This window comes from Ranitomeya imitator, chromosome 2, assembly GCF_032444005.1.
Source record: "Ranitomeya imitator isolate aRanImi1 chromosome 2, aRanImi1.pri, whole genome shotgun sequence".
Taxonomy (NCBI): domain Eukaryota; kingdom Metazoa; phylum Chordata; class Amphibia; order Anura; family Dendrobatidae; genus Ranitomeya; species Ranitomeya imitator.
In genome coordinates this window covers 295,679,336-295,967,693 of record NC_091283.1, presented here as the reverse complement: position 1 = coordinate 295,967,693, position 288,358 = coordinate 295,679,336, and the positions used below count along the sequence as shown (strand labels likewise).

Here is a 288,358-nt window from a genome sequence, read left to right as displayed (position 1 = left end):
TCAGCAATAGTGCAAGTTCCACCACTTAAAAAGATGAGAGGCGTCTGTAGTTTACATCATAGGTAGACCTCAACTATGGGAGACAAACTGAGAAAAAAAAATCCAGAAAATCACATTGTCTGTTTTTTTAACATTTTATTTGCATATTATGGTGGAAAATAAGTATTTGGTCAGAAACAAACAATCAAGATTTCAGGCTCTTACAGACCTGTAACTTCTTCTTTAAGAGTCTCCTCTTTCCTCCACTCATTACCTGTAGTAATGGCACCTGTTTAAACTTGTTATCAGTATAAAAAGACACCTGTGCACACCCTCAAACAGTCTGACTCCAAACTCCACTATGGTGAAGACCAAAGAGCTGTCAAAGGACACCAGAAACAAAATTGTAGCCCTACACCAGGCTGGGAAGACTGAATCTGCAATAGCCAACCAGCTTGGAGTGAAGAAATCAACAGTGGGAGCAATAATTAGAAAATGGAAGACATACAAGACCACTGATAATCTCCCTCGATCTGGGGCTCCACGCAAAATCCCACCCCGTGGGGTCAGAATGATCACAAGAACGGTGAGCAAAAATCCCAGAACCACGCGGGGGGACCTAATGAATGAACTGCAGAGAGCTGGGACCAATGTAACAAGGCCTACCATAAGTAACACACTATGCTACCATGGACTCAGATCCTGCAGTGCCAGACGTGTCCCACTGCTTAAGCCAGTACATGTCCGGGCCCGTCTGAAGTTTGCTAGAGAGCATTTGGATGATCCAGAGGAGTTTTGGGAGAATGTCCTATGGTCTGATGAAACCAAACTGGAACTGTTTGGTAGAAACACAACTTGTCGTGTTTGGAGGAAAAAGAATACTGAGTTGCATCCATCAAACACCATACCTACTGTAAAGCATGGTGGTGGAAACATCAACATGGGGCTGTTTCTCTGCAAAGGGGCCAGGACGACTGATCCGGGTACATGAAAGAATGAATGGGGCCATGTATCGTGAGATTTTGAGTGCAAACCTCCTTCCATCAGCAAGGGCATTGAAGATGAAACGTGGCTGGGTCTTTCAACATGACAATGATCCAAAGCACACCGCCAGGGCAATGAAGGAGTGGCTTCGTAAGAAGCATTTCAAGGTCCTGGAGTGGCCTAGCCAGTCTCCAGAGCTCAACCCTATAGAAAACCTTTGGAGGGAGTTGAAAGTCCGTGTTGCCAAGCGAAAAGCTAAAAACATCACTGCTTTAGAGGAGATCTGCATGAAGGAATGGGCCAACATACCAACAACAGTGTGTGGCAACCTTGTGAAGACTTACAGAAAACGTTTGACCTCTGTCATTGCCAACAAAGGATATATTACAAAGTATTGAGATGAAATTTTGTTTCTGACCAAATACTTATTTTCCACCATAATATGCAAATAAAATGTTAAAAAAACAGACAATGTGATTTTCTGGATTTTTTTTTCTCAGTTTGTCTCCCATAGTTGAGGTCTACCTATGATGTAAATTACAGACACCTCTCATCTTTTTAAGTGGTGGAACTTGCACTATTGCTGACTGACTAAATACTTTTTTGCCCCACTGTAAATCCTGAACCACCCAGAGATCAAGAGGAAAAAAAAAAAGACAAAACAGAGCACAGAAAAAAAAATGGTTCAGAATTTTTTTTCCTTCTTTTGAGATGCATTTAATTCATTTTTGGCCACTTGTACTGTTATGATCTGATGGTTTAGGAGCAACAAGGAACAAGCTCTGAAGGAGGTGGTAACTATACTGACCGCAGTCCCTAAGCTCAACACAACACTAGAATCAGCCGTGGGATGTTCCTGACTCTCCCTAGACACCTCGTCACAGCCTCAGAACTAACTACCCCTAAAGATAGAAACAGGAAAGCTGTCTTGCCTCAGAGAAAATCCCCAAAGGATAGATAGCCCCCCACATGTAATGACTGTGAGTGGAGAAGGAAAAGACATACATAGAATGAAACCAGGATGTAGCACAGGAGGCCAGTCTAGCTAGATAGAAAAGACAGGACAGGATACTGTGCGGTCAGTATTAAAAGCTACAAAAAGTCCACACAGAGTTTACAAAAAATCTCCACACCTGACTAAAGGTGTGGAGGGTAAATCTGTTTCCCAGAGCTTCCAGCTAACCTAAATTAATCGATACTGACAAGCTGGACAAAACATAGAATGCACATAACAATTTAGTCCACAACAAGTGGACCGAAAGGAGCAAGCAAGGACTTATCTTTGCTTAACTGGAAAGGATACAAAGCAGAAGCATACATAGTCCGTCAAGGTTACTTAGGTCGTATAGTAATAATGGATTATAGCAGTCATATCGACCAAGACAGACATAGGACTTCAAAAAAAGGGACAACTGCATAAATATATATGTAATAAACAACAAAAGCACCAAAAAACGCAGCCAGAAAGCGTCCAATAATGAAAATGTAAAACAACTTTATTGATTAAAAAATAGATACACAGGTATGCAGCATGGCAGGCAAAACAGATCCCCTATACGAGCCCACACACGCATATAAAACACAAAATTCCCAAATTCCCAAAATTCATAAAAACATCTCATCACCCCCTGGGAGGCCTATCATTTCCGGACGGGGAAATCTACTGGAGCATGTCAATAGGTGGATAGATTTCCACCTACAACCGTTGGTTATTAATCTGCCTTCCTTCCTCAGGGATACTGGAGATGTGCTGCGTAGGGTTGACGGACTGTGTTTGGAGGGTGATACTCTATTGGTTTCAGCGGATGTCGAGTCTCTTTATACCAATATTCGACATGGAGACAGTATTGGTGCCGTTAGATATTTCTTGGAGTCATCTACTTTGTCTATTGGTATGAGATCGCTTCTGCTGGAGCTTCTAGAGTTCACCCTCACCCATAACTTTTTTGTCTTCAAAGGGTCCTTCTACCTACAGCTCCAGGGGACCGCTATGGGAGCGGCCTTTGCGCCCTCTTATGCCGGTCTCTTTTTGGGGCTGTGGGAGAGGGACCTTCTCCTGTCCGGCGAACAGGGATCAATTGACCGCATCCCTTTATGGACGCGTTATATTGATGATATCTTCTTCGTCTGGCAGGGCACGTCCGCCGACCTGGCGCAGTACATCTCCACCTTGAACAACAACGATATGAATATCCATTTGACATTTGTGTGGAGTGATATATCTATTGATTTTCTAGATGTGACGATCAGGAGGGACCCTAATGGTATGCTATGTACGGATATTTTCCGAAAGCCTACCTCTACCAATACCCTGCTGCACGCATCCTCAGGTCACCCCCAACATATGATACGTTCAATTCCAGTGGGGCAGTTCCTTAGGTTGCGTCGGATCTGCTCCACTGATGGTGATTTCGAGAAGAGAGCGGGTGAGCTGAGGATGAGATTTGCAGCACGTGGATATAGTGGTAGATCTATCAAGAGGGCCTATCTGAGGGCAAAACATTCCACGCGGCATGAGTTACTTTATGGTAATCAACATACACAGATTAATAGGAAAACCAATAATACTAACGATGTTAGATTCATTACCACCTATAATTCTAAAGCCAATCAGATCAGGAGAGCTCTACATAAAGCCTGGCCCATTCTTCAAGTGGATCCCATAATTCAGAAATTGATCCCGAAAAAGCCATCCATTACATTTAGGCGAGCTACTAATTTGCGTGAACAATTGGTTCGCAGTCATTATAAGGGACGCTCTCCTCTAACTTTCCTGGATAATTTTACACCTAGGGTTGGCTGCTTTCCATGTGGTAGGTGTGTCGCCTGCCCCAACATTGAAAAAAGTGACTCCTTTTGTAACTCTAGTGGTACTAGGTCGTTCTCTATTAGACAACGGATCACCTGTACCACGAGGTATGTTATTTATTATGCCACATGCCCCTGCGGGCTTATATACGTTGGCCTTACCACACGCCAGTTGAAAGTCCGCGTAAGGGAGCATGTTTTGGGGATTAAGGCGGCCACCGACCACATGGATGTGACCACATTAAAAACTCTGCCGAGGCATTTTAAGATCTACCACAATTGTGATGCCACGATGCTGAGAGTGAGAGGAATTGATGCCCTCAGGATCAACATCAGAGGTGGCAATTTATCTAAGAGACTTGGCATGTTGGAAACACGCTGGATCTGGCGTTTGGGGACTGTCCAACCCCATGGACTCAATGAGTGTTTGTCGTTTGCCCCGTTTCTGTAGTCCCCCATCTGTTGTGCATCATCTCCTCTGTGCGTTTCCGCATTCGTTTTTTCTTTTATTTGTTTTTAATTAGCGTTGTCTTCTTTTATTTTTAGTATATTTCGGTTCGGGACCTGTTTAAGTGATGACTGCCCTGGCTCTTTCAGGATGAAGAATCTACATTTATTCTGCGTATATATATATGGGCCGAACACCTATTGGCATCAATATATTTCTTTCCATCTATGTATATTATGGACTATATTATTGTATTTCGTTATATTGTGAAATTATTTCTGATATCCGTGTCCATTATGTATAGTTTGACATTTATTTATGTGTTCATCCGTGGATTTTTTTGATAAATATAGTCGTTATGTTGTTGGGTTCTTCTTTTCCTTTTTATGTCTAATCGTGGCTGTACTACTTATGCTATGCTGTTCGCCAGTGTGCAGCATGTTCATTATTACGATGTAATTAGTGTTGCTATATGTATTGCTATATGACATTGTATTATATAGTATATGGTGCTTATGTGCTGGGAGTTATAGGGTCACTTTGGCGGATTAAGTAGATATTTATGGTTTTTTCTGTTTTATATTTGTATCCTATATTCTATTTCTGCGGTCTTGGGGTGCATCTGCTATAAGTTGAGCCGCCTTTCTTCTTATATATGTTACCATCTTTGCCCCCTGGAAAGTTGTGTGCGCTGTGTTTTTATCTGTGTCGTCTGCTCCTTGTATTTGTTAATAGGGTTGCCCCTTTCCAAGATGGCCGCGGTTGCTTCGTGCGCATGCGCAGTTGCGCCGCGCCTCCGTCCTGTTCCTGCGGTGCCTTGTGGGGCGGATCACATGAGGCCTGTGTGTTTCCGGTCCCGCAGGCCGTGCGGACCGGATGTTGATGGTGCGGCGCATCTGTGCATGTGAGCGCCGCCATTTCCGGACCACACGCTATTTAAACGGTGCCCCCCTTGTGCTGGGTACCCCCCCTGAGGAAGGCCACCCGCCGAAACGCGCGTCGGGGAGGACTGGACTTCGGTGCACAGTTCATTGATCCATCACAGTGGTATGTACTGGGTATCTGATACCTGTCTGTGACCATGAGTGCCATTAATTGAAACCTATATACCATTGTGGATATTTTTTATCTGACACTTGTCTCTAAGATTATGAACATTATTGATCGATGGTTTTGTACCATTGATGTTACCTCTATATATATGGATTTGATATACATGGTCCATGATTACTAGCTGTGCACCTCAGCTCAGTCCCTGTGTTTTATATGCGTGTGTGGGCTCGTATAGGGGATCTGTTTTGCCTGCCATGCTGCATACCTGTGTGTCTATTTTTTAATCAATAAAGTTGTTTTACATTTTTATTATTGGACGCTTTCTGGCTGCGTTTTTTGGTGCTTTTGTTGTTTATTACATATATATTTATGCAGTTGTCCCTTTTTTTGAAGTCCTATGTCTGTCTTGGTCGATATGACTGCTATAATCCATTATTACTATACGACCTAAGTAACCTTGACGGACTATGTATGCTTCTGCTTTGTATCTAATTGTTACTGTGTTATGCACAGGTTTGGGAGTCTACACTATGGACTATCGGGCCAAAGAGAAAATTTGGCTTAATCAGGTTGACCAGGTGTTCGGTGATGGCGGGACTGGTGCACAGCAGTCGGGGGACTCCGGATGGGACGATAGACTTCAATCCATCAAAATTATGTTATTAAGACGTTCTCGTCTTTGGTGGAATAGACTGTTTCTAGAAAAATATATTAGGAATAAAATGATCCCTAGGGGCCTCAGAGTTAGGGTAATACCATCCTTTGCAGTAGAAGATATTGATTTTATAGCACAATGGGAGGATGCATGCACTTTGTGCTCCCTCACACTGATGCAACTATTGATTAATCTCAATACCACTGGGATTACTGATTTGGATAAACAAATTGACACTGCACAGATTGAGGTGAGGGCTGGGTGCCCCCCGGAAATACTTCTTGCCTTCGATAGCGATCTTGATAAGTCTATGGACACTCTGGCTAAGAAAATCCAGGAGAGCCAATTATCTAAATTTGGGAGAGACACTAAGGACTACCAGTCTAAGAGAGTCTATTTGTGGAGGAACAGTGATAACCAACGTATTCACCGTATTGGATCTAATGTGTCATTATCATCTTTAAGTGGACGATCTGATCTATCGTCCACTTCTGTTTCTACCACTGGTTTAGCCGAGACTGGTAGATTACGGGACCACTCTTACCATCCATATAGGAGAGGCAATTCTACATCTGTGCCACCTAAAAAAGACAACAAGGTGATTAACTTAAGTAAACATGCTTTGTCTGAGGTGGATCTTCAACTTTTGGAGAAGGGTCTTTCTTTTTCTCCCACATCTGGGTTCAATCTATTTAATACTATCAAAGATCTCCACTTATTTGCTCGATCGTTGTTGTTCAAGAGATATTATTATAACAATGAATTACATCTACTGTTTCCCACAGAGGAGGAACAGAATGCGTTACTGATTCTGGAAGAGTTGGCAGTGGAACATATACATCCGGGAGGTAAGGTTCCTCCATCTATCCGCCCACGCTCCAGTAGATTTCCCCCTCTAGCGTCATGCTCCAGCATTGACTTATTTGTCAGGGTGGTGACGGAAGATTTATCTAATATTCGTAAATTTGGTGGACGGGATAATCTTTCCGTATTAGAGCGGAAAAGATTGTTATATCTTAAAAATCTTCCCGATATAGTGGTGAAACCTGCAGATAAAGGTGGTAACGTCGTCCTGTGGCCCGTGGATATGTATGAAAAAGAAGCATATAGACAGTTGAACAATAATATCTGTTACAAGAAACTTACATACAATCCCTTGTCGGCATATAGTGCCCAACTGGATTCCATTATCCAACGGGCCCTGCAGGACGACGTTATCACCAAAGATCTGGCAACGGCATTGGTGGTTATTGAACCCACTGTGCCGACTTTTTACTTGCTCCCCAAAATTCATAAAAACATCTCATCACCCCCTGGGAGGCCTATCATTTCCGGACGGGGAAATCTACTGGAGCATGTCAATAGGTGGATAGATTTCCACCTACAACCGTTGGTTATTAATCTGCCTTCCTTCCTCAGGGATACTGGAGATGTGCTGCGTAGGGTTGACGGACTGTGTTTGGAGGGTGATACTCTATTGGTTTCAGCGGATGTCGAGTCTCTTTATACCAATATTCGACATGGAGACGGTATTGGTGCCGTTAGATATTTCTTGGAGTCATCTACTTTGTCTATTGGTATGAGATCGCTTCTGCTGGAGCTTCTAGAGTTCACCCTCACCCATAACTTTTTTGTCTTCAAAGGGTCCTTCTACCTACAGCTCCAGGGGACCGCTATGGGAGCGGCCTTTGCGCCCCCTTATGCCGGTCTCTTTTTGGGGCTGTGGGAGAGGGACCTTCTCCTGTCCGGCGAACAGGGATCAATTGACCGCATCCCTTTATGGACGCGTTATATTGATGATATCTTCTTCGTCTGGCAGGGCACGTCCGCCGACCTGGCGCAGTACATCTCCACCTTGAACAACAACGATATGAATATCCATTTGACATTTGTGTGGAGTGATATATCTATTGATTTTCTAGATGTGACGATCAGGAGGGACCCTAATGGTATGCTATGTACGGATATTTTCCGAAAGCCTACCTCTACCAATACCCTGCTGCACGCATCCTCAGGTCACCCCCAACATATGATACGTTCAATTCCAGTGGGGCAGTTCCTTAGCTTGCGTCGGATCTGCTCCACTGATGGTGATTTCGAGAAGAGAGCGGGTGAGCTGAGGATGAGATTTGCAGCACGTGGATATAGTGGTAGATCTATCAAGAGGGCCTATCTGAGGGCAAAACATTCCACGCGGCATGAGTTACTTTATGGTAATCAACATACACAGATTAATAGGAAAACCAATAATACTAACGATGTTAGATTCATTACCACCTATAATTCTAAAGCCAATCAGATCAGGAGAGCTCTACATAAAGCCTGGCCCATTCTTCAAGTGGATCCCATAATTCAGAAATTGATCCCGAAAAAGCCATCCATTACATTTAGGCGAGCTACTAATTTGCGTGAACAATTGGTTCGCAGTCATTATAAGGGACGCTCTCCTCTAACTTTCCTGGATAATTTTACACCTAGGGTTGGCTGCTTTCCATGTGGTAGGTGTGTCGCCTGCCCCAACATTGAAAAAAGTGACTCCTTTTGTAACTCTAGTGGTACTAGGTCGTTCTCTATTAGACAACGGATCACCTGTACCACGAGGTATGTTATTTATTATGCCACATGCCCCTGCGGGCTTATATACGTTGGCCTTACCACACGCCAGTTGAAAGTCCGCGTAAGGGAGCATGTTTTGGGGATTAAGGCGGCCACCGACCACATGGATGTGACCACATTAAAAACTCTGCCGAGGCATTTTAAGATCTACCACAATTGTGATGCCACGATGCTGAGAGTGAGAGGAATTGATGCCCTCAGGATCAACATCAGAGGTGGCAATTTATCTAAGAGACTTGGCATGTTGGAAACACGCTGGATCTGGCGTTTGGGGACTGTCCAACCCCATGGACTCAATGAGTGTTTGTCGTTTGCCCCGTTTCTGTAGTCCCCCATCTGTTGTGCATCATCTCCTCTGTGCGTTTCCGCATTCGTTTTTTCTTTTATTTGTTTTTAATTAGCGTTGTCTTCTTTTATTTTTAGTATATTTCGGTTCGGGACCTGTTTAAGTGATGACTGCCCTGGCTCTTTCAGGATGAAGAATCTACATTTATTCTGCGTATATATATATGGGCCGAACACCTATTGGCATCAATATATTTCTTTCCATCTATGTATATTATGGACTATATTATTGTATTTCGTTATATTGTGAAATTATTTCTGATATCCGTGTCCATTATGTATAGTTTGACATTTATTTATGTGTTCATCCGTGGATTTTTTTGATAAATATAGTCGTTATGTTGTTGGGTTCTTCTTTTCCTTTTTATGTCTAATCGTGGCTGTACTACTTATGCTATGCTGTTCGCCAGTGTGCAGCATGTTCATTATTACGATGTAATTAGTGTTGCTATATGTATTGCTATATGACATTTTATTATATAGTATATGGTGCTTATGTGCTGGGAGTTATAGTAACATAGTAACATAGTAACATAGTTAGTAAGGCCGAAAAAAGACATTTGTCCATCCAGTTCAGCCTATATTCCATCATAATAAATACCCAGATCTACGTCCTTCTACAGAACCTAATAATTGTATGATACAATATTGTTCTGCTCCAGGCCTCTCTTGAACCCCTCGACTGAGTTCGCCATCACCACCTCCTCAGGCAAGCAATTCCAGATTCTCACTGCCCTAACAGTAAAGAATCCTCTTCTATGTTGGTGGAAAAACCTTCTCTCCTCCAGACGCAAAGAATGCCCCCTTGTGCCCGTCACCTTCCTTGGTATAAACAGATCCTCAGCGAGATATTTGTATTGTCCCCTTATATACTTATACATGGTTATTAGATCGCCCCTCAGTCGTCTTTTTTCTAGACTAAATAATCCTAATTTCGCTAATCTATCTGGGTATTGTAGTTCTCCCATCCCCTTTATTAATTTTGTTGCCCTCCTTTGTACTCTCTCTAGTTCCATTATATCCTTCCTGAGCACCGGTGCCCAAAACTGGACACAGTACTCCATGTGCGGTCTAACTAGGGATTTGTACAGAGGCAGTATAATGCTCTCATCATGTGTATCCAGACCTCTTTTAATGCACCCCATGATCCTGTTTGCCTTGGCAGCTGCTGCCTGGCACTGGCTGCTCCAGGTAAGTTTATCATTAACTAGGATCCCCAAGTCCTTCTCCCTGTCAGATTTACCCAGTGGTTTCCCGTTCAGTGTGTAATGGTGATATTGATTCCCTCTTCCCATGTGTATAACCTTACATTTATCATTGTTAAACCTCATCTGCCACCTTTCAGCCCAAGTTTCCAACTTATCCAGATCCATCTGTAGCAGAATACTATCTTCTCTTGTATTAACTGCTTTACATAGTTTTGTATCATCTGCAAATATCGATATTTTACTGTGTAAACCTTCTACTAGATCATTAATGAATATGTTGAAGAGAACAGGTCCCAATACTGACCCCTGCGGTACCCCACTGGTCACAGCGACCCAGTTAGAGACTATACCATTTATAACCACCCTCTGCTTTCTATCACTAAGCCAGTTACTAACCCATTTACACACATTTTCCCCCAGACCAAGCATTCTCATTTTGTGTACCAACCTCTTGTGCGGCACGGTATCAAACGCTTTGGAAAAATCGAGATATACCACGTCCAATGACTCACCGTGGTCCAGTCTATAGCTTACCTCTTCATAAAAACTGATTAGATTGGTTTGACAGGAGCGATTTCTCATAAACCCATGCTGATATGGAGTTAAACAGTTATTCTCATTGAGATAATCCAGAATAACATCCCTCAGAAACCCTTCAAATATTTTACCAACAATAGAGGTTAGACTTACTGGCCTATAATTTCCAGGTTCACTTTTAGAGCCCTTTTTGAATATTGGCACCACATTTGCTATGCGCCAGTCCTGCGGAACAGACCCTGTCGCTATAGAGTCACTAAAAATAAGAAATAATGGTTTATCTATTACATTACTTAGTTCTCTTAGTACTCGTGGGTGTATGCCATCCGGACCCGGAGATTTATCTATTTTAATCTTATTTAGCCGGTTTCGCACCTCTTCTTGGGTTAGATTGGTGACCCTTAATATAGGGTTTTCATTGTTTCTTGGGATTTCACCTAGCATTTCATTTTCCACCGTGAATACCGTGGAGAAGAAGGTGTTTAATATGTTAGCTTTTTCCTCAAAGGGTCACTTTGGCGGATTAAGTAGATATTTATGGTTTTTTCTGTTTTATATTTGTATCCTATATTCTATTCCTCAAAGGGTCACTTTGGCGGATTAAGTAGATATTTATGGTTTTTTCTGTTTTATATTTGTATCCTATATTCTATTTCTGCGGTCTTGGGGTGCATCTGCTATAAGTTGAGCCGCCTTTCTTCTTATACAGTGGGGCAAAAAAGTATTTAGTCAGTCAGCAATAGCGCAAGTTCCACCACTTAAAAAGATGAGAGGCGTCTGTAATTTACATCATAGGTAGACCTCAACTATGGGAGACAAACTGAGAAAAAAAAATCCAGAAAATCACATTGTCTGTTTTTTTAACAATTTATTTGCATATTATGGTGGAAAATAAGTATTTGGTCAGAAACAAACAATCAAGATTTCTGGCTCTCACAGACCTGTAACTTCTTCTTTAAGAGTCTCCTCTTTCCTCCACTCATTACCTGTAGTAATGGCACCTGTTTAAACTTGTTATCAGTATAAAAAGACACCTGTGCACACCCTCAAACAGTCTGACTCCAAACTCCACTATGGTGAAGACCAAAGAGCTGTCAAAGGACACCAGAAACAAAATTGTAGCCCTGCACCAGGCTGGGAAGACTGAATCTGCAATAGCCAACCAGCTTGGAGTGAAGAAATCAACAGTGGGAGCAATAATTAGAAAATGGAAGACATACAAGACCACTGATAATCTCCCTCGATCTGGGGCTCCACGCAAAATCCCACCCCGTGGGGTCAGAATGATCACAAGAACGGTGAGCAAAAATCCCAGAACCACGCGGGGGGACCTAGTGAATGAACTGCAGAGAGCTGGGACCAATGTAACAAGGCCTACCATAAGTAACACACTACGCCACCATGGACTCAGATCCTGCAGTGCCAGACGTGTCCCACTGCTTAAGCCAGTACATGTCCGGGCCCGTCTGAAGTTTGCTAGAGAGCATTTGGATGATCCAGAGGAGTTTTGGGAGAATGTCCTATGGTCTGATGAAACCAAACTGGACTGTTTGGTAGAAACACAACTTGTCGTGTTTGGAGGTAAAAGAATACTGAGTTGCATCCATCAAACACCATACCTACTGTAAAGCATGGTGGTGGAAACATCATGCTTTGGGGCTGTTTCTCTGCAAAGGGGCCAGGACGACTGATCCGGGTACATGAAAGAATGAATGGGGCCATGTATCGTGAGATTTTGAGTGCAAACCTCCTTCCATCAGCAAGGGCATTGAAGATGAAACGTGGCTGGGTCTTTCAACATGACAATGATCCAAAGCACACCGCCAGGGCAACGAAGGAGTGGCTTCGTAAGAAGCATTTCAAGGTCCTGGAGTGGCCTAGCAAGTCTCCAGATCTCAACCCTATAGAAAACCTTTGGAGGGAGTTGAAAGTCCGTGTTGCCAAGCGAAAAGCCAAAACCATCACTGCTCTAGAGGAGATCTGCATGGAGGAATGGGCCAACATACCAACAACAGTGTGTGGCAACCTTGTGAAGACTTACAGAAAACGTTTGACCTCTGTCATTGCTGGCAACCTTGTGAAGACTTACAGAAAACGTTTGACCTCTGTCATTGCCAACAAAGGATATATTACAAAGTATTGAGATGAAATTTTGTTTCTGACCAAATACTTATTTTCCACCATAATATGCAAATAAAATGTTAAAAAAACAGACAATGTGATTTTCTGGATTTTTTTTTCTCAGTTTGTCTCCCATAGTTGAGGTCTACCTATGATGTAAATTACAGACGCCTCTCATCTTTTTAAGTGGTGGAACTTGCACTATTGCTGACTGACTAAATACTTTTTTGCCCCACTGTATATGTTACCATCTTTGCCCCCTGGAAAGTTGTGTGCACTGTGTTTTTATCTGTGTCGTCTGCTCCTTGTATTTGTTAATAGGGTTGCCCCTTTCCAAGATGGCCGCGGTTGCTTCGTGCGCATGCGCAGTTGCGCCGCGCCTCCGTCCTGTTCCTGCGGTGCCTTGTGGGGCGGATCACATGAGGCCTGTGTGTTTCCGGTCCCGCAGGCCGTGCGGACCGGATGTTGATGGTGCGGCGCATCTGTGCATGTGAGCGCCGCCATTTCCGGACCACACGCTATTTAAACGGTGCCCCCCTTGTGCTGGGTACCCCCCCTGAAGAAGGCCACCCGCCGAAACGCGCGTCGGGGAGGACTGGACTTCGGTGCACAGTTCATTGATCCATCACAGTGGTATGTACTGGGTATCTGATACCTGTCTGTGACCATGAGTGCCATTAATTGAAACCTATATACCATTGTGGATATTTTTTATCTGACACTTGTCTCTAAGATTATGAACATTATTGATCGATGGTTTTGTACCATTGATGTTACCTCTATATATATGGATTTGATATACATGGTCCATGATTACTAGCTGTGCACCTCAGCTCAGTCCCTGTGTTTTATATGCGTGTGTGGGCTCGTATAGGGGATCTGTTTTGCCTGCCATGCTGCATACCTGTGTGTCTATTTTTTAATCAATAAAGTTGTTTTACATTTTTATTATTGGACGCTTTCTGGCTGCGTTTTTTGGTGCTTTTGTTGTTTATTAACTGGAAAGGATAACAGGGAAATCCAAGCAGTGATGTGAATCCAACCAGGAACCATTGACAAGTGGCACTGGCTGAAGGGAAGGGCCAGGCAAAAAAGCCGAGCAGCAAGACAATTAGTGGAAGCAGCTGCAGACTACTAAATCCAAGGAGCAGCCATTCCACTTAAAACCATCGGAGGGAGCCCAAGAGCAGAACTCACAAAAGTGCCACTTACAACCACCGGAGGGAGCCCAAGAGCGGAATTCACAACACTACAGGGTCTGCCTATGGGGGTGCTGCCTTATACTATATATGGACTTAACTGTATGTGGAAGGCAATGTGGTGGCAATTATCCAATATGGTGGACAGGGCCGGACTGGCCATTGGGCAGTCCGGGCAAATACCAGAAGGGGGCCATTGCGCACATTCCCCCCCACCAGCGCCGCCGCCGCATTCAACTATACCTATGACGCTGGTACAGTTGAATGCAATGATGGAGGAGAGAGCGTCTGCTGACGCTCCCTCTCCCATCATTCCCCGCTCTGCCTCTGACACTGTGGGTGCGTGTGCACTCACTGTGTCCCAGGCAGTGCAGCGGCAGCCGCCGAGACAGGAGCAGAGAGCAACGCGAGCACGAGGAGAGGTGAGAAGTGTGTTGTTGTTTTTTACTGGACTGTGGAGCCATTCTCGGGGGGTAGGGGAGGAGGAGACATGCGTGCTGTGCTGTATACTACTTTGCAGGCTGTGCTGTATACTACTATGTGGGCTGTGCTATATACTACTGTGTGGGCTGGGTTGTGCTATATACTACTATGTGGGCTGTGCTATATATTACTGTGTGGGCTGTGCTATATACTATTATTTGGGCTGGGCTATATACTACTATGTGGGCTGTGCTATATACAACTATGTGGGCTGGGTTGTGCTATATACTACTATGTGGGCTGTGCTATATACTACTGTGTGGGATGTGCTATATACTACTATGTGGGCTGTGCTATATACTACTACGTGGGCTGTGCTGTATACTACTACATGGGCTGTGCTGTATACTGCTATGTGGGCTGTGCTGTATACTACTACGTGGGCTGTACTGTATACTGCTACGTGGGCTGTGCTGTATACTGCTACATCGGCTGTGCTGTATACTACTACGTGGGCTGTGCTGTATACTGCTACGTGGGCTGTGCTGTATACTGCTACGTGGGCTGTTGTTATGATCTGGTGGTTTAGGAACAACATGAGACAAGCTCTGAAGGAAGTGGTATCTGTACTGACCGCAGACCCTGAACCTAGCAGCGCAACTAGAAACAGCCGTGGGGGGTACCTGACGCTCCCTAGACCCCTCGGCACAGCCTAAGATCTAACTTCCCCTAAAGATGGAAACAGGAAACCTATCTTGCCTCAGAGAAAATCCCCAAAGGAAAGATAGCCCCCCACAAATATTGACGGTGAGAGGAGGGGAAAATAACATACGCAGAAATGAAATCAGATTTTAGCATAGGAGGCCAGTCTAGCTTGATAGATAGGACAGGAAAGGATACTGTGCGGTCAGTATAAAAACTACAAAACAATCCACACAGAATTTACAAAATCTCCACACCTGACTAAAGGTGTGGAGGGTAAATCTGCTTCCCAGAGCTTCCAGCTAACAGAAAAAATCCATAATGACAAGCTGGACAAATATAGAATGCACAGAACAATAAGTCCACAACATGAGGACTGAAAAGAGCAAAGCCAGAACTTATCTTTGCAGAACTGGTCAGGAAACCAGGAGAATCCAAGCAGAGATGTGAATCCAGCCACGAAACATTGACAATTGGCACAGGCTAAAGACTAGAGCCAGGTTAAATAGCAGAGCCAGGAGAGACGATTAGTGAAAGCAGCTGCGAAAGCTAAACCAAAGGAGCAGCAGTTCCACTCAAAACCACCAGAGGGAGCCCAAGGGCAGAATTCACAAAAGTGCCATTTACAACCACCGGAGGGAGCCCAAGAACGGAATTCACAACAGTGCCCCCCCCTTGAGGAGGGGTCACCGAACCCTCACCAGAGCCCCCAGGACGATCAGGACGAGCCAAGTGAAAAGCACAAACCAAATCGGTAGCATGGACATCGGAGGCAACAACCCAATAATTATCCTCCTGGCCATAACCCTTCCACTTGACAAGATACTGAAGCCTCCGCCTCGAAAAACGAGAATCCAAAATCTTCTCAACCTCATATTCCAACTCTCCCTCAACCAACACCGGGGCAGGAGGGTCAACCGAGGGAACAACAGGCGCCACATATCTCCGCAACAAAGATCTATGGAAAACATTATGAATGGCAAAAGAGGCTGGAAGAGCCAAACGAAAAGACACCGGATTAATAATTTCAGAAATTTTATAAGGACCAATAAACCGAGGCTTAAACTTAGGAGAAGAAACCTTCATAGGAACATGACGAGAAGACAATCAAACCAAATCCCCCACACGAAGCCGGGGACCAACACGCCCACGGCGGTTAGCAAAACATTGAGCCCTTTCCCGAGACAACGTCAAATTGTCCACCACATGAGTCCAAATCTGCTGCAGCCTGTCCACCACAGAATCAACACCAGGACAATCAGAAGGCTCAACCTGCCCAGAAGAAAAACGAGGATGAAAACCAAAATTACAAAAGAAAGGTGAAACCAAAGTAGCCGAACTAGCCCTATTATTAAGGGCAAACTCGGCCAACGGCAAGAAAGACACCCAATCATCCTGATCAGCAGACACAAAGCATCTCAAATAGGTCTCCAAGGTCTGATTAGTTCGCTCAGTTTGGCCATTAGTCTGAGGATGAAGCGCCAAAGAAAAAGACAAATCAATGCCCATCCTAGCACAAAAGGCCCGCCGAAATCTAGAGACAAACTGAGAACCTCTGTCAGACACAATATTCTCCGGAATGCCATGCAAACGAACCACATGCTGAAAAAACAATGGAACCAGATCTGAGGAGGAAGGCAACTTAGGCAAAGGAACCAAATGGACCATTTTAGAGAACCGGTCACAAACAACCCAGATAACAGACATCTTCTGGGAAACAGGAAGATCCGAAATAAAATCCATGGAAATATGCATCCAGGGCCTCTCAGGGACCGGCAAAGGCAAAAGCAACCCACTAGCGTGGGAACAGCAAGGCTTGGCCCGGGCGCAAGTCCCACAGGACTGCACAAAAGCACGCACATCGCGAGACAAGGAAGGCCACCAAAAGGACCTAGCAACCAAATCTCTGGTACCAAAAATCCCAGGATGACCAGCCAACACTGAACAATGAACCTCAGAAATTACCTTACTTGTCCATCTATCAGGAACAAATAGCTTCCCCACTGGACAGCGGTCAGGCCTATCAGCCTGAAATTCCTGAAGCACCCGGCGCAAATCAGGGGAGATAGCAGAAAGAATCACCCCCTCCTTAAGAATGCCAACCGGCTCCAGGACTCCAGGAGAATCAGGCGAAAAACTCCTAGAGAGGGCATCAGCCTTAACATTCTTAGATCCCGGAAGATACGAGACCAAAAAATAAAAACGGGAGAAAAACAGGGACCATCGAGCCTGTCTAGGATTCAGCCGCTTGGCCGACTCGAGGTAAATCAGATCCTTATGATCGGTCAGGACCACAACACGGTGTTTAGCTCCCTCAAGCCAATGTCGCCACTCCTCAAACGCCCACTTCATAGCCAACAACTTCCGATTGCCGACATCATAATTGCGTTCCGCAGGTGAAAACTTTCTGGAAAAAAAGGCACACGGTTTCATCAAAGAACCATCAGACTCCCTCTGAGACAAAACGGCCCCTGCCCCAATCTCAGAAGCGTCGACCTCAACCTGAAAAGGAAGAGAAACATCCGGTTGACGCAACATAGACGCAGAAGTAAATCGGCGTTTAAGCTCCTGAAAGGCCTCAACAGCCTCAGAGGACCAATTCGTCACATCAGCGCCTTTCTTCGTCAAATCAGTAAGGGCTTAACCACACTGGAAAAGTTGGCAATGAAACGGCGATAGAAATTAGCAAAGCCCAAAAATTTTTGAAGACCCTTCACAGATGTGGGTTGGATCCAGTCATTAATAGCTTGGACCTTAACGGGATCCATTTCAATAGATGAGGGAGAAAAAATAAAACCCAAAAAAGAGACCTTCTGAACTCCGAATAGGCACTTAGACCCCTTCACAAATAAAGCATTATCACGAAGGATCTGGAACACCATCCTGACCTGCTTCACATGAGACTCCCAATCATTGGAAAAAATCAAAATATCATCCAAATATACGACCATGAATTTATCAAGATAATTGCGGAAAATATCATGCATGAAAGACTGGAACACAGATGGAGCTTTAGAGAGCCCAAATGGCATCACAAGGTATTCAAAATGGTCTTCGGGCGTATTAAATGCAGTTTTCCATTCGTCACCCTGTTTAATACGAACAAGATTATATGCCCCTCGGAGGTCAATCTTAGTAAACCAACTAGCCCCCTTAATCTGAGCAAACAAATCAGAAAGCAAAGGCAAGGGGTATTGGAATTTGACCGTGATCTTATTAAGAAGACGATAATCAATACAGGGTCTCAAGGAGCCATCCTTCTTAGCAACAAACAAAAAAACCCGCTCCCAATGGTGACGAAGAGGGCCGAATATGCCCTTTCTCCAAAGATTCCTTAACATAGCTCCGCATGGCAGCATGTTCTGGCACAGACAGATTGAAAAGTCGGCCCTTAGGGAACTTACAACCAGGAATCAAGTTAATAGCACAATCACAGTCCCTATGTGGAGGAAGGGAACTGGACTTGGGCTCATCAAATACATCCTGGAAATCCGACAAAAACTCAGGGACCTCAGAAGAGGGGGAAGAGGAAATTGACATCAAAGGAACGTCACTATGTACTCCTCGACAACCCCAACTAGTCACCGACATAGTTTTCCAATCCAGCACCGGATTATGTTCCTGCAACCATGGAAATCCCAGTACAACCACATCATGAAGGTTATGCAACACCAGAAAACGGCAATCTTCCTGATGTGCAGGAGCCATGTACATAGTCATCTGTGTCCAGTACTGAGGTTTATCCTTGGCCAAGGGTGTAGCATCAATGCCCCTCAAAGGAATAGGGCTCTGAAAAGGCTGCAAGGAAAAACCACAGCGCCTGGCGAATTCTAAGTCCTTTAAGTTCAGGGCAGCGCCTGAATCCACAAATGCCATGACAGAAAAGGACGACAATGAGCAAATCAGGGTCACAGATAAGAGAAATTTAGGCTGTATAGTACTAATGGTAACAGACCTAGCGACTCTCTTAGTATGCTTAGGGCAATCAGAGATAACATGAGCCGAATCACCACAGTAAAAACACAGCCTATTCTGACGTCTGAATTCCTGCCGTTCTATTCTAGTCAAAATCCTATCACATTGCATAGGTTCAGGACTATGCTCAGAGGATACTGCCATATGGTGCACAGCTTTGCGCTCGCACAGACGCCGATCAATCTGAATGGCTAGAGACATAGATTCGCTCAAACTGGCAGGCGTAGGAAAGCCCACCATAACATCTTTAAGGGTTTCAGAAAGACCTTTTCTAAAAATAGCAGCCAGAGCCTCTTCATTCCATTTAGTGAGCACAGACCATTTTCTAAATTTCTGGCAGTATAACTCTGCCGCTTCCTGACCTTGACACAAGGCCAACAGGGTTTTTTCTGCATGATCCACAGAATTAGGTTAGTCATACAATAATCCGAGCGCTTGAAAAAATGCATCTACATTCAATAATGCCGGATCCCCTGTTTCAAGAAAAAAAGCCCAGTCTTGCGGATCACCACGCAGCAAGGATATGATGATCTTAACTTGCTGAATGGGATCACCTGAAGAACGGGGTTGCAAAGCAAAAAACAGTTATTTTTAAAGTTCAAAATCTTGGATCTGTCCCCAAAAAACAAATCAGGAGTAGAAATTCTGGGCTCTAAAGCCGGAGTCTGGACAACATAGTCCTGGATACTCTGTACTCTTGCAGTTGATCCACATGAGAAAACAAACCCTGAACATCCATGCCAAAACATATATCCTGAACCACCCAGATATCAAGAGGAAAAAAAAAAAGACAAACCAAAGCATAGAAAAAAAAATGGTTCAGAACTTTCTTTTCCTTCTTTTGAGATACATTTAATTCATTTCTGGCCACTTGTACTGTTATGATCTGGTGGTTTAGGAACAACATGAGACAAGCTCTGAAGGAAGTGGTATCTGTACTTACCGCAGACCCTGAACCTAGCAGCGCAACTAGAAATAGCCGTGGGGGGTACCTGACGCTCCCTAGACCCGTCGGCACAGCCTAAGATCTAACTTCCCCTAAAGATGGAAACAGGAAACCTATCTTGCCTCAGAGAAAATCCCCAAAGGAAAGATAGCCCCCCACAAATATTGACGGTGAGAGGAGGGGAAAATAACATACGCAGAAATGAAATCAGATTTTAGCATAGGAGGCCAGTCTAGCTTGATAGATAGGACAGGAAAGGATACTGTGCGGTCAGTATAAAAACTACAAAACAATCCACACAGAATTTACAAAATCTCCACACCTGACTAAAGGTGTGGAGGGTAAATCTGCTTCCCAGAGCTTCCAGCTAACAGAAAAAATCCATAATGACAAGCTGGACAAATATAGAATGCACAGATACAATCATATAGTTGCTTTTTGTAAAACATGGTTGTGCGGTCTCCGATACAATATTCCATACCCCGGTGGCGTTGAACGAGGTAGGGTCATGCATTAGGGCTAATCGTCGTGGAGTGGGGGCGCCATTTGCGAAGGTATTTTAGGGTTCCAACCCCCGCGACAGGCAGGGTCACGTTTATAGGGACAATCTTTTCTGACCCTTACCCACTTTGGCTCTTACAAGACATCTAAGCAATCAGAAATATACCCATTTCCTTCTTTCCTCCTATCCTTTGTGGTAATGAGGGTTCTATAGGGAAAGGAGTTTTGGGACAGTCGACGTTGAGTGGGGGCGCCATTTGCGCAGGTTTCTCCTAGGGTGCCAACCTCCGCGGTAGGTAGGGAAAAGAGTGTAGGTATGTCATGGTAGGGTATCCATAGGGTCACTGTTTCCCACGTTTTTGGGAGGTGATGGAGGGTGGTGTCCCATACATGTAAATTCCTTCCCCGTAATAGATGATTCTCTCTAAAGGATTTTTTCTACCCATGAGATTGGTTGGTTACTAATTTTGGGGTGGCTTATATTTGCCCTCTCGTCCTTGCTCGCTCCCTATAAATCTTGGGGTTCCTTTCGGTAGGCAGCTTACCTGTGTCCTCCGTGATCTTTAGTCATAGAAAATGCTGAGTGATCTATGAATCATGCCTTTTGGTGATCAGGATTGGTGATTTCACTAATTTTCCTGTTTCTAGGGTGTCCATTACTTATGCAGCATAATAATAATGATTTGAATTGGTGTTGCAGTATGAAGGGGCACCGTAGGGGACAGAATAGCATGAACGCATGCATTTGAGTCCCATTTCTCTTTTTTATTAATGTCCGGCAGGAGCCTGCTTATACATCCATTGCTACAAGTGTCCGTGTTACGGCGGTGCGCATGCGCCGCCGAGCAGGGTTTCTTAGTGCACAGTGAAGCAGGAGAACGTCTCTAGCTGCCCGGAAGTACAGGGGTAAGCCCGGTATGCGCGTCACACGCCAGTGGGCGGAGCTAACTTCAGCACGGCACTGAGCTGAACTTATAAATTACACAGAAAGGGGAGACCTGCAATGGCAGCAGCATTCTCCCCTGATGAATCCATAAGGAAGAAACGCGTCGGGAGACGCCGCATGCAGCATTACATTTCAACATCAGGGTCGGGCATGAGGTGGACGGAGAGAGGGAAACGGCTTGTGACGGCAGTATGGAATATGCGGTGAGATCCACCCAAACATATGGGCTTTTTTCTAGTCATTGGGTCTCATACATCGCAGCGTTTCTGAGCTAATACTCCACCATCTTTAACCCTGTAAGGTGCCACAGCTGTACCCATTAGGGAACACTCATGTATATTGAGAAATGAGCTATATGTATCCCGGGTAGACAGATGGGTAGCTTTGTTTAAGTTATTTGTGGCATCTGGAAATGTTTTTTGTATAGGCTGCTACACTGCACTGACGCCAATCTATATGTGTAACATTTACTTGTATTGATAATCCAAGTTGTGTGTCCACACGTGAAGTGTCTTTTAAGTACTTGGGACACATAGCATAGACACTTTTTTTTGTCTCATCAAATTTGAGAAAGGAAGCAAGGATAAATTTCTTTGGGTTTGAAGGGACACGGTTGTAAGGAGATAAACCTATTATTAGGTCACATCCGCTGTCTAAATACTCATACTTTGCTTATTATAGTATTGGTTGCCCATATTTAGTGATCCCAATGAGACAATTGTTTCTGGGATCATAAGGGAACAATTCAGATTGGCAGTGATTTCTCATATTGTCAGTGCTGCTTGGTATCTGTTATGTATTGTTAGTCTTGTCTTGTTTTCCCCTTTCTGTGTAGGTAATAGGGCACTTATCACGTAAGATTCCCATTTGTGTATATACGTTTATATATGTTTTTTTGTGTGGTCCATATTAATGCACCATATGTGCTGTATACTGCTACGTGGGCTGTACTGTATACTGCTACGTGGGCTGTGCTGTATACTGCTACATGGGCTGTGCTGTATACTACTACGTGGGCTGTGCTGTATACTACTGTGTGGGCTGTGGTGTATACTACTACGTGGGTTGTGTTATCTGCTAAGCGGGTTGTGCTATATGCTATGCAGGCTGTGCTATATACTATGTGGGTTGTGCTATATACTATGCGGGTTGTGATATACACTATGCGGGTTGTGCTATATACTATGCAGGCTTTGCTATACACTATGGGGGGTATGCTATATTCTATGGGGAGGCCAATTTATATACTATGGGGGTATATTATATTCTATGGGGGAGGCTGTGTTATATACTATGGGGGCTGCATTATATTCTATGGGGGCTACATTATATATTATGGGGAGGTGGGGTGTATTATATTCTATGGGGGGCTGTATTAGATTTTATAAGGGATGATTGCATCATACTCTTTGATGGGGCTGCATTATATCCTGTGGGGAGGTGGGCTGTATTATATTCTATTCGGGACTACATTATATTCTATGGGGGGCTGTATTATATTTATATTCTTTGAGGGGTGATTGCATCATACTCTATGAGGGGGCTGCATTAAACTATGAGGGGGGCTGCATTATATTCTATGGGGTGGCTGCATTATACTCTGGGTTGGCTGCATTATACTCTGGGGTGGCTGCATTATATTCTGTAGGGTGGTGGCTGCATTATAGTATATGTGGGCTACATTATACTGTATTGAGGACTATGGGGAATGCGTTATACTATATGAAGAACTATGGGGTGCATTATACTATGGGAAGTGAATTGTACTACATGGATGACTATGGCGGTGCATTATACTATATGGTGCACTATGAGGAGTGTATTATGCTATATGGAGGACTGAGCAGTGTATTTTAATATATGGAGTGCTATAGGGAGTGTATTTTATTAAACAAGTAAAATGCTGCATATTCAGAATGTTTTTGCTGGAACAAAAATCATTGTTCACAGCAGGACATCGCTGGTGTAAACTGTAGTTGTGCTGCTGATAACATGATACTGTATGGGGACAGATTAATCTAATAGTGATTGTTCTGTTCCCTTCATTCTTTCTCAGTTAGTGTAAAGAGGCCGGGAAACAAGCGAATGACTTCAGTATTGTCGATCACACTCGTTTAGCGGCCTGAGATCAGCGCATGTAAATACAGCAGAAATGCTTCGCAGGTAGACCAGGCAAGGATGATAACAGTTGTAGTTAGCACCCGGCGCCTGGGAATAGCGCTAACTCTACTGCTTTTCCCAGCCCCCAGAGCATTTAATTCTGGTATGTGTAATGATTTTTAGGGTTGATGTCAGCTGCTATCAATCCCTGGTGTAAGTAATGGAGAGGTGTCTATCAGACACCCCCACTACTAGCCCAGACCTGGCGAGACCCAGCGACTCTGAACAGCGGTGATGGTAGTAACAATACCGCTCTTCATAGTCGCCGAGCTCAGCGCAAGACCCGGAATATCTGAAGAGCGGTGACGTTACAGATTAAATAATTTTAAATGTTCATTTTTAGGACTTGGTTGAAAACCCTTTGTTGGCAATGACTGCCTGAAGTCTTGAACTCATGGACATCATCAGACGCTGTGTTTCCTCCTTTTTGATGCTCTGCCAGGCCTTCACTGCGGTGGTTTTCAGTTGCTGTTTGTTTGTGGGCCTTTCTGTCTGAAGTTTAGTCTTTAACAAGTGAAATGCATGCTCAATTGGGTTGAGATCAGGTGATTGACTTGGCCATTCAAGAATATTCCACTTCTTTGCTTTAATAAACTCCTGGGTTGCTTTGGCTTTATGTTTTGGGTCATTGTCCATCTGTAGTATGAAACGACGACCAATCAGTTTTGCTGCATTTGGCTGGATCTGAGCACACAGTATGGCTCTGAATACCTCAGAATTCATTCGGCTGCTTCTGTCCTGTGTCACATCATCAATAAACACTAGTGACCCAGTGCCACTGGCAGCCATGCATGCCCAAGCCATCACACTGCCTCCGCCGTGTTTTACAGATGATGTGGTATGCTTTGGATCATGAGCTGTACCACGCCTTCGCCATACTTTTCTCTTTCCATCATTCTGGTAGAGGTTGATCTTGGTTTCATCTGTCCAAAGAATGTTCTTCCAGAACTGTTCTGGCTTCTTTAGATGTTTTTTTTAGCAAAGTCCAGTCTATCCTTTTTATTCTTGATGCTTATGAGTGGCTTGCACCGTGCAGTGAACCCTCTGTATTTACTTTCATGCAGTCTTCTCTTTATGGTAGATTTGGATATTGATACGCCGACCTCCTGGAGAGTGTTGTTCACTTGGTTGGCTGTTGTGAAGGGGTTTCTCTTCACCATGGAGATTATTCATCATCCACCACTGTTCTCTTCTGTGGGCGCCCAGGTCTTTTTGCATTAATGAGTTCACCAGTTTCTTTCTCAGGATGTACCAAACTGTAGATTTTGCCACTCCTAATATTGTAGCAATTTTTCGGATGTTTTTTTTCTGTTTTTGCAGCTTAAGGATGGCTTGTTTCACCTGCATGAAGAGCTCCTTTGACCGCATGTTTACTTTACAGCAAAACCTTCCAAATGCAAGCACCACACCTCAATCAACTCCAGGCCTTTTATCTGCTTAATTGAGAATTACATAACGAAGGGATTGCCCACACCTGTCCATAAAATAGCCTTGGAGTCAATTGTCCAATTACTTTTGGTCCCTTTTAAAACAGGGTGGCACATGTTAAGGAGCTGAAACTCCTAAACTCTTCATCCAATTTTAATGTGGATACCCTCAAATGAAAGCTGAAAGTCTGAACTTCAACTGCATCTGAATTGTTTTGCTTAAAATTCATTGTGGTAATGTCTATAACCAAAATTAGAAAAATGTTGTCTCTATCCAAATGTATATGGACTGAACTGTATGTGGGGCCATTATACTGTTTGAAGGGTTATGTGGGGGCCATTGTACTATTTGCAAGGCCATTATATTTCTTTCAGCACTTTGTGGGGGCCATTATACTTTGTTCAGGGCTATGTAGAGCCCATTATACTGTTTGGAAAGCTATTATAATGAATGTGATTAATTATAGTGTGAAGGTTTGTGTGGGGTCCATCATACTGTGTGGAGAGCTGCGTGGGAGCCATTATTTTGTTTGTAGAGCTGTGTGGGAGCCTTTATGCTGTTTGGAAACTGTGTGGGGTCCATTATTTTGTTTCAATGGCTAATGGGGGCCATTACACAGTGTGGATGGTTGTGTTGGGACCATTATACTGTTTGGGGGCCATTATAATGTATGTAGGGCTGTGTGAGGGTCATATTTGGACAGTTGGGGTATCATACTGTGTTGGGGTCACCATGCTTTTGGAGCGCCCCCAAGGGCTAGGGGTTACTCGGTACCGGGCCCTTCGGTTCTCGTCGGGGATGTCACGGTGGCTGACCCGGTCCGTGGCCCTCGGGAGGTCCGTTGAATAAATGGGGAAAGGTCTTCAAAGGGAATAATGTTCGTGATGCCACTTGTGGTATTCGGTCAGGGTGACCGACGCTGCTTACGGGTCCGCTGGGGTGATGTTGTGGCAGCAAGATGGTATACCTTCCCACAGGTGAAGTGTGTCCCCAGGGCTTCCCAGAGTGTAGATGGTGATGGTGGATGGTGAGAGGCGCAGTGAATAACGAGGACACAGGGTTGCAGTCTCTTTAACTTTACTGAAGACTTCAGCATCCACAGTCCAGAGCTTCAGATCACAGGGTAGGCAGAGTCCGGCCGGTCTGAAGACAAATCCAGAGTCCCCTTATCCAGATGGAAATCAGTAGCCTTCCTCTAGCGCTGGGCGTTGTAGTACCTCCCTGCTGAGCAACTCGGTAAGGTCCTCACAACTATTGTAGATGTTAAGTCTCTTCCTCTCTGTGCCCCTGACGGATAGGACAAACCCGTATGACTGGTGGCCTGAGGCTTTTTATAGGGACCCTAGAGATGCCCCGGCCCCCACAAGTTGCCACCCTGCCTCCTGAGTATATGGCCGGGCAGCCAACTTGGAATCAACTGTCCTGCCAGTCTCTGAAGTAAAGCATAGAGATCCTTACTCCCTCGATGTTCTGGCTACCGGTACTGCGCTTCAGAAGGAGGCAGCCTGCTTCTAGCTGGTTCCCCTCTGATATTCTTCTCCTTCTGCTATGACTTCATTTCTCACTCACTGCAACGCAATTCCCTTCAATGTCTCTCTCTTTGGATGCTGCCGCACGTGGGGCAGGCGCAGCTCCGTGTACCCTAGTCTTCCGCAGACTGCAGTCTGGAGCTGGCTGGAACTCACTCCAACCAGCCTCTGCCAAACTCGGTCGGGACTGACTGACTAACTTTCTAACCAAACCACCAGTTTTACCTAACTGTGAGGAGTGCCCTAATAGATAGAAGCTTAGCTCCCCCTGGCGGCCTGGAGTGTGAAATGTGTTGCGTGTGGTTGTGATACCTGGACAGAAGATCTCCTTTATTGCCATCAGACGTAATATCACTCCCCCTGGTGGAATAATAATATTACTGCAACGACCAGGACTCCACTCCCCCCGGTAAATCCAGCACTCCCGGGCTGGGAAAAGAAAACAACAATACATTAGCAAAAGACATGCAAAATTTTTGAAATGCTATAAAACAAATTAATATAACTATGCTTCCCTTTATGGGAGGTGAGAACACTTGAACGTTACAAACAATAACATATTTACATTGTGCGCGCGACTTTTAAAGGCAAGTGAAAAAAAAAAAACAATTACTATCTATCTATGAGACACAATGATCCATACCGGTATTCTATCTACTTAGTGCAAGTACCCTCTAAGGCAGGGGTGGGCAATTAATTTTGCCATGGGGCCGCATGAGAAATTTGGATGGTTTTAGAGGGCCGGACTAATATAATTAACTAATTTTTACCCAATACTGTAGTATACATATGCTAGCAGATAATAACCCAGTGCACAAGTACTGAGGAGCAGATAATATCCCAGTGCACAAGTACAGAGGAGCAGATAATAACCCAGAGCACAAGTACTGAGGAGCAGATAATAACCCAGTGCACAAGTATAGAGGAGCAGATAATAACCCAGAGCACAAGTACAGAGGAGCAGATAACCCAGAGCACAAGTACTGAGGAGCAGATAATAACCCAGAGCACAAGTACAGAGGAGCAGATAATAACCCAGAGCACAAGTACTGAGGAGCAGATAACAACCCAGTGCACAAGTATAGAGGAGCAGATAATAACCCAGAGCACAAGTACTGAGGAGCAGATAATAACCCAGAGCACAAGTACAGAGGAGCAGATAACCCAGAGCACAAGTACAGAGGAGCAGATAATAACCCAGAGCACAAGTATAGAGGAGCAGATAATAACCCAGTGCACAAGTACAGAGGAGCAGATAATAACCCAGAGCACAAGTACTGAGGAGCAGATAATAACCCAGTGCACAAGTACAGAGGAGCAGATAACAACCCAGTGCACAAGTATAGAGGAGCAGATAATAACCCAGAGCACAAGTACTGAGGAGCAGATAATAACCCAGAGCACAAGTACTGAGGAGCAGATAACCCAGAGCACAAGTACTGAGGAGCAGATAATAACCCAGAGCACAAGTACTGAGGAGCAGATAATAACCCAGAGCACAAGTACAGAGGAGCAGATAACCCAGAGCACAAGTACAGAGGAGCAGATAATAACCCAGAGCACAAGTATAGAGGAGCAGATAATAACCCAGAGCACAAGTATAGAGGAGCAGATAATAACCCAGTGCACAAGTACAGAGGAGCAGATAATAACCCAGAGCACAAGTACTGAGGAGCAGATAATAACCCAGAGCACAAGTACTGAGGAGCAGATAATAACCCAGAGCACAAGTACAGAGGAGCAGATAATAACCCAGTGCACAAGTACTGAGGAGCAGATATTAACCCAGAGCACAAGTACAGAGGAGCAGATAACAACCCAGTGCACAAGTATAGAGGAGCAGATAATAACCCAGAGCACAAGTACTGAGGAGCAGATAATAACCCAGTGCACAAGTACAGAGGAGCAGATAATAACCCAGTTCACAAGTATAGAGGAGCAGATAATAACCCAGAGCACAAGTACTGGGGAGCAGATAACCCAGAGCACAAGTACAGAGGAGCAGATAACCCAGAGCACAAGTACAGAGGAGCAGATAACCCAGAGCACAAGTACAGAGGAGCAGATAACTCAGAGCACAAGTACAGAGGAGCAGATAACCCAGAGCACAAGTACTGAGGAGCAGATAATAACCCAGAGCACAAGTACAGAGGAGCAGATAATAACCCAGAGCACAAGTACAGAGGAGCAGATAATAACCCAGAGCACAAGTACAGAGGAGCAGATAATAACCCAGTGCACAAGTATAGAGGAGCAGATAATAACCCAGAGCACAAGTACTGAGGAGCAGATAATAACCCAGTGCACAAGTACAGAGGAGCAGATAATAACCCAGTGCACAAGTATAGAGGAGCAGATAACCCAGAGCACAAGTACTGAGGAGCAGATAATAACCCAGAGCACAAGTACTAAGGAGCAGATAACCCAGAGCACAAGTACAGAGGAGCAGATAACCCAGAGCACAAGTACAGAGGAGCAGATAACCCAGAGCACAAGTACAGAGGAGCAGATAACTCAGAGCACAAGTACAGAGGAGCAGAGAACCCAGAGCACAAGTACAGAGGAGCAGATAACTCAGAGCACAAGTACAGAGGAGCAGATAACCCAGAGCACAAGTACTGAGGAGCAGATAATAACCCAGAGCACAAGTACTGAGGAGCAGATAACCCAGAGCACAAGTACAGAGGAGCAGATAACCCAGAGCACAAGTACAGAGGAGCAGATAACCCAGAGCCCAAGTACAGAGGAGCAGATAACCCAGAGCACAAGTACAGAGGAGCAGATAACCCAGAGCACAAGTACAGAGGAGCAGATAACCCAGAGCACAAGTACAGAGGAGCAGATAACCCAGAGCACAAGTACAGAGGAGCAGATAATAACCCAGAGCACAAGTACAGAGGAGCAGATAATAACCCAGAGCACAAGTACTGAGGAGCAGATAATAACCCAGAGCACAAGTACTAAGGAGCAGATAACCCAGAGCACAAGTACAGAGGAGCAGATAACCCAGAGCACAAGTACAGAGGAGCAGATAACAGTACTGAGGAGCAGATAACCCAGAGCACAAGTACAGAGGAGCAGATAACTCAGAGCACAAGTACAGAGGAGCAGAGAACCCAGAGCACAAGTACAGAGGAGCAGATAACTCAGAGCACAAGTACAGAGGAGCAGATAACCCAGAGCACAAGTACTGAGGAGCAGATAATAACCCAGAGCACAAGTACTGAGGAGCAGATAACCCAGAGCACAAGTACAGAGGAGCAGATAACCCAGAGCACAAGTACAGAGGAGCAGATAACCCAGAGCCCAAGTACAGCGGAGCAGATGACCCAGTGCGCAAGTACTGAGGAGCAGATAACCCAGAGCCCTTACCACCGACCACCGGCACCATCCGACTCCACAAGTGACCTCAGTACAGCGCTGCAGTGCCACACAGAACACCGGCGTCCGGCGCAACGGAGCAGAGCAGCAGCATGTGTCACGCTGAGGGACGTCACCTGCTGCTGGCGCTTCGCTGATGCGGAAGTGCCAGCGGCGGTCAGCGCCTCTCAGTGGACAGGAGTTTGAATGCAGGGCGCACAGGCGCAGGCGTGGCTGAAGGGAAGGGGAGCCGAGCGGTGCCTGGGGCGGCGGGCGGCAAGGGAAGGGGAGCCGAGCGGTGCCTGGGGCGGCAGGCGGCAAGGGAAGGGGAGCCGAGCGGTGCCTGGGGCAGCGGGCGGCGGGCCGTTTACAACCGTCAGGCGGGCCGGATGCGGCCCGCGGGCCGCATCTTGCCCAGGTCTGCTCTAAGGGTATACTATCATTAAACCTTAAAGTGCAAATCAATATGCTGTTTTTACTCTTGCTACACATGCAGGACTATCTGTCTACCCCCACGGGCCCACTGCATTTTCTTTCCTTAAACCTATCATTTAATTTAACTTCAATTTTATTCAAAGTACATCATCTAACATTTTATTCTCAAAGTACATCAAAACTATTTAACTTTCTAGCTACATACTATCGGCTATATGAACATTATTGCTATCTAACTTCTTAAAGCAACATTATCACTCTTTGGCAAAGTGCAACAAACGAACATTCCCTTTAAGAGAGAACAAGTCTTTTCTGAGGTAGTGCAAACAATCAATATGCAAGTCAATTATCAACTGTAAAGTGGCAAGAACTTTTACGCTGTAATCAGGAACAGTCTCTTCGAAAAGCTCTTCTTGTAAAACCTGTAGAGAGCACCTTTAAAGGGACACTGTCACCTGAATTTGGAGGGAACAATCTTCAGCCATGGAGGCGGGGTTTTGGGGTTTTTGATTCACCCTTTCCTTACCCGCTGGCTGCAATATTGGATTGAAGTTCATTCTCTGTCCTCCATAGTACACGCCTGCGCAAGGCAAGATTGCCTTGCGCAGGCATGTACTACGGAGGACAGAAAATGAACTTCAATCCAATTTTCAATCTCAATGATAGTTGGACAGACAATAGGGGTGATGTTAACCTGCAGGTCCCTCGGTGGTTCAGCGGCTGCAGTGGTCGAGGTCGTTTAGTTGACACTAGGTGGCGCTGTTAGTGGCGCGCACCTCTTAACGTTCCGAGCGTACCAACCTTTATCCCCCCAGTGACGGATGTAAGTCACCGGATCTCTGGGACGCAGGCTTCGGTCCGGATGCCCTCTTCCAAGGTAAGACTCCACTTCACTTCTGTCAACCCGATGACTTAGTTTCTCACTCACTGCAACGCAATTCCCTTCAATGTCTCTCTCTTTGGATGCTGCCGAACGTGGGGCAGGCGCAGCTCCATGTACCCTCGTCTTCCGCAGGCCGCAGTCTGGAGCTGGCTGGAACTCACTCCAACCAGCCTCTGCCAAACTCGGTCGGGACTGACTGACTAACTTTCTAACCAAACCACCAGTTTTACCTAACTGTGAGGAGTAGAGTTGAGCGAAACGGGTCGGTCATTTTCAGAAGTCGCCGACTTTTGGCAAAGTCGGGTTTTATGAAACCCGACCCGATCCCTGTGTGGGGTCGGCCATGCGGTACGCGACTTTCGCGCCAAAGTCGCGTTTCAATGATGCGAAAAGCGCCATTTCTCAGCCAATGAAGGTGGACGCAGAGTGTGGGCAGCATGATGACATAGGTCTCAGTCCCCACCATCTTAGAGAAGGGCATTACAGTGATTGCTTGCTTTCTGCAGCGTCACAGGGGCTATAAAGGGGCGTTCCCCCCGACCACCATCTTACTCCTGCTGATCTGAGCATAGGGAGAGGTTGCTGCCGCTTCGTCAGAAGCAGGGATAGCGTTAGGCAGGGTCCATTAACCCCCAAACCGCTTGTGCTGTAGCGATTTCCACTGTCCAACACCACCTTTTGTTTGCAGGGACAGTGGAAGCTACATTTTTTTTCCCTCAGCGCTGTAGCTCATTGGGCTGCCCTAGAAGGCTCCCTGATAGCTGCATTGCTGTGTGTACGCCGCTGTGCAAACCAACTGCTTTTTTCAAAGCACAAATCCTGTTGTTCCTTCCTTTCTGCACAGCTTTCTTGTTTGTTTGTCCACACTGTTGACTTTTTTTGTGCAGCAGTCCACTCCTTGTTATTGCTCGCTGCCATACATTGCTGAGATTACTGCAGGGAGATAGTAATTGTAGTACAGTCCCTTTTTTTTTTTTTGTTTCGTTATATCTCTTCAAGCCACTTTCTGCCACAGAAAATAGACTCTAATACAGTGGCCCAGATTTATTCACTAGTCTCCCTGAAGAAAAAAAAAAAAGGGTGCAGATTAAAATTGGCAAATCTGTATCAGTGCCACTCCAGTGTGTGCCACCTGTCTCAAATTGTGTGCCACATTAAACCCAGTGTGTAATACTGGGTCAGATTTCTTTTCACTTCTCCCTGAAAAAAAAAAATTGTGGGAGATTAAGATTGGCATTTCTGCTTCTGTGCCACTCCAGTGTGTGCCACCTGTCTCAAATTGTGTGCCACATTAAACTCAGTGTGTAATACTGGGTCAGATTTCTTTTAAATTCTCCCTGAAAAAAAAAAAATTGTGGGAGATTAAGATTGGCATTTCTGCTTCTGTGCTACTCCAGTGTGTGCCACCTGTCTCAAATTGTGTGCCACATTAAACCCAGTGTGTAATACTGGGTCAGATTTCTTTTAAATTCTCCCTGAAAAAAAAAAAATAGTGGGAGATTAAGATTGGCATTTCCGCTTCAGTGCCACTCCTGTGTGTGCCACCTGTCTCAAATTGTGTGCCACATTAAACCTAGTGTGTAATACTGGGTCAGATTTCTTTTAAATTCTCCCTGAAAAAAAAAAAAATTGTGGGAGATTAAGATTGGCATTTCTGCTTCAGTGCCACTCCTGTGTGTGCGCCACCTGTCTCAAATTTTGTGCCACAGAACATATACTGTATGAGGGTGGGCCACATTTCTTCAATATTCTCCCAGAAAAAATAAAAAGGGGGAGATTTGAATTGTTAGTGTCTGCATCTGCGTCAGTCCTGTTAGGCTACGTTCACATTAGCGTCATGCGACGCAGCGTCGCCGACGCAACGCACGACGCAACTAAAACGCACGCAAAAACGCACCATTTTTGACGCATGCGTTGAACGGATGCGTCGTAAAACGCAGCGTTTTTTGTGCGTTTTTGTTGCGTTTCCCCAAAAAACGCAGCGTTTTACAACGCATGCGTTGTCAAACAATGATGTCATCTTTCAACACAATTTAGTGTCTAGACACTAGATAACACCACCAATGAATAGAAGAGGGTGGGTCTAGTGTCTAGACACTAGATAAGGCCACCAATGGGTAGATGAGGGTGGGTATAATAGAATTGTGGTATATATACCCAGGCATAGATTAATTCCAACCATACAGCATCAAGATGGATCGTCCCATGGAGAGTATCTACCTCAATATGGAGCTGGATTTTGCCCTTGCTATTGCTTATGCTATTGCCTGTCATGAACAGAGGAAAAGAGACAAACTACGGAGAAGGAGTCGTCGGCGTTTTTGGCTACACCCTATAGTGGAAGTCCGAGAGAGTCGTGGAGCCTACCATTGTCTGTTTGGCGAGTTAAACGACAACCAGGAGAAATACTTTGAGTACACCAGGATGTCTCAAAACAGCTTCCGATATCTGCTGCGTCTGGTGGAAAAAGCCATTTCCAGGCAGGACACGCAGCTCCGTAAAGCAATTTCCCCCGAGGAACGTCTGCTGGTGACTCTACGGTACGTAATGGAATGTGAAGGATTTATATGTTCTTGCCATTTTTTAAAGTAACGTGTTTTGGTTTTGTGGGGTGGGGGATTGTAATTAAAAATTCTTTCATTACAACTTAATTAATTATATTTATTTATTTTTCTTCTTGTCAGTTTCCTGGCTACCGGAGAGACCTTGAGATCACTGCATTTCCAGTTTAGGATTGGAGTCTCCACACTATCTGGTATTATTGCCGACACATGCCGCGCATTGTGGGACAATCTCCGGGAGGAATTTTTACCCATCCCGACAACAGAATTATGGCAGGCCAACGCCCAAAAATTCGAACAAGTGTGTTCTTTCCCTAACTGTATTGGAGCCGTGGATGGGAAGCACATTAGGATTACCAAGCCTTCAAGAAGTGGATCTCTGTTTTTTAATTATAAAAAATACTTTTCCACCGTGCTCATGGCAATTGCAGGTGCGGACTGCAGGTTTCTCGCTGTGGACATTGGAGCGTTTGGCTGTGCAAATGATTCACGGACATTTAAGGAGTCTGATATGGGCCGAAGATTATACGATAACAATTTTAATTTCCCCCAGCCACGACCTCTTCCCAACACCGAAGGCCCGGCCATGCCATTTGTTGTGGTTGGGGATGAGGCTTTTCAAATGAGTGGCAACCTACTTAAACCGTACTCCAGTCGGGGGTTGGACCGCACCAAAAGTATTTTTAATTATAGACTGTCCAGGGCCAGAAGAACTGTGGAGTGCACCTTTGGAATCCTTGTCTCCAAATGGTGTATCTTAGGATCCGCTATAAATTTGAAAATTGAGACAGTGACTGAGGTGGTGAAGGCGTGTGTGGTTCTCCACAATTATATTATTGATAAAGAGAGAGTCAACGTGGAACTCGATGAACCCATACCAAATCCATTGCCTGATTATCAAGCTCATCCTCTGCGGACAACTGTGGAGATTGCTCATATGAGGGACCAATTTGCTGCATACTTTGTTTCCGATGTTGGGCGTGTTTCATGGCAAGATCAAATGGTTTAATTCATCTTGGTATTATGATACAATAAAAACACTGTCATGTAAACACTGTTGAGTCCATGTCATTTTACCAGCCTATGTAAGGTTATTTAAATGTTGTTATAATGTCCCCTGATTGTCTAATGCGTTGTGTTTTGAAATAAAGTTCTTGTGCCTTTCCGTTTTCACAAAACAAATCTCCCATATGTTTTTTCATAGTAAACAAATTTTAAAATCCAATGTTATATAAACTAATGTGTGTCCCACAAAATTTATGTGAGCACCAGTACCCAAATGGACTGTGACAAAACAAAAAAATATTTCAGCCGTGTGTTCCATAGTTTTGACATATAACATGATCGGCTCCCACCTTGTCAACCATTTTTAATCTTGCAGACTATTTGCATATGGAACCTGGCTTGACAAGGAGGGAGACGATCATGTTTGCACAACTCTACAGAGTTAACACTATTGCACTCAGGATGCTAGTATACGTCCAGAGTCAAATAGTGGCGACACTGTGAACATTGCTACCACCTCACCTGACCAATATTCTTAAGGTACCGTAATAAAACGATTAGCCAACGATACCGACCAGTGATACGACCGGACCGTGATCGTTGTTTAGTCGTCGCGTGGTTGCTGGAGAGCTGTCACACAGACAGCTCTCCAGCGACAAAAAAAGAGCAAGTCCCCGTGTAATCTGGGTAACCATTGTGTTATGAAGCGCATGGCCGCAATCACGATGTTTACCATTGTAAATGTAATAAAAAAAAAAAAAAAATACTCTTACATTCCGGTGTGTGACACGTCCATCGCCGTCAGCTTTCCGTACTGTGCCAGCCCTAAAGCACAGCACAGCGCTTATTATTAAGTCAACGGTGTGCTCTGCTTTACGGGCGGGAATGACAGTGTCAGTCACTGCGGAAAGATGACGGCGAGGGACGTGGTTGACACCTTTTTTTTTTTTTTGGGGTATTGTTCACTTTTTTGAGTGTTTAAAACACTGCGCTAGTAACCCAATATTCCCTTGTTTACAGCAAAGACATCTCTGGATCGGTGTCAAACACGCCGATCCAACAATGACAGCGTGTGATCAGTTACCCCAAAAAATTCCTAATCATTCGCTGACACCTACAATCTCCCAGCAGGGGCCTGATCGTTGGACGATTTCAGAAAAGACAACGTTGGTTACTGACAAAAACCAACTATATCGTTACTGAAATCGTTGTGTGATGGTACATTTTAAAATTGATATATTGAGCAATGCTGTTTGTGTTTGTAACATCTCATAGTACAATGAGCGACAGCCCTATAAAAAAATGAAAAAAAATATTGATAAAATATTGTCAGACATTGCACATCAGGTGTTACAAACACAAGATTTGTTTATACGGCGCACGGTGTGATTTGGTGCAAACTTTATTATGGACAATAAAAACTCAGTATTTTTGAACAAAATAACAATTTTATTTGGGACACAAAAAAAAAGAAATGGGAAATGTTATGGGGTATCAATATCTGCGATTAAGGGGGATTGATATCCCCCACTTTTGGTGGGTGTTGAGGAGACCGAGGAGGAGGACGAGGGGGAGGAAGCAGCATACTCTATTACACTAGACGGGATGCCGACATCAATCCAGCCAGTTGACGGTGGCGAGACTGCCAAAGCAGGAGGTGAGGGAGGAGGAGGGGCGACCAGTGTCCTTGGCTGGCTACTCCTGCTCCGGGTAGACCCAGGCTGAGTAGTTGGTGTGCTCCTTGTAGACCCAGGCTGGGTACTGGGTGTACTCCGTGTAGACCCAGGCTGGGTACTGGGTGTGCTCCGGGTAGACCCAGGCTGTGTACTTTGGGTGGTTGTTTTGGGAGCAGCCATAGCCAAGGTTGTAGTGCTTGTCCTCTTCTTCTTTTTTTTCCTCCTCTCTCCCTCTGGGTGTGGGTCGGCTTCCCGTCTGTGTGCCCTTGAAGGCCTGGCAGGAGCAGAACTTTGGGGCTCTGTTCTGTGGTGGCGGTGGCGGTGGCCCTCGGCACGTGGAGCTCTGTGGTGGTGCTCTGCAGCAGGAGTCGGAGCCATGGCAGCCAGCGATGGTACTGCGGGCATTGTAGTCGCTGACTGCATGACCCGAGCCTGCTGCAGAGCAGTGACATATGCGTTGTTGCAGGCCTGCATGACCGAAATCTGGAGTTCCGGCGTAAGATGTTCAACCATGCCCTTCTGAATGGCACTAAAAAAATGTTTGGCCGGCCACGAGAGCTCCGATTCTATTGTTTCAAGACGCCGGTCGATATTGGACATTTTATCGCACAGCGCCTTGAAACCATTCTGGAATACGGTGCTCAAATGTAAAAATTCGGGCAGGATCGCCCTGTCCGAAGCCCGCTGACGCTGTCGGGAAGACCCGAAGGAAGGAGCGACAGAGGCCTCGGCCAGGGGAACATCTGATGGACCGGCTGCCGGTTCGCCAGATTGTGGTGGTGCAGACCTGCTCTCGCTGTGGGATGGCTGCGACGGTTCAGATGGCGCTTCACGAAGGACCGCTCCAGAGGGTCGGACAGTCTCGCGGGTGCTGCTGTGTGTTCTGTGAAAACATAAGGAAACCATTAGTATACTAAATATAACATTTCACATGCATCATTAATTAACTTTACCGGCGGTATCCTTTGCCGCCGTTAATATTAACCTATTTGTAATATTGAAACTGCATATGCCGCATCAATATTAAAAAAAGAATGCATTTATTTATTTCAAAATAGTCACCCATGGTTGCGGTTTGTAACGCCCGACAATTACGCTTATTGTTGGAACTGCCATGACGTCACGGTCATGTGACCGAGACGTCATCACAGGTCCTGCGAGCTGAGCAACCATGGGAACATAACCTGCCTTGGAGTAGAAGGTATGCCGTGTCTATTATATTTTTAGTTTTTTTTGTAAAAAAAACTGGGATACACCTGGATGGGCAATATACTACTCCACTATGAAATATTGCCCGGGCATGGCCAATCTACTATCTTTCTGTGTTCTGTATACTTCGGATTTCAGGGAAAAAAATAGGAAGTCAAGCTCACCATTGTAGTAATCCCAGAAGGCTCGGAGCACGGAGACGCTGTGTCAAGCGTGAGAAGACCAGAAATGAAGAAAAAATTCGAGCTCACCGAGGCGTGAAAAGTAAAAACTAAATACTTTATTCACTTCAATCAGAAGCAGAGAATGAAACATCAGCACAATACAATAAAAACACTATCTACGCGTTTCAGGTGATAGGGCACCCTTAATCATGATGTCTGATGTTCCCTGTCACCTGAAACGCGTAGATAGTGTCTATTGTATTGTGCTGATGTTTCATCCTCTGCTTATGATTGAAGTGAATAAAAGTATGTATTTTTTACTTTTCACGCCTCGGTGAGCTTGAATTTTTTTCTTCATTTCTATACTTTGTACTTGCCAAAAAAATGGCTGGGCAATAAGCTACGTGGCTGGAATATAGTACGTGAATATGCATGTTGTAAAAACTAGGTGTGTGCATAGGTACTATACTTACTCTCTGCTTTCAAGGACCGGTCGCAAGAACTGCAAAATGTGATTGTATTTGTAGATTGAGGTCCTTGAAGCTGCAGCACCACTACTGATCTGTCCCTCCTTTTTCAGGCCCCTCTTGAAACGGTCCTTCATGGAGCGCCATCTGGTCTTCAATTGTTTAACTGTGTATAAATTGAAAAAAAAAAAAAATTAGTTTGAGAGAAAATATTGAAAATGATAACGCAACCGTGTGCAATCCCAATAGAAGACATCACTGACGGTTGTGTATCCTGGCATGATGGGTCACAGCAGCATTTTGGAAATACTTACGAAAACTAGCTTTGCCCGTGGGGGAAGCGCTGTCGAAGCCATCCCACAGCGATTGTGCCACCTCTATCCACAAACGGCGAAACATGCCCTGGTCCGCGTGCCGGGGGTCACGGCTGTCCCACAACGGGCCCCGTTCCTCTATGGATGCCACCATCAGGTCAATGTCAAGTGGGTCATCATGGGCCCGTTGTGAAACCTAGAATAAATGGAAAATATTAATGTTTGCAAGATAAAAATAGTTGTCCCTACCTCCTCCCCCACCACCTACCACCTCCACCACCCCCCCCCCCCTCCCACCACCCCCCATACCCGCAAAAACGAAAAACTTAAAGAAAAAAAAGGAATAGGTTTGACATAAAAACTTACTCGCCGTCCTGCAACCACAGCTTGGTCCCGTGGTCTCTGCTCCTGCTGCCTCTGTTCCTCCTGGCTCTCCTCCTCACTTGAAGAAGCCTGGAAAATAGTTTACAAAAAGTTGAGTGACCCATCTACAAATGACAGCGAATAGTAAGCAATAGTAGATCATGTACTCACCGGACTCCTCAGCGGTGGGGTGTGGCTTGAGTCACTGGCCATTACTAATGCAATTCTGAAATAAAGAACAAAATAAAATTTATCCTATGCACAATACAGCGGAACAAAAATACAAAAAAAATAAAAAAATTTACATTTCAACCTCAAAGAACATTGCACTCCAACTGAACTAACGCTGAGCAAACAACACTGCCACATTGATTAAAAAAAACAATGGCAGAGACAACACAATGCCAGAGTAAACAAAAGCCTAAAGATAACAAAACAAATACACAACAGACCCTATGTCGGAATCCAAATAGAGAGTTTTGTTTAAAAAAAATGTACAGTATGCACGGAGCAACCCAAAAAACACAATAAATTTTTTAAAGGAAAAAATTAACGACACCCAAAAATTAAGGGCAGAAACGGCAATCCTGGATACACCGCCATACTTTACAATAAAACCGACAGGGCCGGATACAATAAAAGGCCATACAACGCCATACATCACAACCAGAAACATACAACAATGTCTTTACACAACCACAGTGCAGAACATAATACACAACTTGCAATAAAAATTATTACATTTAATAAAAGGGTGCAGAATCATTCTATACTACCATACTTTACAATAAAACCGACAGGGCCGGAGACTATTAAACGCCATCATATAACGCAAGAATAAAACATCACAACTGAATACAAAAAACCTCACCAAACCAATAAATGGAAAATAAAAATGTATCCTGGAAAGAACAATAATCAAGGCCGCAGACAATGAAACGCCATCCTATACACAACGCCATACATCACAACCAGACTAAAAATGCAACAATATCTTTAAACAACCACAGTGCAGAATATAATACACAACTTGCAAAAACAATTACAAAATAAAACATGCAGAAAATGCACAGAATCATTCTATACTTACATCTCTGGACAGCGGATGAAGAAAAAAGAAAGTCTGGTCTGATGTGTAGCCTGTAGATGCTGCAGCAGAAGTGACAAACAATCCAAACATTTTCTTTATATATGGGGGATGTTTTTATCACTGTTTTCACTGTCTAGACACTGTCTAGACACTTTTTTGTTTAATTTTATCTAACGACGCATGCGTCGCACAACGCACGCACGACGCACGCACTTGCGTCTCGTGCGTTGTCAATTGGTTTCAATGGGAGATTGTAACGCAATGACGACGCACGAGCGACGCAAGTGCGACGCATGCGTTTTTTGGACGCTACAAAAATGCAACATGTAGCGTCTCCGACGCCACCCAGGTGTGGTGAAATGACGCATGCGTCGTGTGTTTTTACAAAAACGCACGACAATGCAACGCATGCGTCCCCAATGATAAAGATAGGGGCGCATGACGCATGCGTTGTCGTGCGTCGACGACGCTGCGTCGCATGACGCTAATGTGAACGTAGCCTTAGTGGCATATCTGTCTGCCACTGAAGCTGTGTACTGTTATACATTGGGCCTGATTTTCCCTGCAGTCTGACCCACCTATAAAGGGATATATAAATCCAACAGAAGTTTGAGTTCACCTTGTAACTGGTTTTACAGTAACAAATACCGTTAGTTTGGTTACGTTTTTCAAACAATGAGGAAGTCTGGTGGAAGAGGTCGTGGCCGTGGGTGGTCATTGCCAGCTGGTAATGATGGTAGTGGAGGTGGAGCATCAGGTAGTCGTGGGAAAAGCAATATAGCACCAAAGTCTCGAGTTGTTGAGCCAGGTTCATCGTCTGGCTACACAAGGCCTCGAATGCTCCCTTTTCTGGGAGTAGGAAAACCGCTTTTAAAGCCGGAGCAGCAAGAACAAGTTTTAGTCCAATCGAAGAAGAAAGAAGGAGAGGCGGCACTCACCGATCCATTCCGAGAGGTAACTTTTATTGGTTAAAAGCCATCACAGCCGGGGGTACAAAACATGCAGTGCGGCAAGCCTGACGACAGCCGTTTCGCGCCCTCCTGGCGCTTCCACGGGTCAGTGAGTGAGCATCCAGTGAGGCAGAGGAAGTAGGTGCACGGAGGTAAAATCCCTCCCCCCGCCATCAACCCTCCCTGCCCCACCTGGCGCTTCACTCGCTTACAAAATACTATTAAAAACAATTAAAACCAATATCAACTTAACATGCACTAATCACCGTAACAATAACGTTCTGGACTAATGAACAAATCTAAGGATAATGTTACATACGACTATTTTGACATACTCAGATGTACTAATCTTTTAACCCATTAAAAAGATTCTCACTTCGAACAAACACATAGGCTATTAGCTTTACAAAAGAACCGCACATTAGGAACTGGAAAAAACATCAGAGAAATAGTAACAGTGATCTCATGCACTTTAGACCACCAAGAAAGGAGTAACCAATAGTGACCAATATGAAAATATATGGAGGAAATGCGGGGCAAATTTATTATTTTTATTATTATTATTTTTAACTCATTGTTGATTTATTAAATGCCCTCACTTTTGATTAATTTTCTCTATGCCTGCTCACAAAAAAATGGACATATCTACTCGATCATTTAACCCTAAGGGGCCCATCGCCCGTGTATCCATGATCCATCTGGCTTCCCTTCTTAGTAGTATATTATGCAAATCCCCCCCTCGACTTGGTAGAGTTACTCTTTCAATTCCTGCGAAGCTCAGAACGGAGGAATTACCTCCATGAATCTCATGAATATGGTCAATTAATCTTGGTACTCCCTTCTTGGTGATAATAGATCTAAGATGTTCACGGAACCGCATATACAGGCATTGAATTGTCTTACCTATAGACAATAGACAATCAACGCCGCAAGAGAAAAAGTGTGTCTTGGAGGCAGAGACGTTAGAAATATCCACGGACCAACAAGTGCTCAATCTCACAGATCACGTATTGGGCCCAGGTCATATTTCGTTGTTAAATAAGGGACTGTCGTACTGTCTGCCCGATGAATTTAATTTGATGGACTTTAAGATAGACCTCTTTAAGGCAGTAAGGAAGATGCACCTGCATAAAGCTTTCAAGTCTGTTCAGGGAGCACCTGTAGTGAAAGAGGGCGAAAAACCCGTCACTATAGGTCCTCTCGGTTTTCTGGCAGGTGGCACCGCTGAGTCATTAGCAGACGTAAGAGGTGATGCAAGATTGCTGTTAAGTATCACTGATGAGGGGGTCGTTCATAACTATGAGGAAACAGAATTAGTGGAGCCATTTATGGGGGGAGTGCCGTCCCGTTATATGCCCACAGTCTCACCAGGGAATTTAATAGATCTTTTCGAAACCCAGGTAATTAAAGATATGGAGGCATTGATCTATCGAAAAGCTCCAGCTAACCTGTCAGCCATGGAGCAAAAAGCATTAACAGAAATTGCCCATTGGTCTGACACAATAGTAAGACAGGCTGACAAGGGAGGGAGGACGGTGCTAATTCCCAGGGATAAATACATAAGTGAAGCTATGAGACAATTAGCAGATGAAGACACATACAAAAAATTGCCCAAAGACCCTACACATAAAATTAAAGAAGAACTACGGTCTTTTTTACAGCAGTCAGTAGAAACTAATGTTATTTCCCAGAACAGGGCGGAGAAACTGGTGCCGGAGTTCCCAGTCAGGCCACATTGGTATCATGTCCCCAAAATACACAAGTCAGTGACCGATCCACCCGGGCGCCCTATAGTGTCCGGGGTAGGATCGGTCACTGAACCGTTGTCTCGTTATGTAGATTGGTTGTTACGTCCACTGTTAACGAGTATTCCATCGTATACTAAAGATACGGATGCGTTTTTGAAAAGTATTAAAAACTTCCAGTGGCAGCCAGGTTTTGCACTTGCATCAATTGATGTAGTTAGCCTATATATGAGAATACCACAAGAAGGAGGGGTGGAAGCAGTGAGGAGGATATTAAATACCACAGAATGTAGCGACAAATTTTGTGATTTAGTTTGCGCAGGACTAAAATTTATTTTGACGCATAATGCATTTACATTTTTAAATCAATGGTATATTCAGGCAGTTGGTACTGCCATGGGGACTCAGACAGCATGTACATTCGCAAATCTGTTTTTGGGATTGTTTGAAGAGCAATATATATACGCTGCTAATAACGTGTTTCTTAAAGGGAAGGTGCCATCAAAAAAAAATTTTTTCAGAAATTGTAAAAATGTAAATAATTAATGATTAAATTTTCTTAAAAAATATTATCATTTGTTTATAATTTAGTAAAATATGAAAAATAATTTGAAAAGTTTTGGAATTTCCACTTTTAAACACTAGGGGGAGCAGCTGCTGACATTTCAGAAAAACCTAGTGTACAACTAGCTCACATTACTGCACTGCAGTAATTATGGACGGAGTCTGCTGACGTGTGTGATGTCACTCCTCTCCTCCCCTTCTGGGTGTTTGCTAAGGGATTAGAGAAGATGATATTCAAGGACCCAGTGAGCAGCCATTTTGTTGGTGACTGCAGAGTATGGCTGCCGTCACACTAGCAGTATTTGGTCAGTATTTTACCTCAGTATTTGTAAGCCAAAACCAGGAGTGGAACAAATAGAGGAAAAGTATAATAGAAACAAATGCACCACTTCTGCATTTATCACCCACTCCTGGTTTTAGCTACAAATACTGAGGTAAAATAATGACCAAATACTGTGCGTGGACGGCAGCCTTTGGCTACTTTCACACTAGCGTTGTTGGCTGTACGTTGCAATGCGTCGTTCAGGAGAAAAAACACATCCTGCAAAGTTGTCTGCAGGATGCGTTTTTTCCCCATAGACTAACATTATCGACATATTGCCACACGTCGCAACTGTCGTGCGACGGTTGCATCATGTTTTGGTGGACCGCCGCCACAAAAAAAGTTACATGTAACGTTTGTTTGTGCGTCGAGTCCGCCATTTTCGACCGCGCATACACGGCAGAAACTCCGCCCCATCCTCCCCAGACCTTACAATGGGGCAGCGGAAGCGTCGTAAGACTGCTTCTGCTGCCCACGTCGGACATTTCTTTCACAGCATACGTCGGTACATCGGCCCGACACTGCGACGGGCCCGTACTGACGCTAGTGTGAAAGCAGCCTTATACTGACAAGTAGACAGTCACCGAGGATGGCAGGAGCAAGGATTCTGGGAGATATGTGGTGGAGGGAGCAGGGTGACAGCAGCACAGAGTATTTCAGGAGAGCAGTGTGCTGGTCTATAGGGGCCCCCTGTTTGGTGCGCGGAGCAGCCAGGGATTGTACATAGAGCGCTGTTTTTTATACACATGGATGGACCGTCTGCTTCACAGAAATCCAGGAAACATTTCTGCGGATTGATGGCCTGGTCTGATCCAGACTTTGCATACAGACCCCATTCCCCTCCTCAGATCCTTGTTATGACCTGGTGGTTAGGACAATAATGGACCTGATGATTAAGAGCACCTGGAAAGACCTGATAGCTACAAAAACACAGGACAAGCTCTGGGAAGTGGAAACTCTGCTGACCGCAATCCCTAATCCTATCACACACACTAGAAATAGCCGTGGATTGCTCCTAACGCTCCCTATGCAACTCGTCACAGCCTCAGAACTAGCTAGCCCTAAGAAAGGAAAATAAAGCCTACCTTGCCTCAGAGAAATTCCCCAAAGGAAAAGGCACGATCCAGGAGCGAACTAGACCAATAGTACAACATTGAGCGCTGGCATGGGGCAAAGATCTAAGTGGAGTTAAATAGAGCAGTCCACTAACGAATTAGCCTCGTCACCTGTGGAAGGAAACTCAGAAACACCCACAGCCACCAGAGGAAGTCCATGGACAGAGCCAGCCGAAGTACCATTCATGACCACAGGAGGGAGCTCGACAACAGAATTCACAACAGTACCCCCCCCCCTTGAGGAGGGGTCACCGAACCCTCACCAGAGCCCCCAGGCCGACCAGGATGACCCAAATGAAAGGCACGAACCAGATCGGCCGCATGAACATCAGAGGCAAAAACCCAGGAATTATCCTCCTGACCATCACCCTTCCACTTGACCAGGTACTGGAGTTTCCGTCTCGAAATACGATAATCCAAAATCTTCTCCACCACATACTCCAACTCCCCCTCAACCAACACCGGGGCAGGAGGATCAACGGATGGAACCACAGGCGCCACGTATCTCCGCAATAACGACCTATGGAACACATTATGGATGGCAAAAGAAGCTGGAAGGGCCAAACAAAATGACACAGGATTGAGAACCTCAGAAATCTTATACGGACCAATGAAACGAGGCTTAAACTTAGGAGAGGAAACCTTCATAGAAACATAACGAGACGACAACCAAACCAAATCCCCAACACGGAGTCGGGGACCCACACAGCGCCGGCGGTTAGCGAAACGTTGAGCCTTCTCCTGGGACAATGTCAAATTGTCCACCACATGAGTCCAAATCTGCTGCAACCTATCCACCACAGTATCTACACCAGGACAGTCCGAAGACTCAACCTGCCCTGAAGAGAAACGAGGATGGAAACCAGAATTGCAGAAAAATGGCGAAACCAAATTAGCCGAGCTGGCCCGACTATTAAAGGCGAACTCAGCCAACGGCAAAAAGGACACCCAATCATCCTGATCAGCAGAAACAAAGCATCTCAGATATGTTTCCAAAGTCTGATTAGTTCGTTCAGTTTGGCCATTTGTCTGAGGATGGAAAGCCAAAACCTCGAAACAAACTGGGAACCTCTGTCCGAAACGATGTTCTCCGGGATACCATGTAAACGAACCACATGCTGGAAAAACAATGGCACCAAATCAGAGGAGGAAGGCAATTTAGACAAGGGTACCAAATGGACCATCTTAGAAAAGCGATCACAAACCACCCAAATGACCGACATCTTTTGAGAGACGGGGAGGTCCGAAATAAAATCCATAGAAATATGCGTCCAGGGCCTCTTCGGGACCGGCAAGGGCAAAAGCAACCCACTGGCACGAGAACAGCAGGGCTTAGCCCAAGCACAAGTCCCACAGGACTGAACAAAAGAACGCACATCCCGTGACAAAGACGGCCACCAAAAGGATCTAGCCACCAAATCTCTGGTACCAAAGATTCCAGGATGCCTAGCCAACACCGAACAATGAACCTCAGAGATAACTCTACTAGTCCATTTATCAGGGACAAACAGTTTCTCCGCTGGGCAACGGTCAGGTCTATCAGCCTGAAATTTTTGCAGCACCCGCCACAAATCAGGGGAGATGGCAGACAAAATTACCCCCTCTTTGAGAATACCCGCCGGCTCAGGAACACCCGGAGAGTCAGGCACAAAACTCCTTGACAGGGCATCAGCCTTCACATTCTTAGAGCCCGGAAGGTACGAAACCACGAAATCAAAATGGGAGAAAAATAACGACCATCGAGCCTGTCTCGGATTCAACCATTTGGCAGACTCAAGATAAGTCAAATTCTTGTGATCTGTCAAGACCACCACGTGATGCTTGTCTCCTTCAAGCCAATGACGCCACTCCTCGAATGCCCACTTCATGGCCAACAACTCTCGATTACCAACATCATAATTGCACTCGGCAGGCGAAAACTTTCTAGAAAAGAAAGCACATGGCTTCATTCCCGAGCCATCAGAACTTCTTTGCGACAAAACAGCCCCTGCTCCAATCTCAGAAGCATCAACCTCAACCTGAAACAGGAGCAAAACATCTGGCTGGCACAACACAGGGGCAGAAGAAAAACGACGCTTCAATTCCTGAAAAGCTTCCACAGCCGCAGAAGACCAATTGACCACATCAACACCCTTCTTGGTCAAATCAGTCAACGGTTTAGCAACACTAGAAAAATTAGCGATGAAGCGACGATAAAAATTAGCAAAGCCCAGGAACTTTTGCAGGCTCTTCACAGATGTCGGCTGAGTCCAATCGTAAATGGCCTGAACTTTAACAGGGTCCATCTCTATAGTAGAAGGGGAAAAAATGAACCCCAAAAATGAAACCTTCTGAACTCCAAAGAGACACTTTGACCCCTTCACAAACAAGGAATTCGCACGAAGGACCTGGAACACCATTCTGACCTGCTTCACATGAGACTCCCAATCATCCGAAAAGACCAAAATATCATCCAAATACACAATCAGGAATTTATCCTGGTACTCTCGGAAGATGTCATGCATAAAGGACTGAAAAACTGATGGAGCGTTGGAAAGCCCGAATGGCATAACCAGGTACTCAAAATGGCCCTCTGGCGTATTAAATGCTGTTTTCCATTCATCGCCCCGTTTAATACGCATAAGATTATACGCCCCTCGAAGATCTATCTTGGTGAACCAACTAGCCCCTTTAATACGAGCAAACAAATCAGACAGCAACGGCAAAGGATACTGAAATTTGACTGTAATTTTATTAAGAAGGCGGTAATCAATACAAGGTCTCAAAGAACCATCCTTCTTGGCCATAAAAAAGAACCCTGCTCCCAACGGTGATGACGACGGGCAAATATGGCCTTTCTCCAAGGATTCCTTTATATAACTCCGCATAGCGGCGTGTTCTGGCACAGATAAATTGAACAATCGGCCCTTAGGAAACTTACTACCAGGAATCAAATTAATTGCACAATCGCAATCCCTATGAGGAGGTAGGGCACTGGCTTTGGGCTCATCAAATACATCCCGATAATCCGACAAAAACTCTGGAACTTCAGAAGGAGTAGAGGACGAAATTGACACAAATGGAACATCACCATGTACCCCTTGGCAACCCCAGCTGGACACAGACATAGATTTCCAGTCCAATACTGGATTAGGAACCTGTAGCCATGGTAACCCCAAAACGACCACATCATGCAGATTATGCAACACCAAAAAGCGGATATCCTCCTGATGTGCAGGAGCCATGCACATGGTCAATTGGGTCCAGTACTGAGGTTTATTCTTGGCCAAAGGCGTAGCATCAATTCCTCTCAATGGAATAGGATACTGCAAGGGCTCCAAGAAAAAAACACAGCGCCTAGCATACTCCAAGTCCATCAAATTCAGGGCAGCGCCTGAATCCACAAATGCCATAACAGAATAGGATGACAAAGAGCAAATCAGAGTAACGGACAATAGAAATTTAGACTGTACCGTACCAATGGTGGCAGACCTAGCGAACCGCTTATTGCGCTTAGGACAATCGGAGATAGCATGAGTGGAATCACCACAGTAAAAACACAGCCCATTCCGACGTCTGTGTTCTTGCCGTTCAGCTCTGGTCAAAGTCCTATCACATTGCATAGGCTCAGGCCCAAGCTCAGATAGTACCGCCAAATGGTGCACAGCTTTATACTCACTCAAGCGTCGATCGATCTGAATGGCCAAAGACAGACTCATTCAGACCAGCAGGCATGGGAAATCCCACCATGACATCCTTAAGGGCTTCAGAGAGACCCTTTCTGAAGATTGCTGCCAGGGCACATTCATTCCACTGAGTGAGCACAGACCACTTTCTAAACTTCTGACAATATATCTCCGCTTCATCCTGACCCTGACACAGAGCCAGCAAGATTTTCTCTGCCTGATCCACTGAATTAGGTTCGTCATAAAGCAATCCAAGCGCCAGGAAAAACGCATCAACATCACGCAATGCCAGATCTCCTGGCGCAAGGGAAAATGCCCAGTCTTGAGGGTCACCACGTAACAAAGAAATAATGATCCTTACTTGTTGAACAGGATCACCTGAGGAGCGAGGTTTCAAGGCAAGAAACAATTTACAATTATTTTTGAAATTCAAGAACTTAGCTCTAGCACCAAAAAACAAATCAGGAATTGGAATCCTAGGCTCTGACATCGGATTCTGAACCACAAAATCTTGAATGTTTTGTACCCTTGTAGTGAGATTATCCATCCAAGAGGACAGACCTTGGTGTCCATGTCTACACCTGTGTCCTGAACCACCCAGAGGTAAAGGGGAAAAGAGAGACAAAACACGCTGCAAAGAAAAAAAAATGGTCTCAGAACTTCTCTTATCCCTCTATTGAGATGCATTAATACTTTTGGCCAGCTGTACTGTTATGACCTGGTGGTTAGGACAATAATGGACCTGATGATTAAGAGCACCCGGAAAGACCTGATAGCTACAAAAACACAGGACAAGCTCTGGGAAGTGGAAACTCTGCTGACCGCAATCCCTAATCCTATCACACACACTAGAAATAGCCGTGGATTGCTCCTAACGCTCCCTATGCAACTCGTCACAGCCTCAGAACTAGCTAGCCCTAAGAAAGGAAAATAAAGCCTACCTTGCCTCAGAGAAATTCCCCAAAGGAAAAGGCAGCCCCCCACATATATTGACTGTGAGTTAATATGAAATCATAAACACAGAGATGAAATAGATTTAGCAAAGAGAGGCCCGACTTACTGAACAGACAGAGGATAGGAAAGGTCACTTTGCGGTCAGCACAAAAACCTACAAAAAGCCACGCAGAGTGTGCAGGAAAAAAAAAACCTTCCGCACCGACTCACGGTGCGGAGGCGCCCACACTGCGTCCCAGAGCTTCCAGCAAGCAAGGCAATATTCACAATAGCAAGCTGGACAGAAAAAATTGCAAACAGGAAAATAGCAAAGAGGAACTTAGCTTCTGCTGGAGTAAACAGGTAACAGAACGATCCAGGAGCGAACTAGACCAATAGTACAACATTGAGCGCTGGCATGGGGCAAAGATCTAAGTGGAGTTAAATAGAGCAGTCCACTAACGAATTAGCCTCGTCACCTGTGGAAGGAAACTCAGAAACACCCACAGCCACCAGAGGAAGTCCATGGACAGAACCAGCCGAAGTACCATTCATGACCACTGGAGGGAGCTCGACAACAGAATTCACAACAGATCCTGTCTTCTCCATCCTGTTCTGGCGATGTGTGAAAGCGAGGTGACAGGCGCAGTCTGGGGTGACGCTGGGAAGGAAATATAGCCATATATTAACGATAAAAATGAGACCCCTCTCTTCAGCTACCTCACCAGCCTTCCCCTGACTGCACCTAACTGGAGGTCATGCTGCCCCCTCTATTACCCCAGACCCGCGTGCAGGTGCTCAGCCAGAACCACCATAGAATGGGTCCGCTTTCTGAAGATAATACTGCCATAGTGTTCTCACATAATACCGCCATATAGATCACACATAATACTGCCAGTGTTCTCACATACCGCCATATAGATCACACATAATACTGCCATAGTGTTCTCACATAATACCGCCATATAGATCACACAATACCACCAGTGTTCACATACCGCCATATAGATCACACAATACTGCCAGTGTTTTCACAATACCGCCATATAGATCACACACAGTACCACCATATAATTCTCACAATACTGATCAAGCATAATACCACCATACAGATCACATAATACCGTCATATAGATCTCACGTAATGCTATAATACAGCATGACGCCCGCAGCTCCTGTTATCGCACACATTGAGTTGTGTGTGCAATGGGGAAGATATGCAGGGGGGAGAGGAGTGCATAGGAGAGGATTAGATACACGGTTCACCAGACAGTATCACACAAGAGAGAATTAGATACACGGCTCAGCATAATATCACACAGTATAGGATTAGATACACGGCTCAGCAGACAGTATCACACAGGAGAGGATTAGATACACGGCTCAGCATAATATCACAGGAGAGGATTAGATACACGGCTCAGCAGACAGTATCACACAGGAGAGGATTAGATACACGGCTCAGCATAATATCACACAGTATAGGATTAGATGCATGGCTCAGCATAGTATCACACAGGAGAGGATTAGATGCATGGCTCAGCAGACAGTATCACACAGGAGAGGATTAGATGCATGGCTCAGCATAGTATCACACATGAGAGGATTAAGATACAGGGGTCAGCAGACAGTATTACACAGGAGAGGATTAGATACACGGCTCAGCATAATATCACACAGGAGAGGATTAGATACACGGCTCAGCAGACAGTATCACAAAGGAGAGGATTAGATACACGGCTCAGCATAGTATCACACATGAGAGGATTAGATACAGGGGCCAGCAGACAGTATTACACAGGAGAGGATTAGATACACGGCTCAGCATAATATCACACAGGAGAGGATTAGATACATGGCTCAGCAGACAGTATCACACAGGAGAGGATTATATACACGGCTCAGCATAATATCACACAGGAGAGGATTAGATACACGGCTCAGCATAATATCACACAGTATAGGATTAGATGCATGGCTCAGCATAGTATCACACATGAGAGGATTAGATACAGGGGCCAGCAGATAGTATTACACAGGAGAGGATTAGATACATGGCTCAGCACAGTATAGTGATAGATGCACGGTCTGATGTCCTGTGAGGAGCTACAGTGAGGCAGGGTCGGAGCAGCACAGAGATTCTCCCCATCCCCCTCTGTTACCTCTCTGCAGCTCCAGATAGAGGACATCAGAAGGCAGCACTCCTTCACCCTCTCTAGGGATTACAGATACACACCAGGCAGCAGAGGACAGGAAACGGCCGCTGAGTGTGAGGGGAGACAGATGGAGCTGCCCCTCTAACAGCACGGCTCTCAGTCACAGTGGAGCTCACAGGTACACTCCAATGTACGCTGAAGCAAGATGGCGCCGATCTCCTGCCTCTGCTGTGATGTGGAGACAGCCCAGGGGGCATGGCCACATCAGAGCAGAGAGCAGCTTATAATGTAGCTAATGGGTCGGCTCCCGACCGCAGCCTCCTATGTCCAGGGCAGCCGTATTTTGCACAGTGTAAGTGTCGTGCTGGGACTCTTACACTGCTGCAAAGCAAAATGGCGGCACCCAGTGGCTGCAAAAATAATTAATAATAAAAAATATATTAAAGTTAAAAAAAATAATTTTGTATTAAAAATAATTGTCTATATAAACAATTATTTTTAATACAAAAACAAAATTGCGGCACCTTCCCTTTAAGCATGTCAAATTCTATTGCAGGTATGTGGACGATATGTTCCTTGTGTGGGATGGTTTGGAAGATGATTTTCATCTTTTTGTTAAGTATTTAAATAACAACGAGGCTAACATGTCGTTTACATCTGTTTTTGGGGGAGAAAAACTTGATTTTTTAGACGTAACAGTGGAAGTAAAAGAGAGTGTTTTAAGTACGTCCCTATATCGTAAACCACTTGCGTCAAATTCGGTGCTCCATTTTAATAGTTACCACCCACCCCATACAAGACAATCGCTACCCTATAGCCAACTTTTACGGGTAAGAAAAGTGAACAGTACAGCAGAGGGATTTGAATCACAGGCAGGAGCTTTGTGTCACCGTTTAAAAAGAAGAGGGTATCCTATGACAGTATTACAGACTGCTATGACAAGAGTCCAAAATGAGAATAGGGCAGAAAAAGAGAAAGGTGTGAATAATAAGAGGTTCACTTTTTGCGTTCAGTATGGCCCCATGGACCAACAAATACGGTCCGTAATTAGAAAGAACTGGCACCTTCTAGAAGGTGATAGAGATCTGGTAGAGGTTGTGAATAGAGGTCCGCTAATTTCTAACAAACGCAGTACGAGACTAAAAGACATACTAGTCCGTAATCGGGTAACAGTGGATAATAATAATTTGTTGGAAAAAAGCGCACCTAAAAGGGAATCACCGGTGCGGTCACTGTTCCTATTGCCGGTATCACGTTACAGGACAAGATTTTGTTATTGGGTCAGTAAGACATACTATCAAAGAATTTATATCTTGCAAAACTAAATACGTTGTGCACGTGGTTTATTGCGAACGTGGGAGATTTTATATAGGTAAGACAATTCGATGCCTGTATATGCGGTTCCGTGAACATCTTAGATCTATTATCACCAAGAAGGAAGTACCAAGATTAATTGACCATATTCATGAGATTCATGGAGGCAATTCCTCCGTTCTGAGCTTCGCAGGAATTTAAAGAGTAACTCTACCAAGTCGAGGGGGGATTTGCATAATATACTACTAAGAAGGGAAGCCAGATGGATCATGGATACACGGGCGATGGGCCCCTTAGGGTTAAATGATCGAGTAGATATGTCCATTTTTTTGTGAGCAGGCATAGAGAAAATTAATCAAAAGTGAGGGCATTTAATAAATCAACAATGAGTTAAAAATAATAATAATAAAAATAATAATAAATTTGCCCCGCATTTCCTCCATATACTTTCATATCGGTCACTATTGGTTACTCCTTTCTTGGTGGTCTAAAGTGCATGAGATCACTGTTACTATTTCTCTGATGTTTTTTCCAGTTCCTAATGTGCGGTTCTTTTGTAAAGCTAATAGCCTATGTGTTTGTTCGAAGTGAGAATCTTTTTAATGGGTTAAAAGATTAGTACATCTGAGTATGTCAAAATAGTCGTATGTAACATTATCCTTAGATTTGTTCATTAGTCCAGAACGTTATTGTTACGGTGATTAGTGCATGTTAAGTTGATATTGGTTTTAATTGTTTTTAATAGTATTTTGTAAGCGAGTGAAGCGCCAGGTGGGGCGGGGAGGGTTGATGGCGGGGAGAGGGATCTTACCTCCGTGCACCTACTTCCTCTGCCTCCCTGGACGCTAACTCACTGACCCGTGGAAGCGCCAGGAGGGCGCGAAACGGCCGTCGTCAGGCTTGCCGCACTGCATGTTTTGTACCCCCGGCTGTGATGGCTTTTAACCAATAAAAGTTACCTCTCGGAATGGATCGGTGAGTGCCGCCTCTCCCTCTTTCTTCTTCGATTGGACTTGGATTTGTTTTGTGGCTGGAGCACCTCAGATCCGGCGGTCAAGACTCCCATCACAGGTGAGCAGGCGCATGCCGTTTCCTTGGAGCGGAGGTGCTGTCAGCTTTTTTTCCTTTAAGATTGACTAAGAACAAGTTTTGGCTTTCCTTGCTGACTCAGCCTCTAGCTCTTTCGCCTCCTCTTCTGAAACTGCTAAATGTAAAAGCAGCGCGTCGGTAGTGGATGTTCACGGTCAGGGACAAGTCGCTTCCTTGTCTTATTCACCAAGAACAACAGAGAAGGATGCGTCAGGCGACACAACGGGTTACTCCATGGAGCTCTTTACACTGTCACGCCCGCACATACTTACCCATCTTCTTCCATCCAGCGGCGCACTCGCGATCTCGTTCCTCGCCGCTCTGCTGCTTCTTTCTCTGGCTCCCGGCGTCCAGCGTCTTTGCGCATGCGCGGTCGCGTCACCTCCAGCGCTGAGCCCTCTGGGAGGTCGCGACCCGATAGCTCCGCCCCAACATGGCGGCGCCCATCGGCTATTTCTTCCCGGCGTCTTCCTAGGTAAGACGCCTTTGCTTTGTAGGTGCACTGTCTGCCGTCAGTGTCCCTATGCCCTAGGCTCCCTTGTACCAGTGTCTTTTCTCAGCCCAGTCTTTACTTTGTCTCAGTATCCTGCCAGTCCGTGTTCCTGCTGCATTCTGCCAGTCCATGTTCCTGCTGTGTCCTGCCAGCCCGTGTTCCTGCTGTATCCTGCCAGTTCGTGTTCCTGCTGTATCCTGCCAGTCCGTCTTCCTGCTGTGTTCTGCCGTTCCGTGTTCCAGTCATTTTCAGTTAAGTCTTGTTTTCCTATTATTCCCTGCCATCCTTATAGCCTGTGGTTTCCTTCTTTATCTTGGGTCGCCCCTTTGGCTCTAGCTGTTGTGTCTCCATTCCCTCGAAGTCCTGCTCCTAACACTCCCTGTATAGGGGGTGATTCCATCTGGTCCGCTCGACCCCGGGGGCTCTAGAGTCACGACCCAGAGGGTCCACTCTCGGATTTCTTCCCGAGTACTTACATACACATACCGTTCCTGGGTTAGAAAGTGAAACAGTTAACAGGCCATGCCCATTACAAGTTGAATCGGACATGGAGTGCACAGATGCCAAGCCACAGCCAGATTACTATGCTGTTCCTTTGACTCAGACCACAACATTGCCCTCGCGGTGTACTGATCCAGAAGCAGACCCTGTTGAGACTATGGTGCCCCGTCACGAACGCTATACCACCGGCTTACACGGTGACACAGACGAAGTTGCACACGAGATAGAAGAGGAGGTCATAGATGACCCAGTTGTTGACCCCGATTGGCAGCCATTGGGGGAACAGGGTGCAGGCGGCAGTAGCTCTGAAGCGGAGGAGGAGGAACCGCAGAAGGCATCAACATCGCAACAGGTTCCATCTGCCATGCCCGTATCTGGCCAAAACGCGTTGCAAAACCAGTTGTAGGACAGCGTGGACATACGTTTAAAGAAGCTTAGTCTGCAATGCCTGAAAAGGTATCCGATAGTAGAAAGAGTGCAGTCTGGCATTTTTTTTACACAACATCCAAATGATCAGCGCAAAGTCATCTGTCAAAAATGTTCAACTACCTTAAGCAGAGGTCAGAATCTTAAAAGTCTAAATACAAGTTGCATGCGTAGACATTTAACCACCATGCATTTGCAAGCCTGGACTCAGTACCAAACGTCCCTTAAGGTTGTAGCACCCTCGGCCAATGAAGCTAGTCAGCAACGCTACATCCCTTCCCTCACTGTAAGCCCACCATCTCCCGCACCACCTGCAGCAAATGTGCAGATTTCGTCGCCAGGCCAAAGCAGTCAGGGAATCACCAGTTTCGTAGTAGGAAACACTGCATGTAGGGCACCAACAAGAATACCATCTCCAACCCTCTCTCAGTCTGCCATGTCCACCGGCAGCCCCGCTAGTTCCACGATCTGCAGCTCTCCAGTCCAGCTCACCCTACATGAGACTCTCGTTAGGAAAAGGAAGTACTCATCCTCGCATCCGCGTACACAGGGTTTCAACGCCCATATTGCTAGACTAATCTCATTAGAGATGATGCCCTACCGGTTAGTTGAAAGCAAAGCTTTCAAAGCCCTGATGGACTACGCAGAACCACGCTACGAGTTACCCAGTCGACACTTCTTTTCGAGAAAAGCCATCCCAGCCCTCCACCAGCATGTAAAAGACCGCATCGTCCATGCACTCAGGCAATCTGTGAGTACAAAGGTGCACCTGACAACAAATGCATGGACCAGATGGCATGGCCAGGGATGTTACGTGTCCATCACGGCTCACTGGGTTAATGTGGTGGATGCAGGGTCCACAGGGGACAGCAATATTGGGACAGTTCGGCCTAGCCCACGGTCTAGGAAACAGTTGGCTGTAGGCGTTCGCCCCCCCTCCTCCTCCTCCTCGTCCTCCTGCAGAAGCGAGAGCTCGTCCACAGACCGCAGTCGCACGAGCACTCCATCCGCAGCTGCCACTGTTGCACACGAGGTGTGCCATTATGGGACACCTAGTGGCAAGCGTCAGCAGGCTGTATTGGCAATGAAGTGTTTGGGCGACAACAGACACACCGCGGAAGTTCTGTCCGAGTTCTTGCAGAAAGAATTTCAGTCAAGGCTGGGCACTGTACATCTTGAGGCAGGCAAGGTAGTGAGTGATAACGGAAGGAATTTTATGGCTGCCATAGCCCTTTCACAACTGAAACACATTCCTTGCCTGGCTCACACCTTAAACCTGGTGGTGCAGTGCTTCCTGAAAAGTTATCCGGGGTTACCCAACCTGCTCAGCCAAGTGCGCAGACTTTGCTCGCATATCCGCCGTTCGCCTGTGCACTCCAGTCGTATGCAGAACCATCAGCGGTCTTTGAACCTTCCCCAGCATCGCCTAATCATCAACGTTGCAACAAGGTGGAACTCCACACTGCACATGCTTCAGAGACTGTGCAAACAGAGGCGTGCTGTTATGTATTTGTGGGAGGATACACATACATGGGCAGGCAGTTGGATGGCAGACATGGAGTTGTCAGGTGTGCAGTGGTCGAAGCTACAAGACCTGTGTTTTGAGGAATGCACACGGCTGGTTAGTGCAGACAACGCCATTATAAGCATGAGAATCCCCCTAATGCGTCTGCTGATGCAAAGTTTGACGCACATAAAAGAGCAGGCGTCTGCAGCCGAGGAAGAGGGAAGCCTTGATGACAGTCAGCCATTGTCTGGTCAGGGCAGTCTACAGGACGAGGTAGCGGGCGAAGAGGAGGAGGACGAGGGGGATGATGGGGATGAGTATTTTTTGAATGAGGAAGCTTCTCTGGGGCCAATAGCAACTGGTAGCGTTGCAAGGCCGGGTTCAGGTTTTTTAGGGAGACAAGTGACGTAGATTTGCCTGAAACTGCCCCTCAACCCAGCACAACCGCAGATTTGACAACTGGAACTTTGGCCCACATGGCGGATTATGCCTTACGTATCCTCAAAAGGGACCCACGCATTAGTAAAATGATGAGCGATGACGATTACTGGTTGGCCTGCCTCCTTGATCCTCGCTATAAAGGCAAATTGCAAAATATCATGCCACATGAGAACCTCGAACAAATATTAGCAACCAAACAAGCAACTCTTGTAGACCGTTTGATTCAGGCATTCCCAGCACACAGCGCCGGTGATGGTTCTCACACGAGCTGCAGGGGGCAACAGGGCAGAGGTGTTAGAGTTGCACAAATCAGAAGTGGCGATGGACAGAGGGGTTTTCTGACCAGGTTGTGGAGTGATTTCGCAATGACCGCAGACAGGACAGGTACTGCAGCATCAATTCTGAGTGACAGGAGACAACATTTGTCCAGTATGGTTACTAACTATTTTTCATCCCTTATCGATGTTCTCCCTCAACCGTCATTCCCATTTGATTACTGGGCATCCAAAATAGACACCTGGCCTGAATTGTCCGAATATGCATTGCAGGAGCTTGCTTTCCCAGCAGCTAGTGTGCTATCAGAAAGAGTATTCAGTGCTGCTGGTTCAATATTGACCGAAAAAAGAACTCGTCTGGCTACCCAAAATGTTGATGATCTAACCTTCATTAAAATGAACCACTCATGGATTTCGAATTATTTTGCCCCACCTTTCCCGGCTGACACCTAACTTTCCTATAAAAAGGTCTTGCTTGTGGACTCGTCTTACTGACTGTTCCAATCTCTTAATTTGCAGCAGCTGTTTGTCCAGCATACAACATGTTTACACCTCCCTAAATGGGCTAACTCCCCCCACGGGGCCGTGGTCACGCCACTTGGCGCAAGCACCCGTGAGAGTGCCGTTTGTTTGAAGAGGTGGGTGTGCCCGCTTTTGGTCGATGGCACTGCAACTGGGTCCCTCATAGTACAATAAAGTGTCTCTGGCGGTGGTGGTGCGCACCCAACGTCAGACACACCGTTGTAACATGAGGGGCCCTGGGCCTGTACCGCCGGCCACAAGAGAGTTCCCCCCCAGCTCAAACAGTGCTCTACCACTTGCAAAATTATCTCTCTCAGCTCCACCAATGTTTAGTCTATGCGCTGACATCCTTCAATGCCTGTCACTGACAATACCAATTTGTTGACATGTATGATGCTAGTTAAAATAGTCAGGGTCAGTGTCCTATATTGACACCAGTAAATACTTAGCGCCAAATTACTATCTTTGAAACTCAGCAGAGGAGCCCACCCCTGTACCTAAGTATGCCACCCTTTTGTTTTTGGGTTTTGTTGTTTTGCGAGACATTAACATCTATTTATTTTTTGGGAGTACTAACTATGTCAGACACTCCTTACAATCGTCCACCGCTGACCACACCAATGCTGCCTGTGTACCTCTGCAAGATAATTGAAACTGCTTTGAGCCTAATTTTTTTTATTTTAGGCCTACTAAGTGTCTGCGGTCCCTCCTTCCAATTGTCCACCGCTGACCACACCAATGCTGCCTGTGTACCTCTGCAAGATAATTGAAACTGCTTTGAGCCTATTTTTTTATTTTAGGCCTACTAAGTGTCTGCGGTCCCTCCTTCCAATTGTCCACCGCTGACCACACCAATGCTGCCTGTGTACCTCTGCAAGATAATTGAAACTGCTTTGAGCCTATTTTTTTATTTTAGGCCTACTAAGTGTCTGCGGTCCCTCCTTCCATTTGTCATCCGCTGAGCACACCAATGCCGACCGTGTACCCATTTAACTTTTTGTCATCCTGCAGTGAGCCTACTTTGTGGTGTAAGGCCTGCTAGCAGTGTGTCTGCGTCACTTAATACAGCTGTCCTCTAAAACAAACAAAAAAAAAAGGCGGATTTTCTGCTTGTCAGAATTATAAAACTGCATTGGGGCCACAAGTTTCGTCGTGGTCTACAAACTGAGTCTTCCGCTACAAGGTGTTCTCCAGGTTGCCTCTCCATAGCTTCTATCTTCTAGCTCTTGTTAAGTAGTTGTTGAAACAACACTGCATTAGGCCTACAAGTTGGGTCTGGGTTGTAGAGACGGTGTCTACCGCTCCAAGGTGTTCTCCAGGTTGCCTCTCCATAGCTTCAATCTTCATGCTCTTGTTAAGTAGTTGTTGAAACAACACTGCAATAGGCCTACAAGTTGGGTCTGGGTTGTAGAGACGGTGTCTGCCGCTCCAAGGTGTTCTCCAGGTTGCCTCTCCATAGCTTCAATCTTCATGCTCTTGTTAAGTAGTTGTTGAAACAACACTGCAATAGGCCTACAAGTTGGGTCTGGGTTGTAGAGACGGTGTCTGCCGCTCCAAGGTGTTCTCCAGGTTGCCTCTCCATAGCTTCAATCTTCATGCTCTTGTTAAGTAGTTGTTGAAACAACACTGCAATAGGCCTACAAGTTGGGTCTGGGTTGTAGAGACGGTGTCTGCCGCTCCAAGGTGTTCTCCAGGTTGCCACATAATCGACGCTGCAGAGAGCCTATTTTGTTATTTTAGGCCTACTAAGTCTTTCTGCGGTCCCTCCTTCCAATTGTCCTCCACTCAGCACACCAATGCAGACCGTGTACCCATGTAACATTTTTTAGACCTGCGTCGAGCCAACTTTGTGGTGTAAGGCCTACTTGCAGTGTCTGGCTGCGCCACTCAATACAGCTGTCTTCTTTAAAAAAAATGACTTGCAATTATCAGGTTTTCAGCCTATTGGAATTTTAAAACTGCAGTGGGGCTACTAGTTTGGTTGGGGCCTACTAACAGTGTCTGCCGCTCCAAGGTGTTCTCCTGGTTGCCTTTCCTGAGCTTCTATCTTCAGGCTCTTGTTAAATAGTTAAATGGAACAACTGCATTTGGCCTACTAGTTGGGTTGGGGCCTACTAACAGTGTCTGCCGCTCCTTGCTGTTCTCCTGGTTTCCTGTCCTGAAATTCCATTTTCAGGCTCTCTTTAAGTAGTTGTTAATGTTAGACTGCATTTGGCCTACTAGTTGGGTTGGGGCCTACTATCGGTGTCTGCCGCTCCTTGCTTTTCTCCTCCACTGAACAAAGCTGTGCCGCATGTTTACTACTGTTGCCAATTTTGAACTGCATTTAGACTACTTACTGATTTGGGCCTACTCTGTGTCAGCCTCTCATTACAGTTGTCCTCCACTGAACAAAGCAATGCCCCCTGGTTAGTCCTGTTACCAATTTTGAACTGCATTTAGCCCAGTTTATTCTTTGGGCCTATATCTGTATTTCCTCCTCATCCTGCCCATTGCCCAGCCAGTGATAGATGAGTCTGCTGGTACATTGACCCATAACACAACATTCCCCTTGCACGCTACACAGCCAGATTCTGACCCTGCTGAAAGTGAGGTTCCCCTTCCCGCATACTATGCCACCTTACACGGGGACAAAGAGCAAGGTGCAGATGAAAGTGCAGGTTCCTTCATCAGGTGGGGGGAGGCATACTTGTTGGCGACGTCACTGGCACAGGGCCCCTCATAGTACGCAAAAGTGTCGCTGCCGGTGGGAGGCGCCCCCGCCGTGCAAACACACCGCCGTACTTTGAGGGTCCCTGTGCCAGTGCCAATGCCAACGAGTGGGCCCCCCCTGCTTGCTCAGGATCACAGCACTTGCAAAGTTGAAATACTTACCTCTCCCTGCTCCACTGCCGTGACGTGGTCCAGATTTCCTGGGCCCACTAAATACTTGAACCAGCCCTACCCCCCACAACTTTAGCCAAATGACCCCCAATTTCCAATGCCTTACTATTATTATAAGGTAAATTTAGATTGACAAGCTTCAGTAACAAGAATGTATGATTTTGCCATTAAAATGGGCACTGTACATGTTTTCCTGGCCTCCACTCACTGCCGACTATGCTCCCCCATTGACTTGCATTGAGTTTTGTGTTTCCGTCGATCCCCGACTTTTCGCGATAATCGGCCGATTCCACTCGACTCGACTTTTGAGATAGTCGGGTTTCGCGAAACCCGACTCGACCCTAAAAAACTAAAAGTCGCTCAACCCTAGTGAGGAGTGCCCTAATAGATAGAAGCTTAGCTCCCCCTGGCGGCCTGGAGTGTGAAGTGTGTTGTGTGTGGTTGTGATACCTGGACAGAAGATCTCCTTTATTGCCATCAGATGTAATATCACTCCCCCTGGTGGAACAATAATATTACTGCAATGACCAGGACTCTGGGGTGCTGCACTTTTCCTGGGGAGTTGAGGTGGGGGGTACAGGAGGGTCATCATACTGCATATGTGGTGGATTCAATGTGAGGGTATCATACCGTATTTGGGTGGCAGTTTTTGTTGGAATCATTCTTTATAGGTGCAATAAAAAGACAATCAATGTGCGTCAATAGGAGGAAAATTAATCAGTAAGTTGTGAAATATGCTCTTCTGTGACCGCACCAAATATTTTTTTTTGTGGGGGAGGATTCCAATTTGACACAAAATGAGAGACACCTGTGCTAAAAGCCTTCAGAGAAGGACGGCCTATGGGAGAAAACAAAAGCTGCAAACAGGTATGTTGCAAACCCTGTCAAACGTTTGCAAATTTACATAAGATTCACTAAAGAAACCATAAATAGGCATATACCTTTTGCGCTATTATGTCCATCCCAGGAACACATAGGACTCATAGCAAGTGTGCTAAATTGTAAAAAACTTTATGTAAACATCAACAGCACAATAGGTACCATATATACTCAAGTATAAGCTGAGATTTTCAGCCCATTTTTTTAGGCTGAAAGTGCCTCTCTCGGCTTATACTCGAGTCATTGTCCCAGGGGTCGGCTGGGGGGGGGGGCGAGCGGCAGCTGTCACATGATACCCTCCTGGCGCGGTCTCTGCACGTCCCTGCTGCTCCGAAGGTCTCCGGCGCCGGCAGCGCTTTCTGTGTTCAGCGGACACGTGGTACCGCTCATTAAAGTAATGAATATGGACACGTCTCCACTCCCATGGGAGCACATATTCATTACTTTAATGAGCAGCACCATGTGACCGCTGAACACAGGAACAAGCTGCCGGCGAGCGCCAGAGACCATTGGAGAAGCCGGAACGTGCAGAGCCCACGCCAGGAGGGTGAGTATGACGGGGGAGGGTGAGTAATGCGATATTCATATGGGGTTATATTATTCTATGGAGCATCTTATGGGGCCATCAACTTTTATGGAGCAGCATATGGGGTTATATTATTCTATGGAGCATCTTATGGAGCCATCAACTTTTATGGAGCAGCCTATGGGGCATATTATTGTATGGAGCATTTTATGGGGCCATCATTAACCTTTTATGCAGCATTATATGGGGCATATTTTAATATGGTGCATCTTATGGGGCCCATCATGAACTTTATGGAACATTGTATGGGGCGTATTTTGTATGGAGCATCTTATGGGGCCCATCATGAAATGTTTGGAGCATTATATGGGGCTCCTGATTCAATATGGATATTCCAAAACACTTAACCTACTGATGTCTCAATTAATTTTACTTTTATTGGTATCTATTTTTATTTTTGAAATTTACCAGTAGCTGCTGCATTTCCCACCCTAGGCTTATACTCGAGTCAATAAGTTTTCCCAGTTTTTTGTGGCAAAATTAGGGGTCTCGGCTTATACTCGGGTCAGCTTATACTTGAGTATATACGGTATATATGTAAATGAACTCCAATAAAAACACAATAAGGGGTAGTATGTGTGCACTGTACACCAAATAGCAAGCTTTGGGGTAGTGACAATTAAAGTGTGGAGATAAGCCTAATCTGCCCAGCCTGCCATCGTAGCGTATGTGCCGATATGCATTCAGCTAAACATTAAAATCGTCAACAAACAGAGAAAACACTATACAGTATTGAAGTATGTAATTAACCTATCCCCGCTATGCAGTCCAGCAAAGTTCTTAGTTACATCCACTTGAAAGAAGAGCCGCATTTGGCGGTGTACAGAGGTCCTTGGCGAAATAAAGAAGCTATTAGAGCTGCAATGTAGTGAACAGGCGGCCCTGGACGGTGGCGTGTCTGAACACAAAAACCAAGGCAATGTGGGCACAGATACAGCAGCGTGTGACGTCACACAGTCCACTGAGTACGAAAGCTGGTGTGATACACCAGTCCTAGTCCTTACCCGTTTCGGAAAACTCGATTTCCTTCTTTAGAGGGGACTGGTAACAAGCTATACTGAGCGGCTTTTGTGTCCCTTTAATTCAGCAGATTAGTGAGATTATGGTTAAATAACAAGTATATAATGACAAAATAAAATAAAACATAAACATATACAAACATAATTTATTTACAAAAGGAACTCCAGATTAAAAGCAAAAAAGATACAGTGCCTTGCGAAAGTATTCGGCCCCCTGGAACTTTTCAACCTTTTCCCATATATCATGCTTCCAACATAAAGATACCATATGCAAATTTTTGGTGAAAAATCAACAAGAAGTGAAACGCAGTTGTGAAATTGAAAGAAATGTATTGGTTGTTTTACATTTTTGTGGAAATTCAAAAACTGAAAAGTGGGGCGTGCAATATTATTCGGCCCCTTTACTTTCAGTGCAGCAAACTCACTCCAGAAGTTCATTGTGGATCTCTGAATGATCCAATGTTGTCCTGAAGGCCTAATGATGATACATATAATCCACCTGTGTGTAATCAAGTCTCCGTATAAATGCACCTGCTCTGTGATAGTCTCAGGGTTCTGTTTGTAGCACAGAGAGCATCATGAAGACCAAGGAAGACAACAGGCAGGTCCGTGATACTGTTGTGGAGAAGTTTAAAGCTGGATTTGGATACAAAATGATTTCCAAAACTTTAAACATCCCAAGGAGCACTGTCCAAGCAATCATATTGAAATGGAAGGAGTATCATACCACTGCAAATCTACCAGGACCCGGGCGTCCCTCTAACTTTCATCTCAAATAAGGAGAAGACTGATCAGAGATGCAGCCAAGAGGCCCATGATCACTCTGGATGAGCTGCAGAGATCTACAGCTGAGGTGGGACAGTCTGTCAATAGGACAACAATCAGTCGTACACTGCACAAATCTGGCCTTTATGGAAGAGTGGCAAGAAGAAAGCCATTTCTCAAAGATATCCATAAAAAGTGTCATTTAAAGTTTGCAACAAGCCACCTTGGAGACACACCAAACATGTGGAAGAAGGTGCTCTGGTCAGAAAAAACTAAAATCAAACTTTTGGCAACAATGCCAAATGATATGTTTGGCGTAAAGGCAACACAGCTCATCACCCTGAACACACCATCCCCACTGTCAAACATGGTGGTGGCAGCATCATGGTTTGGGCCTGCTTTTCTTCAGCAGGGACAGGGAAGATGGTTAAAATTGATGGGAAGATGGATGGAGCCAAATACAGAACCATTCTTGAAGAAAACCTGTTGGAGTCTGCAAAAGACCTTAAACTGGGACTGAGATTTGTCTTCCAACAAGGCAATGATCCCAAACATAAAGCAAAATCTACAATGGAATGGTTCACAAATAAACGTATCCAGGTGTTAGAATGGCCAAGTCAAAGTCCAGACCTCAATCTAATCGAGAATCTGTGGAAAGAGCTGAAAACTGCTGTTCACAAACGATCTCCATCAAACCTCACTGAGCTTGAGCTGTTTGCCAACGAAGCATGGGCAAGAATTTCAGTCGCTCGATGTACAAAACTGATAGAGACATACCCCAAGTGACTTGCAGCTGTAATCGCAGCAAAAGGTGGCGCAACAAAGTATTAAGTTAAAGGGGCCGAATAATATTGCACGCCACACTTTTCAGTTTTTGAATTTCCACAAAAACTTGAAATAACCAATAAATTTCGTTCAACTTCACAATTGTGTTCCACTTGTTGTTGATTCTTCAACAAAAATTTACATTTGGTATCTTTATGTTTGAAGCATGATATGCGGGAACAGGTTGAAAAGTTCCAGGGGGCCGAATACTTTCGCAAGGCACTGTATATATTTAAAAATGTAAGTAAAATATGCAAATTATGGATATGCAAATACTGCCTGCACATCAGAAGATGAATATATAGATATATACACATCATAAAATATTACCGTATATACGCGAGTATAAGCCGAGATTTTCAGCCCAAATTTTTGGGCTGAAAGTGCCCCTCTCGGCTTATACTCGAGTCACGGTGGGTGGCAGGGTCGGCGGGTGAGGGGGAGAGGGCGCTGAGGCATACTTACCTAGTCCCGGCGCTCCTGGCGCTCCCCCTGCCCGTCCCACGGTCTTCGGTGCTGCAGCTCTTCCCCTGTACAGCGGTCACGTGGGACCACTCATTAAACTTATGAATATGGACTCTACTCCCATAGGGGTGGAGCCGCATATTCATTTCTCTAATCAGCGGTAACGGTGACCGCTGATAGAGGAAGAAGCTGCGGCACCCGAAGACCAGCTGTCCGAGAGAAGGAGCGGGACGCCAGGAGCAGGTAAGAATGTCATATTTACCTGTCCGCGTTCCACATGCCGGGCGCCGCTCCGTCTTCCCGGCGTCTCTTCGACTGTGCAGGTCAGAGGGCGCGGTGACGCATATAGTGTGCACGCCGCCCTCTGCCTGATCAGTCAGTGCGGAGAGACGCCGGGTCGAGACGGCGGGAGCTGCAAGCAAGAGAGATGAGTATGGCATTTTTTTTTTTTGCAGCATTATATACACCGGTAGCACAGTTTTATATGGAGCATCTATGGGGCACAAATGAACGGTGCAGAGCACTATATGGCAGAGCTTTATAAGGAGCATCTATGGTGCACAAATGAACGGTGCAGAGCACTATATGGCACAGCTTTATAAGGAGCATCTATGGGGCAATAATGAACAATATGGAGCATTTATATATGGCACAGCTTTATACAGAGCATCTATGGGGCAATAATGAACGGTATGCAGCATTATACGTGGCACAGCTTTATATGGAGCATCTTATGGGGCAATAATGAACGGTATGGAGCATCTATTTTTATTTTTGAAATTCACCAGTAGCTGCTGCATTTTCCACCCTAGGCTTAGGTCAATAAGTTTTTCCAGTTTTTTGTGGCAAAAGTAGGGGGGTCGGCTTATACTCGGGTCGGCTTATACACGAGTATATATACGGTAATCGCAAAATATATGGGTGTCTACAAAGGACAGACACAGCCATCTGCACATGCTGCCGGCAAGAGGGAAAAAGACATGTTAAAAAATGTATATACAGTATACACATCTCAAGTCACAATTATCGACTCCACAGCCCGACCGACTTCGCAAGAAAAACCTACACTGACTGCAACTATAGAAGAGAATCTACAGGTGCTTCTCACAAAATTAGAACATCAAAAGTTAATTTATTTCAGTTCTTCAATACAAATAGTAAAACTCATATTATATAGTCATTACAAACAAAATGATTTATTTCAAGTGTTTATTTTTATGTTGATGATTATCTCAGTAAATTAGAATACCGTATATACTCGAGTATAAGCCGAGATTTTCAGCCCAATTTTTTTGGGCTGAAAGTCCCCCTCTCGGCTTATACTCGCGTCATATACCGGGGGTCGGCAGGGGAGGGGGAGCGGGAGCTGTGTAATTATACTCACCTGCTCCCGGCGTGGTCCCTGGATGTCCCTGCTTCCCCGGCGCTGCATCTTCTTCATGTACTGAGTGGTCACATCGTACCGCTCATTACAGAAATGAATATGCGGCTCCACCTCCCATAGGGGTGGAGCCGCATATTCATTGCTGTAAATGAGCGGTAACTGTGACCGCTCAATACAGGAAGAAGATGCAGTGCCGGGAGAAGCAGGGACCGCGCTGGGAGCAGGTAAGTATACGGGGAGGGGAGCGCTGCGCGATATTTACCTGCTCCTCGCTCCGGTGCGGCTCCGTCTGCAGCGTTTCCTAGCAGTGACGCTCAGGTCAGAGGGTGCGGTGACATAGTCAGTGCGCGCCCTCTGCGGAGAGTCAGTGCTGGAGACGGAGCCACATGAGGAGCAGGTAAATATTGAAAGCGCCGGCGTCCTGAGCGAAGAGAGGCGAGTATGTGATTTTTTTTTTTTATTGCAGCAGCAGCATTCTATATGGCACAGCTTTATATGGAGCATCTATGGGGCCATAATGAATGGTGCAGAGCATTATATATGGCACAGCTTTATATGGAGCATCTATGGGGCCATAATGAACGGTGCAGAGCATTATATATGGCACAGCTTTATATGGAGCATCTATGGGGCCATAATCAACGGTGCAGAGCAATATATATGGCACAGCTTTCTATGGAGCATCTATGGGGCCATAATGAACAGTGCAGAGCATTCTATATGGCACAGTTTTATATGGAGCATCTATGGGGCCATAATGAACGGTGCAGAGCATTATATATGGCACAGCTTTATATGGAGCATCTATGGGGCCATAATGAACGGTGCAGAGCATTATATATGGGGCACAACTTTATAAGAAGCATCTATGGGGCCATAATGAACGGTGCAGAGCATTATATATGGCACAGCTTTATATGGAGCATCTATGGGGCCATAATCAACGGTGCAGAGCAATATATATGGGGCACAGCTTTATAAGGAGCATCTATGGGGCCATAATCAATGGTGCAGAGCAATATATATGGGGCACAGCTTTATAAGGAGCATCTATGGGGCCATAATGAACGGTGCAGAGCAATATATATGGGACACAGCTTTATAAGGAGCATCTATGGGGCCATAATGAACGGTGCAGAGCAATATATATGGGGCACAGCTTTATAAGGAGCATCTATGGGGCCATAATCAATGGTGCAGTGCAATATATATGGGGCACAGCTTTATAAGGAGCATCTATGTGGCCATAATCAATGGTGCAGATCATTCTATATGGCACAGCCTTATAAGGAGCATCTATGGGGCCCTAATCAACGGTGCAGAGCAATATATTTGGGGCCCAGCTTTCTATGGAGCGTCTATGGGGCAATAATGAACGGTGCAGAGCATTCTATATGGCACAGATTTCTATGGAGCATCTATGGGGCCATAATGAATGGTGCAGAGCATTCTATATGGCACAGCTTTATATGGAGCATCTATGGGGCCATAATCAACGGTGCAGAGCAATATATTTGGGGCCCAGCTTTCTATGGAGCAATAATGAACGGTGCAGAGCATTCTATATGGCACAGCTTTATATGGAGCATCTATGGGGCCATAATGAATGGTGCAGAGCATTATATCGGGCACAGCTTTATATGGAGCATCTATGGGGCCATAATGAACGGTGCAGAACATTATATATGGTACAGCCTTCTATGGAGCATCTATGGGGCCATAATGAACGGTGCAGAGCATTCTATATGGCACAGCTTTCTATGGAGCATCTATGGGGCCATAATGAACGGTGCAGAACATTATATATGGCACAGCTTTCTATGGGGCCATAATGAACGGTGCAGAGCATTCTATATGGCACAGCTTTATATGGAGCATCTATGGGGCCATAATGAACGGTACAGAGCATTCTATATGGCACAGCTTTATATGGAGCATCTATGGGGCCATAATGAACGGTGCAGAGCATTCTATATGGCACAGCTTTCTATGGAGCATCTATGGGGCCATAATGAACGGTGCAGAACATTATATATGGCACAGCTTTCTATGGGGCCATAATGAACGGTGCAGAGCATTCTATATGGCACAGCTTTATATGGAGCATCTATGGGGCCATAATGAACGGTACAGAGCATTCTATATGGCACAGCTTTATATGGAGCATCTATGGGGCCATAAAGAATGGTATGGAGCATCTATTTTTATTTTTGAAATTCCCCGGTGCCTGCTGCATTTCCCACCCTAGGCTTATACTCGAGTCAATAAGTTTTCCCAGTTTTTTGTGGCAAAATTAGGGGGGGTCGGCTTATACTCGGGTCGGCTTATACTCGAGTATATACGGTACTTTATAACACCAGCTTGGAAAAAGATTTTAAAATCTGAAATGTTTGCCTCCTGAAATTTATGATCAGTAACTGAATACTTGGTGTGGGCTCCTTTGGCATCAATTACTGCATTAATGTGGCGTGGCATGGAGGCAGGCTCAGACTGGCCTATAGGGGAACAGGGGAATCCCCCGGTGGGCTCCTCTGCTGATCTGGTCCCTCAACCTTACTGTATGGGCAGTACTTGTCATAATTCACTCCGTTCAGAAAAAAAGCAGCATCTCATTCATTAACCAAACTACCCAGTTTATTATTACATAGAGATATAGGTAAATTTGTGAACCAGGGTCATTTAATATTTGTGTGCAGGTGAAAAGTGGGCCCTCCACAAAGTCAATGATACTGGTGGGCTCTTGGCATCCCAGTCCAACACTGCATGGAGGTGATCAGCCTGCGGCACTGCTGAGGTGTTATGGAAGCCCAGGTTGCCTTGATAGCAGTCTTCAGCTCGTCTGCATTGTTGGGTCTGGTGTCTCATCTTCCTCTTTACAGTACCATATAGATTATCTCTGGGGTTAGGGTCAGGCGAGTTTGCTGGCCAATCAAGCACAGTGATACTGTTGTTTGTAAACCAGGTATTGGTACTTTTGGCAGTGTGGACAGGTGCCAAGTCCTGCTGGAGAATGAAATTTCCATCTCCAAAAAGCTTGTTGATAGAAGGAAGCATGAAGTGCTCTAAAATTTCCTGGTAGACAGCTGCGTTGACTTTGGTCTTGGTAAAACACAGTGGACCTACACCAGCAGAGGACATGGCTCCCCAAACCATCACTGATTGTGGAAACTTCACATTAGATCTCAAGCATCTTGGATTGTGGCCTCTCCACTCTTCCTCCAGACTCTGGGACCTCGATAAACAAATGCTAAATTTACTTTCATCTGAAAACAACACCTTGGACCACTGAGCAACAGTCCAGTTCTTTTTCTCCTTGGGCCAGGTAAGACACTCCTGGAGTTGTCCATTGGTCCAGCTCAAAAATATCTCCAGAATCCATCCTTTCCTCAACCGTCAATCTACTAAAATGCTTGTGTACGCCCTCATCATCTCCCGTCTTGACTGCTGCAACATCCTTTTCTGTGGCCTCCCTGCTAACACCCTTGCACCTCTCCAGTCCATCCTTAACTCTGCTGCTCAACTAATTCATCTCTCCCCTCGCTATTCCTCCGCTTCCCCCCTCTTCAAATCTCTTCACTGGCTCCCATTCCCTCAGCGTATCCAGTTCAAATTACTAATACTGACCTACAAAGCCATCTATAACCTGTCTCCTCCATATATCTCTGAATTAATCTCCCGATACCTTCCTTCACGTAATTTCCGGTCCTCCCATGACCTCCTTCTCTCCTCCACACTTATTCGCTCCTCATCCAATCGCCTCCAAGACTTCTCCCGAATATCCCCCATCCTCTGGAATTCTCTGCCACAACACGTCCGACTATCAGCCACATTCGGATCCTTCAGGCAGAACCTAAAAACCCATCTCTTCAGGAAAGCCTACAGCCTGCACTGACCCTGCTGCCTCCTCACCACTACCGAAGCTACCGCCTCACCAACACCGGAGCTCCTGCAACCCTCAACCTACTGTCTCCTTCCCCATAATCCTGCAGAATGTAAGCCCGCAAGGGCAGGGTCCTCGCCCCTCTGCATCAGTCCGTCATTGTTAGTTTGTTTACTGTATGTGATATCTGTAACTTGTATGTAACCCCTTCTCATGTGCAGCACCATGGAATCAATGGTGCTATATAAATAAATAATAATAATAATAATGAGTGGTTTGACACAAGGAATGCGACACTTGTAGCCCATGCCTGGATACGTCTGTGTGTGGTGGCTCTGGAAGCAATTGTTCCAGCAGCAGTCCACTCATTGTGAATTTTCCCCAATTTTTTGAATGGCCTTTTTGTAACAATCCTTTCAAAGCTGCCGTTATCCCGGTTGCTTGTGCACCTTTTTCCACAACACTTTTTCCTTCCACTCAGCTTTCCATTAATATGCTTGGATACAGCACTCTGTGAACAACCAGCTTCTTTAGTAATGACCTTTTGTGGCTTACCTTCCCTGTGGAGTGTGTCTGTAACTGCCTTCTGGACATCTGTCAAGTCAGCAGTCATCCCTATGATTGTGGAGCCTACTGCAACAGACTATGGGTCCTTTTTAAACGCTTAGGAAGCCCTTGCAGGTGTTTTTTGTTAATTTTTCTAATTTACTGAGATAATGACTTTTGGGTTTTCATTGGCTATAAGCCATAATCATCAACAGTAACAGAAATAAACACTTGAAATAAATCATTCTGTTTGTAATGACTCTATATAATATATGAGTTTACCTTTTTGAATTGAAGAACAGAAAAAAGTTAACTTTTTGATGATATTCTAATTTTGTGAGAAGAACTTGTATTTGATTTAGTCATGAAAAGGGCTGTTGGTTTAATGTGACACCAGCAGAAACTCTCCCTACACTATGTCCGGCTACAATGCTCCAAACATGGCGTCACCAGGTCTTATACAGACTTGATGGTACTATGTGGCGGGCAGTCACAGTAATGCCAGCAGCCAACATGTTAATGGCATTACTGTGTATGGTGGGCAATCCCCGAGTGTTTATTGGCTGTCTAATAGCCGCTAAACACGTGAGCATGAAACCCAAATACCCGGATACTCGATCAAGTACTGAGCACGTTCTCCCATCACCACACATCAACCGTCTTGATGCGTATCAAATTATAAGCCCCTCTAAAGTCAAGGACAGAAAACCATTTCCATTTAGCCCCCAAAGGCTGATTATAATCATGGCTCCGCTCCGTACACCTCGTACACATGTGGCTCTGCTCCTTATACCTTGTGCACACACGGCTCCGCGGCGTACACTTTGTACACACACAACCCCGCTCCATACACCTCGTACACACACGGCTCGGCTCCGTACACCTCGTACACACACGGCTCGGCTCCGTACACCTCGTACACACACGGCTCCGCTCCGTACACCTCGTACACACACGGCTCTGCTCCGTACACCTCGTACACACACGGCTCCGCTCCGCACACCTCGTACACACACGGCTCCGCTCAGTACATCTCGTACACACACGGCTCCGCTCCGTACACCTCGTACACACACGGCTCTGCTCCGTACACCTCGTACACACACGGCTCTGCTCCGTACACCTCGTACACACACGGCTCTGCTCTGTACACCTCGTACACACGGCTCTGCTCCGTACACCTTGTACACACACGGCTCCGCTCCGTACACCTCGTACACACACGGCTCTGCTCCGTACACCTCGTACACACACGGCTCCGCTCCGCACACCTCGTACACACACGGCTCCGCTCCGTACACCTCGTACACACACGGCTCTGCTCCGTACACCTCGTACACACACGGCTCTGCTCCGTACACCTCGTACACACACGGCTCTGCTCCGTACACCTCGTACACACACGGCTCTGCTCCGTACACCTCGTACACACGGCTCTGCTCCGTACACCTTGTACACACACGGCTCCGCTCCGTACACCTCGTACACACACGGCTCCGCTCCGTACACCTCGTACACACACGGCTCTGCTCCGTACACCTCGTACACACACGGCTCCGCTCCGTACACCTCGTACACACACGGTTCCGCTCAGTACACCTCGTACACACACGGCTCCGCTCCGTACACCTCGTACACACACGGCTCTGCTCCGTACACCTCGTACACACACGGCTCTGCTCCGTACACCTCGTACACACACGGCTCTGCTCTGTACACCTTGTACACACGGCTCTGCTCCGTACACCTTGTACACACACGGCTCTGCTCCGTACACCTCGTACACACAACTCCGCTCCGTCCACCTCGTACACACACGGCTCGGCTCCGTACACCTCGTACACACACGGCTCTGCTCCGTACACCTCGTACACACACGGCTCTGCTCCGTACACCTCGTACACACAACTCCGCTCCGTCCACCTCGTACACACACGGCTCGGCTCCGTACACCTCGTACACACACGGCTCCGCTCCGTACACCTTGTACACACACGGCTCCGCTCCGTACACCTCGTACACACACGGCTCTGCTCCGTACACCTCGTACACACACGGCTCTGCTCCGTACACCTCGTACACACACGGCTCTGCTCCGTACACCTCGTACACACATGGCTCCGCTCCGTACACCTCGTACACACACGGCTCTGCTCCGTACACCTCGTACACACACGGCTCCGCTCTGTACAACTCATACACACACGGCTCCGCTCCGTACACCTCGTACACACACGGCTCCGCTCTGTACAACTCATACACACACGGCTCTGCTCCGTACACCTCGTACACACACGGCTCTGCTACAATCCCCTCCTGACCTCACACATAAACTTCCCCTCATCCAGCACCATGACAACCAGCACAGCAGAGTCCTGCAAACACTGAGGCCCTGATCATGTGACCCCTGACTCCTCCCCTCCTGTGACCTCATCACAGGTCCTGTGCGCACAGAGCAGCCGTATATGTGGAGTGCAGCTCTGCAGGTGGAGGTCGGTGCTGGAGGCTCCATTATTCTCTATGTGGAGTGCTGCTCTGCAGGTGGAGGGTCCACACCAGAACTGTAGCAGGTAAAGACCCCAATATCCACAGGTGTCCCTTCTAATTGGGGGGAAACTATCCCCTCTAATAATCCTCGGATAGTTCTGACAAACACGGTAAAGTGCCCCTTTATGGAGGTGACAGAAAGTCTGTTTAGTCCCTTTAGCTTCGTAGTATCAGCTCTAATCCAATGGTGAGAGAGCGATTTACCCTGAAGAGTCACAGATTGTGGGGTTGTTATAAAATGTTATATTTAGGGGGTTTGTGTTGTCTCCTTAAAAGAATCACAATGGTTTTGTTCCTTTTCCGCTGATAGATACAAACGACCCAACTATGAAAGACGGGAACCAAGGAAACATGTATTACTCTCATAGTACAGGGCCTCCACAGTATTGTTGGGAAACCTTCATATAGACGGCCGGTGGTGATGGAGTCAGTGACGGACTCTGGACAAATCTGTTTCTAGAGCCGTAGTAGAAGATGAAGATGTCGTCCTCATCATGAAGTAGTTATTTCTCCTGTCACGTGTAATGAATATCTCCTGCAGTATTGCATCTCCCCGCTCCCAGGCTCTTTCCATGTACCATGTGTCTGTATTAGCTATTCTGCCATGCTGCACAGCATGATTTCATGGTTGTGCAAGCACTATTGGTGATGGACTAAACTGCATATTGGGATGATGGGCTGCAATACTAGACATGTAGGGCATGTGTATTTGTGATATTTCACCCATAATCCCCATACAGATTAATAGATATACCCATATTCCTATCAGAAGTAGATGACATATGTTCCTGGGCATGTGTATTTGTGATATTTCACCCATAATCCCCATACAGAACAATAGTTATACCCACATTCCTATCAGAAGTAGATGAAATATGTTCCTGGGCATGTGTATTTGTGATATTTCACCCATAATCCCCATACAGATCAATAGATATACCCATATTCCTATTAGAAGTAGATGAAGTATGTTCCTGGGCATGTGTATTTGTGATATTTCACCCATAATCCCCATACAGAACAATAATTATACCCACATTCCTATCAGAAGTAGATGAAGTATGTTCCTGGGCATGTGTATTTGTGATATTTCACCCATAATCCCCATACAGAACAATAGATATACCCATATTCCTATCAGAAGTAGATGAAGTATGTTCCTGAGCATGTGTATTTGTGATATTTCACCCATAATCCCCATACAGAACAATAGATATACCCATATTCCTATCAGAAGTAGATGAAGTATGTTCCTGGGCATGTGTATTTGTGATATTTCACCCATAATCCCCATACAGAACAATAGTTATACCCATATTCCTATCAGAAGTAGATGAAGTATGTTCCTGGGCATGTGTATTTGTGATATTTCACCCATAATCCCCATACAGAACAATAATTATACCCACATTCCTATCAGAAGTAGATGAAGTATGTTCCTGGGCATGTGTATTTGTGATATTTCACCCATAATCCCCATACAGATCAATAGATATACCCATATTCCTATCAGAAGTAGATGAAGTATGTTCCTGGGCATGTGTATTTGTGATATTTCACCCATAATCCCCATACAGAACAATAATTATACCCATATTCCTATCAGAAGTAGATGAAGTATGTTCCTGAGCATGTGTATTTGTGATATTTCACCCATAATCCCCATACAGAACAATAATTATACCCATATTCCTATCAGAAGTAGATGAAGTATGTTCCTGGGCATGTGTATTTGTGATATTTCACCCATAATACACATACAGAACAATAGATATACCCATATTCCTATCAGAAGTAGATGAAGTATGTTCCTGGGCATGTGTATTTGTGATATTTCACCCATAATCCCCATACAGAACAATAATTATACCCATATTCCTATCAGAAGTAGATGAAGTATGTTCCTGAGCATGTGTATTTGTGATATTTCACCCATAATCCCCATACAGAACAATAATTATACCCATATTCCTAGCAGAAGTAGATGAAGTATGTTCCTGGGCATGTGTATTTGTGATATTTCACCCATAATCCCCATACAGAACAATAGATATACCCATATTCCTATCAGAAGTAGATGAAGTATGTTCCTGGGCATGTGTATTTGTGATATTTCACCCATAATCCCCATACAGATCAATAGATACAGTGGGGCAAAAAAGTATTTAGTCAGTCAGCAATAGTGCAAGTTCCACCACTTAAAAAGATGAGAGGCGTCTGTAATTTACATCATAGGTAGACCTCAACTATGGGAGACAAACTGAGAAAAAAAAATCTAGAAAATCACATTGTCTGTTTTTTTAACATTTTATTTGCATATTATGGTGGAAAATAAGTATTTGGTCAGAAACAAACAATCAAGATTTCTGGCTCTCACAGACCTGTAACTTCTTCTTTAAGAGTCTCCTCTTTCCTCCACTCATTACCTGTAGTAATGGCACCTGTTTAAACTTGTTATCAGTATAAAAAGACACCTGTGCACACCCTCAAACAGTCTGACTCCAAACTCCACTATGGTGAAGACCAAAGAGCTGTCAAAGGACACCAGAAACAAAATTGTAGCCCTGCACCAGGCTGGGAAGACTGAATCTGCAATAGCCAACCAGCTTGGAGTGAAGAAATCAACAGTGGGAGCAATAATTAGAAAATGGAAGACATACAAGACCACTGATAATCTCCCTCGATCTGGGGCTCCACGCAAAATCCCACCCCGTGGGGTCAGAATGATCACAAGAACGGTGAGCAAAAATCCCAGAACCACGCGGGGGGACCTAGTGAATGAACTGCAGAGAGCTGGGACCAATGTAACAAGGCCTACCATAAGTAACACACTACGCCACCATGGACTCAGATCCTGCAGTGCCAGACGTGTCCCACTGCTTAAGCCAGTACATGTCCAGGCCCGTCTGAAGTTTGCTAGAGAGCATTTGGATGATCCAGAGGAGTTTTGGGAGAATGTCCTATGGTCTGATGAAACCAAACTGGAACTGTTTGGTAGAAACACAACTTGTCGTGTTTGGAGGAAAAAGAATACTGAGTTGCATCCATCAAACACCATACCTACTGTAAAGCATGGTGGTGGAAACATCATGCTTTGGGGCTGTTTCTCTGCAAAGGGGCCAGGACGACTGATCCGGGTACATGAAAGAATGAATGGGGCCATGTATCGTGAGATTTTGAGTGCAAACCTCCTTCCATCAGCAAGGGCATTGAAGATGAAACGTGGCTGGGTCTTTCAACATGACAATGATCCAAAGCACACCGCCAGGGCAACGAAGGAGTGGCTTCGTAAGAAGCATTTCAAGGTCCTGGAGTGGCCTAGCCAGTCTCCAGATCTCAACCCTATAGAAAACCTTTGGAGGGAGTTGAAAGTCCGTGTTGCCAAGCGAAAAGCCAAAAACATCACTGCTCTAGAGGAGATCTGCATGGAGGAATGGGCCAACATACCAACAACAGTGTGTGGCAACCTTGTGAAGACTTACAGAAAACGTTTGACCTCTGTCATTGCCAACAAAGGATATATTACAAAGTATTGAGATGAAATTTTGTTTCTGACCAAATACTTATTTTCCACCATAATATGCAAATAAAATGTTAAAAAAACAGACAATGTGATTTTCTGGATTTTTTTTCTCAGTTTGTCTCCCATAGTTGAGGTCTACCTATGATGTAATTTACAGACGCCTCTCATCTTTTTAAGTGGTGGAACTTGCACTATTGCTGACTGACTAAATACTTTTTTGCCCCACTGTATACCCATATTCCTATCAGAAGTAGATGAAGTATGTTCCTGGGCATGTGTATTTGTGATATTTCACCCATAATCCCCATACAGAACAATAGTTATACTCATATTCCTATCAGAAGTAGATGAAGTATGTTCCTGGACATGTGTATTTGTGATATTTCACCCATAATCCCCATACAGAACAATAGTTATACTCATATTCCTATCAGAAGTAGATGAAATATGTTCCTGAGCATGTGTATTTGTGATATTTCACCCATAATCCCCATACAGATCAATAGATATACCCATATTCCTATCAGAAGTAGATGAAGTATGTTCCTGGGCATGTGTATTTGTGATATTTCACCCATAATCCCCATACAGAACAATAATTATACCCATATTCCTATCAGAAGTAGATGAAATATGTTCCTGGGCATGTGTATTTGTGATATTTCACCCATAATCCCCATACAGAACAATAATTATACCCATATTCCTATCAGAAGTAGATGAAATATGTTCCTGGGCATGTGTATTTGTGATATTTCACCCATAATCCCCATACAGATCAATAGATATACCCATATTCCTATCAGAAGTAGATGAAGTATGTTCCTGGGCATGTGTATTTGTGATATTTCACCCATAATCCCCATACAGAACAATAATTATACCCATATTCCTATCAGAAGTAGATGAAATATGTTCCTGAGCATGTGTATTTGTGATATTTCACCCATAATCCCCATACAGATCAATAGATATACCCATATTCCTATCAGAAGTAGATGAAGTATGTTCCTGGGCATGTGTATTTGTGATATTTCACCCATAATCCCCATACAGAACAATAATTATACCCATATTCCTATCAGAAGTAGATGAAATATGTTCCTGGGCATGTGTATTTGTGATATTTCACCCATAATCCCCATACAGAACAATAATTATACCCATATTCCTATCAGAAGTAGATGAAGTATGTTCCTGGGCATGTGTATTTGTGATATTTCACCCATAATCCCCATACAGAACAATAATTATACCCATATTCCTATCAGAAGTAGATGAAATATGTTCCTGGGCATGTGTATTTGTGATATTTCACCCATAATCCCCATACAGAACAATAATTATACCCATATTCCTATCAGAAGTAGATGAAATATGTTCCTGGGCATGTGTATTTGTGATATTTCACCCATAATCCCCATACAGATCAATAGATATACCCATATTCCTATCAGAAGTAGATGAAGTATGTTCCTGGGCATGTGTATTTGTGATATTTCACCCATAATCCCCATACAGAACAATAATTATACCCATATTCCTATCAGAAGTAGATGAAATATGTTCCTGGGCATGTGTATTTGTGATATTTCACCCATAATCCCCATACAGAACAATAGTTATACCCATATTCCTATCAGAAGTAGATGAAGTATGTTCCTGGGCATGTGTATTTGTGATATTTCACCCATAATCCCCATACAGAACAATAATTATACCCATATTCCTATCAGAAGTAGATGAAATATGTTCCTGAGCATGTGTATTTGTGATATTTCACCCATAATCCCCATACAGATCAATAGATATACCCATATTCCTATCAGAAGTAGATGAAGTATGTTCCTGGGCATGTGTATTTGTGATATTTCACCCATAATCCCCATACAGAACAATAATTATACCCACATTCCTATCAGAAGTAGATGAAGTATGTTCCTGAGCATGTGTATTTGTGATATTTCACCCATAATCCCCATACAGATCAATAGATATACCCATATTCCTATCAGAAGTAGATGAAGTATGTTCCTGGGCATGTGTATTTGTGATATTTCATCCATAATCCCCATACAGAACAATAATTATACCCATATTCCGATCAGAAGTAGATGAAGTATGTTCCTGGGCATGTGTATTTGTGATATTTCACCCATAATCCCCATACAGAACAATAGTTATACCCATATTCCTATGAGAAGTAGATGAAGTATGTTCCTGAGCATGTGTATTTGTGATATTTCACCCATAATCCCCATACAGAACAATAATTATACCCATATTCCTATCAGAAGTAGATGAAGTATGTTCCTGGGCATGTGTATTTGTGATATTTCACCCATAATCCCCATACAGAAGAATAATTATACCCATATTCCTATCAGAAGTAGATGAAATATGTTCCTGGGCATGTGTATTTGTGATATTTCACCCATAATCCCCATACAGATCAATAGATATACCCATATTCCTATCAGAAGTAGATGAAGTATGTTCCTGGGCATGTGTATTTGTGATAGTTCACCCATAATCCCCATACAGATCAATAATTATACCCATATTCCTATCAGAAGTAGATGAAGTATGTTCCTGAGCATGTGTATTTGTGATATTTCACCCATAATCCCCATACAGAACAATAGTTATACCCATATTCCTATCAGAAGTAGATGAAGTATGTTCCTGAGCATGTGTATTTGTGATATTTCACCCATAATCCCCATACAGAACAATAATTATACCCATATTCCTATCAGAAGTAGATGAAGTATGTTCCTGGGCATGTGTATTTGTGATATTTCACCCATAATCCCCATACAGAACAATAATTATACCCATATTCCTATCAGAAGTAGATGAAGTATGTTCCTGGGCATGTGTATTTGTGATATTTCACCCATAATCCCCATACAGATCAATAGATATACCCATATTCCTATCAGAAGTAGATGAAGTATGTTCCTGGGCATGTGTATTTGTGATATTTCACCCATAATCCCCATACAGAACAATAATTATACCAATATTCCTATCAGAAGTAGATGAAGTATGTTCCTGAGCATGTGTATTTGTGATATTTCACCCATAATCCCCATACAGAACAATAATTATACCCATATTCCTATCAGAAGTAGATGAAGTATGTTCCTGGGCATGTGTATTTGTGATATTTCACCCATAATCCCCATACAGAACAATAATTATACCCATATTCCTATCAGAAGTAGATGAAATATGTTCCTGAGCATGTGTATTTGTGATATTTCACCCATAATCCCCATACAGAACAATAGATATACCCATATTCCTATCAGAAGTAGATGAAGTATGTTCCTGGACATGTGTATTTGTGATATTTCACCCATAATCCCCATACAGATCAATAGATATACCCATATTCCTATCAGAAGTAGATGAAGTATGTTCCTGGACATGTGTATTTGTGATATTTCACCCATAATCCCCATACAGATCAATAGATATACCCATATTCCTATCAGAAGTAGATGAAGTATGTTCCTGGGCATGTGTATTTGTGATATTTCACCCATAATCCCCATACAGAACAATAATTATACCCATATTCCTATCAGAAGTAGATGAAATATGTTCCTGAGCATGTGTATTTGTGATATTTCACCCATAATCCCCATACAGAACAATAATTATACCCATATTCCTATCAGAAGTAGATGAAGTATGTTCCTGGGCATGTGTATTTGTGATATTTCACCCATAATCCCCATACAGAACGATAATTATACCCATATTCCTATCAGAAGTATATGAAGTATGTTCCTGGGCATGTGTATTTGTGATATTTCACCCATAATCCCCATACAGAACAATAATTATACCCATATTCCTATCAGAAGTAGATGAAATATGTTCCTGAGCATGTGTATTTGTGATATTTCACCCATAATCCCCATACAGATCAATAGATATACCCATATTCCTATCAGAAGTAGATGAAGTATGTTCCTGGACATGTGTATTTGTGATATTTCACCCATAATCCCCATACAGAACAATAATTATACCCATATTCCTATGAGAAGTAGATGAAGTATGTTCCTGAGCATGTGTATTTGTGATATTTCACCCATAATCCCCATACAGATCAATAGATATACCCATATTCCTATCAGAAGTAGATGAAGTATGTTCCTGGACATGTGTATTTGTGATATTTCACCCATAATCCCCATACAGATCAATAGATATACCCATATTCCTATCAGAAGTAGATGAAGTATGTTCCTGGGCATGTGTATTTGTGATATTTCACCCATAATCCCCATACAGATCAATAGATATACCCATATTCCTATCAGAAGTAGATGAAGTATGTTCCTGGACATGTGTATTTGTGATATTTCACCCATAATCCCCATACAGATCAATAGATATACCCATATTCCTATCAGAAGTAGATGAAGTATGTTCCTGGACATGTGTATTTGTGATATTTCACCCATAATCCCCATACAGAACAATAGATATACCCATATTCCTATCAGAAGTAGATGAAGTATGTTCCTGGGCATTTGTATTTGTGATATTTCACCCATAATCCCCATACAGAACAATAGATATACCCACATTCCTATCAGAAGTAGATGAAGTATGTTCCTGGGCATGTGTATTTGTGATATTTCACCCATAATCCCCATACAGAACAATAATTATACCCATATTCCTATCAGAAGTAGATGAAGTATGTTCCTGGGCATGTGTATTTGTGATATTTCACCCATAATCCCCATACAGAACAATAATTATACCCATATTCCTATCAGAAGTATATGAAGTATGTTCCTGGGCATGTGTATTTGTGATATTTCACCCATAATCCCCATACAGAACAATAATTATACCCATATTCCTATCAGAAGTAGATGAAATATGTTCCTGAGCATGTGTATTTGTGATATTTCACCCATAATCCCCATACAGAATAATAGATATACCCATATTCCTATCAGAAGTAGATGAAGTATGTTCCTGGACATGTGTATTTGTGATATTTCACCCATAATCCCCATACAGAACAATAATTATACCCATATTCCTATGAGAAGTAGATGAAGTATGTTCCTGAGCATGTGTATTTGTGATATTTCACCCATAATCCCCATACAGATCAATAGATATACCCATATTCCTATCAGAAGTAGATGAAGTATGTTCCTGGACATGTGTATTTGTGATATTTCACCCATAATCCCCATAAAGATCAATAGATATACCCATATTCCTATCAGAAGTAGATGAAGTATGTTCCTGGACATGTGTATTTGTGATATTTCACCCATAATCCCCATACAGATCAATAGATATACCCATATTCCTATCAGAAGTAGATGAAGTATGTTCCTGGACATGTGTATTTGTGATATTTCACCCATAATCCCCATACAGAACAATAGATATACCCATATTCCTATCAGAAGTAGATGAAGTATGTTCCTGGGCATGTGTATTTGTGATATTTCACCCATAATCCCCATACAGAACAATAGATATACCCACATTCCTATCAGAAGTAGATGAAGTATGTTCCTGGGCATGTGTATTTGTGATATTTCACCCATAATCCCCATACAGAACAATAGATATACCCATATTCCTATCAGAAGTAGATGAAGTATGTTCCTGGGCATGTGTATTTGTGATATTTCACCCATAATCCCCATACAGAACAATAGATATACCCATATTCCTATCAGAAGTAGATGAAGTATGTTCCTGGACATGTGTATTTGTGATATTTCACCCATAATCCCCATACAGATCAATAATTATACCCATATTCCTATCAGAAGTAGATGAAGTATGTTCCTGAGCATGTGTATTTGTGATATTTCACCCATAATCCCCATACAGATCAATAGATATACCCATATTCCTATCAGAAGTAGATGAAGTATGTTCCTGGGCATGTGTATTTGTGATATTTCACCCATAATCCCCATACAGAACAATAATTATACCCATATTCCTATCAGAAGTAGATGAAATATGTTCCTGAGCATGTGTATTTGTGATATTTCACCCATAATCCCCATACAGATCAATAGATATACCCATATTCCTATCAGAAGTAGATGAAGTATGTTCCTGGACATGTGTATTTGTGATATTTCACCCATAATCCCCATACAGAACAATAGATATACCCATATTCCTATCAGAAGTAGATGAAGTATGTTCCTGGGCATGTGTATTTGTGATATTTCACCCATAATCCCCATACAGAACAATAGATATACCCATATTCCTATCAGAAGTAGATGAAGTATGTTCCTGGGCATGTGTATTTGTGATATTTCACCCATAATCCCCATACAGAACAATAATTATACCCATATTCCTATCAGAAGTAGATGAAGTATGTTCCTGGGCATGTGTATTTGTGATATTTCACCCATAATCCCCATACAGATCAATAGATATACCCATATTCCTATCAGAAGTAGATGAAGTATGTTCCTGGACATGTGTATTTGTGATATTTCACCCATAATCCCCATACAGATCAATAGATATACCCATATTCCTATCAGAAGTAGATGAAGTATGTTCCTGGGCATGTGTATTTGTGATATTTCACCCATAATCCCCATACAGATCAATAGATATACCCATATTCCTATCAGAAGTAGATGAAGTATGTTCCTGGGCATGTGTATTTGTGATATTTCACCCATAATCCCCATACAGAACAATAATTATACCAATATTCCTATCAGAAGTAGATGAAGTATGTTCCTGAGCATGTGTATTTGTGATATTTCACCCATAATCCCCATACAGAACAATAATTATACCAATATTCCTATCAGAAGTAGATGAAATATGTTCCTGAGCATGTGTATTTGTGATATTTCACCCATAATCCCCATACAGAACAATAATTATACCCATATTCCTATCAGAAGTAGATGAAGTATGTTCCTGAGCATGTGTATTTGTGATATTTCACCCATAATCCCCATACAGAACAATAATTATACCCATATTCCTATCAGAAGTAGATGAAGTATGTTCCTGGGCATGTGTATTTGTGATATTTCACCCATAATCCCCATACAGAACAATAATTATACCCATATTCCTATCAGAAGTAGATGAAATATGTTCCTGAGCATGTGTATTTGTGATATTTCACCCATAATCCCCATACAGAACAATAGATATACCCATATTCCTATCAGAAGTAGATGAAGTATGTTCCTGGACATGTGTATTTGTGATATTTCACCCATAATCCCCATACAGAACAATAGATATACCCACATTCCTATCAGAAGTAGATGAAGTATGTTCCTGAGCATGTGTATTTGTGATATTTCACCCATAATCCCCATACAGATCAATAGATATACCCATATTCCTATCAGAAGTAGATGAAGTATGTTCCTGGACATGTGTATTTGTGATATTTCACCCATAATCCCCATACAGATCAATAGATATACCCATATTCCTATCAGAAGTAGATGAAGTATGTTCCTGGACATGTGTATTTGTGATATTTCACCCATAATCCCCATACAGATCAATAGATATACCCATATTCCTATCAGAAGTAGATGAAGTATGTTCCTGGGCATGTGTATTTGTGATATTTCACCCATAATCCCCATACAGAACAATAGTTATACCCATATTCCTATCAGAAGTAGATGAAATATGTTCCTGGGCATGTGTATTTGTGATATTTCACCCATAATCCCCATACAGAACAATAGATATACTCATATTCCTATCAGAAGTAGATGAAGTATGTTCCTGGGCATGTGTATTTGTGATATTTCACCCATAATCCCCATACAGAACAATAGATATACCCATATTCCTATCAGAAGTAGATGAAGTATGTTCCTGGACATGTGTATTTGTGATATTTCACCCATAATCCCCATACAGATCAATAATTATACCCATATTCCTATCAGAAGTAGATGAAGTATGTTCCTGAGCATGTGTATTTGTGATATTTCACCCATAATCCCCATACAGATCAATAGATATACCCATATTCCTATCAGAAGTAGATGAAGTATGTTCCTGGGCATGTGTATGTGTATTTGTGATATTTCACCCATAATCCCCATACAGAACAATAATTATACCCATATTCCTATTAGAAGTAGATGAAGTATGTTCCTGGGCATGTGTATTTGTGATATTTCACCCATAATCCCCATACAGATCAATAGATATACCCATATTCCTATCAGAAGTAGATGAAGTATGTTCCTGGGCATGTGTATTTGTGATATTTCACCCATAATCCCCATACAGATCAATAGATATACCCATATTCCTATCAGAAGTAGATGAAGTATGTTCCTGGGCATGTGTATTTGTGATATTTCACCCATAATCCCCATACAGAACAATAATTATACCCATATTCCTATCAGAAGTAGATGAAGTATGTTCCTGGACATGTGTATTTGTGATATTTCACCCATAATCCCCATACAGATCAATAGATATACCCATATTCCTATCAGAAGTAGATGAAGTATGTTCCTGGGCATGTGTATTTGTGATATTTCACCCATAATCCCCATACAGATCAATAGATATACCCATATTCCTATCAGAAGTAGATGAAGTATGTTCCTGGACATGTGTATTTGTGATATTTCACCCATAATCCCCATACAGAACAATAGATATACCCATATTCCTATCAGAAGTAGATGAAGTATGTTCCTGGGCATGTGTATTTGTGATATTTCACCCATAATCCCCATACAGAACAATAGATATACCCATATTCCTATCAGAAGTAGATGAAGTATGTTCCTGGACATGTGTATTTTTGATATTTCACCCATAATCCTCATACAGATCAATAGATATACCCATATTCCTATCAGAAGTAGATGAAATATGTTCCTGGGCATGTGTATTTGTGATATTTCACCCATAATCCCCATACAGAACAATAATTATACCCATATTCCTATGAGATGTTGATGAGATATATCACCAGGCGTGTGTAACCCGATATTCTACACATAATCTCATATAGTTACAATCTTTTTTCCCTGGTTCTATTATTAAACTTTATTCCAGCCCTGTGGTTGTTCTGATTCATTTACCGTATATACTCGAGTATAAGCCGAGATTTTCAGCCCAAATTTTTGGGCTGAAAGTGCCCCCCTCGGCTTATACTCGAGTCAAGGTGGGTGGCAGGGTCGGCGGGTGAGGGGGAGAGGGCACTGAGGCATACTTACCTGCTTCCAGCGATCCTGACGCTCCCCCTGCCCGTCCCACGGTCTTCGGTGCTGCAGTTCTTCCCCTCTTCAGCGGTCACGTGGGACCGCTCATTAGAGAAATGAATAAGCGGCTCCACCTCCCATAGGGGTGGAGCTTCATATTAATTTCTCTAATCAGCGGTGCCGGTGACCGCTGATAGAGGAAGAGGCTGCAGCACTGAAGACCAGCTGTGCGGGGGAAGGAGCCGGACGTCAGGACCAGGTAAGTATGTCATATTTACCTGTCCCCGTTCCAGCCGCCGGGCGCCGCTCCATCTTCCCGGCGTCTCTGCGCTCTGACTGTTCAGGTCAGAGGGCGCGATGAGGCATATAGTGTGCGCGGCACCCTCTGCCTGATCAGTCAGAGCGGAGAGACGCCGGGACCAGACGCTGAGGAGCTGCAAGCAAGAGAGGTGAGTATGTGTTTTTTTTTTTTTTTTTATTGCAGCAGCAGCTATGGCACAGATTTATGTGGAGCATCTATGGGGAAATATGAACGGAGCAGAGCACTGTATGGGGCACAGCTATGGGACAATATGAACGGTGCAGAGCACTATATGGGGCACAGCTATGGGGCAATATGAACGGTGCAGAGCACTATATGGGGCACAGCTATGGGGCAATAATGAACTGTGCAGAGCACTATATGGCACAGCTATGGGGAAATATGAACGGTGCAGAGCACTATATGGCAAAGCTATGGGACAATATGAACGGTGCAGAGCACTATATGGCACAGCTATGGGACAATATGCACGGTGCAGAGCACTATATGGGGCACAGCTATGGGACAATATGAACGGTGCAGAGCACTATATGGCACAGCTATGGGACAATATGAACGGTGCAGAGCACTATATGGGGCACAGCTATGGGGCAATAATGAACGGTACAGAGCACTATATGGGGCACAGCTATGGGACAATAATGAACGGTGCAGAGCACTATATGGGGCACAGCTATGGGACAATATGAACGGTGCAGAGCACTATATGGGGCACAGCTATGGGACAATATGAACGGTGCAGAGTACTATATGGGGCACAGCTATGGGACAATAATGAACGGTGCAGAGCACTATATGGCACAGCTATGGGGAAATATGAACGGTGCAGAGCACTATATGGCAGGTATGGGGAAATATGAACGGTGCAGAGCACTATATGGGGCACAGCTATGGGGAAATATGAACGGTGCAGAGCACTATATGGCAGCTATGGGGATATAATGAACGGTGCAGAGCACTATATGGCACAGCTATGGGGAAATAATGATCTATTTTTATTTTTGAAATTCACCGGTAAATGCTGCATTTCCACCCTAGGCTTATACTCGAGTCAATAAGTTTTCCCAGTTTTTTGTGGCAAAATTAGGGGGGTCGGCTTGTACTCGGGTCGGCTTATACTCGAGTATATACGGTAAGTATTTCCATTGAATTCCCTTCTTGCTATATTACAAGAAGTCATTTCCTGGGCTGCATTTGTAAAATGTGCTGCCATCTAGTGGTGGAGTCTAGTATTGCAGCCCATCATCCCAATATGCAGTTTAGTCCGTCCTTATTGTTCAGCCTGTTTATGCAGCATTCATTTGTTTACTAGGCAGAACTTATACATAGCAGCTTTGGTACTGTTGGACTTATTACTATGTTGTAGGTATATATCCATGTTTATCATCCAAGTGTGTTATTGGGACTCACATTATTGTTGAGATTGATTATATATATATATATCTCAATCATCGTTTTGATCACTATTAGTAATAGTCTTACTTCACTTTGTGACATTACAAAAGTCATTTGGAATCTTTATCAGCCTTGGGACGGGCAGCCTCAGGCTTTATTATAAGCTGTTTGGGCGTTTTCATGTTCAAGTCGTTTTTGAGTTTTTAATTGTTTTTAATAAGTTTGTTGGTGTGTATTCAATAAAATTATTATTCCTTTATTTATGTTTGGTGATCCCCAGTTTGTGGTCTGCAGCTTTTTCTCTGTATGTTGTTAAAAAAATTTTTTTGCATTGACCCTGGGTGTATCCCTTTAGATTCATTGTGGTGCCCTCCTGTACAAATTTGAATATCTCCTGCAGTTGCTTCATTATAAAGCCTGGGCCACATCATACAGCTGTACAGGAGCCTAGTGGAGGCTTTTTAGCCATTTCTCAGCCTCTAGCTCCCGGGAACAGGCCCTCACTCCAGTCCCTTCACTATAAAGCCTGGGCCTCATTATACAGCTGTACAGGAGCCTAGTGGAGGCTTTTTAGCCATTTCTCAGCCTCTAGCTCCCGGGAACAGGCCCTCACTCCAGTCCCTTCACTATAAAGCCTGGGCCTCATTATACAGCTGTACAGGAGCCTAGTGGAGGCTTTTTAGCCATTTCTCAGCCTCTAGCTCCCGGGAACAGGCCCTCACTCCAGTCCCTTCACTATAAAGCCTGGGCCTCATTATACAGCTGTACAGGTGCCTAGTGGAGGCTTTTTAGCCATTTCTCAGACTCTAGCTCCTGAGAACAGGCCCTCACTCCAGTCCCTTCACTATAAAGCCTGGGCCTCATTATACAGCTGTACAGGGGTCTAGTGGAGGCTTTTTAGCCATTTCTCAGACTCTAGCTCCTGGGAACAGGCCCTCGCTCCAGTCCCTTCACTATAAAGCCTGGGCCTCATTATACAGCTGTACAGGAGCCTAGTGAAGGCTTTTTAGCCATTTCTGAGACTGTAGCTCCTGGGAACAGGCCCTCGCTCCAGTCTCTTCACTATAAAGCCTGGGCCTCATTATACAGCTGTACAGGGGTCTAGTGGAGGAGTTTTAGCCATTTCTCAGACTGTAGCTCCTGGGAACAGGCCCTCACTCCAGTCCCTTCACTATAAAGCCTGGGCCTCATTATACAGCTGTACAGGTGCCTAGTGGAGACTTTTTAGCCATTTCTCAGACTCTAGCTCCTGGGAACAGGCCCTCACTCCAGTCCCTTCACTATAAAGCCTGGGCCTCATTATACAGCTGTACAGGGGTCTAGTGGAGGCTTTTTAGCCATTTCTGAGACTGTAGCTCCCGGGAACAGGCCCTCACTCCAGTCCCTTCACTATAAAGCCTGGGCCTCATTATACAGCTGTACAGGAGCCTAGTGGAGGCTTTTTAGCCATTTCTCAGACTGTAGCTCCTGGGAACAGGCCCTCTCTCCAGTCCCTTCACTATAAAGCCTGGGCCTCATTATACAGCGGTACTGGGGCCTAGTGGAGGCTTTTTAGCCATTTCTCAGACTGTAGCTCCTGGGAACAGGCCCTTGCTCCAGTCCCTTCTCTATAAAGCCTGGGCCTCATTATACAGCGGTACTGGGGCCTAGTGGAGGCTTTTTAGCCATTTCTCAGACTGTAGCTCCTGGGAACAGGCCCTCGCTCCAGTCCCTTCACTATAAAGCCTGGGCCTCATTATACAGCTGTACAGGAGCCTAGTGGAGGCTTTTTAGCCATTTCTCAGACTGTAGCTCCTGAGAACAGGCCCTCGCTCCAGTCCCTTCACTATAAAGCCTGGGCCTCATTATACAGCTGTACAGGTGTCTAGTGGAGGCTTTTTAGCCATTTCTCAGACTGTAGCTCCTGAGAACAGGCCCTCGCTCCAGTCCCTTCACTATAAAGCCTGGGCCTCATTATACAGCTGTACAGGCGCCTAGTGGAGGCTTTTTAGCCATTTCTCAGACTGTAGATCCTGGGAACAGGCCCTCGCTCCAGTCCCTTCACTATAAAGCCTGGGCCTCATTATACAGCTGTACAGGCGCCTAGTGGAGGCTTTTTAGCCATTTCTCAGACTGTAGCTCCTGAGAACAGGCCCTCGCTCCAGTCCCTTCACTATAAAGCCTGGGCCTCATTATACAGCTGTACAGGCGCCTAGTGGAGGCTTTTTAGCCATTTCTCAGACTGTAGATCCTGGGAACAGGCCCTCGCTCCAGTCCCTTCACTATAAAGCCTGGGCCTCATTATACAGCTGTACAGGAGCCTAGTGGAGGCTTTTTAGCCATTTCTCAGACTGTAGCTCCTGAGAACAGGCCCTCGCTCCAGTCCCTTCACTATAAAGCCTGGGCCTCATTATGCAGCTGTACAGGCGCCTAGTGGAGGCTTTTTAGCCATTTCTCAGACTGTAGATCCTGGGAACAGGCCCTCGCTCCAGTCCCTTCACTATAAAGCCTGGGCCTCATTATACAGCGGTACAGGCGCCTAGTGGAGGCTTTTTAGCCATTTCTCAGACTGTAGATCCTGGGAACAGGCCCTTGCTCCAGTCCCTTCACTATAAAGCCTGGGCCTCATTATACAGCTGTACAGGGGCCTAGTGGAGGCTTTTTAGCCATTTCTCAGACTGTAGATCCTGGGAACAGGCCCTCGCTCCAGTCCCTTCACTATAAAGCCTGGGCCTCATTATACAGCGGTACTGGGGCCTAGTGGAGGCTTTTTAGCCATTTCTCAGACTCTAGCTCCTGGGAACAGGCACTCGCTCCTCGTTTGTATTGTGACTTGTGTTATTCTCTAATATCTGATATTTGTACATTTAATTATTATTAATTAAATGTAAAATTTAAATGTAGAAATTAATTATTTCCATAGCTCCCAACTGTCCCTCATTCTGCGGGACTGTCCCGATTTTGAGCCTTTGCCCCGCACTCCTGCACAGGACGCTCTGCTTCCCGCAGACAGCAGAAGCAGCCGACACGCCCCCTTGTGTTAAGCTATGCCCCTTACCCTTCCGTATGCAGTGCAGTACGTATCAACCACATATTGGCTGCTCTGTGCGCACAGGACCTGTGATGAGGTCACGGGAGGGGAGGAGTCAGGGGGTCACATGATCGGGACCTCCGTGAATTGCAGGACTTGGCTGTGGCGCTGGTTGCCAACTTGCCATAATGGCTGCTGGATGAGGTAACTAGTAAGCTGCCTTGTGTGGGGTCAGGAGGTGTTTACAGTGTGAACGTAGCAGACAGTGTGTACGAGGTCAGGTGTATGGAGCGGAGCCGCGTGTGTATGAGGTGTATGGAGCGGAGCCGCGTGTGTATGAGGTGTATGGAGCGGAGCCGCGTGTGTATGAGGTGTATGGAGCGGAGCCGCGTGTGTATGAGGTGTATGGAGCGGAGCTGCGTGTGCAGGGGTGGATTAAGGGTAGCCAGGGCCTTGGGCTGTTCAGACACTGTGGGCCCCCCGGTCATGTGAAGGGGGTCATGTGACAGGGGTCATGATATACCTGAACCAAATTATTCCAGAAAAATGGCCAGGCCCTACTCTACTGTAACCTGTTAAATACTTGTTCAAATATGCAATACAATTTAGGTATATTTTGATTTATTTTTCAATTTTTAAAATGACCAATATCACATACAAGGAACAAATACCACTGCACCATGAACAGACCACAAATTACAACCACAGTGATTGAATAATATCACATACAAGGAACAAATACCGCCGCACCATGTCAAGACCACATATTACCACCACTTGGTGACCAAATAGCACATACAAGGGACAAATACCGCAACACCATTTCCAGACCACATATTACCACCACATAGTGACTGAATACTACAATACTGATCAGTAATAAAAAAAAAAAAAACACAATACTATCAACATAAGTGCCAGTATTCACAGGAGATCTGTACCTAGTATGCAGTGTCTGTGTACAAGGTTATACAGCGATCACTGATGACATTATACACAGGATCTCTGTATATAGTATACAGTGTATGGTGTCAGTGTATAGGTAACACACTGACTCACCAGTGACGTCTCTAGCGGAAGTCCTTCATCTTTCATCCAGCACAGACCGCCATCATTTCTTCCAGCCAGGGCTCATTTCTGCAGGAAATAACACAGTTATCTCAAGGTCCGCTTGCAGAACACATTACTTAATTTTTCCCAATTTCTACATTAGACCACATGAAGAAAAAAAGGCGATATAGTGTCACTCTGCACAGTAACAGGACCCCCCCCCCCCCCATTTAAAACAGTATACTCAAAAAATAAAATAAATACATCACTGCAGTAATAATATCCCTTAATTAGCCCCTATGGTAATAATATTCCCCATCCTGGCCCAGTGTATCTCATTACTGGCTCCTGCAATATGTTCTCGCATCCTGCCCTCATGAGTATCCAATCTACCCCATATGATCTCCCCATCCTGCCCCATCTGTCTCCATCATATTCATCCTGCCCCATGATCCAATCCTGCCCCATGTCTTTTATTCTTCCCCGTGTATCCAATCATGCCCGTATTTACATTCTGCCCATGCCTCCAGTCCCGCCCCCAGTGTGTCCAGCAATCTGCCCCAGTATGTCCAGCATATTTCCCCAGAGTGTCCAGCATTTCCCCCAGTGTGTCCAGCATTTCCCTTAGTGTGTCCAGCAATCTGCCCCAGTGTGTCCAGCATATTACCCCCAGTGTGTCCAGCATTGCCCACAGACAGTGTGTCCAGCATATTGCCCCAGTGTGTCTAGCATTGCCCCCAGACACTGTGTCCAGCAATCTGCCCCTTTGTGTCCAGCAATCTTCCCCATTGTGTCCAGTATATTACCCCCAGTGTGTCCAGTATATTACCCCCAGTGTGTCCAGCATATTACCCCCAGTGTGTCCAGCAATCTGTCCCAGTATGTCCAGCATATTGCCCCAGTGTGTCCAGCATTGCCCCCAGACAGTGTGTCCAGCAATCTACCCCAGTGTGTCCAGCAATCTGCCCCAGTGTGTCCAGCATATCACCCCCCAGTGTGTCCAGCATATTACCCCCAGTGTGTCCAGTAATCTGCCCCAGTATGTCTAGCATATTGCCCCAGTGTTTCCAGCATTGCCCTCAGACAGTGTGTCCAGCAATCTGCCCCAGTGTGTCCAGCATATTACCCCCAGTGTGTCCAGCATTGTCCACAGACAGTGTCCAGCATATTGCCCCAGTGTGTCCAGCATTGCCCCCAGACACTGTCCAGCAATCTGCCCCAGTGTGTCCAGCATATTACCCCCAGTGTGTCCAGCATATTACCCCCAGTGTGTCCAGCAATCTGCCCCAGTATGTCCAGCATATTGCCCCAGTGTGTCCAGCATTGCCCCCAGACAGTGTGTCCAGCAATCTGCCCCAGTATGTCCAGCATATTGCCCCAGAGTGTCCAGCATTGCCCCCAGTGTGTCCAGCAATCTGCCCCAGTGTGTCCAGCATATTACCCCCAGTGCATCCAGCATATTACCCCCAGTGTGTCCAGCAATCTGCCCCAGTATGTCCAGCATATTGCCCCAGAGTGTCCAGCATTGCCCCCAGACAGTGTGTCCAGCAATCTGCCCCAGTGTTTCCAGCATTGCCCCAGTGTATCCAGCAATCATCTGCCCCAGTGAATCCTCCAGCATTGCCCCCAGTGTGTTTTGCAATCTGTCCAGTGTCTCCAGCATTGCCCCAGTGTCTCCAGCATTGCCCCAGTGTGTCCAGCAATCATCTGCCCTAGTGTGTCCTCCAGCATTGCCCCCAGTGTGTCCAGCAATCTGCCCCAGTGTCTCCAGCATTGCCCCAGTGTGTCCAGCTATTATCTGCCCCAGTATGTCCTCCAGCATTGCCCCCAGTGTGTCCAGCAATCTGCCCCAGTATCTCTAACATTGCCCCAGTGTCTCCAGCATTGCCCCAGTGTGTCCAGCAATCATCTGCCCCAGTGTGTCCTCTGACTCCAGCATATTGCCCCCAGTCAGTCACTGACTGTCTAGCATTCTGGTACGCCCGGATTGCCGTTAGGATAGCAAAAAACAAAAAAAAACAGAGTTCTCCTCACCTGACCAGCGTTCCAGGCAGCGAGCTCCCTCCAGAAGCGCGCACTCGCCAGCGACTGACAATGACGTCAGACGCCGGCAACGTGTGCGCTGCGCCTGCGGCCGACTTCAGCTGCCAGCCTCCAATTGGCTGGCGGCTGTTGTTAACTATTGACGTGCGAGCGTGCGCCTGCATGTCAATAGGAAACCGCCGCAGCGCCGGTAGGGGCCCGGTGAGCAGATGAGATGGGGCCCGATGCGGGCCCCCTCTCTCTGCCCACCGGGCCCATAAATGATACGCCAGTCAGGGCACAGGCAGTAATGCCCTGATGGCAGCGGGCAATCTGTGCAGTAGTCTAGGGCCCCCCACACCACTGGGCCCTGGGCTACCGCCCTGATTGACCCTCTTATAATCCGCCCCTGTGCGTGTGTATGAAGTGTATGGAGCGGAGTCGCGTGTGTGAGGTGTATGGAGCGGAGCCACGTGTGTAAGAGGTGTATGGAGCGGAGCCGCGAGTGTAAGAGGTGTATGGAGCGGAGCCGCGTGTGTAAGAGGTGTATGGAGCGGAGCCGCTTGTGTAGGAGTAGATGTGTGGCCATTATACGGTACGAAGTATCATGTGCGGCCAATATACAATACGGAGCATCATGTGCGGCCATTATACAGTACTAGATGGTGGCCCGATTCTAACGCATCGGGTATTCTAGAATATGCATGTCCACGTAGTATATTGCCCAGCCACGTAGTATATTGCCCAGCCACGTAGTATATTGCCCAGCCACGTAGTATATTGCCCAGCCACGTAGTATACAGCACAGAGCTACCCCGGGCTGGGTTCTCGCACAGACCGTCTCGCGAGACCGCTACGTCATCATCTCGCGAGATCGTAATGCATGGAGCGGTCACCGGGGCGTCGTGAGGAACGGGAAAGGCGCTGGAAGGTGAGTATATGATGATTTTTAAATTTTTTTAATTATTTTTAACATTAGATCTTTTTATTATTGATGCCGCATAGGCAGCATCAATAGTATAAAGTTGGGGACACACAGGGTTAATAGCAGCGGTTACGGAGTGCGTTACCCGCGGCATAACGTGGTTCGTTACAGCCAGCATTAACCCTGTGTGAGCGGTGACTGTAGAGGAGTATGCGGGTGCCGGGCACTGACTGCAGGGAGTAAGGAGCGGCCATTTTCTTCCAGACTGTGCTTGTCGCTGATTGGTCGCAGCAAAAACAGCCACGACCAATCAGCAACTTGGATTTCCATGACAGACAGAGGCCGCGACCAATGAATATCCGTGACAGACAGACAGAAAGAAAGATGGAAGTGACCCTTAGACAATTATACAGTAGATGGAGCATCATGTGCAGCCAGTATACAGTATGGAGCATCATGTGCAGTCATTATACAGTATGGAGCATCATGTGGGGCCATTGTACAGTATGGAGCATCATGTGGGGCCATTGTACAGTATGGAGCATCATGTGTGGTCATTATACAGTATGGAGCATCATGTGCAGTCATTATACAGTATGGAGCATCATGTGTGGCCATTATACAGTATGGAGCATCATGTGTGGCCATTATACAGTATGGAGCATCATGTGGGGCCATTGTACAGTATGGAGCATCATGTGCAGCCAATATACAGTATGGAGCATCATGTGCGGTCATTATACAGTATGGAGCATCATGTGCAGTCATTATACAGTATGGAGCATAATGTGGGGCCATTGTACAGTATGGAGCATCATGTGCGGTCATTGTACAGTATGGAGCATCATGTGGGGCCATTGTACAGTATGGAGCATCATGTGTGCTCATTATACAGTATGGAGCATCATGTGGGGCTATTATACAGTATGGAGCATTGTGGGGCCATTATACAGTATGGAGCATCATGTGCGGTCATTATACAGTATGGAGCATCATGTGGGGCCATTGTACAGTATGGAGCATCATGTGTGCTCATTATACAGTATGGAGCATCATGTGGGGCCATTGTACAGTATGGAGCATCATGTGTGGTCATTATACAGTATGGAGCATCATGTGGGACCATTATACAGTATGGAGCATTGTGGGACCATTATACAGTATGGAGCATTGTGGTGCCATATTTTTTTGTTTATAATTATTCTTTTTGAAACCGTGTGATCAGCAGTGCTAAATGGGTGTGGTTGGGACGTGGATATGGGTGTGACTAGTTATGAATGGGTGTGGTCAGAGGCGTGGCCTAAAATTTGCCACGGCGCGCTAAGTGCGCCGCAAACTTTATCCCTCTTTCCCATCTTCAAAAGTTGGGAGGTATGGTATTGCTAATGCCGACTCCAGTGTCTGTAAATGAGACAAGAATTAGAATTATGGAAGATGAGTCTATGAGGAACGTATTCAGCTGCCGACTCCGAGGAAGAAACTGCTTGTTGTCTGTGGCCTAAATATATAGGTTTTATTAGTAGATGTCAGGGAAGAAAGCGGTATGTAGTAAAATAATAAAAATACCATTACTGCTTGGGTCCCCGCCAGTCTCTGTATTTCTTGGTCATTCGCAACGAACTTGAAATTCCTATAGTCACTTAGTTGCTGAAGCAGTGAGTAACATAGCCAGAGATTGGGGCGTGGAGGAGATGTCTTGGTCAACAATTCAACTTATGTTCCAGTCCATACAAGAGAATACAACAACTAGACGATCTATTTCCTCATTTGTTTCCCTTAGTATCTCCAGTAATTGTATTATTACACAGGATTTTTATGATGTTACATCTTCTCTTCTTCTCATTCAGGTCTCTACAATATCGGATCCTCTCAGTGAAGATCTTCTGTATAAGAGAATTTTTCTGATTTATCCATCAAGGATGGATATGGACAGAGATAAGATGGCGGAGAGGATATTACACCTCACCCTAGAGATCCTCTTCCGGCTTACTGGAGAGGTGAGAGATTCTGATGATGTCACATTACATCATTCTTATCTATGGGAATAACAGATGGACAGAACTGGAGAGGTGAGGACTCAGGAAATGTCTGTAGTGAGATTTATTAATGTGTCTCTCCATAACCAGGATTACACAGTAGTGAAGAAGACCTCTAGTGATCGCTGTCAGGACCCTGTGTCTGAGAGACGGGGAAGACCCCTGAGCCCAATCACGGGGCCTCCACCTCGCCCCCTGATACATGAGGACATCAATGACCAGAAGATCCTAGAACTCACCTACAAGATGATTGAGCTGCTGACTGGAGAGGTGACACTGCTGGGAATGCTGGGACATTATAGAGTAACACTATGAAGGGACCGGGGGATGACGGTATCATTGTATGTGTCAGGTTCCTATAAGATGTCAGGATGTCGCTGTCTATTTCTCCATGGAGGAGTGGGAGTATTTAGAAGGACACAAAGATGTATACAAGGACGTCATGATGGAGGTTCCCCAGCCCCTCACATTACCAGGTAATAGATAGGACTAAATACACACGGCCTAGAGGTTAACAAGTGTTATTTCCGGCCTGGTGCACTCAGACCAGTCCGGCTTTATGCCTGATCGGTCCACTGCGATCAACTTACGAAGGCTGTATATGAATTTGCAACTCAGATCCGACAACTGTGGCCAGAGAGTTATTGCATCTTTAGACGCTCATAAGGCGTTCGATAGTGTGGAGTGGGGGTATCTCTGGCAGGTGCTCCGGAGTATGGGGTTTGGACCGCAGTTCATATCCTGGATTCGACTGATGTACTCGATGCCGATGGCTAGGGTTAGGGTAAATGGGGAGTTATCACGGACCATACAACCGGCTAGAGGGACGAGACAGGGGTGTCCGCTCTCTCCTCTTTTGTTTGCTCTGGCTGTGGAACCACTGGCTGCTAAGCTTCGACGGTCTGATGAGGTGACTGGGTTTAAATATGGGATGATTGAAGAAAGGGTGGCGTATGCGGATGACATTCTGCTATTTCTGGCTGACCCGGGTACGTCCTTGGAGGGAGCCATTGGGATTATTGAGCGTTTCGGATCGGTGTCGGGACTTAGGATAAACTGGAGTAAGTCTGTCTTGTTTAAGGTGGATGATGATGGTGGGGAGCCACTGGAGGATGGGCGACTGGAGGTGACTAGCCAATTTAAGTACCTTGGAATATGGGTATCTATGCCGGTCACTGACTATATACATAGAAATCTGACTCCAATCTTACGTGTTCTTAAAGCGAAAGTGGATGCATGGCTTAAACTGCATTTATCTGTGGTAGGTAGGGTGAATCTTATTAAAATGATTTTGATGCCAAAAATACTGTATATTCTTCATAATGCGCCAGTTTGGATACCACGCGGAAGATTTAGACAGATTAACTCTCTGTTCAGGAATTTGATATGGGGGAGACAGCATCCGCGTATCAAACTGGAGACACTTCAGGAAGATGGGGGATTGGCATTGCCTAACCCTGAAATATATTTTCTTGCAGCCCAGAGTCAGCATTTAAAAGGCTGGGCACATGAAGGGTCATCTGGGGCGGTACAGCGGCTGATGGAAGTGGTGACAAAAAGAAGGCCAGTGGTGCAATGTTTGGAGGATGGATCCCTGGGGGCTCTGGGGAAATTATACCCGACTGTGTTGTTGATACGCAGGCTGTGGGGTAGGCTGAGACATATACGGGGGGTCACGGATTTGACTAGATTCTCACCGCTATGGCATAACAGCAACTTACAGGAGTTTGAGGCACTGGGGGTACTGACAGAATGGCAAGTCAAAGGGATTCAGTACACGTATCAAATAATTGAGCGAGGTGAATTGAAATCATTTTCCCAATTACAGGCAGAATTTGGTCTTGGGACTGTGGGGGAATTTCAGTATTTGCGGATGAGGCTTTTGGAGCTCAGAGTAGAAACGGAGGTATTGGAATACAGAGGGATATAGTACTGGAGTATGTGTGTAATGAAGGGACTACTGGGGGAGTCATATCTACTTTGTATAAAGATCTGTTGCATACTTTCCTATTGGGGTTTCCAATAATGGCGAGAGCTAAGTGGGAGAGGGATCTGGGTCCAATGGAGAATGAGACTTGGCAGTCGGTGCTAGAATGGGTCCCACGATTGTCACTGAGCGAACCGTATAAACTGTCACAGCTTTATGTGATACACAGGGTTTATAAGTCACCGATGGTGCTATATAAGGCTGGTTTGCGTGATGATTCTGAATGCCCGAGGTGTAAAACTGCAGATGCTGATATACTCCATATGATGTGGACGTGTCCGAGACTGGCTGCTTTTTGGGTGGTAGTTTTGAGTCGTATGGAAGGTGCGTATGGCTGTAAGGTGCCAAGGGATCCACTTGTGTGCTTGTTGGGATGTGTGGATGAGATTGGAGTGGATAACAACCTGAAGATAGCTATTGCCAGATTGTTATACATGGCTAGGAAGGTAATAGCTCGAAATTGGATTAGGGAAGAACCGCCGTCAAGAGGAGAGTTCCTCCAGTATGTGAAGCAGGGCCTGACACTGGAAAAGGGGTTTTATAAAAAAAGAGGGAAAATCGAAATGTTCAATAAAATGTGGTCTCCGTGGATTGCTATGGGATAGGGGTATTATAGGGGGAGAGTTAATTAAGGTTCCTATTTAACGGTAATGTTAAATGTGGCTTATATTATTGGCCGAGGGATTAGATAGTATATTGGTCTAATGATGGAAGTGCTAAGCAAGGTGAGCTGCTTTGTTGGGTGGGGTTGGGGGGGGGTGGGATTGAAGGGGAATGTTTGAAGGGGGGGAAAAAAGCTTTGTATTGAAAATGAGAATGTAACATGTCATTTATCTTGTTATTCTTAATAAAAATTTATTTGAATCACAAAATACACATGGCCTATAATTATCTGTATGTAAAGAATGAATTCAGTCCCTGTATGTGTTTCCTCCAGATCTATCTAGTAAGAGGACAACACCAGAGAGATGTCCCCGTCCTCTTCTTCCACAGGAATGTAAACAAGAGGATCCCAATGTTCCTCAGGATCATCAGGTAGATGGAATGAAGGTGTCATGAGATCTCCCCTATGATGTGTAGATGGCTGTGAAGGTCTTGTGCTCAGTGTTGTTTTATCCACCAGTATTATATCTACTATATAATTGTCTAAGGGTCACTTCCGTCTTTCTGTCTGTCCTTCTGTCTGTCTTTCTGTCCGTCATGGATATTCATTGGTCGCGGCCTCTGTCTGTCATGGAAATCCAAGTCGCTGATTGGTTGTGGCAAAACGCCCACGACCATTGCCACGACCAATCAGCAACGGCCATAGTCCGGCGGCAAAATGGCCGCTCTTTCCTCCCCGTAGTCAGTGCCCGCTCCATACTCCCCTCCAGTCATCCAGTCAGCCCTCACACAGGGTTAATGCCAGCGTTACCGGAACGCGGTGTAACGCACTCCGGTTACGCAGCTATTAACCCTGTGTGACCACCTTTTTACTATTGATGCTGCGTATGCAGCATCAATAGTAAAAAGATCTAATGTTACAAATAAGAATAATAATAATAAAAAAAGGTTATTCTCACCCTCCGACGTCGCCCGCTGTCCTCGCCAGTGCAAGCGTCAGGTTCCGGTGCCCAGGATGCTATGCGAGAAGAACCTTCCTTGACGTCACGGTCATGTGACTCGGAGGGTGAGTATATGTTTATTTTTTTTCTAAGTCTTTTTTAACCACGCATATAGTGCCCACATCGCTATATACTACATGGGCTCTGTTATATACTACATCCCTGTGCTATATACTGCGTGGGCTGTGTTATATATTACATGGCCAGTGTTATATTCTGCGGGGGCTGTGCTATATACTGCGTGGCTGCTATGTACTGCGTGGGCTGTGTTATATATTACGTGGCCAGTGTTATATACTGCAGGGGCTGTGCTATATACTGCGTGGCTGCTACGTACTGCGTGGGCTGTGTTATATATTACGTGGCCAGTGTTATATACTGCGAGGGCTGTGCTATATACTACGTGGCTATGTACTGCGTGAGCTGTGCTATATATTACGTGGCCAGTGTTATATACTGCGTTGCCTGTGTTATATACTGCATGGCTGCTATATACTGCGTGGGCTGTGTTATATACTGCGTGGCCTGTATTAACGCAGCGGGTATTCTACAATATACCGTATATACTCGAGTATAAGCCGAGATTTTCAGCCTTTTTTTGGGGGCTGAAAGTCCCCCTCTCGGCTTATACTCGAGTCATATACCCGGGGGTCGGCAGGTGAGGGGGAGCGGGGGCTGTGTAGTTATACTTACCGGCTTCTGGTGCGGTCCCTGCAGTCCCTGGCTTCTCCGGCGCTGCAGATTCTTCCTGTACTGAGCGGTCACATGGCACCGCTCATTACAGAAATGAATAGGCGGCTCCACCTCCCATAGGGGAGGAGCCGCATATTCATTGCTGTAAATGATCGGTGCCATGTGACCGCTCAATTACAGGAAGAAGCTGCAGCGCCGGGGAAGCCAGGTACTGCAGGGACCGCGCCAGGAGCAGGTAAGGGAAGCTCAGCGCTGCGCTATATTTACCTGCTCCTCGCTCTGGTGCGGCTCCGTCTGCAGCGTCCTCTATCAGTGACGCTCAGGTTAGAGGGCGCTGTGACGTAGTCAGTGCGCGCCCTCTGCTGAGCGTCAGTGCTGGAGACGGAGCCGCACGAGGAGCAGGTAAATATTGAAAGCGCCGGCGTCCTGAGCAAGAGAGGTGAGTATGTGATTTTTTTTTTTATGGCAGCACCAGCAGCATTATATATGCAGCATCTATGGGGCCATAATGAAAGGTGCAGAGCAATAAATATATGGGGCACAGCTTTATAAGGAGCATCTATGGGGCCAAAAAGTATGGTGCAGAGCATTATATATGGCACAGCTTTATAAGGAGCATCTATGGGGCCAAAAAGTATGGTGCAGAGCATTATATATGGCACAGCTTTATAAGGAGCATCTATGGGGAAATAATGAACGGTGCAGAGCAATATACCGTATATGTGGCACAGCTTTATAAGCAGCATCTATGGGGCCATAATGAACGGTGCAGAGCATTATATGTGGCACAGCTTTATATGGAGCATCTATGGGGCCATAATGAACGGTATAGAGCATTCTATATAGCACAGTTGTATATGGAGCATCTATGGAGCAATAATGAACGGTATGGAGCATCTATTTTTATTTTTGAAATTTACGAGTAGCTGCTGCATTTTCTACCCTAGGCTTATACTCGAGTCAATAAGTTTTCCCAGTTTTTTGTGGCAAAATTAGGAGGGTCGGCTTATACTCGGGTCGGCTTATACTCGAGTATATACGGTATATGTATGTATATAGCAGCCACATAGTATATAGCATAGGCCACGTAGTATTTGTCTGCTATATACTGCGTGGCTCCTATATACTACGTGGCCTGTGCTATATACTATGTGGCTGATACATACATACATACATACATACATACATACATACATACATACATACATACATACATACATATTCTAGAATACCCGATGCGTTAGAATCGGGCCACCATCTAGTATTTTATACTTGTGTAATGAGAACGGTGGAGATGGCAGGATTAGAGCTGATAATAGATGTGACTTCTCCATCTGTCTGTGACTTTTACAATATTTGTTTCAGGGTGAAGATCTGACCCATATTAATACTACAGAGACCTATGTGAGGGGTGATGAGCAGTGTAAAGAGGAGGTTCCTACATACCCAGGTGAGTAGTGCCTAGAGATGAACGAGTATTTCAATGTTCGGTTCGGATTACGTTCGCCGAATTTGCAATATTCACTGAACATTACCGAACGCCATTCACATCAATGGGAGACAATAACAAACGCATGCACAGCACCTTAGACTGGCCCCGAAATGCTGCCAAAACAAATCAAATGAGTGACAGAAACCAGGAAAGTGGCCTCAATTCAACCACAGTACAAACTGCAGCTATCAGCCAGGCATGAGGTGTCAGGGTCTGGGACAGCATTTACAGCTTTCAATTAATAATAATAATAATAATCATTATCTTAATTGTATATAGCGCTAACATATTCCGCAGTGCTTTACAATTTGCACACATTATCATCGCTGTCCCTATTGGGGCTCACAATCTAAATTCCCTTCCAGCATGTCTTTGCAATTAAACAAGTAAGACGAGGTGGGTTAGGGATCGGTGTAGAGCCCCTTTGCTGGGAGCCCTGATGCCACATGCAATACCTCTTCCTGCTTTCATGCTGAGGCACACTCAGGTGGCACAAATATCATAGTAAAATGGTGACATAGTTAGCAAGGCAGAAAAAAGACATTTGTCCATCCAGTTCAGCCTATATTCCGTCAGAATAAATCCCCAGATCTATGTCCTTCTAAAGAACCTAATAACTGTAAGATACAATATTATTATGCTCCAGGAAGACATCCAGGCCTCGCTTGAACCCCTCGATTGAGTTCGCCATCACCACCTCCTCAGGCAAGGAATTCCGGACTCTCACTGCCCTAACAGTAAAGAATCCTCTTCTATGTTGGTGGAAAAACCTTCTCTCCTCCAGACGCAAAGAATGCCTCCCTGTGACCGTCACCTTTCTTGGTATAAGCAGGTCCTCGGAGAGATATTTGTATTGTCCCCTTTTATACTTATACATGGTTATTAGATCGTCCCTCAGTTGTCTTTTTTTCTAGACTAAATAATCCTAATTTTGCTAATCTCTCTGGGTATTGTAGCTTCCCCATCCCCTTTATTAATTTTGTTGCCCTCCTTTGTACTCGCTCTAATTCCATTATATCCTTCCTGAGCACCGGTGCCCAAAACTGGACACAGTACTCCATGTGCGGTCTAACCATGGATTTGTACAGAGACAGTATAATGTTCTCATCATGTGTATCCAGACCTCTTTTAATGCACCCCATGATCCTGTTTGCTTTGGCAGCTGCTGCCTGACACTGGCTGCTCCTGGTAAGGTTATCATTAACTAGGATCCCCAAGTCCTTCTCCCTGTCAGATTTACCCAGTGGTTTCCCGTTCAGTGTGTTATGGTGATATTGATTCCTTCTTCCCATGTGTATAACCTTACATTTATCATTGTTAAACCTCATCTGCCACCTCTCGGCCCAAGTTTCCAACTTATCCAGATCCATCTGGAGCAGAATACTATCTTCTTTTGTATTGACTGCTTTACATAGTTTTGTATCATCTGCAAATAATGATATTTTACTGTGTAAACCTTCTACCAGATCGTTAATAAATATGTTGAAGAGAATAGGTCCCAATACCGACCCCTGCGGTACCCCACTGGTCACAGCGACCCAGAGAATCTACCATTTATAACCACCCTCTGCTTTCTATCACTAAGCCAGTTACTTACCCATTTACACACATTTTCCCCCAGACCAAGCATTCTCATTTTGTGTACCAACCTCTTGTGCAGCACGGTATCAAACGCTTTGGAAAAATCGAGATATACCACGTCCAATGACTCACCTTGGTCCAGCCTATAGCTTACCTCTTCATAAAAACTGATTACATTGGTTTGACAGGAGTGATTCCTCATAAACCCATGCTGATATGGAGTTAAACAGTTATTCTCATTGAGATAATCCAGAATAACATCCCTCAGAAACCCTTCAAATATTTTACCAACAATAGAGGTTAGACTTACTGGCCTATAATTTCCAGGTTCACTTTTAGAGCCGTTTTTGAATATTGGCACCACATTTGCTATGCGCCAGGCCTGTGGAACAGACCTGATCACTATAGAGTCCCTAAATATGAGAAATAATGGCTTGTCTATGACATTACTTAGTTCTCTTAGTGCTCATTTTAATCTTATTTAGCCGGTTTTGCACCTCGGGTTAGATTGGTGACCCTTAATATAGGGCTTCCTTGTCTCTCGGCATTTTATTTTCCATTGTGAATACCGTGGAGAAGAAGGTGTTTAATAGTTTAATATATTAGCTTTTTCCTCATCATCTACAACCATTCTTTCCTCACAATTTTTTAAGGGGCCTACACTTTCACTTATGATTCTTTTACTATTGATATAGTTGAACAGTTTGGGATTAGTTTTAGGGTGTGTGTCCACTGGCCGGATTACATCTGAATTAGCTGCGTACAACCGCAGCGTTCAACCCTCAGCGTCCAGATGTTACAGCATAGTGGAGTGGATTTTATGAAATCCCGTTTCCACTATGCGTGTGAACACGCATCCGGCGACCCTGCGTTTATGGACATGCAGGGCGTCTTTTTAGAACACAGCATGTCTGTTTACCTTGAGGCAACGCTCCGTCACCGCAAGGTAAATAACAGGGTCCTATGTATTGGGTGCGGCGATTCCAGATGTGTGCAATGAACACGTCCGGAATCACCGCATGTACAGAAGGGGGCGGCGCTTTGGGCGAAGCGAGTTTTCCGCTCCTTCCAAAGCGCCGTCAATCCGGACAGCGGACACATACCCTTGCGCTCCTTAGCAATGTGCTTCTCCACTTCCTTTTTGGCAGCTTTAATTAGTTTTTTAGATAAAGTATTTTTCTTCTTATAGTTTTTTAGAGCTTCAATGGTGCCATCCTGCTTTAGTAGTTTAAATGCTTTTTTTTTTTTACTGTTAATTGCCTGTCTTACCTCTTTGTTAAGCCACATTGGGTTTTTCCTATTTCTTGTCCTTTTATTCCGACAAGGTATAAACCGCTTACAGTGCCTATTTAGGATGTTCTTAAACATTTCCCATTTATTATCTGTATTCTTATTTCTGAGGACATTGTTCCAGTCAACCAGATTAAAGGCATCTCTAAGGCTAATTTCACACTAGCGTTTATCTGGACTGAATCCGTGAAGCCCCGCCCACTGCCACGCCTCTTTGTTCAGCTCCACCTACGGCGGCATGCAGTCTTTAACATTGGGTACGCAGGCCATGCCGCTGTATGCGGATCCACCGCATGCATCGTTTTGACGGTGCGGCATCTGCACAAAAATGCGTTCGGCGCAGGTCGTCGCACCGTCAAAAGGACGCATGCGGTGGCATCCGCATACTGCGGCATGGCCTGCGTACCCAATGTTAAAGATAGGGTGCGCACGCCGCATACAGCCGTAGGCGGAGCTGAACGAAGAGGCGCAGCAGTGGGCGGGGCTTCACGGAGGAAGTCCGTATCCCTCCGCAGCCCGGATAAATGCTCGTGTGAAACTAGCCTAAGCTGGTCAACCTTTGCCTTCCTAAAGTTCAGTGTTTTTGTGACTCCCTGAAAAGTCCCCCCAGTGAAAGACAGGTGAAACTGTACAATATTGTGGTCGCTATTTCCTAGATGCCCGACCACCTGCAGATTTGTTATTTTGCCAGATCTATTAGATAGTATTAGGTCTAAAAGTGCTGCTCCTCTGGTTGGATTCTGCACCAATTGTGAAAGATAATTTTTCTTGGTTATTAGCAGAAACCTGTTGCCTTTATGGGTTTCACAGGTTTCTGTTTCCCAGTTAATATCCGGGTAGTTAAAGTCCCCATAACAAGGACCTCATTATGGGTTGCAGCTTCATCTATCTGCTTTAGAAGTAGATTTTCCATGATTTCTGTTATACTTGGGGGTTTGTAACACACCACAATGAGAATTTTGTTACTATTTTTCCCTCCAAGTATTTGGACCCTATGGACTCGACATCCTCATTCACTTCACTGGTATCCTCCCTTAAAGTGGACTTTAGACAAGACTTTACATAGAGACAAACCCCTCCTCCTCTCCGATTTTTACGAACCTTTCTAAACAGACTGTAACCCTGTAAGTTAATTGCCCAGTCATAACTTTCATCTAACCATGTCTCAGTTATTCCCTCTTTGTCATAGTTACCTGTAGATATTTCTGCTTCTAGTTCTTCCATCTTGTTTGTCAGGTTTCTGGCATTTGCGAGCATGCAGTTTAGAGGATTTTGCTTTGTTCCAATCTCTTCCCTGTGGATTGTTTTAGAAATTTTCTTACCTCCCTTTTCTTCCCATCCCCTCTTCTTCTAGTTTAACTCCCTGCTGATGAGTGTAGCGAGTCTTCTGGCGAATGTGTGTTTCCCAGGTGGGTTGAGGTGTAGTCTGTCTCTGGCGAAGAGTCTATCATACAGGTAATTCACTCCGTGGTCCAGGAATCCTAATCCTTGTTGTCTGCACCATCATCTTAGCCAATTGTCCGCATCAAGGATCCTGTTCCATCTCCTGGTGCCATGCCAGTCTACTGGAAGGATGGAAGAAATTCTACCTGTGTATCCAGTTCCTTTACTTTCTTCTCCAGCTCTTCAAAGTCCTTGCAGATTGTCGGTAGGTCCTTCCTTGCTATGTCATTGGTGCCATTATGTATCAGAAGAAATGGGTGGATGTCCTTGGAACTAATGAGGTTTGTTATCCTAGCAATCAAATCCTTGATCTTTGCCCCTGGGAGGCAGCATACTTCTCTTGCGGTTATGTCCGGTCTGTAGATGGCTGTTTCTGTGCCTCTCAGTAGTGAGTCTTCCACAACTACCACTCTTCTTCGCTTCTTGGTTGTACTTTTTGTTGTCACTTATGGGTGTTGTTGTGTGTCCCTTTCTTCTTTGCTTGCTGTAGTACCTTAGGTGTGCCATTTTCGTCCTCCACAAGGCCTTGGTATTAGTTTCTCAGTTGTGTGGTTGGTGATGTCTCCATGGTCTTTCTTCATTTGGTCAAATGCTTCCACTCTTCTGCTTTTGGAGGTTCTCTGACACTTTCTTCACCTTCTGTGACCAGTAGAGATGTTTCTGTTCTGTCTAGGAAGTCTTCATTTTCTTTGAGTTTCAATGTTGCAATTCTTTCTTCCAGACTCCTCACCTTTTCTTCTGAAAGGGCCACTAGTCTACACTTTTGACAGGTGAAATTGGATTCTTCTTCTGGTCAATCTGTGAACATGTAGCACATATTGCAGCTCACCATGTAGGTGGTCTGCCATGTTGCTCCTGGATCCTGCTGACTTGCTATGTGTTTTCCTTCTTGTGTAATCTGCTGTGTTTTTTTATTTCTTGTGTAATCTTCTCAATCAGCCAAGCTTTCTTGCAATAATGTCCTAGAGGCAAAAATTTCTCAAGCTTCCATTCCTCATTTGGCGATGCTCTACTAGCAGCTGGTCCCGGCTGTACCCAACAATCTTCTTGCCTGAGGGAGACTCTTCGCTTTTCCCAGAAGGCAATTGGAACATGCAAATTGTCCTCCTCAAGCCTCAGTTTTCTAGACTACCATTGTCCGAAAAATTTAAGGATAGTAACTCGGGTAGTTGAGTCCAATGAAGTGGAGGCCTGATGGTCTCGGAGGCCTACTGCTACAGGCAACATGCGTGAAGGAGACCCAACCAGGAGTGTTCACATTTCCAAAAATTATTGGCAGACACAACACAAGTGGCATCAATTTCACCACAGTAGAAGTAGTATAATAGGGACTGACTTAGAGTGCAGTTACGTGACATTAATGCATCATGCTAAAAAATGCATTATCACCTAGTCTGTACAGTCTACAATTTGGATGCAAAAGTCCTTGGAGATCCATGACTTGTTCATCTTGATGAATGTTAGGTGGTCTACACTTTCAGGGGACTGCCGGCTGCATTTATCCGTCATGTTCTGAGAGAACGCTGGCTGCCGGGCACGGTAAAACCTCCAAGGCGGGTGAGGCGAGCTCAGGCCACTCATCAATTGTAGAAGACCTAAATGTGAAAGGGTCCAAACCCTCCCTGGTGATATTGATATTTAGTTCTAGATACTACTGCACCATCCTCTCACCACGTGTAAGACTTGGACTCTGTTGCACAAGTTGGTCTAAAAAAAAAGTCTCAACGGACTCACAGAAATTGCTTCTTCCACCGCTACTGCTGCTAATGTTTTGGTATTGACTAATTGACATGCCAGAGGTTGGAAGTCGACAGTTGCGATGCGAACTGTGTGCTTCATTGCTGTCTTGGGGAAAAGCTCTCTCAAGGTTGTGTAGAAGCGTGTTTTGATACTCCAGCATTCGTGGGTCCCTTTCTAGGGCGGGAATCCTCTTTCAAAATTTGGTTTTATAATGTGGATCTAATAAAGTGGCAACCCAGTAGTCAGCATTACTCTTAATCAGAACTGTACAGGGATCATGTTACAGATAGTACAGCAAGAAGACACTCGTATGACTGTCTCTACCATGAGGTCCAAGCCCATGCTGTGTTGGTGGCTGGGTAACAACAAGGCTCCTTTCTTCCATCCCCTCCTGCCAACTACGAACAACAGAGAGGAAAGGATTATCCTCTTCATCTGACAGTTGCTCGCCCATCACCTCTTCCTCCTCCATTTGTTCTTCGGATCATGCACCTTTGATAACAGCTTGTCTGTTATCACCAGCTCCCATCGATCACAGTAACCCACCCTCCCTTGGCACCCACCTACCCACCTGTGTGATGACAGTCTTTAAACTTAGAGACAATGCTATCCCTTCTGCGTCCTCCTCTGCTTCCTCCTCTTCTTCTGGGACCACCATCTCCTCCCGCAGCCTATTCAAAGTCTGCTCCAGCATATAGATGACCGGAATAGTGATGCTGATGATGGCATCGTCAGGGCTAACCATCTCAGTAGCCATTTCAAAACTGTGCAGTAGGGTCCAGAGGTCCTTAATCTGTGCTCACTCTGTAAATGTGATATGCACCACGTCCGTTTTGCGTTGGCCCAGGCTATACGACATGACATACTGCATCAGGGCTTGTTGCTGCTGCCACAGTCGCTGCAACATGTGCTGAGTGGAATTCCACAATATCGGCACATCGCATACCAACCTGTTAAATGGGATGCACCAGAGGCGTAGCTAGGGGTTCAGCTCAGGGGGGGGGGGCGAAGCTTCTCAGTGGGCCCCTAACCCCTGATTACAACAATGGTGGTGCACTCTAATCGTGGGTATAGCAGAACGTCATCCACTAGACTCTAAAACTTAACATTTAATATGTATACCTCTAAAATTATGTGTACTTTAAAAACAATTTGGTGCTCATGTTTAACCGTGCACTAGACAAGAAAAATGGCATGATCTCACCCAATTGCTGTCTCTCTTCTTGTTATAGATTCTTGTGCTTATTGAGAGCACGGCGTGGGACGGAGACCAATAAACCTTTTCCAATGGGGGGGAGAAAAAAGATATAGGTAGGGGGGGGAAGGGTTTGAAGCTATCTTCCCTGTCGTGCCCCGTGTATAAGACTCCCGCCCTAACAAGGGCAGTCCCCAAGTTTGAGCCTACTTAGTGAAGCCCTTTAGTTAGTATAACCACCCTGGATGATATGTCCTCTTTCTCTTCCCAACGCGTTTCCCTCCCCGTTAGGGGGGTTCATCAGGGGAATAAAATGTCCAGGTTAAATGTCCAGGTTAGTGGAGGTATTCTGCAGTGGCAGACATAACCTCATTCAGCGGCGTCCTCCATGTGAGGATAAGGCAGATGGGACTCCGTATTAGTTCCCATGCTGTATAATGACTCCGTATTAGCTCCCCTGCTGTATAATGACTCCGTATTAGCTCTTACGCTGTATAATGACTCTGTATTAGCTCCTGGAGCGCCCCCAGACACAGGGCCATGCGTTTCGGTACCGGGCCTCTCTGGTTCGGTTCTGAGGCTGTCACGGTGGCTAGACCCGGTCCGCGGCACTGCTAAGGGGCGTCCAATAAAGGTGGTTATAGTGTCTGTCAGGGGTTCATGACGCCACCTGTGGTGTTCGGTCAGGGTAACCGACGCTGCTGTGGGGTCCGCTGGGGTGATGGAATGGCAGCTGGATGGTATAACTTCCCACAGGCGAAGTGTGTCCCCAGGGCTTCCCAATAAGGTGGATGGTGATGGTGTAAGGTGCAGGCAATAACGAGGACACAGGGTTCAGTTTCTTTACCTTTACTGTAGGTTTCAGGATCCTCAATCCAGGGCACTTTCAACAGGGCTGTCTGAGACCGGCCGGTCTGAAGGCACATCCAGAGTTCCCTTTGCAGGTGGAAATCAGTGTCTACCCACTAGCGCCTGTGTGTTGTAGTGCTTCCCTGCTGAGCATTCAGGATAGTCCTCACAACTTCTGTTCTCTTTCGTTCTAGATCTTTCTCTTCTCCGTCCCCCAGGTATGTTATGGCTAGGACGCACCTTTATGACAGGTAGGCCTGGAGTTATTCTGGAACCCTAGTGTCGCCCCTCTCCCACAATTGCCTCCTATGTCCTTCTTAGGTGTTGTATGGTAGACAGCTAACCTGTAATTAACTGTCCTGCCGCTGTTTGAAGTAAGGCGTGGAGACTGTTACTTCTTCGGTGCTCCGGCCACCGACTATGCGCCTCAGTAAGATATTGCCGTTCTCGGGGCACGACTCCTACTGGATCTCATTTGTGCTGATCTCGTTTCTCACTGTTCCACAATATCCTTCCTTTCTTGTCTCCTTCTTAGGATACCGCCGCAAGGTAGTGCAGGCAGGTTCCGTGACAATCTGTCCTTTCGCTAGGTACCTGCCAGATTTCCCGGGTCTGACAGGTCCTCCCTGGAGCTCTCCCAGGCTTCGTTCTGCCTAACTTCCTGTCCGACCCCTAGTTTTACCAATGTGAGAAGTGGCCCAATAAATAAGCCTTTTGCTCCCCCTAGTGGCCGGAGTGTGAAGTGTAGTGTGTGCTTGGTGATACCTGGTCAGTAGAACTCGTTAGTGCCATCAGACGTACCGCCACTCTCCTTAGTGGCAGAGCGACGTTACTGCAACGACCAGATCTCAGGGGCGCTGCACTCCCCCCCCCCCCCCCCCCCCCGGTTAAATCCAGTACTCCCGGACTGGGAAAAAGAAGAACAACAATACATGTTAATAGAAAACACACAAAAATCCTTATATATACATTATGAACAAATAAACATAACAGTGCTTTCCGTTATGGAAGGTAAGGACGCTTGAACGTTGCAAAAGATTGGTCATGCACAGTCCATGACTCCCAGTTCTGTAGGTGTAACCATAGAATAGCAGGGACCCCGGGTAAACAAAGGGGTCCCTATGAAAGTTTTGGAGTGATTCACTGTCCATCACACCATTGTCCATTTTTAACCTATAACACAAATATTTACACAAACATTTTCAACCAAATAACAACTATCGCTAATATCGCCAAGGTCTATAGCGAAGGGGAGTCTGATTCTGGGTACTTTGCGTGGACCTCCGCAGCGCAGGGGTTGCTACTGGCCTGACAGGACCCGCTACGCTTGCTATCGCTAGTGTAGTGCACTGTCTTCTAGCTATACTCCTAGTGATTCTGGGTAGCACTGGCATACTGGCGTCCTCAGTGCTACCACTATTAGTGGTGGGCATGGCAGATTCACCGATGACAGAGGGAGGACCCGCTGGTTCGACCGTTGGCATCGCATCTTCTGGTGAGGTCGGCTGCGCTGGCGGGTCCAGCTGCCCTGGCACCACATTTAGTTCTGGCGGTTTCGGTTGACGGAACGTTAGGACAGGTACCACAATGGCCTGATTTATTTGAGTCCAGGACTGGGGAAAATCGCCAAGAACAGTGTGTATCATCTTCTCTTCTTCCACGGGCGGAGAAGTCCTGGGATTTATTTCCCCATCTTTCAGCCTATCAGGGCATACTTTCAGGTGGTCTCTGGATATGGCCGCTGAGGTCTCTCCTCCGTCTTTACTGATGAGACAGACCTTTGTATTGTCGATGTCGGAGGGGAGAATGGTATACGGTTCCGCTTCCCATTGATCATCAAGCTTGTGTAGTCTCCTCTTTCGTTTGAGTACTTGCTCACCAGGTGCCAATGGAGCCGCGGGAGCATGCTGGTTGTAGTCCCTCTCTTGCTTCTGTCTGGCCTCAGCGAGATTCTTTTCCACACACTCCTGTACTTTGCGGTACCTCTGCTGCCTCTCGGTATCCCAATCCTCATCTGGTGATATATCTTCGGGGGTCAGAACCCCCATGTCCAGATCGACGGGCAACTTGCTAGACCTTCCTCGCATCAGGTACGCTGGGGTGCAGTTGGTGGAATTCACCGGAATGTGGTTGTACATGTCCACCAAGTCTGGTAACTTTGTAGGCCACAAGTTCCGCTCCTCTACAGCTAAGGTTTTCAGTAAGTCGATCACCACTTGGTTCATCTTCTCACACATCCCGTTGGTCTGTGGATGGTACGGCGTGGTTCTGATCTTCTTACACCCGTTCAAATTGCAGAACTCCTGGAACACCTCCGCTTCAAATGCCGGCCCCTGATCGGTCAACACCTTCTCTGGGTACCCATGGGGTCGACAGAAGTACTGCTGGAAGGTTTTGGCAGCCGTCCTAGCCGTCAGATCTTTGACTGGTACGACTACCAGGAATCTGGAATAGTGGTCCACAATGGTGAGAGCGTAGACATACCCTGACTGGCTGGGTGTTAGCTTTACGTGATCCAGCGCGACCAACTCGAGTGGCCGTTTGGTGATGATGGGCTGCAGGGGAGCCCGTTGGCTGTCTCGATCCTTCTGGCGTAGGCTACAGGGGCCACACTCTCGACACCACTTCTCGATGGCCTTCTTCATGCCGACCCAGTAGAACCTCCCACGGAGTAGCCTCTCCAGCTTTCTCCATCCGAAGTGTCCTGCCCCATCGTGGTATGCTCCCAGGACCATAGGCACATCTTGTCTGGGGACCACAATCTGCCACACTAATTCGTGAGTGCGAGGGTCGATGTTCCTTCGGCACAGCTTGCCATCGTGAAGAAACAGTTTGCCCCTCTCCCTCCACAACTGTGAGGTCTCTGGTGGATCATCTGGGCCAGGGTGCAAACCTGCCTGCGTCAGGAGCTCCTTCACCCGACGGACCGCAGGGTCACCATCCTGGTTCTCTGTCCACCTGTGGTGGGGCAGGGGATTCAACGGGACGCCCTGTTTGTTCCTGCGCCTGTTCTCCACCTGATGGGAACACTGAGTTGCCTTGGGACGATGGAAAGCGGGCAGCTCCACTTCTTCAAATGCTTCTGGGTCTTCCTTCGTTTCGGGTAGGTGAGGCATTCGGAACAATGCATCGGCATTCGCATTCTTGTGCCCCGCCCTGTACTTGATGGTAAAATCGTAATTAGACAACCGGGCCATCCACCGCTGCTCCAAGGCGCCGAGTTTCGCTGTGTCCAAGTGCTAAAGTGGATTATTATCCGTGAAGACGGTGAATTTCGCTGAGGCCAGATAGTGCTTGAACCTCTCCGTCACAGCCCAAACTACTGCGAGGAACTCCAGCTTAAAGGAACTGTAGTTGTCTGGGTTCCTTTCGGTGGGGCGAAGCTTCCTGCTGGCATAAGCGATTACTCGTTCCTTGACCTTCTGGACCTGGGACAGCACCGCTCCCAGTCCTACGTTGCTGGCGTCCGTGTACAATACAAATGGTTGGTCGTATTCCGGGTAGGCTAGTACTTCGTCTCCCGTTAATGCCGACTTTAAGCAAGTGAACGACCCTTCCAGTCCGTCGTTCCAATCCAACGGGGTATTCTTACCCTTGGGTTTCTTGGGCTGGCCCACCAACAGGTCTTACAACGGCGCAGCCTTCTTGGTGAAGTCCTTGATAAATCTCCGATAATAACCCACCAACCTGAGGAACTGCTGGACCTCATCAATGTTGCTGGGCTGAGGCCAGTCCTTGATCACCGTGACCTTGTCGGGGTCTGGGGCCACTCCTTCGGCACTCACCACATGGCCCAGGTACTGTACTTTGGGTTTGAGCAGATGGCATTTGGACGGTTTCACTTTTAGGCCAAAGTTGGACAGCGCTTCAAAGACCTCGGCCAGGTGCTTCAGATGGTCTTCATAGGTCTTAGAGAAGACAATGACATCGTCCAGATACAGCAGCACGGTCTCAAAGTTCTTGTGTCCCAAACAGCACTCCATCATCCTCTGGAACGTCCCCGGGGCGTTACACAATCCGAAGGGCATGTAGTTGAACTCGCAGAGACCCATCGGCGTCGTGAAGGCTGTCTTTTCTTTGTCCACCTCTGCCACGGGAACCTGCCAATACCCACTGGTGAGATCTAAAGTAGAAAAGTAATTAGCAGACTTTAACGCAGCCAAGGACTCCTCTATCCTAGGCAGGGGGTATGCGTCCTTATGTGTAATGCGGTTTAATTGCCTATAATCTACACACATCCTCATGGTGCCATCTTTCTTTCTAACGAGGACTAATGGAGCTGCCCAGGGGCTGCAGCTGTCCCTCACTACCCCAGCCTCCTTCATCTCTCGCAACATGTCCTTGGCACGCTGATAATGAGCTGGGGGTACAGGACGATATCTTTCTTTTACGGGCGGGTGATCTCCTGTGGGGATGTGATGTTGAATCCCTTTTACCTGCCCGAAATCAAGGGGGTGTTTGCTGAATACCCGCTCATACTCGTGAACCACCCTGTAGGCCCCCTGTATCTGGTGAGATGGAGTAGCATCAGTGCCCACATGTAATTCTTGACACCAATCTTTTGATTGCTCTGCAGAGCCGTTGTCCTCCGCCGACTTGGACGGAGCCAAGGGCCCGGGTGCCTGTATCACACTATTATTACCAGTAAACAGCTTGGCAAGTGTGACATATTTAGTTAGGTGGACTTCCTCCTCCACGCAGATAAGAACACGTAGCGGCACCCTCCCCTTGCGGACGTCAACCACCCCTCTGGCTGTCAGGAAAGTGGGCCTATTCTCCGAATACACAGGTTCTACCAGGGCCTGATAGTCTTTACCCCCGAGACCTATGGCTGCCCGACACCATATTAACATTTCACTCCTGTGGGGTATTGCAATGGGGTTCGAATCAATCACTGTGACCCGGCCAATTTCACCACCAGTCAGCTCCACTTTCCGCATTAGGGCTCTGATTTCCTTCTGTAAGGCACGTTGTTCATTGTGACCAGCTGTCTCTGCTACTTGCTGCAACAAAACAATAACTTCTGCAAGACAATTTTCTATGACATTAGTACCGATGGTCATCATGGGGTTACGTTCACGCCGGTCAATATCAACAATGACAATTCCTTGGGCCTCCAATTCTACCCGCTCCACCTTGAGAGTGACCTCTTTATATCCCACTTGCGGCAGTGGCTGACCATTGCTAGCTATTATGGTGAAATCATCATCAGGGGCACGGGTGATGTCAGTGTCCTCCCAATAACGCCTATAAAGAATGTAGGGCATAGTTGTCACCTGGGAACCGGTGTCCAGCAAAGCGTTCATGGGGATACCGTCGATCACGATGGGGAGAACAGGACGCCCCCCGACGTATTTGGTTCTCCAATTTTGCGGGCCTGGGCGTTCTACTCCTGGGGGTTGGCCCTTGGCCCCAGGGGTTGCTCGTTTAACTGACAGTACCTTGCAAGATGGCCCACCTGATGGCAGCGGCGGCAGATAGGCCGTTCATCCTGATGAAAACGATCATCGTCTCTGCCTCTGGTCGAGGGAACCCTCCTTGGCCGTTGCCAGGGGACATCCTCCGGTCTGGAAGCCAGCTGGATCTTCTCTTTGGGGGCCTCCTGTAGGGACTGGACGGTCCGGGCTAGGGCAGCAACGCTCCTGGTCAGTTCCTGTACCTGGAGGCGCAGTCCTGCAGGGGAGTCGTCGTCCAGGATCTGGGCATCGGCTTCGGCGGAGACAGGTGCGTCCGGCTCCACCTCCTGGTGGTATGTGAGGGCTTGCCGCCTGGGAAGTGCGGCGCGGCTGGGCTGCCGCTCCGGTAGCGCCTGGATAGCTTTATCTTTAAATTGCGCGAAAGTCAGATCTGGATTCTGCATGGCCAGGAAGTGTAGCTGGGCCCTTTGGTTGCTGCACAGGAGCCCTTCTATGAACCGCTCTTTCAGGAGCTTAACTTCATCTTGCATGCTGCTTGGGTCACTTTGCTTGATGGCCCGCAGCGCCTCCTGCAGATTAAGGGCATAGTCCCGTAAGCTATCCTGAGGCCGCTGCTTGCACCCATAGAACGTCAATTTAATTTCCGTAGCGGTGCGGGTGTCAAAGGTGGCTTTAAGCTTGGCAAATAATTGTTGCGCAGTTTTCTTGTCCGCAGCGGGCCAGGACTTCACTTCCCTCAATGCCGCTCCAAAGAGTTGCCCGGTGATCATATGAACTTTCTGAGGCTCCGTCAAGGGATAAAACTCAAGCAGGCTACAAATCCCCTCTTTAAAGTCAGTTAACGTATGAGCTTCTCCAAAGTATCGCGGGAGCCAGGCGGCCCCTGGTAAGTACGGCATAGAGAAGGGCATTATGGCTGCTGTAGCGGCGGCACTATCCGGCTGGTTGGTGGGAGCGGTAAGCCCCGCGGCCTCTAGCAGTGATACCGGGTTTGTGGCTGCGCTTACCGCGGAATCCGGAAGTGCTCCCGAGTCTGCAGCCGTGGCCGCCGCCTCCGTTCCTCCGGGGTCCGACATGGCCGTTCCTCCCCCTTGCTAATCTGGCGGGGTCAGGGCTCTCCTTCCGGGGTCGGCGCCTCACCGCGTCTTCCGCTCCGCGCGCTTTTCCAGTCGGCTCCATCCACGAAGCTATGGCTCCTCCCTTCGCGCTCCATACGGCGCGGCAATGGCGGATTTTTGGCGGCAAATAGCGATACAGTCTTTGCAATAAATCACAGTTCCAAGGCACACATGACCCAATTCTTCAGGCTTAAGTACGATCCTGTTCGTGACGCCAAATTGGAACGCACCCAGACACAGGGCCACGCGTTTCGGTACCGGGCCTCTCTGGTTCGGTTCTGAGGCTGTCACGGTGGCTAGACCCGGTCCGCGGCACTGCTAAGGGGCGTCCAATAAAGGTGGTGATAGTGTCTGTCAGGGGTTCGTGACGCCACCTGTGGTGTTCGGTCAGGGTAACCGACGCTGCTGTGGGGTCCGCTGGGGTGATGGAATGGCAGCTGGATGGTATAACTTCCCACAGGCGAAGTGTGTCCCCAGGGCTTCCCAGTAAGGTGGATGGTGATGGTGTAAGGTGCAGGCAATAATGAGGACACAGGGTTCAGTTTCTTTACCTTTACTGTAGGTTTCAGGATCCTCAATCCAGGGCACTTTCAACAGGGCTGTCTGAGACCGGCCGGTCCGAAGGCACATCCAGAGTTCCCTTTGCAGGTGGAAATCAGTGTCTACCCAATAGCGCCTGTGTGTTGTAGTGCTTCCCTGCTGAGCATTCAAGATAGTCCTCACAACTTCTGTTCTCTTTCGTTCTAGATCTTTCTCTTCTCCGTCCCCCAGGTATGTTATGGCTAGGACGCACCTTTATGACAGGTAGGCCTGGAGTTATTCTGGAACCCTAGTGTCGCCCCTCTCCCACGATTGCCTCCTATGTCCTTCTTAAGTGTTGTATGGTAGACAGCCAACCTGTAATTAACTGTCCTGCCGCTGTTTGAAGTAAGGCGTGGAGACTGTTACTTCTTCGGCGCTCCGGCCACCGACTATGCGCCTCAGTAAGATGTTGCCGTTCTCGGGGCACGACTCCTACTGGATCTCCTTGTGCTGATCTCGTTTCTCACTGTTCCACAATATCCTTCCTTTCTTGTCTCCTTCTTAGGATACCGCCGCAAGGTAGTGCAGGCGCGGTTCCGTGACAATCTGTCTTTCGCTAGGTGTCGGGGTCGTCACGACAATACCCTTCATTCACCAGTCATCGCAAATTAGACTATGAGCATTGGTACCGGGTAAGAATGAGTTAGACAAAGAGCTGGTTCAATCTCAGTGCATGCTCGTGCTTCTACAAGTCTTGGCAACGGTCACAGCAACTGACGTTTATTTCCTGATACACAGCATTATGTAGTTTTTTTAGGGGAAGGTGTGTAATAGGCGGGGTTAGGCGGGGTTTAAGCAATATATGTCTAGTATCTGGTCTTTCTGGTTAGTCCTGACGTCATCTGGTGGATCCTCCTCTCTTCACATATCTCAAGTTTCGACTTCAGCAGAAACGATACTTATCTTCTCAGAATCGAAACTAGGGCATAGGTGAATACTGGCAGCCATTTTAAATACAGTTAGATTTGCATCAGCAAGCAAAGGGGAAAACTTATTGTTTCACAGCATAAGAATATAAAAGTACAAAAAGTGTATAAAGATATATCTTTTCACCTTGACAATCCCCCCTAAACACTAAGTTTTTCCCTAAAAAGAAAGATCCTTCGAGACTGTCCATGTGATGGGGAAAGGGGAGGTGGATTTCTTCATCCAGACACCTCAGAAGCTCTCCCCTTGCGAGAGGCCTCCAGGCGGCTGAACCCTTCACTAGCCTCACATGGAGTTCTCCCGCTATCCCTAGACTAAGTCTCTTAGCTTCATCTGAGAGTAGGGGGTATTGTCTAATTTCTTGAGGGGGACGTACTTGGGGATCTCCCCTGGATCAGTGCCATCATACTCTAGTGGGTCCAATAACCTGACACATACCACCCTGTGCTGCTGTTAAGTAGTCCAGTACTACAGTGTATTGATTATTGACTATGATAAGTTGGTATTGGACAGTGACAGTAGTATTAAGTATATCCAATATATCCCAAATTTGATCATCTGGATAATCTGTGGCCCTAACCAATTTATCCCACATTTGTGTAACTGACAATTTTATTGGCTATACCCATCTGTACTACTAATCTTTCTTGATATTGTACAAACTTATTATTCAAGGATGTTGGAGAATTTAGGCTGTCCCATGCAGTTACCAATATTATTATATGGAAATACGAACTACTAAAACTTTATGTCCCCTTATTTGCTACTAGTCTGTTTGACCAGCTTGCAGTGCGATGCGTGGATCCACGTCGGCCTTCCTTCCAGCTTTACTGACATAGGAGTAATGAGGAGGACTTGGTAGGGACCGTCATACAAGGGTTCTAGTCCGTGTTTTCTGACATAGCTTTTCACGACCATAAAAGCACCAGGCTTCAAATTGTGACAAGTGTCGGTTTCTGCTGAACCTGGAAGGGAAGAAGAAACTAAAACATGGGTGTTAGCAAGATTTTTACTAAGCTGAATAACATATTGAACAGCACGGTCAGTTTCTTCTGACAACTACTGAGACTGAAAATTTGCAACTGCGAACCTAGCACCAAACAATATCTCATATAGGGACAGGCCATGTTTTGCAATAGGGGTAGTACGAATGTGTAAGAGCCCTGGCCATGGAGCCGTAGTCTCCTGCATCATTTTGGTCAATTGTCCCTTCAGTGTGCCGTTCAGCCTCTTAACTTTCCCACTAGATTGTGGATGGTACAGAGTATGGAGGGCTACAGTGGATCCAAGCATTGTCAGAACCTCCTGATACACATGAGAAGAAAAGGCTGGACCTTGGTCACTCTCATCAACTTCTGGAACACCATATCTGCATATAACTTCCATCACCAGTTTCTTTGCTGTGGTCTTTGCAGTCATGTTGGTAACGGGGAATGCTTCCGGCCAACTGGAGAACATGTCGACAACCACCAGACAATATTCATACCTTCCAGACTTAGGCAATGTGATGTGGTCCACCTGGAGCCTTTAGAAAGGATAGTCGGGCTTAGCAAGGTGCTTCGGGGGTACACGTTGAAGTTGACCGGGATTGCAGGTCTGACAGATATTACATGCACGGTTGAGTGCTGTCAGGACTGTAGAAATACCTGGAGCCCAGTAGAATTTTTGTACCAGGTCAAGGGCCTGTTTTTTTTTTTTTTTTCGATGTGTGAGCCCATGTGCCCATGTGGCAATAGCAGGGTACATCCGCTTAGGGAGACACACAAGTTGGTCCTTTTTCCAGAGACCATTGTCCATACGTGCTCCATCAGCCTTCCACTGCTTCACTTCTTCCTTTGGAGGCATCGTCATTAAGCGGTCTCGCGGGGTCCGGCAGAAAACCTCAGTCTGTCCTGGATCATCAGGTTCCTGTAGAGTCAGTGTTTCTTGTAACTGTTTACGCTGAGAGCGTGTGGTCACCATAGTTGGTATGGTTAGTTCAACGGGTAGGAGAGCAGCAGCTTTTGCTTGCATATCCGCAAAGGTGTTACCAACAGTCTGTGGACTGTTCCTAGAACCGTGCTCCTTAACTTTGATAATGGCCACCTGAGTAGGTAATTTGATTGAGTCCATGAGGGTTTTAACAGCTTCTCCACTGGAGTCCCGGCAGTAGTAATAAACCCTCGATTGGCCCATAGGGCTCTGAAATCATGAGCAATACCAAATGCATACTGTGAGTCCGTGTATATATTAGCCCGCCTGTCTTTGGCCAGAACACATACAGTAGACAGAGCCTGAAGTTCTACTTGTGCTGACAGTGAGGGAGGGAGTGCAGCTCCGTGCACTACAGTGTCTTCCGTAGTAACAATGTATCCGGTGTGGAATCTGCCAAAATCATGAGCATATCTTGAACCGTCTTTCAGGGCATTGTAGAGAGGTTGCATTATGCGGGATGCGTCCGGTATCCACTGACAACAATAAGTACATAGTCCAAGAAAACGCTGGAGTGCAGTCTCATATTTTGGGAAAAGAAGGGAGTTGACTGCTATTTTTCTTTCTTCTGTGAGGTGTCTGGCACCCTGAAGGAGACAGTGACCCAAAAATATCACTTGACCAAGGCAGAACCGAAGTTTCGAGGCCGAAATCCGACAGTTCAGATCTGCCAGATACTTGAGAAGGCTAACAGTGGCAACAATGGCTTCCTGCTCGGTCTGTGCACACAACAAAAGATCATCCACATACTGAAGCAGCGCGACATAAGGATATTCTAACTGCCAGGGTTAAAGACACTCGCCCATATTTTTTGCAAACTGATTGGGACTGTTTTGGGCCCCTTGTGGCATAACTGTCCATGTCAATTGTCGTCCCTGATAAGTGAATGCAAACAGAAACTGGCAATCTGGGTGTAATGGAATGCTGAAGAAGGCATTGGCGAGGTCGATAACTGTGAACCAAGCAGCATCCTGAGATATCTGGGACAAGAGTATGTGGTTTAGGCACCAGTGGAGTTTATAGAACAGTAGCTGCATTAACTGCCCGTAGGTCTTGTACCAGCCGGTACACAGGGGTTGGCCGGGTGGGGTTTTTTTCTTAACGGGAAACAAGGGCATGTTACATGGGGAAAAACAGGGTACCAGAGCACCATTATCGAGTAACGTTTGTTTTTGCCTTTTGAGGCCCTGCTCCTGATCATGTTTCAAAGGGTACTGATGGACTTTGGGAAAAGGGGCACCAGGTTTGAGAAACACTTTTACTGGTTCTACGGGCATTATTGGGGGTGAATCTGGGCCTATCAGGGCCATCATAACCGTGGGAAGGGAGTGTAGGATCCAGATCTCCACAGGGATGGGTTTTCTGAGCGTATATTTATTGGGTCTGCCATCTACTCTAATTAAAACAAGCTCTTGATCTGAGAATTAACATGGCGAGGGAGATTCCCAGACATAGGGTTAAAAAGAGATATTGGAGTATGGGACTGGATTTGTGTAAGGGAGGAGGGCTGGAGCTAAAGTCTGTTGCATGGGCCACTGATAAGGAAGGGAGCTGTGTCCTTGAAGCTGCGGCTCCTTGAAGCTGCGGCTCCTTGAAGCTGCGGTGGGGGCTAGAGAGCGAGCAAAAATCGCTGCAGCTGCTGATTTAACCACTAATTTCCCTGCTGATGCAGAATGGGTTAAGTTCTTCTGAAAAATTTGTACTACTTTTTTTCAATGCATCGTCCGGAATGGAAATCTCAATATCGGGTCTCACTGACAATATTCTGCAGCGCTGAAACATGCAAACTTGAAATACGAAATTTGAACTGCATTACTGCACTAGAAATATGAAAAATGAGAGCGTTTAGCGCATAAAAATGGCCAATTTTATGTGTACCTGGTAGCCCCTTTACGGCATCTCTCTTATACCAGGTCCTACACTTGTTTTACCTCGCTGAGAATAAACGTCTCCATCTGAATGGGTACATGTGAAACCTCTTCCTAGACTAAAATTCTCTCTCTCTGTGGAGGGGTATTGGACCTGCTGTAATTAAAACACCTGTGGCTAGGAGGCGGAGTGCACGATCAGAAGGCTAAAGAATACATTTCAAAAACCTGACCGGCACATCCAAACATAGACTAAGTGTGAACAGGTGCTGAACCTAGAGTCGCCAACTCGTATATAGTTAAGTAAATAAGGCAGCACACTGCAGCGCTGAAACATGCAAACTTGAAATATGAAATTTTAACTGCATTACTGCACTAGAAATATGAAAAATGAGAGCGTTTAGCGCAGCGACTTGCCCCCTCCATACCAGAGACACAGAACAGATAAGAACATCACAGCATTCCTCATCTAACTTGTGGGGCACGGACTTCTTCTGCTTTAAGAGACGCAACATGACTCACAGAATACTACGCCCTGCTGCAGCTCAGGCCGCTGACAACGATAATCAACACTGTGTCCTAAAGCACGGAACCTTTCGTTCAACGTACTATGAATATAGAGCCTCTCGCTTGATAATTCCTGTCCCTAACCTGAACAACAGTGATTACAGACTGTCCTGTCACGATATTCCAAACCGTTGGGAGGCGGTCTCCTAATGAGAGCCCTCCACTGAAATACAGGTGGTCCCCTCTCGGGACGTCTTAGTTACCTATCTATACAATATCACAGAGGCTGCGTCTCCTAGCCCTTTCTCTAAGCCGCCCCCCAATCTACAACTTTCTCAATCTTTCACTCTATTTCGCTACTAGACAATAGTCACGGGTAGGGTGGTTGAATGGAGTACGATGACCGGTGAAGGAGGTATGGTGTACACGAGGACGCGCAGAATGCGACGTCTCTCAGTTGCTGGTTCGAAGCGTGGCACGGGATCGCGCTCGGTCTCACCACTCGACCGGTCACCCCTCGGACCCAAGGAGACCACAGACAAACCAATAACGGCTGAAACACTAGCAAGTGTGGCACATACAGAGTATATGATCTCCACTTACCGTGTTTGGAGGGTGATCAGTCCTCGAGGTCAGCCACTACGGGTGTCATCCAGGGATGGGTCCAGGGGGTCTCAGATCGCTGGCCACGCCCCACGTTGTTTGCGCCAAATTGTCGGGGTCGTCACGACAATACCCTTCATTCACCAGTCATCCCAAATTAGACTATGAGCATTGGTACCGGGTAAGAATGAGTCAGACAAAGAGCTGGTTCAATCTCAGTGCATGCTCGTGCTTCTACAAGTCTTAGCAACGGTCACAGCAACTGACGTTTATTTCCTGATACACAGCATTATGTAGTTTTTTAGGGGAAGGTGTGCAATAGGCGGGGTTAGGCGGGGTTTAAGCAATATATGTCTAGTATCCGGTCTTTCTTGTTAGTCCTGACGTCATCTGGTGGATCCTCCTCTCTTCACATATCTCAAGTTTCGACTTCAGCAGAAACAATACTTATCTTCTCAGAAACGAAACTAGGGCATAGGTGAATACTGGCAGCCATTTTAAATACAGTTACATTTGTATCAGCAAGCAAAGGGGAAAACTTATTGTTTCACAGCATAAGAATATAAAAGTACAAAAAGTGTATAAAGATATATCTTTTCACCTTGACATAGGTACCTGCCAGATTTCCCAGGTCTGACAGGTCCTCCCTGGAGCTCTCCCAGGCTTCGTTCTGCCTAACTTCCTGTCCGACCCCTAGTTTTACCAATGTGAGAAGTGGCCCAATAAATAAGCCTTTTGCTCCCCCCAGTGGCCGGAGTGTGAAGTGTAGTGTGTGCTTGGTGATACCTGGTCAGTAGAACTCCTTAGTGCCATCAGACGTACCGCCACTCTCCTTAGTGGCAGAGCGACGTTACTGCAACGACCAGATCTCTGGGGCGCTGCACTCCCATGCTGTATAATGACTCCGTATTAGCTCCAATGCTGTATAATGACTCCGTATTAGTTCCCATGCTGTATAATGACTCCGTATTAGCTCCCCTGCCGTATAATGACTCCGTATTAGCTCTTACGCTGTATAATGACTCCGTATTAGTTCCCCTGTTGTATAATGACTCTGTATTAGCTCCCATGCTGTATAATGACTCCGTATTAGCTCTTACCCTGTATAATGACTCCGTATTAGCTCCCATGCTGTATAATGACTCCGTATTAGCTCCAATGCTGTATAATGACTCCGTATTAGCTCCAATGCTGTATAATGACTCCGTATTCGCTCCAATGCTGTATAATGACTCCGTATTCGCTCCAATGCTGTATGACTCCGTATTAGCTCCCATGCTGTATAATGACTCCGTATTAGCTCTTACGCTGTATAATGACTCCGTATTAGCTCCCATGCTGTATAATGACTCCGTATTAGCTCCAATGCTGTATAATGACTCCGTATTAGCTCCAATGCTGTATAATGACTCCGTATTAGCTCCAATGCTGTATAATGACTCCGTATTAGCTCCAGTGCTGTATAATGACTCCGTATTAGCTCCAATGCTGTATGACTCCGTATTAGCTCTTACGCTGTATAATGACTCCGTATTAGCTCCCATGCTGTATAATGACTCCGTATTAGCTCCCATGCTGTATAATGACTCTGTATTAGCTCCCATGCTGTATAATGACTCCGTATTAGCTCCAATGCTGTATAATGACTCCGTATTAGCTCCAGTGCTGTATAATGACTCCGTATTAGCTCCAATGCTGTATGACTCCGTATTAGCTCTTACGCTGTATAATGACTCCGTATTAGCTCCCATGCTGTATAATGACTCCGTATTAGCTCCCATGCTGTATAATGACTCCGTATTAGCTCCAATGCTGTATAATGACTCCGTATTAGCTCCAATGCTGTATGACTCCGTATTAGCTCTTAAGCTGTATAATGACTCCGTATTAGCTCCAATGCTGTATAATGACTCCGTATTAGCTCCCACACTGTATAATGACTCCGTATTAGCTCCAATGCTGTGTAATGACTCTGTATTAGTTCTCATGCTGTATAATGACTCGGTATTAGCTCCAATGCTATATAATGACTCCGTATTAGCTCTTACGCTGTATAATGACTCCGTATTAGCTCCCATGCGGTATAATGACTCCGTATTAGCTCCAATGCTGTATAATGACTCCGTATTAGTTCCAATGCTGTATAATGACTCCGTATTAGCTCCAATGCTGTATAATTACTCCGTATTAGCTCCAATGCTGTATAATGACTCCGTATTAGCTCCCATGCTGTATAATGACTCCGTATGAGCTCTTACGCTGTATAATGACTCCGTATTAGCTCCAATGCTGTATAATTTTAAACCAGTTGTTTTTTATTAAAGAATTCCAATAATAAAAGTAACAGATAGTCACAAATTACAATATACAAAGAGAACAGTCGAATTAACCATTGGGAATGGGGAAAGGGAGGAGGGGGAAGGTATGCAGATTTACAAATTTGTCACATATACGATACATAATGCACTAACAGAGGCTCCAACCGCAAAGTGTAGAATTTACAATAGAACAAGACACAATGAAAATCAGGGCGGTACATCAACTGTGTTATAAATAGAGGAAATCCAAGGGTCCCACCAATTCAAAATCTTTGTTTTCTGGTTCAGGTCATGCGCCAACATAGTCTCATATGCGCAGTGCACATTTAAACGAGATATAGTCTCTAGTAGAGTCGGTAGAACCGGAGTCCTCCAATGAGCTGCTATAGTCTGACGGGCCGCTATGAGGGTATTTGTTATAATAGGTCTTAAAATGAGGGGGAAAGATTCCAAGTCCAAACCAAGTAAGGCTAGAGAGGGCGTTAATATCATGGGAAGCCCCGTTAGAGAGGAAAGCAGGGAGCCCACCTCAGTCCAGAACTGATTCACGCCTGGGCAGAACCACCACATATGAGCTTCTGAACCCGGATCAGAACATCCTTTCCAACAAGAGGGGGAGAGGGAGGATCCCGGTCTACCAAACCTTGCAATTCGAGTCTAAGTTAGGTACCAGTTAAACATAAGTTTTTTCGATTGCTCCAGATGGTTAATGCAGCGCGTAAAATGAGAAGCATGTCCCGAGGCTGCCAGCCATTGTTCTAAAGCAGTGTTTTTCAACCAGTGTGCCGCGGCACACTAGTGTGCCGCGACACATGGTCGGGTGTGCCGCGGGGAACGGGAGTCAGCTGTTCTCTGTGCCGACTGTCAAGCTGACAGCCGGCACAGAGAAGCTGCAGTGCGCCGGCTCCCGGAGGTCAATTGTACTCGCAGACATCTACCAGCTGCGAGTACAATTGAGGTTCTGACCGCTGGGTCAGAGCGACGCCAGCAGCGTGATCAAGTCATGTGATCACGCTGCTGACGTCACTATCCGGCGCGCAGGAGAAAGAAGAGACTTGGTGGTAAGTGCTCCTGTGCTGTGGAGCTGAAGACACCGAAGATTCAGCGTGGGGTGGGTGGGGGGATTTATTAAGTGTGTGGGGGAATTTATTAAGTGTGTGGGGGGATTTATTAAGTGTGGGGGGATTTATTCAGTGTGTGGGGGGGATTTATTCAGTGTGGGGGGGATTTATTCAGTGTAGGGGGGGATTTATTCAGTGTGTGGGGGGGATTTATTCAGTGTGTGGGGGGATTTATTCAGTGTGTGGGGGGGATTTATTCAGTGTGTGGGGGGGATTTATTCAGTGTGTGGGGGGGATTTATTCAGTGTGTGGGGGGATTTATTCAGTGTGTGGGGGGGATTTATTCAGTGTGTGGGGGGGATTTATTCAGTGTGTGGGGGGGATTTATTCAGTGTGTGGGGGGATTTATTCAGTGTGTGTGGGGGGGATTTATTCAGTGTGTGTGGGGGGGATTTATTCAGTGTGTGTGGGGGATTTATTCAGTGTGTGTGTGGGATTTATTCAGTGTGTACGTGGGGGGGGGGGCTGGAATTTATTTAGCATGTGTGGGGCAGGGTGCATTTATTCTGTGTGGAAGGGGATGGATTTATTCTATCGGAAGGGCAGTGGATATATTCTGTGGGGGTGAGTGGGGAGATGGGGGTGGACACAGTAGCGAGGGGAAAAATGTGTGCTGACAGTACTGGGAGCAACGGTGATGGGATGTGTGAGGACAGTATGGGGAGTCGGGGGAATGTGTGAGGGGGGAATGTGTGAGGAGGAAATATGGAGAGAGCAAAGGGGTATGTTAGCAGGGGGGGGGATGTACAGGAGGAGGCTATTAGAAATGTGTGCAGACAGTATGGGGGGATGAAAGTGTGAGTGGACACATAATAGATACTGAGTAGTGTGAGGGTAACAGCCAGGAGGAGACAGTATGCCAAGTAGGAGGAGTGTAATGAAGGGGCACAGTAGAGAGACTGGGCTCTCTATGAGGGACACCGTATGGGAAGGCAGTGTGAAGTGTGGATGGCATGTACCATAAGAGGGACAGTGAGGGTCATATTATGTGCTGGGAATAAAGTGAGGGGCAATTATTTACTCAGGGGCTCAGCCTAGGGCAGATATTGTTATTCCGGAGCATTATAATAACACTGCTATCTTTAAGAGTGTTGTGTCGGGATGTGCTGCAGAAGACAGGAGAAGATGGAAGTCTGCAGAAACGAGCTCTGCCGGTGGATGAGAAGAGTCATCATGGCATCTGGACAAGGTGAAGATGAAAAGAAAGAGGCGACTCCACAAACAACGTCATCTATCAGGTACCTGGATGTAAATGTGTTTTTTTTGTGATACTAATTCTCATTTTTATTTGTTAGGAACATTAAAGGGGATGTCCAAGGTTGTGATGAGTCTGCAGTCATACTATGTGACTGCAGACTTCTGAATTCTCACAGTGCACACTGCTATCATAATTCTCTGATGTTGGTGATTTACATACATGCGGTCACGTACTGACTAGACATGTGTGGCCTCATTCAATGAAAATGAATTGACTGAGGCCGGACACGTCTAGTTAGAATGTGGCCAGAAGTATCCAAATCACATACTTGTGCTGTCATGACCGTCCACTCTGGCCACCGGCAAGGGAGAATCCTGAAAGTGTGCAGTGCTTGCGCTGTGAGAATTCAGAAGCCTGCAGTCACATAGAATGACTGCAGACTTTCATCTCAAACCTGGACGCACCATTTTGTGCCATTTTGGTTGGTGGTGTGCCTCGGGATTTTTTAAGTATAAAAAGTGTGCCGCGGCTCAAAAAAGGTTGAAAATCACTGTTCTAAAGAAGCAGAGAAAGCAAGTCTGGACTCCCACCTAAGCATATAAGGGAGCTTAGTAGTGAGACGTGATGCGAGAAGGGCTTTATAAATGATAGAAACCCCATGATGTGCTTGACTGGGTTGTCCAAAGAGTGCTTGCAACGAGAAATTGATCTCCAGGGGATTGTAAACTGGGATTGTCACTGTATTAAGAAAGTGTTGGAGTCGAAAGTAGGAAAACAGAGATGAGGGAGAGAGGGAAAATTTGGAAATTAGGGCGTTATAAGGAGAAAGACGACCCTGATCCAATAGGTCGTCAAGTAAAGATATGGGTGTGGATCCGCTACTCCAAGTTGCAAAGGAGATCTCTCCCATAAGGGTTTCTACAGCTCGTATGGAAATATGCTTATAAAGGAAAGGGAAATGTGAGTTTTTGAATTTATGCCAAATCGAAAGAAGGTTTTGGATAGAGCGTAGGGAGGAAGGTGGAGAGAAAAAGCAAAGAAGGTTCATCTCCAAAAGAAGTCTGGTCGATCCACGAGGAGCAAAACACGCCTCAATCTGTAACCATAGTGAAGTAGGGGACTCGAGCCACCAAATCCTCGCCACATCCAGGACAATTGATGAATGGTATGAAGCAATGTCAGGAACTCCAAAGCCACCCCTAGTGTATGGAAGGGTCAGAGTGGACATGGCGACACGGTGTGGTTTGTTACTCCAAATGAACCGACTCAGAACCGATTGGAAAAGGTTAAGATATTTTTTGGGAAAGGGAAGGGGGATGCAGCGGAGAAGGTATAGGATCTTAGGGAGGAGCATCATTTTAACAGTTTGGATTCGAGCAACCCAAGATAATTGATGGGCAGAATATTCTGAACATAATAAACGGATAGAGGAAAGTAAAGAGTCGCAGTTATTTCTAATAATTGTTTTAATAGAGGAGATGTGGATCCCTAAGTAGCGGAAGCCATCCGTAGTCCAGCTGAAGGGAAATTGCGCAGAGAGCACCTGTTGGGAAGATGAGGGGAGGTTGACCGGGAAGATCGAGGACTTGGAAAGGTTGAGTTTATAGAAAGAAGCATTAGAGAAGTCAGAGAGAACAGACATAATAGCTGGAATAGAGGTAGATGGGTTCGTACAAGTGAGGAGAACGTCATCAGCATAAAGACTGATTTTATGGTCTACAGGGCCCACAGAAATACCTGAAATATCAGGGTGAGTGCGAATAATAGCTGACAGCGGCTCCATAGCAAGGGCAAAAATGAGGGGGGAAAGGGGGCAGCCCTGACGCGTCCCCTTGGATATTGAAAAAGTGGAGGAAGAAAAGCCACCCGCCTTAACAAAAGCACAAGGGGACGCGTATAAGGCCATAATGGCTGACTTTATATTACCACAAAAGGCAAATTTGTCCAGGACTGCCGCTAGGTACCCCCAATGCACACGGTCAAAAGCTTTTTCCGCGTCTAGGGACACGAGTACACCAGGGGAACCTCTCCCTTCCAGAACCTCTAAGAGATCTGTGACCCTTCTTGTGGCATCCCTTGCCTGACGGTCAGGAATGAATCCCACCTGATCCAAAGCAATCAATGATGGAAGTACGACTTTGATGCGGTCCGCTAGCAGCTTAGAATAGATTTTCAAGTCACAGTTAAGCAAAGCTATCGGGCGATAGTTGCTCGGGTCTGTCGGAGATTTTCCCGGTTTTGGGATTGTGGAGATAGCCGCTTTTAGTCCCTCTGGTTTGATGCATCCCTCACGTTGCCAGAACTGGAAAAGAGATAATAGATGAGGAACAAGGAGGGAAGAGAAGGAAGAATAATACAGATAGGGAAAACCATCTGGACCCGGGGCAGAACGCTTTTTGGTGGAGCGAATGACTTCTAGAATTTCAGGGAGAGTGAAGGGTTTATTTAGATATTCTAATTGGTCCGCGGACAACGAAGGGAGTTTGGCTTTTGCGAGGAAAGCAGAAATAGTTTCAGGGGAGGGTTGGGGCGTAGAGGGAGAGGATGAGAGATTATAGAGATCATTATAATAAGTGCGGAATTGTTCAGCAATTAGAATAGGGTTACGGATTGTTTCTCCATTGGAGGAGATAGTGTGCGAAATTCTGGAGTGGATCTCTGCTTTTTTAATTCTACGAGCAAGGAGGGCTCTAGCCCTGTCCCCCATGCTATGCGCGTAGTTGGTTCCGACATTTCAATAAGTCTGACAAAGTCGTAGGATCTTGAGAGGACGCGAGAGACTTTTCAAGCGTTTTAATCCTGGTCAGGAGGGAGTCCAGAGTCACATTATACTGTCTTTTGGTGTGGGCTGCTAGTTTGAGGAAGTGACCGCGCATTACCGCCTTATGAGAAAACCATAACACATCTGGAGCAATGTCATCAACATTATTAAAATGAAAAAACTCTTTCAGGTGGGAAGAAAGAGCGTCATGGTTAGTCGGAGATGTCAGGAGGTGTTCGTTCATTTTCCAGGAAGTCAGGGGGGAGTGGGGAGTGGAGTCAGAAATAGTTAAAGTAATAGGGGCATGGTCTGACCAAGAAATGGTGTCAATGTCGGCCGACACACATAAGGGAAGGAGAGAGTCATTAACTAAAAAGTAGTCTATACGGCCAAAAGATTTGTGTCTGGGGGAGAAGGTTGCAGTCCCGTTCATTGCTATGAAGGTATCGCCAAATGTCATGTAGGTGAAAGGAGGAGGTGATAGGGGCGAGGTCAGATCTAAAAGTCAGGGGATTCGAGGAGTCGAGGGATTTGTTTAAGGGGGCATTCAGGTCACCCGCAATTAGTTTGTGTCCCACCATAGAAGGAGTAAGGTCAACTAATAGCAAGTTGAGAAATGCAGATTGTTTTGAGTTCGGGGCGTATATCGCTAATAAGGAGAACAGAACCTCATTTAAGCGGCAGGTCAGAAGCAAATATCTTCCCTCAGGATAAGTTAAGACCTTGATCATTTCAAACGACAAGTTGGCGCTAATAAAAATTGCAACCCCAGATTTTTTATCCTGAGTGTTAGAAAAAAAACGCTGGGGATAAAAGCGGGAGGTTATGCGGTAGTTATCAGCTTCCAGAAGATGAGTCTCCTGTAAAAAGACAATATCCGCACGTGATTTTTTTAATTGGCCATATAAGAGAGATAGTTTTTGAGGGGAGTTAAGGCCATTCACGTTCAAGGCTAATGTCGAGAAAGGCATGGTCAGAATCGGGAATGGACTATTAGTTCACATGTTGGAGCAATAGAGAGCGCAGGGGGTAATCTGCATAAAAGGGAGGGTAGTAGGGAGAAGGGGTAAAAAGTACACACAATCAGGATAATAATAACGAACATTTCAGACGTTGATACGCCATAATAAAAACCAAACCAAAAAGGAAGGAAATAAGGCATTAATAGCAGAGCAAGGATCGCAGAACCCCTGAAAATAGGACATGAGGGGTCCGCGATGCCCCTCCAATTACCAACAATATTTACAAAGAAGAAAAATAAAATAAAAGGTGGAAAAAAATCCAAAAGTCTAGAGCGAACAGAAATCGCTCAGTGGGGCCACATTCCCAGGTGTATTTATTAGGGGAAAAAAGGAAGGGCGGATGAGGGAAACAAGGAAAGAACGGAAAGGGGACAGGTAGAGAAATACAACCTGGGAAGCGAGAAGAAAAACAAAAAAAACCCAGGAAGACGGTCCCCTGGGCATATTATCCAGCAAGAATGAAATCCAGATCAGCAAGAACAATATCAGGCGATTCTCCATTCTGGGTCGATTCTTTTCCCGCGAGGTCCTTTCTTAGCAACGGAGTCTTGTCCGGGACGCTAAGTCGATGCAGAAGGGGACGCTGGAAGAAAGTTCCAGTTTTCCAGGAGTCGTGCCGCTTGAGCGGGAGTAAGGCAGACGTGGGTGGTATTGTCTCTGCGTATAATCAGGCGTGTAGGATGGCCCCATCTGTATGAGACTTCTTTGTCACGCAGGAGCGTTGTGTACGGTTTGAACGCGCAACGCTGGGCCAAAGTGCCTGGAGATAAAGCCGGATACACCTCCAGCTTCACAAAGCGATCAGAAAGGGCAGGAGTTGCTCTTAGTGCTTTCAAAAAGTCCTCCTTAGCTTCAAAGAAGTGCACTCTTGCAAGGACGTCTCGAGGGAGGTCTGAACGGAAGCCAGAGGGCTTCTGTACCCTGTGGATGCGGTCAATTTTTAGATCTCTGGGCTCTAAACCTGGTAAAACTTCCAGCATGAAGTCCTGGAGAAAGGCTCTCGGCTCCTCGGGAGGGATCGACTCCGGGACGCCTCTAAGGCGGACGTTGTTCCGTCTATGTCTGTCCTCCAGGTCATAGTTCTTGGTCTGTAATGCCTCAACCGAGAGCTGGAGCTGCTCATGTTCATCCAGGAGAGTGTTATGGGATTGAACAAGTTCAGCCATTTTGGATTCAAGGTGGTCTGTGCGGTTACCCAAGTCCACCACCTCTCCCCTGAGCTCCGTGACCATAATTTTCATATCATCTTGAATGGAGACTCTAAGCTCCGACAGCAGCCCCTTCATCAGGGTGAGGGTGACTGGCGAGTCTGGGGAAAGGACCGCCGAAACTGCATCCTGTGCCTGGGAGTCTCGACGGGGGGAGGGAGGCGCCATGTTGGAGAGAGGCGCTGCGTCTGAGCGGCCTGGGGGGAAGTAATCCGAGACCCGCCTAGAGAGCGCAGACTGCAGGTGCTTTACCTTTCCCATCCGATGAGGAGCGGTTAATGTGGCTCTGCGATAAGAATTGGCAGGATATAGATGATCTGGACGCTTTTAAAGATGCTTTAGTGCCCAGGGGACCGGGAGCTGCTGGATCAAGCAGCCTCCACCATGAGCAGTCAGGCCACGCCCCCCCCAATGCTGTATAATGACTCCGTATTAGCTCCCATGCTGTATAATGACTGCGTATTAGCTCCCATGCTGTATAATGACTCCGTATTCGCTCCAATGCTGTATGACTCCGTATTAGCTCCCACACTGTATAATGACTCCGTATTAACTCTTACGCTGTATAATGACTCCGTATTAGCTCCAATGCTGTATAATGACTCCGTATTAGCTCCCATGCTGTATAATGACTCCGTATTAGCTCCAATGCTGTATAATGACTCCGTATTAGCTCCAATGCTGTATAATGACTCCGTATTAGCTCCCATGCTGTATAATGACTCTGTATTAGCTCCAGTGCTGTATAATGACTCCGTATTAGCTCCAATGCTGTATAATGACTCCGTATTAGCTCCAATGCTGTATAATGACTCCGTATTAGCTCCAATGCTGTATAATGACTCCGTATTAGCTCCAATGCTGTATAATGACTCCGTATTAGCTCCAATGCTGTATAATGACTCTGTATTAGCTCTTACGCTTTATAATGACTCCGTATTAGCTCCAGTGCTGTATAATGACTCTGTATTAGCTCCCGTGCTGTATAATGACTCCGTATTAGCTCCAATGCTGTATAATGATTCCGTATTAGCTCCCGTGCTGTATAATGACTCCGTATTAGCTCCAGTGCTGTATAATGACTCCGTATTAGCTCCAATGCTGTATAATGACTCCGTATTAGCTCCAATGTTGTATAATGACTCCGTATTAGCTCCAGTGCTGTATAATGACTCCGTATTAGCTCCCGTGCTGTATAATGACTCCGTATTAGCTCCAATGCTGTATAATGACTCCGTATTAGCTCCCATGCTGTATAATGACTCCGTATTAGCTCCCATGCTGTATAATGACTCCGTATTAGCTCCAATGCTGTATAATGACTCCGTATTAGCTCCAGTGCTGTATAATGACTCCATATTAGCTCCAGTGCTGTATAATGACTCCGTATTAGCTCCCGTGCTGTATAATGACTTTGTATTAGCTCCAATGCTGTATAATGACTCCGTATTAGCTCCCATGCTGTATAATGACTCCGTATTAGCTCCCATGCTGTATAATGACTCTGTATTAGCTCCCATGCTATATAATGACTCCGTATTAGCTCAAATGCTGTATAATGACTCCTTATTAACTCCAATACTGTATAATGACTCCGTATTAGCTCCAATGCTGTATAATGACTCCGTATTAGCTCCAATGCTGTATAATGACTCCGTATTAGCTCCAATGCTGTATAATGACTCCGTATTAGCTCCAATGCTGTATAATGACTCCGTATTAGCTCCAATGCTGTATAATGACTCTGACAAACAAATAAACGCACACAGTGGGAGGAATACCTCATATTAAATCTGCGTAACTACCAGTGTAGTGAATAGGAGGCATACACACCCAGATAATAGGACAATAAGGACCCACCAGAAACTACTACAAACAACCACAGAAATAATGGTGGAAACCGTCCACAATTACTTAAAGTAGAAACAACTTTATTGATAAAAAATACATACATAGGTATCAGACAGGGACGAGACTGAAACAGGCAGTAAAACCACATCACCAGCGAGAGCCCACACTTAGGGGTAAAGATCGGTCACAGGCGCAAGTGCGCAGCACAATAATAAGAAGACATTAGTGTGACTTACTAAGTGGTGTATAGACCCGACACGTGTGGGCTCCCGCCCTCCCCGACGCGCGTTTCGGAAGTGCAGGACTTCCTTCCTCAGGGGGCGTGCCATGCAGGACAGCAGAACGGTATAAGAGCACAAGGGACCGGATATGATCGCGCCTGTACGACGCTGGAGATGCATACCCCCGCCTCCATACGCCGACGTCACCGCTGATGCAAGATCACATGGGGCCCCATGTGACCAAGACAGCAAGCGGTGAGCAGCGATGGGCAAGGGGAGGGACCTACACAGCATCACAGCAGACGGCGGCCATATTAACTATGGGGAATATGCCAGTACCTCGCTGCAAAGCGCAGCTCGGCACTGCACCGCAATATATAGAGGAGTAGGACTCATAACGAAGGATGAGCGACATTTATATGCAAGAAAACAATAATATAAACATAATAACCCCACATCGAAAATAATATGAAGAAGAAAATAAGAAAGGAAATAAGGAAAAAAAAATATATATAAAACACAAAATTAAACCCATGCCACTATATAGTAAGATACACGCTCAGGCACCGATATATACTGTTTATCTATACTGTACGCCAAACGGCCAACATGGCTCACTACAGAACAACAGTATAGTTACAAGATGAGAAGCAATACCTATCTGTACAAAAGTACACAATACATCCGCTCTATAAATTAATCAGACACATCTCAATTTTACAAATAGAGCGAAATAGCACATAAATATACAAAAAATTCATATTCAAAATTGCAAGAAATGCAACATATCTTCATCTTGATAGCTCAGCAATCCATCACGGGCACCGCAAGACATCAAGGACAACAAAATCACTAGAATAAAAAAACACAATTAATAAAACAGACTAAAAACACGAAAGTGAATGTGCAGTACTACCCGCATAATACATCAACAGGGGGACCCCAGGAAAGGAGCAAATGAGAGACACTCATTTAAACCATTGGGATGAACAGTATTCAGAGCCCAAATCCATCTAGTCTCAAGCTGAGACAGACGTTTAGATAGTCCGCCACCACGAATATTTATATTCAAGGACTCAATACCACGTACCTTCAAAAGAGTACCATCACAATCGTGGAAGTCTTTAAAATGGCGTGGTATTGTTTTCAGGGTGGAGGCGTCCGCGTGACCGACTGCCGACTGAATACCCAATACGTGCTCACGAATTCTCACCTTGAGTTGGCGTGTGGTTAGCCCAACGTAAATAAGGTTACACGGGCACGTAGCGTAGTAAATGACATATCTTGTGGTGCATGTGATGCGCTGACGAATGTTGAAAGATTTTGTACCATCAGCGTTGACAAACCCATCACATCGCACCACATTGGGACTGGCGACACATCGGCCACACGGAACACACCCACCTCTGATAGGAAACTTGTCCAAAAAGGTAGGCATCACCTGCTTGGAATAATGGCTGGAGACCAAATGGTCTCTCAGATTCTTTGCCCTCCTAAAGGACATCAATGGTGCCGGAGGGATCAACTTTTTAAGAACAGGATCAACCTTTAGAATCGGCCATGCCCTTTGCAAACTGGAGCGAACCATATCAGCACGAGAACTAAATGTAGTTACAAATCTCACAGTATCATCCGCCTTCTGCCTAGGTGTATTATTATATAAGAAGTTGTGGCGGGAAGCGTAGTTAGCTCAATGGTATGCCACCTTAACCATCCTATGACTATAACCACGTGCGTAAAAGCGCTGCCTAAGCTCCTCAGCTCGAATCTCGAAGTCACCATCAGACGAGCATATTCTGCGAAGACGGAGGAATTGCCCCACTGGCACAGAGCGAATCATGTGCTTAGGATGACCCGAGGAGGCAAGAAGTAGTGTGTTAGTGGCCCAGGAAAAGACCGGCATAGGCGGGCGCAAAGGCCGCACCCATAGCGGTCCCCTGGAGCTGAAGGTAGAAAGACCCCTTAAATACAAAAATGCCGGTCTTTTCGTGGGCCTCTGGGAGAGGGACCTCTTCCTGTCAAATGAACAGGGGTTAATGGACCGTGTCCCTTTTTGGACACGGTACATTGACGATATCTTCTTCATTTGGCAGGGCACCCCCGTCGACCTTGGGCAATTGATGCAGACCCTGAACAACAATGACCTCAATGTGCATTTGACGTTTACCTTTGATTATCAGTCACTTGATTTTTTTGGATGTCACCATCAGACGGGACAATTCTGGTTGTTTACAAACGTTTTTTTTTTAGAAAGGAGACGGCCACTAACACACTACTTCTTACCTCCTCGGGTCATCCTAAGCACATGATTCGCTCTGTGCCAGTGGGGCAATTCCTCCGTCTTCGCAGAATATGCTCGTCTGATGGTGACTTCGAGATTCGAGCTGAGGAGCTTAGGCAGCGCTTTTACGCACGTGGTTATAGTCATAGGATGGTTAAGGTGGCATACCATCGAGCTAAATACGCTTCCCGCCACAACCTCTTATATAATAATACACCTAGGCAGAAGGCGGATGATACTGTGAGATTTGTAACTACATTTAGTTCTCGTGCTGATATGGTTCGCTCCAGTTTGCAAAGGGCATGGCCGATTCTAAAGGTTGATCCTGTTCTTAAAAAGTTGATCCCTCCGGCACCATTGATGTCCTTTAGGAGGGCAAAGAATCTGAGAGACCATTTGGTCTCCAGCCATTATTCCGAGCAGGTGATGCCTACCTTTTTGGACAAGTTTCCTATCAGAGGTGGGTGTGTTCCGTGTGGCCGATGTGTCGCCTGTCCCAATGTGGTGCGATGTGATGGGTTTGTCAACGCTGATGGTAAAAAATCTTTCAACATTCGTCAGCGCATCACATGCACAAGATATGTCATTTACTACGCTACGTGCCCGTGTAACCTTATTTACGTTGGGCTAACCACACGCCAACTCAAGGTGAGAATTCGTGAGCACGTATTGGGTATTCAGTCGGCAGTCGGTCACGCGGACGCCTCCACCCTGAAAACAATACCACGCCATTTTAAAGACTTCCACGATTGTGATGGTACTCTTTTGAAGGTACGTGGTATTGAGTCCTTGAATATAAATATTCGTGGTGGCGGACTATCTAAACGTCTGTCTCAGCTTGAGACTAGATGGATTTGGGCTCTGAATACTGTTCATCCCAATGGTTTAAATGAGTGTCTCTCGTTTGCTCCTTTCCTGGGGTCCCCCTGTTGATGTATTATGCGGGTAGTACTGCACATTCACTTTCGTGTTTTTAGTCTGTTTTATTAATTGTGTTTTTTTATTCTAGTGATTTTGTTATCCTTGATGTCTTGCGGTGCCCGTGATGGATTGCTGAGCTATCAAGATGAAGATATGTTGCATTTCTTGCAATTTTGAATTTGCATTTTTTGTATATTTATGTGCTATTTCGCTCTATTTGTAAAATTGACATGTCTGATTAATTTATAGAGCGGATGTATTGTGTACTTTTGTACAGTTAGGTATTGCTTCTCATCTTGTAACTATACTGTTGTTCTGTAGTGAGCCATGTTGGCCGTTTGGCGTACAGTATAGATAAATAGTATATATCGGTGCCTGAGCGTGTATCTTACTATATAGTGGCATGGGTTTAATTTTGTGTTTTATATTTTTTTTTTTTCCTTATTTCCTTTCTTATTTTCTTCTTCATTTTATTTTCGATGTGGGGTTATTATGTTTATATTATTGTTTTCTTGCATATAAATGTCGCTCATCCTTCGTTATGAGTCCTACTCCTCTATATATTGCGGTGCAGTGCCGGCTGCGCTTTGCAGCGAGGTACTGGCATATTCCCCATAGTTAATATGGCCGCCGTCTGCTGTGATGCTGTGTAGGTCCCGCCCCTTGCCCATCGCTGCTCACTGCTTGCTGTCTTGGTCACATGGGGCCCCATGTGATCTTGCATCAGCGGTGACGTCGGCATATGGAGGCGGGGGTATGTATCTCCAGCGTCGTACAGGCGCGATCATATCCGGTCCCTTGTGCTCTTATACCGTTCTGCTGTCCTGCATGGCACGCCCCGTGAGGAAGGAAGTCCTGCACTTCCGAAACGCGCATCGGGGAGGGCGGGAGCCCACACGTGCCAGGTCTATACACCACTTAGTAGGTCACACTAATGTCTTCTTATTATTGTGCTGCGCACTTGCGCCTGTGACCGATCTTTACCCCTAAGTGTGGGCTCTCGCTGGTGATGTGGTTTTACTGCCTGTTTCAGTCTCGTCCCTGTCTGATACCTATGTATGTATTTTTTATCAATAAAGTTGTTTCTACTTTAAGTAATTGTGGACGGTTTCCACCATTATTTCTGTGGTTGTTTGTAGTAGTTTCTGGTGGGTCCTTATTGTCCTATTATCTGGGTGTGTATGCCTCCTATTCACTACACTGGTAGTTACGCAGATTTAATATGAGGTATTCCTCCCACTGTGTGCGTTTATTTGTTTGTTAGAGTCATTATACAGCATTGGAGCTAATACAGAGTCATTATACAGCATTGGAGCTAATACGGAGTCATTATTATGGTTTTACTGCCTGTTTCAGTCTCTTCCCTGTCTGATACCTATGTAAGTATTTTTTATCAATAAAGTTGTTTCTACTTTAAGTAATTGTGGATGTTTCCACCATTATTTCTGTGGTTGTTTGTATAATGACTCTGTATTAGCTCCAATGCTGTATAATGACTCCGTATTAGCTCCAATGCTGTATAATGACTCCGTATTAGCTCCAATGCTGTATAATGACTCCGTGTTAGCTCCAATGCTGTATAATGACTCAGTATTAGTTCCCACGCTGTATAATGACTCCGTATTAGCTCCAATGCTGTATAAAGACTCCGTATTAGCTCCAATGCTGTATAATGACTCAGTATTAGTTCCCACGCTGTATAATGACTCCGTATTAGCTCCAATGCTGTATAATGACTCCGTATTAGCTCCAATGCTGTATAATGACTCCGTATTAGCTCCAATGCTGTATAATGACTCTGTATTGGATTGGACCAAGGGAACCCAGTGGATGTAGTGTATATGGACTTTTCAAAAGCTTTTGATACGGTGCCACACAAAAGGTTGATACATAAAATGAGAATAATGGGGATAGGGGAAAATATGTGCAAGTGGGTTGAGAGCTGGCTCAGGGATAGGAAACAAAGGGTGGTTATTATTGGAGCACACTCGGACTGGGTAGCGGTTAGCAGTGGGGTACCACAGGGGTCAGTATTGGGCCCTCTTCTTTTTAACATATTTATTAATGACCTTGTAGGGGGCATTCAGAGTAGAATTTCAATATTTGCAGATGACACTAAACTCTGCAGGGTAATCAATACAGAGGAGGACAATTTTATATTACAGGATGATTTATGTAAACTAGAAGCTTGGGCTGATAAATGGCAAATAAGCTTTAATGGGGATAAATGTAAGGTCATGCACTTGGGTAGAAGTAATAAGATGTATAATTATGTGCTTAATTCTAAAACTCTGGGCAAAACCGTCAATGAAAAAGACCTGGGTGTATGGGTGGATGACAAACTCATATTCAGTGGCCAGTGTCAGGCAGCTGCTACAAAGGCAAATAAAATAATGGGATGCATTAAAAGAGGCATAGATGCTCATGAGGAGAATATAATTTTACCTCTATACAAGTCACTAGTTCGACCACACTTAGAATACTGTGCACAGTTCTGGTCTCCGGTGTATAAGAAAGACATAGCTGAACTAGAGCAGGTACAGAGAAGAGCGACCAAGGTTATTACAGGACTGGGGGGTCTGCAATACCAAGATAGGTTATTACACTTGGGGCTATTTAGTTTGGAAAAACGAAGGCTAAGGGGTGATCTTATGTTAATGTATAAATATATGAGGGGACAGTACAAAGACCTTTCTGATGATCTTTTTAATCATAGACCTGAAACAGGGACAAGGGGGCATCCTCTGCGTTTGGAGGAAAAAAGGTTTAAGCATAATAACAGACGCGGGTTCTTTACTGTAAGAGCAGTGAGACTATGGAACTCTCTGCCGTATGATGTTGTAATGAGTGATTCATTACTTAAATTTAAGAGGGGACTGGATACCTTTCTGGAAAAGTATAATGTTACAGGGTATATACACTAGATTCCTTGATAGGGCGTTGATCCAGGGAACTAATCTGATTGCCGTATGTGGAGTCGGGAAGGAATTTTTTTCCCCAATGTGGAGCTTACTCTTTGCCACATGGTTTTTTTTTGCCTTCCTCTGGATCAACATGTTAGGGCATGTTAGGTTAGGCTATGGGTTGAAGTAGATGGACTTATAGTCTTCCATCAACCTTAATAACTATGTAACTATGTATAATGACTCCGTATTAGCTCCCATGCTGTATAATGACTCCGTATTGGCTCCAATGCTGTATTATGACTCCGTATTAGCTCCAATGCTGTATAATGACTCCGTATTAGCTCCAATACTGTATAATGACTCCGTATTAGCTCCAATACTGTATAATGACTCAGTATTAGTTCCCACGCTGTATAATGGCTCCGTATTAGCTCCAATGCTGTATAATGACTCCGTATTAGCTCCAATGCTGTATAATGACTCTGTATTAGCTCCAATGCTGTATAATGACTCCGTATTAGCTCCAATGCTGTATAATGACTTCGTATTCGCTCCCATGCTGTATAATGACTCCGTATTGGCTCCAATGCTGTATTATGACTCCGTATTAGATCCAATGCTGTATAATGACTCAGTATTAGTTCCACAGGTCAAAGGATCACAGGTGCACTGCCTATATATAAATCAATATCTAAAGAAAAGTAATAAACATAACTAAATAAATTCTATAGGGTGCTGCAAAAATGCATAGAAACAGCATAGCCACAAGGAGAAGAATAGCCTATGCATAAATAAGCGCACACCTAAATATATAAGAAACACAATCTTTATTATAGACATAAACAAGGACAAAAACACATAAATCCATTAAAATCAATTAAAACCATGTGGAAAAAACCATGTGGAAAAAACCACCCTTCCCCCTGAGAGAATGATATGACCAAAGTGAGGTCTAATCCCGCATACAAAAGTATACACCAAAATCACACACTATAGCATATGGATATAGACAAGTGCAATACAATAACATATAACTGATACCTATCCAGCAATATAGCGCACATGGGGCGTCCCTGTCATAATCAATCATAAACCATAAAGGAACAAATAATAAATAATAACAATTGCTAAAGGACCCTAAATGCAGAAATATTGGTTGCTAAAACTAGCAGCAGCAAAATATCCATATAGCTGGGCATGAAAATACATCCACAAAGAAAGAGGATATGGGGTCACAAAATATAGTGAATAAATAGTGCTACCCAAGAGGGCGCTATAGGATCCCCAAATCCGTCTAAGAAAAGATCCGAGCAATGTGCCAGTATCGGGAATGCCTAGAGCTCAAAGACATACCCTAAACGCCATGGAGAATGCGGGAAGCCTCCAACAAGTAAGGAAGCAAAAAGCATCAGGGGGAGGGAGTGGGGAGAAGTCCACGCGTATCGCTGCCTCTGTGCAGCTTCGTCAGGGAATGAGCAGCAACGATATGTGTCAGCCTTATATACAAACAGTACCGTATCCTGTTGATTGCCACACCGGAAGGCCCCGTCCGGGGACCGGAAATGTAGGAAAGAGGAAGCGCGCACCCATCATATTCAGCCCCGGCTCTAATTAGTCCCAACTATGTGTCAGGACCGGCGCATGCGCTGACAGAGCCGGCAAAAAGGTAAATGGAGAGAGCGCAGGCGCGGTGTGCGGCCGCACAAAAAAGAGAGAGAGGGAAGGAGGAAAGTCCCAGGCCAATCGCAATCAGCGATTGTGCAGAAGAGGAGCCCCGGAATTCTAAATCTATGGACAGATGGAGCCCAGGGGTACAGTAGGATGGAGGACAAAGAAAGAAAAGAAGTATATACGTATGCATACCATAAATGAAATGAAAAAACAAAGATATTTATATATAATAAGAATAATAATAATGAAAATAATAATAATAAATAAATAAATATGTCGAAAAGGAAAAGCACATGTATGTGCCAAATAACTATGATAAATCCTAAGCCTAGAAGAGGAGCAAAGAGGCGATTGTTATTATTATCATTATTTATGTATAAATCAATCAATACCCTATCCAAAAGGGATAGGAAGACATCCCCTACCTATAAGTAGGAAGATGTACCGGCCTCAATACATGCACATAAACATAATACAACATATAAACAAAATGCAAAACACATATAATAATGTGAAAACATGTATCCAAAAACCAATAAAATACATTTCCATTTGATATCAAAACAAACAACATATGGTAATCAAGACATACGGATATATGTCCCAAAGAATAGAATAGAGGGCCAATATCCACAAATGTCTATATTTCTCAAATGCCTCTCCATTCCTTGTATAACATTATACTTCAATCCAGATCCAGTCTTCTAATTCCGTCCATAATACAAATCCCTTGTTCCAATCCCAAAGCGCAATGTACTTGTCCTGGAATCCCGGTTCCAATCCCGGGGAACCAGATATAGGGAAATCCCTTTGTTCCAATCCAAAATGCCACCTAAGTATCCATATTCTTTATAGTCTTTAATCCTGTCCTAGGAAACCAGTGTACAGGAGCTCCTCATTTAGGCCAAACGGGGAGATAGATTTAAGCCGAAAAATCCAGCGGGCTTCATGTTGCAGCAGTAATCTATGCCGGCTACCGCCTCTTTCATTGCCCTGGATTCTCTGCAGGCCAAAAAAATGGGTGTTAGTAGGTTTGCCTCCATGTTTCCTCATATAATGTGCTGCAACTGGCGTTAACATTTTGCCTTTCTTGGAGTCTGCATGGGCTAGGTTAATAGTTGAGAGATGTTTTTGTGCCCGCTTTCTCAGCTCCTGTGATGTCTGCCCTACATACACTTTCTGACATGGGCAAACAATAGCATAAATGACAGAACTTGTTTTGCAGTTGATATACTGAGCAAGAGAATGCTCCACATTATCACCAGGGTTAATAAAGAAATCCCTGGTGGGAAGCATATATGGACATACATTACATTCACCGCAGGGGAACGACCCCCTGAGGCGAATCCCACGATTGAGCCTAATCACCGGACGCGAGAAATGGCTTCTCGTAAAAATATCCCGTAAGTTAGGAGCCCTTCTAGCCGTCATGAGAGGTCTAGAGCTGACACAAGAAGATGTTTGGGCATCCGAAGTTAGGATGTCCCAGTTTTGATTTAAGATGTTTCTCACCTGGCTCCAATTTGTACTATACTCCGTGATGAATCTCACTGAGGAGTCCTGTAGGCGGGGACGCGATGTTAGGAGGGCCTCCTGATTAAGGGTCCTGGCACGTTGGAAGGCAGTGGAAACAGTTCTCTTAGGGTATCCCCTCCCATATAATCTCCTGGTCAAATCCTTTGCCTGTTCTCTGAAACTTGCATCTGTTGTACAATTTCGCCGGGTACGTAGAAACTGTCCCACAGGTATTCCAGTCCGCGTGTGGTGAGGGTGAAAACTCTGATATTGTAACGAGTTATTTGTGGCCGTTGGCTTACGGTATAAATCCGTGAACAGTTTCTCCCCATCGACTCCCACTCGAAGGTCCAAAAAGATAGCTGAATTCGGGGAAAAAGAGGATGTTAAGAAAATATTTAATGAATTTTCATTAAGCTCCCTCAAAAATTGGGTACAAGAAGCTTCGGTCCCCACCCAAATGAAAAAAATGTCATCCAAAAAGCGATGCCAATACTTAATGTGATTAAGATAACCCTGCGAACTAAAGACCATCGTCTCCTCCCACCAACCCAAAAAGATGTTTGCGTATGCCGGCGCGCATCGCGCACCCATGGCCACGCCCGATACTTGCTTATAATACGTCCTGTCAAACAGGAAGTAGTTATGATGTAACACAAAGTAAAGGAGGTCCAAGATAAAAGAATCATGGAGGCGATTAGAGCCCTCCAATTTATTAAGGAAGTAAGAGAGTGCCTGAATACCATGGGTATGAGCGATATTTGAATAAAGCGACTCCACGTCACATGTCACTAACAACTCCTGGCCTGTTAAGGTGATGTTACGGCAAACACTAATAAAGTGAGATGTATCTTTAATATAAGCTGGTAATGCCGAGGCAATGGGCTGAATGAAGTAATCAATATAGGTACATACCCGTTCGCTCATACTTCCTATACTGGACACAATTGGTCTTCCTGGTGGCTTTTGGATGTTCTTATGCACCTTGGGCAAAAGGTAAAAGGTAGGGGTAACTGGGTTATCCACCCACATAAATCTCTTTTCACTTGGGGAAATTATTCCCATAGAGGTTGCCCGATCAATCAAATTATGTAATCTCTCCAAAAAGATTCCAGTAGGATCCGATGGCAATCTCATATAGAATCTCTGATCCCCCAATTGTCTGTTGGCTTCTTCAAGGTACATATTGGATGGCCACAGAACTACATTCCCCCCCTTGTCTGCTTCTCTTATAATGATGGAATCATTGTTTTTCAGGGACCTAATGGCCCTTCTCTCTTGAAACGAGAGATTATAAGTAAAGCCAAAGCTTTGTGGGAGCCGCAGGATGTCCCTTTTAGCCGATTCAAAGAAAAATTTAACCGCTGGTACCAACGAAAAAGATGGGGCAGAGGAGGACTTAGTTCTTAATGGGAACTTTCTCCTACCTGTTGTTACAGTATTCTCCTCCAAAAGGTCCAGGAGATCCCGAAAAACCTGTTGATCCTCAATGGAAGTAGTTTGAAGGGCTTCCGGTTGCTTGTGAATTACCTGAAAAATCAATTTTCTACAGAATAAATACAGATCCTTGATTAGGTCAAACTTATCTGTAGTTCGGGTGGGAGAAAAAGAGAGACCTCTACGTAGAACAGAAAGCTCAGCTGGAGATAATACATAGTCCGATAGATTTATTACCTGCAAGGACGTATCCACTTGAGGCGAAAGGTTAGAACCAGTTACCGATGCTTGGTCTTGTGATTGTGCCGGTAGGGTGAATTGGGACCCCTCCGGTTGGTTTGACGTTTTCTGAGATTTCTTGCGCTTACCTCCGCGCCTGGTCCTATATCGAGGTCGCTGCCTCCTGAGGACAAAAAATCACTCGAACTGGTGGCATTAGTTGTAGTAGCCGGAGGAACTGGTATGTGGGCATGAGATGTTTGTTTAAACGGACGAGAGTTCCCCAAGTGTCTCCATCTGTAAGCCCTTTGGTTCTCAAAATCCTGACGATCCCTCTGGAATTTCTTTTGTTTACGATCCATAATTTCTTTTTCAAACTTGTCCAATATTTCTTTAAGTTTTTGTTTGAAGGGAATTACCAGCTGAGTCTCATCAAAAGCCATCAATTTATTTTCTAGGTCCTTAATATTTTGCTTGGTTACAGAAAAAAGCTGCCTATCATGCTCCACAAGCATATTAATAATAATGCTTGAACACTGCAGCAGTCCCTTTTCCCAGATACATTGAAATGCTGTTGACGGCTCCCATGCAGGAAAAATTTGGACCCGTAGACCACGTGGGACCATCCCAGTTTTAAGGTATTCCTCTAGTGTTCTGATGTTCCACCATAAACGGACCGCTAATTTATTAGCTGTTGTGATATCCGTTGATAACCTAGTGAAATCTGAATCATTTACTAATGGGGCACTATTAGAAAATAGACCCGATGATTGGGTCTGCCAAATCGCCTCCCTAGCTTCCCAATCCATGACAGGATCTATCCGCAAAGGAACCAACAGGATAAACAATATGAAACAACAAAAATATATCCAAAAGACAATAATAACAAAAATAATTATAATCCAAAAGGGTACCCAATAGCCCCCATACTATATAGATAAGGATCAACAATAAATCCCGTGCCCCCTGAGACTAGAACACACCCCAATAGAAGTGGGGTGTAAAACAGGGATCAACAGGTCAAAGGATCACAGGTGCACTGCCTATATATAAATCAATATCTAAAGAAAAGTAATAAACATAACTAAATAAATTCTATAGGGTGCTGCAAAAATGCATAGAAACAGCATAGCCACAAGGAGAAGAATAGCCTATGCATAAATAAGCGCACACCTAAATATATAAGAAACACAATCTTTATTATAGACATAAACAAGGACAAAAACACATAAATCCATTAAAATCAATTAAAACCATGTGGAAAAAACCACCCTTCCCCCTGAGAGAATGATATGACCAAAGTGAGGTCTAATCCCGCATACAAAAGTATACATCAAAATCACACACTATAGCATATGGATATAGACAAGTGCAATACAATAACATATAACTGATACCTATCCAGCAATATAGCGCACATGGGGCGTCCCTGTCATAATCAATCATAAACCATAAAGGAACAAATAATAAATAATAACAATTGCTAAAGGACCCTAAATGCAGAAATATTGGTTGCTAAAACTAGCAGCAGCAAAATATCCATATAGCTGGGCATGAAAATACATCCACAAAGAAAGAGGATATGGGGTCACAAAATATAGTGAATAAATAGTGCTACCCAAGAGGGCGCTATAGGATCCCCAAATCCGTCTAAGAAAAGATCCGAGCAATGTGCCAGTATCGGGAATGCCTAGAGCTCAAAGACATACCCTAAACGCCATGGAGAATGCGGGAAGCCTCCAACAAGTAAGGAAGCAAAAAGCATCAGGGGGAGGGAGTGGGGAGAAGTATTAGTTCCCACGCTGTATAATGGCCCCCGCATTATCACTCACGCTTTATAATGACTCCGTATTAGCTCTCACGCTGTATAATGGTACCCGCAATAGTTCCCATGTTGTATAATGACCCCCGCAATAGCTCCCACTCCTTGGATTCTGAGGGCTGATACTTGCACAGCTCTGATATATATGAGAAAGAGCTAAATAGAACAAAATAGAAAGAGCTAGTAGGTGCATATAGAGTCCAGCATATGGGCATAGCTCTCTGAATGTATCCAGGTAACCCTAAAGGAATACTCTTGTCTGGAGAAGAACCCAAAGAGGGAAACGGAAAAGAAGGCAACTAGAAGAAAGAGAGGGAGGTAGAATATTACCAATCTAAAGAAGTACACCCCCTGGTTCGTCTGTTCCTTTTCCCCTTCTCCCCATTTGGGGGTCTTGCTGTCTAGACAAAGTATTTGTTCAGGGTCCTGCACCGATATATGATCTCCTATATGCACCTATTTGCTGTTTCTCTTTTCTTCTGTCTTGCTATTTATCATATATATTCAGCCTCAACTTTTTTATTTTTAATACAAGGATTCATAATGGGGTTTTCATGTTTACTACCTTGGATTTACTGATATGAGATGATGCAGACACCGTACTGAAAGGATACTGACCTTGGCTATAGGATAGATGGATAGATAGATATCCTATAGCCGGGGTCAGGGTCCTAACAGACCAGTGTTTGTGTGATCTCATAGTAAATGCAGTGTGTTTATATATGCTGACAAGACAGGTCAGTAATGTGCACTGATAGATTTGACCCTGGCTGCAGGACCCCAGTCCTGCAGCCGGGGTCATATCTATCAGTGCACATTACTGACCTGTCTTGTCAGTCTCTGTCTGAGACACCATGAGACCATGAGACTTATGGCAGCTGTTTTGAAGTCTTTTACAGATTGGGTCATGCTTGGCGACCCGCACTGTCCGGTCTGTAGTTCAAGCAGCCGCCATAAATCTACAGTGCCTCAGATATAGACTGCAGATATACAGCACAAGGCCGGGTCTTATCAGGAGGGGAGCCGTGTTCTGCCACATCCTCCCTGCACGGTGCAGACATCTTCGGCCAGTACCTGAAGAAATCTGTACTGTTACTTACAGCACCACTGTCCTGTGACTGTCTTGCTCTTCTCTGGACACTCACAAAGGCCGTGCCCTGGTCCTCCTGACTTCTCTGCAGCAGAGCAGACATGCTCACACAGCGTGCAGTGTGGGCGTGACTGTCTGCTGTATACTGGAGCCAGCAGACAGGTACAGTGCTGGCACCTATCCTCCCTTATGCATGAGTTCCTCTGGCTCTCCCCGGTCACTGCCCGCGGTAGTGCAGGGAGATGGTGTCTCCCTGCTCTACAAAGGAGCATGGAGATTAACTATATCAGCGGGCTGTGCACGCTGATATAATTAAGTGTAGTGTAGCTCCGAGTGGGCCCCTGTGAGCGGTGGGCCCGGGGCGGCCGCACCCTCTGCCCCCCTGATAGCTACGCTACTGGCATGCACAAAGACCTTTGTATCGATGCAAGTCGATGACCAGAGGGGGTCTGAACGACGGAAATGAGCATATAGATTATGTACTTTCTTTTCTCACCCAGGCTAGGATAGTGGCTGAGAAAACGCTGCACCACCAGGTTGAGGACGTGAGCTATGCAAGGCATGTGTTTGAGCTTGCCTCGCCGTAGTGCCGCCACCAGGGTCGCACCGTTCTCGGACATGGCCTTCCCTGGATGCAGGTTCAGAGGAGACAGCCATTGATCAAACTCGGCCTTGAGAGCTGTCCACAACTCTTCAGCTGTATGATTGCGATCTCCAAGACATATCAATTTTAAGACTGCCTGATTGCAGTGAGCCCTGGCTGCGCAGTACGGAGGTAGTGGGGGTTCACTCTGCACTGTTGGGACACGTGTCTCATGAAGGCAGAGGTTGAGGGCGCAGGTGGAGGCCCTAGAGGAGATAGAGGAGGCAGAAGCAGTGAAGGAAGTGTTAAATGTAGTGGTTTGTCCTGCAAGCCTTGGGGATTCCAAGACTTGTGGATCAGTGCCTGTACCCACAGCCACCAGAGTCACCCAGTGCCCAGTCAGTGAGATGCAATGCCCTTGACCTTGCTTACTCGTCCAAGTGTCTGTGGTGAAATGAACCCTGGCAGACAGAGATTTTATCAAGGAACCGGTGATGTTGTCTGCGACATGCTGGTGTAGCGCAGGTACAGCTTTCATATAGAAAAGTAATGGCGACTGGGTAATTGGTACTGGGGGACTGTGACGGCCATCAGCTTTCAGAAACCATCTGTGTCTACCAGGCGGAAAGGCAGCATTTCAATGGCCAACAAATTGGAGATGTGGAGTTCAACCTCTTAGCTTTGTCATGCGTAGGAGGAAATAATCTATTACGTCACCACAACTGTGGAACCATAGGCGAGCTACAGTGCTGTGGGAGGGCGAAGTACAGTGAACTGGACAAACTGCTGGACGGTGAGAGAGGTGCAGGCGGAAATGTTACTGTGGATTGAGAAACTTGTGGTGTGATCGCTCTCTGAGATCAGTTAAAAACAGTAGGCATGTCCGCTTCTGTTACAGCTGAAGGCAGCCTCTCAGTCAGCGTGACTCGAGTGGGTAAAGATAATATGGGAGAACACGGCACTCAAATAGAAGAAAGTGTTGGTGGTGCTCAAGTAGGGTGTCCAACCCGTAGAATAAAGATGAATAAACTTGGCACTCAATATGAAAAAAAAAAAAAAGGCTTCTTATTTATTGATGCATCCAGACAAAAAAACTGCTAAACGTTTTCGATCCAACACTGGACCTTCGTCAGAGGGTTTCTTTAACATGAACTATGAATACATAAACAGATATAATAGTCACATGATGCAGAGATAAATGTCATATGATGCGAAAAAATAAGATACTGGTGAATCATACAATACTATAATACTAGTGATGCTCCATCCGTTGAGAGAAGCAAGTGCAGGAGAGCGGAATCTATCCAGAAAAGATCCTCTGTGCGTGGTGGAGGTACAATTCGTGCTGAGTTGCTGGATAAGGGAAGTAATAATGGTGATATGAATGAACGAACACTGCTTAGAGTGCAAACAGTGGCTGCCAAATGCCTAGTTTGGCAAAAGAATTTTTTTGAAGGATACATAGCATATATACATTTATATATATATATACAGTGGGGCAAAAAAGTATTTAGTCAGTCAGCAATAGTGCAAGTTCCACCACTTAAAAAGATGAGAGGCGTCTGTAATTTACATCATAGGTAGACGTCAACTATGGGAGACAAACTGAGAAAAAAAAATCCAGAAAATCACATTGTCTGTTTTTTTAACATTTTATTTGCATATTATGGTGGAAAATAAGTATTTGGTCAGAAACAAAATTTCATCTCAATACTTTGTAATATATCCTTTGTTGGCAATGACAGAGGTCAAACGTTTTCTGTAAGTCTTCACAAGGTTGCCACACACTGTTGTTGGTATGTTGGCCCATTCCTCCATGCAGATCTCCTCTAGAGCAGTGATGTTTTTGGCTTTTCGCTTGTCAACACGGACTTTCAACTCCCTCCAAAGGTTTTCTATAGGGTTGAGATCTGGAGACTGGCTAGGCCACTCCAGGACCTTGAAATGCTTCTTACGAAGCCACTCCTTCGTTGCCCTGGCGGTGTGCTTTGGATCATTGTCATGTTGAAAGACCCAGCCACGTTTCATCTTCAATGCCCTTGCTGATGGAAGGAGGTTTGCACTCAAAATCTCACGATACATGGCCCCATTCATTCTTTCATGTACCCGGATCAGTCGTCCTGGCCCCTTTGCAGAGAAACAGCCCCAAAGCATGATGTTTCCACCACCATGCTTTACAGTAGGTATGGTGTTTGATGGATGCAACTCAGTATTCTTTTTCCTCCAAACACGACAAGTTGTGTTTCTACCAAACAGTTCTAGTTTGGTTTCATCAGACCATAGGACATTCTCCCAAAACTCCTCTGGATCATCCAAATGCTGTCTAGCAAACTTCAGACGGGTCCGGACATGTACTGGCTTAAGCAGTGGGACACGTCTGGCACTGCAGGATCTGAGTCCATGGTGGCGTAGTGTGTTACTTATGGTAGGCCTTGTTACATTGGTCCCAGCTCTCTGCAGTTCATTCACTAGGTCCCCCGCGTGGTTCTGGGATTTTTGCTCACCGTTCTTGTGATCATTCTGACCCCACGGGGTGGGATTTTGCGTGGAGCCCCAGATCAAGGGAGATTATCAGTGGTCTTGTATGTCTTCCATTTTCTAATTATTGCTCCCACTGTGGATTTCTTCACTCCAAGCTGGTTGGCTATTGCAGATTCAGTCTTCCCAGCCTGGTGCAGGGCTACAATTTTGTTTCTGGTGTCCTTTGACAGCTCTTTGGTCTTCACCATAGTGGAGTTTGGAGTCAGACTGTTTGAGGGTGTGCACAGGTGTCTTTTTATACTGATAACAAGTTTAAACAGGTGCCATTACTACAGGTAATGAGTGGAGGAAAGAGGAGACTCTTAAAGAAGAAGTTACAGGTCTGTGAGAGCCAGAAATCTTGATTGTTTGTTTCTGACCAAATACTTATTTTCCACCATAATATGCAAATAAAATGTTAAAAAAACAGACAATGTGATTTTCTGGATTTTTTTTTCTCAGTTTGTCTCCCATAGTTGAGGTCTACCTATGATGTAAATTACAGACGCCTCTCATCTTTTTAAGTGGTGGAACTTGCACTATTGCTGACTGACTAAATACTTTTTTGCCCCACTGTATATATATATATATATATATATATATATATATATATATACATACATACATACATACATACATATATATATATATATATATATATATATATATATATATATATATATATATATATATATATATATATATACATATATACATATATATATATATATATATATATATATATACACATATACAAACACACTTCTTCGGAACGGCAGTAAAGAATAATGCCACAAGCAAGACTAATTGATAGACGTCTCAGGTGAAGATCTAGGCTGTCGCTAGAGGTGGTTCCAAGGTGAAGACCTAAAAACGATAAGACATTAGTGATGACGTATATATGTAGGTGGCTAGAGACACTGGGGGTACAACAGTTGAGTTGAAATAACCAAAAGACATAGACCGTATGGTGCCTAAGAGATGAGAGAGGTGACCTATGTGGTGCCTAGGGATAGGACTGAGGGAAAAGAGAAATAAGTCCATACAGCAAGAAGGCAGGATGTGCCAAAGTAAATCTACCTGGATGTAGAAGCAAAATGCATAGGTAAGCGTCAGAAGGAAGAGGAGATGCTGCGGCAGGTGTAAGCTAAAATAGAAAAAAGAACAAAGGTGATAAGAGGATATAGGTGGACCCAGCTAATGGGGGAGTGACAGAGAGAAAGGTAACTCTGTACCTGAATGATTGGAGGACACTGCTTGTGGAGAAAGCGCCACGATAAGGAGCAAGGCCTTGCAAGGAGTACCGCGCTATAAAAGAGAATATGTCCAGGTAAAAGATATCCGGGTAAGGTCAGGGTAAGAGGGAGTAGCGGTGAGAGCCAGCGTACCTGTGGGTCCGGATCCTGTGAAACAATGCGCCTTGTCTTGCTTGTGGCTTTATTCTTTTCTGCCGTTCCGAAGAAGTGTGTTTGTGTATATATATATATATATATATATATATATATATATATATATATATATATATATAATGTGTATATATAGATATATATATGTATATATAGATATATATATGTATATATGCTATGTATCCTTCAAAAAAATTATTTTGCCAAACCAGGCATTTGGCAGCCACTGTTTGCACTCTAAGCAGTGTTCGTTCATTCATATCACCATTATTACTTCCCTTATCCAGCAACTCAGCACGAATTGTACCTCCACCACGCACGGAGGATCTTTTCTGGATAGATTCTTCTCTCCTGCACTTGCTTCGCTCAACGGATGGAGCATCACTAGTATTATAGTATTGTATGATTCACCAGTATCTTGTTTTTTCGCATCATATGACATTTATCTCTGCATCATGTGACTATTATATCTGTATATGTATTCATAGTTCATGTTAAAGAAACACTCTGACGAAGGTCCAGTGTTGGACCGAAAACGTTTAGCAGTTTTTTTGTCTGGATGCATCAATAAATAAGAAGATTTTTTTTTTTTTTTCATATTGAGTGCCAAGTTTATTCATTTTTCTTCGAGTGGTAAAGAACTGAAGTTTCTGTGGTCAAAGACCTGGGTCTCAATAGTTGGCAAGGTAGCAGAGGAGGAGGAAGAAACAGCAGCTAATTGATGGGGCAGCTGATGGTGATTGATATCCACTGGACCTCATTTTTGCGCATTGGGATTCCCACAGTATGGCATGCTGATTGTGCATGTGACGGTACATACATGTAGTAGTTAAGTTATTGCTACTACAATGTTGGCAGATTACATGAGATGGCTCATCCTTTGCAGTGACAAAAAAGGTCCAGGCTAGGCAACCCTTGCCACCCCTGCGAGCTACAGACTCACAGACGCTGCTGGTCAGAGGCACAGTTGTGGCTGAAGATGTATCATTTGTCGCGGCTGCCTCACTATTTGTCTGCCACGTACGGTGCAACGCAACCTCATCATCTTCCTCCTCAGATGACCTACTCAGCTGTGTGCCTCCATCTTCACACCAACTGGGATCTAAAACCTCATCATCATTCTCTGTGTTATCACATTCCTAGCCATTGGAGTCACATTCCTCTTCTTCTTGCCCTGACAACACAGTACACTCCACGTGAGCCTCAGATATCTGAGTCTCATCAGGATCACCTCCCCCTGGGGTTAATGTCTGATGACGAGAGTCAGGATGCGGTTCGGTCCCAAATTCATCCTGCCCCATATCCAAGCTAAAAAAATGTGGGCATTGGTGCAGACTTCCTCCTCTTGACTCTGCAAAGCTTTTGAGTACACTTCTGATAAACATGGCATAGAATGTGTGAACAGCTCTTCAGACTCACCCATCTGTGGTTCTGTATAGTCAGTTGGATAGTTGGGACCCGGGGGGAAGAAAGGGGAATTTGGTTTCCACATCTGTGGACTGTACTGGGTGTGATGTTGAGGTGGAGGAAGAGGAGGAGAGGCTACTTAAAGCTGCACTTGTCATCAACTCGAGTACATGCTCTTTATGTGCATCATTGATAAGGTAGTTGTGTAGTCTGTCCAGTAACATAAGTTGTCAGTTGTCTTTGCATAGGACATGACGTTGCTTCACTAGTGCCTTCACAAACATTACCACTTACCCCACATACACCTTGAACCCCAAGCCTAATTCCCCTTCCAACAAGGCCTCGCTTTTTCCCAGTCATGTTGCTCAGATAATGTGGTAGGAGCACAGTATTAGCAACAAAAATTAGATTTTGAACTCTGCACCATCTCTGCAAACAGCTGAATTTCAGGGACAGTAAATTCAAAGTTGAAATATGGCGTGCTGTATCGTGTTAGTTACAGAAAAAAGAAGTGAGTGTGGATGAGGCCTGTTTGACAAAGAAGTTATGCTACAAACAATTTTAAAGTCAGAACTCTTACTGTATGATGTTAATAACAGAAGAATTTGTTTCTGGCCTCTGGATCAGGCCTCTACAGCTTAATTTCAACCCAAACAAATGACAAAATGTGATACAGGTTGTCTAAGTTTTTGCAACGGATAAATTATTATTTTTTTAATATGGACCTGACTCCACTCCCACAGGGGTGGAGCCGCATATTCGTTACTTTAATGAGCGGTAGCATGTGACTGCTCAATACAGGAAGAAGCTGCCGGCGCCCGGAGAACCAGGGACGTGCAGGGACCACCGGGAGTAGGTGAGTATGACGGGGTGGCAGTGTGCAATATTCACATGCCCCCCATTCCACCGTCGGCACCGCTGTGTCTTCTGCATCCTCTGCAGTGACGCTCAGGTCAGAGGGTGCGATGACACGATTAGAATGCGCGCCGCCCTTTGCCTGAACACTCAGTGCAGAAGATGTGGAAGATGGAGCAGCGCCGACAGTAGAACGCGGACAGGTGAATATAGCAAGTGCCGGGGGCTTGAACGACAAGAGGTGAGTATTTCATTTTTTTATTTTTATTTTTTTAATCGCAGCAACAGCATATGGGGTATAATAGTCTATGGACCATCTTATGGGGCCATAATCAGCATTTGTGCAGCATTGTAAGGGGCAAATATTTCTATGGAGCATCTTATGGGGCCATAATCAACATTTGTGCAGCACTATATGGGGCAAATGTCTGTATGGAGCATCTTATGGGGCCATAATCAACGTTTGTGCAGCACTATATGGGGCAAATATCTTTATGGAGCATCTTATGGGGCCATAATTAACGTTTGTGCAGCATTATATGGGGCAAATATCTCAATTGAGCATCTTATGGGGCCATAATCAACATTTGTGCAGCATTGTAAGGGGCAAATATTTCTATGGAGCATCTTATGGGGCCATAATCAGCATTTGTGCAGCATTATATGGGGCAAATATCTCTATAGAGCATCTTATGGGGCCATGTGCAGCATTATATGGGGCAAATATCTCTATGGAGCATCTTATGGGGCCATAATCAGCATTTGTGCAGCATTATATGGGGCAAATATCTCTATGGAGCATCTTATGGGGCGATGTGCAGCATTATATGGGGCAAATATCTCTATGGAGCATCTTATGGGGCCATAATCAGCATTTGTGCAGCATTATATGAGGCAAATATCTCTATGGAGCATCTTATGGGGCCATAATCAGCATTTGGGGAGCATTATACGAGGCAAATGTGTCTATGGAGCATCTCATGGGGCCATAATCCGCATTTGCGGAGCAATATACAGGGCAAATAATGTATCTCTACGGAACATCTTATTGGGCCATAATCAGCATTTGTGCAGCATTATATGGGGCAAATAGAGTTATATGAAAAAGTGTGGGCACCCCTATTAATCTTAAGCTTAATGTTTTATAAAAATTGTTTTTTTGCAACAGCTATTTAAATTTTATATATCTAATAACTGTTGGACACAGTAATGTCTCTGCCTTGAAATGAGGTTTATTGTACTAACAGAAAATGTGCAATCTGCATTCAAACAAAATTTGACAGGTGCATAAGTATGGGCACCCTTATCATTTTCTTGTTTTAAATACTCCTGTGTTGTGAATTCTGTTGTCGAGCTCCCTCCTGTGGTCATGAATGGTACTTCGGCTGGTTCTGTCCATGGACTTCCTCTGGTGGCTGTGGGTGTTTCTGAGTTTCCTTCCACAGGTGACGAAGCTAATTCGTTAGTGGGCTGCTCTATTTAACTCCACTTAGATCTTTGCCCCATGCCAGCTGTCAATGTTGTACTATTGGTCTAGTTCGCTCCTGGATCGTTCTGGTTACCTGTTTACTCCAGCAGAAGCTAAGTTCCTCTTTGCTATTTTCTTGTTTGCTATTTTTTCTGTCCAGCTTGCTATTGTGAATATTGCCTTGCTTGCTGGAAGCTCTGGGGCGCAGAGGGGCGCCTCCGCACCGTTAGTCGGTGCGGAAGGTTTTTTTTACCCTGCACACTCTGCGTGGCTTTTTGTAGTTTTTTGTGCTGACCGCAAAGTGACCTTTCCTATCCTCTGTCTGTTCAGTAAGTCGGGCCTCTCTTTGCTAAATCTATTTCATCTCTGTGTTTGTGATTTCATCTTAACTCACAGTCAATATATGTGGGGGGCTGCCTTTTCCTTTGGGGAATTTCTCTGAGGCAAGGTAGGCTTTATTTTCCTATCTTTAGGGCTAGCTAGTTCTGAGGCTGTGACGAGTTGCATAGGGAGCGTTAGGAGCAATCCACGGCTATTTCTAGTGTGTGTGATAGGATTAGGGATTGCGGTCAGCAGAGTTTCCACTTCCCAGAGCTTGTCCTGTGTTTTTGTAGCTATCAGGTCTTTCCGGGTGCTCTTAACCATCAGGTCCATTATTGACCTAACCACCAGGTCATAACACTCCTGCCTACTTTTTACTGACTTACTAAAGCACTTTATTTGGATTTCTAACCTCATTGAGCTTTGAACTTCATAGCCAGGTGTATGCAATCATGAGAAAAGCTACTTAAAGTGGCTACTTGCAAGTTGTTCTCCTGTTTGAATCTCCTCTGAAGAGTGGCATCATGGGCTCCTCAAAACAACTGTCTAATGATCTGAAAACAAAGATTATTCAACATAGTTGTTCAGGGGAAGGATACAAAAAGCTGTCTCAGAGATTTAACCTGTCAATTTCCACTGTGAGGAACATAGTAAGGAAATGGAAGAACACAGGTACAGTTCTTGTTAAGGCCAGAAGTGTCAGGCCAAGAAAAAACATCAGAAAGGCAGAGAAGAAGAATGGTGAGATCAGTCAAGGACAATCCTCAGACCACCTCCAGAGAGCTGCAGCATCAACTTGCTGCAGATGGTGTCACTGTGCATCGGTCAACTATACAACGCACTTTGCACAAGGAGAAGCTGTATGGGAGAGTGATGCGAAAAAAGCCGTTTCTGCAAGCACGCCACAAACAGTCAGCTGAGGTATGCAAAAGCACATTTGGAGAAGCCAATTTCTTTTTGGAAGAAGGTCCTGTGGACTGATGAAACCAAGATTGAGTTGTTTGGTCATACAAAAAGGCGTTATGCATGGCGGCTAAAAAACTCAGCATTCCAAGAAAAACACTTGCTACCCACAGTAAAATTTGGTGGAGGTTCCATCATGCTTTGGGTCTGTGTGGCCAATGCCGACACCGGGAATCTTGTTAAGTTGAGGGACGCATGGGTTCCTCTCAGTATCAGCAGATTCTTGACAATAATGTTCATGAATCAGTGACAAAGTTGAAGTTACGCAGGGGATGGATCTTTCAGCAAGACAATGATCCAAAACACCGCTCCAAATCTACTCAGGCATTCATGCAGAGGAACAATTACACTGTTCTGGAATGGTCATCCCAGTCCCCAGACCTGAATATCATTGAACATCTGTGGGATCATTTGAAGAGGGCTGTCCATGCTCGGCGACCATCAAACTTAACTGAACTGGAATTGTTTTGTAAAGAGAAATGGTCAAAAATACCTTCATCCAGGATCCAGGAGCTCATTAAAAGCTACAGGAAGTGACTAGAGGCTGTTATTTTTGCAAAAGGAGGATCTACTAAATATTAATGTCACTTTTCTGGTGAGGTGCCCATACTTATGCACCTGTCAAATTTTGTTTGAATGCAGATTGCACATTTTCTGTTAGTACAATAAACCTCATTTCAAGGCAGAAACATTACTGTGTCCAACAGTTATTAGATATATGAAACTGAAATGGCTGTTGCCAAAAAAACAATTTTTAGAAAACATTAGGCTTAAGATTAAAAGGGGGGGGGGGGGGGCGTGGCCTGGCCTATCTGCTGATGGAGTAGGTCGCACAGAGCGGGAGCTCCGTGGCCAGGAACCTTAAAGCGGCTCATACCTACTTTCCGGCGGCCTCCCTGTCCCTCATAGTGCCGGCATCGGTCCCTGGAGCGGCGGTGAGTGCATGGGGAAATCCAGAGCCGGTGCCCGTGATCCCTCCAGGCGGATTATTGATTTCTTTGCGGCCTCCCCTCAGCCACCGCAGGACCCCAAGATGGTGCCATCCTCTCCCAGGGCTTCCCGCTCCTCACAACGCGGCGCTCAAGCGTCGCTATCAGGCGCTGCAGCGTTAGATTCTGCTGATGCCCCGGTGACTGCCGCTCTGCTCAGGGGTCTACTTGGAGACCTCAGGACCTCCATACAGGAGGATATGAGTGCTATGTTGGCAGAACTGAGGGGGGAGGTGGTGGAGTTGGGGAATCGCATTGATCGCCTGGAGCGCAAGATGGCGGAGCTGGTCTCCTCTCACAATGAGCTCTAGGACGCACATGAGACTCTGCAAAGTCTGGCCGCTAAAACTCATTCCAAGACCCTGGACCTGGAAGACAGATCCAGGAGGAATAACGTTAAACTCAGGGGCATTGAAGAATCTATCATGGCAGGGGACTTGAAAGCTTTCCTACAGGATTTTATCTTGGCTGTTCTCCCTCAGTTTGCCTCAGAAGATATTATAATCGACCGTGCTCACCGGGTCCCTAAGCCGCCTGGTCTGGGTCCCTCAGTTCCAAGAGATGTGCTCGCATGCATACACTTCTTTGAAATGAAGGAGGATTTTCTTCAGGCATTAAGAAAGAATCCAGTTTTACCTGAAAGATTTGCCCGCATCACTGTCTTTCCAGACCTCTCTCCGGGCACTCTGGCCCTCCGCAGGGCTTTTGGGCCTTACACTGCTATTCTCAGAGAAAAGGGCATTCTGTATCGCTGGGGGTTTCCCACCAAGCTTCTCATCCGTAAAGATGGATCAATCACCACCTGCCTGACTCCGTCTCACGCAGCAACTGCCTTGTTCAAATGGGGCCTGACAGCTCCTGGCTCCCCGGTCTCCGTGAGTCCCCCAAAGCCTGGAAATAACAGAAATCTCAGGACCCGTATTGTGCCGGACTGGGAGGTGGCCTGAAGCTCACTTCATCTCTGGTTCCTGGCTATTTTCCCGCACAGATTTGTTTTGTTTTCTTCTCTTTTTTTTTCCTTAAGCTGCGCTGGCTTCCCTTTGGGAGTATCTGCAGCGTTTTTCTGCCCCAGAGGTGAACTGTTTTTTGAATCTCACCTTTTGGACTCAGGGTATTCCTGAATGGACCTTGGTCTCTTGGTTTATTTGTTGTCTGTCTTGTTTGTTCTCCCCCCTTTCTTCCCTTCTTCCTGGTTTCCCCGTACTTGTGCTCTAGTCCGCAGGTCACATGCTATCTACTCTCTCGCACAACCCATTGGTGCTCAGGATATTGTAAGACTGTTTATATACCTTTGCTATGAGTATTTCGTTATATTCAATTAATGTAAATGGCCTCAACTCCCCGGGCAAGAGGTCTATTGTCTGGCGGCAGTTGGGTAAATCCCGTCGGGACATTTTATGTCTTAAAGAAACACATTTATTAGTAACATAGTAACATAGTTAGTAAGGCCGAAAAAAGACATTTGTCCATCCAGTTCAGCCTATATTCCATCAAAAAAAAAACCCAGATCTACGTCCTTCTACAGAACCTAATAATTGTATGATACAATATTGTTCTGCTCCAGGAAGACATCCAGGCCTCTCTTGAACCCCTCGACTGAGTTTGCCATCACCACCTCCTCAGGCAAGTAATTCCAGATTCTCACTGCCCTAACAGTAAAGAATCCTCTTCTATGTTGGTGGAAAAACCTCTCTTCCAGACGCAAAGAATGCCCCCTTGTGCCCGTCACCTTCCTTGGTATAAACAGATCCTCAGCAAGATATTTGTATTGTCCCCTTATATACTTATACATGGTTATTAGATCGCCCCTCAGTCGTCTTTTTTCTAGACTAAATAATCCTAATTTCGCTAATCTATCTGGGTATTGTAGTTCTCCCATCCCCTTTATTAATTTTGTTGCCCTCCTTTGTACTCTCTCTAGTTCCATTATATCCTTCCTGAGCATCGGTGCCCAAAACTGGACACAGTACTCCATATGCGGTCTAACTAGGGATTTGTACAGAGGCAGTATAATGCTCTCATCATGTGTATCCAGACCTCTTTTAACCCCTTAGTGACGGAGCCAAATTTTTGAAATCTGACCAGTGTCACTTTATGTGGTAATAACTCTGGAACGCTTCAAAAAATCCCAGTGATTTTGAGATTGTTTTTTCGCGACACATTATACTTTATGATAATGGTAAATTTAGGTCAATATGCTTTGTGTTTATTTATAAAAAATATCAAAAATTTGAGAAAAATGTTAAAAAATTAGCAATTTTCAAACTTTGAATGATTATCCCTTTAACCCCTTTACCCCCAAGGGTGGTTTGCACATCAATGACCAGGCCAATTTTTACAATTCTGACCACTGTCCCTTTATGAGGTTATAACTCTGGAACGCTTCAACGGATCCTGGTGATTCTGACATTGTTTTCTCGTGACATATTGTACTTCATGATAGTGGTAAAATTTCTTTGATAGTACCTGCGTTTATTTGTGAAAAAAACGGAAATTTGGCGAAAATTTTGAAAATTTCGCAATTTTCAAACTTTGAATTTTTATGCAATTAAATCACAGAGATATGTCACACAAAATACTTAATAAGTAACATTTCCCACATGTCTCCTTTACATCAGCATAATTTTGGAACCAAATTTTTTTTTTGGTAGGGAGTTATAAGGGTTAAAAGTTGACCAGCAATTTCTCATTTTTACAACACCATTTTTTTTAGGGACCACGTCTCATTTGAAGTCATTTTGAGGGGTCTATATGATAGAAAATGCCCAAGTGTGACACCATTCTAAGAACTGCACCCCTCAAGGTGCTCAAAACCACATTCAAGAAGTTTATTAACCCTTCAGGTGTTTAATAGGAATTTTTGGAATGTTTAAATAAAAATGAACATTTAACTTTTTTACACAAAAAATTTAAATCAGCTCCAATTTGTTTTATTTTACCAAGGGTAACAGGAGAAAATGGACCCCAAAAGTTGTTGTCCAATTTGTCCTGAGTACGCTGATACCCCATATGTGGCAGTAAACCACTGTTTGGGCGCATGGGAGAGCTCGGAAGGGAAGGAGCGCCGTTTGACTTTTCAATGCAAAATTGACAGAAATTGAGATGGGACGCCATGTTGCGTTTGGAGAGCCACTGATGTGCCTAAACATTGAAACCCCCCACAAGTGACACCATTTTGGAAAGTAGACCCCCTAAGGAACTTATCTGGATGTGTGGTGAGCACTTTGACCCACCAAGTGCTTCACAGAAGTTTATAATGCAGAACCGTAAAAATAAAAAATCATATTTTTTCACAAAAATTATATTTTTGCCCCAATTTTTTATTTTTCCAAGGGTAAGAGAAGAAATTGGACCTCAAAAGTTGTTGTCCAATTTGTCCTGAGTACGCTGATACCCCATATGTGGCAGTAAACCACTGTTTGGGCGCATGGGAGAGCTCGGAAGGGAAGGAGCGCCGTTTGACTTTTCAATGCAAAATTGACAGAAATTGAGATGGGACGCCATGTTGCGTTTGGAGAGCCACTGATGTGCCTAAACATTGAAACCCCCCACAAGTGACACCATTTTGGAAAGTAGACCCCCTAAGGAACTTATCTAGATGTGTGGTGAGCACTTTGACCCACCAAGGGCTTCACAGAAGTTTATAATGCAGAGTCATAAAAATAAAACAAAATTTTTTTTCCACAAAAATTATATTTTAGCCCCCAGTTTTGTATTTTTCCAAGGTTAGCAGGAGAAATTGGACCCTAAATGTTGTTGTCCAATTTGTCCTGAGTACGCTGATACCCGATATGTGGGGGGGAACCACCGTTTGGGCGCATGGGAGGGCTCGGAAGGGAAGGAGCATCATTTGGAATGCAGACTTAGATGGATTGGTCTGCAGGCGTCACATTGCGTTTGCAGAGCCCCTAATGTACCTAAACAGTAGAAACCCCCCACAAGTGACCCCATATTGGAAACTAGACCCCTCAATGAACTTGTCTAGATGTGTTGTGAGAACTTTGAACCCCCAAGTGTTTCACTACAGTTTATAACGCAGAGCTGTGAAAATAAAAAATCTTTTTGTTTTCCCACAAAAATTATTTTTTAGCCCCCAGTTTTGTATTTTCCCTAGGGTAACAGGAGAAATTGGACCCCAAAAGTTGTTGTCCAATTTGTCCTGAGTACGCTGATACCCCATATGTGGGGGGGGAACCACCGTTTGGGCACATGGGAGGGCTCGGAAGGGAAGGAGCGCCATTTGGAATGCAGACTTAGATGGAATGGTCTGCAGGCATCACATTGCGTTTGCAAAGCCCCTAATGTACCTAAACAGTAGAAACCCCCCACAAGTGACACCATTTTGGAAAGTAGACCCCCTAAGGAACTCATCTTGATGTGTTGTGAGAGCTTTGAACCCCCAAGTATTTCACTACAGTTTATAACGCAGAGCCGTGCAAATAAAAAATATTTTTTTTCCACAAAAATTATATTTTAGCCCCCAGTTTTGTATTTTTCCAAGGTTAGCAGGAGAAATTGGACCCTAAATGTTGTTGTCCAATTTGTCCTGAGTACGCTGATACCCGATGTGTGGGGGGGGGAACCACCGTTTGGGCGCATGGGAGGGCTCGGAAGGGAAGGAGCATCATTTGGAATGCAGACTTAGATGGATTGGTCTGCAGGCATCACATTGCGTTTGCAGAGCCCCTAATGTACCTAAACAGTAGAAACCCCCCACAAGTGACCCCATATTGGAAACTAGACCCCCAAGTGTTTCACTACAGTTTATAACGCAGAGCCGTGAAAATAAAAAATCTTTTTGTTTTCCCACAAAAATTATTTTTTAGCCCCCAGTTTTGTATTTTCCCAAGGGTAACAGGAGAAATTGGTCCACAAAAGTTGTTGTCCAATTTGTCCTGAGTACGCTGATACCCCATATGTGAGGGTAAACCCCTGTTTGGGCACACGGAGAGCTCGGAAGGGAAGGAGCACTGTTTTACTTTTTCAACGCAGAATTGGCTGGAATTGAGATCGGACGCCATGTCGCGTTTGGAGAGCCCCTGATGTGCCGAAACAGTGGAAACCCCCCAATTATAACTGAAACCCTAATCTAAACACTCCCCTAACCCTAATTCCAACGGTAACCCTAACCACACCTCTAACCCAGACACACCCCTAACCCTAATCCCAACCCTATTCCCAACTGTAAATGTAATCTAAACCCTAACCCTAACTTTAGCCCCAACCCTAACTGTAGCCCCAACCCTAGCCCTAACCCTAACTCTAGCCCTAACTCTAGCCCTAACTCTAGCCCTAACCCTAGCCCTAACCCTAGCCCTAATGGGAAAATGGAAATAAATACTTTTTTTTTTTTTCCCCTAACTAAGGGGGTGATGAAGGGGGGTTTGATTTACTTTTATAGCAAGTTTTTTAGCGGATTTTTATGATTGGCAGCCGTCACACACTGAAAGACCCTTTTTATTGCAAAAAATATTTTTTGCAATACCACATTTTGAGAGCTATAATTTTTCCATATTTTGGTCCACAGAGTCATGTGAGGTCTTGTTTTTTGCGGGACGAGTTGACGTTTTTATTGAAAACATTTTCGGGCACGTAACATTTTTTGATCGCTTTTTATTCCGATTTTTGTGAGGAAGAATTACCAAAAACCAGCTATTCATGAATTTCTATTGGGGGAGGCGTTTATACCGTTCCGCGTTTGGTAAAATTGATAAATCAGTTTTATTCTTCGGGTCAGTACGATTACAGCGATACCTCATTTATATCATTTTTTTATGGTTTGGCGCTTTTATACGATAAAAACTATTTTACAGAAAAAATAATTATTTTTGCATCGCTTTATTCTCAGGACTATAACTTTTTTATTTTTTTGCTGTATGGCGGCTCGTTTTTTGCGGGACAAGATGAAGTTTTCAGCGGTACCATGGTTATTTATATCTGTCCTTTTGATCGCGTGTTATTCCACTTTTTGTTCGGCGGTATGATAATAAAAAGCGTTGTTTTTTGCCTCGTTTTTTTTTTTTTCTTACGGTGTTTACTGAAGGGGTTAACTAGTGGGACAGTTTTATAGGTCGGGTCGTTACGGACGCGGCGATACTAAATATGTGTACTTTTATTGTTTTTTTTTTTAGTTAGATGAAGAAATGTATTTATGGGAATAATATTTGTTGTTTTTTTTTTTCATTATTTTGGAATATTTTTTTTTATTTTTTTTTACACATTTGGAATTTTTTTTTTAAACTTTTTTACTTTGTCCCAGGGGGGGACATCACAGATCAGTGATCTGACAGTTTGCACAGCACTCTGTCAGATCACTGATCTGACATGCAGCGCTGCAGCCTTCACAGTGCCTGCTCTGAGCAGGCTCTGTGAAGCCACCTCCCTCCCTGCAGGACCCGGATCCGCGGCCATCTTGGATCCGGGGCTGGAGGAAGCAGGGAGGGAGATGAGACCCTCGCAGCAACGCGATCACATCGCGTTGCTGCGGGGGGCTCAGGAAAGCCCGCAGGGAGCCCCCTCCCTGCGGGAAGCTTCCCTATACCGCCGGCACATCGCGATCATGTTTGATCGCGGTGTGCCAGGGGTTAATGTGCCGGGGGCGGTCCGTGACTGCTCCTGGCACATAGTGCCGGATGTCAGCTGCGATAAGCAGCTGACACCCGGCCGCGATCGGCGGCGCTCCCCCCGTGAGCGCTGCCGATCGCTATGACGTACTATCCCGTCCAGGGTCAGATAAGCCCAGGGCACCTCGACGGGATAGTACGTCTAAGGTCACAGAGGGGTTAATCCAGATAGTCATACCACAGCAAACCATTAATAAATAACATTTCCCACATGTCAGCTTTACATCAGCATCATTTGTAAAATGTTATTTTATTTTGTCAGCATTTTAGGAGGATTAAAACTGTAGCAGCAATTTTTCCATTTTTTCAAGGAAATTTACAAAATTTATTTTTTTAGGGACTTATCCATGTTTGAAGAAGTGACTTTAGGGGTCTCATATATTGGGAAACCCCCAAACGTGATACCATTTGAAAAACAGCACCTCCTGACATTCTGAAAACTGCAGTCAGGTAGTTTATTAACTCTTCAGGTGCTTTACATGAATTAATGCAAAGTGGCATGATAGGAATGAAAATGTGCATTTTTACCACCTAAATGTCTCTAACTTCTGAACAGATTACTACAGCCGGCAGACTCTAAGGCCGCGATTTGGACATGAATTGCCATGGCAAACATCAGGACCACAAAATCAAGATCTGAGGGCACCAATTTGGTTAAATAGGAAGCCCCCACACTCTGTTAACCATTTATAATGATGTAGTCACTATTGACAGCAGCATCTAAGGGGTTAAACAGAGTTGGACAGTGCAAACACTGATCGTGGCTGATGCAGCAAGTTGTCCGCTATAGTGGACAGCCGACAGCTACTGCATTGTCACCTGTATGGGGAGGCTAGTCTCTTATATCTCAAGTCAGTTAAAAGACGTATTGGCTGTCATTAAGGGGTTAATGCACCCCATGATCCTGTTTGCCTTGGCAGCTGCTGCCTGGCACTGGCTGCTCCAGGTAAGTTTATAATTAACTAGGATCCCCAAGTCCTTCTCCCTTTCAGATTTACCCAGTGGTTTCCCGTTCAGTGTTTAATGGTGATATTGATTCCTTCTTCCCATGTGTATAACCTTACATTTATCATTGTTGAACCTCATCTGCCACCTTTCAGCCCAAGTTTCTAACTTATCCAGATCCATCTGTAGCAGAATACTATCTTCTCTTGTATTAACTGCTTTACATAGTTTTGTGTCATCTGCAAATATCGATATTTTACTGTGTAAACCTTCTACCAGATCATTAATGAATATGTTGAAGAGAACAGGTCCCAATACCGACCCCTGCGGTACCCCACTGGTCACAGCGACCCAGTTAGAGACTATACCATTTATAACCACCCTCTGCTTTCTATCACTAAGCCAGTTACTAACCCATTTACACACATTTTCCCCCAGACCAAGCATTCTCATTTTGTGTACCAACCTCTTGTGCGGCACGGTATCAAACACTTTGGAAAAATCGAGATATACCACGTCCAATGACTCACCGTGGTCCAGCCTATAGCTTACCTCTTCATAAAAACTGATTAGATTGGTTTGACAGGAGCGATTTCTCATAAACCCATGCTGATATGGAGTTAAACAGTTATTCTCATTGAGATAATCCAGAATAACATCCTTCAGAAACCCGTCAAATATTTTACCAACAATAGAGGTTAGACTTACTGGCCTATAATTTCCAGGTTCACTTTTAGAGCCCTTTTTGAATATTGGCACCACATTTGCTATGCGCCAGTCCTGCGGAACAGACCCCGTCGCTATAGAGTCCCTAAAAATAAGAAATAATGGTTTAACTATTACATTACTTAGTTCTCTTAGTACTCGTGGGTGTATGCCATCCGGGCCCGGGGATTTATCTATTTTAATCTTATTTAGCCGGTTTCGCACCTCTTCTTGGGTTAGATTGGTGACCCTTAATATAGGGTTTTCTTTGTTTCTTGGGATTTCACCTAGCATTTCATTTTCCACCGTGAATACCGTGGAGAAGAAGGTGTTTAATGTGTCAGCTTTTTCCTCGTCATCTACAACCATTCTTTCCTCACTATTTTTTAAGGGGCCTACATTTTCAGTTTTTATTCTTTTACTATTGATATAGTTGAAGAACAGTTTGGGATTAGTTTTACTCTCCTTAGCAATGTGCTTCTCTGTTTCCTTTTTGGCAGCTTTTATTAGTTTTTTAGATAAAGTATTTTTCTTCCTATAGTTTTTTAGAGCTTCAATGGTGCCATCCTGCTTTAGTAGTGCAAATGCTTTCTTTTTACTGTTAATTGCCTGTCTTACTTCTTTGTTTAGCCACATTGGGTTTTTCCTATTTCTAGTCCTTTTATTCCCACAAGGTATAAACCGCTTACAGTGCCTATTTAGGATGTTCTTAAACATTTTCCATTTATTATCTGTATTCTTATTTCTGAGGATATTGTCCCAGTCTACCAGATTAAGGGCATCTCTAAGCTGGTCAAACTTTGCCTTCCTAAAGTTCAGTGTTTTTGTGACTCCCTGACAAGTCCCCCTAGTGAAAGACAGGTGAAACTGTACAATATTGTGGTCGCTATTTCCTAGATGCCCGACCACCTGCAGATTTGTTATTCTGTCAGGTCTATTAGATAGTATTAGGTCTAAAAGTGCTGCTCCTCTGGTTGGATTCTGCACCAATTGTGAAAGATACATTTTTTTATTGGAATGTGATAATGTCAGAATGTACTCAGGTTTATATCCGCACCAATTTTTTGCAAATGGCCCGTCAAAAAAAGGCGGGGGTAGCTATTTTCTTTAGTAAAGCTAATGCTTTTCATTTGATCCGTTCCATAGTGGATCCGATGGGTAGGTTCATTGTAGTTCTCTGTCTTATTAATAATGCCCCTTACACCATTGCCTTGGTCTATGCTCCCAATGCAGGTCAGCTTAAGTTCTTGGAGGTTTTTTTTTCAAATTTTACACGACATTCAACATTGTCACAAACTGATTGCTGGGGATTTTAATGCTCCAATGTCTAAAGTGTTGGACTGTTCTGTCTCCTCCTTGACTAGGTGTGAGGCTGGGCCACTAATTAACTCGTATAATTTACATGATATTTGGAGATATCTGCATTGCGGCGAGAGGGACTACACGTTCATGTCACCCAGACATGGTTCCTATAGTAGGATTGACTATGTGCTGGTGAATGACGTGGCCCTCCCTCACTGCATTTCAGCAGATATAGGTAGTATTACTTGGTCGGACCATGCCCCGGTGTCCCTCACTCTGAGAGACCCTCTTGCTATCAGGCCTCCCTCACATTGGCGTCTCAACACTCATCTCCTTGCAGATCAATCAAACTCCCAGTTTATAGAAAGAGCCTTGCAAGAATTCTCCTCCAATGATACTCCAGATGTACGAGACGATACCCTCTGGTTCGCCCACAAGGCGGTGATCAGGGGCTGCCTTATCAAAATGGCTGCAACGGCCAAGAGGAAATATAATTCGGCCCTGCAATTTGCCCTAGACGAAATAGCTCGCCTCGAATCTGCCCATAAAGTGTCTCCTACCCCGGCGCTCTTTTCTGATCTCTCTAAGGCCCGCATGCATGTTCGCCATTTGCTTCTGTATAAAGCTGAGAATGCCCTGAGGAAAACCAGAGCCAAATTCTATGCAATGGGAGACCGGGCGGGTGCTGTTCTGGCTAGGCGTGTCAGGAGGAGAGAGGCCGAATCCAAGATTCCATTCCTGCTTGGGTCTGACGGTTCCTGTGTTTATAATCCTATTCATATTGCTGAGGAGTTTGCTTCCTACTATTCCTCTCTCTATGATCTTGGTTCCGATTCAGGGGTCCCTCAGCCCACGCAGGAGCTAATTTTGGCGTTCTTGGAAAAAGCTAATCTCCCTTTGGTCAGCGCGGAGCAGCTTTCCTTTCTCAATTCTCCCATTGTTGAATCTGAGCTATCTCAAGTTATCAGGGATGCTAATAAGGGTTCTTTTCCAGGACCAGACGGTTTTCCTTTTCTTTACTATGCACAGTTTTTCTCTGTCCTCTCCCCTTACCTTCTACGCCTATTTAACAACTGGTTGTCGGTAGGTAGCATCAGAGCTGAGGGGTTGGAGGCTTCCATTGCGACTCTTCCTAAACAGGGGAAACTCACAACCTCCCCGGGGAATTTTCACCCTATAGCCCTCCTGAATTGCCATGCTAAAATTTGGGCCAATAGATTACTATCGGTGCTTCCCAGCCTTATACACCCCGACCAAGTCGGGTTTGTTCCCGGGCTGCCCCCTCTCCCCCTTATCTTTGCTCTGATCATGGAGCCTTTGGCTGCCATGGTTAGACAAAATGCAGACATAAAAGGGGTGCAGGTTGGGGGAACTGAACACAAAATTGGTCTCTACGCCGACGATGTGGTTTTAACATGTACCTCGCCTCTAGTCTCGTTGGATCACCTCGATTTTAACCCAATTTTCTGCGGTCTCGTATTACAAACTTAATCTGGCTAAATCCACAATTTTTCCCCTCTTCCTCCCTGTCGCTCTTCAAATTAAATCTAAATATGCGTTTATTTGGGCCCGTCTGGGCTTTACGTACCTAGACATCCGGATAACTAGGTTGGATGACATCGTTCGTTCTAACTCTGAGGAAACTCTCTTGATGGTCAGGAAGGGCATGGATCAGTTATCGAGCTCTTCGCTTTTGTGGATGGCCCGTATACAAACTTCTAAAAGACTGGGGAGTTCCACCACTCCTCTTGGGCTATCTGCACAAAAGCTGTTCTACCCTGTATGCACACATGGATTTTTCCTCTCTGAACCTGTTCACACAGGTTATATACAGATGATCAGGTTTTTAAATACATCAGATAGGGATTGCATACATTAGTTAGGACTGCTCTGATAAGGGTATACCGTGAAGATTGGTAGAGCAGCTTAGTATACATTTTTTGCAAAAAACGTATCAACCAAATACCCTGTTTTTTACATCTTTTACTAGCACTTGCGGATTACTGCAACATTTTTTCAAACTGAGTGTTTTTGGTTTTACTATTCTCTTTTGTGTCTTCAGGTTTCTTGGTGGTGTGTGAACATGATCATACAGACTTGTTCACTGTGCAAGTAGCCCATGTGTTCCTGTTTCCATAAAATGTTATTCCTCCCTAAAATTATGTATCTATTTCGGTGCCTCCCCCTTTCCATCCCCTCGAAATTTATCTCCGCTTTTCAATCGCTTATTGATCGTTTTATCTGGAACAAAAAACCTCACAGGGTCAAGCGTCGAGTTATGTCCTTTCCGTACTCTATGGGTGGGTTGGGTGCTCCCTTGGTTCAGTCTTATTATAGGGCGGCGGTTCTGGAGCCTCTTAAACTATGGTGGGAGGGTAACTCACTTTTACCCTGGTTTCTTATTGAGTCCTATTTTGCCCCCAAGAACTCTCTTAAATTGCTCTTAGAGCTTCAGTTGCTTCATGCCTCTCCTGGTGGCCCTTCTCTTCGTACTATCAAGACTTCTACTAAACTTTGGGTGTTACTTTGCACCTCTCATCTCTTGTTTACGTATGACTATGTCTCTCTGCAAGCCTTGAAGTATGCTATTCGGCACACTTCTCTATCCTCCTGGAGGGGGTGCGAGGTTCACCGGGTGGCTGACCTGTTTGGCTTGGATGGCCTGTTGTCGTTTGAGGACCTTACAGGTATATTTTCTCTTTCTAACAAAGATTTTTTTCAATATCAACAACTTCGTAGTTTCCTTAGGTCGCGTCGGCTGTTTGGTGCGCCCCTGCCTCTGACAGAGGACCCGGCTCACCGGTTCTTCAGACCATCCACCATATTGCCCCATGGTATCTCTATTCTCTACAAAGCTCTTATATCCCATGATATTCCTGATAAGCTTCCTTTTATGATTTCCTGGGAGTCCTCGCTGGATTTCGAGGCTTCCCTGGAAGACTGGCAGTTCGCCATGGTGCATCCATCTAAATTTTCCTCGTGTCTGGGCCATTTGGAACAGGCTAAAAAGATCCAGCTGCATTGGTATCTTACCCCTGTTCGCCTGGCGAAATTCAGTCCTTCTTCCTCCCCTCTCTGCTGGAAGGGGTGTGGGTCTACGGGCTCCGGCTCCCATGTCTGGTGGTCTTGCCCGCAGGTTCAGGTCTTCTGGCGCCAGGTAGAATCCTTGATCGCTGAGGTAACTCACCTTCCCCTTGTCTTGAGTGGGCATCTAGCTGTTCTGGGTATTTCCCTCACAGAGCTCCCCTCCCCTCTCCGTCCCATAATCTCTAACATTCTGGTTGCTGCCAGGCAATGTATTGCAAACTACTGGAAATCTTCAGGTCTTCCCTCTAGGGCCGAATTGGTTTCTAAAATTAATCTACACTTCAGTTATGAAGCAATTATGGCCCAGGGTCTCCCTAAGAAGAATAAGGTCCTCTCCTGGTGGGATCCTTGGGTGTCCACAGCTTATGTATCACCGTCCGCCCTTACTCATCTAATAGTTATATTTTGGAATATGTGATTTAGTTTACACTGTGACCTTGTATTTCTGTATTGGATGTGCTGTGGTCTCTGATCACTATGTACTTTGTTTTTTCCTCTTGTCCCCTTGCTTCCCTTTTCCCTCCCCTCTTCCTTCCTTCCCCTTGCTGGAGATATTTGATGTGTTATGTTACTCTCTTTTTTGCTCAATAAAAAGTTAATTGGTTAAAAAAAAAGATTAATAGGGGTGCCCAAACTTTTTCATATAACTGTATCTCTACGGAGCATCTTATTGGGCCATGTGCAGCATTATATGGGACAAATATCTCTATGGAGCATCTTATGGGGCCATAATCAGCATTTGTGGAGCATCTTATGGGACCATAATCAGCATTTGTGCAGCATTATATGGGGCAAATATCTCTGGAGCATCTTATGGGGTCATAATTAGCATTTGTGGAGCATTATATGGGGCAAATATCTCTATGGAGCATCTTATGGGGCTATAATCAGCATTTGTGGAGCATTATATGGGGCATATTTTGTATGGAGCATCTTATGGGGCCCATCATGAACTGTATGGAGCAATATATGGGGCGTACTTTGTATGGAGCATCTTATGGGGCCCATCATGAACTGTATGGAGCATTATATGGGGCTCCTGATTCAATATGGATATTCAAAAACACTTAACCTACTGATGTCTCAATTAATTTTACTTTTATTGGTAAATATTTTTATTTTTGACATTTACCGGTAGCTGCTGCATTTTCCACCCCAGGCTTATACTCGAGTCATTAAGTTTACCCAGTTTTTTGTGACAAAATTAGGGGTCTCGGCAGTGGCGTAACTACCGTGGTCGCAGCGGTCGCCACTGCGATGGGGCCCGGCAGGTCAGGGGCCCGCCGCCCGGCAGGTCAGAGGCACCGGCCGACACTATGTTGCAGTGCAGGAGATCCCTCCCGCACGGCAACAGTCCGAGGCGTATCTAGGGGGAGGGGGCAGCCGGGGTATGGGAGAGTTAGGAACTTGGAAGCAGCTCCAGTCAGCACTGTGAGACTGTGACAGCGTCTCCTGCTCTGAGCCCCGGGACTGAAGGGGAGAGCGGGGGATGTGCGGGACATGACAGCTGTGTGCAAGCAGGAGAAGCTGAGGAGCTGCAGGTTAATATCTGCCTCCCCTTTACCAGAGAGGAGTGTGAGATGTGTGTATGAGCTGGTGTGTTTGTGTGTGATATCTATAGTGTGTGTGTTATATATGTAGAGTGTGTGTGTGTGATATCTGTAGAGTGTGTGTGTGTGTGTGTGTGACATCTGTAGTGTGTGTGTGTGTGTGACATCTGTAGTGTGTGTGTGATATCTGAAGTGTGTGTGGTATCTGTAGTGTGTGTGAGGCAGGGGCGTAACTACCACAGTCTGGCAAGTTAGGGGCCCGACAGGTCAGAGGCACCCGACTCCCCCCGTCGCAGCCGCCGCAGTGAACTATACCGGCGTTTATGATGCCGGTACAGTTCAAAGCAATGATGGAGGAGAGAGCATCAGCTGATGATCCCTCTCCCATCATTCCCCTCTGCCTCTGACACTGCGGGTGCGTGATGACATCACTTCATCACGCACCCGCTGTGTGCGGGGCCCAGGCAGTGCAGCATCTGCACAGGTGATGGTGGCCGCCATATTAGCAAAGCCTGTGGCGGCTGCTGGGACCGGGAACAGGCGGTTCCGGAGCTAGTGGGGGGCACGTGGACCAAGCCGCCCAGGAGGGGGATGCCGCAGCGGCTCAGCCATATGGATGATCCGGGGATGAACATGGAGGTGTACGGGATCGGCGGAAGTGAGGTGTGTCTGCTGCCCATGTGTCGCCGTCTCGGCCCCCAGCGTCCCTGGCCCCCTGTGACACCAGCCCCGTTTCATCCTTGCTGTCCCGTGCCCCATGTCCTAATAGGTCCTCAGGTTCAGGTCATTGTGCTCCTCCGGGCCCCCCGTACACACCTTGTTACTCCTCCCCTGGTCTCCCAGTGCTCCTCATCTCCCATGCCCTGAGTCCTCCTGCACCCCCCATGCATTCCCTGCCCCTTGTCCCCGTGTGACTCGTCTGCCCTGCTCTCAAGTCTCCCCTGTCCCCTTTCTCACCGTGTGTTCTCCATCTACCCTGTCCTTGTAATTCCTGTGCCCCCTACTTCCCTCCTCCCAAGTCCCCCCCCCCCCCCCCCGTCTTCCTCTGTCCCATTGCAGCCCTTGCATCCCTATCTACTCTGCCCTCGGAATCCCCTTGTGTCCTCTTGTGCCTGTGTCCCTTGCACCCTAGTCCCCGTGTGTCCCATTGTGCCCTTCTCCCCTTCCTCCTAGTCCATATGAGTCCCCTTGTGCTTCTATCCCTTGTCCCCGTGTGTAGCCTTGTCAGTGTCCCTTGCCCACTAGTCCCTGTGTCCCCTTGCGCCTGTCTCCCTTGTCCCCTTATGCTTGTGTCCCTTGTCCCCGTGTGCCAGTCTCCCTTGCCCATTAGTCCCTGTGTGTCCCCTTGTCAGTCTCCCTGGCCAACTAGTCCCCGTGTGCCCCTTGTGTCAATCTGCCTTGTCCACTAGTCCCCGTGTGTCCCCTTGTCAGTCTCCCTGGCCAACTAGTCCCTGTTTGTCCCCTTGTGCCAGTCTCCCTTGTCCCCTTTTGCCAGTCTCCCTTGCCCACTAGTCCCATTGTAACCTTCTCCCCTGCCTCCTAGCCCCCATGTGTCCCCTTGTGCCTGTCTTCCTTGCTCCCTAGCCCCCCTATGTTACCCTTGTGCCTGTCTCCCCTACCCCCCTTGTATCCTTGTCCCCTGCCCCCTATTCACCATTTGCTCATGTCTTTCTCACTGCCCCTGTATGGAGGGGCTGCATTACACTATGAGGGGGGCTGCATTATATTCTATGGGGGTTGCATTGTATTGTATGGCAGGGCTGCAGTATACTCTGTGGGGTGGCTGTATTATACTATATGTGGGCTGCATTATACTGAATCGAGGACTATGGGGAATATATTATACTATATGAAGAACTATGGTGCATCATACTATGGGAAGTGAATTGTACAACATGGATGACGATGGCGGTGCATTATACTATATGGAGCACTATGAAGTGTATTATACTATAAGAAGGACTGAGCAGTGTATTTTAATATATGGAGGACTATGTGGAGTGTATAATACTAAATGGAGGATTGAGGAGTGCATTATACTATATGGAGCACTATGAGCAGTGTATTATACTATATGGAGGACTGAGCAGTGTATTTTAATATATGGAGGACTATGTGGAGTGTATAATACTAAATGGAGGGCTGAGGAGTGTATTATACTATATGGAGGACTATGACGGGTGTATTATACTATATGGAGGACTGAGCAGTGTATTATGCTATATGGAGCACTACGAAGAGTGTATTATGCTATATGGAGCACTATGAGGAGTGTATTTTAATATACGGAGGAGTGTATTATACTATATGGAGGACTGAGGAGTGTACAATACTATATGAGGGACTATGGGGAGTGTATTATACTATAAGGAGTACTATGGGGGTGCATTATAATTCTTATATGGATCCCCATGACTTCTATGTGAGCCCCTGATGAGTATAATGGTTTATTTTCTTTTATACATTACATAACAATGGCAGTACGGGGGACAAATATATGCCAGGATGGGGCACTGGATAGTTATGCAACTGAGGTCACACTATACAACTTTGCAATAAAGCTATAGTGTGCAAAATTAATAGGGAAAATGTGAATTTGGGTGGAAAATATTTTGGTGTGGGGGGGGGCCCATTTGAAAGTTCGCACCGGGGCCCATAACTTTGTAGTTACGCCACTGGGTCTCGGCTTATACTCGAGTTGGCTTATACTCGAGTATATACAGTATTTAGGATGCTATACTTGTGCACTGATTCTTTTGTGCTCCATGCACAACACACTTGTAGGACATGTGCCCTGCTGACTTTGTGAACCTCAGTAATGTCCCCCCCAAAAAATTCCGGAAGGTTAATTTTACAGCTAAACTGAACTCTGTCTAGCTACACTATCTGATTAATATACAATCGCCTAACTAACTAGCTGAAATCTTGATGTTAACAGTGGCAGTGTCAGGAGCAGCCTCTCTGCACTGTTAGTGTCAAAATGGCACTAAAAAAAGATGTCTGCTATTCATATGGAGAGGGACATGTGATTTGAGCAGCCAATGACACAAGTCGTGGTGTCAGGACATTGTGGGTGTTTCCTGCGCCATTGTTGGCTAGCTGCAATGTGCACACATAAAGTTAGGAAGAAGAAAAAAAAAGACTGCTGTGCTTACAAAAACGCCGCGCCTCTGAGCTCTGCAAACCCCCTCTACCCATCAAACACATGCCAAACGCTCATGATGCACCACCATTATTATTGCTAAAGTGCTGAAAATATTTTTGTGGCAACGCAAATATTTTCCCTCACTTTTACCAAATGTTACCGATTTTTATCTATTTTATAAAATTTTGCTCGGGTTTCCGATCACAAATTCTAATGTGCCATATCCGTGCCGAATTTGTTTGGTGATCGTTTTCCGAACAAACTCGCTCATCTCTAGTTGTGATCACTAAATGCAGAGAAGTCAAAGATTCTTCCTATGCATGTAGAAAATCCGTGGAGACACCATCACGTGTTTCTCAACGCAAGCAATAAATAGCCAGGTCTTTCACCGGGAAGGAACAACCATGGAAAGGGCAGCATCCAAAAAGGAAAACCACCTATGCCAAAACATGGTATCCATCCACAGACAGCTGTTTCGGGGTATTTGCCCCTCATCAGTGTGGAGTAGGAAACTGGCTATTAGGAGCAGTGCCTAGTAAAAGGACTATAAACATAAGGATGAATGACCTCGGGGAGATCAAAACATCCAACACAGCGGAGACACCATTACTTGTTTCTCAACGCAGTGATCCAGAACACTGCCCCCATCCCTTATGGGAAATATGCAAATGCATGTAGAAAAGCCACGGAGACACCATCACGTGTTTCTCAACGCAAGCAATAAATAGCCAGGTCTTTCACCGGGATGGTGTCTCCGCGGCTTTTACCCCGAAACAGCTGTCTGTGGATGGATACCATGTTTTGGCATAGGTGGTTTTCCTTTTTGGATGCTGCCCTTCCCGTGGTTGTTCCTTCCCGGTGAAAGACCTGGCTATTTATTGCTTGCGTTGAGAAACACGTGATGGTGTCTCCGCGGCTTTGCTACATGCATTTGCAAATAAATAATAATAAATAATTATGATGGGCCTGTAAGACAAAGCGGAGGGTAATGATGCTGTTGGCTTCCTAGGTCCCTGATATCTTATTGGATGAATCTACCATCTCCCCCCTACTGTGCTGCTGATTGTGCTCATATAGTCCCTACAAGACCAGGTCCAGTCTTTCTGTCCAAACTTCGCTTTTATGAATGACAACAGTAAATGTGCAGTGAGGCCAGGTATGAATTTCTGTACAATATCAACAGAGTTTCCCTTTGTCCTGACTTTTCAATTTCTTTTAAAACCGACTAACTTCAAGGAGGATTATGATAAACTGCATAAAACACATTACACCTGTGCCATGATGTATCTCTAAGCTGTGCATGGCTGATGGCTGTAATATACATTTATTTATGCCTGCAGAAAATGTTGGCTTGGCTCAAGCCCTGGTTTCATGGATTCATTCCACGTCATAAATTCCATTATGTTTTCAATTCTAAGGAATTCAGATTACTGGACAATCTCTACGAAATCGGGGCACTAATACATTCTCTACTCTTATCAATGACTACCTAATATTTCTTTTTGAAACTGATCTGACAGAAAATATTGGCCCTTACGATAATATATATTGCCAAGAACCACCAAGCCTCATACTGTAACTAATCCAGAGAGGTTTCAACACTAGTTACTCATTTTTTACTGAAGATTGTTGAGTTTGATCATTTCAGTTGATGTGTTACTGTCTATAGTCACAGTTTTTGAGTACAGTAGTTAGTTCCCAAAAGACTCTGATATCCAGTTCCTGCAGCCAGTTTTGTGTTCCTAGTCAGGGCCCATTTTTGAAATCTTTATATGGTGTTAAATTTTAGAATTCTTTACAAAATAGAAGCCTCATTTTTTTTCACTTTACCAAACAGATGGACCTCACAAATTATTTTTCAACTTCTCTTCTATCCGACAGTACCCTATAAACGGTTGTACATTACTGTCTTGGCACATTTCAGGGTTGAGAAGGGAGGGAGCTCCATGTAGTTATTTGAATCCAGATCTTACTGGAAAAGATTGCAGACACAATATATTAGGAGCAGTGTTTGTGGCCACCTGGCAGCTCAAAAGATGGCCACCATGAACAGGCTTGGCATCATCTACTCCATTTTCCTGATCCCTGGGATTGTCTTGGGCATCACCATTTAACACCTCTACATGGATCTGGGCTTACACAGAGACCCCTAGGCTTGGGCCACAGTGTTGCCTTCTGTTCGGTGGTGTGAAATGGGAAGAACAATAGTCAGGTAGCTGGGTCAGAACCAGTAAGGCAGAGAAAATACAAAATCAGAAGATGTAAGAGCAGTCTGCAAACAGGCCGGGATCACAACAGGAAACAAATACACATGCCGTGATCTGACCATAGAGGACTGAACGAGAGGATAGCAAGGCTGTATCTGGCAGCTTCCTTCAATATGCTTCGAGTTTTTGTAGAATATGGTGCTATCCAGTTGGCTGAATCAGGGAGAAGATTACTTCAGCTGGACAGCACATACACCCATACTGCCAGACTGGATGGTACTACTTGTCTCAGGCACCCTAATCTCAGTGGATGAATCGAGCCTATGTCGTCTAGAGCTTTTGGTTCCCACGTCTACTCCATTACCAGCGCCCCCTGCCATATGAAGAAGGACATGCCTGGTGACATCATAGGAGCAGATGACAGAAGAGATGTTACACTCCATCTGCAGAAGCACTAATATGACAAAATTTCAGAAAATCAGAGCTGAAAAAAATCCCCATCAGATGACTCCATTTTGGAAATTATAACCCTCATTATAATTATAACACCATAAATTAAGTAGGTTCTTATCACTACAGTATAGTAATGCCAAACACATGTGGTTTGGGCATACTGAACGGCTCAGAAGCGAGGGGAAAATTTGACTTTGGCAGAGTGGTTATTGCTGGATTGAATAATGGAAGCCATGTTGCTTTTCAAGAGCCTTTGAGCCACTAATAATGTGGAAACCTCTGTTGGAGGACCTGAGTGGGGACTTGTTTTTGTTAGATGAATAAAGTTTTTATTGGTATTATGTTCGTCAACCTAATGTTTCTTTGTGGCTTTTTATTCCATATTTTTAGGCAGAATGAACAAACAGTTAAATACCACGCTCCACAGGTTCATCATATGAGATTCTCTATTACACTATGAACTGTCATTGTCTTGGTGAACAATTCAATATTTTTACATAACTTGCAATTTTTGCAGACAGTTTAAGTAGAAATGTTAAATGACATTCAAGGATATTATATTCAAAAATAATAATTGGTTTATATCTTGCAGATGACTGTACCCAGAGATCAAAGGAACAGCTAACATCTTCAATTTTTAAATCAGATGATTTTGAGATCCCACTGGATGCAATTGAAGTTAATGCCATTACTCCAAATATACCATCATCCCTTGGCAGCAAATATATCTCATCTGATCCTTTGAAACAGTCCGTGCCTTCTGATTCATTAGTGACAACTAAGGAAAATCAGAGTCACAAAATAAGCATTAAAAACAGAAATACTCCTAAATCAAAGAAGCCATTTTCATGTTTAGAATATGGAAACAGTTTTCTCATCGAAAAGTCTTTTCTTAAAAATCCAAAAATTCACACAGTGGGGAAAAGATTTTCTTGTTCCAAGTGTGGAAAATGTTTTAAACACAAATCACATCTTGTTATACACCAGAGAACCCACACAGGGGAGAAACCTTTTTCCTGTTCAGAATGTGGGAAATGTTTTAAACAGAAATCCAATCTTGTTATACACCAAAGAACCCACACAGGGGAGAAACCTTTTTCCTGTTCAGAATGTGGGAAATGTTTTAAACGGAAATCCAATCTTGTTACTCACCAAAGAACCCACACAGGGGAGAAACCTTTTTCATGTTCAGAATGTGGGAAAGGTTTTAAGGAGATATCAGATTTGGATATGCACCAGAGAACTCACACAGGGGAGAAGCCTTTTTCCTGTTCAGAATGTGGGAAATGTTTTAACCGGAAATCAAATCTTGTTACTCACCAAAGAACCCACACAGGGGAGAAACCTTTTTCATGTTCAGAATGTGGGAAATGTTTTAACGAGAAATCAGCTTTGGTTAAGCACCAGAGAACTCACACAGGGGAGAAGCCTTTTTCCTGTTCAGAATGTGAGAAAGGTTTTAAGGAGAAATCAGATTTGGATAGGCACAAGAGAACTCACTCAGGGGAGAAGCCTTTTTCCTGTTCAGAATGTGGGAAATGTTTTAACCGGAAATCAAATCTTGTTACTCACCAAAGAACCCACACAGGGGAGAAATCTTTTTCATGTTCAGAATGTGGGAAAGGTTTTAACAAGAAATCATCTTTGGTTAAGCACCAGAGATCTCACACAGGAGAGAAGCCTTTTTCATGTTCAGAATGTGGGAAATATTTTAATCGGAAATCAGATCTTGTTAGACACCAAAGAATTCACACAGGGCAGAAGCCTTTTTCCTGTCCAGAATGTGGGAAATGTTTTAACCGGAAATCAAATCTTGTTACTCACCAAAGAACCCACACAGGGGAGAAACCTTTTTCATGTTCAGAATGTGGGAAATGTTTTAACGGGAAATCATCTTTGGTTAAGCACCAGACAACTCACACAGGGGAGAAGCCTTTTTCCTGTTCAGAATGTGAGAAAGGTTTTAAGGAGAAATCAGATTTGTATAGGCACAAGAGAACTCACTCAGGGGAGAAGCCTTTTTCCTGTTCAGAATGTGGGAAATGTTTTAAACAGAAATCCAATCTTGTTATACACCAAAGAACCCACACAGGGGAGAAACGTTTTTCCTGTCCAGAATGTGGGAAATGTTTTAACCAGAAATCAAATCTTGTTACTCACCAAAGAACCCACACAGGGGAGAAGCCTTTTTCCTGTTCAGAATGTGGGAAATGTTTTAAACAGAAATCCAATCTTGTTATACACCAAAGAACCCACACAGGGGAGAAACGTTTTTCATGTTCAGAATGTGGGAAATGTTTTAACGAGAAATCATCTTTGGTTAAGCACCAGAAAACACACAGGAGAAAAGCCGTTTTCATGTTCGGAATGTGAGAAATGTTTTGTAAGGAAATCATATCTTCTTAGTCACCAAAAAATTCACACAGAGGAGAAGCCTTTTTCATGTTCATAATGTAGGAAATGTTTTATACTAAAATAACTCTTTAACATCAGAAAAGTCACAAAGGGGGTGAAACCTTTTCATGTTCAGAATGTTGGAAATGTTTTAACATAAAAATGTATTTCTTAAAGGGGTTGTCCATTACTAGGACAAACCCTTGTCATTCTTCATGTTTGGTCTGTTTCAAATAAAAATATTCATACTCACTTTCCGTGCCAGTTTCGTTCCAATAGTCTTTGCACTCACGTTCCCGGGGCTCAAGTGAGGTTGTTACAAAATCAGCACTGTCTTCACTGTTCCTGCCTTTGGGTGTATTGAACATCAACATGAAGCTAGGGCCACCGCTGCTCTCTGACTTACTCTTATTGTTTGATATGTCCAAAAGTGGAGACAGTGAACCAAGTTTAAGAACGCACTTACTTTATAAATGCATTTGGTATTCTACTAGTCTTTTCACTATGATCTTTAAATACATTTTCCTACAGGTTTCAACAAAGAAATAAAAAAAAAGACTTTTTGATATAACTGTATTTTAACTTTAAAAAAATAAAGAATTCATCATTTTAAACATGTCATGAATTTGTAGAGTAGAAGCTGGATCAATCTTTCCTTTTCCAATGAGAAGGCTTTGTCCAAGTAGTGGACATCACTTTTAAACAACAAAAATCCCACGCAAAGAGAAACCTTTATCATACCTACAGTAGAGTGTGAAAAATAAATTACTAGAAAATCTGCAGATGAAAATCCGCAGAAGAAACCGCAGTAAAAACCGCAATAAATCCGCAGTAAAAACCGCAACGGGTTTTCACTGCGGATTTTGGAATTCTGCTGCGGAAAAATCCGCAGTGGAATCCGCAAAGTGTGAACATAGCCTAAGAGTACTGGTTGTTCTCTCTGCTACACCCACGTTTCAAGTAGAACTTTGCATCTCTCCTTCCTGAGACAGAGAGGTCTTCTAAAATGCTGCTATACCAGAAGACCATTGTGGAAAATATGTTGAAAAAATCCCCATCAAACAACGCTAGCAGCAGGGGGGGGGGGGCAAGCTTCCTTGCCCAACCAAGGAAGAGAGGCGAGCGAGACACACAGCAGAGGCAGGGGTACACTATCAAAGGCCTGGTCCAATTTCATTACACCATCCTAGCATCCAGGGCCTGATGACCAGGTATTTTTCACAAAAACATAGTCTTGCAGTACCTGGCTGACCAAACCAGCATACTCCCTAATTCCTCTGTGACTTTCAACTATTGGGTCTCAAAGCTGGACACATGGCATGAGCTCTCCCTCTATACCTTGGAGGTATTGTGCAGCCCTGCTGCTTGGGTCTTGTCGGAGAGGGTCTTAGTGCTGCCTGGAAGGGTCATAACAGACAGGAGCTTTTGCTTGTCAACAGAGAATTCTGACAGGCTCACTCTCAAAAATGAACAAAGCCTGGCTCAGCCCATTTTTTTCCACACTACCAGATGACAGCAGCACATAAAGTGTTTTTAATGTTCAATATTTGAATGAAGCCCTCCAGTTGTTGCCTTCAAGGGTGTATGATTGTTCCTCCTTATAATTTTTTTGTAACTTTGCACTTTGTGCAAAGCCTTTAGGAGTGTAGCGTTGCATAAATTTACCAGGAGGCATTGACTGTTATATATATATATATATATATATATATATATATATATATATATATATATATATATATATATATATATATGTAGACTTTTGAATTTATGTTTTCCCTTCACCATGACAGCACTGCACTATGCAAAGACACACTCCCTAGCCTATACAGCAAGAAAATCTGCCAGCCTTGTATTGACAAGACCGTTGCAGAAGAATCTTCTTCTCTATTACAGAATATTAAAGCAATAAAGTCAAATCGACAGTAAAGGAGCAGCTGAAACATCATACAGCAAAAGAAACTCCCCCTCCCCAGACAAGTGAACAAGGGTCGGACGTAGATTCAGGGGATGAACCGGTAATATTAACCCCTTCTGATGCCTCACACCTATACTCCTCGGATGAGGAGTATGGCCACCCTTATTTCCAGTCAGAAGAGATTGGAAAATTGCTCAAACTCGTTACAGCAACTATGGGGGTAGAGACTCCTAAAGAGCCGCACTCAATTCAGGACACAATGTTAAGTAACTTGGAGGGAAAAAAGCGTAAATTTTTTCCCTTCCATGAAAATATAGTAAATTTAATTAAAAGGGAGTGGAAAAAGCCCAATAAGAAAATATCCATCCCTCAGGCCTTAAAACGCAAGTACCCCTTTGATGAAGAAATCTGTGAGAAGTGGGAAAAGGCTCCCAAGCTAGATGCTGCCATTGCCAGCACCTCTAAAGGGGTAGCATTACCATTTGAGGACATGGGAGCCTTAAAAGATCCCCTAGACAAGAAAGCAGATGCCTTTCTAAAATCAGCTTGGGAAGCGGTGACAATGGTCATTTAAACCCGGGGTTGCTGCCACTTGCACAGCACGTGCTATGGTCAAGTGGTTAGAGGAGCTAGGTGACAAGATCAAAAACAAAAGCCCGAGAGACTACTTGAAGCATTACCCTCTCTACAGGGTGCCGCAAGATTCCTGGCAGATGCTTCAATTGATTCTGTCAGAAGTGCCGCACGTGCATGTGCTCTATCCAACTCAGGTCGTAGAGCATTATGGCTAAAAAATTGGACGGCTGACTTCCAATCGAAGGTCAAACTCTGTGGGGTGCCCTGTGAAGGACAATATCTTTTTGGTAAGGCTCTAGATGAGATCTTTGAGAAGGCATCGGACAAGAAGAAGCGGTTTCCACCTCCTTCCTTTCCTAGGCGCCGATGGGAAACCTCTCGTCCGTCCTTTCGTGGATCTGGATATAGAGGAACCCGCGGCCGATCAGATGACAGGTCTAGTCGGGGCAGACCCTGGAAAGATCGAAAGGAAAGGGGATTCCTTTTCAACAAGCCTCCCCCCAAGTCTGATCCCAAAAATCAATGACGCCAAAATCCCAGTGGGCGGAAGACTCCGATGGTTTGTCCACCACTGGGCAGCACTGCTGGCTTCTCAATGGATAACCAACTTATTGTCAGAAGGGTTAAGGCTCAAGTTCTCCAGCCTCCCACCAAATCGTGTAATAATGACCCATGTGGCCGAAAAAAATCAGGCCACACTAGAAAGAGAAGTGCATCTCCTCATACAAAAAGAAGTATTAATAGGAGTACCTCATCAAGAGATGGGGAAAGGGTTCTACAGCATCTTGTTTCTAACACCAAAACCAGACGGCTCGCTAAAAGTAATATTCAACCTGAAGGCTCTAAACCAGTACAGTCATGGACAAAAATTTTGAGAATGAGACAAATATTAATTTTTCCAAAGTCTACTGCTTCATTTCTTCTAATGGCAATTTGCATATAATCCTGAATGTCAGAGTGATCAGCTTAACAGCAATTACTGTACTTGCAAAGTCAATATTTGCCCAGAAAATGAACTTTAACCCCCAAAACACATTTCAACATCATTGCAGTCCTGCCTTAAAAGGAGCAGCTAACATCGTTTTAGTGATTGATCCATTAACACAGGTGTGGGTGTTGATGAGGACAAGGCTGGCGATCAATCAGTCATCATGATTAAGTAAGAATGACATCACTGGACACTTTAAAAGGAGGCTGGTGCTTGGTATCATTGTTTCTCTTCAGTTAACCATGGTTATCTCTAAAGAAACACGTGCAGCCATCATTGCACTGCACAAAAATGGCCTAACAGGGAAGAGTATCACAGCTACAAAGATTGCACCTCAGTCAACAATCTATCACATCATCAAGAACATCAAGGAGAGAGCTTCCATTGTTGTCAAAAAGGCTCCAGGGCACCCAAGAAAGACCAGCAAGCGCCAGGACCGTATCTTAAAACTGTTTCAGCTGCGGGATCGGACTACCAGCAGTGCCGAGCTTCCTCAGGAATGGCAGCAGGCCGGTGTGAGTGCTTCTGCACGCACTGTGAGGCAGAGACTATTTGAGCAAGGCCTGGTTTCAAGGAGGGCAGCAAAGAAGCCACTTCTCTCCAGTAAAAACATCAGGGACCAACTGATATTCTGCAAAAGGTACAGGGAGTGGACTGCTGAGGACTGGGGCAAAGTCATTTTCTCTGATGAATCCCCTTTTCGATTGTTTGGGACATCTGGAAAACGGCTTATTCTGAGAAGAAGAGGTGAGCGCTACCACCAGTCTTGTCTCATGCCAACTGTAAAGCATCCTGAAACCATTCATGTGTGGGGTTGCTTCTCAGCCAAGGGAATCGGCTCACAGTCTTGCCTAAAAACACAGCCATGAATAAAGAATGGTACCAGAATGTCCTCCAAGAGCAACTTCTCCCAACCGTCCAAGAGCAGTTTGGCGCCCAACAATGCCTTTTCCAGCATGATGGAGCACCTTGCCATAAAGCAAAGGTGATAACTAAATGGCTCATGGAACAAAACATAGAGATTTTGGGTCTATGGCCTGGAAACTCCCCAGATCTTAATCCCATTGAGAACTTGTGGTCAATCATCAAGAGATGGGTGGACAAACAAAAACCAACAAATTCTGGCAAAATGCAAGCATTGATTATGCAAGAATGGACTGCAATCAGTCAGGATTTGGTCCAGAAGTTGATTGAGAGCATGCCAGGGAGAATTGCAGAGGTCTTGAAAAAGAAGGGTCAACACTGCAAATATTGACTTGCTGCATTAACTCATTCTAACTGTCAATATAACCTATTGGTACTCATAATATGATTGCAATTATATTTCTGTATGTGATAGAAACATCAGACAAACTAATAAAAACCAGAGGGCAGCAGATCATGTGAAAATATAATTTTGCTGTTATTCTCAAAAATTTTGGCCATGACTGTATATTCAGATAGAAAGATTTAAAATGGAGACCCTGAGAACGGCAATAAAGGTACTCGACCCAAACTGTTACATGGCAGTGATCGATCTTACAGATGCTTACTACAATGTACCAATCGCAGTCCAACACCAACAGTACCTGAGGTTAGTGGTAAATCTTGCAAACACCCCCACCCATCTACAATATCAATGTCTTCCCTTCGGGGTGGCTATAGCGCCCCGCGTATTTACAAAAATCATTTCCGAAGTGGCGTCCTTCATCAGGAAAGAAGACATAATGCTGGTACCTTATTTGGACGATTTTTTGGTGATAGCAAACAACATAGAAAATTGCGAGAAAACAGTCGCAAGAGTGCTGGAGGTGCTAACCAGGTTAGGATGGGTTATAAACCTGAAAAAATCAAGACATATTCCAACACAGACTCAAGACTTCCTCGGAATCCTATTGGATTTGGTCAAACAGGAGTGTGTCCTCCCTTAGAGAAAAAATCAAACTATCCAACAGAAAGTACAACTGTTCCAGCTACAACAGATCATCTCACTACGGAATGCAATGTCGCTTTTAGGAGTTCTAACGGCAACAATTCCAGCAACACGGTGGGCACAAAGCCATACACGAGAGTTACAATGGCAGATACTGACCGAACAAATGAGGACTCCATACAATCTGAACTGGAAAATTTGTCTATCACCAAAGGTTCAGGACTCACTAGAATGGTGGCTAAGAGTAAAAAATTTAAGCAAAGCAGTGCCGTGGTCAGTGCAGAATCCAGTAGTCCTTAATACCGATGCGAGTCCATGGGGGTGGGGAGCACATTTGGAGGATCAGGTCCTACAGGGATAATGGGAGGCCTCAATGACAGCAGCGTCCTCCAATCTAAAAGAGTTGTCGGCAGTAAGGCAAGCACTTCTTCACATAGGAGAAGGGATACGGGGGAGACATGTGGTGGTGTTGTCCGACAACAACACAACGATAGCCTATATAAATCATCAAGGGGGCACAAGATCCCCATCCCTTATGGCAGAAGCCAAAGAGCTTTTCATATGGGCCGAGAACAACATTCTGTCCTTAACCGGAGCATACTTAAGGGGGTCAGAAAATCAAAAAGCCGACTTCTTAAGTAGTCATATATTACATCAGGGAGAATGGTCCCTAAACCAGGGAATATTTGGGAAAATCTGTGCCAGCTGGGGCGTTCCAGAAATAGACTCGTTTGCCACAAGAGAAAATCGAAAGGTGAGGAGGTTCTATTCTCTGAACCCGAGAGAACACCCGGAGGGAGTAGATGCGTTTCTATACCGATGGAACTTTCATCTAGCATACGCATTTCCCCCGATACCATTAGTCCCGACAGTCCTCAAGAAAATTCGGGAAGACAAGGCACGAGTTATCCTCATAGCTCCCTTTTGGCCGAAAATGGCATGGTTCACGTGGCTCAGACGCATGTCTATCTCGGACCCCGTGGATCCTCCCAGATGCCTCGGATTTCCTACACCAGGGACCAGTTCAACATCCCCAGTACATGGGCTACATCTCACCGCCTGGAACTTGAGAGGGGGCTTCTATTAGCAAAAGGATTCTCAAACCCTTTGGTGACCACGTTGCTCTCTAGCAGGAAAAAAGTCACATCAGAGAAATACCAACAAATTTGGCAAAAATTCCTGGAATTCTAGGGGCGACAGTTGTCCGAGACAAGAAGTTCCGGTAAAAGAAATTCTAGAATTTCTCCAAAAAGGGTTAGAGAGGGGGCTATCTACTAGCACCTTAAAGGTGCAAGTCTCTGCCCTGGGTGCGCTGTTTGATCAGAAACTTGCTGACCACCCTTGGGTCTATAGATTAATCCGAGCCTCCTTTATATCTAGACCCTCAAAATTATTACCTAAGATGGCTCCCTGGGATCTAAATTTAGTTTTAAATGCTCTAACCATTTCCCCCTTTGAGCCTCTTGATTCTATTTCAATAAAATCCTTAACCCTAAAAACGGTCCTCCTGGTTGCCTTAACTTCAGCCCGTCGTACCTGCGAGCTGCAAGCTATCTCGGTGAACCCCCCTTACACTACCTTCCAGGATGACAAAGTGGTTATCAAAACCGACCCGGCCTTTCTTCCAAAGGTCAACTCAAAATTTCATAGGGACCAGGAAATTATTCTGCCCTCAACCAAAATCCCAGAGAGAACAAACCTTCCATTGTCTCGACGTCAGACGCTGCCTGCTTCAATACATAGAAGCCACAAAATCTTGGCGTCAGTCATCAGCCCTTTTTGTCACCTTCCAGGGGACAAACAGGGGAAAAAAGGCCTCAAAGGCAACTATTGCACGGTGGTTGCGTACAGCTATGTCACTTTCATATTCCTCTTCTGGTCAAGTTCCCCCACAAGGTGTTACGGCCCACTCCACGCGTGCTATTGCCACATCCTGGGCGGAAAGGGCAAACGCCTCGGTGGAACAGATTTGTAGAGCGGCAGTATGGTCCTCACCATCCACCTTCTTCCGACATTATAGACTAGACTTAAGTCTATCAAACTTGTCTTTTGGGAGAAAGGTATTATCTGCTGTTGTCCCACCCTAGGATTCTTCTATTTCTTCCTCTCACGTGCGGTGCTGTCATGGTGAAGGGAAAAAATGATACTTACGGGTAATTTGATTTTCCAGAACCATGACAGCACCGCCTTAATCCCCACCCTATCTTGGTGATGGTTGTGTGATTCACAAAAAAACAAACAAAAGAGAAGTTATTATATATGAGTAAATATATATATATATATATATATGTGTGTATATATATATATATATATATATATATATATATATATATGCAAAAGAAAAATATGTATAGATTAAAACTAATAAAGAGCTATACAATGTAAATTATAATATGAGTGTATACTAATAAAGCGGTCATCTTCCATACTCTGAAACAAACTGAGGAGAGAGGGGCCACCCCATTCTTTTATCTCTACTACAGGTTTCCTGTTCCTGGGGGCAGATGCCATCTCTCACGTGCGGTGCTGTCATGGTTCTGGAAAATCAAATTACCCGTTAGTAATTATCATTTATTTTTCTGGTTTGTCCAGAAAACACAGATTTTTGTTCATATAAACCTGTAATATTGACTTGTAAGTTGAAATTAGATGTAACATATTGTGCTGTTATCCTGGATGACTTGAGATACAGAATAATTGAATAATGATTTTTGCTGATATGTTGATTACACATTGTTCAGGCCAGCTTGCTTGTTGGCTTACAAACAGAGGATAAGAAACCATGCAAATTGATTAAATAATCAAATAATGCGAGTTGATCTCATTGCCATTCTTCCCGTTTACTTCTGGATGCTGGCTTGAAGGAGATTTGTAAACTATAAAAAGAGGATATCATGCGCTTCTGTAACATATACCTACATACACAGATTTACATCCAAAGAACCTTGAGACTCTCTATAAGACAGCATGGCTCCAACATGAGGGACACAGATTTGTCATTCCGTAGGATGCCAGTTTAGGGATCCATGGCCCCGGCTGAAAAAAAAAAGTAGTGTAGCTTACATATTACTAGTCAAATTAAATCTATCAAAGTGTATCGAAAAGTGTGTTCTGTGTTGTGAATTCTGTGGCCAAGCTGCCTCCTGTGGTCGTGAGTGGTACTTCGGCTGGTTCTGTCTATGAGCTTCCTTTGGTGGATGAGAGTGGTACTGCGGCTTCTGAGTTTCCTTCCTCAGGTGATGAGGTTAAGTCGTTAGGTGCTGCTCTATTTAACTCCACCTAGTGCTTTGATCCTGGCCTCCAGTCAATATTCTAGTATTGGTCTTGCTTTCTCCTGGATCGTTCCTGTGGCCTGTCTATCCTGCACAAGCTAAGTTTTGCTTGTGTTATTTTTGTTTGCTATTTTTTCTGTCCAGCTTGCTATATTGGTTTTTCTTGCTTGCTGGAAGCTCTGGGACGCAGAGGGAGCACCTCCGTACCGTTAGTCGGTGCGGAGGGTCTTTTTGCCCCCTCTGCGTGGTTGTTTGTAGGGTTTTGTGTTGACCGCAAAGCAATCTTTCCTATCTTCGGTCTGTTCAGTAAGTTGGGCCTCACTTTGATAAATCTATTTCATCTCTGCGTTTGTATTTTCATCTCAACTCACAGTCATTATATGTGGGGGGCTGCCTTTTCCTTTGGGGTATTTCTCTGAGGCAAGGTTGGCTTATTTTTCTATCTTCAGGGCTAGCTAGTTTCTCAGGCTGTGCTCGAGGCGCATAGGACTGGTCAGGAGCGCTCCACGGCTACCTTTAGTGTGGTTGGATAGGATTAGGGATTGCGGTCAGCAGAGTTCCCACGTCTCAGAGCTCGTCCTATGTTTTTGGTAATTGTCAGGTCACTTTGTGTGCTCTGAACTTCAAGGTCCATTGTGGTTCTGAATTACCTATTCTCAACAGTACTGGAGGCCAAAAGTACTAATGCTTCTCAATAGAGGGAAAAGAGAAGTTCTGAGACCATTTTTTTTTCTTTGCACTGTGTTCTGTCTTTCTTTTCCCCTTTACATCAGGGTGGTTCAGAACACAGGTGTGGACATGAACATTCAGGGTCTATTCTCTTTGATGGATAATCTCGCTATAAATGTACAAAATATTCAAGATTTAGTGGTTCAGAATCCTATGTTAGAGCCTAAAATTCCTATTCCTGAGTTATTTTCTGGAGATAGAGCTAAGTTTTTGAATTTTAAAAATAATTGTAAACTATTTCTGGCTTTGAAACCCCGCTCCTCTGGTGACCCAGTTCAACAAGTTAGGATCATTATTTCTTTATTACGTGGCGACCCTCAAGACTGGGCATTTTCCCTTGCGCCAGGAGATCCTGCATTATGTAATATTGATGCGTTTTTTCTGGCGCTCGGATTGCTGTACGATGAACCTAATTCAGTGGATCAGGCAGAGAAAAATTTGCTGGCTCTGTATCAGGGTCAGGATGAGATAGAGATTTATTGTCAGAAGTTTAGAAAGTGGTCCGTGCTCACTCAATGGAATGAATGTGCGCTGGCAGCTATTTTCAGAAAGGGTCTCTCTGAAGCCCTTAAGGATGTCATGGTGGGATTTCCTATGCCTGCTGGTCTGAATGAGTCTATGTCTTTGGCCATTCAGATCGGTCGACGCTTGCGTGAGCGTAAATCTGTGCACCATTTGGCGGTATTATCTGAGCATAAACCTGAGCCTATGCAGTGCGATAGGACTTTGACCAGAGCTGAAAGGCAAGAACACAGACGTCAGAATGGGCTGTGTTTCTACTGTGGTGATTCCACTCATGCTATCTCCGATTGTTCTAAGCGTACTAAGCGGTTCGCTAGGTCTGCCACCATTGGTACGGTACAGTCAAAATTTATTTTGTCCGTTACTTTGATCTGCTCTTTGTCTTCCTATTCTGTCATGGCATTTGTGGATTCAGGCGCTGCCCTGAATTTGATGGACTTGGAGTTTGCTAGGCGCTGTGGGTTTGTCTTGGAGCCCTTGCAGTGTCCTATTCCATTGAGAGGAATTGATGCTACGCCTTTGGCCAAGAATAAGCCTCAGTACTGGACCCAACTGACCATGTGCATGGCTCCTGCGCACCAGGAGGATATTCGCTTTCTGGTGTTGCATAATCTGCATGATGTCGTCGTGTTGGGGTTGCCATGGCTACAAGTCCATAACCCAGTATTAGATTGGAAATCAATGTCTGTGTCCAGCTGGGGTTGTCAGGGGGTACATGGTGATGTTCCATTTCTGTCTATCTCGTCATCCACCCCTTCTGAGGTCCCAGAGTTCTTGTCTGATTACCGGGATGTATTCGATGAGCCCAAGTCCAATGCCCTACCTCCGCATAGGGATTGTGATTGTGCTATCGATTTGATTCCTGGTAGTAAGTTTCCTAAGGGTCGACTGTTTAATTTATCTGTACCTGAGCACGCCGCTATGCGGAGTTACGTGAAGGAGTCTTTGGAGAAGGGTCATATTCACCCGTCATCGTCGCCATTGGGAGCGGGGTTCTTTTTTGTGGCCAAGAAGGATGGTTCGCTGAGACCTTGTATTGATTACCGCCTTCTAAATAAAATTACGGTCAAATTTCAGTACCCCTTGCCGCTGCTGTCTGATTTGTTTGCTCGGATTAAGGGGGCTAGTTGGTTCACCAAGATAGATCTTCGTGGTGCATATAATCTTGTGCGTATTAAACGGGGCAATGAATGGAAAACAGCATTTAATACGCCCGAAGTCCATTTTGAGTATCTGGTTATGCCATTCGGGCTTTCTAATGCTCCATCAGTGTTTCAGTCCTTTATGCATGACATCTTCCGAGAGTACCTGGATAAATTCCTGATTGTATACTTGGATGATATTTTGGTCTTCTCGGATGATTGGGAGTCTCATGTGAAGCAGGTCAGAATGGTGTTCCAGGTCCTGCGTGCTAATTCTTTGTGAAGGGGTCAAAGTGTCTCTTTGGTGTTCAGAAGATTTCATTTTTGGGGTTCATTTTTTCTCCTTCTACTATCGAGATGGACCCTGTTAAAGTTCAGGCCATTTATGATTGGACTCAGCCTACATCTCTGAAGAGTCTGCAGAAGTTCCTGGGCTTTGCTAATTTTTATCGTCGCTTCATCAATAATTTTTCTAGTATTGCTAAACCGTTGACTGATTTAACCAAGAAGGGTGCTGATGTGGTCATTTGGTCTTCTGCTGCTGTGGAAGCTTTTCAGGAGTTGAAGCGTCGTTTTTCTTCTGCCCCTGTGTTGTGCCAACCAGATGTTTCGCTTCCGTTCCAGGTCGAGGTTGATGCGTGTGAAATTGGAGCAGGGGCTGTTTTGTCGCAGAGAAGTTCTGATTGCTCGGTGATGAAACCATGCGCCTTCTTTTCCAGGAAATTTTCGCCTGCTGAGCGAAATTATGATGTTGGCAATCGAGAGTTGCTAGCCATGAAGTGGGCATTCGAGGAGTGGCGTCATTGGCTTGAAGGAGCTAAGCATCGCGTGGTGGTCTTGACTGATCACAAGAACTTGACTTATCTCGAGTCTGCCAAACGGTTGAATCCTAGACAGGCTCGTTGGTCGCTGTTTTTCTCCCGTTTTGACTTTGTGGTTTCGTACCTTCCGGGCTCTAAAAATGTGAAGGCGGATGCCCTGTCTAGGAGTTTTGTGCCCGATTCTCCGGGTTTGTCTGAGCCGGCGGGTATCCTCAAGGAAGGAGTAATTGTGTCTGCCATCTCCCCTGATTTGCGGCGGGTGCTGCAAAAATTTCAGGCTAATAGACCTGACCGTTGCCCAGCGGAGAAACTGTTTGTCCCTGATAGGTGGACAAATAAAGTTATCTCTGAGGTTCATTGTTCGGTGTTGGCTGGTCATCCTGGAATCTTTGGTACCAGCGATTTGGTGGCTAGATCCTTTTGGTGGCCGTCTCTGTCGCGGGATGTGCGTTCTTTTGTGCAGTCCTGTCGGATTTGTGCTCGGGCTAAGCCCTGCTGTTCTCGTGCCAGTGGGTTGCTTTTGCCCTTGCCGGTCCCGAAGAGGCCTTGGACACATATCTGTATGGATTTTATTTCGGATCTCCCCGTCTCTCAAAGAATGTCGGTCATTTGGGTGGTTTGTGATCGCTTCTCTAAGATGGTCCATTTGGTGCCCTTGTCTAAATTGCCTTCCTCCTCTGATTTGGTGCCATTGTTTTTCCAGCATGTGGTTCGTTTACATGGCATTCCAGAGAACATCGTTTCTGACAGAGGTTCCCAGTTTGTTTCGAGGTTTTGGCGAGCCTTTTGTGCTAGGATGGGCATTGATTTGTCTTTTTCCTCGGCTTTCCATCCTCAGACAAATGGCCAGACTGAACGAACCAATCAGACCTTTGAAACATATCTGAGATGTTTTGTTTCTGCTGATCAGGATGATTGGGTGTCCTTTTTGCCTTTGGCTGAGTTCGCCCTTAATAATCGGGCCAGCTCGGCTACTTTGGTTTCGCAGTTTTTCTGCAATTCTGGGTTCCACCCTCGTTTTTCTTCAGGGCAGGTTGAGTCTTCGGACTGTCCTGGTGTGGATACTGTGGTGGATAGGTTGCAGCAGATTTGGACTCATGTAGTGGACAATTTGACTTTGTCCCAGGAGAAGGCTCAACGTTTCGCTAACCGCAGGCGCTGTATGGGTCCCCGACTTCGTGTTGGGGATTTGGTTTGGTTGTCATCTCGTTATATTCCTATGAAGGTTTCCTCTCCTAAGTTTAAGCCTCGTTTCATTGGTCCATATAGGATTTCTGAGGTTCTTAATCCTGTGTCTTTTCGTTTGACTCTTCCAGCTTCTTTTTCCATCCATAACGTGTTCCATAGGTCATTGTTGCGGAGTTCCGTGGCACCTGTGGTTCCATCTATTGATCCTCCTGCTCCGGTTTTGGTTGAAGGGGAGTTGGAGTATATAGTGGAGAAGATTTTGGATTCTCGTGTTTCGAGACGGAAACTCGAGTATCTGGTTAAGTGGAAAGGTTATGGTCAGGAAGATAATTCCTGGGTCTTTGCCTCTGATGTCCATGCTGCCGATCTGGTTCGTGCCTTTCATTTGGCTCATCCTGGTCGGCCTGGGGGCTCTGGTGAGGGTTCGGTGACCCCTCCTCAAGGGGGGGGTACTGTTGTGAATTCTGTGGCCAAGCTCCCCCCTGTGGTCGTGAGTGGTACTTCGGCTGGTTCTGTCTATGAGCTTCCTTTGGTGGATGAGAGTGGTACTGCGGCTTCTGAGTTTCCTTCCTCAGGTGATGAGGTTAAGTCGTTAGGTGCTGCTCTATTTAACTCCACCTAGTGCTTTGATCCTGACCTCCAGTCAATGTTCTAGTATTGGTCTTGCTTTCTCCTGGATCGTTCCTGTGGCCTGTCTATCCTGCATAAGCTAAGTTTTGCTTGTGTTATTTTTGTTTGCTATTTTTTCTGTCCAGCTTGCTATATTGGTTTTTCTTGCTTGCTGGAAGCTCTGGGACGCAGAGGGAGCACCTCCGTACCGTTAGTCGGTGCGGAGGGTCTTTTTGCCCCCTCTGCGTGGTTGTTTGTAGGGTTTTGTGTTGACCGCAAAACAATCTTTCCTATCTTCGGTCTGTTCAGTAAGTTGGGCCTCACTTTGATAAATCTATTTCATCTCTGCGTTTGTATTTTCATTTCAACTCACAGTCATTATATGTGGGGGGCTGCCTTTTCCTTTGGGGTATTTCTCTGAGGCAAGGTAGGCTTATTTTTCTATCTTCAGGGCTAGCTAGTTTCTCAGGCTGTGCTCGAGGCGCATAGGACTGGTCAGGAGCGCTCTACGGCTACCTTTAGTGTGGTTGGATAGGATTAGGGATTGCGGTCAGCAGAGTTCCCACGTCTCAGAGCTCGTCCTATGTTTTTGGTAATTGTCAGGTCACTTTGTGTGCTCTGAACTTCAAGGTCCATTGTGGTTCTGAATTACCTATTCTCAACAGTTCTGCCCCGTCCCTCTCCAAACACACTCCCCCCTCCCCTCTCAGACCATCTGTTCCCTGTATTTTATATGACCTTGATATCTCATATCTCTCCCTATATTTTGAGTTTGATATACCCATCAGATGATTTATTTGTCATTCTTATTTGATAGTGTGTTTCTCACTGATTGGGCATATTATTTATATGGCCTATAAACCTATTATTTAGCTCTTCCAAATCACCTTGACAAGTGAGTGCTTTGCACATTTGTAAAAAAAAAAGAGACACAATATTATAAAAGTTTTAAAAGATTTTATGGTTCTGAAAATAATTACATCTCAGAATGATTGTTACAGATTTTATGTAGACACAAGACAATCCAATAATATAAAAAAGCATTACAACTGCAATTAATAATATATATCATTACAATTCTTACAGAATAATATAGGGCATTACAATCCAGCTAAATCATTTATCCTACACATCAGCTACATCGTGAGCCACATGGATTTTGAGCATCGGAAGAGACCTTTATTAGGTGGGGAGTGTAAAGATTGAATCACACGGTGCGGTGTGGATCGTGTTTGGGATGTAGATACAGCAATAGCTTCATTGATGAAGATTTTGAATCCATCTAAAAGCTGTCTAGTAGCAGATTACCCACATCTGGATGGAATATTCAACTCGGCCATTTCCTCCATAAATGAATCCCAACCGAGGTAGATTCCGGCGGGTCAGGGCATAGCTCTGTGTTGTACTGCGTACCAAATCCAGCATGTTAGATCCTGCTATTACAGATAGGGTTGAGCGAAACGGGTCGGTCATTTTCAGAATCCCTGTGTGGGGTCGGCCATGCGGTACGCGACTTTTGCGCCAAAGTCGTGTTTCAATGACGCGAAAAGCGCCATTTCTCTGCCAATGAAGGTGGACGCAGAGTGTGGGCAGCATGATGACATAGGTCTCAGTCCCCACCATCTTAGAGAAGGGCATTGCAGTGATTGGCTTGCTATCTGCGGCGTCACAGGGGCTATAAAGAGGCGTTCCCGCCGACCGCCATCTTACTGCTGCTGATCTGAGCATAGGGAGAGGTTGCTGCTGCTTCGTCAGAAGCAGGGATAGCGTTAGGCAGGGTCCATTAACCCCCAAACCGCTTGTGCTGTAGCGATTTCCACTGTCCAACACCACCTTTTGTTTGCAGGGACAGTGGAGGCTACTTTTTTTTTCCCTCAGCGCTGTAGCTCATTGGGCTGCCCTAGAAGGCTCCCTGATAGCTGCATTGCTGTTTGTACACCGCTGTGCAAACCAACTGCTTTTTTCAAAGCACAAATCCTAATGTTCCTTCCTTTCCTCACAGCTTTCTTGTTTGTTTGTCCACACTGTTGACTTTTTTTGTGCAGCAGTCCACTCCTAGTTATTGCTGGCTGCCATACATTGCTGAGATTACTGCAGGGAGATAGTAATTGTAGTACAGTCCCTTTTTTTTTTTTTTGTTTCGTTATATCTCTTCAAGCCACTTTCTGCCACAGAAAATAGACTCTAATACAGTGGGCCAGATTTATTCACTAGTCTCCCTGAAGAAAAAAAAAAGGGTGCAGATTAAAATTGGCAAATCTGTATCAGTGCCACTCCAGTGTGTGCCACCTGTCTCAAATTGTGTGCCACATTAAACCCAGTGTGTAATACTGGGTCAGATTTCTTTTCAATTCTCCCTGAAAAAAAAAATTGTGGGAGATTAACCCCTTAGTGACAGAGCCAATTTGGTACTTAATGACCAGGCCAATTTTTGCAATTCTGACCACTGTCACTTTATGAGGTTATAACTCTGGAACGCTTCAACGGATCCCGCTGATTCTGAGAATGATTTTTCGTGACATATTGTACTTCATGTTAGTGGTAACATTTCTTCGATATTACTTGCGATTATTTATGAAAAAAACGGAAATATGGCGAAAATTTTTAAAATTTTGCAATTTTCGAACTTTGTATTTTTATGCCCTTAAATCAGAGAGATATGTCAAGAAAAATAGTTAATAAATAACATTTCCCACATGTCTACTTTACATCAGCACAATTTTGGAAACAAAATTTTTTTTTGTTAGGGAGTTATAAGGGTTAAAAGTTGACCAGCAATTTCTCATTTTTACAACACCATTTTTTTTTAGGGACCACATCACATTTGAAGTCATTTTGAGGGGTCTATATGATAGAAAATAATGAAGTGTGACACCATTCTAAAAACTACACCCCTCAAGGTTCTCAAAACCACATTCAAGAAGTTTATTAACCTTTTACGTGCTTCACAGGAACTGAAACAATGTGGAAAGAAAAAATGAACATTTAACTTTTTTTTGCAAACATCTTAATTCAGAACCATTTTTTTTATTTTCACAAGTGTAAAAACAGAAATGTAACCATAAATTTTGTTATGCAATTTCTCCTGAATACGCCAATACCCCATATGTGGGGGTAAACCACTTTTTGGGCGCACCGCAGAACTTAGAAGTGAAGGAGCGCCGTTTGACTTTTTCAATGCAGAATTGGCTGGAATTGAGATCAGACGCCATGTCACGTTTAGAGAGCCCCTGATGTGCCTAAACAGTGGAAACTCCCCACAAGTGACACCATTTTGGAAACTAGACCCCTTAAGGAACATATCTAAATGTGTGGTGAGCACTTTGAACCCCCAAGTGCTTCACAGAAGTTTATAACGTAGAGCCGTGAAAATAAAAAATCGCTTTTGTTTACACAAAAATGATCTTTTAGCCCACAAATTCTTATTTTCACAAGGGTAACAGGAGAAATTAGACCACAAAAGTTGTTGTGCGATTTCTCCTGAATACGTCGATACCCCATATGTGAGGGTAAACCACTGTTTGGGCGCACCGCAGAGCTTGGAAGTGAATGAGCGCCGTTTTACTTTTTCAATGTAGAATTGGCTGGAATTGAGATTGGACGCCATGTTGCGTTTGGAGAGCCTCTGATGTGCCTAAACAGTGGAAACCCCCCACAAGTGACCCCATTTTGGAAACTAGACCCCTTAAGGAACATATCTAAATGTGTGGTGAGCACTTTGAACCCCCATGTGCTTCACAGAAGTTTATAATGTAGAGCCGTGAAAAAAAAAATCACATTTTTTCTACAAAAATGATCTTTTTGCCCACAAATTATTATTTTCACAAGGGTAACAGGAGAAATTAGACCACAAAAGTTGTTGTGCAATTTCTCCTGAGTACGCTGATACCCAATATGTGGGGGTAAACCACTGTTTGGGCGCACCGCAGAGCTTGGAAGTGAATGAGCGCCGTTTTACTTTTTCAATGTAGAATTGGCTGGAATTGAGATTGGACGCCATGTCGCATTTGGAGAGCCCCTGATGTGCCTAAACAGTAGAAATCCCCCACAAGTGACCCCATTTTGGAAACTAGACCCCCCATGGAACTTATCTAGATGTGTGGTGAGAACCTTGAATGCCCAAGTGCTTCACAGAAGTTTATAATGCAGAACCGTGAAAATAAAAAATATTTTTTTTTCCACAAAAAAGATTTTTTAGCCCCCAAGTTTTTATTTTCACAAGGGTAACAAGAGAAATTGGACCCCAACAGTTGTTGTCCAATTTGTCCTGAGTATGCTGGTACCCCATATTTGGGGGTAAACCACTGTTTGGGCGTACGGCAGAGCTCAGAAGGAAGGAGCACCGTTTTGGAATGCAGACTTTGATAGAATGGTCTGCGGGTATTATGTTGCGTTTGCAGAGCCCCTGATGTACCTAACCAGTAGAAACCCCATCACAAGTGACCCCATTTTGGAAACTAGACCCCCCAAGGAACTTATCTAGATGTGTGGTGAGAACTTTGAATGCCCAAGTGCTTCACAGAAGTTTAGAATGCAGAGTCGTGAAAATAAAAAATATTTTTTTTCCACAAAAAAGATATTGTAGCCCCCAAGTTTTCATTTTCACAAGGGTAACAGGAGAAATTGGACTGCAATAGTTGTTGTCCAATTTATCCCGAGTACGCTGATGCGCCATATGTGGGGGTAAACCACTGTTTGGGCGCACGGCAGAGCTCGGAAGGGAAGGAGCGCCTTTTTGGAATGCAGACTTTGATAGAATGGTCTGTGGGCATTATGTTGCGATTGCAGAGCCCCTGATGTACCTAAACTGTAGTAACCCCCCACAAGTGACCCCATTTTGGAAACTAGACCCCCCAAGGAACTTGTCTAGATGTGTGGTGAGAACTTTGAATGCCCAAGTGCTTCACAGAAGTTTAGAATGCAGAGTCGTGAAAATAAAAAATATTTTTTTTTCACAAAAAAGATATTGTAGCCCCCAAGTTTTTATTTTCACAAGGGTAACAAGAGAAATTGGACCCCAGAAGTTGTTGTCCAATTTATCCCGAGTACGCTGATGCCCCATATGTGGGGGTAACCCACTGTTTGGGCGCACGGCAGAGCTCAGAAGGGAGGGAGCACCATTTGACTTTTTGAGCGCAAAATTGGCTGTCGTGTTTGGAGAACCCCTGATGTACCTAAACAGTGGAAACCCCCCAATTCTAGCTCCAACCCTAACCCCAACACACCCCTAACCCTAATCCCAACCTGATCCATAATCCTAATCACTAACCCTAACCATAATCACAACCCTTACCCCAAAACAACCCTAATGTCAACCCTAACCATAACCCTAATCAAAACCCTAAATCCAACACACCCCTATTCCTAATCTCAACCCTAACCTCAAACCTAACCCTAATCCCAATACACCCCTAATCACAACCCTAACCTTAACCCTAATCCCAAACCTAACCCTAATCCCAAGCGTAACCCTAATGCCAACCCTAACCCTAATACCAACCCTAATCCAAACCCTAACCCTAATCCCAGCTCTAACCCTAACTTTAGCCCCAACCGTAGCCCTAACTTTAGCCCCAACCCTAACCCTAGCCTTAAGGCTACTTTCACACTTGCGTCGTTTGGCATTCCGTCGCAATCCGTCGTTTTGGACAAAAAATGGATTCTGCAAATGTGCCCGCAGGATGCGTTTTTTGCCCATAGACTTGTATTGCCGACGGATCGTGACGGATGGCCACACGTCGCTTCCGTCGTGCACTGGATCAGTTGTGTTTTGGCGGACCGTCGGCACAAAAAAAGTTCAATGAAACGTTTTTTTGTACGTCGCATCCGCCATTTCTGACCGCGCATGCGTGGCCGTAACTCCGCCCCCTCCTCCCCAGGACATAGATTGGGCAGCGGATGCGTTGAAAAACTACAGCTGCTGCCCATGTTATGCACAATTTTCACAACGTGCGTCGGTATGTCGGGCCGACGCATTGCGACGGCCCCGTACCGACGTAAGTGTGAAAGAAGCCTAACCCTAAATTTAGCCCCAACCCTAACCCTAAATTTAGCCCCAACCCTACCCCTAACCCTACCCCTAACCCTACCCCTAACCCTACCCCTAATTTTAGCCCCAACTGCTGTTCTCCTGCCGGCCGGCAGATGGAGACAGATGGCGGGCGCACTGCGCATGCGCCCACCATTTTCTTCTGCCGGCGGCCAGGAGGAGCAGCAAGAGGATCCAGGGACACAGGTGAGTATTGTAGGGTCCCCGAATCCCCCTATTTCTCTGTCCTCTGATGTGCGATCACATCAGAGGACAGAGAATTACACTTTACTTTTTTTTTTTTTTGCGGTCGCCGGTAAACAGTTAATTACCGGCGATCGCAAAACAGGGGTCGGTAAAACCGACCCCGATCATGCTCTTTGGGGTCTCGGCTACCCCCGGCAGCCGAGACCCCAAAGATTCTCGCGGGGCCGGCCGGCGGGCTCACTGCGCATGCGCCCGCCATTTTGAAGATGGCGGCGCCCACCGGGAGCCACGAGGAGCATCGGGGGAGCTAGGTGAGTATTGGGGGGCCACCTGGGACCCCTTTTCTCTGTCCTCCGATGTGCAATCACATCGGAGGACAGAGAAATTAAAAAGAGATCGCTTTTTTTTTTTTTGCGATCGCCGGTAAACGGTTAATTACCGGCGATCGCAAATGCGGGGTGGGTTAAAACCCCCCCGAATCATGTTCTCTGGGGTCTCGGCTACCCCCGGCAGCCGAGACCCCGGAGAAAATCGGCCTCTGGGGGGCGCTATTCACTTTTTCCACAGCGCCGTTAATTAACGGCGCTGTGGTTTAAGTACCCTTAGCGGCCGCCGTTAAAAGGCATATCGGCGGTCGCTAAGGGGTTAAGATTGGCATTTCTGCTTCTGTGCCACTCCAGTGTGTGCCACCTGTGTCAAATTGTGTGCCACATTAAACTTAGTGTGTAATACTGGGTCAGATTTCTTTTAAATTCTCCCTGAAAAAAAAATTGTGGGAGATTAAGATTGGCATTTCCGCTTCAGTGCCACTCCTGTGTGTGCGCCACCTGTCTCAAATTTTGTGCCACATAACATATACTGTATGAGATTGGGCCACATTTCTTCAATATTCTCCCAGAAAAAATAAAAAGGGGGAGATTTGAATTGTTAGTGTCTGCATCTGCGTCAGTCCTGTTAGTGGCATATCTGTCTGCCACTGAAGCTGTATACTGTTATACATTGGGCCTGATTTCCCCTGCAGTCTGACCCACCTATAAAGGGATATATAAATCCAACAGAAGTTTGAGTTCACCTTGTAACTGGTTTTACAGTAACAAATACAGTTAGTTTGCTTACGTTTTTCAAACAATGAGGAAGTCTGGTGGAAGAGGTCGTGGCCGTGGGCGGTCATTGCCAGCTGGTAATGATGGTAGTGGTGGTGGAGCATCAGGTGGTCGTGGGAAAAGCAATATAGCACCTAAGTCTCGAGTTGTTGAGCCAGGTTCGTCGTCTGGCTACACAAGGCCTTGAACGCTCCCTTTTCTGGGAGTAGGAAAACCGCTTTTAAAGCCGGAGCAGCAAGAACAAGTTTTGGCTTTCCTTGCTGACTCAGCCTCTAGCTCTTTCGCCTACTCTTCTGAAACTGCTAAATGTAAAAGCAGCGCGTCGGTAGTGGATGTTCACGGTCAGGGACAAGTAGCTTCCTTGTCTTCTTCACCAAGAACAACAGAGAAGGATGCGTCAGGCGACACAACGGGTTACTCCATGGAGCTCTTTACACATACCGTTCCTGGGTTAGAAAGTGAAACATTTAACAGGCCATGCCCATTACAAGTTGAATCGGACATGGAGTGCACAGATGCACAGCCACAGCCAGATTACTATGCTGTTCCTTTGACTCAGACCACAACATTGCCCTCGCGGTGTACTGATCTAGAAGCAGACCCTGATGAGACTATGGTGTCCTGTCACGAACGCTATACCACCAGCTTACACGGTGACACAGACGAAGTTGCACACAAGATAGAAGAGGAGGTCATAGATGACCCAGTTGTTGACCCCGATTGGCAGCCATTGGGGAAACAGGGTGCAGGCGACAGTAGCTCTGAAGCGGAGGAGGAGGAACCGCAGAAGGCATCAACATCGCAACAGGTTCCATCTGCCACGCCCGTATCTGGCCAAAAACGTGTTGCAAAAACAGTTGTAGGACAGCGTGGACATACGTTTAAAGAAGCTCAGTCTGCAATGCCTGAAAAAGTATCCGATAGTAGAAAGAGTGCAGTCTGGCATTTTTTTAAACAACATCCAAATGATCAGCGCAAAGTCATCTGTCAAAAATGTTCAACTACCTTAAGCAGAGGTCAGAATCTTAAAAGTCTAAATACAAGTTGCATGCGTAGACATTTAACCACCATGCATTTACAAGCCTGGACTCAGTACCAAACGTCCTTTAAGGTTGTAGCACCCTCGGCCAATGAAGCTAGTCAGCAGCGCTACATCCCTTCCCTCACTGTAAGCCCACCATTTCCCGCATCTCCTGCAGCAAATGTGCAGATTTCGTCGCCAGGCCAAAGCAGTCAGGGAATCACCAGTTTCGTAGTAGGAAACACTGCATGTAGGGCACCAGCAAGAATACCATCTCCAACCCTCTCTGTCTGCCATGTCCACCGGCACCCCCGCTAGTTCCACGATCTGCAGCTCTCCAGTCCAGCTCACCCTACATGAGACTCTCGTTAGGAAAAGGAAGTACTCATCCTCGCATCCGCGTACACAGGGTTTCAACGCCCATATTGCTAGACTAATCTCATTAGAGATGATGCCCTACCGGTTAGTTGAAAGCAAAGCTTTCAAAGCCCTGATGGACTACGCAGAACCACGCTACGAGCTACCCAGTCGACACTTCTTTTCGAGAAAAGCCATCCCAGCCCTCCACCAGCATGTAAAAGACCGCATCGTCCATGCACTCAGGCAATCTGTGAGTGCAAAGGTGCACCTGACAACAGATGCATGGACCAGTAGGCATGGCCAGGGACGTTACGTGTCCATCACGGCTCACTGGGTTAATGTGGTGGATGCAGGGTCCACAGGGGACAGCAATATTGGGACAGTTCTGCCTAGCCCACGGTCTAGGAAACAGTTGGCTGTAGGCGTTCGCCCCCCTCCTCCTCGTCCTCCTGCAGAAGCGAGAGCTCGTCCACAGACCGCAGTCGCACGAGCACTCCATCCGCAGCTGCCACTGTTGCACACGAGGTGTGCCATTATGGGACACCTAGTGGCAAGCGTCAGCAGGCTGTATTGGCAATGAAGTGTTTGGGCGACAACAGACACACCGCGGAAGTTCTTTCCGAGTTCTTGCAGAAAGAAACTCCGTCATGGCTGGGCACTGTACATCTTGAGGCAGGCAAGGTAGTGAGTGATAACGGAAGGAATTTTATGGCTGCCATAGCCCTTTCACAACTGAAACACATTCCTTGCCTGGCTCACACCTTAAACCTGGTGGTGCAGTGCTTCCTGAAAAGTTATCCGGGGTTACCCAACCTGCTCAGCCAAGTGCGCAGACTTTGCTCACATATCCGCCGTTCGCCCGTGCACTCCAGTCGTATGCAGAACCATCAGCGGTCTTTGAACCTTCCCCAGCATCGCCTAATCATCAACGTTGCAACAAGGTGGAACTCCACACTGCACATGCTTCAGAGACTGTGCGAACAGAGGCGTGCTGTTATGTATTTGTGGGGGGATACACATACACGGGCAGGCAGTAGGATGGCAGACATGGAGTTGTCAGATGTGCAGTGGTCGAAGCTGCAAGACCTGTGTCAAGTCCTTCAGTGTTTTAAGGAATGCACACGGCTGGTTAGTGCAGACAACGCCATAATAAGCATGGTCATCCCCCTAATGCGTCTGCTGATGCAAAGTTTGACGCACATAAAGGAGCAGGCGTCTGCAGCCGAGGAAGAGGGAAGCCTTGATGACAGTCAGCCATTGTCTGGTCAGGGCAGTCTACAGGACGAGGTAGCGGGCGAAGAGGAGGAGGACGAGGGGGATGATGGGGATGAGTATTTTTTGAATGAGGAAGCTTCTCCGGGGCCAATAGCAACTAGTGGCGTTGCAAGGCCGGGTTCTGTTTTTTTAGGGAGACAAATGACGTAGATTTGCCTGAAACTGCCCTTCAACCCAGCACAACCGCAGATTTGACAACTGGAACTTTGGCCCACATGGCGGATTATGCCTTACGTATCCTCAAAAGGGACCCACGCATTACTAAAATGATGAGCGATGACGATTACTGGTTGGCCTGCCTTCTTGATCCTCGCTATAAAGGCAAATTGCAAAATATCATGCCACATGAGAACCTCGAACAAATATTAGCAACCAAACAAGCAACTCTTGTAGACCGTTTGATTCAGGCATTCCCAGCACACAGCGCCGGTGATGGTTCTCACACGAGCTGCAGGGGGCAACAGGGCAGACAGGACAGGTACTGCAGCATCAATTCAGAGTGACAGGAGACAACATTTGTCCAGCATGGTTACTAACTATTTTTCATCCCTTATCAATGTTCTCCCTCAACCGTCATTCCCATTTGATTACTGGGCATCCAAAATAGACACCTGGCCTGAATTGTCCGAATATGCATTGCAGGAGCTTGCTTGCCCAGCAGCTAGTGTGCTATCAGAAAGAGTATTCAGTGCTGCTGGTTCAATATTCACCGAAAAAATAACTCGTCTGGCTACCCAAAATGTTGATGATCTAACCTTCATTAAAATGAACCACTCATGGATTTCGAATAATTTTGCCCCACCTTTCCCGGCTGACACCTAGCTTTCCTATAAAAAGGTCTTGCTTGTGGACTCGTCTTACTGACTGTTCCAATCTCTTAATTTGCAGCAGCTGTTTGTCCAGCATACAACATGTTTACACCTCCCTAAATGGGCTAACTCCCCCCACGGGGCCGTGGTCGCGCCACTTGGCGCAAGCACCCGTGAGAGTGCCGTTTGTCTGAAGAGGTGGGTGTGCCCGCTTTTGGTCGACGGCACTGCAACTGGGTCCCTCATCTACTATATAAAGCTGAATGTGTGTGTGTGTATGTGTGTGTGTATGTCCGGGATTGGCATCTGCACCGTCGCAGCTACAGCCACAAAATTTTGCACAGTCACACGTCTGGACCCCGAGAGCGTCATAGGCTATATTGTGAAGCGAAATTTTAACCCCGCGCTTTCCAATTCACCAAACAATTTTGCCCCATCTACATAATGGGGAAAAAGTGAAATGAAAAGAGTTGGAGGCGTCGCAGCTACAGCAACAAAATTTTGCACAGTCACACGTCTGGACCCTGAGAGCGTCATAGGCTATGTTGTGAGGTGAAATTTTAACCCCGCGCTTTCCAATTCACCAAACTATTTTTCCCCTATCTACATAATGGGGAAAAGTGAAAGGAAAAGTGTTGGAGGCAAATTTTGCCCCATCTACATAATGGGGAAAAAGTGAAAGGAAAAGTGTTCGAAGCGTCGCAGCTACAGCAACAAAATTTTGCACAGTCACACGTCTGGACCCTGAGAGCGTCATAGGCTATGTTGTGAGGTGAAATTTTAACCCCGCGCTTTCCAATTCACCAAACAATTTTGCCCCATCTACATAATGGGGAAAAAGTGAAATGAAAAGAGTTGGAGGCGTCGCAGTTACAGAAACAAAATTTTGCACAGTCACACGTCTGGACCCTGAGAGCGTCATAGGCTACGTTGTGAGGTGAAATTTTAACTCCGCGCTTTCCAATTCACCAAACTATTTTTCCCCTATCTACATAATGGGGAAAAGTGAAAGGAAAAGTGTTGGAGGCAAATTGACAGCTGCCAGATGTGAACAAGGGGGACTTAAAGAATGAGAGCGATGGCGCCAAAGAGTATATACCGTACAGTTGCTAAGGTGGGACCCCGACATGGGATACTCACCACACACGGGGATATGAACACACACACAAAATGCGCCACACACTACCACGTGCTTGAACACATATACCACCCTCAGCACACATTTCACCACACATACACCAACCTCGCCACATAAAAGTCGAAACACAAAAGTCGCCGCTCAAAACTCGCCATGCGTAAAACTCACCACATGCAAAAACTAGGCTCATGCAAAACTCGCCACAAGTGCAAAACTCACCTCATGGAAAACTCGCCACACGCAAAACTTGCACATGCGGAAAAATTGCCACATGCACAAAATTTGCAACACATGCAAAAGTTGCCTCACACAAAACTTGCACATACTCAAAAAGCACCAGACATAAAACTCACCACGCGCAAAACTCACCATGCGCAAAACTTGCTGCACACAACTTGCTACACTAACCTGTCACATGCAACTCGACACACAAAAAGTTGCTACACGCATGTTGCCACACAAAACTCATCTCACAAAAGTCGCTACATGCATGTCGCCACACACAACTCAACACACACAACTTGACAAACGAAACTCGCCCTAAAACACACACAAGTCTGGTATTAGCCTTCAAAAATAAAAATCTGATTAATAAGCAGACAAACTACAAGAGCAACAAATGTACCATATAGGAAATACGGCAACTGTCAGTCACATGACCTGTCTATTATGTGTATGTGTGAGCTAATATATACTGCCAGGGGGAGGGCTTCCTGTTGGCTGGGGATTTATCAGGCTGCCAATTTAGCTTACAAATACTGAGGTAAAAATACTGAGCAAATAACGTGTTAATGAGGTCTAATACAGGAGATCACACAGGTATATACTATATACAGGGAAGATGACACACAGATATATACTATATACAGGAGAGATGACACACAGGTATATACTATATAAAGGAGGAGATGACATACAGGTACATACTATATACAGGAGGAGATGACACACAGATATATACTATATACAGGAGGAGATGACACACAGATATATACTATATACAGGGGAGATGACACACAGGTATATACTATATACAGGAGGAGATGACATACAGGTATATACTATATATAGGAGGAGATGACATACAGGTATATACTATATATAGGAGGAGATGACATACAGGTATATACTATATATAGGAGGAGATGACATACAGGTATATACTATATACAGGGGAGATGACACACAGCAGGTATATACTATATACAGGGGAGATGACATACAGGTATATACTATATACAGGAGATGACATACAGGTGTATACTATATATAAGGGAGATGACAAACATGTATATACTGAGGTGAAAATGAGAGGTGTGAGGTGAAAATGAAAAGGTGTGAGTGCAAAATGAGAGGAGTGAGGGAAAATAGTGTAGTGATCGGAAAATGACAGATGTGAGGTCGAAATGACAAGTGTTAGGCGGGAATGAAAGGAGTGAGGTAGAAAATGAGAGGTGTGAGGGAGAAAATGAGAGGCGTGATGGGAAAATAAGAGAAGTGACGTGCTATAACTAACCACAGATATTTACTATGCCCAGGCAACGCCGGGCTCTTCAGCTAGTCTAATATATAAAGCTGAATCTGTGTGTGTGTGTATGTATGTATGTATGTATGTCCGGGATTGGCATCTGCACCGTCGCAGCTACAGCCACAAAATTTTGCACAGTCACACGTCTGGACCCCGAGAGCGTCATAGGCTATGTTGTGAGGCGAAATTTTAACCCCGCGCGTTCCAATTCACCAAACAATTTTGCACCTATCTACATAATGGGGAAAAAAGTGAAAGGAAAAGTGTTGGAGGCGTCGCAGCTACAGCCACAAAATTTTGCACAGTCACACGTCTGGACCCTGAGAGTGTCATAGGCTATGTTGTGAGGCGAAATTTTAACCCTGCGCTTTCCAATTCACCAAACAATTTTGCCCCCATCTACATAATGGGGAAAAGTGAAAGGAAAAGTGTTGGAGGCAAATTGACAGCTGCCAGATGTGAACAAGGGGGACTTAAAGAGTGAGAGCGATGGCGCCAAAGAGTATATGCCGTACAGTTGCTAAGGTGGGGTCCTGACATGGGATACTCACCACACACGGGGATATGAACACACACACAAAATGCGCCACACACTACCACGTGCTTGAACACATGTTACCCTCAGCACACATTTCACCACACATACACCAACCTCGCCACATAAAAGTCAAAACACAAAAGTCGGCGCTCAAACTCGCCACGCGCAAAACTCGCCACATGCAAAAACTAGGCTCACGCAAAACTCGCCACAAGTGCAAAACTCGCCTCATGGAAAACTTACCACATGCAAAACTTGCACACGCGGAAAAATTGCCACATGCACAAAAGTTGCAACACATGCAAAAGTTGCCTCACACAAAACTTGCACATACTCAAAAGGCACCACACATAAAACTCGCCACGCGCAAAACTCGCCATGCGCAAAACTTGCTGCACACAACTTGTAGTACAATAAAGTGTCTCTGGTGGTGGTGGTGCGCACCCAACGTCAGACACACCGTTGTAACATGAGGGGCCCTGGGCCTTTACCACTGGCCACAAGAGAGTTCCCCCCAGCTCAAACAGTGCTCTACCACTTGCAAAATTATCTCTCACAGCTCCACCAATGTTAAGTCTATGCGATGAAATCCTTCAATGCCTGGCACTGACAATACCAATTTGTTGACATGTATGATGCTAGTTAAAATATTCAGGGGCCCTGTCCTACATTTACACCAGTAAATATTGGCGCCAAATAACAATGTCTGAAAGTCAGCAGAGGAGCCCACCCCTGTACCTAAGTATGCCACCCTTTTGTTTTTGGGTTTTGTTGTTTTGCGAGACATTAACATCTATTTATTTTTTGGGAGTACTAACTGTGTCAGACCCTCCTTCCAATCGTCCTCCGCTGACCACACCAATGCTGCCTGTGTACCTCTGCAAGATAATTGAAACTGTTTTGAGCCTAATTTTTTTTATTTTAGGCCTACTGTCTGCAGTCCCTCCTTCCAATTGTCCTCCGCTGACCACACCAATGCTGCCTGTGTACCTCTGCAAGATAATTGAAACTGCTTTGAGCCAAAAAATTTTTATTTTAGGCCTACTAAGTGTCTGCGGTCCCTCCTTCCAATTGTCCTCCGCTGACCACACCAATGCTGCCTGTGTACCTCTGCAAGATAATTGAAACTGCTTTAAGCCTAATTTTTTTATTTTAGGCCTACTAAGTCTGCGGTCCCTCCTTCCATTTGTCCTCCGCTGAGCACACCAATGCCGACCGTGTACCCATGTAACTTTTTGTCATCCTGCAGTGAGCCTACTTTGTGGTGTAAGGCCTACTAGCAGTGTCTGTCTGCGCCACTTAATACAGCTGTCCTCTAAAAAAAAAAAAAAAAAAAAAAAGACGGATTTTCAGCTTGTCAAAATTATAAAACTGCATTAGGGCCACAAGTTTCGTCGTGGTCTACAAACTGAGTCTTCCGCTACAAGGTGTTCTCCAGGTTGCCTCTCCATAGCTTCAATCTTCTAGCTCTTGTTAAGTAGTTGTTGAAACAACACTGCATTAGGCCTACAAGTTGGGTCTGGGTTGTAGAGACGGTGTCTGCCGCTCCAAGGTGTTCTCCAGGTTGCCTCTCCATGGTGTTCTCCAGGTTGCCTCTCCATAGCTTCTATCTTCTAGCTCTCGTTAAGTGGGGCTACTAGTTTGGTTGGGGCCTACTAACAGTGTCTGCCGCTCCAAGGTGTTCTCCTGGTTTCCTTTCCTGAGCTTCAATCTTCAGGCTCGTGTTAAACAGTTTTTTAATCGAACAACTGCAGTGGGGCTAATAGTTTGGTTGGGGCCTACTAACAGTGTCTGCCGCTCCAAGGTGTTCTCCTGGTTGCCTTTCCTGAGCTTCAATCTTCAGGCTCGTGTTCAATAGTTTTTTAATTGAACAACTGCAGTGGGGCTAATAGTTTGGTTGGGGCCTAGTAACAGTGTCTGCCGCTCCAAGGTGTTCTCCTGGTTGCCTTTCCTGAGCTTCAATCTTCAGGCTCGTGTTAAATAGTTTTTTAATCTAACAACTGCAGTGGGGCTACTAGTTTGGTTGGGGCCTACTAACAGTGTCTGCCGCTCCAAGGTGTTCTCCTGGTTTACTTTCCTGAGCTTCAATCTTCAGGCTCGTCTTAAATAGTTTTTTAATCGAACAACTGCAGTGGGGCTACTAGTTTGGTTGGGGCCTACCAACATTGTCTGCCACTCCAAGGTGTTCTCCTGGTTTACTTTCCTGAGCTTCAATCTTCAGGCTCGTGTTCAATAGTTTTTTAATCGAACAACTGCAGTGGGGCTAATAGTTTGGTTGGGGCATACTAACAGTGTCTGCCGCTCCAAGGTGTTCTCCTGGTTGCCTTTCCTGAGCTTCAATCTTCAGGCTCGTGTTCAATAGTTTTTTAATCGAACAACTGCAGTGGGGCTAATAGTTTGGTTGGGGCCTACTAACAGTGTCTGCCGCTCCAAGGTGTTCTCCTGGTTGCCTTTCCTGAGCTTCAATCTTCAGGCTCGTGTTCAATAGTTTTTTAATCTAACAACTGCAGTGGGGCTACTAGTTTGGTTGGGGCCTACTAACAGTGTCTGCGGCTCCAAGGTGTTCTCCTGGTTTACTTTCCTGAGCTTCAATCTTCAGGCTCGTGTTAAATAGTTTTTTAATCAAACAACTGCAGTGGGGCTACTAGTTTGGTTGGGGCCTACTAACATTGTCTGCCGCTCCAAGGTGTTCCCCTGGTTTACTTTCCTGAGCTTCAATCTTCAGGCTTGTGTTAAATAGTTTTTTAATTGAACAACTGCAGTGGGGCTACTAGTTTGGTTGGGGCCTACTAACAGTGTTTGCCGCTCCAAGGTGTTCTCCTGGTTTACTCTCCTGAGCTTCAATCTTCAGGCTCGTCTTAAATAGTTTTTTAATCGAACAACTGCAGTGGGGCTACTAGTTTGGTTGGGGCCTACTAACAGTGTCTGCCGCTCCAAGGTGTTCTCCAGGGTGCCTCTCCATAGCTTCAATCTTCATGCTCTTGTTAAGTAGTTGTTGAAACAACACTGCATTCGGCCTACAAATTGGGTCTGGGTTGTAGAGACGATGTCTGCCGCTCCAAGGTGTCCTCCAGGGTGCCTCTCCCGAGCTTCAATCTTCATGCTCTTGTTAAGTAGTTGTTGAAACAACACTGCAATAGGCCTACAAGTTGGGTCTGGGTTGTAGAGACGGTGTCTGCCGCTCCAAGGTGTTCTCCAGGTTGCCTCTCCATAGCTTCTATCTTCTAGCTCTCGTTAAGTAGTTGTTGAAACAACACTGCATTAGGCCTACAAGTTGGGTCTGGCTTGTAGAGACGGTGTCTCCCGCTCCAGGGTGTTCTCCAGGTTGCCACATAATCGAAGCTGCATAGAGCCTATTTTGCTATTTTAGGCCTACTAAGTCTTTCTGCGGTCCCTCCTTCCAATTGTCCTCCACTGAGCACACCAATGCAGACCGTGTACCCATGTAACCTTTTTTAAACCTGCGTCGAGCCAACTTTGTGGTGTAAGGCCTACTTGCAGTGTCTGGCTGCGCCACTCAATACAGCTGTCCTCTTTAAAAAAATTACCTGCAATTATCAGGTTTTCAGCCTATTGGAATTTTAAAACTGCAGTGGGGCTACTAGTTTGGTTGGGGACTACTAACAGTGTCTGCCGCTCCAAGGTGTTCTCCTGGTTGCCTTTCCTGAGCTTCTATCTTCAGGCTCTTGTTAAATAGTTGTTAAATGGAACAACTGCATTTGGCCTACTAGTTGGGTTGGGGCCTACTAACAGTGTCTGCCGCTCCTTGCTGTTCTCCTGGTTTCCTGTCCTGAAATTCCATTTTCAGGCTCTCGTTAAGTAGTTGTTAATGTTAGACTGCATTTGGCCTACTAGTTGGGTTGGGGCCTACTATCGGTGTCTGCCGCTCCTTGCTGTTCTCCTCCACTGAACAAAGCTGTGCCGCCTGTTTACTACTGTTGCCAATTTTGAACTGCATTTAGACTACTTACTGATTTGGGCCTACTCTCTGTGTCAGCCTCTCATTACAGTTGTCCTCCACTGAACAAAGCAATGCCCCCTGGTTAGTCCTGTTACCATTTTTGAACTGCATTTAGCCCACTTTATTCTTTGGGCCTATATCTGTGTTTCCTCCTCATCCTGCCCATTGCCCAGCCAGTGATAGATGAGTCTGCTGGTACATTGACCCATAATGCAACATTCCCCTTGCACGCTACACAGCCAGATTCTGACCCTGCTGAAAGTGAGGTTCCCCTTCCCGCATATCATACCACCTTACACGGGGACAAAGAGGAAGGTGCAGATGAAAGTGCAGGTTCCTTCATCAGGTGGGGGGGGCATACTTGTTGGCGACGTCACTGGCACAGGGCCCCTCATAGTACGCAAAAGTGTCGCTGCCGGTGGGAGGCGCCCCTGCCGTGCAAACACACCGCTGTACTTTGAGGGGCCATGTGCCAGTGCCAATGCCAACGAGTGGGCCCCCCCTGCTTGCTCAGGATCACAGCACTTGCAAAGTTGAAATACTTACCTCTCCCTGCTCCACTGCCGTGACGTGGTCCAGATTTCCTGGGCCCACTAAATACTTGAACCAGCCCTACCCCCCACAACTTTAGCCAAATGACCCCCAATTTCCAATGCCTTACTATTATTATAAGGTAAATTAAGATTGACAAGCTTCAGTAACAAGAATGTATGTTTTTGCCATTAAAATGGGCACTGTACATGTTTTCCTGGTCTCCACTCACTGCCGACTATGCTCCCCCATTGACTTGCATTGGGTTTCGTGTTTCGGTCGATCCCCGACTTTTCGCGATAATCGGCCGATTCCACTCGACTCGACTTTTGAGATAGTCGGGTTTCGCGAAACCCGACTCGACCCTAAAAAACTAAAAGTCGCTCAACCCTAATTACAGATCCTTTGAAAATAAATTCACCTTTATCCTTCCATGCTGTAAAAGTCTTATTCTGCAGTAATCTGTTTAGTAAAAATTCATCCTTCTTTTTATATCGCTGGTTTACATGGCTGACAATTCCAGTGACCTCTTGATTTTTATCAGGGTCTGAATTTGGCAGATGTTGTTGATCAGATTCAGTAGCTGACGAGATGTAATGTTGCTGGTTCTTTTGCATTGTGTTTAGCATGAACCAAGTATCTTTGTAGGATGGCATTATACGTCTTAATTTTCACGTCATCAGGCATGTCATGATGTTGTAAATTCTCACTAATCTCAATCTAGGCTGTGAATAACACCTCGTCATATGTTATCTGTAATAGGAGGTCTTAGTTTGGTTAGACCCTGTTTGAGGATACATTTTCTCTGTATGCTCCATTATTTGCCTGTGCGGACACTTGTTATTATCGGTATTGCAAAACCTAAAAGAGGCCGTATAATCCCTGCGGTCTGCTTTTTTCTTTTTGGATTGGGATCTATCACTCAGGGTTCTTATAGCTTTATGGTACTTCTTTAGTATACTTTTTTGTTGCTCCTTCAGTGGAATTCAACCTTTTAGGATGCTAAAAGCATTCTCCCAGGTAATCGCCTAAAGTCTGGGTCAACTCCCCTTCCCTCTGCACAAACATAACTGAATCTGTGTCTTGATAAAGGCCCCTTTCCTGCAGCCGGTCCTGCAGAGAATAGAGCTCTAGCTGGGCATACGCAGTTGTAAAACACATATCAACCTGACGTACACTACACCACATGTACACCAACCTTATGTGTACTACACCACATGTACTCTATACCACACACCAACCTGACGTACACTAAGTACGCCACACACACCAACATGACACACTACGTCAGGTTGGTGTGTGTAGTGTGGTGTAGTGTGCATGAGGTTGATATGTGTGCTGTAGTATACACGACACACACACAACAACCTGACGTACACTACAACACAAACACCAACCTGACTTACACTATACCACACCACAAACCAACCTGATGTAGTGTATTTCAGATTTGTATGGTGTAGTGTACATCAGGTTGATGTGTGTGGTTTAGTGTACGTCAGGTTGGTGTGTGTGTGGTGTTGTGTATGTCAGGCTGGTGTGGGTGAGTTCTGTAGGTGAATGTCAGGATGCGTTTAGTCCACAGACGCGTAATGAATTCTGAAGCATTCATTCAAACACAGTCCAGGTTTGTCAGGACATGTTTTATAGCATACCTGGCACCTTTTTTTTTTTTTTAGCTCTCCCCTCACAGGGAAAATGTTGTCCTGGTACCATGCCGGAAACATGAGTTCCAGAGGTGCTGGGCCCGCTCCTTACTCGTCTCCAAACATCAGGGCCTTTATTACCGCCTCATGGAACTGAATGAAGATGTTGGTGGTCTGGCCTGCACATCATGATAGCACATATGTGTTATACAGTGCCATTTGTACGATGTACACAGCCAGTTTTTTATACCACACCTTCGCCTTCCGAATGGTACTATAGGGCTGGAGGACTTGATCAGAAAGATCTACTCCCCCCATGTGTTTGCTGTACCCCAGGATACAGTCTGGTATGTGGACCTGTGCTGGGGTACCTCTAATGGTTGTGGCCGTGGTGCCGGGACCATAGATTGTTGTCAAGAAAAGACGTCCCTTTTGTCTTTGAACTTGACCACAACCATGTTGCCGCTACAATGGGCTTGGCTTTTACCCTTTGGGAGAGGCTGCTCAATTAGCGACAAAGGGAGACCCCTCTTGTTTCTGTGCACAGTACCGCAAGCTGCGGTAGCTCTGGCAGAGAGGAATTGAAAAAGTGGGATACTTGTATAAAAGTTATCAAAGTACAGATGGTAACCTTTATCCAGCAGTGGGTGGACCAAATCCTACACTGTTTTCCCACTCACCCCCCAGAGCAGGTGGACATTCTCGGGGCTGGATACTGCTGGCCTTCCCTTGGTAAACTGTAAAGCTGAGAGTGTACCCTGAGGTTCTCTCGCACAGCTTATAGAGTTTTATCCCGTACCTCGCCCTCTTACTGGGCAGGTACTGACATAATTGAAGCATCCCTGTGAAGTGGATGAGGGAATTATCCACACAAATTTCCCTTTGGAGAATGTACACTTCAGCAAACTTGTTGCTGAAGTGTTCGATGACCGGCCGAATTTTGAACGGTCTCTCAAAATTTGGGTCATTGCGGGGAAGGATGTCAGTATTGTCCCTAAAATGGAGAAACTTTTGAATCGCCTCAAAACGTTTGCGAAACATAACCATGCCATATATTGGAGTTTGATATAAAATATCAGTACTCCAGTATTAGTGAATTTCTGGTTTCTTCACAATCCCCATGTGAAGGACCAGTCTCCGATATATCATCATTTCTACTGAGTCAATGGTTTTCCAAGTAGAAAATGTTGAATTAGAGTTTTCGGCAAAAAATTGCAGGGCATGCAAGTTAGTTTGCTCCACCGTAAGACTGACAATTGACTAAGAGAATTCATATTAAATTCATAGCCATGAGTCTGACCAGACGTGTCTGACCATCTTAGAAATTGCATTTTTAAATTGCAGTTTTTTAATTGCTATGAATTAGACTAGAATTCCATGGGGCATTCGACCATTCATCACTGCTGTACTTTCATCATCCTCATCACCACCTGTATCCTCTAATCAAGCTCTTTTGTGTACCCACAGGTATGCTGCTGTTCATCTACTCTGCCTTTCCTGCAATGTGTGTTTATGTGAACTGCATATAATTCCCACCTGGTATGCTGCTGTTCATCTACTCTGCCTTTCCTGCACTGTCTGTCTATATGAAGTGCATGTAATTGCCACATGGCATTCTTTGCTTACCCGTTATTTTCTATCCATATGTACTTCACTCCTCTCTTGCGTCTTCCTTGCATACCTGAGTAGCCATCTACCCCACCCCCTCTTTATGACCTGGCTTAACTGTGAACATGTGCTCTGGACACACACGCCCACATCCTCCCTCTCAGCTGTGAGCCCTTAGGTGCCCATAAATTCATAGCCATGAGTCTGACCAGACGTGTCTGACCATCTTAGAAATTGCATTTTTAAATTGCAGTTTTTTAATTGCTATGAATTAGACTAGAATTCCATGGGGCATTCGACCATTCATCACTGCTGTACTTTCATCATCCTCATCACCACCTGTATCCTCTAATCAAGCTCTTTTGTCTACCCACAGGTATGCTGCTGTTCATCTACTCTGCCTTTCCTGCAATGTGTGTTTATGTGAACTGCATATAATTCCCACCTGGTATGCTGCTGTTCATCTACTCTGCCTTTCCTGCACTGTCTGTCTATATGAAGTGCATGTAATTGCCACATGGCATTCTTTGCTTACCCGTTATTTTCTATCCATATGTACTTCACTCCTCTCTTGCGTCTTCCTTGCATATGTGACGCCCAGGAGACCGGGATACCCAGCACCGGACTAATGGAGTCTGTCTCTTGAGGGGGATGTCACGGGTGGCTTGACCCGGTGCTGTGGCCTCAGGCAATGCACAGTGTAAGGGGTATCATGAGGGGACAGGCACTTACTTGATCAGCAGCAGGTTCTCCCAGCGGTGACGATCTCGATCCTGGATAGATGGCTATTGTCCAAATGAAAGACTGAGGCACTGAAACGTTTAACCAGTTTACTTTAACATAAAAGGATTTACAACCAGTCCTGTCACCGGAGTCTGTATGGGAACTCTGAGTTACTTTGACCCTGCCGGGGTCTTCGCCTCTTATTGTGCGCAATTTCTGTGTGGCCCTGCTGCTGTATGTGAACTGGCTGCCGGCCCAATCTGTCCCCTCGGGGTCCTGGTTCGACGGGCAACCCGAGTCCTTTTATCGGTTTACCCCCTCTGGGAGTACCGCTGAACTCTGTGTCTGTTGCTGCATCCGACCCTAGTGAAGCTGATATCACCTCACGTTTTTCCGGTTGCTGTATTATATATAATGAATATAGCCACGGATCCGGTATCCGTCTTTGCGCCTGTTCTGGGTAGTGATTAATGCTACCCGGTTCTCACAATGTCCTTTTTCTCTATCCCTCTTCTCCTCAGGCCGGTGATTTAGGCCTGGTAACAGTCACAGGGCTGTTAGAGATTCAACTGTATGACCTCTCACTATCAGCTCCTTGGCCCAACTGCCATTTCTTCTCTCAGACCAGAATGGATCAAGGGGAGTCTCTGGAGCTCCCCCTTCTGGCCGGAGGTGGTAGTGCAGTCTTGCTATTTTAGTATTTGTACTTACTGTCAGTAACTATTTTTGTGGCAAATACCCCTAGGGGTGCCACATTCCCCCTTAGTTAAGAACAGTACTCCAGGACTGTGGGACAATAACATTTTGAAATAACAATTAATATGTACAGAGTCTTAAAAATGAAAAGTTACAAAAACCACTCAAGGAAACAAAAATAGAGTTCTGTAAAAAGTCACTTCAAATAGCGTCCATTAATACAGTTCTATCCTTGAAGGTATTAGGAACGGCACTGTACTTAGTGTCCAGGAATTTAGTTCCATTTTTCCAATGGAGTTATCAATATAAAGTCTAAAGAAAGTTCAAAAAGAGCAAAAAGCAAATTCAAAAAGCAGTCTTTCCGGAGCTTTGATTTAGTGCCTCCGGGCTGATAAAAAGTTCAAGAATATGCAATAAGTTCATACAGACAAGTCTCTGTAGGCACTGGGCTTAAACGTTGCAGACTGATAGCAATGACTATACTACATTTTCTGTTTAACTATATACGGCATAACATATATACAATTCACATTATGAGCTTTATAGTTGGTAATCTGCATACCTGGCCGGTAATTGACCCTGGGTACTACGCTGTGATCTACGTAATAGCGGTGTCTCTTCATGTGGTGTACTACTGTCTACTGCGGATGTAGTATCTGCCCGCTCTGCTAAAGATAATTCCACGACTATGGAGTTGGCAAGTTCACCGTGAATGGGATTACTCTGACCAGGAATCTGTTCTTCCTGGCCTGGAACCTCCTGTAGTACGGGGTCAGCCTCTTCCTGTCTTGGGACTTCTGGTATTGGGTTCGGTGTTGGGTAAAAGGCCACCATGGGAACCACTACTGCACCATGGTATGTTAGTAGGGTTTTGGGAAAGTCTCCTATACAGGTGTGATACACTTCCTCTTCTTTTTCCTTTACTGGTTGAACCTGTATGGGTTGAATAACTTCTGGTTCTGGCTGGACAACGTCTGGCTCTTTCAATGCTTCCGGACATAATTTAAGATTGTCTCTTGACACTAGTACAGATGTTAAGCCTCCGTTTTTGCTAATGAGACACATTTTAGGATTATCCACTCTTGTTGGTAAAACTGTGTAGGGTACGGCTTCCCACTGATTGTCCAGTTTATTGGTTCGACGATTTCTCTTGAGCACTTGGTCACCCGGTCTTAATGGGGTCGCTAGAGCATTCTGGTTGAAAGTTCGCTCTTGTCTTTCTCTAGTTTGCTGAAGGCTTCTTTCCACACTCTCTTGCACTTGGCGATACTGCTTTTGCCGTATGATATCCCAATTGGAGTCTTGAACTTCTGCGTCTGGTTTCAGAATTCCCATTTCTAGATCGATTGGTAATTGGCCGGGTCTTGCACGCATAAGGTAAGCTGGGGTGCAGTTGGTGGAGCTCACCGGGACATGATTATACAGATCCACCAAGTCAGGCAATTTCTCTGGCCATTGATTCCTTTCTGTCTCAGGTAAAGTCTTTAGTAGGTCTATTACAATATGGTTCATCTTCTCGCATAAGCCGTTTGTTTGTGTATGATAGGCCGTCGTCCAGATCTTTTTGCAACCATACATATTACAGAATTCTCTGAAGATCTCTGATTCAAAGGCTGTACCTTGGTCGGTGAGAACCTGTTCCGGATATCCATGGGGTCTACAAAAGTACGTTTGGAACGCTTTGGCTGCTGTTTTTGCTGTCAGATCTTTTACGGGTACTACTACCAAGAAACGTGAATAATGGTCCACGATGGTCAAGGCATAGACATAGCCGGACCGGCTTGGTGTCAACTTCACGTGGTCCATGGCTACAAGTTCAAGTGGTTGTTTGGTGATTATGGGCTGCAGTGGTGCCCTTTGGTTCTTTTGATCGTTTCTTCTGAGGTTACACGGGCCACAATTTCTGCACCACTGTTCGATTGATTTTGTCATCCCGACCCAATAAAATCTTTCTCTTAGAAGTACTTCTAACTTTTTCCAACCGAAGTGACCAGCACCATTATGGTAAGCTTCGAGGACCATCTTCACATCTTGTTTAGGCACAATAATCTGCCAAACCAATTCATGTGTTTTCGGATTGGTGTATCTTCTACAGAGCTTCCCTTGATACAGGAACATTTTGCCTCTCTCTTTCCAGAGTTGATGCGTCTCTTCTGGGGCATCCTCATAGGGATATGCACTTTGCTCAGTCAACAGTTCCTTCACCAACTTCACAGCCGGATTGCTGTCTTGGGTGTCAGCCCATCTATGGTGTGCTAACGGATTAAAATTCACCTCTTGTTGTTTCTGATAGGTACTTGACTGATGATGTTTTGCCTTGGGACGATGGAAGGCTGGTAGTTCAATTTCTTCAAGCTCCCCCGTTTCCTCTTCTACATCTCTCAAGTGTGGCATCCGGGATAGGGCATCGGCATTTCCATTCTTGCGACCTGCTCGATACTTGATTATGAAGTTGTAATTAGATAACCGGGCTATCCATCGCTGTTCTAACGCACCTAATTTGGCTGTGTCCAGGTGGGTCAACGGATTGTTGTCAGTATAGACAATAAATTCTGCAGCGGCCAGATAGTGTTTGAAACGCTCCGTCACAGCCCAAACTACTGCCAGTAGTTCCAATTTGAAGGAGCTGTAATTTTCTGAATTTCTTTCAGTAGGCCGGAGCTTTCTACTTGCAAAGGCGATGACTTTCTCCCGACCTTCTTGCTTTTGTGACAGCACCGCTCCTAGTCCCACATTACTGGCATCGGTGTAGAGGATGAAAGGTTTATGGTAATCTGGGTATGCCAGAACCTCTTCTCCGGTTAGTGCCTTCTTTAGTTGTTCAAAGGAGTCTTCCCTTTCATCGTCCCACTGAAAAGGAGGGTTTCGGTTTGAAGGTTTCTTCGTCTGCCCTACCAAGGTGTCTTGCAAGGGTGCTGCCAACTTGGTAAATCCTTTTATAAATCTGCGATAGTAACCCACCAATCCCAGGAATTGTCTCACTTCTTTTGCGCTGGTAGGTCTTGGCCAATCCCTTATGGCGCTTATTTTCTCGGGATCTGGTGCTACTCCCTCCGAACTCACGATGTGTCCCAGGTACTGTACCTTTGGCTTGAGAAGGTGACATTTGGATGGCTTGACTTTCATGCCATACCTGGATAAGGCTTCGAACACTTCTGCCAGGTCTATTAAGTGTTGTTCGTAAGTCTTTGAGTAGACGATCACATCATCTAGGTACAGGAGGACGGTCTCGAAGTTCTTGTGTCCGAGGCAGCATTCCATCAGCCGCTGGAAGGTACCGGATGCGTTGCAGAGTCCGAACGGCATGCGATTAAATTCACATAGACCCATTGGTGTGGTGAATGCCGTCTTTTCCTTATCTCTCTCAGCCACAGGGACTTGCCAATACCCGCTTGTTAAGTCTAAGGTGGAAAAATAATTAGCAGATTTCAAAGCAGTTAAGGACTCTTCTATCCTAGGCAAGGGGTAGGCGTCTTTATGGGTGATGTTATTAATCTTCCGGTAGTCTACGCACATTCTCATGGTTCCGTCCTTTTTTTTGACAATCACTAGAGGGGCCGCCCAGGGGCTACAGCTGTCTCTTATTACCCCGGCCTGTTTCATTTCCCTCAGCATATCTTTTGCACATTGATAGTGAGCGGGCGGTATGGGTCTATATCTTTCTTTTATTGGGGGATGGTCACCTGTGGGGATTGTGTGTTCTACCCCTTCTATCCGTCCGAAGTCCAATGGGTGTTTACTGAAGACTTGTTCATATTCCGTCACTAGCCTATACACCCCTTGATTTTGATGGGTAGGTGTTGAATTTATGCCCACGTGTAGCTGTTGGCACCAATCCTCCATTTCTCCATCTGAGCCATTGCCTTCCACCTGACAGGTTGGTTCTAAGGGCTCAATGGTTGTGATGGCATTGTTGTCAACAGTATATAGCTTTGCCATTGTAGCATACCTTGGCAAAGTGACCTCTTCCTCTCCACAGTTCAAAAGTCGTACCGGCACTCGTCCCCGGTGTACCTCGACTATCCCTCGTGCTGTGAGTATAGTGGGCCTGCTGTCGGTGTACACTGGTTCTATTAAGGCTTGATAATCTCGTCCCTTAGTACCAATGGCTGCTCTACACCATACCAGCATTTCTGTTTTTGGTGGGATTACAATAGACGTTGGATCACTTACCCTCACACTGCCGATTTCTCCACCTGCAACTTCTACCTGTTGCCTTAACATCAATACTTTTATTTCCCTCCGGAGAACTCTCTGCTGGCAGGATTGGGCAGTTTCAGCAATTTGCTGTAAGACAGAAATGACTTCGGAAAAGCAGTTCTCTAACACATTCATTCCTATCAATACAGTTGGTTCACAGTTCCGCCGGTCAACATCAACAACAATTATACCCTGTTTCTTCAGTTCTACTTTACCAATCTTTATGGTCATCTCCCTGAATCCTAGTTTCGGTACCAACTTACCATTACTGGCCCATATATCTAGTTCAACATCAGAGGGCCCTTTATCAATATCTGCATCAGCCCAGTACCTCTTATAAAGGATATACGGTATAGATGAAATCTGGGAACCTGTGTCCAGCAAAGCGTTGAGGGGAATTCCGTCCAGCACGATAGGGATAATGGGTCGTCCTCCGATGTACCTGTCGTGCCAGGGTGTTGGGCCTTGAAAGTTCATTCCTGCGAAGCGGCCCGCATTCCCAGGGGATTCCCGTTTAAATCACAATCTCGTGCAAAGTGGCCCGGCTGCTGGCAACGGCGGCAAATGGGCTGTCCATCCGGTTGGTAGCGGTCGCAGGGTCGTCCTCTCCATGTCGGGTATCTCCGGGGTCTCATCCATGGAACATCCTCTCTACAGTTTGCCAACTCCATCTTGTGTCCTCTCATCTCCTGCATGGTTTTAGCCATTGAAGCAACAACATCAGCTAAAGAGTCAAGCTTTTGTTGAAGAGCCTCATTAGTACTGGGCCCCAGGGGCTTAGCAATGGCCCCAGACATAGCTGATGTCACTGGCACTCCCTGTTGTTGAGGTGCCTCTGCCATGGGTTGCGCAGGATCCTGATCCCGAGGTGCCTCTGCCAGCTGGAGACGTATAGCGCTCTCCTTTAATTGGGCAAATGTCAATTCAGGGTTCTTAAAAACAAGCATGCTCACATGCCCCCGGTGAGAAGGGGTGTAGAGTCCCTCAATAAATTGATCTCTTAGCAGTTTATCCGCTCCGGTGTTAAAAATGGGTTCAGCCAGTGTAAGTGATTTAAGGGCTTCCTGCAGGTTTAAGGCAAAGTCTCTCACGCCCTCATTAGCTTTTTGTTTGCAACTAAAGAATCGTATTTTAGCTTTGCTGCTGGCCGTGGTTTCAAATGTAGCTTTTAATCCAGCAAATATGCGTTCAACAGTGCCTTTTAGATCAGCTGCCCATGCTGTGACTTCTCGCTTAGCATGGCCACTTAACTGCATCATCAGGAGACTAACACGCTGAACTTCACCCACAGGGAACATGTCAAAATGGGCCAGCATCTTTTCTCTGAAATCGTCAAGGGTATTAGGCTCACCTTCATACATTGGAAGCCATGGGCCACCCGGGGTATATAACATCAGCATCGGCATGATGGGCGCCACTCCTTGCACCGCTGTGCTGCCGGACTCTCTATTGACACTCTGTCTTTCAGCTGCATTAGCGTTGCCGAGTGCTGCGGCGTCTCCGTGCTGCGACATACTGTGCCCCCTTAGTTAATCCGGACCCTTCCGGTCCTCCGCTTCCGTCGGGATAGTGTAGGATTCGTTCCGCTGTGCAGCAGGATCGATTTTCCCCTTGCTCTGATGTCAGAGCACTCAGCTTGGTGCCGCCCACAATGACACGCCCCCTGCTGCTCCCACCCACCGCGCTCTGTAATGGCGGATTCTGAAGTTTTTCAGTTAGACTGGGGCTCAGGTGATGGCGTAGCTCAATTAACAGTCTCGTGCCTAACGGTTATGAAGTGATTACCTCAGGGGATGGCGGCCATCTTTACTCCATTATAACCAATGGGGAAAAGTCACTTTCAATAGTTTTCAATGGGGAATGGATTTTTCTTTAATAAAGTCAATTTTCAAGATTTTTCATCCCAGTTTTCACAGTTTTGGGCTCCAATCACGGCACACAATACCCGGTATACGGGCTGGCTAGATCCTGTTCGTGACGCCAATTGTGATGCCCAGGAGACCGGGATACCCAGCACCGGACCAATGGAGTCTGTCTCTTGAGGGGGATGTCACGGGTGGCTTGACCCGGTGCTGTGGCCTCAGGCAATGCACAGTGTAAGGGGTATCATGAGGGGACAGGCACTTACTTGATCAGCAGCAGGTTCTCCCAGCGGTGACGATCTCGATCCTGGATAGATGGCTATTGTCCAAATGAAAGACTGAGGCACTGAAACGTTTAACCAGTTTACTTTAACATAAAAGGATTTACAACCAGTCCTGTCACCGGAGTCTGTATGGGAACTCTGAGTTACTTTGACCCTGCCGGGGTCTTCGCCTCTTATTGTGCGCAATTTCTGTGTGGCCCTGCTGCTGTATGTGAACTGGCTGCCGGCCCAATCTGTCCCCTCCGGGTCCTGGTTCGATGGGCAACCCGAGTCCTTTTATCGGTTTACCCCCTCTGGGAGTACCGCTGAACTCTGTGTCTGTTGCTGCATCCGACCCTAGTGAAGCTGATATCACCTCACGTTTTTCCGGTTGCTGTATTATATATAATGAATACAGCCACGGATCCGGTATCCGTCTTTGCGCCTGTTCTGGGTAGTGATTAATGCTACCCGGTTCTCACAATGTCCTTTTTCTCTATCCCTCTTCTCCTCAGGCCGGTGATTTAGGCCTGGTAACAGTCACAGGGCTGTTAGAGATTCAACTGTATGACCTCTCACTATCAGCTCCTTGGCCCAACTGCCATTTCTTCTCTCAGACCAGAATGGATCAAGGGGAGTCTCTGGAGCTCCCCCTTCTGGCCGGAGGTGGTAGTGCAGTCTTGCTATTTTAGTATTTGTACTTACTGTCAGTAACTATTTTTGTGGCAAATACCCCTAGGGGTGCCACACATACCTGAGTAGCCATCTACCCCACCCCCTCTTTATGACCTGGCTTAACTGTGAACATGTGCTCTGGACACACACGCCCACATCCTCCCTCTCAGCTGTGAGCCCTTAGGTGCCCATAAATTCATAGCCATGAGTCTGACCAGACGTGTCTGACCATCTTAGAAATTGCATTTTTAAATTGCAGTTTTTTAATTGCTATGAATTAGACTAGAATTCCATGGGGCATTCGACCATTCATCACTGCTGTACTTTCATCATCCTCATCACCACCTGTATCCTCTAATCAAGCTCTTTTGTCTACCCACAGGTATGCTGCTGTTCATCTACTCTGCCTTTCCTGCAATGTGTGTTTATGTGAACTGCATATAATTCCCACCTGGTATGCTGCTGTTCATCTACTCTGCCTTTCCTGCACTGTCTGTCTATATGAAGTGCATGTAATTGCCACATGGCATTCTTTGCTTACCCGTTATTTTCTATCCATATGTACTTCACTCCTCTCTTGCGTCTTCCTTGCATACCTGAGTAGCCATCTACCCCACCCCCTCTTTATGACCTGGCTTAACTGTGAACATGTGCTCTGGACACACACGCCCACATCCTCCCTCTCAGCTGTGAGCCCTTAGGTGCCCATAAATTCATAGCCATGAGTCTGACCAGACGTGTCTGACCATCTTAGAAATTGCATTTTTAAATTGCAGTTTTTTAATTGCTATGAATTAGACTAGAATTCCATGGGGCATTCGACCATTCATCACTGCTGTACTTTCATCATCCTCATCACCACCTGTATCCTCTAATCAAGCTCTTTTGTCTACCCACAGGTATGCTGCTGTTCATCTACTCTGCCTTTCCTGCAATGTGTGTTTATGTGAACTGCATATAATTCCCACCTGGTATGCTGCTGTTCATCTACTCTGCCTTTCCTGCACTGTCTGTCTATATGAAGTGCATGTAATTGCCACATGGCATTCTTTGCTTACCCGTTATTTTCTATCCATATGTACTTCACTCCTCTCTTGCGTCTTCCTTGCATACCTGAGTAGCCATCTACCCCACCCCCTCTTTATGACCTGGCTTAACTGTGAACATGTGCTCTGGACACACACGCCCACATCCTCCCTCTCAGCTGTGAGCCCTTAGGTGCCCATAAATTCATAGCCATGAGTCTGACCAGACGTGTCTGACCATCTTAGAAATTGCATTTTTAAATTGCTATGAATTAGACTAGAATTGGACTGGAATTGACTGGAAGGTAAAGAAATAGAATACCACTATAATGTTTCGGTTTCTCTTCACATTCACCCCCATACTACTTTATTTCTTCCTAACTCCTGTAGTCCCTCCACCCAGTAAGGAACTAGTCATTTCTCCCTCCATCCTCCCCAGTCATCTCACCTCCTCCACAGAACTATTCCTCCACATACAATCCTTTCTCGCCAGGCACACACGGCCACATCATGACCTATCCAGCTCACACCTTCTAACGCTCTGTCTGCTGCTCCTCATTGCTGGCGACATATCCCCAAATCCTGGCCCTACTCATCACATCCCCACACTCATTTCTAATCCCCTGCCACGATCCTCTACACATCCTCGCAACCACAGTAACCTCATACCCATTCATCCAGCCCCCACTCCCCCAATTTCCCTATCTGGAGCACTATGGAACGCATGCTCTGTCTGCAATAAACTGTCATTTATCCATGACCTCTTTATCAATAACAAACTCTCCTTCCTCGGCATCACTGAAACCTGGCTCACCCCTTCTGACACAGCCTCCCCTGCGGCACTCTCTTACGGTGGCTTCCACCTTTCTCACACACCCCGCCCCAGCAGCAAACATGGCGGAGGAGTTGGTTTTCTCCTGTCAGATAACTGCTCCTTCACCCCAATCCCACTGCCACCCTCTGTTACCCTCCCTTCCTTTGAGGTGCACTCTGTGCGCATCTACTCCCCCTCCAACCTCCAACTGGCTGTCATCTACCGTCCCCCAGGGCCAGCCACCACCTTCTTCGACCACTTCACCACCTGGCTACTCCATTTCCTCGCCGCTGACATCCCCACTATCATCATGGGCGACTTCAACATCCCCATTGACACTTCCCTCTCAGCTGCCACTAAACTTCTATCCCTCACTTCCTCCTTTGGCCTTACTCAATGGTCTTCTACAGCCACCCACAAAGATGGTCACACACTGGACCTCATTCTCACCCGCCTCTGCTCCCTATCTAACCTCTCAAACTCACCTCTTCCTCTTTCTGACCACAACCTACTTACATTCTCTTCCCTTTCCACTCCTTGTCTACAACCCCCACCCCACAAACTCTCACACCCTCGCAGAAATCTTAAACACCTTGATCTTCACTCACTCTCTGAATCCCTCCTCCCTCTCACAGACATAAGCTCCCTACACAATGCGGATGATGCTGCCGCTCTATATAACACCACAATAGCTGCAGCTTTGGAATCTCTTGCCCCTCTCACACATACCAAAGCTCGCAAAATCAACAGACAACCCTGGCACACTAGCATGACCAAAGAACTGAGGCGAGCTTCCAGAGCTGCTGAGCGCAGATGGAAAAGATCCCACTCCATCGAGCACTTCATCGCATTCAAACAGTCCCTCACTGCTTTCAAAACCACGCTCGCCACAGCAAAACAAACCTACTTCTCATCTCTCATATCCTCCCTGTCTCACAACCCCAAACAGTTATTCAACACCTTCAACTCTCTCCTCCGTCCCCCAGCACCTCCTCCCTCCCCACTCATCTCAGCTGAAGACTTTGCCTCATTTTTCAAGCAGAAAATTGAGAACATCAGAAACAATTTTAGTAAACAACTCCCAGAACCCTTCCTCCCAACTACCCAGCCCTCCACCTCCAAAACCAACTTCTCCACCATTACAGAAGATGGACTCTCCACTCTACTCTCAAGATCGCATCTCACCACCTGTGCACTTGACCCACTCCCATCCCACTTCATCCCAAACCTCACCACAGTCTTCATCCCAACCCTAACCCATCTCTTTAACCTATCACTAACAACTGGCATTTTCCCCTCAAGCTTTAAACATGCCTCAATCACACCTATCCTCAAAAAGCCCTCTCTTGACCCATCCTCTGCATCTAGCTATCGCCCTATATCACTTCTCCCCTTTGCCTCAAAACTACTGGAACAACATGTCCATCTTGAACTGTCCTCCCATCTATCTTCCTGCTCCTTCTTCGACCGCTTTCAATCAGGCTTCCGGTCACACCACTCCACTGAAACTGCCCTAACTAAGGTCACCAATGACCTATTAACCGCCAAGAGCAAGCGACACTACTCTGTCCTCCTCCTCCTGGACCTGTCCTCTGCCTTTGACACAGTGGACCATTCCCTGCTGCTGCAGACCCTCTCATCCCTTGGAATCACAGAATTGGCCCTATCCTGGATCTCATCATACCTAACTGACCGTACATTCAGCGTCTCCCACTCACACACCACCTCCTCACCTCGCCCCCTATCTGTCGGAGTCCCGCAAGGTTCAGTTCTAGGACCCCTGCTCTTCTCCATCTACACCTTTGGCCTGGGACAGCTCATAGAATCTCACGGCTTTCAGTATCATCTCTATGCTGACGACACACAGATCTACATCTCTGGACCAGATATCACCTCCCTACTAACCAGAATCCCTCAATGTCTGTCTGCTATTTCATCCTTCTTCTCCACTAGATTTCTAAAACTTAACATGGACAAAACAGAATTCATCATCTTTCCCCCATCTCACGCGACCTCCCCAACGAACCTATCCATTACAGTAAACGGCTGCCCACTCTCCCCAGTCCCACAAGCCCGCTGTCTTGGGGTAATCCTTGACACCGATCTCTCCTTTAAACCACATATCCAAACCCTTTCCACTTCCTGCCGCCTCCAACTCAAAAATATTTCACGGATCCGCACATTCCTAAACCAAGAATCTGCAAAGACCCTAGTCCATGCCCTCATCATCTCCCGCCTTGACTACTGTAACCTCCTGCTCTGTGGCCTCCCCTCTAACACTCTTGCACCCCTCCAATCTATTCTAAACTCTGCTGCCCGACTAATCCACCTGTCCCCCCGCTATTCCCCGGCCTCTCCCCTCTGTCAATCCCTGCACTGGCTCCCCATCACCCAGAGACTCCAGTACAAAAACCTAACCATGACATACAAAGCCATCCACAACATGTCTCCTCCATACATCTGCGACCTCCTCTCCCGGTACTTTCCTGCACGCAACCTCCGATCCTCACAAGATCTCCTTCTCTACTCCCCTATTATCTCCTCTTCCCACAATCGCATACAAGATTTCTCTCGTGCATCCCCCCTACTCTGGAATGCTCTACCACAACATATCAGACTCTCGCCTACCATCGAAACCTTCAAAAAGAACCTGAAGACCCACCTCTTCCGACAAGCCTACAACCTGCAGTAACCACCGATTGACCAAACCGCTGCACAGCCAGCTCTACCCTCACCTACTGTATCCTCACCCATCCCTTGTAGATTGTGAGCCCTCGCGGGCAGGGTCCTCTCTCCTCCTGTACCAGTTGTGACTTGTATTGTTAAAGATTATTGTACTTGTTTTATTATGCATACCCCTCCTCACATGTAAAGCGCCATGGAATAAATGGCGCTATAATAATAAATAATAATAATAAGAGAAATAGACTTTGAAAAAGTCTATTCCCTGAGGTTGGCAGTCTCGAACTGGATTCCTGATTGGAGAATGAAATCAGGAATCCGTGAAGCAAAATTTTCAGGGATTGGGGTCCAGAAGGGGGCACTAGTGCTAGGTTTGGCATTACTAGCAATAGGTTGGGGGTTACTTACACTTGGCTGTGGGTCTTATCCCCCATCCTCCGGACGATTTTTTGTTCTGCAACAACTTTGTGGTGGCAAGTAGGGTTGAGCGACTTTTACTTTTTTAGGGTCGAGTCGGGTTTCGCGAAACCCGATTATCTTAAAAGTCGAGTCGAGTGAAATCGGCCGATTATCGCGAAAAGTTGGGGATCGTCCGAAACACGAAACCCAATGCAAGTCAATGGGGAAGCATAGTTGGCAGTGAGTGGAGGCCAGGAAAACACCTAAAGTGCCCATTTTAATGGCAAAAACATCCATTCTTGTTACTGAAGCTTGTCAATCTTAATTTACCTTATAATAACAGTTAGGCATTGGAAATTGGGGGTCATTTGGCTAAAGTTGGGGGTAGGGCTGGTTCAAGTATTTAGTAGGCCCAGGAAACATGGACCACGTCACGGCAGTGGAGCAGGGAGAGGTAAGTATTTCAACTTTGCAAGTGCTGTGATCCTGAGCAAGCATGGGGGGCCCACTCGTTCGCATTGGCACTGGCACAGGGCCCCTCAAAGTACGGCGGTGCGTTTGCACGGCGGGGGCGCCTCCCACCGGCAGCGACACTTTTGCGTACTATGATGGGCCCTGTGCCAGTAACGTCGCCAACGAGTATTCCCCCCCCACCTGATGAAGGAACCTGCACTTTCATCTGCACGTTACTCTTTGTCCCTGTGTAAGGTGGTATAGTATGCCGGAAGGGGAACCTGACTTTCAGCAGGGTCACATTCTGGCTGTGTAGCGTGCAAGGGGAATGTAGCGGTCTGGGTCAATGTACCAGCAGACTCATCTAGCACTGGCTGGGCAATGGGCAGGATGAGGAGGAAACACAGATATAGGCCCAAATAATAAAGTGGGCTAAATGCAGTTCAAAATTGGTAACAGGACTAACCAGGCGGCATTGCTTTGTTCAGTGGAGGACAACTGTAATGAGAGGCTAACACAGTGAGTAGGACCAAATCAGTAAGTAGGCTAAATGCAGTTCAAAATTGGTAACAGTAGTAAACAGGCGGCACTGCTTTGTTCAGTGGAGAACAGCAAGGAGCGGCAGACACCGTTAGTAGGGCCAACAAAACAAGTAGGCCAAATGCAGTGTTATATTAAAAACAATTTAACGAGAGCCTGAAGATAGAAGCTCAGGAAAGGCAACCTGGAGAACACCTTGGAGCGGCAGACACTGTTAGTAGGCCCCAACCAAACTAGTAGCAGCAATGCATTTGTTAGATTAAAAACTATTTAACGAGAGCCTGAAGATAGAAGCTCAGGAAAGGCAACCTGGAGAACACCTTGGAGCGGCAGACACCGTTTGTAGAAGCCAACCAAACTTGTAGCCCCAATGCAGTTTTCAAATTCCGATAGGCTGAAAACCTGACAATTGCAGCTCAGCTTTTTTAAGAGGAGGACAGCTGTATTGAGTGGCGCAGACAGTCACTGGTAGTAGGCTTTACACCACAAAGTTGGCTCGATGCAGGTTTAAAAAAGGTTACAGGGGTACAAGGGCAGCATTGCTGTGGTCAGCGGAGGACAATTGGAAGGAGTGACCGCAGACAGACTTAGTAGGCCTAAAATAAAAAAATTAGGCTCAATGCAGGTTTATTTATGTTGCAGGGGTGCACAGGCAGCATTGGTGTGGTCAGCGGAGGACAATTGGAAGGAGGGACCGCAGACAGACTTACTAGGCCTTAGATTAAAAAAGTTGGCTCAATGCAGGTTTTATTAGGTTACAGGGGTACACAAGCAGCATTGCTGTGGTCAGCGGAGGACAATTGGAAGGAGTGACCGCAGACAGACTTAGTATGCCTAAAATAAAAAAAATTAGGCTCAATGCAGGTTTAATTATGTTGCAGGGGTGCACAGGCAGCATTGGTGTGGTCAGCGGAGGACAATTGGAAGGAGTGACCGCAGACAAATTTAGTAGGCCTAAAATAAAAAAATTAGGTTCAATGCCGGTTTAATTATGTTGCAGGGGTGCACAGGCAGCATTGGTGTGGTCAGTGGAGGACAATTGGAAGGAGTGACCGCAGACAGACTTAGTAGGCCTAAAATAATAATAAATTTATTTATATAGCGCCAACATATTCCGCAGTGCTTTACAAATTATAGAGGGGACTTGTACAGACAATAGACATTACAGCATAACAGAAATCACAGTTCAAAATAGATACCAAGAGAGGAATGGGGGCCCTGCTCGCAAGCTTACAAACTATAAGGAAAAGGGGAGACACGAGAGCTGGATGGTAACAATTGCTTTAGTTATTCGGACCAGCCATAGTGTAAGGCTCAGGTGTTCATGTAAAGCTGCATGAATCAGTTAACTGCCTAAGTATGTAGCAGTACAGACACAGAGGGCTAATGACTGCATAAAGTGTATGAGAACATGTTGTGAGGAACCTGATTATGTTTTTGATTTTTGAATGGGCCACACAGGGATAGTTAGGTTAATGCATTGAGGTGGTAGGCCAATCTGAACAAATGAGTTTTTAAGGCACGCTTAAAACTGTGGGGATTGGGGATTAATCGTATTAACCTACGTAGTGCATTCCAAAGAATCGGCGCAGCACGTGTAAAGTCTTGGAGACGGGAATGGGAGGTTCTGATTATTGAGGATGCTAACCTGAGGTCATTAGCGGAGCGGAGGGCACGGGTAGGGTGGTAGACTGAGACCAGAGAGGAGATGTAGGGTGGTGCTGAGCCATGGAGTGCTTTGTGGATGAGGGTAGTAGTTTTGTACTGGATTCTTGAGTGGATGGGTAACCAGTGTAATGACAAGGTAGAGGCATCGGTGTAACGGTTGGTGAGGAATATGATCCTAGCTGCAGCATTCAGGACAGATTGGAGAGGGGAAAGTTTGGCAAGAGGGAGGCCAATTAGTAGAGAGTTACAATAGTCCAGACGAGAATGAATAAGTGAAACAGTAAGAATTTTTGCAGAGTTGAAAGTAAGAAAAGGGCGAATTCTAGAAATGTTTTTGAGATGCAGATAAGAAGAGCGAGCCAGTGATCGGATGTGGGAGGTGAATGAAAGCTCGGAATCAAGTATGACCCCAAGGCAACGGGCATGTTGCTTTGGAGTAATGGTGGAACCACACATGGAGATGGCAATGTCAGGCAAAGGTAGGGTAATAGAGGGAGAAAACACGAGGAGTTGAGTTTTTGACAGGTTCAGTTTCAGATAGAGGGAGGACATGATGTTAGAGACAGCGGTATGACAATCACTGGTGTTTACTTGTTTACTAAAATAAAAAAAATTAGGCTCAATGCAGGTTTAGTTATGTTGCAGGGGTGCACAGGCAGCATTGGTGTGGTCAGCGGAGGACAATTGGAAGGAGTGACCGCAGACAGACTTAGTAGACCTAAAATAAAAAAAATTAGGCTCAATGCAGGTTTAATTATGTTGCAGGGGTGCACAGGCAGCATTGGTGTGGTCAGCGGAGGACAATTGGAAGGAGTGACTGCAGACAGACTTAGTAGGCCTAAAAAAAAAACATTAGGCTCAATCCAGGTTAAATTATGTTGCAGGGGTGCACAGGCAGAATTGGTGTGGTCAGCGGAGGACAATTGGAAGGAGTGTCTGACACAGTTAGTACTCCAAAATAATAAATAGATGTTAATGTCATGCAAAAAAAACAAAAAAACAGGTGGCATACTCAGGTACAGGGGTGGGCTCCTCTGCTGACTTTCAGACATTGTTATTTGGCGCCAATATTTACTGGTGTAAATGTAGGACAGGGCCCCTGAATATTTTAACTAGCATCATACATGTCAACAAATTGGTATTGTCAGTGCCAGGCATTGAAGGATTTCACCGCATAGACTAAACAGTGGTGGAGCAGTGAGAGATAATTTTGCAAGTGGTAGAGCACTGTTTGAGCTGGGGGGGGGACACTCTCTCGTGGCCGGCGGTACTGGCCCAGGGCCCCTCATGTTACAACGGTGTGTCTGACGTTGGGTAATATGAGGGACCCAGTGCCAGTGCCGTCACCCAAAAGTGGGCACACCCACCTCTTCAGACAAACGGCACTCTCACGGGTGCTTGCGCCAAGTGGTGACCACGGCCCCGTGGGGGGAGTCAGCCCATTTAGGGAGGTGTAAACATGTCGTATGCTGGACACACAGCAGCTGCAAATTGAGAAATTGGAACAGTCAGTAAGACCAGTCCAAAAACAAGACCTTTTTACAGGAAAGCTAGGTGTCAGCCGGGAAAGGTGGGGCAAAATAATTAGAAATCCATGAGTGGTTCATTTTAATGAAGGTTAGATCATCAACATTTTGGGTAGCCAGACGAGTCCTTTTTTCAGTCACTATTGAATGAGCAGCACTGAATACTCTTTCTGATAGCACACTAGCTGCTGGGCAACCAAGCTCCTGCAATGCATATTCGTCCAATTCAGGCCAGGTGTCTATTTTGGATGCCCAGTAATCAAATGGGAATGACGGGTGAGGGAGAACATCGATAAGGGAGGAAAAATAGTTAATAACCATATTGGACAAATGTTGTCTCCTGTCACTTTGAATTGATGCTGCAGTACCAGTCCTGTCTGCGGTCATTGCGAAATCACTCCACAACCTGGTCAGAAAACCCTTCTGTCCAACGCCACTTCTGATTTGTGCACCTCTAATACCTCTGCCCTGTTGCCCCCTGCAGCTCGTGTGAGAACCATCACCGGCGCTGTGTGCTGGGAATGCCTGAATCAAATGGTCTACAAGATTTGCTTGTTTGGTTGCCAATATTTGTTCAAGGTTCTCATGTGGCATGATATTTTGCAATTTCCCTTTATAGTGTGGATCCAGGAGGCAGGCCAACCAGTAATTGTCATCGGTCATCATTTTTATAATGCAGGGGTCCCTTTTTAGGATACGCAAGGCATAGTCCGCCATGTGGGCCAATGTTCCAGTTGTCAATTCACTGCTTGTGCTGGGTTGAGGAGCACTTTCAGGCAAATCAACGTCACTTGTCTCCCTCAAAAACCCTGAACCTGGCCTTGCAACGCCACCAGTTTGTATTGCCCCCTGAGAAGCTTCCTCATCCAAAAAATATTCATCCCCATCATCCTCCTCGTCCTCCTCCTCTTTGCCCGACACCTCGTCCAGTAGACTTCCCTGACCAGACAATGGCTGACTGTCATCAAGGCTTCCCTTGTCCTCGGCTGCAGGCGCCTGCTTCTTTATGTGCATCAAACTTTGCATCAGCAGACGCATTAGGGGGATGCTCATGCTTATTATGGTGTTGTCTGCACTAACCAGCCATGTGCATTCCTCAAAACACTGAAGGACTTAACACAGGTCTTGTAGCTTCGACCACTGCACACCTGACAACTCCATGTCTGCCATCCAACTGCCTGCCCGTGTATGTGTATCCTCTCACAAATACATAACAGCACGCCTCTGTTCGCACAGCCTCTGAAGCATGTGCAGTGTGGAGTTCCACCTTGTTGCAATGTCGATGATTAGGCAATGCTGGGGAAGCTTCAAAGATCGCTGATGGTTCTGCATACGGCTAAAGTGTATGGGCGAACGGCGGATGTGCGAGCAAAGTCTTCGCACCTTCAGGAGCAGGTCGGGTAACCCCGGATAACTTTTCAGGAAGCTCTACAGGTTTAAGGTGTGAGCCAGGCAAGGAATGTGTTTCAGTTGTGAAAGGGCTATGGCAGCCATACAATTCCTTCCGTTATCACTCACTACCTTGCCTGCCTCAAGATGTACACTGCCCAGCCAGGACAGAACTTCCGCGGTGTGTCTGTTGTCGCCCAAACACTTCATTGCCAACACAGCCTGCTGACGCTTGCCACTAGTTGTTCCATAATGGGACACCTCGTGTGCAACAGTGGCAGCTGCGGATGGAGTGGTCGTGCGACTGCGGTGTGTGGACGAGCTCTCGCTTCTGCTGAAGGACGAGGAGGAGGAGGAGGGGGGGGCGAACGCCTACAGCTAACTGTTTCCTAGACCGTGGGCTAGGCAGAACTGTCCCAATAGGGCTGTCCCCTGTGGACCCTGCATCCACCACATTAACCCAGTGTGCCATGATGGACACGTAACGCCCCTGGTCATGCCTACTGGTCCATGCATCTGTTGTCAGGTGCACCTTTCTACTCACAGATTGCCTGAGTGCATGGACAATGCGGTCTTTTACATGCTGGTGGAGGGCTGGGTTGGCTTTTCTCGAAAAGAAGTGTCGACTGGGTAGCTCGTAGCGTGGTACAGCGTAGTCCATCAGGGCTTTGAAAGCTTCGCTTTCAACTAACCGGTAGGGCATCATCTCTAACGAGATTAGTCTAGCAATGTGGGTGTTCAAACACTGTGTACGCGGATGAGAGGATGAGTACTTCCTTTTCCTAACGAGAGTCTCTTGTAGGGTGAGCTGGACTGGAGAGCTGCATATGGTGGAACTAGCAGGGGTGCCGGTGGACATGGCAGACTGAGAGAGGGTTGGTGATGATGGTATTCTTGCAGTTGGCCTGCATACAGTGTTTCCTAACACGAACCTGGTGATTCCCTGATGGCTTTGGCCTTGCGACGAAACCTCCACATTTTCTGCAGGTGGTGTGGTAAACGGTGGGCTTACAGTGAGGGAAGGAATGTAGCGTTGCTGACTAGCTTCATTGTGAGAGGGTGCAACAACGTTAAGGGACGTTTGGTAGTTAGTCCAGGCTTGGAAGTGCATGGTGGTTAAATGTCTACGCATGCAACTTGTATTTAGATTTTTAACATTCTGACCTCTGCTAAAGGTCCTTGAGCATTTCTTACAGATGACTTTGCACTGATCATTTGGATCTTGTTTAAAAAAGTGCCAGACTGATCTCTTCCTACTATCGGATACCTTTTCAGGCATTGCACACTGAGCTACTTTAACCGGATGGCCACGCTGTCCTACAACTGTTTTAGGTTTTGACACACGTTTTTGGCCAGATACGGGCCTGCCAGATGGAAGCTGTTGCGATGTTGATGCCTGCTGCGGCTCCTCCTCCTCCGCTTCAGAGCTACTGCCGGCTGCACCCTGTTCCCCCAATGGCTGCCAATCGGGGTAAACAACTGGGTCATCTATGACCTCCTCTTCTATTTCCTGTACACCTTCCTCTGTGTCACCGGGTAAGCCGGTGCTATAGCGTTCGTGACAGGGCTCCATAGTCTCATCAGGATCAGATTCTGGATCAGTATACTGCGAGGGCAATGTTGTGATCTGAGTCAAAGGAACAGCATTATAATCTGGCTGTGGCTGTGCACTCCATGTCCGATTCATCTTGTAATGGGCATGGCCTGTTAACAATTTCCCTTTCTAACTCAGGCACGGTATGTGTAAAGAGCTCCATGGAGTAACCCGTTGTGTCGCCTGATGCATCCTTCTCTGTTGTTCTGGGTGAAGAACACAAGGAAGCGACTTGTTCCTGACCGGGAACATCCACTGACGACGCGCTGCTTTTAAATTTTGCACTTTCAGAAGAGGAGGCGAAAGAGCTAGAGGCAGAGTCAGCAAGGAAAGCCAAAACTTGTTCCTGCTGCTCCGGCTTTAAAAGCGGTTTTCCTACTCCCAGAAAAGGGAGCGTTCGAGGCCTTGTGTAGCCAGACGATGACGCTGGCTCAACAACTCGAGACTTAGGTACTATATTGCTTTTCCCATGACCACCTGATGCTCCACCACCACTACCATCATTACCAGCTGGCAATGACCGCCCACGGCCACGACCTCTTCTACCAGACTACCTCATTCTTGGAAAAATGTAACCAAACTAACAAATGTTATATGGTACTGCAAAACCAGTTAGAAGGTGTACACAAACTTGTTGTGAATTTAAATCTCCCTTTAAAGGTGTTTGAGACTGCAGGGAAAATCAGGCCTACTGTATTACAGTACACAGCTTCAGTGGCAGACAGTGGCTGACAGATATGCCACTAACAGGACTGACGCAGATGCACACACTGGCAATAAATATCTCCCTTTTTTTATATGGGAGACTAGTGAATAAATCAGGCCCATTGTATTACAGTATAGTTTCTGTGGCAGAAAATGACTGGCAGATGCCAGACAGGACTGGCACAGATGCTCAGATTAGGCAATATTAATCTCCCCTTTTTTTTTTTATATGGGAGACTAGTGAATAAATCAGGCCCACTGTATTACAGTATAGTTTCTGTGGCATAAAATGACTGACAGATACCACAGACAGGACTGGCACAGATGCACAGATTAGGCAATATTAATCTCCCCTTTTTTATATATGGGAGACTAGTGAATAAATCTGGCCCACTGTTTTACAGTATTGTTTCTGTGGCAGAAAATGACTGACATATACAACAGACTGGACTGGCACAGATGCACTGATTGGCAATATAAATCTCCCTTTTTAGGTGTGGGACAGTGCAGAAAAATACAGGCCCACTGTTTTACACTACACAGTTTCAGGGGCAGAAAGTGGCTTGAAGAGATTATATATATATATATATATATATATATATATATATATATATATATATATATATATATATATATATATATATATATATATGGGACTGTACTACACTTACTATCTCCCTACAATAATCTCAGAAATGTATGGCAGGCAGCAATAAAAAGGACTGCTGCACACAAAAGTGTGGACAAACAAACACGATAGCTGTGCAGAAAGGAAGGAGCAACAGGATTTGTGCTTTGAAAAAAGCAGTTGGTTTGCACAGCGGCATACAAAGAGCAATGCAGCTATCAGGGAGCCTTTATAAGGCAGCCTAATAAGCTACAGAGCTGATGCACAGAAATCTAGCCTCCACTGTCCCTGCAAACAAATGGTGGTGTTGGACAGTGGAAATCACTACAGCACAAGCGGTTTAGGGGTTAATGTACCCTGCCTAACGCTATCCCTGCTTCTGACGAAGTTGCAGCAACCACTCCCTATGCTTAGATCGGCAGAAGTAAGATGGCGGTCGGCGTGCACGCCCCTTTATAGCCCCTGTGACGCCGCAGAAAGCAAGCCAATCACAGAACATGCCCTTCTCGAAGATAGTGGGGACTGAGACCTATGTCATCACGCTGCTCACACTCTGCGTCCACCTTCATTGGCTGAAAAATGGCGCTGAACGCGTCATATGAAACGCGACTTTGGCGCGAAGATCGCCGACCGCGTGGCCGATCCCACGCTGGGATCGGGTCAGGTTTCATGAAACCCGACTTTGCCAAAAGTCGGCGACTTATGAAAATGACCGATCCGTTTCGCTCAACCCTAGTGGCAAGTCTGTTTCGCTGGAGGAGGAAGAGTGTGAGCAATAGAGAAAAGTGGAGTCCTCTTCCTCACTATCAGCTTCTAAGGCAATAATGGCATATGCCCAGTGGCGTAACTACAAAGTTATGGGCCCCGGTGCGAACTTTCAAATGGGGCCCCCCCCCCCCGCCAAAATATTTTTCACCCAAATCCACATCCTGCCCATGCTCCTGCCCCATCCGACTCCGCACTCTGCCCCATCTGACTCCGCACTCTGCCCCATCCGACTCCGCACTCTGCCCCATCAGACTCCGCACTCTGCCCCATCCGACTCCTCACTCTGCCCCATCCGACTCCTCACTCTGCCCCATCCGACTCCGCACTCTGCCCCATCCGACTCCGCACTCTGCCCCATCCGACTCCTCACTCTGCCCCATCCGACTCCTCACTCTGCCCCATCCGACTCCTCACTCTGCCCCATCCGACTCCTCACTCTGCCTCATCCGACTCCTCACTCTGCCCCATCCGACTCCGCACTCTGCCCCATCCGACTCCTCACTCTGCCCCATCCGACGCCGCACTCTGCCCCATCCGTCTCCGCACTCTGCCCCATCCGTCTCCGCATTCTGCCCTATCCGACTCCTCACTCTGCCCCATCCGACTCCCCACTCTGCCCCATCCGACTCCGCACTCTGCCCCATCCGACTCCTCATTCTGCCCCATCCGACTCCTCACTCTGCCCCATCCGACTCCTCACTCTGCCCCATCTGACTCTGCACTCTGCCCCATCCGTCTCCGCATTCTGCCCCATCCGTCTCCCCATTCTGCCCCATCCGTCTCCGCATTCTGCCCCATCCGTCTCCGCATTCTGCCCCATCCGTCTCCGCATTCTGCCCCATCCGTCTCCGCATTCTGCCCCATCCGTCTCCACATTCTGCCCCTGTCTCCACATCTCACCAGAACAGCAGGAACCGGAAATCTGCTGCTGGTTGATACCAGAGAACACGAGCTGCACACAACCAGGACTGAGCTGCTGAGAGCTGAAGGACCTGTGGTGACGTCATCGTCATGTGATCAGGAGGCGGAGCTGATAAATGGTGAAAGCCCTATGATAGTGATGACGTCACCACAGGATCTTCAGCTCTTCCTTTCAGATCAGGCGTCGGCTGCTGATCTGATGTGTGCGCCCGGCAGGTCAGGTGGAGGGCCGGTCTGTCTGTTGCCGTGCGGGAGGAATCACCTGCACGGCAACAGTTTTTAACTTTTTGCTGGTGTCGGCGTGCATCCGACCTGCCGGGGCCCCTGACTTCCCCCGAGCCCGGTCGCAGTGGCGACTGCTGCGACCGTGGTAGTTACGCCACTGCATATGCCTCCTCAGCTGAGTACACCCTTTGTGACTGGGATGAGCGGGATATTGTGTGTGTGGTGTGTGTGCGTGTGTTAAAAAAAAAAAAAAAGCTAAACTTTATTATAGTGTGCGTGTCTATGTGCGAGTGTTTGGTGAAACTTTCTAGTGAAGGAGGGGGCTGTCTGGCAGGAGGGGGCTGTCAGGCATGGAGGGGGCAGGAGGGGGCTGTCAGGTAGAGCTATGGGTGGCGTTTTATGTGTGTTGTTTTGCTTACATATTCATCTGCATAGGCTTATGACAGGTCACATGCTCCCTATTTTACGCAATGCATATAATATTTTTTATATTATTGTTGATAATGCCTATAAGCCTGTCCAATAGCATCTATCTCTTACTTATAGATGCTACTGTGCAGGTGCCGCCATCGCCGGTGACATGCATCAGCGACCTGTCATAAGCCAATACAGATAAATATGTAATCAGAGCACCACATAAAGCCCCACCCACAGCACCACCTGCTGCCCCACCCAAAGCCTCACCTCGGAACACGAAAATCTCAACTGAAAACTACAAATAAAGACTAAACAACAACCACAAGATTGATTTAATCAACCAAGGTATCATTGTAATCAGTATAACGGCGCCAACCTGACAGTAATCTTGTTATACATCTAAGAATTCACACAGGGGAGAAGCCTTTTTCATGTTCAGAATGTGGGAAATGTTTTAAACAGAAATCAGAGCTTGTTACTCACCAGAGAACCCACACAGGAGAGTTTTTTTTTCCTGTTTAGAATGTGGGAAATGTTTTAACTGGAAATCCATTCTCGATAGCCACCAGAGAACTCACACAGGGGAGAAACCTTTTTCCTGTTCAGAATGTGGGAAATGTTTTAACCAGAAATCGGTTCTTGATAGCAACCAGAAAACGCACACAGGGGAGAAGCCTTTTTCCTGTTTAGAATGTGGGAAATGTTTTAATCAGAAATCTGTTCTTTATAGACAGCAGATAGCTCATACAGGGAAGAAGCCTTTTTCATGTTCAGAATGTGGGAAATGTTTTAACCAGAAATCGGTTCTTGATAGCAACCAGAAAACGCACACAGGGGAGAAGCCTTTTTCCTGTTCAGAATGTGGGAAATGCTTTAACTGGAAAGCACTTCTTGTTAGACATCAGAGCAGTCACACAGAGGGGAAGCCTTTTTCATTTTCTCAATGTGATATTTTAATTGGAAATCAACTGTTAATAAACAGAGATGTCACTTAGGGGAGAAGCCTTTTTATTTTCATAATGTTGGAATAGTTTTTACCTAAATTGGATCTTCTGAAAGGGGTTGTCTCTTGTCATTCCTAATGTTTGCTGACAAAAGGATAAAACAAAACTTTCTTAATTCCAAATGTAAAACTATACCCATAATTCACCCCCTGAAGGTTAGTCAGAAGGTGTCTGATAGAAAAAACATTTACTCCACATTTCAGTATATAGGGTGAGGTGACGCATACACACTCATTCTCCAAGCCTCTCATTTCTATGGGTTTCATCGTCCTAAACAAAGGCAACTCATCAGGAGACTTTATTGACCTACCGTATGTTTCGCTTTGTAAGACGCACTTTATTTCCCCCAAATTTGGGGGGAAAATGGGGGTGCATCTTACAAAGCGGATATACCGCTTACCGTTACAGGCTGGGATGAGGGGGTGTCCGCCACCGCTGCCACCCGCCACCGCTGCTGCATTTGTCCACTGCTGCCCAGGGTGATGTTGGAGGCTCCGGTGCTGCGAGAGGCTTTGGCGACATTTTGTGAAAGGCCAGAGCCCCTTGGCAGTTTGTCCATGCTTTCCTCTGTGACAGACTCCGGGAAAATGGCCGCCGGAATTTTGGGAGATGAGATTTCAGCGCTGAGATCTCATCTCTCGAGATCTTGGTCCCAAGATCTCCGTTTGCGCATACGCCACCTCCCACCTATGCGGCCATTTTCCCAAAGTCCACCCAACAGGAAAGCATGGACGAACTGCTGGGGGCTCTGGCCTTTCACAAAATGTCGGCAGAGCCCCCCGCAGCACAGGAGACACCCCCGCAGCACAGGAGACACCCCCACAGCACCGGAGACACCCCTGCAGCACCGGAGCCCCAGTGCAGCACAGGAGCCCCCCTGCAGACCCCCTCATCCCAGCCTGCAGCACAGGAGCCCCCCTGCAGACCCCCCTCATCCCAGCCTGCAGCATAGGAGGCCCTTTGCAGCATAGGAGCCCCCCTGCAGACGCCCTCATCCCAGCCTGCAGCGTTTGAAGAGCCACTGATGTGCCTAAACATTGAAACCCCCCACAAATGACACCATTTTGGAAAGTAGACCCCCTAAGGAACTTATCTAGAGGTGTGGTGAGCACTTTGACCCACCAAGTGCTTCACAGAAGTTTATAATGCAGAGCCGTAAAAATAAAACAAAATTTTTTTCCCACAAAAATTATTTTTTTAGCCCCCAGTTTTGTATTTTCCTGAGGGTAACAGGAGAAATTGGACCCCAAAATTTGTTGCCCAATTTGTCCTGAGTGCGATGATACACCATATGTGGGGGGAACCACTGTTTGGGCACATGGGAGGGCTCAGAAGGGAAGGAGTGCCATTTGAATGCAGACTTAGATGGAATGGTCACATTGCGTTTGCAGAGCCCCTAATGTACCTAAACAGTAGAAACCCCCCACAAGTGACACCATTTTGGAAAGTAGACCCCCTTAGGAACTTATCTAGATGTGTGCTGAGCGCTTTGACCCACCAAGGGCTTCACAGAAGTTTATAATGGAGAGCTGTAAAAATAAAACAAAAATTTTTTCCCACAAAAAAATTGTCCTGAGTGCGCTGATACCCCATATGTGGGGGGGAACCACTGTTTGGGCGCATGGGAGGGCTCGGAAGGGAAGGAGCTCCATTTGGAATGAGGACTTAGATGGAATGGTCTGCAGGTGTCACATTGCATTTGCAGAGCCCCTAATGTACCTAAACAGTAGAAACCTCCCACAAGTGACACCATTTTGGAAACTAGACCCACTAAGGAACTCATCTAGATGTGTTGTGATAGCTTTGAACCCCCAAGTGTTTCACTACAGTTTGTAACGCAGAGCCGTGAAAATTAAAAAAAAAAATCTTTCCCCCCAAAATTATTTTTTAGCCCCCAGTTTTGTATTTTCCCGAGGGTAAGAGGAGAAATTCGACCCCAAAAGTTGTTGTCCAATTTGTCCTGAGTACGCTGATACCCCGTATGTTGGGGGAAACCACCGTTTGAGCGCATGGCAGAGCTCGGAAAGGAAGGAGCGCCATTTGGAATGCAGACTTAGATGGAATGGTCTGCAGACGTCACATTGCGTTTGCAGAACCCCTAATGTACCTAAACAGTAGAAACCCCCCACAAGTGACCCCATATTGGAAACTAGACCCCCCAGGGAACTAATCTAGATGTGTTGTGAGAACTTTGAACCCCCAAGTGTTTCACTACAGTTTATAACGCAGAGCCGTGAAAATAAAAAATCTTTTTTTTTCCCACAAAAAATGTTTTAGCCCCAAGTTTTGTATTTTCCCAAGGGTAACAGGAGAAATTGGACCCCAAAAGTTGTTGTCCTATTTGTCCTGAGTACGCTGATACCCCATATGTTGGGGTAAACCCCTGTTTGGGCACACGGGAGAGCTCGGAAGGGAAGGAGCACTGTTTTACTTTTTCAACGCAGAATTGGCTGGAATTGAGATCGGACGCCATGTCGCGTTTGGAGAGCCCCTGATGTGCCTAAACAGTGGAAACCCCACAATTATAACTGAAATCCTAATCCAAACACATCCCTAACCCTAATCCCAACAGTAACCCTAACCACACCTCTAACCCAGACACACCCCTAACCCTAATCCCAACCGTAAATGTAATCTAAACCCTAACTGTAACTTTAGACCCAACCCAAACTGTAGCCCTAACCCTAACCCTAGCCCTAGCCCTAGCCCTAACCCTAGCCCTAGCCCTAGCCCTAACCCTAGCCCTAACCCTAGCCCTAACTCTAACCCTAGCCCTAATGGGAAAATGGAAATAAATACATTTGTTTTAATTTTTCCCTAACTAAGGGGGTGATGAAGGGGGGTTTGATTTACTTTTATAGCGGGTTTTTTAGCGGATTTTTATGATTGGCAGCCGTCACACACTGAAAGACGCTTTTATTGCAAAAAATATTTTTTGCGTTACCACATTTTGAGAGATATCATTTTTCTATATTTTGGTCCACAGAGTCATGTGAGGTCTTGTTTTTTTGCGGGACGAGTTGACGTTTTTATTGGTAACATTTTCAGGCACGTGACATTTTTTGATCACGTTTTATTCCGATTTTTGTGAGGCAGAATGACCAAAAACCAGCTATTCATGAATTTCTTTTGGGGGAGGCGTTTATACCGTTCCGCGTTTGGTAAAATTGATAAAGCAGTTTTATTCTTCGGGTCAGTACGATTACAGCGACACCTCATTTATATCATTTTTTTATGTTTTGGCGCTTTTATACGATAAAAACTATTTTATAGAAAAAATAATTATTTTGGCATCGCTTTATTCTCAGGACTATAACTTTTTTATTTTTTTGCTGATGATGCTGTATGGCGGCTCATTTTTTGCGGAACAAGATGACGTTTTCAGCGGTACCATGGTTATTTATATCTGTTTTTTTGATCGCGTGTTCCACTTTTTGTTCGGCGGTATGATAATAAAGCGTTGTTTTTTGCCTCGTTTTTTTTTTTTTTCTTACGGTGTTTACTGAAGGGGTTAACTAGTGGGCCAGTTTTATAGGTCGGGCCGTTACGGACGCGGCGATACTAAATATGTGTACTTTTATTGTTTTTTTTATTTTTATTTAGATAAAGAAATGTATTTATGGGAATAATATTTGTTTGTTTTTTCATTATTTTTGAATTTTTTTTTTTTTTTTTACACATTTGAAATTTTTTTTTTTAACTTTTTTACTTTGTCCCAGGGGGGGACATCACAGATCAGTGATCTGACAGTTTGCACAGCACTCTGTCAGATCACCGATCTGAGAGCAGTGCAGGCTGCTTCACAGTGCCTGCTCTGAGCAGGCTCTGTGAAGCCACCTCCCTCCCTGCAGGACCCGGATCTGCGGCCATCTTGGATCCGGGGCTCGAGCAGGGAGGGAGGGAGGTAAGACCCTCGCAGCAACGCGATCACATCGTGTTGCTGCGGGGGGCTCAGGGAAGCCCGCAGGGAGCCCCCTCCCTGCGCGGTGCTTCCCTGCACCGCCGGCACATCGCGATCATCTTTGATCGCGGTGTGCCAGGGGTTAATGTGCCGGGGGCGGTCCGTGACCGCTCCTGGCACATAGTGCCGGATGTCAGCTGTGATAGGCAGCTGACACCCGGCCGCGATCGGCGGTGCTCCCCCCGTGAGCGCCGCCGATCGCGCTGGACGTACTATCCCGTCCATGGTCATAGGGGCCCACCCCACATGGACGGGATAGTACGTCCGATGTCAGAAAGGGGTTAATCAGAGAGATGACCGTGAAGGAGACAGAGTCCAGGGACAGAATTCCAAGTGCTTTTAAAAAGGACATTGGTCTTCTCCCATCTCCTCCATCTTCTGACAATCACAGACAGGGGTTGACTGGCAAATTTTGGCCTGGGGGGCAAGCACACAGCAGTGGCCCATGAGTAGCGGCTCATCCTTAAAGTGGTTGTCGGATCTTATGCTACATGTCTACAGTCACTATGTGTGAATCCTCATATCGTGCGCTCTGTGCGCTGTGAAGATTCTCTGGTGCCGGCAACAGGTGGTCTTGTGACCACAAGCATGCGATATATATATATTCCCAGCCACATTTTGACTAGACTGTTTTTGCCTTGTTCAATACAGTTGCATTAGGCCATGCAAGTCTAGTCGGCATGTGACCGCATATATGCAAATCACAAACTTGCAGCCAGACACCCGCCAAATAACCACAGCTCTGCGAGCAATGTGAGAAGCACAAGTCTGCAGTCACATAGAATGACACAGAGTGAATGCACCAATGACACACACACACACACACAGCCCCACTGTATAATGACACACACACACAGCCCCACTGTATAATGACACACACGCACAGCCCCACTGTATAATGACAGACACACGCACAGCCCCACTGTATAATGACAGACACAGCCCCACTGTATAATGACAGACACACGCACAGCCCCACTGTATAATGACACACACACACGCACAGCCCCACTGTATAATGACAGACACACGCACAGCCCCACTGTATAATGACAGACACAGCCCCACTGTATAATGACAGACACACGCACAGCCCCACTGTATAATGACAGACACACGCACAGCCCCACTGTATAATGACAGACACACGCACAGCCCCACTGTATAATGACAGACACACGCACAGCCCCACTGTATAATGACAGACACACGCACAGCCCCACTGTATAATGACAGACACACGCACAGCCCCACTGTATAATGAGACACACACGCACAGCCCCACTGTATAATGAGACACACACGCACAGCCCCACTGTATAATGACACACACGCACAGCCCCATTGTATAATGACAGGCACACACGCACAGCCCTACTGTATAATGAGACACACACGCACAGCCCCACTGTAAAATGACAGACACACGCACAGCCCTACTGTATAATGACAGACACACACGCACAGCCCCACTGTATAATGAGACACACACGCACAGCCCCACTGTATAATGACACACACGCACAGCCCCATTGTATAATGACAGGCACACACGCACAGCCCTACTGTATAATGAGACACACACGCACAGCCCCACTGTATAATGACAGACACACGCACAGCCCCATTGTATAATGACAGGCACACACGCACAGCCCCACTGTATAATGAGACACACACGCACAGCCCCACTGTATAATGACACACACGCACAGCCCCATTGTATTATGACAGGCACACACGCACAGCCCCACTGTATAATGACAGACACACGCACAGCTCCACTGTATAATGACAGACACACGCACAGCCCCACTGTATAATGACAGACACATGCACAGCCCCACTGTATAATGACAGACACACGCACAGCCCCACTGTATAATGACAGACACACGCACAGCCCCACTGTATAATGAGACACACACGCACAGCCCCACTGTATAATGACAGACACACGCACAGCCCTACTGTATAATGACAGACACACGCACAGCCCCACTGTATAATGACAGACACACGCACAGCCCCACTGTATAATGACAGACACACGCACAGCCCCACTGTATAATGACAGACACACGCACAGCCCCACTGTATAATGAGACACACACGCACAGCCCCACTGTATAATGACACACACGCACAGCCCCATTGTATAATGAGACACACACGCACAGCCCTACTGTATAATGACAGACACACGCACAGCCCCACTGTATAATGAGACACACACGCACAGCCCCACTGTATAATGACACACACGCACAGCCCTACTGTATAATGACAGACACACGCACAGCCCCACTGTATAATGACAGACACACGCACAGCCCCACTGTATAATGAGACACACACGCACAGCCCCACTGTATAATGACACACACGCACAGCCCCACTGTATAATGAGACACACACGCACAGCCCCACTGTATAATGAGACACACACACACAGCCCCACTGTATAATGACACACACGCACAGCCCCACTGTATAATGAGACACACGCACAGCCCCACTGTATAATGAGACACACACGCACAGCCCCACTGTATAATGACACACACGCACAGCCCCACTGTATGAGACACACACGCACAGCCCTACTGTATAATGACAGACACACGCACAGCCCCACTGTATAATGACAGACACACGCACAGCCCCACTGTATAATGAGACACACACGCACAGCCCCACTGTATAATGACACACACGCACAGCCCTACTGTATAATGACAGACACACGCACAGCCCCACTGTATAATGAGACACACACGCACAGCCCCACTGTATAATGAGACACACACGCACAGCCCCACTGTATAATGACACACACGCACAGCCCCACTGTATGAGACACACACGCACAGCCCCACTGTATAATGACAGACACACGCACAGCCCCACTGTATAATGACAGACACACGCACAGCCCCACTGTATAATGAGACAAACACGCACAGCCCCACTGTATAATGACACACACGCACAGCCCCACTGTATAATGACAGACACACGCACAGCCCCACTGTATAATGAGACACACACGCACAGCCCCACTGTATAATGACACACACGCACAGCCCCATTGTATAATGACAGGCACACACGCACAGCCCTACTGTATAATGAGACACACACGCACAGCCCCACTGTAAAATGACAGACACACGCACAGCCCTACTGTATAATGACAGACACACACGCACAGCCCCACTGTATAATGAGACACACACGCACAGCCCCACTGTATAATGACACACACGCACAGCCCCATTGTATAATGACAGGCACACACGCACAGCCCTACTGTATAATGAGACACACACGCACAGCCCCACTGTATAATGACAGACACACGCACAGCCCCATTGTATAATGACAGGCACACACGCACAGCCCCACTGTATAATGAGACACACACGCACAGCCCCACTGTATAATGACACACACGCACAGCCCCATTGTATAATGACAGGCACACACGCACAGCCCCACTGTATAATGACAGACACACGCACAGCTCCACTGTATAATGACAGACACACGCACAGCCCCACTGTATAATGACAGACACATGCACAGCCCCACTGTATAATGACAGACACACGCACAGCCCCACTGTATAATGACAGACACACGCACAGCCCCACTGTATAATGAGACACACACGCACAGCCCCACTGTATAATGACAGACACACGCACAGCCCTACTGTATAATGACAGACACACGCACAGCCCCACTGTATAATGACAGACACACGCACAGCCCCACTGTATAATGACAGACACACGCACAGCCCCACTGTATAATGACAGACACACGCACAGCCCCACTGTATAATGAGACACACACGCACAGCCCCACTGTATAATGACACACACGCACAGCCCCATTGTATAATGAGACACACACGCACAGCCCTACTGTATAATGACAGACACACGCACAGCCCCACTGTATAATGAGACACACACGCACAGCCCCACTGTATAATGACACACACGCACAGCCCTACTGTATAATGACAGACACACGCACAGCCCCACTGTATAATGACAGACACACGCACAGCCCCACTGTATAATGAGACACACACGCACAGCCCCACTGTATAATGACACACACGCACAGCCCCACTGTATAATGAGACACACACGCACAGCCCCACTGTATAATGAGACACACACACACAGCCCCACTGTATAATGACACACACGCACAGCCCCACTGTATAATGAGACACACGCACAGCCCCACTGTATAATGAGACACACACACACAGCCCCACTGTATAATGACAGACACACGCACAGCCCCACTGTATAATGACAGACACACGCACAGCCCCACTGTATAATGACAGACACACGCACAGCCCCACTGTATAATGACACACACACGCACAGCCCCACTGTATAATGAGACACACGCACAGCCCCATTGTATAATGAGACACACACGCACAGCCCTACTGTATAATGACAGACACACGCACAGCCCCACTGTATAATGAGACACACACGCACAGCCCCACTGTATAATGACACACACGCACAGCCCTACTGTATAATGACAGACACACGCACAGCCCCACTGTATAATGACAGACACACGCACAGCCCCACTGTATAATGACAGACACACACGCACAGCCCCACTGTATAATGAGACACACACGCACAGCCCTACTGTATAATGACAGACACACGCACAGCCCCACTGTATAATGACAAACACACGCACAGCCCCACTGTATAATGAGACACACACGCACAGCCCCACTGTATAATGACACACACGCACAGCCCCACTGTATAATGAGACACACACGCACAGCCCCACTGTATAATGAGACACACACGCACAGCCCCACTGTATAATGACACACACGCACAGCCCCACTGTATGAGACACACACGCACAGCCCTACTGTATAATGACAGACACACGCACAGCCCCACTGTATAATGAGACACACACGCACAGCCCCACTGTATAATGAGACACACACGCACAGCCCCACTGTATAATGACACACACGCACAGCCCCACTGTATGAGACACACACGCACAGCCCTACTGTATAATGACAGACACACGCACAGCCCCACTGTATAATGACAGACACACGCACAGCCCCACTGTATAATGAGACAAACACGCACAGCCCCACTGTATAATGACACACACGCACAGCCCTACTGTATAATGACAGACACACGCACAGCCCCACTGTATAATGACAGACACACGCACAGCCCTACTGTATAATGAGACACACACGCACAGCCCCAATGTATAATGACACACAAGCACAGCCCCACTGTATAATGAGACACACACGCACAGCCCCAATGTATAATGACACACACGCACAGCCCCACTGTATAATGAGACACACACGCACAGCCCTACTGTATAATGACAGACACACGCACAGCCCCACTGTATAATGACAGACACACGCACAGCCCCACTGTATAATGACAGACACACGCACAGCCCCAGTGTATAATGACAGACACACGCACAGCCCCACTGTATAATGAGACACACACGCACAGCCCCACTGTATAATGAGACACACACGCACAGCCCCACTGTATAATGACACACACGCACAGCCCTACTGTATAATGACAGACACACGCACAGCCCCACTGTATAATGACACACACGCACAGCCCCACTGTATAATGACAGACACACGCACAGCCCCACTGTATAATGAGACACACACGCACAGCCCTACTGTATAATGACAGACACACGCACAGCCCCACTGTATAATGACAGACACACGCACAGCCCCACTGTATAATGACAGACACACGCACAGCCCCACTGTATAATGACAGACACACGCACAGCCCCACTGTATAATGACAGACACACGCACAGCCCCACTGTATAATGACAGACACACACGCACAGCCCCACTGTATAATGACAGACACACGCACAGCCCCACTGTATAATGACAGACACACGCACAGCCCCACTGTATAATGACAGACACACGCACAGCCCCACTGTATAATGAGACACACATGCACAGCCCCACTGTATAATGAGACACACACGCACAGCCCCACTGTATAATGACACACACGCACAGCCCCACTGTATGAGACACACACGCACAGCCCTACTGTATAATGACAGACACACGCACAGCTCCACTGTATGACAGACACACGCACAGCCCCACTGTATAATGAGACACACACGCACAGCCCCACTGTATAATGACAGACACACGCACAGCCCTACTGTATAATGACAGACACACGCACCCAGTGTATAATGACAGACACACGCACAGCCCCACTGTATAATGACACACACATGCACAGCCCCACTGTATAATGACACACACACGCACAGCCCCGCTGTATAATGAGACACACACGCACAGCCCCACTGTATAATGACAGACACACGCACAGCCCCAATGTATAATGACAGACACACGCACAGCCCCACTGTATAATGACAGACACACGCACAGCCCCACTGTATAATGACAGACACACGCACAGCCCCGCTGTATAATGACACACATTCACAGCCCCACTGTATAATGACACACACACACAGCCCCACCGTATAATGACAGACACACGCACAGCCCCACTGTATAATGACACACATGCACAGCCCCACTGTATAATGACACACATGCACAGCCCCACTGTATAATGACAGACACACGCACAGCCCCGCTATATAATGACACACATTCACAGCCCCACTGTATAATGACACACATGCACAGCCCCACTGTATAATGACACACATGCACAGCCCCACTGTATAATGACACACACGCACAGCCCCACTGTATAATGACAGACACACGCACAGCCCCGCTGTATAATGACACACATTCACAGCCCCACTGTATAATGACACACATGCACAGCCCTGTCACGATATGGTATGAAATATCATAAGTAGTTCTCTTGCTAGCCTGAGTGGGCTAAGCCCCCCTTCTTGGAGTAACAGTTTGTAGCTGCAAATTCCTGGCTTTCCTTCTCTGAGAGTATGGGGGAAGAGAGGTTTTATTGCCGAATGGAATTTACGACTAGCATTTCCTGTGTAAGCTCTTGTTCAGTTATAAGGAAAAGTGGCTCCAAAAATTCATGAAAGATTCTTTGTTTAGTTTTTGTTAGATATTAGACAAACACTGGGTAACCTGAAGCTGTGTGTGAGCAGGGTGTGGCCTTACACTGCAGGTGACCAATCATGCAAAGCCACCGGTGGTCCCTCCCTTCTTAGTCAGGAATGTCTTTGTCCTGAGAGTCTCACAATGTAAATATCTCAGAGACCTCAGTGAATATCATTAGTGATGCCCCAAGGCTGGAGTATATAAGCCCCCACACTTAACCCAGCCAGCAGTTGGAGTTTTGTTGCCTGAGGACTTGATCTGTACTATGCATTGGGACATCTGGGGGTCTGCCTGCAGCATGGTTTTGCCTGACCTGAACTGAGAACATGTGAGTGTTACCTTTTCTTATTTACTCCCTGTTTATTTCATAATTACCCTTGTACATATTTGCAATTGTCTCATTTATAACCTCTTTATAAACTATTTTTGATAAAGCATTGCCTAATTATTTCTAATGGAATATACTATTATATATTAGTTCGTTCTCCTGTTCTAAACCGTACCCTAAGTCTCTGAAGGGAAATACGCTACTGTTATTGTTGTGTTGGGTTAGCTTCGGACCCGTTTAATCGAAGCTGGTGGCAGTGATACCGATAGTGTGCAGACTTTTGGGTGATGCTGAAGCGGCTGCGGGGTTAATAATTATTGTTTCTGCCTGAGTGGGAGTAGTTATCGCGCCGCTGCAGCGTGCCCAATAGCCAGTACATAGCAGGCAGCCTTTCTGGCGACTAATTACCCAGGGTGCAGTACCTAATCTGACCTGAGAGTAAGGGGGGCGCCAGAGAGCTGCTAGTGTTAAGTGGTACTGTAAGTGGGATATACATAAATCCCTGCAGTTCGTGGTATACAGAAAAGCAGTGGGATACCTAGAATAAGCCCCTGCTGTAAACTAAGAGGTCAATAGCCTTGTGTGTGTTGTTTCATCACATTGTAGCAGTGGAGGGATAACTAAGATAAGCCCCCCTGCACATGTGATAGCCGTCTGTTGGCCTCAAGTCACCTCAATCTGGGACGTAGGGGTGACGGTCACGGTGGGAATCGTGACAATTGGTGGCAGCGGTGGGATCGTGACAAGCCCCACTGTATAATCACACACATGCACAGCCCGACTGTATAATGACACACACACAGCCCCACTGTATGAGACGCACAGCCCCACTGTATAATAACACGCACAGCCCCACTGTATGACACGCACAGCCCCACTGTATAATGACACACACACGCACAGCCCCACTGTAAAATGACAGGCACATGCACAGCCCCACTGTATAATGACAAACACATGCACAGCCCCACTGTATAATGACACACATGCACAGCCCCACTGCATAATGACACACATGCACAGCCCCACTGTATAATGGCACACACACGCACAGCCCCACTGTATAATGACGCACACGTACAGCCCCACTGTATAATCACACACATGCACAGCCCCACTGTATAATGACAGACACACGCACAGCCTCACTGTATGACACACATGCACAGCCCCACTGTATAATGACACACATGCACAGCCCCACTGTATAATGACACACACACACACAGCCCCACTGTATAATGACGCACACGCACAGCCCCACTGTATAATCACACACATGCACAGCCCCACTGTATAATGACGCACACGTACAGCCCCACTGTATAATCACACACATGCACAGCCCCACTGTATAATGACAGACACACGCACAGCCTCACTGTATGACACACATGCACAGCCCCACTGTATAATGACACACATGCACAGCCCCACTGTATAATGACACACATGCACAGCCCCACTGTATAATGACACACACACACACAGCCCCACTGTATAATGACGCACACGCACAGCCCCACTGTATAATCACACACATGCACAGCCCCACTGTATAATGACAGACACACGCACAGACCCACTGTATAATGACAGACACACGCACAGCCCCACTGTATAATGACACACATTCACAGCCCCACTGTATAATGACACACACGCACAGCCCCACTGTATAATGACACACATGCACAGCCCCACTGTATAATGACACACATTCACAGCCCCACTGTATAATGACACACATGCACAGCCCCACTGTATGAGACGCACAGCCCCACTGTATAATAACACGCACAGCCTCACTGTATGACACCCACACAGCCCCACTGTATGACACCCACACACAGCCCCACTGTATAATGACACACACACGCACAGCCCCACTGTATAATGACACACACATGCACAGCCCCACTGTATAATGACACACACACACAGCCCCATTGTATAATGACACACACACACACAGCCCCATTGTATAATGACACACACACAGACACAGCCCCACTGTATAATGACACACACACACACAGCCCCACCGTATAATGACAGACACACGCACAGCCCCACTGTATAATGACACACACACACACAGCCCCACTGTATAATGACCCACACACACAGCCCCACTGTATAATGACACACACACGCACAGCCCCACTGTATGACACACACACGCACAGCCCCACTGTATAATGACACACACACGCACAGCCCCACTGTAAAATGACAGGCACATGCACAGCCCCACTGTATAATGACACACACACAGCTCCACTGTATAATGGCACACACAGCCCCACTGTATAATGACAGGCACATGCACAGCCCTACTGTATAATGACAGGCACATGCACAGCCCCACTGTATAATGACAAACACACAGCTCCACTGTATAATGGCACACACAGCCCCACTATATAATGACAGGCACATGCCCAGCCCTACTGTATGATGACATGCACACGCACAGCCCCACTGTATAATGACACACATGCACAGCCCCACTGTATAATGACACCCACACGCACAGCCCCACTGTATAATCACACACATGCACAGCCCCACTGTATAATGACACACACACGCACAGCCCCACTGTATGACAGGCACACGCACAGCCCCACTGTATAATGACACACACACAGCCCCACTGTATAATGACACACACGCAGCTCCACTGTATAATGACACACACACACACAGCCCCACTGTATAATGACATACACACTCCCACAGCCCCACTGTATAATGACATACACACTCCCACAGCCCCACTGTATAATGACATACCCACACAGCCCCACTGTATAGTGACACACACGTACAGCCCCACTGTATGACACACACACACGCACGTCCCCACTGTATGACACGCACACGCACGCAGCTCACACACACACGCAGCTCACACACACACGCACAGACCCACTGTATAATGACATACCCACACCGCCCCACTGTATAATGACACACACATGCAGCTCACACACACGCACGCAGCTCACACGCACGCAGCTCACACGTGCACGCAGCTCACACGCGCACGCAGCTCACACACGCACGCAGCTCACACACGCACGCAGCTCACAGACACACGCACGCAGCTCACAGACACACGCACGCAGCTCACAGACACACGCACGCAGCTCACACACACACGCACGCAGCTCACACACACACGCGCACAGCCCCACTGTATAATGACATACCCACACAGCCCCACTGTATAATGACACACATGCAGCTCACACACACGCACGCAGCTCACACGCACGCAGCTCACACACACACGCACGCAGCTCACACACACATGCACGCAGCTCACACACACACACGCACAGCCCCACTGTATAATGACATACCCACACAGCCCCACTGTATAATGACAGGCACACGCACAAGCCCACTGTATAATGACACACACATGCAGCTCACACACACATGCATGCAGCTCACACACACATGCACGCAGCTCACACACACATGCACGCAGCTCTCACACACACATGCACGCAGCTCTCACACACACACGCACGCAGCTCTCACACACACACACGCAGCTCTCACACACACGCATGCAGCTCTCACACACACACACACACGCACGCAGCTCACACACACACACGCACGCAGCTCACACACACACATGCACGCAGCTCACACACACACATGCACGCAGCTCACACACACATGCACGCAGCTCACACACACATGCACGCAGCTCACACGCACGCAGCTCACACACACACGCACGCAGCTCACACACACACCAGTTACCTCATACATACACAAGTTACCTCATACACACACGCACGCAGCTCACACACACACAGCCCCACTGTATAATGACACACACACAGCTCCACTGTATAATGACACACACAGCCCCACTGTATAATGACAGGCACATGCACAGCCCTACTGTATAATGACAGGCACACACACAGACCCACTGTATAATGACACACTCACACAGCCCCACTGTATAATGACACACACACGCACAGCCCCACTGTATAATGACGCACACGCACAGCCCCACTGTATAATCACACACACGCACAGCCCCACTGTATAATGACAGGCACACGTACAGCCCCACTGTATAATGACACACACATGCAGCTCACATACGCACGCAGCTCTCACACACACACGCACGCAGCTCTCACACACACGCACGCAGCTCACACACACACACGCACGCAGCTCACACACACACGCACGCATCTGACACACAAGCACGCACGCAGCTCACACACGCATGCAGCTCACACGCACGCAGCTCACACACGCACGCAGCTCACACGCACGAAGCTCACACACGCACGCAGCTCACACGCACGCAGCTCACACACGCACGCAACTCACACACACACACACGCAGCTCACACACACGCACGCAGCTCACACACACGCACGCAGCTCACACACACACGCACGCAACTCACACACACGCAGAGCCCCACTGTATGACACACACATGCAGCTCACACACGCACGCAGCTCACACACACACGCACGCAGCTCACACACACACGCACGCAGCTCACACACACACGCACGCAGCTCACACACGCACGCAGCTCTCACAAACGCACGCAGCTAACACACGCACGCAGCTCACACACGCACGCAGCTCACACATGCACGCAGCTCACACACACACACGCACGCAGCTCACACACACACACGCACGCAGCTCACACATGCACGCAACTCACACACACACGCATGCAGCTCTCACACACACGCGCACAGGCCCACTGTATAATGACATACCCACACAGCCCCACTGTATAATGACACACACATGCAACTCACACACACACGCACGCAGCTCACACACTCACACAGCTCACACACACGCACGCAGCTCACACACACACACGCACGCAGCTCACACACACGCACGCAGCTCACACACACACGCAACTCACACACACACACGCACGCAGCTCTCACACACACGCGCACAGGCCCACTGTATAATGACATACCCACACAGCCCCACTGTATAATGACACACACATGCAACTCACACACACATGCACGCAGCTCACACACGCACGCAGCTCACACACACACGCACGCAGCTCACACACACACGCACGCAGCTCACACACGCGCACGCAGCTCACACATGCACGCAGCTCACACACAGATGCACGCAGCTCACACACACACGCACGCAGCTCACACACACACACGCACGCAGCTCACACACACACACGCACGCAGCTCACACACACGCACGCAGCTCACACACACACGCACGCAGCTCACACACGCACGCAGCTCACACACACGCACGCAGCTCACACACACACGCACGCAGCTCACTCACACACGCACGCAGCTCACACACACACATGCACAGCCCCACTGTATAATGACATACCCACACAGCCCCACTGTATAATGACACACACACGCAGCTCTCACACACACACACGCAGCTCTCACACACACACACGCAGCTCTCACACACACACACACGCAGCTCTCACACACACACGCACGCAGCTCTCACACACACACGCACGCAGCTCTCACACACACACGCACGCAGCTCTCACACACACACACGCACGCAGCTGTCACACACACGCACGCAGCTCTCACACACACGCACGCAGCTCTCACACACACGCAAGCAGCTCACACACACACGCACGCAGCTCACACACACACGCACGCAGCTCACACACACACGCACGCAGCTCACACACACACGTTACCTCATACACACACCAGTTACCTCATACACACACGGACGCAGCTCACACACACACCAGTTACCTCATACACACATCACACACACCAGTTACCTCATACACACTTCACACACTCTCCTCATACACACATCACACACTCTCCTCATACACACATCACACACTCTCCTCATACACACATCACACACTCTCCTCTGTGGTGCAGGGGTGGCTGATGTCCATGTGCAGCTCTTCAGTTTCTCCTGCTCACAGCTCTGCACTGTCCCGGCACCTCCGCTGTCTCTCCTTCTCTGCCGAGATAGCAGATAAGAGCAGGAGAAGCCGGAGCTCCGTGCACACACAGGCCGGTATGCCGGTATGCTGACCTTTCATCTTGGCTGCTGGCTCTCTCCCTCAGAGTGGCAGTGGCGCATAGGAGCTTGCTCATCACATACCCCTGCAGCCTGCATGTCAGGGCTGCTGGCGGGATGACACCACCGCGCACTACAGGTGCACTATGTATTACAGTCACTGCCAGTCCTCCAGCGGCCATGTGCAGCTGCTTAGACACTGGCCCGGGGGGCATATGCATTTCTGCCAACCGGCCCAGCCCGCCCCTGATCACAGACTACTCCTACACCCCATCCATTGGAATTTGTGACTCGTTACGGTGGAAGGCCATTTATCAATGGAAATTTAGCAGGACAGAATACAATTGTATTTATTACTAGCTGAAGAGCCCGGCGTTGCCTGGGCATAGTAAATATCTGTGGTTAATTATAACATAAAGTACAAAGAAAGAAAAAAGCCAGCTTACCGATATGTGCAAGGAGCACGGAACTTCGTCCTGACTCGACATAGTGCAGATCCAAGTAAAAGAGAAAAATGTTCCAGCTTCTTAATAAAATGTAAAACTTTAATCCATCATATAAAATAGTAGAAGACACACTCCTGGGACAATGCCATGTCACAAGTGAAGAAAGCTACGCGTTTCGACCATACGGTCTTTGTCACAGTTAATTATAGCACCACACTTCTCTTATTTTCCCATCACGCCTCTCATTTTCCCCCTTACATCTCTCGTTTTCTCCCTTACACCTCTCATTTCCCCCCTCACTCCTCTCATTCCCCCCTAACACTTGTCATCAGGGCCGGCTCCAGGTTTTCGAGGGCCCCGGGCGAAAGAGTCTCAGTGGGCCCCCCCCTTAACACATACCCCGATTTATGATGCACAGATACGGCAGAGAAATGTATAGTACAATGCCAGATTTCACTTCTTACATGAGTGACAGCTATTGTAAATTCTGCAGTGTATATATACAGGACAGGAGGAGTGGTACTGTGCAGTGTATATATACAGGAGGAAAGGTGCTGTGCAGTGTATATATACAGGAGAGGTGCTGTGCAGTGTATACATACAGGAGGAAATGTGCTGTGCAGTGTATATATACAGAAGGAAAGGTGCTGTGCAGTGTATATATACAGGGGGAGAGGTGCTGTGCAGTGTATATATAGAGGAGTGGTACTGTGCAGTGTATATATACAGGAGGAGCGGTACTGTGCAGTGTATATATACAGGGGGAGAGGTGCTGTGCATTGTATATATACAAGAGAAGTGCTGTGCAGTGTATACATACAGGAGGAAATGTGCTGTGCAGTGTATAAATAAATACAGGAGGAAAGGTGCTGTGCAGTGTATATATACAGGGGGAGAGGTGCTGTGCAGTGTATATATAGAGGAGGAGTGGTACTGTGCAGTGTATATATACAGGAAGAGCGGTACTGTGCAGTGTATATATACAGGGGGAGAGGTGCTGTGCACTGTATATATACAGGAGAGGTGCTGTGCAGCGTCATGAGCAGGGCATTGTTGTATCAGAAAATCTTTTCTATTTTGAGTTTTTCTATGAAACAAAGACTTTTCTACATAAACAACGTTGTTTGGTTTTGCGGCCCCAACAGATCTGTGCTACAAAGTAACAGGCGGCTCGGGCATTAACCCCTTACCGGCATCGGACGTACTATACCGTCCGATGCCAGCTCCCCTGCTTTGATGCAGGGCTCCGCGGTGAGCCCGCACCAAAGCCGGGACATGTCAGCTGTTTTGAACAGCTGACATGTGCCCGTAATAGGCGCGGGCAGAATCGCGATCTGCCCGCACCTATTAACTAGTTAAATGCCGCTGTCAAACGCAGACAGCGGCATTTAACTACCGCTTCCGGCCGGGCGGCCGGAAATGACGTCATCGCCGACCCCCGTCACATGTCCGGGGGTCGGCGATGCGTCTCCATTGTAGCCATAGAGGTCCTTGAGACCTCTATGGTTACTGATTGCCCGTCGCTGTGAGCGCCACCCTGTGGTCGGCGCTCACAGCACACGTGCAATTCTGCTACATAGCAGCGATCAGCAGATCGCTGCTATGTAGCAGAGCCGATCGGCTTGTGCCTGCTTCTAGCCTCTCATGGAGGCTATTGAAGCATGGCAAAAGTTAAAAAAAAAAGTTTAAAAAAATGTGAAAAAAATAAAAAAAACATAAAAGTTTAAATCACCCCCCTTTCGCCCCAATCAAAATAAATCAATAAAAAAAATATCAAATCTACGCATATTTGGTATCGCCGCGCTCAGAATTGCCCGATCTATCAAATAAAAAAAAGTATTAACCTGATCGCTAAACAGCGTAGCGGGAAAAAAACTCGAAACGCCAGAATTACGTTTTTTTGGTCGCCACGACATTGCATTAAAATGCAATAACGGGCGATCAAAAGAACGTATCTGCACCGAAATGCTATCATTAAAAACGTCATCTCGGCACGCAAAAAATAAGCCCTCAACCGACCCCAGATCACGAAAAATGGAGACGCTACGAGTATCGGAAAATGGCGCAATTTTTTTTTTTTTTTTTTTTTTTTTTTTAGCAAAGTTTGGAATTTTTTTTCACCACTTAGATAAAAAATAACCTGGTCATGTTTGGTGTCTATGAACTCGTAATGACCTGGAGAATCATAATGGCAGGTCATTTTTAGCATTTAGTGAACCTAGCAAAAAAGCCAAACAAAAAACCAATGTGGGATTGCACTTTTTTTGCAATTTCACCGCACTTGGAATTTTTTTCCCGTTTTCTAGTACACGACATGCTAAAACCAATGATGTCGTTCAAAAGTACAACTCGTCCCGTAAAAAATAAGCCCTCACATGGCCAAATTGACGGAAAAATAAAAAAGTTATGGCTCTGGGAAGGAGGGGAGCGAAAAACGAACACGGAAAAACGAAAAATCCCCTGGTCATGAAGGGGTTAATGAGGGACCTGATGCTGAATCCTTTCCACAAACCCTAATGACCCAATTAGTGCCCCATCATTAGAAGCTCATTAAACGCCTCCCTGTCCCGAGCAGTCATGTACAGTATGGGGGGATCCGGCAGCCCACCCCCTGACTGCTCCATACCATACACTGCCCTCTGTCGCGCTCACTATTATCCTGTGCATTTCTCCTTCATCGTTACCCTTGTCACCCACCACTACAGAGTAGCAGGGCAGCCAATGTCACAGGTCACCCCCCTCCCGGACCCTAATGGCAGCAGGAAATGTCTGCTCCTCTATTGGGTTGGAACCTGATTTAATCAAGGAATAATGTGGATTTGTTGCCGGTGGCTGCAGGGGAAGGGTTAAGTGATGCCATGTCCGTGGTGGGAGCGGTGGCAGCTGCTGGGACCTGGACAGACACAACCAATGTTGCTGTGACTGCACAGTGTGATGTGGAGGAGAGAAGCTGAGACTCCGGAGCAGGAATCACCCACATGCCAGCACTGGGCAGAGTCCCTCCAGTCACCAGCCTGGGGCCATGGGGCCCCAACGTACAGCCCCCACAGCTCAGTCTTATCCATGGCAGCAGCTCCCCTTCCTCCTGGCATCTGGTTAACCCCATTTATGCGGGTCGGATTGTTATCTTTAAGGTTCAGCAATAACGTTCATACAGATGGGAAGGGGTTAAGCTTCTTCCTACCCCACTGGTGCAGATTCGGGTGGGGCATGCATGTATTCTGGGGTTCTGGGTGAGCTGGGTGGCTGCAGGTTGCACCCCACCAGCTGCTCCTCCAGACATCACCCACATTTTTAGGCAGCGGAGACAGACAGCAGCAGACTGAGCCACAAGTCCAACTGCAACCACTGCTGGATACCTTTGCACTCACTCAGGCACTGGTAGGAGCTCCTCCGGAATCTGCCTGATAAACTTCAGCACTGCAGCCAGCGAATGTGCTCTCTCCGCCCACAAACAATGTCACACTGGCTGCCTTCTCTTAACCCCTATGTGCCTTCCTGGCTGCACTGGCTGAGTGAGAAGATGCTTGTGTCAGAGCTGGCACATAGGGGTTAAGAGAACGCAGCCAGCAGTGACTTTGTGGGCGGAGAGAGCATGTTCTCCTGCTCTGCTCTCCCAGCTGTATCTATGACAGCGTGAGTGGGCCCCCGTCTCTCCCCCAGGGCCCCGGCATTTGCCCGGGTGCGCCGGGTGCCGACGCATTTCGACCTCACATCTGTCATTTTCCGATCACTCCACTATTTTCCCTCACTCCTCTCATTTTGCACTCACATCTTTTCATTTTCACTTCACACCTGTCATTTTCCCCTCAGTATATACATGTTTGTCATCTCCCTTATATATAGTATACACCTGTATGTCATCTCCTGTATATAGTATATACCTGTATGTCATCTCCCCTGTAAATAGTATATACCTGCTGTATGTCATCTCCTCATGTATATTGTATATACCTATGTGTCATCTCCTGTATATAGTATATACCTGTATGTCATCTCTTCTGTATATACTATATACCTGTATGTCATCTCCTCCTATATATAGTATATACCTGTATGTCACGTCCTGTATATAGTATATACTTGCATGTCATCTCCCCTGTATATAGTATATACCTGCTGTATGTCATCTCCTCATCTATATACCTATGTGTCATCTCTTTTATATAGTATATACCTGTGTCATCTCCTCCTGTATATAGTATATACCTGTAAGTAATCTCCTCCTGTATATAGTATATACCTGTGTCATCTGCTCCTGTATATAGTATATACCTGTGTGTCATCTCCTCCTGTATATAGTATATACGTGTGTCATCTCCTCCTGTATATAGTATATACCCGTGTGTCATCTGCTCCTGTATATAGTATATACCTGTGTGTCATCTCCTCCTGTATATAGTATATATGTGTCATCTCCCCTGTATATAGTATATACCTTTGTGTCATCTCCTGTATATAGTATATACCTGTATGTCATCTCCCCTGTAAATAGTATATACCTGCTGTATGTCATCTCCTCCTATATATTGTATATACCTATGTGTCATCTCCTCCTGTATATAGTACATACCTGTATGTCATCTCTTCTGTATATACCTGTATGTCATCTCCTGTATATAGTATATACTTGCTTGTCATCTCCCCTGTTAATAGTATATACCTGCTGTGTGTCATCTCCTCCTCTATATACCTATGTGTCATCTCTTTTATATAGTATATACCTGTATGTCATCTCCTCCTGTATATAGTATATACCTGTAAGTCATCTCCTGTGTATAGTATATACCTGTGTCTCATCTGCTCCTGTATATAGTATACACCTGTGTGTCATCTCCCCCTGTATATAGTATATTCGTGTCATCTCCCTTGCATATAATATATACCTGTGTGTCATCTCCTGTATATAGTATATACGTGTGTCATCTGCTCCTGTATATAGTATATATCTGTGTGTCATCTCCTCCTGTATATAGTATATATCTGTGTGTCATCTCCTCCTGTATATAGTATATACCTGTATGTCATCTCCTTCTGTATATAGTATATACCTGTGTCATCTCCCCTGTATATAGCATGTACCTGAATGTCATCTCCCCTGTATATAGTATATACCAGTGTGTCATCTCCTCCTGTATATAGTATATATGTGTGTCATCTCCTCCTGTATATCATAGTAACATAGTAACATAGTTAGTAAGGCCGAAAAAAGACATTTGTCCATCCAGTTCAGCCTATATTCCATCATAATAAATCCCCAGATCTACGTCCTTCTACAGAACCTAATAATTGTATGATACAATATTGTTCTGCTCCAGGAAGACATCCAGGCCTCTCTTGAACCCCGCGACTGAGTTCGCCATCACCACCTCCTCATCGTATATATGTGTGTCATCTCCTCCTGTATATAGTATATACCTGTATCTCATCTCCTCCTGTATATAGTATATATGTGTGTCATCTCCTCCTGTATATAGTATATACCTGTATGTCATCTCCTCCTGTTTATACCTGTGTGTCATCTCACCTGTATATAGTATATACCTGTGTCATCTCCTCCTGTATATAGCATATACCTGTGTCATCTCCCCTGTATATAGTATATACCTGTGTGTAATCTCCCCTGTATATAGTATATACCTGTGTCATCTCCTCCTGTATATAGTATATACCTGTGTGTCATCTCCTCCTGTATATAGTATATATTTGTGTGTCATCTCCCCTGTAAATAGTATATACCAGTGTGTCATCTCCTCCTGTATATAGTATACACCTGTGTCATCTCCTCCTGTATATAGTATAAATGTGTGTGTCATCTCCCCTGTATATAGTATATACCTGTGTGTCATCTCCTCCTGTATATAGTATATATGTGTGTGTGTCATCTCCTCCTGTATTAGACCTCATTCACACATTATTTGCTCAGTATTTTCACCTCAGTATTTGTAAGCTAAATTGGCAGCCTGATAAATCCCCAGCCAACAGGAAGCCCTCCCCCCTGGCAGTATATATTAGCTCACACATACACATAATAGACAGGTCATGTGACTGACAGCTGTCGGATTTCCTATATGGTACAGTTGTTGCTCTTGTAGTTTGTCTGCTTATTAATCAGAATTTTAGTTTTGAAGGATTATACCAGACTTGTGTGTGTTTTAGGGCGAGTTTCATGTGTCAAGTTGTGTGTGTTGAGTTGCGTGTGGCGACATGCGTGTAGCAACTTTTTGTGTGTCGTTGCATGTGACAGGTTAGTGTAGCACGTTGTGTGCAGCAAGTTTTGCGCATTGCAAGTTTTTTCGTGTGGCGAATTTTATGTGTGGTGCGTTTTGAGTATGTGCAAGTTTTGTGTGAGGCAACTTTTGCATGTGTTGCAACTTTTGTGCATATGGCAATTTTTCCGCGTGTGCAAGTTTTGCGTGTGGCGAGTTTTCCATGAGGTGAGTTTTGCACGTGTGGCGAGTTTTGCGCGGCGACTTTTGTGTTTCGTCTTTTATATAGCGAGGTTGGTGTATGTGTGGTGAAATGTGTGCTGAGGGTGGTATATGTGTTCAAGCACGTGGTAGTGTGTGGCGCATTTTGTGTGTTCATATCCCCGTGTGTGGTGAGTATCCCATGTTGAGGCCCCACCTTAGCAACTGTACGGTATATACTCTTTGGCGCCATCGCTCTCACTCTTTAAGTCCCCCTTGTTCACATCTGGCAGCTGTCAAATTGCCTCCAACACTTTTCCTTCCACTTTTTCCCCATTATGTAGATGGGGGCAAAATTGTTTGGTGAATTGGAGCGCGCGGGGTTAAAATTTCACCTCACAACATAGCCTATGACGCTCTCAGGGTCCAGACGTGTGACTGTGCAAAATTTTGTGGCTGTAGCTGCGACGGTGCAGATGCCAATCCCGGACAAACACATACATACACACATACACTCACACATTCAGCTTTATATATTAGATTGATACAGGAGCCCAATTAAGTGTTACAAATCTTGATTTGAAGCTACAACCAGATTCACCAGTTTGTACAATTGTTGGTTTTAGTGGAAAATGTGGATCTAAAGTAACCTTAGTTACCAATGTGACGTTGGAAATACCTAGTTCTTTCAAAACAGGAATTGACATTTGTTATTGTCGTGATTCTGAAAATATACTTGGCACAGATTTTGTACAGAAATTCGGATGGGTAGTCGATCTAGGAAATCAAGTGATCTGGAAAGATTCTAATGGTTGTAAACCTGTAGTCATTGACCCTAGTGATTATAGCCATGTTGGAAGTATTTGCTTAAATGATGTTGTGTCAACAGATCATTTGTGGCCTGAATCTAGTAGTGATGAGGTATTGACAGAAATTGTACAGCTTTTTCATTTTCTTTGGGCTCAGTTCAGGAATGAGGTTGGCACAATGAAGGATGTTGTTGTAAATGTGGAAGGGCGAGATCTTCCACCACAACGTCAGTATAAATTGCCTCCAGAATCAAGATTTGTTTCCAAGTTATGTCAGAAAAAGAAGTTGTTTCTGCATTCTTTTCATCTTGTGTACAAGCCTGAAAATCGGTTTATATTGTATTGAGGGAAATGTGAAAACTCTCACAAAGAAAAAAGGAAGTATTAATATTACATCTACAGGCTCAAGAAATCTGAAAATCCTTCCGATACAGTTCAAATTGTCACAAATAAATAATTTTCCTTGGGATTTGTGGACAAAATAGATAAAGAAAGACAAGGGTTTGTTGTTAACAAAGCAACTAAAAGAAGCTGAAACTGTATTCAGACATGAGCAAGGGAATTAACCCCTCTCTGACCTTAGACGTACTATCCCGTCGAGGTGCCCTGGGCCTATCTGACCCTGGACGGGATAGTACGTCATAGCGATCGGCAGCGCTCACGGGGGGAGCGCCGCCGATCGCGGCCGGGTGTCAGCTGCTTATCACGGACCGCCCCCGGCACATTAACCCCCGGCACACTGAGATCAAAGATGATCGCGATGTGCCGGCGGTACAGGGAAGCATCGCGCAGGGAGGGGGCTCTCTGCGGGCTTCCCTGAGCCCCCCGCAGCAACGCGATGTGATCGCGTTGCTGCGAGGGTCTTACCTCCTTCCCTCCCTGCTCCAGGCCCGGATCCAAGATGGCCGCGGATCCGGGTCCTGCAGGGAGGGAGGTGGCTTCACAGAGCCTGCTCAGAGCAGGCACTGTGAAGCCTGCAGTGCTGCATGTCAGATCAGTGATCTGACAGAGTGCTGTGCAAACTGTCAGATCACTGATCTGTGATGTCCCCCCCGGGACAAAGAAAAAAAGTAAAAAAAATTTTTTCCAAATGTGTAAAAAAAAAAAAAAAAAAAATATTCCTAAATAATGAAAAAAAAAAAAATATTCCCATAAATACATTTCTTCATCTAAATAATAAAAAAAAAAACAATAAAAGTGCACATATTTAGTATTGCCGCGTCCGTAACGACCCGACCTATAAAACTGGCCCACTAGTTAACCCCTTCAGTAAACACCGTAAGAAAAAAAAAACGAGGCAAAAAACAACGCTTTATTATCATACCGCCGAACAAAAAGTGGAATAACACGCGATCAAAAAGACAGATATAAATAACCATGGTACCGCTGAAAACGTCATCTTGTCCCGCAAAAAACGAACCACCAAACAGCATCATCAGCAAAAAAATAAAAAAGTTATAGTCCTGAGAATAAAGCGATGCAAAAATAATTATTTTTTCTGTAAAATAGTTTTTATCGTATAAAAGCGACAAAACATAAAAAAATGATATAAATGAGGTGTCGCTGTAATCGTACTGACCCGAAGAATAAAACTGCTTTATCAATTTTACCAAACGCGGAACGGTATAAACGCCTCCCCCAAAAGAAATTCATGAATAGCTGGTTTTTGGTAATTCTTCCTCACAAAAATCGGAATAAAAAGCGATCAAAAAAGTCAAGTGCCCGAAAATGTTACCAATAAAAATGTCAACTCGTCCCGCAAAAAACAAGACCTCACATGACTCTGTGGACCAAAATATGGAAAAATTATAGCTCTCAAAATGTGGTAATGCAAAAAATATTTTTTGCAATAAAAAGCGTCTTTCAGTGTGTGACGGCTGCCAATCATAAAAACCCGCTAAAAAACTCGCTATAAAAGTAAATCAAACCCCCCTTCATCACCCCATTAGTTAGGAAAAAATAAAAAAAATGTATTTATTTCCATTTTCCCATTAGGGCTAGGGTTAGGGCTAGGATTAGGGCTAGGGTTAGGGCTAGGGTTAGGGCTAGGGTTAGGGCTAGGGTTAGGGCTAGTGTTAGGGTTAGGACTAGGGTTAGGGCTAGGGTTAGGGTTAGGGCTAGGGTTAGGGCTAGGGTTGGGGCTAAAGTTAGGGTTAGGGTTTAGATTACATTTACAGTTGGGAATAGGGTTGGGATTAGGGTTAGGGGTGTGTCAGGGTTAGAGGTGTGGTTAGGGTTACCGTTGGAATTAGGGTTAGGGGTGTGTTTGGATTAGGGTTTCAGTTATAATTGGGGGGTTTCCACTGTTTAGGCACATCAGGGGCTCTCCAAACACGACATGGCGTCCGATCTCAATTCCAGCCAATTCTGCGTTGAAAAAGTAAAACAGTGCTCCTTCCCTTCCGAGCCCTCCCGTGTGCCCAAACAGGGGTTTACCCCAACATATGGGGTATCAGCGTACTCAGGACAAATAGGACAACAACTTTTGGGGTCCAATTTCTCCTGTTACCCTTGGGAAAATACAAAACTGGGGGCTAAAAAATAATTTTTGTGGGAAAACAAAAAGATTTTTTATTTTCACGGCTCTGCGTTATAAACTGTAGTGAAACACTTGGGGGTTCAAAGTTCTCACAACACATCTAGATAAGTTCATTTAGGGGTCTAGTTTCCAATATGGGGTCACTTGTGGGGGGTTTCTACTGTTTAGGTACATTAGGGGCTCTGCAAACGCAATGTGATGCCTGCAGACCAATCCATCTAAGTCTGCATTCCAAATGATGCTCCTTCCCTTCCGAGCCCTCCCATGCGCCCAAACGGTGGTTCCCCCCCACATATCGGGTATCAGCGTACTCAGGACAAATTGGACAACAACATTTAGGGTCCAATTTCTCCTGCTACCCTTGGAAAAATACAAAACTGGGGGCTAAAATATAATTTTTGTGGAAAAAAAAATATTTTTTATTTGCACGGCTCTGCATTATAAACTGTAGTGAAATACTTGGGGGTTCAAAGCTCTCACAACACATCTAGATGAGTTCCTTAGGGGGTCTACTTTCCAAAATGGTGTCACTTATGGGGGGTTTCTACTGTTTAGGTACATTAGGGGCTCTGCAAACGCAATGTGACGCCTGCAGTCCATTCCATCTAAGTCTGCATTCCAAATGGCGCTCCTTCCCTTCCGAGCCCTCCCATGCGCCCAAACGGTGGTTCCCCCCCACATATGGGGTATCTGCGTACTCAGGACAAATTGGACAACAACTTTTGGGGTCCAATTTCTCCTGTTACCCTAGGGAAAATACAAAACTGGGGGCTAAAAAATAATTTTTGTGGGAAAAAAATTTTGTTTTATTTTTATGGCTCTGCATTATAAACTTCTGTGAAGCCGTTGGTGGGTCAAAGTGCTCACCACACATCCAGATAAGTTCCTTAGGGGGTCAACTTTCCAAAATGGTGTCACTTGTGGGGGGTTTCAATGTTTAGGCACATCAGTGGCTCTCCAAACGCAACATGGCGTCCCATCTCAATTCCTGTCAATTTTGCATTGAAAAAGTAAAACAGTGCTCCTTCCCTTCCGAGCTCTCCCGTGCGCCGAAACAGGAGTTTACCAACATATAGGGTACCAGCGTACTCAGGACAAATTGGACAACAACTTATGGGGTCCAATTTCTTCTCTTACCCTTCGGAAAATTAAAAATTGGGGGCAAAAATATAATTTTTGTGAAAAAATATGATTTTTTATTTTTACGGTTCTGCATTATAAACTTCTGTGAAGCACTTAGTGGGTCAAAGTGCTCACCACACCTCTAGATAAGTTCCTTAGGGGGTCTACTTTCCAAAATGTTGTCACTTGTGGGGGGTTTCAATGTTTAGGCACATCAGTGGCTCTCCAAACGCAACATGGCGTCCCATCTCAATTCCTGTCAATTTTGCATTGAAAAGTCAAATTGCCCTCCTTCGCTTCCAAGCTCTGTCATGCGCCCAAATAGTAGTTTACCCCCACATATGGGGTATCGGCGTACTCAGGACAAATTGTACAACAACTTTTGGGGTCCATTTTCTCCTGTTAACCTTGGTAAAATAAAACAAATTGGAGCTGAATTAAATTTTTTGTGAAAAAAAGTTAAATGTTCATTTTTATTTAAACATTCCAAAAATTCCTATGAAGCACCAGAAGGGTTAATAAACTTCTTGAATGTGGTTTTGAGCACCTTGAGGGGTGCAGTTTTTAGAATGGTGTCACACTTGGGTATTTTCTATCATATAGACCCCTCAAAATGACTTCAAATGAGATGTGGTCCCTAAAAAAAAAATAGTGTTGTAAAAATGAGAAATTGCTGGTCAACTTTTAACCCTTATAACTCCCTAACAAAAAAAAATTTTGGTTCAAAAATTATGCTGATGTAAAGTAGACATGTGGGAAATGTTACTTATTAAGTATTTTGTGTGATATATCTCTGTGATTTAATTGCATAAAAATTCAAAGTTTGAAAATTGCGAAATTTTCAAAATTTTCGCCAAATTTCCATTTTTTTCACAAATAAACGCAGGTACTATCAAAGAAATTTTACCACTATCATGAAGTACAATATGTCACGAGAAAACAATGTCAGAATCACCAGGATCCGTTGAAGCGTTCCAGAGTTATAACCTCATAAAGGGACAGTGGTCAGAATTGTAAAAATTGGCCTGGTCATTGACGTGCAAACCATCCTTGGGGGTAAAGGGGTTAAAATGATATTGAACATGAATGGACGAGTATGTCAGGCTCATCTTGGTGGAGAAATTTAGGACAATTAGTAACTACTTGGTCACAGTCTTCAGGAAAAATCGCAGCAGGAAATGTATTACCTAATCCGATTGTTATAATATTTATTGTGGTTTTGCTGTGTATAATGTATCAAATAGTTATGTGTAAAATTAAGAGAATTTATATTAAGAAAGACAAATGAAAAAGGAAGATGATATTTTAAGAGAGATATAACTGATATAATTTTTATTTTTACAATAGTTTTGAAAATTCAGATGACATTCAAAACAGATGTTGATCGAAGGTTTTCAGAATAAAGAATGAACGTGTTACGAATGGTGAGAGAATGAGTTTAGGATTATGATATTTCTCAAATCATAATCAGGGTGGACTGCAAAATATTAATATTTCAATAATAAAAAATATAAATTACTTAACATATGAGCAGAGACTCTGGTTAGTGAGTGACTGAGTTAATCTGAGGATTTTGGTAGATACATCTGTTCTCTGTCAGAACTATAGGGCTTTTGTCAGAACTGTCAATATGTGGCTATTTGGAGACAGTGAATGGTTCTCAAAGATCATAGGCCATGGGCTTAAGTATTTCAAAATTAGCTAATGTACAATTAACTAATAAGCATATTCCATAAGTTACTAGTGTTTTTCTAATATGGTAGAGACTACGAATATAGCGGCAAATCACCATATGTGGTTATGAGACAGGAAAAATGGAAATCAATGTAAGTCTATGGGTCAAAATAGTATATAAGCCGACCTAACTCCTACTGAGACAGATCTCTCATACCTTGAGAATCTCCAACCCAGACGACATCAACTTCAAGACCATATGTAAGAACCAAACAATGCTTGTTTTCTCTTCTATAATCTAATACATATTTTGTGTGCTATGAACTTTTCTTCATTTTTCTAATCAATTTTTTTAAGGAATTTTAAACAAGATTTGTTTTATCCACACAATTCAATATTGTAATATTGTGCTCTTACTTAAAAAAGTAAGAAAGTGTCATTTTTTCTAAAAGGTGCCTTTAAGAAGATCTATCAATGGCGCGGCTATTATAGCGAAATTCAGAAGGAATAGCCAATAGTACCCCACAATTCCAAGAAACGCCCTCACTTGCTTCTTGGAAAGTGGTTGCAGCCACTCCTAAATCGCCATAATCTTATTTATTTGTAGCATAATTTCGCCCCTCCCAACTACACAGCCTAGGTACTTGGCATATTTTTTGGAATTATGGTGAACCCCGCATTACTTAAAGCATCCAGAACTGTCTGGATCCGATCTATCGCCCTCTGGAAGGTTACCGGGGCCCTCTGCAGACCGAAGGGCATTCTGGTGTATTGAAAACGCCCATCAGGCATCGAGAAGGCCATCTTCTCCTTGACACTATGGGACATGGGGATTTACCAATAGCCCTTCGTCAGGTCTACGGTAGTAATGTACCTTGCGGGACCAAGTCTCTCAATGAGCTCGTCCACATAAGGCATTGGGTGTTAGGTGTCGAGCTCCCGCCGCTGCACAGGGGGAATCTCGAACCATGTCTACTGCGGTCTCCCATTCTCCCCCAGCTGCAGTGGAACCTGCTCAGCGGAGACGTCGGTCCCAGCGTCTGGCTCAGCCTGACACCGTGCGAATAGTTACTGCTGCCTTTCCAGGCTCTCCCTTAGTAACCAGCACTGGTCAGCGGCGAGCAGGCTTTTCTGAGACTAAGTCCTGCTTTTCACACACTGAGCATGCCCACGGGAGGTCCGCTCATTGGAGGTCGGAGGTCACACGCTCAGGTCCTGTAGCAGCTCCTATTGGTCCACCAGGAAGGTCCTGAAGAGCTGCAACTATAAAAGGTTCGCATGGCCGCACGGCCATGTGCTAGTATCAAATGTGTTTTGGCTTACTAAATACTATACCACTCTGTTCTTATGTGGTGTGAAGCTGTTAGCATTGGGACTGCATTGGCAGGCAGCTAGCGTCAGTGGGGGCAATTAGCCTTGACTTAGCATCTGGTTCCTTCATGTGTGCGGTTAGCACAGAAGAGTTCCAGAGCAAGCACAACTCTAGTTAGGGTATTAGTTTTGTGTACAGCGCGACTCTGTGAGGCAACAGAGTTTGCTACCAGTTCACACAGGGTGAAGCTTAACCCACGTGTGATCTCAGAGTCCATCCGCCATTACTTTGCAGCAGATATCTCTGCACGGTGGACCTTGGGCTGCGAACGTACCTTGTAGCTACCTACCTATTACTCGGTGCATTCTGCCAGCCCTAACAGTGGGTATGCATCAAACCTTTAGACTTCATACAGCTTATTTCCAAAATAGGCCAAAAATCGTAAGCTCATCCACAGAAAAATACGTATAAAACCAAACAAAAAGAAGTGGGCCATAGAGCATTTCTTAAAAATGTATACAAATTTTATTAAGACAATTAAAAAAACAAAAACAAAAAAAAAATAGTCATATTAACATAGAGACAATTATATGCAAAAAGAATCAGGGTGTAAATGACATCTAAGTGCCACGCACGCAAAACAGTTGGTCAGGTTGTATGGCAAAAAAAAGGAAGTAATACAAATATGCATATGCACTCCCACAACAGATAGCCACGTATAGAGTATACCACTTAGAAATGTGGTAGTGACTGTTGGTAATTCCTATTCAACAATTAGTACATAGACCCAAAGTATAAGGTAACCGTATAATCCAGATCAACATACGGGTCAGAGTAATGCAGAAGGAATTATGACAAAAGCCAAAGATCACATATTATAAAGTTAGGCCAAAACTAAGGGGATTGTACAAATATATCAATCCATAGATGACACACAGTTTGTTATATCATGTATAATGAAGGGAAAAGAATGCCCATAGTGCACCAACCTGAATGCGTAGCGTGGAAAAGCGGACCCCAACGCACGTTTCGCAATGTTGCTTCCTCGGGGGGCGTCGCTTGCAGTAGTTGTTGCAGAACCGCCATTCACCATCAGGCTTTGGCACGAGGACGACTGGACTCGATCATCCACTTTTCGACTCCTCTATCTCCCCGAGATCTAGCATCCTCTTCACCTCGTTTGAAATCACTCCTGACGTGCTTTCGGAATTCTAAAGGGCTTGAGGTTCACCCTGACATGCGGTTCTGTCAACATGTCATGCTCTACCACCTGAGTATGCCTTGACAACTCCGATAACATGTCATGGTTCTGCTGCAACAGCTCCCGACACAGTTGCCCCTGGGTGGGCGTTAGGCTATGTTCACACGTCCCTGATTTCCCTCCTTTTTTTCAGGACTAAAAACCGCAGCTCTTGGCAGAAAACGCAGGTCCTTTTTTTGATGCGTTTTTGGTGCGTTTTTTGATGCGTTTTTTTATGCGTTTTTTAGTGCGTTTTTTAATGCAGTTTTCTATGCAGAGTCTGTGTGTTTTCTAGGAAGTTTTTAGGGTTAAAATGGCTGAAAATACCCTAACCCTACCCCTAACCCTACCCCTACCCCTAACCCTACCCCTATTCTAACCTTAGTGGGAAAAAAAAAAATCTTTATTTTTTTATTGTCCCTACCTATGGGGGTGACAAAGGGGGGGGGAGGTCATTTACTATTTTTTTTATTTTGATCACTGAGATATAATCTATCTCAGTGATCAAAATGCACTTTGGAACGAATCTGCCGGCCGGCAGATTCGGCGGGCGCACTGCGCATGCGCCCGCCATTTTGGAAGATGGCGGCGCCCAGGGAGAAGACGGACGGACGGACACCGGGAGCCGGGTAAGTATAAGGGGGAAAGATGAGGGCACGGGGGGGGGGGGGGGGCGTCGGAGCACGGGGGGGTGGCATCGGAGCATGGGGGGGTGGGATTGGAGCACGAGGGGGCAGCCACACTGCAGCGGTTCTGCACCACAAACCGCAGAAAACCCGCAGATATATTTTTCATCTGCGGGTTTTACTGTGGGTTTGACCTCACAATGGAGGTCTATGGGTGCAGAACCGCTGCAGTTCCGCAAAAAGAAGTGACATGGTACTTCTTTTTTACCGCAGCTATTCAGCGCTGCTTTTTTCGGGATTTTCCGCAATGTGGGCACAGCAGTTCCTGTTTTCCTTAGGGTACATTGTAATGTACCCTGCATGGAAAACAGCTGCGGACCCGCAGCGGGAAAATCGCGGCGATTCCGCATTAAAAAAAGGATGGTGTGAACATGGCCTTAGAGTCTCGGCAACAGTGACATTGTCCACTGTGGCTTTGGGATTGGCTCCCAGGCAAGGGGCATCAAGCAATTCTCGGTCTCGCCAAGGTTTTAGCAAGTTCACATGATAGACTTGGTGCTGCTTTATTTGGCCCAGCTGTGTACCTTGTAATTAACTTCACCCAGTTTTTCCACCACCTCATATGGGCCTTGCCACTTAGCTAGGAACTTGCTCTCCACCGAACGGATAAGCACTAGCATGGGGTTCCCGGGCTGGAACTGCTTCAGTCTCGCTGTTTGGTCATAGACCCTTGCCTGTGCCTGGAGAAGATTCTCCTTCATGATAGTCATTGCTTTCGCCATTTTATCCTGCAGCTGCGGAACACAGAATATTAGGAAGAAGGAAAAAGACGCAAGACGATAATACACAGATAGGAATAATAGAGAGGAAATATTGGAGAACAATACATGTAATATTGAGATGGATCCAATCATTGTTTATAAATAAAATCTACTTATTAACCCCTTAGTGACAGAGCCAATTTGATACTTAATGACCAGGCCAATTTTTGCAATTCTGACCACTGTCACTTTATGAGGTTATAACTCTGGAACGCTTCAACGGATCCCGCTGATTCTGAGATTGTTTTTTCGTGACATATTGTACTTCATGTTAGTGGTAACATTTCTTCGATATTACTTGCGATTATTTATGAAAAAAACGGAAATATGGCGAAAATTTTTAAAATTTTGCCATTTTCAAACTTTGTATTTTTATGCCCTTAAATCAGAGAGATATGTCACAAAAAATGGTTAATAAATAACATTTCCCACATGTCTACTTTACATGAGCACAATTTTGGAAACAACATTTTTTTTTGTTAGGGAGTTATAAGGGTTAAAAGTTGACCAGCAATTTCTCATCTTTACAACACCATTTTTTTTTAGGGACCACATCACATTTGAAGTCATTTTGAGGGGTCTATATGATAGAAAATAATGAAGTGTGACACCATTCTAAAAACTACACCCCTCAAGGTGCTCAAAACCACATTCAAGAAGTTTATTAACCCTTTACGTGCTTCACAGGAACTGAAACAATGTGGAAGGAAAAAATGAACATTTAACTTTTTTTTGCAAACCTCTTAATTCAGAACCATTTTTTTTATTTTCACAAGTGTAAAAACAGAAATGTAACCATAAATTTTGTTATGCAATTTCTCCTGAATACGCCAATAACCCATATGTGGGGGTAAACCACTTTTTGGGCGCACCGCAGAACTTAGAAGTGAAGGAGCGCCGTTTGACTTTTTCAATGCAGAATTGGCTGGAATTGAGATTGGACGCCATGTCGTGTTTGGAGAGCCTCTGAGGTGCCTAAACAGTGGAAACCCCCCACAAGTGACCCCATTTTGGAAACTAGACCCCTTAAGGAACATATCTAGATGTGTGGTGAGCACTTTGAACCCCCATGTGCTTCACAGAAGTTTATAATGTAGAGCCGTGAAAAAAAAAATCGCATTTTTTCTACAAAAATTATCTTTTTGCCCACAAATTTTTATTTTCACAAGGGTAACAGGAGAAATTAGACCACTAAAGTTGTTGTGCAATTTCTCCTGAGTACGTCGATACCCAATATGTGGGGGTAAACCACTGTTTGGGCGCACCGCAGAGCTTGGAAGAGAATGAGTGCCGTTTTACTTTTTCAATGTAGAATTGGCTGGAATTGAGATCGGACGCCATGTCGCGTTTGGAGAGCCCCTGATGTGCCTAAACAGCAGAAATCCCCTACAAGTGACCCCATTTTGGAAACTAGACCCCCCATGGAACTTATCTAGATGTGTGGTGAGAACCTTGAATGCCCAAGTGCTTCACAGAAGTTTATAATGCAGAGCCGTGAAAATAAAAAATATTTTTTTTTCCACAAAAAAGATATTGTAGCCCCCAAGTTTTTATTTTCACAAGGGTAACAAGAGAAATTGGACCACAAAAGTTGTTGTCCAATTTGTCCTGAGTATGCTGGTACCCCATATGTGGGGGTAAACCACTGTTTGGGCGCACGGCAGAGCTCGGAAGGAAGGAGCGCCGTTTTGGAATGCAGACTTTGATAGAATGGTCTGCGGGTATTATGTTGCGTTTGCAGAGCCCCTGATGTACCGAACCAGTAGAAACCCTCTACAAGTGACCCGATTTTGGAAACTAGACCCCCCAAGGAACTTATCTAGATGTGTGGTGAGAACTTTGAATGCCCAAGTGCTTCACAGAAGTTTAGAATGCAGAGTCGTGAAAATAAAAAATATTTTTCTTTTCCACAAAAAAGATATTGTAGCCCCCAAGTTTTTATTTTAACAAGGGTAACAGGAAAAATTGGACTGCAATAGTTGTTGTGCAATTTATCCCGAGTACGCTGATGTGCCATATGTGGGGGTAAACCACTGTTTGGGCGCACGGCAGAGCTCGGAAGGGAAGGAGCGCCTTTTTGGAATGCAGACTTTGATAGAATGGTCTGTGGGCATTATGTTGCGATTGCAGAGCCCCTGATGTACCCAAACTGTAGTAACCCCCCACAAGTGACCCCATTTTGGAAACTAGACCCCCCAAGGAACTTATCTAGATGTGTGGTGAGAACTTTGAATGGCCAAGTGCTTCACAGAAGTTTAGAATGCAGAGTCGTGAAAATAAAAAATATTTTTCTTTTCCACAAAAAAGATATTGTAGCCCCCAAGTTTTTATTTTCACAAGGTTAACAGGAGAAATTGGACTGCAATAGTTGTTGTCCAATTTATCCCGAGTACGCTGAAGCACCATATGTGGGGGTAAACCACTGTTTGGGCGCACGGCAGAGCTCGGAAGGGAAGGAGCGCCTTTTTGGAATGCAGACTTTGATAGAATGGTCTGTGGGCATTATGTTGCGATTGCAGAGCCCCTGATATACCTAAAGTGTAGTAACCCCCCACAAGTGACCCCATTTTGGAAACTAGACCCCCCAAGGAACTTATCTAGATGTGTGGTGAGAACTTTGAATGCCCAACTGCTTCACAGAAGTTTAGAATGCAGAGTCGTGAAAATAAAAAATATTTTTTTTTCACAAAAAAGATATTGTAGCCCCCAAGTCTTTATTTTCACAAGGGTAACAAGAGAAATTGGACCCCAGAATTTGTTGTCCAATTTATCCCGAGTACGCTGATGCCCCATATGTGGGGGTAACCCACTGTTTGGGCGCATGGCAGAGCTCAGAAGGGAGGGAGCACCATTTGACTTTTTGAGCGCAAAATTGGCTGTCGTGTTTGGAGACCCCCTGATGTACCTAAACAGTGGAAACCCCCCAATTCTAGCTCCAACCCTAAACCCAACACACCCCTAACCCTAATCCCAACCTGATCCATAATCCTAATCACTAACCCTAACCATAATCACAACCCTTACCCCAAAACAACCCTAATGTCAACCCTAACCATAACCCTAATCAAAACCCTAAATCCAACACACCCCTAATCCTAATCTGAACCCTAACCTCAAACCTAACCCTAATCCCAATACACCCCTAATCACAACCCTAACCTTAACCCTAATCCCAAACCTAACCCTAATCCCAAGCGTAACCCTAATGCCAACCCTAACCCTAATACCAACCCTAATCCAAACCCTAACCCTAATCCCAGCTCTAACCCTAACTTTAGCCCCAACCCTAGCCCTAACTTTAGCCCCAACCCTAACCCTAGCCCTAAGGCTACTTTCACACTTGCGTCGTTTGGCATTCCGTCGCAATCCGTCGTTTTGGACAAGAAACGGATCCTGCAAATGTGCCCGCAGGATGCGTTTTTTGCCCATAGACTTGTATTGCCGACGGATCGTGACGGATTGCCACACGTCGCGTCCGTTGTGCACTGGATCAGTTGTGTTTTGGCGGGGCGTCGGCACAAAAAAACGTTCAATGAAACGTTTTTTTGTACGTCGCATCCGCCATTTCTGACCGCGCATGCGTGGCCGTAACTCCGCCCCCTCCTCCCCAGGAAATAGATTGGGCAGCGGATGCGTTGAAAAACTACAGCTGCAGCCCACGTTGTGCACAATTTTCACAACGTGCGTCGGTATGTCGGGCCGACGCATTGCGACGGCCCCGTACCGACGTAAGTGTGAAAGAAGCCTAACCCTAAATTTAGCCCCAACCCTAACCCTAAATTTAGCCCCAACCCTAGCCCTAACCCTAGCCCTACCTCTAACCCTACCCCTAACCTAACCCTACCCCTAACCCTACCCCTAACCCTACCCCTAACCCTACCCCTAACCCTACCCCTAACTCTACCCCTAACCCTACCCCTAACCCTACCCCTAATTTTAGCCCCCGGCCGGCAGATGGAGACAGATGGCGGGCGCACTGGGCATGCGTCCGCCATGTTCTTCTGCCGGCGGCCAGGAGGAGCAGCAAGAGGATCCAGGGACACAGGTGAGTATTGTAGGGTCCCCGAATCCCCCTATTTCTCTGTCCTCTGATGTGCGATCACATCAGAGGACAGAGAATTACACTTTACTTTTTTTTTTTTTGCGGTCGCCGGTAAACAGTTAGTTACCGGCGATCGCAAAACAGGGGTCGGTAAAACCGACCCCGATCATGCTCTTTTGGGTCTCGGCTACCCCCGGCAGCCGAGACCCCAAAGATTCTCCCGGTGCCGGCCGGCGGGCGCACTGCGCATGCGCCCGCCATTTTGAAGATGGCAGCGCCCACCGGGAGACACGAGGAGCATCGGGGGAGCTAGGTGAGTATTGGGGGGCCACCTGGGACCCCTTTTCTCTGTCCTCCGATGTGCGATCACATCGGAGGACAGAGAAATGAAAAAGAGATCGCTTTTTTTTTTTTTTTGCGATCGCCGGTAAACGGTTAATTACCGGCGATCGCAAATGCGGGGTGGGTTAAAAACCCCCCGAATCATGTTCTCTGGGGTCTCGGCTACCCCCGGCAGCCGAGACCCCGGAGAAAATCGGCCTCTGGGGGGCGCTATTGACTTTTTCCACAGCGCCGTTAATTAACGGCGCTGTGGTTTAAGTACCCTTAGCGGCCGCCGTTAAAAGGCGTATCGGCGGTCGCTAAGTGGTTAAACGAACAAAGATCCGCTCCATACACACGGCTCTGTTCAGTACATGTCATAGACACACGGCTCCGCTCCGTCCAAACATGGCTCCTGTCCATACACAAACAACTCTGCTCTGTTCATACAGTACACTCACGGCTCAGCACCGAACACCCTGTACACACACAGCTCCACTCAACACACCCTGTACACAGGCGGCTTCACTCCATATATCTCGTACACACATGGCTCCGCTCTGTACACGTCGTACACACACGGCTCTGCTACATCCACACTGTAAACCCCTCCTAACAACACACATAAACATCAGCTCATCCAACACCATGACAACCAGCACAGCAGAGTCCTGCATACACTGAGGCCCCTGATCATGTGACCCCTGACTCCTCCCCTCCTGTGACCTCATCACTGGTCCTGTGCGCACAGAACAGCCATATATGTGGTGTGCGGCTCTGCAAGTGGAGGTATGTGGAGATTCCCCATTACTGGCGCATTAATATTAGAAATATATTGCTTGGTCTTCCAGACCTTATCTTGACCTCTATTGTTCCTGGTAACTGCTATTTCTAAATTACATTTCAACCTGAGGAAAGGGCAACTTGTAAACACTTTGTTATCTTCTTCTATCCTTCTCCTGCTTTGTGGCCTCCACCATTGTCAGAGCTCGGCAGCTGCTTAGAACCCATGACTGCTGTTTTTTGGCACAAGGTTAGAGGAGGCCGGGTTTTTACAAAGCTGGGAAATTTGCATCACCTGACCTTTCCTAACAATGATAGCGAACAAGCGATAACCCTAACAGGTTAATTAAGGTGTGAAACCTGGGTCAAAGTTAACCGAGCACACACATCTCCAAGCATTGCCCAAACATTTTCATCACCACCTTTTTGTACTTTTTAAAATGTAAAAAATGGCAATATCTCTCTCTCTCTCGCTCTGTGTGTGTGTGTATGTATGTATATATATATATATATATATATATATATATATATATATATATATATATACTAGATTGTGGCCCGATTCTAACGTATCGGGTATTCTAGAATATGCATGTCCCCGTAGTATATGGACAATGATGATTCCAGAATTCGCGGCAGACTGTGTCCGTCGCTGATTGATCGAGGCAACCTTTATGACATCATCGTCGCCATGGCAACCATTATGACATCGTCTCTGTGCCCATTGCTGATTGGTCGAGGCCTGGCAGCCTCGACCAATCAGAGACGCGGGATGTCTACGTCCTTTATGACATCATCGTCGCTGTGCCCGTCACTGATTGGTCGAGGCCTGGCGGCATCGACCAATCAGGGACGTGGGATTTCCAGGACAGACAGACAGACGGAAAAACCCTTAGACAATTATATAGTATATATATATACATATATATACCTAAAATACAAGGGAAATGTGTCGTCTTTAACTTTAGGCCTTTTAGACATCATGTAATCTTTAACTTGCTTAACTGTTCACAATAACAGCAAAAATATCTTTTACAATTGGGATAATTATCAGTTTAGTACTTAGCAGCACATCTGCACTTTTATTATTTCCCTTTTTGCACAGTAATATTGCATACACTAGTCCCATATTTTTCTTTTTAAAATATTTGTATTAGGTTTTGTATTAAAAACTGGGATTAGGGAAATGAGGGAAGGGAAGGGTTAACAGTGGACAGAGGAAGGGATCAATAAAATTAGAGAACCCTAATAACAGTCTCTAACAAACAAATACTGATTTGCAATGTGAAGAATGTTGTACGTAGATGTCATACTTAAATGTATACAATTCCGAGGAAAGAGGCACAAAATGGCAATTTTAAACCTTGAATTTGCTGTTCCAGATCTTCCATTTCTTAGAATATTTGTAAACACTGCTATTGTTAGCCGCAAATCTCCATTCCAGAGCGCTATGTTGGTGAATTTTGTCCAAAATATCTGAGAATTTGGGTGTTTCGGGTTTTTTCCACCAGAATGCCAATGCATTTTTGACAACTAGGAGGATCTGTATGATGACATTTCTAACCGAGGGGTCAAATTGCTCCATGTCGAGGGAAAGAAGCGCCCTTTGAGGGGTGATCACAAAGTTCCTTAGCAACCAGGCAACTCCCACATGTACTTATGCTGCCTAACAGATGTAAATCATTCAGCTGCGGTAAGAAAAACTAAATCTCCGAGCACTAAAAAATACTTGGAGGACCCCCGAGCGTGCTCGAGAAATCTCGAGTAACGAGTATATTCGCTCATCGCTAGTAGCAAACACAAAGCACCATAAGAACGCTGGAGTGATGTTTGTTGGAAATGGGCCTCTATACACCTATGAAGATATTGCATTACAAACCAGACGTTTGCAGCTAGGTTACACATTTCTCACACTAACAATCTATAGAGTGTATTTCTGGATCATTTAACCCTTTAACCCCAAGAGTGGTTTGCACGTTAATGACGAGCCAATTTTTATAATTCTGACCTCTGTCCCTTTATGAGGTTATAATTCTGGAACGCTTGAACAGATCCTGATGATTCTGACAATGTTTTCTCATGACATATTGTACTTCATGACAGTGGTAAAATTTATTTGATATTACTTGCGCTTATTTGTGAAAAAAATGGAAATTTGGCAAAACTTTTGAAAATTTTGCAATTTTCCAACTTTGAATTTTTATGTCCTTAAATCACAGAAATATGTCACACAAAGTACTTAATAAGTAACATTTTCCACATGTATACTTTACATCAGCATAACTTTTGAACCAATTTTTTTTTTGTTAGGGAGTTATAAGGGTTAAAAGTTCAGCAATTTCACATTTTTACAACACCTTTTTTTATAGTTACCACATCACATTTGAAGTCACCTTGAGGGGTCTATATGATATAAAATACCCAAGTGTAACACCATTTTAAAAACTGCACCCCTCAAGGTGCTCAAAACCACATTCAAAAAGTTTATCAACCCTTCAGGTGTTTCACAGGAATTTTTGGAATGTTTAAAAAAAAATAAACATTTAACTTTTTTCACAAAAAATTTAATTCAGATCCAATTTGTTTCATTTTACCAAGGGTAACAGGAGAAATTGGACCCCAAAAATTGGTGTGCAATTTGTCTTGACTCGAGTATGCAGATACCCCATATGTGAACCACTGTTTGGGCACATGGCAGAGCTCGGAAGCGAAGGAGCGCCGTTTGACTTTTCAATGCAAAATTGACTGGAATTGAGATAGAACGCATTGTCGCATTTGGAGAGCCAAAAAAAGAAAGAAATGTCCAGCTTCACCGAGTCCGTAAAAAAGCGTTTTCTTTATTCACAAACTTTAAACATGGAGGATACAGACTTCAGCACAACCATATGGGTAAGAATCTCAACGCATTTCTGGAGACTAGGCTCCCTTAATCATGACCATTTGGAGAGCCCCTGATGTGCCTGAACATTGAACCCCCCCCCACATGTGACAGCATTATGGAAAGTAGACCCCCTAAGGAACTTGTCTAGATGTGTGGTAAGAACTTTGAACCCCCAAGTGTTTCACTACAGTTTATAACGCAGAGCCATGAAAATAAAAAAACATTTCCACAAAAATTATTTTTTAGCCCCCAGTTTTGCATTTTCCCAAGGGTAACAGTTGAAATTGGACCCCAAAAGTTGTTTTCCAATTTGTCCTTAGTACGCTGATACCACATATGTGGGGGGAACCACTGTTTGGGCGCATGGCAGAGTTCGTAAGGGAAGGAGCGCCGTTTGGAATGCAGACTTAGATGGAATGGTCTGCAGGCAACACATTGCGTTTAAAATTCATCAGACCAGAAAATATATACAAAGTATTTTTATTCAAATAAAGACATAACAATAAAAACACAATAATATTACCATAATCATGCACATATATGTTAGGACTGGCGGAACGCACCAAGAAAGATGTAATGGATGCGTTCGCAGTCCGGGGTCCACCGTGCAGGTGAAAACCAGCTGCTAATAAATGGCAGCGTAATATGGCGGTGGAAGCGAACCCGGTAAAGCCACAGGTCCGCAATACCGCACTAAAGAGTGCAAGCAAGGAGTCAGCGAACACAACCCCAAGACTCAGGATTGAAGTCCGATTAGACCACTTGCTGACACAACACCGCAACTGGGTGTGTTAGGTAACAATAATAATTAGAGCACCGAAGTGCGAACTGTGCCGTGCTGGCAGACACCACTAAGCACCCAGACGTGGGTCAGGAAGCGCACTACTGGCGCGTGGCGCCGCACTGGTGGTCACAGCAATAGACGCTGATACGTGTGTGACACGTTGAGTGGTTAGTCGGGCGCTAGATAGCAGCCATACTCCATACACGAACAGTCATACAATAGGGTAGGAGTATTTAATGAACGACTTGCACTCACAACAAACACACGTATACAATTGTACACTAGCGCATGGCCGTGCGGTCATGCGAAGCTTATATAGCTGTAGTACTTTCAGGACCTTCCAATAAAGGACCAATGGGCAGCTGCCACAGAAGTTAGCCCTTTCAGGACCTGCCAGGAGGACCAATGGGAACCACTGCAGCATCTGAGCATGTGACCCTTGATCTCCAATGGGAGATCTCATCCTGGGCATGCTCAGAAGGGAAAAAGGAGGACTTAGTCCCAAAAGCGTCCGCTCGCTGCTGCCCAGCACTGGCTTTAATGGCAAAAGCTGGAGAAGCAACAGCAAGCCTAAGCACAGAGTGAGACTGAGCCAGACGCAAGGACCGACGTCTCTGCTGAGCAGGTTTACCTGCGGCAGGAGAGGAATGTATCAGAATGCTCTTGAATGTATATGCATAAATAACTCTCTTGATGACAGAAATTTTATTAGGGATTTAGTATCTAGTATTTGATGTTACATTTAATTATCTTAATTCATACTTTATTTGAACATAATCCCTGTATGTGCAGGACAGGGCAAGCCCCAACTGATTGGCATAAAATATATATATAAATATAAAAAGTATATATAGAAAAAATTCCTTAATGTAAAAAATAAATAAAACCATATAAAATATGTATGTAATATAATAGCATATGCGATCCGAAAACTATATCTGCATGACTACAATATGAAATAAAATTAAATGTGAAAAAATATATATCATGTGTAAAAAAAATATATATATGTGTATATATAGAAAATATGTGTGTATATATACATCAAGAGAGTTATTTATGCATATACATTCAAGAGCATTCTGATACATTGTTTTTATTTCTATTGTGATATTTTTTTTACTTTTTTTACTTTTTATCTATTTACTTTTTATTTTTTAAGTTTCTTTGGTCTTAATAAAGGTTTCCATATATATGTGCATGATTATGGTAATATTATTGTGTTTTTATTGTTATGTCTTTATTTGAATAAAAATACTTTGTATATATTTTCTGGTCTGATGAATTTTTTAGGAGTTTATGATTTGTATATTTTTTCATTGACCATATAGAATTTTATATCTGGTATCCTTTTCTATATAAGTTTTAACACATTGCGTTTGCAGAGCCCCGATGTACCTAAACAGTAGAAACCCCCCACAAGTGACCCAATTTTGGAAACTAGACCCCCAAGGAACTTATCTAGATGTGTTGTGAGAACTTTGAACCCCCAAGTGTTTCACTAAAGTTTATAACGCAAAGCCGTGAAAATAAAAAAAGCATTTTTTCCACAAAAAATTAATTTTTTTAGCCCCAAAATTTTTGTTTTCTCAAGTGTAACAAGAGAAATTG

At 45.4% G+C, this 288,358-nt stretch overlaps 2 protein-coding genes and 2 long non-coding RNA genes across 5 annotated transcripts; 2 read left to right on the top strand and 2 right to left on the bottom strand.

The window, feature by feature from the left end:
- Positions 1-38,808: 38,808 nt before the first annotated feature.
- On the bottom strand, positions 38,809-39,203 carry LOC138663311 (uncharacterized). The gene is made up of 3 exons (XR_011318155.1): positions 39,172-39,203; positions 39,004-39,090; positions 38,809-38,833 (listed from the first exon to the last, which is right to left on the bottom strand). It is a non-coding gene; the product is annotated as an uncharacterized lncRNA (long non-coding RNA).
- Positions 39,204-73,766: 34,563 nt separating this feature from the next.
- On the top strand, positions 73,767-183,023 carry LOC138663289 (zinc finger protein 271-like). 2 transcript variants are annotated; one of them, XM_069749466.1, is made up of 7 exons: positions 73,767-73,910; positions 97,230-97,379; positions 97,509-97,688; positions 97,771-97,894; positions 100,343-100,440; positions 103,068-103,152; positions 180,969-183,023. In XM_069749466.1, the coding sequence occupies exons 2-7, from the start codon at positions 97,302-97,304 to the stop codon at positions 182,747-182,749; spliced, it is 2,346 nt and encodes a 781-aa protein (XP_069605567.1). In that variant the 5' UTR covers positions 73,767-73,910; positions 97,230-97,301; the 3' UTR covers positions 182,750-183,023. The 2 variants fall into 2 exon arrangements, with proteins under 2 accessions (XP_069605567.1, XP_069605568.1); XM_069749467.1 differs by lacking the exon at positions 73,767-73,910 and adding an exon at positions 91,507-91,589.
- LOC138663310 (uncharacterized) lies at positions 145,570-147,905 on the bottom strand. Its single transcript, XR_011318154.1, has 4 exons — positions 146,954-147,905; positions 146,707-146,809; positions 146,195-146,263; positions 145,570-145,641 (listed from the first exon to the last, which is right to left on the bottom strand). It is a non-coding gene; the product is annotated as an uncharacterized lncRNA (long non-coding RNA).
- Positions 183,024-186,022: 2,999 nt separating the features above from the next.
- Positions 186,023-243,365, top strand: LOC138666439 (gastrula zinc finger protein XlCGF71.1-like). The gene is made up of 3 exons (XM_069754661.1): positions 186,023-186,111; positions 242,775-242,840; positions 242,933-243,365. The coding sequence occupies exons 1-3, from the start codon at positions 186,023-186,025 to the stop codon at positions 243,363-243,365; spliced, it is 588 nt and encodes a 195-aa protein (XP_069610762.1).
- The last annotated feature ends 44,993 nt before the right edge of the window (positions 243,366-288,358 follow it).

Bases quoted from the DNA above. Each gene is read 5' to 3' on its own strand.
- LOC138663289 (XM_069749466.1), top strand. From the start codon at position 97,302: ATGGATATGGACAGAGATAAGATGGCGGAGAGGATATTACACCTCACC. The intron at 97,380-97,508 runs GTGAGAGATTCT...CTCCATAACCAG, and splicing joins TCTTCCGGCTTACTGGAGAG to GATTACACAGTAGTGAAGAA. The intron at 97,895-100,342 runs GTAATAGATAGG...TGTTTCCTCCAG, and splicing joins CCAGCCCCTCACATTACCAG to ATCTATCTAGTAAGAGGACA.
- LOC138666439 (XM_069754661.1), top strand. From the start codon at position 186,023: ATGGGGAAAGGGTTCTACAGCATCTTGTTTCTAACACCAAAACCAGAC. The intron at 186,112-242,774 runs GTACAGTCATGG...TATACATCTAAG, and splicing joins AACCTGAAGGCTCTAAACCA to AATTCACACAGGGGAGAAGC. The intron at 242,841-242,932 runs GCTTGTTACTCA...CATTCTCGATAG, and splicing joins TGTTTTAAACAGAAATCAGA to CCACCAGAGAACTCACACAG.